The sequence below is a fragment of the Accipiter gentilis genome, chromosome 12, assembly GCF_929443795.1.
Source record: "Accipiter gentilis chromosome 12, bAccGen1.1, whole genome shotgun sequence".
Taxonomy (NCBI): Eukaryota; Metazoa; Chordata; class Aves; order Accipitriformes; family Accipitridae; genus Astur; species Astur gentilis.
Window position 1 is genome coordinate 7,453,941 of NC_064891.1, and position 288,358 is coordinate 7,742,298.

The window sequence follows — 288,358 nt, forward strand, 5'->3', positions numbered from 1 at the left end:
TGAAAAGTTGGGCCGCTTGTCCACTTTGACAGCACACACAAAAAATTAATTAAAGGTGGTTACTTAACCTTGTTCATGAGGCCACACATAAGAATATGAATTTTACTGCAGCTTGAGGAAGGAAGTTTCAAAGCCTAATTCAGTTTATCTGCTGAGTTTCAGAAGGATTTTGAGCACCTAAGTTTTGAAAAATTCAGCTTAAGCTTTCGAGTTGACATTTGTAGCTCCTATCTGCCCCCCCCCCCCAAGTATTACAGTTTTTGAGAAATAAGGCCATTTGTAGTGAAAATATTCCCTGTCAAAACCAGTGTTGCCATACCACAGTAGTAACCAATTTGGGATTAGCTAAATCCATTAAACAATGGATTTAAAGGTGGGAAACCAAGCGAAGTAAATTTGAGTGAAGTTCACAAAGACGTGTGTAAAAGAATAGTCTACATAAGTTAACTTACTGTATATAAAGCATCCAGCACAGCACGCTCCTGATGGCCAGGGAGTTGTGCTGTCCTTATTCAGAATGGCTGAAATGAATTCTCTCTCTGAGACTGATGTGATGAAATTAGAAGACATATTTAAAAGGGCTAGTGTAAGCATCCAAATGGACATAGTGATTAGAAGGAGAGCTTGTTCTTTCTTTGTGTACACAGAGTATGTCAGCCCACACGTACTGGTCTTGTGTTTTGGCAGATCAGGGAAGGAACGTGTACAGAATGGTGTTGATTCTTTAAGTAACCGTGAAACAAGATAAAACAAGAAATGAGACCCAGACTTTTAAGTTCTAGCTCTGTGCATGTAAAATGGCAGTATGGAGCAGTGTACTGAAAGCTTGGAAGCTTTTTGGAAAGTTTTTGTTTGTCAAACACTGCTAAGCAGAATTATTTGGAAAGGCAGCGTAAAGCAGCGTTCTGAAATAATTCCTGTCCTTGCTTAGTACAGCCAGTTGTTGAAGGTGTTGTTGAAGGTAACAGAGAAACAAAGATGACATAGCAGCGTGGCTGTATTGTGAATGGAACGATACAAAGCCTAAAACTTAACTCGGTATCTGAAATAACCTGGGAAGTGGGTAGGAGAGAGAATTCTTCTTTCCACACTGGGGACCTGGCTTGATTGCTGGAGCTGGCTCTCCATGCTCTTGCCAAAGATAGCAGACGATTTTTAATGGCCACACCTATTTAGGATTGTTATTTTATGTCTCATCCAATAAAGGATAGAATAAATGTTGTTCTGTTTCAGAAAAATACAACAGCCATGGTAAATGCTTCCAAAACTAGCAATTCTTTAGAAAAATAACCGTGTTCTGGGGAGTAGCAGAATCAAGCTCTTTATTAGTCTAATGCTTGCATAATATGACCGTTATTAATTTCATTAGTATTTGTTATGCCAACTCTAGTTATGAAACATATGCCGTCTTCTTCTCCTGTTTGTTTCTTTTTAAATGTTTTTTGTATGGCCTTATAGTCAATTAAAAATTCCATAGTTCCGTAAGGTGACTCTCGAGGGTGGTCCTGGTTAGTTGCCGAGATCAACGCACACACCAGAATTAGCTCCCTTCGCACATGCTCCAAGGCAGCGCGGTTACCTCGTCCATAACGTTGGTACGTTACCACGCTCAGCAGTGCCACAGCTGGTTCTTGTCTGTCTGTTCGTAGCTTGCACCTAGTGCTGCCTCTCTGCTGACTTGGCCCACCATTTCACGTTGTGCACTCGGGTCGGCACAGTTTAGGCAAAGGCCATCCCTGTTCCTATCCTAGAAGATGCTATCGGAGGTCGTGACATTCAGGGAGTGTCCGTACTCTTCCAGTATTCTAACAGTAGATCCAGAGCCAGTGGACTTGATCTTACTAGGTATTGTTTTTTGATTCCTTTATTCATTCATGAAGTGTGTGCTGAAATAACAACTTAACAAGTAAATGCAAATAGTAGAATTGAAGTGGCTGTTTTGCTTCCCCCAAATCGGAAAGTTTCGTTTTTGGACTACTGTAATAAAAGCCAAAGAAGCAAAGAACACGAGAACTGAAAAATGGTGGTGCATGTGCTACTTCCCCTTTACATCCGAGTAGATAATAGCTAGGCCATTGTATAGGAACTCTTCTCTAGTTCTTATACTTGCTGGCCTTTTCTGTGTTTTATAAACTGCAGAAGTAGCAAATAGACTGTCTGAAGTGCAAGTGTATTTTTAAAAAACCCAAGGCAGTTCAAAAAGCATTTGCTTGCTTAGGGACTTAGGTGATTTTGCCTGAAGAACTGCTGTTAATAAATGTAATTATCGTGTGTAAACAGCAAGTTTTATGCAGTGTTTCTGCAGTTTGTATTATTGCATAATTAAAAGTTTGGGTTTAGCTTTGTTGAATTTACAGAATTACTGTATTAACTTGCAACGGGGAGGTTTCTGGAGTGGTTTCCAGCATTTGCTACAGAACTGCACAAGCATTCGTAATCCTGGAGAGAGCCTGAATTCAAACTGGCGCATACGGCGTTAACGAAAGCATTCTTGATTTTCGACATTTTGGTTTTTTTAAAAGTTTCTGCTTTGCAATAGTCGGCTTTATTTGCAAGGCGTGCATGGTTAGAGGCTTCTCGCTGTCCTCGCGAGAGCAGCCTCAAAACCAGCCAGCTTGCTGAATTAGACCCTACGGTATTATTACTGTCCCCAAACTCCAGCCAGCGTCATGAAACCACAAGAATCGAACAAACAATAGGATTTGTTTGGTAAAAAGATTTTTCCTAACCCTGAAAGTTCTCATTTGTTGTACTTCAGAGATTAATGGGGAGGGAGGAGAATTCCAGTCCTTTGAGTCCAGTCTCAAGGGAACATGTGAGCATTTGTCTTTTGTCCTGCGAAGCGGGATGGCTAACTGTTTCAGACAAGCCAAACTCAGTTGTTTGGGACAGCTTTACAGACTGGTAAATACAACTCCCAAAAGCAGTTTTCGCAAGTGGCTCAAAGTTGATAGCCAAGACGTTCCTGACTACCTGAGGACTGCTTTGTCCATACAATTCATAAAAGGACCTGTGAGGCTAGTAGGGAGCCCCCATCTTAAAGATGCATGTAGGAACTCGGTGTTTAGCTAAAACCTAGTGGCACTGGTTTGTGCTGATGAAGTTCAGTGCTTGTGGAGTGTGGTGTGACTTCATCTCTTCGTCTTCGGAAATGGATTTCTGCTTGTCCTGTGCACATCTAGCACATTGGTTAGAAGTTAACATGGTGTCTTTCCCAGTACTGTATACATTGCATAGTCTACTGTAGACTGTGTAACCCAGAAGTGTTTGGAGGTTTCCAAAATTACTAGGATATCCTAGTAAAGTTTTGGGTTACATGATGTCATTTGAATATTTCCCAAGCATTTGTCTGAAAACACTTTTTCAAATAAAATAGAAGTAAACAGATATTTATTTTGTGTTAAGTAAAGGAAAAATAGTTTTCCCGGAAGCAAATGTAGTTCGAAAACTCCTGTCTCAGTTTATACAAAATTAAATTTCACAAACATTATTAGGACAAAATCGAACCAGAGTCTTAATAAATTGTAGTTTTACTACAGTTCAAAAAACGTATCATATGTAATTCTCATTGCAACTGAACATCCAGGAAGAATTAAAGCAACTGAAAGCAAACTGAAAGTTTTAGTGTTTGGCTTCAGTTTTGTCATTTTAAAACTTCTAAGTGCTCCTTTCAGTTGTCTAAAATGCGTGGAACGTGAAGGAGATAGCTGACGATTAGCAATAACTTCAGTTGAGATGATGCTTAGAAGAATCAACTTTTACCAGGGCTTTTCCTATCTTAAAAATGTGGAATTGAAATTTTTAAAACATTTATTTTATATGTTAGGAAACAAGGACTGCAGTTGATTTCCTTAGTATCGAGTGCAGATGAGCAATCATGAGACTGTCAGATAGATGTTTTTCATTTCTACCAGGGTGACTTTTTCCTTACAGTCTCTGTGTAGACAGTTAGGCTGTTAACAGTTTCACTGCCGTGTCAGGCGTTTAGTAGAGTCTTGCAACTGTTAAGTCACGCAAAGTCTGAAGTTCTTATGACCTAAAATACTTAAAAATAATGGTAAAACTTGAAAGCTAACCTTTCAGAGTTGTAGAGGAAATGTCATTGGCAAGGCATGCTCTCTGTCTTATAAAAAACTTCAAAATTTAAAGGTACTAAGAAAATCTTTAGAAAATTAAAAAAAAAAAAAGAAAAGATTGGCATAGGAGTCTGGTGCGGAACCAGCATTTCTTGGCTGTGTACAGATTCTTTCAAAGAAACATTTGGAAAAGTTCTTTGCAGCATTTTTATTGTGTTTTTCTTCATCAGTTTCATTGCCAAAATAATTTAATGTGGGCTGAATACTTGCTCTCATTCTCTTTAAGCTCTTCGACATGAGCATCTTGTCTCAAAAAAAGGCAACTTTTTTCTGTTAGACAGTTCAGGCTGTTATTTGGAGCCTAATGGCAGCAACCGAAACGTGCTGTAATCCAGACAGATTTCTGAAGGCTTCGGACCAAGGCTATACATTCTGTGGCTCGGGAATTTTTTTAGCGCTGTGCTGTGGCAAACAGAGATGGCTATTCCCTAGTTAGGCAGTGGTGATTAGTGAGGGTGGCAGAAGAGATCCTGACTTTGAGATCTGCCAGGAGCTACAGAATATAGTAAAACCACTGAAATGTCAGTGGTTAAAGTGGTTAACAATTTGTATGGCACCAGACCCGGTAAGAATTTGGAATTTCTGTTGAGCAATGGTATGTTTTTTAAGAATAGAAGAGTTGCATTAGTAGAACAGATAATTGTCCATCTGGCCTAATATCCCAGTTCTGGTTGCTTTAAAGCAAGGTGTTAATCTTCCTTTCTTCTATATACTGTTAATTATCTAACACTATAGCCATGGTGGGGTTGGAGCAGAGGGGATTTCTTTCTGATCCCAGCTGGTGATCAGCTTATGTCTTGATGATAGGGATTGATAGCCCCAATAATTCTTATATAAGCTAACAGCAGTTGATATGGAAAATATAGAAATTACATAATGGAAATTATATTTTTGTTTTGCAGACATCAAGGAGATGAGGTGGAATCTTACAAATGTTCCAGCAGCTTTTTGAAATTTGCTATCCAGTTTGTCTCAGTAGTCTAATTCACTCTTCTGCAAGTCCTGTAAATTTGCTTAAACCGCAGCTGAACTGATCCTCTCACATAATGCTAAGATCTGAATCTTTTCATCCATAGTGAATAAAGTCCTATTATGTCTAACAAGATTGACCCCAATCCTCCCACACATGACACGCAGTGTTCCATCTGTACAAATTTCAGTAAGTAGTATTCCTCTTCACTCTGAAAAGTCTCTAATATTCTGAGTATGCCCAGCTCTGAAATTTTTGTAGATAATGTGAGCAGTTGCCATGATCATGAGCGCTTCATTTATTTGCTGTCTCAATTCAAGAAAGACACAGAAGAGCTGTGAGATGGCCCTTTGTCCTTCTGCAAAGACTCCAGTTCTCCAGTTTGGGCTTTTTTGATAGGTGCTTTCCATTGGTGTAGAAGAGTCATTGGTAGTTGGGATTAAATATTTTGGATTTCAAGGCTGGGATTTCTTTACAGAAGCAAGCTCTTGATGTCCCCTTCTAATTTACTAATGCTCTCACTTCCTCCTGTTTTTTGGATTCCTTCCAATCTAGTCTTAGCAGCAGCTGTGACCAAATGTGTATCTTCATTAAGCTTATTTTGTAAATCATTTATGCTGTATCCCTTTTTGAATACTGAAATGACACCCTGGTCACAGTTGTATGTTCCAGATTAATAAGCAGTATGTCTGCATAGGGAATTTTCTTGTGCTGGGATGTGAATGAACAAACAGAATTTAGTTCTGGTTTGTGCTTTCTTCCTCACAGTGCCTTTGGCCGAAGCATCTGGGCAGTTCCATCTGTATATTTGGAAAGCCAAAGTCAATGCCTTCCTTATCTCAGAGGGACTGTAAGGTTGGACAAGGCTGCATGTCACTGGAATCTAGCATTGCCTTGACCATGTAAGAGAAACGCAAGATCAAAATGTTGTTTTGTAGCATTGGCAGCACCCACTTCAGTTGTGCCTGAGGCCTTCAAGATCAAAAGAAAGAACCGTCAGTTACAACCGTATCTTAAGTGTCATTACACTTTGCAAGCAGGCTTCCAGCTGTCTAAGGGAGATCAAAGATGCAAGAGAGAAATCGGGCTGTCCGCATCATGGAAACTCAACACAACTGAGATGATGTGGCTGCAAGGTCTGTGAGCCAGCCATGTGGCACCCCTGTGCCTGGCCCTACGAGTAAGTATTCATTTAACGTAGCGATGCTACAAACATGCCTGGAAAGGAACTGCATTGTGCGGCATGTTTTACTGTGACATTTATTTCCAAAGCAAGGTGGCTGACTGCAGGACGCTCATGGGGAATACTCATGTTAAAACAGAGACGGAAGAATTGTTGGGAAGAATAAAATGCCAGAACTGACAGCATGCACCCTTCTAGCTCATGGTAATTGCAAATTAAAATGTATTTGCTTAAACCACACTCGAGATATTGAAGAGACTGAAACTGAGGATGGGTTTTAGTTTACTTTGAGTTGGTTTTTTGTTGGTGGTTTTTTTTGTCGTTTTAAGTTGACATTTGTAATGAAATGAGAATGTTCATACTGACAGTTATCATGTCTCACCTGTGGGCAATAGCTTTTTAGGATGTCCTCATAAAGTTCCTTGTAAATATGCAGTAATCCTTCCAGGCTTGTGTCTGTAAATCTTGCATAGCTGATTCTGAATCAGGTGTTTATTTCTTGCTTGTAAATAGTTGCAAATGGACCTGGTTTTAATTCCTGTGGATGTTGACAAACTCTTCTGACAGGCATTGCTTGGCTTTCTGGTAGGAAAAAAATAAAGTCACCATTTCTCACACCTACTTTTCATTTTCTATCGTTCACTTTCATGTACTGCAAACTCGGTCCCAGGAAGCCTGATCCAAACTGTAGCAGGATTTCCATCAGGGCCCAAGTCCATATCGTCGTCTTTTCTTTCCATGCCTCTGGTGAAACCAATGTTGAAAGAGAACTGTAAAATCCTTTGTGAATTTGTACCATGGCTGTATGGACGTGTCTCGAATACTGCATGCAGACACCCAGATGGGAAGTGATGAGCACTTTTTCCTTGAGTATTTCACCTGCTCCACTATGTGCTGGTAACAAACTGCATGGCTACTTCAATCATTGCCAGTATGATGCCAGTGAAACAACATAAACTTAAGCATCAGGTAACGTAGTTGTATGCTTTTCATCTCTGCGAAGTATTCAGTTTCTGAATCTGAATCCATTAAACTCAAAATGGGGCCCAGTATGGTTTGTACCTAGTTTTTTCAGTCCTTTGCCTTCCCTTCTATCTTTTCAAATTAGAACAACATGAGAGTCCTTTAATTTTCTGCGTCAGAACTGGAGATGGGATAAAATGTAAACTTGTTTGCCTTTTTCCAGCATGTGTTGCATTCACAGACCATGAAGAAGTCTGTGTTCTACCAGAGCCATGGTAACCATTGCCAGATTTTGATTTGATGGACCAATTTTCATTTTCACCGCTATTATTGGACTGAAAAACAATCCTTTTATATGCCAAACCTGGCCCTCACTCCAGTTGCTACTAGGATTGGCAAACATTCCAGGAATCTCATGTTCTGACTTAATTCCAGCATTCCCCAGTGATTCACTTATTTCTTAGAAAAATATGTTCCATTTGAAATTAAACACTGGCCATGGTAGCATGCATTTATGTAGCAACTTTTCACCCTGAAAGATCCCAGCTTATGTTCCTGACTATATATGCTGGACTACATCCTCACTGGCACAGCAGTTACGATGTGACCAGTGGTATTTCCACTTGTGCTGCCCACGCTCAGCAGCCACTTCTTTGGTGCAGTTGACAGGGCTGGAACACAGCAGGGAAGTGGGACTACACAGCATTTTGGGAGAGGAAGTAGAAATCTTCTGAAAATAAAGGCAGGGGAGTCTGGGGATGACCTCTCTGTCCCCTCTCTGTTTGAGAAGTGCAACATGGTCTTCGGCAATTAAATGTAACGAAAACTGCTGTTCTCTCTCGCCCTTGGTCAGCAATCTCTCCCTCTCTTCTAAATAGGATGTATGGCTGGTTTAAGCACTGTTTAAAAGAAAAACCTAAGCTCCTCCAAAAAGGTGAGTCAACTGGAAGCTCAAGGTTTGTTGGGAATGTGACCTCTAGAGAGTAGAGTCAGCTGTAAAGGAATAAGGCGTTCTTCTTTCACAGTGGACGGAGCTGTGCTTTTCAGCGTGCCTTCTTCAAACTTGGGGTGCTTGTTTTCCCACCCGATAAGCTGGAGAGTCTGTGCGTGAATTTAATGTTCAGGGAACGTTTCTCTTGTTTACAAAACCAAGTTATGCTGCCTCTGAATAGCAGTATTTAGCAATACTGGTCACTGTTAAGTGAATATCAGATCAAGTGACTTTGGGGTTGTTATTTTATGTTATTTGTATGATTGGAAGCTTGCCCTCAGGAAAACTTGAGGCAACCTTTTTCGATTATGCAATGCTTTGTGAAACTTCTACAGATACGGCCAGGGTAGGAGATAGGGGAAAGTGTTTGGGTTTTGTTTGTGTTTTTTTTTTTAATAAAAAGATTTAATTCTCATATGTAGGTCTGGTAGGAAACTTTGTTCCCTTTTTTTCTTTGAGGACATTTTTCTGTTCTGTTTTCTGGTATTTCTCAGCATATTCACTTGACTCGTGCATATGGAGTAAGTTCTGAAAGGCAGCTGAAGAGACAAACTGGCAGAAATTATACATACATATCTTATTTTTGGTCTGTGCCCATATAGGATGGGCACCTGTTAGGAGTAGGTACTATAGGGCTGGTCTTTATTTCTTCCTATTGATTTCTCTCAGGTGTACAGGAAAAATGCCCCTTGTCATCTTATAAATAGTAATTTCCTTGTCAGACTTCAGCTATAAAAAAAATACAAGCTTCTTTCATGCAGATTAATTGTATATTTAGGCAGATTGATGCATCTCTCCTGAGACTGACACCAACATGAGATAAAACATTAAAAGGTTTGCAGCAAATTATGCCTTTCTCCTCCTCAGATTTAGATGAATGACTCTCTGTCGCTTAAACACTTATGCTCTCAGTTGTACAATTTGCAAGGACTGGCAGTATACAAAGAAAAAGTACCATTTGTTTTATGTGGAAACTTAGCTACTCTTAGAATCAGCTACAGTAAAGCTGGAAAATATGATAATGATATTTTCATAACACAGTTAAAACTGGGCCAGCCCAGGTGGCACCATGCCTTCATGCACAGTGCCCAGAAGCACATGTTGCCAAATTGTGTGGAGCCTGATCTCGCTGCTGGAAATGGGAGGAAATCAAGGCAGAGCTCATTCCAGCTCTGTTGATATGTCTATAGTCTATTCACACACACACACCAGCACTGGGTCAAAGAGCGTCTTTTATTTGTGGTCAGTGACGAAGCTAGAACAGAGCTGTGAATTGGTGAGGATCTTCAAAATATTTTGAGACCGAAGGGTCACTTTTTAACAGTCATGCTCACATTACATCCTTAAGGGGGTAATGGAATTTATTTACAAGTTAATACAAATATTTTATTTCTCTGCTACTCAGCATGCTTATTCACAAAGTGAATTCATAATTTCCCATAAAGCCTCAGAGTCACATTTGGAGACTTTGCATATTCATGTTCCTTACATGGAACAGAGTCCCAGCAAAGGTGGAGGGAGTTTTGTCGGAGGACTACGGCAGCAAGTCTGTGCACCCAACTCCAGAGCAGCCAACAGACAGATACTGGTGGGCAAGGTTGCACAGCAGTCAGTGTAGCAAACTCTGCACCAGTAGAAAGCTTTGACCCATAATGGTGTTATTACTGTCTTTGCTGGAGTATGAAGCATGTGCTTAGTGTAGTCTCCATCTCCTCTCCCTGTAACCAAGGTCTTTGGGGTTTTTGCTACGCTTGGGAGAGATTTCTACACAGCAGTCTCTATTTGTATTTTATTTGGACTGGGTAACTGGAAGGAGGTTTGCTTCAGAGTATGGAGAACCACGTTAGAGACAGACATGTTAGCTTCCAGCATCTACAAACATGTCGCTTGTCTTTGCTAAAACCACATCCCCAGCTACTCACTAAAAGGCCCTTTTTATCAAAAGTACTGCAAACATGTGAGCTGTCGGCAATCCTGCTTTTCTCTAACATTCTTCCTGTTGGTCTGGGAGAACCAGAAGCTTGAATGGCAGTTCAGATACAGACAAAAGTATTGTCTACCCGCCTCTTGTCTGTGCTGCCACTGTTCTCAGACCCAGTACCTCCTCGTAGCCTTAGAATGTTTTACGAAGGTGCTCTCTGAAACGTAGCCATTGCGTGTTCTGTATGGTGAACTGTATGGTGTTGAATAAACAAAGGCATGGCTGAAAGATCTGCAAAATTCTACAGGGCTGGAGATTTTTATATTCTTTTCTGTTTTGTTGTGATTGCCATCTTGGGTGAGCTATGAAGCAGATAGTAACCATCTTTAAAGCTTTCTTCTATGGAACATTATAATTAGAGCTTTCGATCTTCTTCTGTTTGTCTTTTGTGGGATGTTGAAAAGCATTTTCTGGTGCTTGTAGTAGACTAGATGTCCTTTGAGCTGTGCAACAAGAAGAAACCTTCAAAGGACAAGATCGTCAAATTAGATGTTACTTGTTCGTAGAACAGGATAGTGAAGAAAGAATCCCAGAGAGGAGTTTGAGCCTTTCAGTGTCCTCACGCCAGAGGCCAGGGATAGGTGATACAGTTGTAGATGAGTGTGTGGGGTAGGTAGGCTAGCCTTGTTACTTTTTCATATCTCATTAAAACTGTTGTGTTGAATTTAAATAGGCCACAGCCCTCTGTGAAGAGAGTAGCATTTGAAGCGGAGCAGGGGAAAGAACCTCCTACTAGTGGGATGCTGGCAGTACAGTATCCAAGCAAGATGGAAACTCTAGACCTCTTGCCTCCCGTGCTTTGAAGGCAGCACTTAGTTAAGACCCAGCTGCCGCTGCCTAATGGGCTGTTGAGACTAAGATGAGGGATCTGAAGGGTATGTGACTTGTATCGATAGCTGCTGCAGTGGAGTACAGCATCCCTGCACAGGAGAAAAAGACCTCATTTATCTCACTGAAACCATTGCAGCTTCCACCACCTGTAAGACAGGCTATTGGGAGCGTCTCTCCAAGAGCAGTTACTGAAAGGAAGGTAGTGGTGATGATGGAATAGTGAATAAGCTGCTCAGGGCCACTGCCTCACATATGAAATGGCAACTGTTAGTGGATGCTCTTGCTCCTGTAACTGCCTATAAAGCTACCTTGATAGCCATCTCGTTTTCTTTAGTCCTCAGTAAAGGAGTTTGTAAAGTAAGTTTACAATAATCATCTTCCCTAAAAAATGGCATTACCTCAGTTTATAACATGTTACCTTATGTATTCACATTTGAGAAGGCTTTTTAGCATTCAGAGAAATTGATAACCTTTCCTGCACATGGTCATCGCTGATTAGAACCTTAGGATAAGGTTTTGTAGAATGGTATTCAAACCTGGCACAATTTTACTCATTATTTGATTTGTCAAGGTTTTCTAATTTCTACAGAGCTTTATTAAATTCCATTAACAACATCTTGCTTTCACTTCTCTTAGGCTACGTAGGTCTGTTGAAAAGGTCTCTGGTCCTATTGTGCATTTCTAGGAATGATAAAATGATGATAAAATGAGTCAATCTGTTTGGACTGCTGTACTTAACAGACAATTTACATTCATGTTGGCATTTAAAGGCAACAGAATATGACAAAACCAGAATACGACAAAAATCCTGATATTTCACAGTTTAAGCAACACCTTCTCAGATTTTTAGCCTGATTTTTTTGCATATTTTATTCAGATCATCTACAGTTCACTATTAATAAGAAGCATGTTTCAATAAAAAGTTGTTTAAAAAGAATTGTGAGAAACAGCTGGAGCAACTTTGATAACCAGCTGTAAGCATATTTCTGAAAAGCTGAAAAACGTAAACCCAAGATTCTTCTGTGCGTCCTTACTAGAAAAAGAAAGGCCAATTCTTATGATTCTCTAAGTTATGATGAACTACATGTCAAAAGGGCTATCTTTACTTTATGAGCCTCCTGACTGCAGCCACCTCTGAGATGGATCCCATGGAGCATAGTGATTAAGTTCAGCCAGAATACTGCAACGCATGAGTGAAAAACAGGGGTTTGGGTTGTGGCCTGTGGGCAATGTGCTGCCTGTGAACTTTGTGCTACCACAGAAAATTAAAAAGTCTCAAAGTGAGCCTGGCAGGGCAAGCAACCAAGGAGCAGCTTTAGACTTCTGAAAACAAACATGGCCCCTATAGTAATTTTTTCTGGTAGTCGTTGCATCCTCTGTCAAAAGGTATAGAAGCTTCAGCAGCAGTGTGCACGCTTAGTCATTGATTCAGCTCCGTCTTCGAGGAAGAAGGTACTTCTTCCATTTTTCTGTCCTGTTTGCATGCCTATTTTTTTAGGATTTACTCATCAACTGTACTGGATAGACGAGAAATATCGAATGTCAGACAAGTGAGAGCAGGGTTTCGATGCCATTATGTTTACCTGTTTTGGTGATGCCCAAACTTATAAACATGTGGGTTGAGTCTGGCTTTGGGCTCAGTTCCCTGCAGTTTGGCCGCATGAGCAGCACGGCATGAATTGAAATACCTAAGAATCTGCCTTCAGTGCGATTGTGACAAGTTCCTGGATGCTCTGCTGAGTTGTTTATGCAGTGCTGTGAATCTTAATGTCATGTTCAGGAAGCACTTTTAGCCTGCTATTCTGTGTTGCTGACCAAGGAATGGCTCAGGAAAACAAGAAGCTGAGTTTTTAGCAAGGAGAATTTTAACGAGTTTATGAAGACTCACATTAGTCCATCCAATATTTGGTCTCTTTTGCTGCTGGGGAGATTTTCCTATAAGTAGTTTAGAACAGAACTTTGTTGCCTGGAGATTAAAGCATTAGGTGACTTCATGAAAAACCATACAGAACTAGGTTTTTCGAGTTGTTTTTTAAATGCATTACAGCCATCTGCATCCTCCCCAGCAGTGACAGTGGAACATTCCTTTAGCTATTACATGAAGCAGAATCTCATTTCAAAAGTGTTAGAATGTGCAGTCAGTCCAGACATCTGAAATTCTGGAAAAAAAAAAAGCAGGGGCACTGTGCACTTTTTTTTTTTTTTTTTTTTTTTTAAACAAAATGCTCTGGATTTGTGGGGTCAAAAGCATTTGGACTCCCTGCAATGAGCAGATAATTTGTAATTACTGAAAGATATTAATGCAGATACCAATAGAATGACAACACTGACCCAAATGTTTTGATGTAGATGGCAAGAATACTTTACAGCCCATATAAAACTCTTGTGAAATAGTGCAGTAAAAATCCTTTCCATTGTTCTCTTGGAGGGTGTCAGCAATCAATGGGTTAATACAATATAATATGTTAACACAGTAAAATCCAGTTGTTAAAACAGGATTAAAGATACTCTGGCTTGAAGACTGAAGCATTCGGCTTTGGTTTTTTGATCATCGGACAGTTCCAGGATTTCAGAGTTAATTCTAAATGTCATATTTTGCTACTATTCATTGACGATTGCAAATAGCTATGTTAAAAAAAAAAAAAAAAAAAAAAAAAAAAAAGAACAAAAGAGGTTTCAGATATCACATTCTATTCCAGGAAAGCCTGCCAAGTCTCCAGAAAACTCAACTTAGTAACTGAAACTATTAAAATCATAAAGTTCTATAGAATTTTCATTTTATTATGCTTTCATCCTAAGATATTTAATAGAAGATGTTACACATAGGATGTCATACCCTTTTCAGGCTTTATCTGTGCAAGGTCACTGTATGATTAACAGCAATTCTTACAGCAGATTCCACTACCAAGGTGTATAGTGGTGCACCCCTCTGAAACATTCACTGTGCGACTCGGGAATCTGCGATATGCACCAGGTCTGTGCGACCACGTGTTTTCACCCTCCCTGCATCAGGAAAACACCATGCTCTCACAGTGATGTTCTTTATTGTACAAAAGTTGGGGCAAGGTAACAAATAAATAAAACAGCTTCTTGTGGGACCACAGATGGCGTGTGCCACACATTTTTTTAATAGTAGTCAAACAAAAGGAACAAAATAGTTTTCCAAAACATTCCTTTTGGTCTGACTGCTAGGGCTTCAATTAATGCTTTCCTTTTGCAGAAGAAGAGTGTGGGACAAGAAAGGAAACGGTCTCCTTAGGTAGAGTAAATTTTGCCCGCTAGCAGTTACCTCTGAAAGTTAAGGGTAAAGGAATAGGCATTATAAAAACCCAAAGGAGAGAAACTGGTAGCGGACATCCAGCTCGCTGCAGCACCCTGCTAATAGAGCTATATACCTCCAGAGCCAAAAATGGCATTGGGCTGTTTGTTCTGGGCAAGCCTTGGTACCGCGATGTCCCTGTAACTATTTGGGAGCATTGCTCGTAAGCGGGTGTTGGCGTCGCCGTGTCCGCTTGTTCCCGTCCCTGCAGTGCCCACGCATCTCCTCGCAGAAATTCATGGAAAATGTTTCAGCTGGATCAACTCCTTGATCAGTTCGACTTGTGGTTGCCCAGTTGCTGGATTGATGCTGTGAAGAAGCTGCAAAAAGAGAGGATCTGAGCAATAGTAATGGGGCTTGCTTAATCTGGTGCTTCTGGAAAACCGAAAGCGGGAGCCACGCGTTATGCTGTGCTATGCAATGCTGTATCCAACTTCTGCACAAGCAATTTGAAAGAGATGTTCTTCATTAGCCCTAGGATTGTGGCATGGTGTGATTTTTTTTCCTGTTTCCCAAGTGCCACTGTCTAAACAGTCTGGTAGACTCCGCAGCTGTGGCGCGCTGCAGCTTTTCCTTGCAGTGATGAGTGCCTCGAGCGAGGGGGGACTTGCTTATGACTCTGGGCAATCCTGAAAATGTGGAACTCGTTCCCTCTGGAGTTATGAAATGTGGACGGACTCCTCTTTTTTTACAGTGGAAAAGCATGAAATCATAGCCACATTGGCTAGAGTTATTATTCATTTAACAGTTAAACTTCCATTATGTTTTACTGTTTGCTACATGCCATTTTTATGTGCTTCAGTTTTATGTATTTTGCAGTTAACTGTTTGAAAGGAGAAAGAAGCGATTTACCAGAACTGTGCCTTTCTCCCAGCTAGCTCTGTGCTTTTCTTGTTGCTAGGATGATATTTGTTTCATATTGCATGTGGGCATATTGGAAAATGTCAATGTATAAAGTTTTACTGTCTCATTGTTCGTAAGAGACCCTGAGAAAAAAAATGACTCTACATATGTTGTGATAAATCATCCATATCTGTGGGTATAACCATAGCTATAAGTACCGTTACTTGTTGGTTTGGAAGTCCAACTACTGAGAGTGATGTTGTATCTCGCCGTTACTGTTCAAAAATGCTCAAGGCATTGTGTGTTTGCTTTTTAAATCAGTAACTTTCATATGTTAGTTTGAAAAACTAAAAAAAAAACCACCAAACCAGAAAAACCCAACAAGCTGATACTTGTCATTCTTTGAAATCAATAGCAGCCCTTCTGTTAACTTAATTAATCTTGGCTTATGCCCATTATCTTCTACTTATTAATCGTAAAAAGTTTCCTTAATCATGTTTGCTTTGGCTTAACTGGAAAATTTGTTCTCTTTTTGCAGTAGTACTGTGCTGCGTGAAGCTCTTCTCCGAGAAACCCCTTTTCTGAAAGAAGCTCCGGGAAGGCAGGTGGGTGTGATACCACAGCTTTGAGCTTTAGCTTCAGTCTGCCATTTGGTGCAGTTGAACATAAGCTGGCATTAAAGTAAGTGGATTCTCCCACAGGAACCACTGCCCCATCTGATATGGGACCTCACTGGTAGCAGTAGCTTTGTTAGGTAAATTAAGACTGCCTGAGGGAAAGTGCCAAGTAGGGGAGCAGGGGGAAAGGCATGGGGTACTTCTTCCTTAGCCCATCCAATGCAGGTGGCAAATGCGGCATGGATGCCTTTGTTCCCAGACACCGCCCCCCCCCCCCCCCCCCCCCCCCAAAACCTGGAAGAGGAGACTGGTTTATGCAGCAGCTACTCTGCAAGTAACAGAGGGAAAATGGCTGGGTGGAGTGGTACGTGGCTACGGACTCATTCCCCCCTTCCATTCTCAGGCACAAAAGTGAAGCTGTAATAGGAAAATCTAAGGTGTGGGTGAAAAAACTACTGCAGTATACCTCCACAGGGACTGGATAGGTACTTAAGGATAGTACTTAAGGCAGCTTTCGCTGGAATAACAACTGTAGCAACCCAAATATTGGGACTATATGCACACTACCGTAATACATTCACAACTGATAGAGTCCAGTGTATTAATCTAATTTCTGTACAGTTACAGCACTTTAATAATATGCTTGCAACAGGCACCTGAAGCCACAAGCTACAGGAGTTGCAGTTAATTCCAGAGTACTAGAATTAGAATAATAGAATAATTTGGGTTGGAGGAGAACTTTGAAGGACAGCTAGTCCAAATCCCCTGCAGTGAGCAGGGACATCTTCAACTAGATCAGGTTGTTCAGAGCCCCGTCCAACCTGACCTTGAAAGTTATCAGGGATGGGGCATCTACCACCTTTCTGGGCAACCTGTGCCAGTGTTTCACCACCCTCATTGTTTAAAAAAAATATAAAATCTTACACCTAGTTTAAATCTACCCTCTTTAGTTTAAAACCATTACCCCTTGTCCTATTGCAACAAGCCCTGCTAAAATGTTTGTCCCCATCTTTCTTATGGGCACCTGTTAAGTGTTGAAAGGCTGCAGTAAGGTCTGCCCGGAGCCTTCTCTTCTCTAGAAGCACTTGTGTGGTACTTGTGCAGTTTTTATCTGGTGAAAATATCACCAGATCGACTTATTACTTACTGTATACTCTGTGGTTGTTACTGTATGTATCTAAAATGATTTTGAAAAAGCTGATGGAAACTCTCTTTGACTTGCTGTCTTGCTTCTTCTCTGTGAAGCTTGTTTTGCTCTTGTGACAAGTCTGCCTTCTGGGCTATTCCAACAAAATCATACCGTAATCACAGAGTTTTTTAGGATCAGCAACTTATTTTCACATCTTTGGTTTTGAGATTCTAGTTTGGGAGTTACCCTGAAGGTTTCAGTCTTTTCATAGTGTTTCCCCAGTTGAAATAGGGACATGGTGCCCCTAAAAATTGGACCAGTCCCAATTCATGCTGATAAATTACGTGAGCAAGTAAAAAGAAGGCATTTTATTAGAGCCTGCTTTGTAACTTTCATTGATCTCCATGTTAATTCTCGATATGGGTGTCTTAGAGAGCAGTGAGCTGAATGTGAGCCAGACATGCACGCTCGCAGCAAAGGAGGACCAGCAGTATCCTGGGCTGTCTCAGGAGAAGCATCACCAGTAGGTTGAGGGAGGTGATCCTCCCCATCTACTCAGCCCTGGTGAGTGGGGCCGCGGTATTGTTTCCTGTCCTGGGCTCTCCAGTACGAGAGGGACATGGACATACTGGAAAGAGTCCACCCCCAAAGATGATGGACTGGAGCATCTGTCGTAGGAGGAGAGACTGAGAGAGCTGGGACTATTCAGCCCGGAGAAGAGAAGGCTCGGGGGGATCCTTATCATTGTATATAAATACCTGATGGGGGAAGTAAAGAAGATGGAGCTCTTCTCAGTGCTGACCAGAGACAGGACTAGGGGCAATAGGCACAAACTGAAAAACAAGAAATTATGTTTAAATGTGAGAAAAAAAAAAAATATTGCAAGAGTGGTTTAGCACTCTGACAACAGGTTGCTTAAAGAGGTGGTGGAGTGTTCGTTGTCGGACATAATTCAAAACCTGATTGGACACAGTCCTGAGCAACATGCTCTAGTTGACCCTGCTTTGAGCAGAGGGGTTGGAATGGATCATCTCCACCGGTTCCTTCTAACCCCAGTGATACTGTGATTCTGGTTGTCAGAATTTGGCTTGGGCAGTGCTAAGTTCATCTGATATTAATGAAGATTTTGTGGTTTATATTTTTGGCTGTTCATCGAAGTATTTTGCTTAATGAAAGTTTTGTAAACTACAGTATGCGTTGCAATACCATTCTAGTGGGGTTTGGTATTAATGTATATATTTCCATTTGTGCCTGTGGTTTTTTTGTGTTTGGCTGGTTTTTGGGGTGGTTTGTTTGTTTTTTTATATCAGTGTCCCTAATGTAAGTTAAATTGAGTAGGAACTGGGCTTTCAAAAAATATGTGACACAGCTTGTTTTAATGTCTGTCTTGGAATTAACTGTCTTTTACTAACAAATGTACCTGGTAAATGATTTGGGGTTCCAACTCGGAAGAACAGTGATGGCAGGATGTTTTTGGTGGTTGGGGTTCTTTTTTGCTTTAAATGGCTAGCAGGCTGATCCTGCTTGCCTAGAAGTCAAGAAAGTATTTGGGGTTCCCACAATGCTTACTTGTTAAACACCTGAATGTCTCAATAGCTTTTGAATATATAGTGTATGCAAGATTTGGCTAAAAGGTAAGGAAGAACCCAGACAATAAAACGTGTGTCTGGGCTTAAACTTTCCAAATATGCGAGGGTTCCCGTTACGGCCATCTCTGCTGTGAAGGAGCATTTTAAGAATGTCGGGGTTTACGAGGGTTGGTATCGTTGCTGATGCACGCAGAGCTCAAATTTCAGCTCTGGCTTGGCAAAGCCTCATCCCGAGCCCCATCAGGACTCAGTGCTTCATCTGCTAGCACGACCTCATCACTGCGGTAATGCCGCTGAAACTGAAACGCAAGGTACATTCCTAAAGCTGAGCTTGGGGTGCCCGCTTCCCCAAAAGCAGCACCACGTGGCGTTGGGGCAGCGGCTGCTGCAAGGAGCTTACGCGCTGGTTGGAGATGGAACCTTTTCGTTTCACCAAAACGCTTAGGTGGTGGTGGTGTAAAGCGGTGACTGTAGCTCAGTGCAGACCATCGTTCTTTGCTGACTCGGGACGTGACCCGTGGAGTAGTGGCACAGCGTACCTGTTGTGTAGCAGCTGGCTGGGAATTCTCCAAAGTTGCGGAGGTGGCTCATCGGTGCCCGGCTCTCGGGGCTGGTCACTGGGGTTTAGCTGCCTCAATTTTCCGTAAGCTGTGTGGAAGACCACAGTCTGGGAAGTCTGACTCTGAATTCCCAAATGACAGCGCATACTTTAAAAGCATGCATTATTTTACAATATACCCTGTCAAGAAAAAAGCGTCACCCACCACCTTCCCTACACACTTTTAGACACAGTCAGTGTGTAACTCTAACTCCACGCTGGATGATAGGTCTGCTGTCTGGTTCGGGACAATCCTAAAGCGTGGTGCAAAGGTCCGGAGGAGACTGTGAGTGTCCTGGAGCACCGCTAAGTAGCGTTATTCGAAGGACAACCAGTCAGTCGGTCGTTCATGCACTGGGAATGAAGGGAAGGAGCGGGAAGTTGGGCGGTTTTGATTTAAATGTCAGATTGTTTTGAAACATAGTCTGTGCAGTATGTAGGTCAGTGCTAAAGGGATAGACTGTATCTGCAAAGGTGCTGAGAATGATTAATTTCCCTGGACAGAATTCTAGGTGGGGTTTTTTTTGTTGTTTTTTTTTTTTTTTTTTTTCTTCAATGTGTTCTCAAGTAAAGCTGCACATTCTCATTCATGATGGGCTCAGGTTTCGGACTGTCTGCCCAAAGGGGAAATTTATCCTGGCAACTGCTGAAAGGGGAACTCTTGTGGATTGGCACCAGTTTGCGCATAAAAAAAAATTAATTTTTTTTGCTGCGTTTAGGGTAGCTTTTCAAGGATGGTTTATTTACATTTCCTTCTGTGTTCTCTAACCATTTGCATCAGCAAGAGTTGATATTTGTGTGCTTTCTAGCAGCTGCCAGGCACCATGTAAGATGTGTATTAGCCTCCTTTCACTGCCATGAGCAAGCAGTACCTCTATTCCTGTGGAAAATTGTGCCTACAGTGCTAGCTGAGCACTTGCTTCTGTGTGCAGAGACTGACTAATCGGTTGGTCTAAAGGGCTCTGTTGCTTAATGAAGACATTTTTTTTATTAGTCAGTCACATTTGTGCTGGTGATTTTGTTACTTAAAGCTGTGAAATCATGTGGGAGTGAGTTGAGTTGAGAAGCTTGGGTCAGATCTTGTCTGAAGCACAAGGGGTGGATCACGTAAGACCTCTGTAGCAGTCCTGACCAGAGAAAAGCTGTGTAGCTGTGACAAGCCTTTAAGAGTTTTTTCACTCATTAGCTCTTTATATGATGCCTAGCCTAGCTAAAGTCTGTATTACCGAACCATAGATGCTAATGGTATAGTAGTATTTAAACATAATAAAATCCAGCCTAATGGAATATTTAGGGAAAACTTAATGAAGTCTCATTGACAGTCCTTTACATGAGCGTGAACCTTGTTTCCCTTCTCCCCCTTGAACCCAAGCAGTCTGAACTTTTATCAAGGCCTTGCAGTCTCAAACAGAACGTTTAAAACTTGGCTGATTTGAAGTTTTAAATGACAGTAGAGCAAAGTCTGGAAAAATTATTTGATATTCTAAAACCTTAACTTTAAATAATACTTTATTACTTTTTTTTTTTTTGCTACTTTGGTGCTCGCATATGCAGGAATAGATTTTTAAAACAGATTCTGTAATTGTTATGCGGTCCATCCATCTTCTCACGCTTTACGGATTAATAGTGGTCCTCAGATTGTAACAAAGGAACATGTCTTGAGGGCCTGGGTTTTTACCGTGATTGCCAAGATGCCTGAAGACAAGTCCTGCATTAGCTTCTATTCATTCTTTCCTATATTGTCAAATATGCAGAGTCCCTGACAGATGAGAAGCAGGTGGAGGGATTATGCACAGAGAAGACACTGGATGTATTCTATGCAGTATGCTGCAAAGACTGTTTAAAGATGGCTTTGCTCAGTAATTATGTCAGCCATGTTTTCTACCGCAATTTGGCAAGTTTCTCCAAACGCTTCTCCTGGTACGTGCATGCATAACTTTTATGTGCTACATATCTCCAAAGAGTACAACTTCATAATGTAAAAGAAGGCTTGCAAAAGGTGCTATTTACTGAGTAAAATGTGTTTCCCTGGAATCCTGATGGATTGATATATTGCTTCTGCAGTTTTTTTTGGAAGCTGCCACATTATGGAATTGTGCCTTCTGGGTCAGAGATGAAAGGAGCTGGCCAGTAACTCTGTGGAACTGAAACAATTTTTTCCAAAGGTACAGTAAAATTCCTAGCTCTTGTGTTGAAATGCGCTGTTTTGCCTGGTCAGTAAAGACTACTAATTCGTATTTTTGCAGCAAAGAGAATACTTGGATTCTTTGTTGCAGGACATCTTTGGTTGCTGCTGGATTTTTGAGGAGTCTGAGTCAAAAAATCCTCTGTTTTAATTTTGATCTCTTTTTCATGAATCGTGAAAAAACCCCGTGGTCTGGGATTCTGTCTGTGTATAAGCAAGCACTAAAGAGCTTGGGTGTATATGTCCAAAATTTGTTTGTGGCCTACTCAAAACTGACAAGTTATTCAGCATATGGGACTGGCCATGTGGTTGCTTTTGGATGGCTGGAATTATAAAAGAAAAATAATGCAGATGTCTTAGCATTGTCACCTCTGAAGTTTGTGAACATAATTACAAATCCTTTTGGTAAGCTGAGTATTCCGCAGAAGTGTAAGTGTTACCATATCGAATCAGTGGCTCTCCTACTGCAGTATGACTGTTTCATCACTGTAATGCTCAGGGTTGAAACCATTCCCAAAGCTCACAGTCTCGGATAGGTGAGGGGGGAAAAAACAGGGGAAGGAAGTACACTGAAAGTAATTTCTCTATGGTATCAGTTTAGGAGATGATTTAGTTTCACATTCCTGTGCAGTACAGTGTTACTTCTAATAATTTTTTTATCTTGCCTCAGCAAGTGGCAGGCACTGCTCTAGGGAGGGGGAAATGTTGGAGAAAGCCTCGGGTGAATTTGAATGTAGTCTGCTGGACGTTGCTTAAGGAAAAAGCAGGCATGCTAGTTCTTTTTGGCATGTGCTAGTAAGAGCATAGGCAGAGAAGAAGGCAAATTTGCCAAGTAAGACCATTATGGACCATCACCAAATCAGTAAATGAATGTTCTCTACGCATGAATTTATTGCTGCTTAGAAAGATCTGAGGCTGTTCTGCTCTCGCATTGTAACATCAACCAACATGGAAGTACCAGTGGAAAGCGTGTTCAGAAATGTGCAAGAGTATAAAAATCTCTTCTTTGTGTTTTATACACTGAAATGTATGCATTTCTTGAAATCTCCCATCTTGCCATGGATGTTTCAATGTTTTCAATTCCAGTAAATCAAATATTTTCTTACAGGGGAAGAGTACAAACAAAATTGCTCAGATAGTAACAATGTCTCTTACTGGTACTCATTAGGCATAAAACATGGGCTAAGCGGCCTGTTTGAGTTGTCGGTAGTAAGTCAGTTCTGGTGATAGCAGTGCTCCGTGTATTTGACTATAAAAAAAAAAAAAAAAATAAAAAAATATGTCTGTCGGTTTGTCCACTGAGTTAACTTTGTCATTCTAAAAGCAAGGTTGATTGTTTCTGAGATTCTCTTTTCTTTTTAAGCTTTTTTGTAGACATCTTTTTCACTGACATGGTTTTGCTGAGGCAAAAGCTGTTATTTTTAATAATTATCTTTACCTAATTTTGCATATAGTGAGTGTATAATTAAGAATAATAGACCTTAAACTTGTTTCCTCTAGAGTTCAGCTAGTTAAAAATATTTCTTGGTAAATATTCTAATATTCCTTTGTCCTTGCTGTCTTAAAGTATTACAAAAAAAAAAGGAAATCCAAAATCAAGTTATAGATTAAAAATCCTAGGAGTCTGCCCATGTGATTCATACTACTTAACCAGAGCTTTGTTTTCACAGATTTAGAGCTGTGATACTGAGACAGTGGCCTCTCTTGGAAGCCTGCGCTTTCTGTTTGGGAAATACTAGGTCTTTCTCTGGACGTGCTGTTTTAAATCCCAGCCCTGTTCAAAGCCTCGCAGCCTTCTGGTAGCTCCACAGGGCAGAAGGAGGGAAGGAAGGAGTTAGCAGGGCCAAAGGAGCTACGCATGCACTCCGACGTTGGAAGGCTCCTTATCTTTTGATAAATGTGTCTAAGAGTGATAAAGAAAAAGTGTAAGGACAGATTAGTGTCAGCAAATGTATTGTTCCTTTCTTAGGATTTGCAGCTTTGTACTGTTTTGGTTTATAAACCAAAAAAAAAGAAATTATCAATTACTAGAAAGTGAAGCAATCAAATGTAGTATGTGATCCAAGTCTTAGCTGAGGCTTAGTTGTGAGCAGGAATTTCTTCCTTCCTGAAGAGGTTATTTCTATGTGCACTGAAGCTGAGGTTTTAATGGGGACAACTCCAGAAATGCCACAGTGGACACTGAGAACTTAAAAAACATTGCAGTTCTGACACACAATTGAAATATTACAGATGCTAGTTTTAATAAAATGTAAATAGTCTGGAAATCTTAATAAAATCAAGTTGAGATACTGGTTCCATTGCTTAAATGGCAGCATTTGTAAGACTGAAATGAAAGGAGGAGGAGGAAAAGCACTAATTCTCCTGTCTCCTTTCCCTATACCAGTTCTTGGGCATCTTGGTAGGTGTCATTTGGCCAAGGGGTCAAACTCAGCCCTTCAGGCAATTTGTGAGAGCAAAAAATGGGGTCAATTTCCAGAAGATTTTGGGGTACGTACTACAAGGTCAGTAGTCCTGGGCTACGTCCGTGCCACAAGCAGAAGCACGATGGAAATGCCGGAGATATGGTGGTGAAGTCCATGCTGCCCTGTCTTTATTGATGGGGGTTGTCTGTGCTAGCTACAAATGTCAGAGCAAATGATGGAGTTTGCTCTCCTTTCACCAATCCCATCTTCAGGTGTGCACTTTTAAATTTCTGTAGGACAGCTGAAAAAAAAAAATAAAATTCCATGTTCCAGTGTCCCATGTTTCTTATAAGGCTTGGGGAAAACCTCAATTGAGATAATCTGACTGCAGTTCTGCCAAACCAGCTTTATGGAGCAGCATTTTCAAGAGCTTTAAGCATCCGTAGTAGGTTCCTGGATTTTCAAGTGGACTTATGTAGGACAGCTAACTAAGATTCAGGTTTTAGAAAATGAGTTGTAGCCCTCAGCTTCCAGTGCAGTGCTCACATCAACATCTTGAAACCAAAGCTCTTGAAAACCTTTGCACTTGACGAGGATTCTAAGTAAGGGTCAAGCATTCTGGGGACAGTTGCAGGTACTAAACTCAAAATGTAGGACAGTGTGTCTCAAAAAGAAAGCAACAGCAATGTCTTTGAAGCAGTACATTTCAAATACAGTGGTAACAACAGCCGGTTGTCCCAAATGTGAGTGCTAACAGTTAAGTGTGATCTCCAGGATGGTGCATCACTATTTACTGCCAAGCATGCATTGTTACTAAAGAACTTCTTTGGGCCCAGCCAATTACATTTTTCCAACATATAAATATCTTTACTTTCATAAAAGTGTAGCACCCCTTAAAAAAAATAATCAACTTGAAGTCAAAGCTGTTGGAAAATACAAACTCTTCTTTGAAAGGTCATTAGTTTCTTTAATAATTAGTATTTTAGTCTGGGCAATATATTCAGTGACACAAACAGTCTTTGCCATGAAGATTTTGTAATGTGAGCATGCTGTAATTTTTTTTTTATCATGGTTGCTTTTGAATACTGAAGCCCCCCATGCTGTGTTACTTTGTGCCTCCCTCTTGTGCCTTTCTATACACACTAGACTTCCTCAGGTAGTCTAGGTTATGTCTCAGCTGTTCTTTTTTTTTTTGAAACACAGGTTTACTCACCAATTTCCCCAGACTCTTTAATCCTGCCCTAGATGCCTTTTCCCCTCTTACTCATCTCTGATTAGCAGCAGAAAATCTCCCTTTGTTCTTAATTGTTGTCTACTTAGGTTTCAAAATTAAAAACTATTTAGCAGCCATGTCCTGTACAAGAATGCTTTATTTAAATGGGTCACCATCAAAATCCCCAAACCCTTAATATTATTCCTACAGAAAATGCAAGAAAGCAGCCAAGCCCATTTCACAGGAACTTCACTTCCGTACAGAAAGAGTGAGCCTAATACCGAAAAGAGCTTACAAGATGTATGCAAATAGCTCCCTCAGTTCATCATATTTCTCGCATCAGTTTATATACAGTACTACTTCTGTTGACTACAAATTACTTCACAAGAAACTCTGCATCTAAGCAGAAGGTAAGGAAATGAGGGCTTTTGGTGTGACCAGTCGATAATCTGCAGAAGATGTATAATAAGTATATTATTGGAATGAAATACTTTAATATGATAGCATCTAATTTCCAGATAACTTCTTCTGGCTCAGTAGAATGCTGTGTTATGGAAAAAAAAAAAATATTCACTGTTAAGGATACTTAAAGAGGTTTTATGTTGAGGACTGTCAATTTTCATCAGACCTGCCTTCAAAGGATTGTCATTCTGCTGATCGCTCTTGGGGTCTGATATATCTTCAGCTTGTTGAAAGTATTTATTGTAGAAAATGGCATTACAGCATTAAGATAAAAACTTCAGTCCCGAAGCATAGCTTGGAAGCTAAGTGACAGTGACAGGAAAAAGTACTGGTGAATAGTTGAGTTTTGTATGGATTTTGTCACTGCTCAAATCACCCCCGAATCCAAGTGCTTTATGATTTTAAAGCAGAATTTTTAAAAGTCTGCGTATGCTTTTAAAATTCCTGATTTCAGCTGAAACTCAAACTATTAAAACAGTATAGAAGAATCTGTGCTGGAGAGATTTCCAGCCAGGTTGAAACACAACCAGTACTGGAATTTTCATTTGAAGACTCTGATCTTGCAAAACTGCTTTGTGTATTTCCACGCCATTAAAGTCTGGACAATCTAAGATAAGCAACTAAACTCTGTGTATTTCTTGCAGCTAAATCTAACTTGCAGAGACTCACTCACACCACAGACAAATCTCCCTTGTGAAGAGAAGAGGTGTGTACAGACTTGGAGTTTGCAGTGTTTGACTGTGATTCCTTTGTGTTAGACAATTCACAAAGATGCTCTTCCACAATCTGAAGTGACCCAAAGATGTACTTCAATGATGATTTTCAGTTTGGCGGAGCAGTGCCTGACTCCTGTACGGGATGATGGCTTGAACTACGTGGATTATCTGTACATACAAATTCATAAATATACACACAAATGTTTGGAAGGCTGGAGCCAAAATTATTAAGAGGGTATTTGTATGCTGTATTTTCTACATCTTGATTAAAATGATATTTCTAATATCTAGGACACATGGCTGATTTAGCTTAGACTGGTAGAACTTTAAATCAGGTTACATTGAAAAGGCTGTTATTTATTTGGGGCTTGTTTGTAATATGTATGCATGGATCTCTAACAAAAAAAACCCAACCCACAAAGTTGCTTAAAAGCACTTCAACTGTTTTTAAGTCATTAGGGTTTTTTCAATTAAGAATTTACCTATTTTTTTCTATTGTTTGGATGGAGGAGTTATGTTGTTCTTAACAGTATCCGTACATGAATTTAACAGCAATAAATTAAGAATTTTCTGTAGAAACCACAAAACAAATTCAGCTTTTTTTTAATTTCAGAAATTTCAGAATTTCTGGAACTATATTCAGAAATATAAAACTGGTTAATTTTTCCTGAATTTGAGTATCCTCCTACCAGACTGTAAGGGAAAGAATTCTACCAGAAACTACAGAAGTGTCCATTTCTTGAGGGCAATGGGGAGCTGCAGACCTATAATCATATCAGGGTTTGAGTGTAGGTTATCAGTGAGGAAATTACTTTGTTTTTTTTTTCTCAACAGTGACTGACATTCCCAAGAAGCGTCCAGGGTTTTTTCTATTTTTCCTAAAAGAGGTTGAAAAGCAACATTGTGATAATCTTTTCTGATCTGCTGTTTCATTGCAACGAAAGAGAGAAAAGTGCTCTGCTGCATAGTGGTCATGGATCTTAGAATGTGGGAGATGGAAGCCCTTCAGGAATAGGGTGCGATGCACTGGCTGCTTGCTTATGTGATTGTTGGGAGAAGCAGAAGGTGGACTGTTGTTTTATTGTGTTAGCCTGGATTCAGTAGGCCTAGAAACCCTCAACTCCATACAGATCGGTACAGCAAGAGTTTAATGAGGCAGACGAACATGTGCACGTGCAGTGTTTTTGCCCAGTCTTGCAATGGATCCTTGACCCTGTTCCATGAAAGCATCAGGAGTCAGGATGGTGGTTCTGCATTTGCATAGGTGTGAGCAGACACTGAATTGTCATGGCTGTTCGCGGCAAGTACCAGAATACAGAATCATTTTGTGAGTAAAATGCAGCTAGGTGGGGGTTTTTTTGTTTGTTTGTTTTAAATTCTTCAAAGCTTTTCCTTCATCTCCTTCCATTACAATACGTTGAAGTTCCTTGGAAGGGGTAGCAGTGTGGAGGCATGGCTACCAAACCTGAGCAAAATTTGTTTAATTTGTTAGCTTCCCAATGTCCCTTAGTATCTCAGTACAGACAGTTCAGCATTTACAGTTATGGAATGTATTTGCCCATCTTTTGGGTTTTGAGTGGGAGCATTCAGAATATCTTTTGAATGAACACAGTGACTTGGAAATGTTCCAGTTCTAGGGAGATGAGTGCTTCTGCAGGTATATTAGATTTATTGTCTGCCAGCAGTCATAAGAGCAAATCAAACAGATTTGAACCTGATTCTTGTCTTGCTTTGAAATCAGAAGTCATTCCCCTGAAATACATGAAGAGCTGCATAAATGCAAACCAAGTAGCTTTGGCATGAAGTCTTTGGTTAATGCTGCTGCTGCTTAGAGAATCCCTATGAAACCTCACCTGGCAGGGCAGGGTCCTGTGCTGAGCAACTTTACTTTGTTTGCTTGAATCTTTCTGAAGTTCATAGTCATAGGAACAAGGAAAAATCGCTGCTTCCTTATGCCCATGTAAATTATGGAATGGAGGAATTAATAGGGTCTCTGCTGTATCAGCTGCTTATTTCTTCTGAAATATATCAGAACATTGAGACTTTGATTCCAACTCTAAATTGGATTAAGGTTAGCCAGTGGGTTCAAAAGGAGAGTGGGAGTAGGAGCACAGACAGACCAGGAGCACGATCCACAGTGTCATTTCTTTTGGAAAGACGACTAGAAATAATGAGTGACTGGGAGTCTCCTGTTTGAGGGAAAAAAAATGTACTGGAAGTAAAACATGCATTTGGGCTCTTTTATGAATAGGGAAGAACCGATGCTGGAAGAGCAGAGGGTAAGCACTGCCAATGGATCTGGGACCCTTTGCAGGAATACAGGAGAATTTTGGGTTTCAGTGTTAACAAGAAGTGAGAGACTGGTCCATGGGGATGATTTCTGAGCCCTAAGTGCATCCTGCAGGGATGCCTTTTTCTCACTTCTTGGAACAAAGGCATGTAGAGAATCCTGATTTCATCTTCCCTGGCTTGTTGTAAATTAAATCCTCCTTGTACAGGGAATCCATATTGTAAGTTCACCCTGTGTGAAATAAAGCATGGTAGTTTAATTCTTGCTGCCTTAGTGAGTAATCAGACACTGTCTTCAGGGCTGAAGCGAAGGCATGTGAGCAAACTGGGTTACCTCTTAGCCAGTGCATGGTAATTTTGCAAGGGTTAGCATTAAGTGATAGATGTGGATTAAGAAGCTTGCTGGTGGACATGGGAAATCCTGCAAATAATAAGGTTTAGTCCAACAGAGATTAAGTATTTATTTTGCATGCTTTGCTTTGAAAGAAGAATAATCAGCATGAAAAAATCTCATTTTGAATGATGGATCTCGTAGTCCTCAAAAGAGTAACCACTGAAGTTTAGCCAGAAAAAAATTATTATTTCCTCCTAAGGATTAGATTCTTGAGATACTCATCAATGTGTGCAAGAATACTACATCACTGTCTTCTGGGAATAACCATTTCAATCTTTTTCTGCCCCACTCTGTAAAACACTCTGTTGGAATGAACGAATTCCCTAAATGAAATCTCATTTTCTCTGGCCTTTTCCCAGCTGAAGAACCCTATAAACACAGAAAAAAATTAAACAGAATAGAGGAAAAAAAGTTACACTTTTTTATTAAAAAAAAAAAAAAGAAAAGAAAAAAAATCCGTGACTTGCTGCTTACATGGCACTCAGTCAGAAATCTCAGTTCTTATTATCAGCCAATTTATAATAAGCGAACTGACATTTATGTTTTGCAGTGCAAACAAGGTTAAAAAAAGCCGTCAGGATTTTCCACTGGCACCCATGACATGAACAGTGAGCCTTGCATTGACAAATATAAGTAGTATGCACAGTTGTAAAGCTGGTTTTTAATTGCATCACAACACTGGTCTGTATCAGTTTAAGGCTATCCTCTGCGTGTTGCTTCACTACGTTGGTTTGTGAAGAGACCCCAGTGGGCGTCCTCATTTGTTTGCTTTGCATTTCTCATAGCATCGTCTGAGGCTTCTGCATCTGGGAATGTTTATTACATAGAGTCTGGACAGTGGCGCTCATTTTGAGAGGCACCATACGTCAGGTTTCCATATGCACGGCAGATGGCTCACAGACAGGAGGGAGCTTTATGTTTTTGATACCTTGAAAGAGGCACTTGGCGATAGGCTGCCTGGTAGTTTGGCTGCCGAGTAGTTTGGCAGTTCCACAGCATTAAAAGGAAACAGAAAACCCTGCTGGCACACAGCGCAGGTTACACCCCACTTCTGTTGGGTTTAGGTATGTAATAATGAAATAGTCTATTAGAGAAGGGAGCGGGAGAGTCTTCAGTCCCGCAGCTTCTTTGGCATGGGTGGTTGGTTCACTGTGCTTACTGTTCTGTCTTCATACCTGTTGGAACAGTTTATCAAAAGAGGAGATGGTTTGGGGGTTTTTCCTCAAAGATACGCTACAGTTCGGAGCGGTTTGCTGAGTGGGTTCCTCTCATGTAGGTGATAGGCAACTCTGTTTAATTGTTAAAAATGCATGATCAGGATTTGGCCCTTAATGAAGTAACCGTTGTATACGACACCGAACAGTCATCGTAATTAGCCATAATGGGTCATTTCATGTAGATGTAAATGTTGCGCGTTTACGTGTATGCACCACCTTGGTCTGCATCACAAGAATCATCGCAAGTCTGCAGTCTGCTTTAAATTACCCATAAACTTAAGCCCCTGCAAATATTTTAAATACACTAAGAAAGTTCATGGCCTTCGTGTGGTATCTGAGTCTGTCATTGCTTGAATTAAAGTTGGGAGTCTTATTCAGAGGTCGCTGAAGTCGTTGGAAAGCCCAAGGCCTCGATTGGCAGTAACTACGTTCTTCTACCTGCAATAATAGCTAGTGATAGACATTTGTGGCCTTGTGAAATTTGTTTGAAGCCTCAAACTCTTTTCCTGGTAGTAGAGCGTGCACATCACAGAAATCACTCATCGTGCTTTGCAATTGGAAGAGAAAAACAAAACAAAACAAAACAGAAAAATGGTTTGGCTTGTTATGTTAGTTATCCTCCCTCCGCATATCTTTTGGTGAGTGTAGGATGGGATGTAGCAGCAATGACAAGGGTCAAGTTCACACTGCCACATTGGAAAGTGCCGTGTTTCAGTGGTGTAAATCTGCCAGATTTTTATAAGCATCAGCTTGAATTTTAAAGTGCCTTCAGACATGAGAGACTAATACCACAGTCTTAAAAAATGCAAATAAAGAACTGCACATTCTTTTTGAGTTGGTGAGCATCCCCGGACACAATTTGGCTTGGGATGAACTTACTGAACTAATTCCCCTATTGATTCCAGGGATGTTAGTGATGCCAAGGATGTTGTCTCTAGAGACAACATGTGCATCGAGGCTTTTTGAGTGAATGTAGCCATGATGCTGTGAAGTCTGCATAGAAGTGTCCTACTGTAAGTTGCTTTATTTTAAATGACCTCTTGTTAATGAGTCCTTGTAAATGAACAGGATCTAGCAGATACATAAAAGATGTTGTTTCTTTCCCCATGGTGTCTTTATTATCTCATGCTGTCAATAGATTTACAGTAATACCAGGGGAAAGCTCTCTTGGAAATGAGACTTTTAACTTCTTATCCAGCAGCAGAGCAGAGTTTGATCAACAGTAAGTTCTGGACATCCAAATATGTATTTCATGTGCTGATTATACCTGTTGGTTGGAATCTTCGTTTTAGAAAAAAAAGCTCTCCAAAACCTCTTGAAAGGAAATGTAATGTGGTCTGGAATGGTAGTTCTTCATACACCTATTTATTGGGGGTCACTCTTCCCTCTGATTGATTTATACCTTGTAGAGGACATCATTAGAAAAGCTTTGAGATTTCACCTCGTGTAGCTGGTAAGAAGGAAATGCTGCTGGGTTCTCTTGGGTACGTGCTGTTGAGTAGTGTTCATTAGAGGTACTAGTACTGGCAGTAGTAAAAGAAATGAGAAAGCATAGTGAAAGTAGAAGAAAACATGACCAACTATTGCTTTCTACCCATTGGTCTCATTAACCTTTCCACAGACAGCACCCTCGTGTCAGTTAATGAGTTTTGCATCGGAACTAGACTACAGTACTAGGTGACATGAAGAAGAAGCAGTCATAGCAGTTAGATCTGAAAATTCAGAGAAGAGCTTTCAGTGGCTCACTTAGATTCCCAGAGGATGAAAATACGGATCCTTTAAGGCATACTTCTCGAAGTTGTAGTTCTTTGTTTAAAAGCCAGGCTTCTTGAAGTCAAAAATAAAGGGCTTAAAGCATTGGTTTCATTGGAGAATTTAGGACTTCACAAGGCTCTCCATAATTAACTTAAAACTAGTAGCACTACCATAGCATAGTATTCATTTTCTGCATTGTTGGAACAAAAATATCACTTTATAAAGAGCAGATGCTATTGCTATTAAGGTTTGCATTTTCAAAATGTTTAGCATTCAGTATGTTCCTACAGTTATAGTCAGATAATGTGGGGGTTTTTGGTTGGTTGGGTTTTTTTTAAGTCTGAAAGAACTGGTCTGTAACCAAACCTCACAGCAGGAATGTTTCTGTATGTGATGAAGAGAGGAGTAAGTCAGGCTCTTTGTCTACTCTTATTTGTATGTTTGCAAGTATTATTGTAATATGATAGTAAGTTGCTACTGCTGACACCTGAATGTAGGTAGACTGTGGATGTGGTAGGTCCAATTCTGAGCCGGATCGTGTGGGCACAACAGCTGTGCCAGGACTGTAGAGATAGTCTATGCTTGCTTCTCTTTCACTTTTAAAGCTCCGTGGTAGGCATGAAAAGGTACCTGTTATTTCCATGGTTTTGAATATATTTATTTTACTAAAAGAACGATTGCATGACTTTTTGCTGTATGAAGAAAAAGAGAGAGGTATAAAAATAACAGGTACTAGTCCATGTGCTGTGGCAGTCTTTCTACTCCACTGTTCTGGCAGCCTTGTCTTGCTGTCAAGACACTGATAATGGAAATAGTATTCGAATGTCATTACTAGAGTATATGCTGGGCCTGCACTACAGTCAATATTATTAAAGAAGCTATGCCAAGTTACAGTACTGAAGGATGAGAAAGATAAACTCATGCACATTGTAAGTTCAAATAGAAACTAATAAGGCCCTTCCCAGACCTGTAGGAATGACATAGGTGCTGTCACAGGAGCAGCTGAAGGGAAAGGAGGATGGTTATCCTCATTAGGAAATGATGGCCCAAAAATGTGTGAGAGAAAGAAATTATCTAATCATCGTTTCTTCACCAATATGCCCCAGTGAAGTTGTTCATATGTGTGTCGGTGTGTATGTGTATGCATGTTAAAATAGAAAACTCTCCTGTAGAGTCCTGGTTTTTGGTAATATGACTGTCTTGTTATTCCTGATATTACTACAGAGATTCAGCAAATCATGAAACCTGACTAAAGAATGTGTGGCCAGTTTTAGCTAGTCTTTAATCAAATTTACAGGCACTCCACCAGAAAGTGCATTCACGTTGCCCTGGACATTCAGACTGCTCCATGGAAAATGTCATTCTAAAGCTTATGGCAGATTTTAAGCTGTTTTTATTTTTGTTACAGATATTTTATAAAGCCAAGCCATAAATTGGGAATTGTCTCTGGATTAAATTTATGTGCATCTATTCAGTGAGAAATCATGCTGGAAATTGCTGGTGAACAAGATTTCTAACAACTCCTGGGTTTAACAGGCTTGGAAGCGTAACAAGGGTAGCCGTTCTTGTCTCCTAAGCTCCTTCAGACTTCAAAAGAGCTTTTTGTCATTTTGGTTCGGCTTTTCACGCTAACATGAACTGCTGTTCTTAATTTATTTGAACTTTCTGTACATCCTCAGAGTTGGTTCTGTTGTAGGGAGCTTGGAGGATTTATATTCCAATGAGTCCTCTTTTATCCTTTCAGTTCACATAGGAATAATATTAAATTCAGTGTTTATGTAGCAGCCTCACAAAGGTCCCTTTGAGCTTGGTGGCAGTCTCTACTCATAGGGTAGGTAAGTGAGGTGCACAGATTTAATGACCTGCCCAAGGTCACCCAGCCAGCCATTAGTGCGGACAGCCTTTCCTGACACCCTGCCCCCACTGCAGCAGCCACAAGGGTAAGCACGTTGTTGAGTGGAGTCTTTATATATAAAGATTATCTGGAACTCGCGTTATTTCTAGAGCTATAACATACAAGATATTCTATGAATGAACGAATGCCAGATTATCGTGAGTCAGAGCTCTGTTGTCATTGTAGCAATGCTACTGGAGGAACATGGGGATGAAAAACACCTTTAGAAACGTGTGTCCTGTGTGCGACTTCAGTATTGTGCTGTGGATGCTAATATCAGTTCAGATATACACACTACTTTGCACACACGTGTTGAGAGTGTCTCTGTGTCCATTTCTGAAAGAGCTAAGGAGGGAAGAGCCAGGGAGCTTCCCTGGACAGAGGGGGAAGAGGTTATGGAGAAAGCACGCTGCAGAGGAGGCTGGGGAGCTCCAGGGAAATTCCAGCTGGCCTCCATCCTCCCCTTCCCCGCTTTTCTGTCTCGGTCTTGAAAGTCTTCTTTTCTCTGGCAGCCACGTGAAGTGTGATATTTTCTTCACAGTACACGAGATGGGAGGTCAGGCGAGGCCGGCTGGCACAGAAAGTGGTGTAGGAAGTCTTTTTCTGGTTTCTTTCTTTTCTTGGCAGTGTAAGATACAGTATAAGACGTGTTGGTAACTGACGTTTTAGAGTGTTAGGGCAGGATGTGCATACGTGGGGGTAGGTGTGAGCGGAGGCCAGGGCTCAGTGCTAGTACAAAAAAGAAGGCAGAGTCTACCCTAAAAACATCAGAACAGCTGGTCTATAGAAGCTGTCTGCTCTGGCCCAGGGCAAGTGGATAAGCATGTAAGTCTGAGATAACCAGGTATTGTTTCCTTAGGAAAGTTTGCTTAACTAATATACTTCATTTGCCAATGGTTGTCTTTAAATTAGAGTTACAATCCTTTGCCTGATTGCTTCAAGATGGTGGGGGTTTTTGTTTTGGTTTTTTTCTTTCTTGTAAGGACTCTTAAATGCTAGGAGAATCCCTTTAAACATGTGTTCTAGCTTCACTAGAGACAGCGATGGGTGACTGCTGTGATACTGTAATTAGAGGTGGCTGCTTGGTTAACCATGATTTCCGTGTCCACCTGGTGCCATCTTTTCAGTGTGAGCAGTTAAATGCATCCCATAAGCAAAAGAAATGCATCCGTTCAACATTCTGAAATAGGATTCAGGGCTTGTTTTCCCAGCAAATTTTATAATTCATCAAGGTCTCAATTTGAAAAGCTTAGAATGCACGTGCGAGTATTGAACTTCTCAAAATGGTCCCATTCAGGGTGCAAACGTAACCTTTAAGACAAATCACATTAAATATATACTTTTTATGTTAGGTACCCTCATATGTTAAGAAAGTTAAGATCTAAGCAAAGCACACAGTCCCAGTCTAGCCTAGTTTACAACAGTAAATCCAAAATACTCTTTGAAATTATTATGTGGTTTACATGGTAGGAACTAAGAATGGGAATTTGGTGGACATTTTCACAATTCACCTCTTGGAATTTTCCAGAGAAATATCTAACAGTGAAATACTAACCAGAAGATTTCACAAATTCTGTGCTATTCAGTCTCAGCAGCTAAAAATTGCAAGTAGCATTCTCATCTGTGCGAATGCAGTGGTATGTTGTATTATTGTACTACACTTATGTTCTTTACTACTTCCAGTCAAAGCTTGTTTAGCTTGCAGATCAGCTGTATGTCTAAAAAACTGAAAGAAAAATTAAACAGCCACTCTTACAAATGTGTCTTAGGATGTTTAAGTCAAGACACTTCATTTTTTTTTTTGTCAAATCCATTACTACTAGTAATAAAGGTGCTACAGTTGGAACTTTGTTACCCATTCCATTAATGATCTGTCATGAGCTAGGATAACCCAGCTCATTATTGTGAAGGCTATATTATCTCCGAGTTTTGCTGGCTGAGCTGAAGACATCTTAAAATAACAATATTAAAAACATAGTTCTTTCAGAAAATTTATCTGATTTGTTTCCAAAAAAGATTTTTAAGTTAGAAGCTACCATTAGTCGTACCCTGTGCCACTAAGATTTTTAAAACAAAACAAAACAATTTCAGTCGGAAAGGTGTACATTGTCTTACCCAAAAACTCTGTGGACATATAAATAGATTTCACCTGTGTGTAAATAAGATGACCTTCTATCCAGTGTAATTCAATCCATAGTGTTTCAGGAGAATTAAATTAGCCAAAGGAAATCAGGTCAAGAATGGTGTGCAGCATTCTGCTACTGTCACGGCAATTGGTTCATTTTTGTTAAAGCCACTTTCACCTGTTCAGTCACCGAAGCTACCTTGCTGGAGCACTGCAGAAACAAAAAGATCCATTCACCCCATCTCTGCTTAATCTGTCACAAGGCTGTGGCCGCAATGCTGTTTGGGGGGACAGTGGGGATGTTTGTGTTCTGTGGTAGCTTAAAAAAAAATAAAATCTATCTGCTTAAACCCCTGTCATTTTGGTGCTTAGAACAATTTAGTTTATTTCTGAAAATGTGAAATTCATATTTGTAAGAGCTATTTTGTACTACTTTTAAAGATATGGACTGTTAAGGGTGTACTCTTGCCTTAGTTTATGTTGCAACATCTAACTTCTTTTACACAGAATCTTGGGAAATCGTCACGGATTAAGTTCATGGTTTGGTGCAAGTGCAATGAATTATATGCATCCAGTGAAAGTGATTTTAACTGCCTCATGAAGGATAAAATTCCAAAATAGTACTGATCTAGTACTACTCTCTTAAAATTGCCAGCCTGTTTGGCACGTTTGAGTGACAGTTCTTGTTGTAAAATTGTGTGATTGTGTGTACTACTACTTCCTCACGTCTTTTATAAGAAGGTTCTGACTACTGCATTTTGTTAAGTGCACGATCTTGCTGATGTGTAAAACATCAGTCTGGGATTGTTTAGCAGACTGAGCGCTTCTTGGAATTTAGAGGAAAAATAATTTTCTGAGTCCTGAATAGTTACAGACTGAGAGTTGGATATAGCAGCTCACCTCTGGGCAAGCAGGTTTGGGTCTCAGACCCCTCAGTTCTGCCCAAGTCGTTTGTTTGGACCTAATCGTATGTTTTAGTCTATAGCTTGATCTAAATGTCCATTCTTTTTTACCTACCTGGTTGGTTGGTCTCAGTAGAAAGGAAAAAATGAGCTCTTGTTCCTGCTATTGCATTGGTATTGTTCACAAAGGAGTTGTTAGATTTCCAGCACGTAGGCATTTCAGTGGAGACAGTTGGCTTTCCAGAAACCTTGCTCCATACCTCCCACTGGATGTCATTCCAGTATTTACACGGGACTGAGCACTCCTGAATAGCTGGCGGAGAAGTCTTTTCTGCATGGCTGGCGAGACCAGCACAGAGAAATGTTCTTTCTTCCTTTGCATTTTGGATGCGTTTTGAATACAAGCTTTACCAAAAGCAACGTTTTGAAGCAACTCTTCCTTTCTGCTTTCCAGATGTCCTTTCTCTGCCCTCTCCTCTTTCTCAGGTTATTTTGAATGCTTTTCAAGAATTGGCCAGGATGGGCCTCCAATAATAAAAATGCAGGGAATGGTCAACAGGATCATCTAATTATTTATGTTTCTGTTCCTTTCATTCCTTGCCTGGTGGCAAGAATTAAGTAAGAGAAATAAGTAAGTGTAGATGTTTCTTTTATGAAAACGTGCTGGTGATGGGCTTCTGCCATGGATTTCAGGTCTGGACCTGAATCAAACTGAACTTCTTCAGAGTTTGGGGATCATTAAATTGGACTTGGAATCATGAGAAAATGTGCTGGAAAACTTGGAGCTGTGTCTGAATTCTCCCAAAGAAGAGGTGCGATTCAAGCAATATGTGTAAATAAAGGCTACCATGTATTCACATTTGATAGTTGCATTTTTGCTTTGCTGGAGGAATGGGTGCAGCTCCCCGGCTTGAATAGAATCATAGAATTGTTTAGGTTGGAAAAGACCTTTAAGATCATCAACTCCAACCGTCAACCCAACACCACCATGCCCACTCAACCATGTTCTCAAGTGCCTCATCTATGTGTTTTTTGAACACCTCCAGGGATGGTGAGTCAACCACTTCCCTGGGCAGCCTGCTCCAATGCTTGACCACCCTTTCAGTACAGAAATTTTTTTCTAATATCCAATCTAAACCTCCCCTGGCGCTGTTCATTATCTCTGCTAATGCCAATTTCGAGTATAAAGAAAGAAAAATAACAGTCCAGTGTTACTTCATTATTGCTGCAGGTAGGTATCAGGCAAAGTGGCAAAATGTTTCATTGAGATACCAAGTAAGGGAAATGAGGGATAGCAGATTGCATTGCTGTGCTCTGAGGGGTCCGAAAGACTAACCTGGCTTCTAGTCCAGGCCCAGAATTTCTAAACTGGGGGTGTCAAGGAGCCTGCCTGGTCCCACAGAGCTGAAAGTGAGTCCTCCCTGTGGATTCTGCAGAGCCGCACCGGTGTCCTTGGGAAGCGCGTCGGTGCAGGGATGGTGGTAAAGGAGTTCTACAGTTAGCGACCATCTTTGCTGTTGAAGAGAGTCCACTTAGGAAGGAGTTTGAGCAAAGAGGAAATTCTTAACTACTGGCTGAATCCTTTGCGCAGGAAAGCTAGGTTTGTAGATGAAAGGACTGAGTTTATATTCAGACCCTCTCAATAAGACATTAAATACGCGAGAGGAGCCATGACATATGGGCCATGTTCCACATTTTCAGAGCATATTTCAGAATTAATTGTGCTGACAAAATTTTATAAAGAGCAGCTCCAGACTCTTTTCTTTTTGGCAACTGTCGGTCCTGGCTGCTGTCTAGCAGATGAACGCGTTTTTCTGGTTTTATTATTTTGGGCTTGGCTCACATGCTTACTGTACAGATGATTGGGGGGCAGGGGGGAGAATTACCTACATTCATTAACAAGGCTTAAAATACTTGCAACAGTCAACAGCTTTTTAAAGCATCGCCTCGAGTGCCTGGGGAGTCAGGAGGGGGAATAGCAATAGGACTAGATAAGGAGAGGTGGGAGTGAAGCCTGGAATAGGATCCAGGCTGTGTTGTTGTTTGCAGCCAATGTAGATGGCTGTCCAGGATCCAGAGGGCTGAGGTCTAGTCTGTGGAGAATTCCAGCGTGGTTTAGTCTAGACTAAACATTTTTGGATGCACTGAGTCTATCACTCTTGCTCAGACTTCTCTGCCAGGGACTAATTGGAGCTGATGATCACCTACCCATGAGAATTGTGAATTCCATTTGGAAGGTGCTTTTTTTTCTTTTCCTTTTTCTAAAAACATTTTACAGGTTTTGGCAGGAGGGTATTTTTGGCTCTAAAATTACAAAAATACTTTCAGCATGGATTCAGGTATAAATGTTAGTATTCTCCAGATTCCTTCATTTAAAAATTATGCCAATTACAAACAAACAAAAATCCACCCCTCTTTCCAATTTGGTTAACCAAATTTACTTTCTATTCCTTTCTTTTCAGACTTAAGAAGCTCTTTCCTTCCGGCCTTGTAATATGGAATCCATTCTTTCATTCTTGTTTTGATAGGCGTTTGTTATATGCTTCTCCCACAAAATTTGCATGTCATGGTAGGGCTATATGGGTGGGATTTCCAAAGCACTCGGCCTCGTATTTCTGTCATTTAAGTCGATGGGATCGGTGTTAGGCTGACTCTGGGAGCGTTTGAAATCTTATTGTTGCTCAGACAGTTTGTGTGTGTTCATTCATTTCTTATAATACACTTTACATGGACGGTCATTGAATGCTTTTACTTCATACTGAGTTTTCAGCATATAGTACTTGAAAGTGTGAACAAAAGGAAGGCGATATATAGTGTAATATAATGAACTTTAGGAATTTTTGCAGATTTTCTGTCAAATTTAATGATGGGATTAGAAGCATCATCTTCTCACCCCATCTTCAACCTTCTCTCCTGAGAGGTGTAGGAAGAAACCTTAAGGGCAGATATTTTAATGGTTGCCAATCAAACAAGGGGGTTTTTTTGAGAAGTGATATCAAAAGGCAATCGTTGTTAAAATTCAGGGGTTTTTTTATGAGTTCTTTTGTGTATGTTTACATAATGCTAATTCAGAAACAATGAGATCTTGTAAAGGGCGTGAAGGTTTTAATAGTGCCATTTTAATCAATGTACACTTCCAAATTCTTTTTAAATCAAAACCAGATCCAGAAGTAGCAGTGGGGGAGCTGCAGAACTGGTGAAACGTGAAAAACAGAAGCTTTGCAAAGGAAGACTACTTACCGCATAAAGATCTTCAGGCTGTTGCCTTAAGAGATGGTATTTATAAGCATAAGGTAGCCCTGCTCTGATTGGGGTGAGGTGAAAAGTTGCTGTGTGATCAGATGTTTGTGTAACAATAGTATTAAATGTAACATGAAATCACTTGCTCTTAATAAAAGAACTGGTGGGTAAGTGAGATATGGCATTTGGGAGTTCAGTAGCCCTTGCATCTGATGAAATCCAGCGTTGCTATTTCACGTCTGATTAATTTTCTTTGAGATTACCAATCAGACTTCTCAATATACGGATCGCTCTGGTTGCAAAAACCCACCCGAAGCCGGTAAAAGTTTAAGGGCTTGGAGTTAAGAGATCTAGCGATCACCGTTGCATACATTACCGTAACAATCGGAAAATTATTGTCTTCTCTTTTTGTGGTGAAGTTCATTCCAATACTATTTCCGAAAGTCATAGCTCAACTGTCTGGCTGAATGGGAAGAAATGCAGACTGCAAGGAAAGTTGTCCTCTTACTCATGGTTTCATAATTTTTATGGTAAAGCCTATTTTGTCTTGAGTCAGTTAGTTCTTGCTCCCGTTTTGTTACAGCTGTCACACAGGTTTATGCTTGACTCCTCTGTCCTCCTGACAGGAGTAAAAGCTTTCTGAGGGGCACTGCAGCCAGTCTCCTCCTCGCAGGCACAGGCAGTCTGCCTCAGAGCACTGTCAAGTAGCAAGGAGGACATGATGTAGCACTGGCGAGGATTTTGTTGTCAATCTGATCGGCTTTGCCAGTAAGAACTCTGTTTGTTTGGGTTTTTTTGTTCAGAGTCCTGCTCCTCTGCTATAGGATCTACAGACCACTCCTCTAATGCTGCCAGTCAGTTTCAGAGGAAGACACTCACTGCTTTTGAGGAAATTTTAATATGCTTTGTATTAATTGTGAAGAAGCTTTCAGAAGCAGTTTTAGCAAGACTTAAAATCACAAGGAGATAAAACTCCCAACGTCCTGTATTCCTCTTGTCACAGTAGGAGCCTCTAGAAATCCTGATGTCTTCCAAGCTTATTTCAGATCTCCTGTAGAGATTTCTACAGGAGTCTTTGGAGCAGTCTGGCTCTTGCAAAGAAATCTTCTCCTGGAGGGTAATATTCCTGCTTACTCTTGCCTTGTCTGTGCCCTCTCATTTCTTGGAAAGACTTCTGAGAAAGTGGCAGCTGACCGACTCTAACGGGATCAGCCATCCTCCAGTTTTGTAACCATCAGCTAGTTGGGTTTTTTGGAAGTTATTTGAGGAGAGGTGGATGAGGACTCAGGAGCAGTGTGTTGTTATTTGAGAGAAGTGCTAGATTTTTTGAGTAGCCTTCAGCAACGCTGACTATATGATGCTGTCGATCGAAAAGGCTGTGGGATCTGGCAGGAATCAGAGAATTTTCTTCAAAGAGCTGAGCTAATTGCTTTCAGGGAGTCCCCAGACAGTTGTGATGGTTGGTTGCTCTGTCTCCCATAAGGTCTTTTAAGTGCTGAGTTTCATGAAACTTAAACTTGTCCACCCTATCGGTTCAGTTTCTTTGCTAAGCCGCCAACAGTGAACGTGAAATTGTAATGCTAACTGTATTTACAGTGGTTAACAAGTAGTCTTCTTCCCCATGGGTCTTTTATATAGGAATTTGACTCCTTGATGTTCCTTCTATACATGAGGGAAATTGTGGAATGTAAGTACAAATAAATAAGAAGTGAGATACAATGAGGATTTTTTGAAAACAAATTCTAATTCCAGTTTCTAGACTGTCATCTGTCTATCCAGACAGTAGTTCCTCTTGAGTCAACAATGCCTCAGTCTTGTGGTCTTTAGACTCGCTTTTTGTGGATAGATTTCAAATGCCTGCACTGGACATGAAAGTCCAAGGAAACAGTTGAGATTTGCTTGGAAGACTGTCTCGGTCATTTCGTCTGCCTTTCTCTGCCTCTAGAATTTCCACTGTCCTTTCAGTGTCCGACCAATGTCAACTCCCTAAGTCAGCAGGTCAGTGGAAAAAAGGACGATGTTTAGTGTGTTGTTCAACGGAAGCCTTCAGTGCAGGGCTGTGGAAAGTGCCGTTTTATTGTCAGGCCTTTATTGCTGTCTAGGAAAGAGATTACACGGTGGCTCCACAGATGATTGCAACTCTCTTTCTTTGAAATTAGGGTGACACAAAAGTCTTGCATGGCATAAAATTTGGCCATTTACTTTTGTGAAGGAGAGTGCCTGGCTTTTCATTGAATGCCAGATGAAAGTCAAGGTAAAAGGCTACTGTTGTAATTGAACTTTTTTTTTTTTTTTTTTTTTTTTTTTTTTTTTTTTGTTAAGAGTCCAAGGCTGATCTTTAAATAAAGCATTTGCACTCACTTGTAAGAGCTTATGCCAGTGCCCTCTAATTACATTAGTCCAGGAATTCAGGTGTTAGGAACGGCACCAAATATTACAGGAGCTGCTAAGAGTGATTTCTTCCAAGCATTGATGCATAATCTCAGCCTGTTCTGAAGTCAAGATGTATTTTAGCAGTGATTCTTTCATTCCCTGCTATGGTGTTACTTCATTCGTGTCCTTTTAACAAGCAAAGTGGAAAATGCTGGAGAAAGGCCACATTAAAATACATAATGCCAGGATGAAAAATATTGGGTTCTTACATTATTGTAAAAATGAGGCTATGAAAGATCTAAAACAATAACCTAACAATAATTTCTTCTCAAATAGTAGAAACAGTGACCAAAATAATATATGTTAGCATCACTCCATTAAAGTCAGTTAATTTGTCTTGATTTAGACTAGCTGAGTGTCTTAAGAGATGTACCGATAACTCTTGTATTTACTATTGTATGGTTTTATGGAGAGAGGGCTGTCAAAAATGCAATAGTGTTGAACATTTATTCAACTCATATGCATCACTACAGTTCATCAATTAATCATGGTCATACTATTAATCATAGTTAATCAAATTAAATATAATATTTTAAATATAATAATAAAATAATTCCTAATTTTAAGATGACCTTTTTTGGTGAACTACACTGGTGAAAAAACACATTTCTTATGCTAAGGCAAGCTGTGCTTGAGAGATGTGCAAAGTATTTTTTCTTAAATAAACCTGGGGTAAAAAAAAGAAGCAATAAAATGTAGAAGAGGCCTTTCACATGGTTTGAATTTATCTGGCCCATAGCCAGCGACCATAGATTTGATTTGTATACCAGCAGGTCACTGGAGACCATAGCATTTGTATTAAAATGCACTTAACTTTGTTAAAAGGCAGCATATACAGATAGTGTGTGATCCGTTAGCAGTTTTAATAGAATTACCCTACAGAAATTGGCAAGAAAACTGCTGCATGCACCGATATGTCCTATTTTGCTGTTTCTTCTAACATTTTTGCTTGTTTTTTTACTATACTTAAATGCATTGCCTAATCTTAATTCTTCCAAAATGGAAAAAAGAAGACATTTTACATCATTGTAATAAAACCTGAAATGCATTGCAGCAGAATTAGTCCATTTAATAGAAAAAGGTTTTAAGGAATCAATAAATATAATGATTTTTAACTAATTCCATAAAGGAAAAAGACCAACATGCTGGAGACTATTCATTGGCTCATACTTTTGGCTGACTTCATTACATTTTGCGTTAGAGGAATATACAACTAATTTTAATAGAAGACACACAAATAGATGTTTTTGTTGGAGAAAATTTTGTAATTCGTTGAAACAGACAAAACCAGATTTCCCAAACGAAACATGAAATTCAATACACTTTCCTTGCTTATAACTGACAGATGCTTTAAACTTAAAACAGACAGTTTCTGAGCAGCACTCTTGCTGTGAAGTGGCAGGGCAGGCAGTGGGAGGAGAGAAGGAACGAAGTCAAAGGGAGAAGTGCCAGGTGTAGGAATGAGATGGAGAAACTAGAGGGTCTTTTTTTTTTCTTTTACAAAACAACTGCCAAGTATTTTCTTGCCTGAAATATTCTGAAGGGCCAGAGTGAGACATGTTGGGTATGTCCTCACCTCAGTCCATGGACTAGTATTTAAGTCCAAAGCTTTGCTCAGCAAACGGCAAATACACTACTGTGCCTCTGAGATGCTAATGTTGAAAAATTGTGTGGGTCCTAATAAATGGACCAGGTTTTATTTTTTTGTGGGCAGAAATATAAGGAATCGAACTAGATGGAATCAGAGCGCAAAACCTTCCACTGCGGGATTTCAGGACGTCATTCTCACTGATGGGAAGGGAAGACTCTCCGTAGAGGGAAGGTGACAGTCCTCTGCGGTACGCAGGCTCACAACACCTGTACTAGTAGGTATCTTCAGAAACAGGCAAGAGAGAGCAGTCGTGCCTACAGGGTTTCCACGGTTCTGCCCCTTGCTCCCTGGGTCAAGCAGGGAGCCCTGGTGCTCTTGGGGCTGTGATCAGGTTGGATGCTGCACTTGGCAGTTACTGGTTTGGGTCAGCTCTAGCTTTGTGTTTTCTGTTCTCTGCCTTGGGTTTCCTTTATCTTCTCTGTTGCAGCATTTATGCGCATTGTAATAGCTTTATTTGCACAAGCACTGAATTAATCTTTCGTTTTACTCGGATGATTTCCCCTTTTGCCCATGTTCCCTCCTACCTTGCTGCTATCCCAGGAACTGATTTCTCTCGTTGAAGCAGTGGTGTGAGAATGTCAGCTGTTGTCCCTCTTAAGTCAGAGGCTTTATGTATCCAGAAGCCAACGTTGCCTTCTTTACTTTTCGTAATCTTCTTTAACATATTGCCAACGTGTACATCATCTCCATCTGCTGACACTTCCCTACTGCATGTTTCAATTTAGATAATGTGAAAGAAAACAAAGCAAGCAGACACCGCTGAAAGCATTGCTTTATCTGTGCAAAATGATCACGGTCACTCTGAGCTGTCGAAATAATGCAGGTGTTTCTGCCTGGCTTCAAAGTTATCCAAATACCGAGCATTTGGAAGATTGATTTCCAGTTCAGATAGGGTGTTACGTTTCACTTAACAGGACAGCTAGAGGGACAGAGGTTGGGAGGGGAATAGTCTAATGGGAGAAGGTGGCAAAAGAGGTTAGAAGCAGAGAAGGGAGGAGAACGAGCAAGCCTAGAAAAAAATGGATGGTCTGCAAAGGGAAGAAGAGTGTAGGAGCTGACAGAAGAAGCACAAGGATAATCAGAAGCTGCAAGAAAGGAATGGGAAGGGAGAAGTATGGATGGGGAAACAGTAACTTAACAATAGTAAAAATTCTAGAAACTGTGCTTATGTATGAACTTATGGTATCATATGATATTATAGTACTTCTCTATCTGTTATTATCACAGGCTTCTCCTGAGTTAAATATTCCCCCCCCCCCCCCCTTTTTTTTTTTTTGTTTTTTGGTTTGGTTTGGTTTGGTTTGGGTTTTTTTTGAAAGGCAGTATGCTGAAGAATCTTCTAAACCTAACAAACTTAATCTCTTACCTCAGGATAAGCCAGAGGAATAATCTCTTTTAAAAAAAAAAAAAAGCTTAGCACATTAGTTGTTTATTGGTATTTCTTATTTTGTCAGTGTCTTTAGCATGAGAAATCCTTTAGAGTTTTGCCCTGGCTTTCTGTAGGAGCAGGATTAAATCTGCTAAAGGAAAGCAGTGGTATAAAAAAAGAGTAACAGGCAGGCATTAGCGTCTTGGGAAGAGGAGTTCCAGTAAGGAGCACTAAATTTCAGAATATCATAAAGCCTTCCTTTAGATTGGAAAGTTCTAATTTTAAACTGCTGAAACTGATGAAGATCTTGGCTGTGTCTCAGCTGATCAGGTCCCCAAGGGCTCTTATTCATCCTTCCTGCCTGTCACTTTATTAAATTGTATGATTCTGAAGGAAACCTTAGAAAAACACCTTTTCAGATATATTTATAGCTAGATATATTTATAGCTAGATATATTTATAGTTTTTCCAGAAACCAGTTGATGCTAATTAACAGATAACAGCAGCAGCAGAAAAATTCATTTTTACAGAGCAATAGCTCCTTTCAGGAGCAGGCAAAATTTAAGGCTGACAATAGGACTAGCGTGGCAGAGAAACGGAGGTGTCAGTTCTGTTACGCCTATCAGACTGCGAGTGAAATTCTTTGGTACTGATAGCAATCAGGACAGAGTCATTAATGTATTAATAGAGGAATAATATTTTCCTGTCTCCTCACCCAGCTCTGTCCCCAGCTGTGTTTTGATGCTTAGACTACCCAGGCTCTGAGACGATGACTGCATCTGAAGTCTAAATTCATTTCCAGAGCATGGCCAAGAGGAGTAAGAGTGACAGAGAGAGTTATAAAATCAACAAAAACCAACAAAACCTGAAGAGGCTGCTACTGTTTTGTATTCCTGAGATGCAGCCAGGAGGACAGGATTCCAATATTGAGGAAGAGTGAGTGGAGGAGAGTATAAACCTAGAGTTTACCTGCCGAGTCTGGAAAGGATAAATACTAGATGGGATGCAAATTATTATGTATAAAGTGATCAATGCTTACTTTTTCCTTCTTTCATCCTTTCATAGGTGATGGGAACAAAGACATACCTGATATAGTAGAAGGGCAATGGGCTTTGAACAGATGCTGACTAAACATCTGTGGGATGTTTAGGAGCTGACTTAAGCATCATATAATAAAAGGAAATGCTGAGGTTAGGTTTTCTAATGGGCTACATATTTTGCTGATTACTAACCATGTCTGTAACATTGTGATGTGGAGGACAGTTCAATCTCAGCTTTAGGGAATGCCTAAGTGACTTCTGCAGTGTGTGGGTTGAAGGGTGGCTGCCTTCTTTGTCTGGAGTATATAGTGCTCAATTTTACCAGCAGCCAACATTAGTAGAGGACTAGGAAAACAAGTTATATGATTCAGCTTGGCAAAATCTGAGTTTGTGTTAATCAAGGATACAAATTGTTTCATATATGTGATTTTGTGTTATTAGTGGGATGGGAGTTATGGGTGGGATATGTGATGTTTGCATACAGCTGCTGTAGGAGAGTATGTTACCTTGGGACAGAAAGCCCTTTGCATGTTATCTTGCAGAATATTTATGACATTTATGTCATGTGGGGGACAGTAAAAGCATGTTAATCTTTGTCCATTTTCCGTCCTCAGGCTTCAACCTGTTCTTGCAAAAGGAGACTGCTACTGGCATCATCCTGGGCTCTGTGCAGAAGGAGTCATCTTGCATCCTTCCCCAGCAGAAAACAATCCATTTTCTGGTTTGTGCCTTTCTTTTGGGAAGAACAAATTCTGTGAGACTGACGCTGCTTCCCTTTGTTTTGACTTGGTGGGGGGGTTGGGACTTTTCTTTTAAATGAATAACCTAAGAGAAGAAATCAATGCTGGCCACAGAAACGAGAGAAAATCAATGACTGTGTCCTGTGTAAAGGTAAGAGGCAGGAGCAGCAAAGCTGCCTCAGCAGCTCTACCCCATGTTATTCTATAGTGTAGTACTGTATTGATTATGCTATCTTTGTCCTGTGAGCGGCTGGGGCTGTCTTCCTTTGGTTTATGGTAATATGCATACTGACTTACCAATGCATGTGTAGTAAAATTGACATTACTGGGAGTGGAGGAGGGCAGTCGATTTGAAAAAAATCCAGAACTTATTGAACTTTACTGGATTGAGGCCATCAGATTCAACTGTTAGAGTGTGTCGGAAAACAAGAGTGCCTTGGTGGGGAAAAAGGGGATGGGATGTGCTCAAAGTGTTGTTGTCTTGAATTCTTACATGCACTACCTGATGTAGTTTTGCAGAGCTAATGCAAGGATTTCTGAAGTAATCATCCCAATGAGCGTGAGGGGAACTCCAAAACATAGTGTACAGTAGGAGCGGACTGGAATCCATTCTTGGATGATGTAAAATCAAAACTGACAGAAATGTCTGTCTCTTATCTGAGTCACCTAGTACATTAACATATAGCTCTGAGTGTTTGTATGTGATTGTAGGTGAACTTGTAGAAGAGTCACTTTCAGTTAGTAAGGATAGTGAACCATCAAAAAACATGAACATTGTAATCCTTTAGAGAAATAGCAACACCATTGCCAATCTTCTTTTGCTGCTGTACCAGAGCCTCAAATTGTCTTGTGATTTCACACAATCTTGCATACACAACCATTTTATTCCTAAAAGTTCAGAGCTACTTAATTAGTGGAAATTGTGAAAGTCTTGTGAATTTGAGTGACATCCAATTTGAATGGGATGAATTTTTCATTAAATGTTCCACTCACTCTGGATTAAGTTGCAGCTAAACACAATAAAATATATCCCCAAGAGGAAGCAAGCTTTTTCCAGTTGAATGAGAATGAAGAAAGTCCACCATGGCCATGTATAGTCCAATCTTTCAGTAGTCTAATATTGACATAAGCAGACGCTGAGAAAAGTATCCCGTATTTCAGATACTTCAGCTGTTGTGGTACCGGAGCACCTAAGTTGGTTCTGCCTTCTCTAATTTCTTTTGGTTTGGAGTTGCTGAGACAATGTCTATGTTTTAGTGGAATCTGAATGAAGTCAAATGATGAAGACTTAAGAAAATCCTGCCCAAGAATCATAGATAGTGCTGTAGGGGCTGTTCAGACATATTGAATACACTCACTTTTAATATTTTCAGTAGGTGTACTTTGGGAAATACCAGCTGTCTCTGTCTTAATTTTTATTTTTCTATGGACTTTTTCTTTTCATCTTTGCATTTAGATTCTTACCTTCTAAGTAAGCATATCTGCCTTTTTCATATTTCACTCTCTGTTTTGATATTTCTGTTCCCCTTGCTATTCGCTACTCTTATAGTCCCTTCTTAGGGAAGTACAAAAATTCAGGTGTTAATGCTGGAATGAATTTTAGTGCTATAGTTTCAGCTCTTAAACTTGCAGCTTTCCCTTGCTTTCCTCAAATTGATGAAATCTTCTGTGTGAGAGAGGTTGCATTGATTTTCTGTGTTGATCACAGGGTAAGCAGTTATTTAACATAAGAATGGTGGAATTAGGTCTTAAATTTTTTCATTCATCTAGCCATAACTGAACTGGACAAGGTGCTGAGCAACTGACTTTTGTTGACCCTGCTCTGAGTTGGACTAGAGATCTCCAGAGGTTCCTTCCAGCCTCAGTGATGCTGTGATTTTGTGGTGATCTACTTTTGAACCCAGCAGACGGTCAGAAGGTGGGGTAAGTGAAGCTTTGCAACCTACTTCAGATACTTCCCTCTTCTGAAAACTGATATTAAAAACCAGACTTCTCTGCCATGGATCTCGACAGAAGTCAGTCTCTGATGCAAGCTTTTTCTTCCAAATACATCCCTCCTCAGCCAAGCCTTTCAAGATTTATTGTCAGTCAAACATTCAGTCAAATTCTTCCCTGAATGCTTTTGGTCAACACACATTCTTAATATATCCAGAGTAAAATCCCCAGTTGTATCATTTCAGTACAGCTCCCCATCATTCTAGTAGAAACATCCAGCTGAAACAGATGACAGTTTTTGACATAAAACTAATCTTCATTAGGGCAATACTTCTTCATTTGAAGTTGTTCTCTTTTTTCTATGTATTAGTACAGGTTTTTCAGCTTGTTGTTTTAACAAATGCACATTTTTTTCTGAAGATGAATAAGATTTCTGCACGGCGTGTTTATTTAAAACATTTTAAGATGCAAGACATACAGATCCAACTTGAGCCCCATTAAAAGAACTTAGCCAAAAATGGAAAGCCTTCAGAGGCCTATTATAGTGAATTATAGTAATTAGAAGCATGAATTCTGTCTAACAGCTCAAACTGCTTCAGTTGATCTGGAATTTTTCCCAAAACCTGCAGAAATTTAAGGACCAACGTCAGTCCAGATAAAACACACTGTCTTGGCTAAACAGTCAACATTGTTAATAAGTACTGTGGTTTCAGGTTCTTCACAGTGCACAGCACCTCTGTCAACAGCAGAAGCAGCACTATGAGGTTGGTCCAACACTGCTCAGGCTTCTGTAGGTACATTGATCATAAGCACAGACTTACAGTTGGTCTGAATATGCCAATGTCTTTCGCTTTTGGAACTGCTATTACGGAAGTATCCTACGGAGCCAACAGCTATCGAGACCCTACTGTTGTGGATCCTCTACACGTGCAGGACAAGAATTCCCTGCCTGGCTTCCATGTGCCTTCTATCGAGGACAAAGAGCAGCGAAGGGACTGCTGTCTGTTCAGGATAACATTTAAAGGAAATGCTTAGGTGATAGCAGAAACTGTTTTGGCTTTGCTGAGCATATGTATGATGTTACAGTTATGTGGATCTGAAGCAGTGACTTGAATTCTCGTTATCATTGCTCACAGAAAAGACCTGCTTGGCTTTCCATGGATGAAACAGAGTTCACAGGGTCCCCTCCTATAAAGAAAAATCTTTTGTGATATTTTTTGAGGGTGACTCCTTTTTAAGGACAAATAAGCTGGGGAATTCTCTAGGAGAATGTAACGTTGCTTTTAGAAAAAAGTCAATTAGGTATTCAAAGGAATAAAGAGAAGCTGAATTAAATGCGTTAAATGCTTATCTTGTCATGATTATGTGTTACTCTTCATAGTAATCCCAATCTGTTTTCTACAGGAGAAACGGTTCTGTGAGAGTAAGGCAACAGTTGGTAAACGTACAAACAAATGGCTAGTTACATTAGCAATGTTCAGAAAATGTTTCTGTGGAATCTGGTTCATTCAAGAGGACAGAGTAAAGAGAAGAATTTAATTTTATGCTTGGATGGTAAGAGATGAATTTCATCTTTGTGCATGGATGGAAGCAAACTCAACTTTGTGTTGCTGGCCTAAGAAGTGGCATGTGGTTTTCTGGCACGTTCAGTGAGATTTTCTAAAGAACTTGTGGCTACATTTTCAAGGACTCGGCAACTACTATCGGGGCCGGAGTTTTGAAGGCACTGTGAGCAAAGCAGCTTCCACTGGGACAGTTCAGCTTGGCTTTTCTGACTTCCCCCCGGAGGTATGACTCTCACTGTGTTACTAACTTCCTCCAGCTGTAAGATGCAATTATCAAATATGTGAAACATTTCATATTCCTTCAGTAAATCAGCCTCCACGGACACATACTCCCAGAAGCCTTTGGTCTCGTTACTCCTTCTGAAAAAAACCACTTTTCTTCCTGTAATAATTTCATACAGGTGAGCAGTGGGAATTCCAAATCGTATCTTAGTCTCTGCTGTGAACCATTCAGGATGATGAAAAGCATAGAAATGAAAGTCCAAAGCAATCTGTGTTGTAATTTTGAATGTAGTCTCCCCACTGTTCCTGGCACAAGCTTTTAGGTAAATGTTCCCAAAGAAAATAGTCGCTTTGTGTAAACTATCTATATATTGTCTGCTTTAATTATAAAAGCATCAAGTGGCATTTCCTTCCCCATAAAATTCCCTAGCCTTATGTTGCCAGATGTGGCAATAAGTCATATAGCTGTAAATCAAACCAGTCCCTTTCTTCATAAAACTAAAAGCTGTGATTCTCAAATGCTCTTTGCTATTGCTTCCCCCTCAAAATTAGAAGGTATCGTTACAAGATATGTAAACTCCACCTCCAGTCCTTTCTCAATTTTTCAGACAATGATAAGCAGTTTGAAACGATGATGTATTACTAGTATTGCGCAGCACTCATTTGGAGTTGGAACGGCCTGGAATGGTGCCCTGGAACCAATTTCTGATGTACCGGAACTATGTCCCTGGCGATCTGCATTAGTCTTCTGGCACCTTCTTCCTTGCAAAATTAACTAGGTTTTTCTTCTCTGTTTTACGACATCTTACATACTGCATACGCTGATGACATCCATCTGTTGATTTACTGTGATTCTGAGACCAATAAAGAGCTGAATATAAAAGCTGGAAAGGTAACTAATCCTTTTGAAACCAGGCACCCACTTACAAATTCAAGTGACTCTCCATGTAGGATTGTTGGATAGAGCAGTTTTTCAATTAAGAATTTAACATGGAAGCCACATTTCTTACTTTTTAAATAAGGAAGTTACCTTTTACTTCTTGATAAGTTGGATTAGCTCATTTTGTGCAGAATATCATTGTTTCTTGCTGCTTCTTTGTGTTTTCTCCTGGGTAGCAACTTGCAAAGTACTTTTCTTAAAACTCAATTTAGTTTCATCTCTGAATTGCTGGACTCATCGGGGGGGGACATCTACCTGTCTATAAGGTGTAAGTCAGTGGAGATTTTCTCTTGAATTCCACACATTCACGGCTGTTTATGCCAGCCAAGGATATTTGGATACTTGGTCCTTCCTGAAGAAAACAGGATCTGTAGAGTTGGAAGTATTAAATTCAGACTACCCTCCCAGTTTGTTTGTTATAAAGAGCTGGTGTTGAAATGATCTACAGGAGAGGCTGAAAGATTTAGCTTGCACTCTGTTAGCAGACAAGTACACAAAACCCAAAGGATTCCTCCTATTGATCATGTATGCCAGCCTGAAATGTTGTCTTTTGACCAACTAAACTTTTTTTAAACATGGAGATAATTAGTGGGGAACTGTAGCAAATATTAGGCCCTTATCAGCCAGTCCTCTCTTGTCAAAGCCCCACTGCTCTCTTGTCAAAGCCGATTGCACAATGTGTGCGAAGTGTTTCCCTCTCTGTCTTCAGATCCATTGGTGTCAGCAGGCAAGGGGGGAAAGTAAAAGGGAAAAGTGTTGGTACAGAGGTCAGAGAGAGGTATTTTGAGTATTAGCTCGAAGTCAGCGTGTTTCCTGACTTAGGACAAAGTCTGGGTTTAGTATCAATAGATATTTATATGCACAAAATGAAACAACTGAGTGCTTAAATCCATTGCAAAGTGGACTCAACCAACCTGTCGGGGAGGTTGGAGTACTGAGGGGGGTTTTTTTTGTTTTGGTTTGGTTTTTGGTGGAACTAGAAGAGTTCTTGTTCCAGCATGGTCTGATTAATTCCTTTTACTGTGGAGGGTTTAATCTGTATTATTGCATCCCACTACGGTTTATTTCTTTGTGACATTCTGCATGTTTTATTCTTCTACTCTGCAAATGTTATTGATTTGGGTTTCACTTTGACTTGATGTAGTAATAAAAATGGCAAGTACGTAAAGCTTTTTGTGTGTTAGCCCGACATTATTTTGTCTGAATCTAGGATCAGGTAGAAGACCCTTTTTGAAGGACACGCCATTAGTTATGTTTCTTTCAATATGCATTTTTTACTAATAAACAATATTATTTCTGCACAGTAGCTATGTTATTTTAACTTTTTAGGGGTTTTTTTGCTCTGGGACTACCATTTCAATATAGCATAGTGGCGGACTTGAACTGATTTTTAAATGCTTGGGTGGTATGTGTCTGTAGTGACTGAAAGAGCACATCACGGACTGGTGATACGGCTGTTAGAGCTTATCTGCATGAGCAGACACCTGATTTCAGTGCAGAACTGTGACACTGCAACATCAATAGTAAAGCGGGAAATAGAAGACCGTAAGAGAGGGGAACCACTGCAGATTTTTTGAACTGTCGGTCTCGTACGTGTCAGGAATGGTTCCAGTGTATATCATGCAGGTGGTATGGACACTGCCTTGGGATAAGCTATGGATGATCTCTGTAGCTTTTTCTAACCCTGTCTTCTCTCTGTTCTAGGATAACTGTGTTTTTGCAGACCGAACACCCACCTTTTCCATTGCCTTCTGCTCGTACTGTATTCTGCCTCTCCCCAAGATGACTTGTTTCAAGTAATGAACCAGTCAGAGCCTGGAACTTGAAACTCAAACTGAATAAAAAGGTGGGCACAATCTCTTCATACCAATGGAATAATTGCCCTGAATTTAATGGGGTTAAAGTGATGTGAAATTGTGTTAATGAGATCAGAATGGAGTTTTAAACATTCCAAGTTGCAGGTATTGTAAGTGGCTGTCTTTAAGTCTTTAAGCAAGTGCCTTTTTACTGTGCAATTGCTTGACACAATTTTGGCACATTAAGGCTAGTTAGAAAAACGTGTTTGTTGCATTTTCTGTAAATACTGTTTTATGCAGAACCTATGTATTTGTTAAACTGTAACGAGTTAATGGAGGGATTTCTTCAATTATATTTCGTACTGGAAATGCTGTCCTAAAAAATAGTGTCTCTTGAAGGGACTGAATCAAGTGATGTACAGAAATATGGGAAGGAATAAAGGTGCAGATAAATGTAATAATGTCTTTAGATTACTGTGTTGCAATATAGTGTGCTGCCAAGTCGGTTAAATACCATCATCTTTCAATGAAAAAGCTGCTTGAAGCTGATAATTGTAGTGCCTTTGAGAAACCAAAATCTGTTCATTATAAATACTTTATGAACTATGAATCTCTCTTTATCTCATGCAAAACTATTTTAGATTAAATCTCTTTCCAATTTGTATTGTTCAAATAATTATATTTAGCTGGGGTCAGAGTTTGGATAATGCATTCCCAGCCCTTGGGTTTATTAACTGGCTCCAGGACCAGACCACAATGTCAAACAGCCCAAAGAGGTTTCGTATTTACTCTGTGTTTTGGCTATTTTCAGCTCTGCTGCTCTGGCCTGCTGCAGTCTAATCAATGTAGCCATTTGATAAGTGTTTCTCCATTATGCGCCTTGCCTTATTTGCCGAAGCTTTGCTTTCCTAATAGAAACATCCACTTAAAATGCAGAGTCCTCATTTAAGACTACATTCTTCAGAATGAACCACTTCCCAGTTCCAAGTAGTAAACCACAGTTAAAACAGTAACAGAAAGATGGTGTACACAGCAAGGATCAAATCTGAGAGTAACATCTGGATTTGTTAATATGAGGAGTCAAAGTATGCTGAAGTGTTGCTTTTAGAGCAGAATTTTCTCTGCGTTTAGCATTTTGGTCACCCTGTGTACGTGCTTCATCCCATTAACTGTAATGAGATGTCTAGGCAGAGCTGAGTAGCATGGTAACAGAGCTGAAATCTTTTGAGGGATTAAAAAGGACCTTTGCAAATGCAGTTATCTCCATATCATAACCACCATCCTGAAGAAGCCCTGTGCAGTTGCAGTTGTTAAGTCAGGCGTGCTGCGTGAAATGCCGGATAGTTTCAGTTTTGTCTGTGTGAGTCCATGTTTCATTGGAAGACTGCTTCCTTGAATAAAATATCTTTCTATGTCCTCTGAAATACGTGCAAGTTTTAAAAGAATTTCCTCCAGCCATTTCAGATGGGAAGAGAGGCTGTTTTCTTGTCCAGAGCTTTGCAGTGATGGGCCCCCACATGATTGTTCCTGTTGTCATTGCTGGCAGTTTGGAGCTCTGCTTTCAGAAGAAACAAGAACACATCAGTGGTTCCTTCACTGTGAGTTTCTGTGCGCCTTATATCACTTATGCAATTGGTGCAACCTCTTAAGGGTCACTTTCCTTTAGACGGTGTGATGCTGCATAAATTTGAAATGCCAGCTAGTGCTTCTTTCACTCTCGGTTCTTCCTGGGACCTGCATTGTCAGTAGATGCAGAGAATGAGTTGCTGGCATGTTTCTGGAAACGTTACTTGAACTGGATGTAACTTGCTTTTATTCAGTGGCTTGTGTCCATGAACTTCCAGTGACTGTTCTCTTCAAAAAAAAAAAGGAAATTTAAAAAACCATCAAGTGATCATTTTCCCTACTGATGAGACACCTTTCTGGAGGAACAGGAATCAGAAAAGCAGACAGTTGTGGTGTGAGATTTGGGCTGCTATGCAAGCTACCTGGCACTGGATGACATACTTGAATTCTGTGCACCTCTAATGCCATTTTCTTTCTTTTCGTGTATTTTGCTTGTAAATTTTGTGGGGTTGTCTCTTGTCATGTGTTCACATACAGTACCTTGCACAATGGAGGCATAGTCTTGGCTAGCAGCTCTAGTGCTGATGAGGGTGAATAATGATGCATTACTTTCCTCAGATGTGGTCAAATGTCAGTTCATATATCTTTGAGATGTTAAAGTAGATTTCTGATGAACTTAAGTTAATTTCCTCTCTCGTGCTATGTGTGTTCGAGGTTGTATGTGTTTGGGAGTCACACAGACATTTACCAAAAGATGATAAAAGGTAGGCGTTGTTTGAGAATTTCCGTTTAAGATCTGGTTCATCATAGCATTCCCCCTGCCCCCATGGAGATGCTACCATCAGTTGCAATAGAGTTATGTCAAACTGCAATGTAGTACAGAATACAGCTTTTATGTCTGGAAACATGCGTGTTTCCTCTTCCTAGAAAACAGATTTCACACCCTGCTGAGTGACATGTTTTACAGGTGTTTTTGCTGTTGAACAATTTGTTTCTTTTTTTCTGTAGCTTGAGGAAAGGATGTAAAGTGAGTCAAAAGCGTCACCTAAGTCAAGACACGCGGAAGCGCTGCCCAGCAGTGACTCCCACCGTGACGGGAATGGCTTCTGTTGTGGCGAATTGCAAAGAAATGGCTCTGCCGGTGTAACGCTGGAACGGGCTGCAGCAGGGAAGTTACGCATGGAAAGGAATAAGTCAGCAGGTAAGCATCTCGATGTCTCATTAACCCGTCCAGCTGCTTTGTGGTTTTCCAGTCTGTGGTGCACAGGAGCACTTCAGCAGGTTTTTATTGGAGCACTTTGGCCACTGAACAAAGTGGGGAAGAAGGTGAGAGTGAGGAACAGAGAGAGAGGGAGTTATTGATTTGGGACTGGAGCAGGAAAAAGGGAGCCGGGCATCTGACTTCAAGAGCTTTTTGCCTTGTTCACAGAAATGAGTAACCTGAGGCACGAGATTTTTAATGCATGTGGCAATTTTTTGTGCAGAATTACCATGAGGTATTTCTTTGTCCTCTTTTGGCTTCTTCCAGTTTTAAACAACTGTCCCCATCTCGACCAAATTAATTTCAGCCACCACTGCTGCTGCATTTGGCGCTGCTCGCTCATTACATCCTATGCATGGCTACGTACGCCCTGATAATCGAGTGCCTTTATGGCCACAATTTGCAGAAGCAGCTGCATCACCTCCCCATTTGAAATTAGGTACTTGAAATAATCTTTAGTTTGGTGAGAAGTAAACAATACTTAGTTCCTTTGGATAATAAAGGTAGGCTCTGATTCTTAGATTTATTTTTTTTTAAAGACAGTACTAGCCCAGTGTCTTTCTGGGTTAATTTCAATGGGAAATTGTACGGTATGTAGCACTAGCAAACCAACCTTGTTATTGATGTCTGCTCTGTGCATGGACTTTCGGTTTGCGTAAGTCAACGTGTAAGTCCCCATAAGTTCGTGTGCATCCCTTCATAAGCTTGATTGATGTGAGCCAGAAGACCCTAGCCTTGTGTCAGATCTTGAAGGATGCCTGCCCTGAGTCAGCATAAGGGTCCTGCTGTGACAGCCCTGTAAAGCAGGAACATTAATCTTCAGAAAGAAGGCCCCACTGAGACTCCCTCATTTGACTGCCACAACCATTAGTTACTTTTCAAAAAGCAGTGTTTTCAACTCAGGATTTTCATAAGTCACAGTCTTGGCACCAAATATGTTGTGGTAAATTTAATTTCATAGATTGGACTGCACCCAACATTGTGATTATACCTCGAGTACCTGACACATCCTGTTTTAAAGTGCAGACCATATTGTAGTGCGTGTATGTGAAGAAACAACAAGCCAGCTTTGCTCTTAAGTGATGAAAACTAATTTCCTGGAAAGGTAGCTATGAATTTTCTCAGAACTTTAGGCAGTACAATATTAAAATGTATCACTTCTGGACATGCAGGCTTATATTTGCATTTCTGCTTCAACTCCTTCATGCTAGATTGTAACCCTAAGTTAGGATTTAATTCTAAGAAAGAATTTTAACCAGTATTGAAACTGAGAAAATATACAACTCCTTTTTAAAAGTGATCTGATCAATTCGGAGCCCCAGTTTAATTAGGAAATCCCTAGGACAGGATTTAAAATCAGTATAACTTCATAGGGTATTTTTTCCGTATTTTTGCTCCTAGGTTAATTCCTAGAGAAAAAATGCGGAGTTGTTAATAGTACTCATCTTGCATTCCCTCATCTAGAAAGCTGAAGGAGGAATGCCTTTTTCCTTTCCATGCAGGCAGATCAGTCCCAAAACACCTATACAAGGGCATAGCAAAGCCTTTCAGCGTTTCCCCAGATCCAGTCCCCTCCTGCATTCTTCCTGCTGTGTATTTCCTACATCCACCTCAGGGGAGCACAGGGCAGTTGAAAATTCCGTCTTTTACTCGCCATTCTTGCAGTAATCATAAAACTGGGTCAGGAGCTGAATTTTGTAATGAACAATGAACAGCTTAATGACAGGATATTAAGAAATGGAAGAAGAATATTTAAAAGACTGTGATCTCAGAAGAATTGGGAACCAACAGAGATTTACTAAGTCATGAATGAATGTCAGGTACTTGAAGTTACAGGTAGCTTGCTAGACTTGAAGAAGCAAACTTATTTAACCTGCCATTAGAGGAATGATAGACAGAAAAGCTAGTGCTTTTACACATAGTGATCTTGATCCTGTGCTGAAATTTTGCACTTCCAGTCTAGAACCATCACTCACCCAAATTCTGTATGCAGCCGCGTATGTCTTACAAATTTTATAACCTTGTGGTTTTGGCAGTATTGCTTGCAGGTCTAGCACTGTTCTTCCAGATCTTGCAAGTGTCAGCTGCTAGGCACAAATCTGGAATTCTGTTCATTTTGTTTGATCTCAAAACCAGCATTTTATCTTTAAGGTAGCAACTTTTAAAATGGTTTACAGTGAAATGATTCATTTTTCTCACTTCCTGCTTTTACACAGTGAATTCAAATGATTTTTACACAAACTAGGTTAGGCCTGCCCCCGCAAAACACTCAAGAATCTAAAAAAGTAGAGCACTTATATGGGATTATATGTATTTCAGGTTCTTCATGTGCTTCAAGTTTTTCACTGTAGCACAGGACTTAATATTCCCAAGGAATACTTCTGACAAGTGTTTTAGGGGTAATCTGGTTTACCTATATCACAGTGAGTACTTCTAGCATTTAGTCCAGAATTATTATTCAACACATACCTGTGTAGTCAAAACTGCATATTTGTAGTTTTCGTTTAGGAACTGTTCTTGTGCATGTTGTGACATCGCTTCAGTAAAATACTTAGCTTAAATTGTATCATAGAAGTGTTAAGCATATCTCCCAAGATTATCAAAAGTGACTTCTGGGTTTCAGTGCCTATTTTGAAATAGAGAGTTAAGATGGTTAAGAGCTTGGTTTCAAGCTTGCTTTCTAGTGTCCCAAATGGTAGTTATGAATATTCATTTTACTTTATCACTCCAGAAAGGCCTTCCTTTTGGGCACCTGTACGTATTCCACTAGTGAACTCGTTATCCTGTCGTCATCTGAACCTCAGATGAGGTTCTTCGAGCCAGCGTGAGGAGTGGAGTTAAACTCCTATTAGTGTCAGAGGCTCTGTGCCAGCTCTGTGCCAGCTCTGCACTTCAGTCGTGTAGTTACAGTGTGAATTATGGCAGAGCCCAGAAAAATCTGGTGATCTGTCCTCTGTGGACACTGTATGCTTATGGCTTCACCCTAAAAATCTCAAACTCTCCACCTGTGTAGCCAGCAAGTTTTGAATTGTCCATCAGAAACAATCACTTAAAAAAACCTATTTCTGTTTGGAAAGGCCATTTCCTAACAAGGAGTGGGGTAAAAATGCTGCTGCTTTCTGACTGCCAGCATTTCAAGGTTTTAGCTCAGTCTTTTTTTACAAAGCTAACCTTCACTGCTGTCTAATAAAATGAAATAAGAGTGAAAAGTTCAAATATTAGACTTTCCTGTGGAGCTGGTTTCATGGTAGCCTGACAGCCAACATCAACAGTATGATAGTAAGGAGTTCATGTTTCTGTCTAGTCTGTGGTGGCCTGCTGAGATGGTATATGCCTGGGAGTGAATAAAAACCCTGATGGGAAAACCAAACTTGTACCTCACATAGACCACTAGTTCAATGACTGAAGGGGATTTTTCTTTTCCTCTTCAGTATCTCGAAGTAGGTATCATTTATATGTCTGTATGGGGGAAGAATGGGCAAGCACATCATGGCTCAAAAAAATGGATTTTTATTTCTTTAAATAGCTACAGAAACCTCAGTCTTGGATCCTAAATTTGGTTCTCGGTCAGAGTCAGGCTGTTGCGCTGAAATCCATAGTTGGTTGGGAGAACTGAGAACAGAAGTTCACGCAGGTAGTGCATGCGAGGGAGCATCTTTTGTTGTTGTTAAAGTTATTGATATGTTGTGCATGTGTGTGTTGAGGCAATAAAAAAAATCAAATAATTTTATCTCTTGAAAGGCGTAGATTTCTCCAGTGGAAAAGCAAGCGTATTGGGTACATTGGAGCTGACAAAATTGAATGTGGCTTGGCTTTGCTCTGTGGAGAAGTAACTCAAGTCAAGATTTCAGAATAGAGGGGGAAAACCAGGAAGAAATCTTTGTAGCAGCATTCAATTAGAAAGCTTCCACTGGGCCTTTTTTACCTGTTTGTTGTCGTTGGGGTTTTTTTAAGTGAGATTAACTGAATGTGTGCTAAAGGTAGTATGTATCCTTCCAGGGAAGGAAGTGTCAGGACAAACGCCTTCTGAAGATCAATGAGAAAGTGCAAGTTAACCAACTTCTTTAAGCATTTGACTCCAGTGCTTGAATTGTTTATGGCTATTGTCTTTTTCATAAGCAAGATTTGGCTTCATTGCATGTCCTGTGAGAATGCAAAAAGACCCCAAACCCATGCACAAAGTGCGCGAAAATAATTGTGCCTGTCTTTTAGCAACAGAACCTGATGCACAGGTTTTGTGAAAATGCTAGTCAAGGGGACAGCTTTGTCCTTTCTTTTTGCTAGATGGTAAATACAGAAGAAATGTGAAGGAATGCAAATTCACAGGCATCATTCTGGGGAGTCACTTGTGGAGTATGAGAGGCAGATTTGTAGAGTCGTTCCTATTCATCAGCCTTCTCCCCTAGCAGTGATGAGCTAAATTAAGTGGACACTGATTTCTCTTATCTATTATTCAGCTACATAGATGAAACACAACTGTTCAAGAGAAAAGCAGACAGATGCCTCGCTAGGCTGCAGACTCTTCTCTTTTTGAGCTCATTCCTGAGCTTCTCCCCTAAGCAACTAAAAGCAAAAATCCAAATGTTAAGATTTTTTTAGAGATGATCAGTAATTCAGCTGTTTTCTTGATCATTATGAAGAAAAAGCAGACTGCTGATTCTAATTCTTGCAAGGGAGATAAATCAATCTTATTTAGAAAACGAAGATCATGGTTTTCTAAACTCCCATTATAAACTACACTGTACAGTCAGGGCATACATTGAGGGAGGGATGTAATCAGTAAATACTGAAGTATGTTTAAAATTAGCAGTGTGCTCCTGAACCCATTTAGAGGGTTTCTAAAATCTCCATCTGGATCTACATTAAGCAACCACGCCGTTTTTAGTTCAGCAATTTCCTTTCCTTGAAGGAGGTTGTTCTTTTGCTCACAAGAAGAGGTTATAACTAAATCTGTAAGTAAAAATGAAAAAGGGAGATTTATGTATATGTAAAAAGTAGGGCTGCAGTAAGATTTCAGTGTAGTGTTTACCCTGAAGCATACTCCTTATCAGTGAGATGCAGCCATATGCTGGAAGATAAGCACATGAATCGCAGCCACAGGAAAATCTGGGTCATCACTAGTGCTGTCTGTGAATTTATCATTAAATGCATAGTTCTGTGAGCACCACAAGCCGAGTTTTCTAACTCAAGATTTGTGTCTCGCTGATGACTGATTTTGGAGGCTAAGAAGTTAATGCTTGAACTGAAGCTTTTTCGGTGTATATGGCGTTTTTACGACTTCTTTTCCATGAGTCTGATGTTGCTGCTCTTCTTTTAGGACACTTGGACAGTCTTCTCCTTTACCTTACTGCCTATATTGCAAAATTTGCAGGAGCCTGGTTATCTTGGAGGTCTACACCCATTTGCCAAATTTTGTTAAAATTGAACAGCAAGACCAAAACTTACTAAGGAAGGAGGTATGTATACACAGTGATAAAAGAAATCTTGTTTCTGTAGTAAATTAGCAAAAAAAATTGTTTGCACTTTTCAATCATTTAGCTTCCATTTAATCAATTTTCAAGAGTCTAGTAGCCTATATGTTGATTTCTAATAATAGGTGGCAGTTGTGCAGGTGCAGAACTTCAAAATTTAGCCCATAGTGACAGATCTTCAGGACCTTTATTCTTAGACAAAAATGTATGCTGTCAAATCTGTTACAGCGAGAGAGTAAGACCAAAGATCTTTTTCCACTAACTTCAGACAGAAGGAAACAAATCGCTTTTCTCACTGGTGAGTTCTTACAATGCAGCAATCTTGGATCCACTCTTGTTGAACGCTTTGCTCCCCACCTCAGCCCACTCCCCCAAAAAAGGACAGTCGGGCAGAACAAACCCTCGCTCCTAATCCCTCTTGTAATAAATGCCTCAACTCTATCCCCGCTTTGTCCTTCTCCTTCCCTCCCCGGGCATTCCTCTAGCTTTAAAGCAGCAGGCCTGCCTCTTCCCTTTTGGAATCACCTTCCTTCCGCAGAGTGCAGGCTCTTCTAGTTTTTCACGGAGAACCGAAGCCCCTGCCCACTGCTGTGCTGTATTGGCGCAGGCATTAAGTAGGAGTTTAAGAGGTCTGAGTGACCTCTGCTAGCTAGCTTGAAGCTTCTTCTGCATAAGGTGAGTGTGCCCTAATAACTCCGATTAAAAAGAAGAAAAAAAACCAATCTAGAAAACCATTTTGCGCATCTGTGTTTTGTCCAAGTTTAATGCCCAAGTTTCATGAATGTGAAACACACTGGAAAAGAGGACCGGGAAAAGGACTGAAGAATTAATGTTGGCAATAGTGTATGGAAAGAGATTAACAGGAATGCAATAACAGCCACCCTTAATGTGAGACAGTGACCTCTCCAATTCAAAAGAGTGAGCAGAAGTGAGTTTCCCCCTTAAATTATGTTGAAGTCAAAAATCATTAACTTAGCCCCAGGAGCTCTGGGGCTTCGGTACATATGTTTTGAAGTTTTCCAGTCACTGAGAGATATTGGAAAAATATTTTCCTAGATATTAATATTGTCCTTTTTGTAAAATATATTCCTAGACCAAGTATTCATTTTAGAGGACTCTAGCAAGTCTGTATTTTTATTAAAAAGCCAAACAAACAAAGACCTTTTTTCTATTAATGGCAGATGGTAGGCAAAACGTGAATCTGCGAAAATAGGAGAGGCCCAGGCTCTGCTATAACAGTTTTGGAAAAATATACCTTGGGTTGTATTCTAACTGGCAGGAAAGCTACTTACTTTGAAAAGAGATTCTTTTAAATAAGAAGTGACAGGTTGCTCATCTTATCAGTAAGACCAAGGCGGCCAAGGGTCCTTTAATAAGGAGTTGCACCAATCAGCAGAAGGTTTTCCAGGTGTGTTATCTTGGGCTCTATCTTTTTTAACTGTCCAAGGAGAATTCTTCTTTCCTACCATACTTCTTTTCACTTGGTGCCTCTTTTCCTTTTGTTTCTTCTTGCTGCAACAACATCCTTTATTAGCCTGTCTTCGTGGGTGCTGAAGACCTATTATCCATCCCTTTGATGTGCTGACCCCTTGGTGAGGTCAGATACTCGCCTGGCAGCCGTCCATTGTTTCTAAGGAGCTACGCCAGTTTATACTAACTGAGGGTGTGTCCTTCTCCTCTGTCATTGCCTAAAAAATGCAAATGCTTTGGTATAGGTAGAGTGGAATTAATCTAAATAACTACATTGCTGTTTGGAAAAGTAATCTGAAATAGAGCAGTATGTAGCTGATGAGTTGCTGACTCATGCGGGGTGGGCAGTTACCGTTATCACCAGCCAGCTGGATGCAAACAAAAGTGCAGATGGATAACATCAGCGAAAGCTTAGATGAAAAAAATGCGAGGATTCTGGGCTGGGACAAGAGAAGGACTGTGAATGATATTATAGCACAAATAAAAATGAGAATAAAACATCACTGCGCTGTCAGCACTTAAAAGCAATCAAGAGAGCTAAGTCTAAGTCCAGGGAAGTTAACAGCCTCCTGTTGCCTGCTACAGTCTTTGGACCAGTCCCACCAAGTGGGCTCAATTTTGCTTCCAACAACCAGGTATAAAGGCAGGTCTTATCCTTCAACTTTTTTAGAGGCTCTTTTGGGCAAAAATACAAATATTTTATTGGGCAAATGTGATTGTCAGTCCAGAATATTTCAGGATATTTTCAATGCTGCTTTCTTTTTTTCCCTGTAGCTGGTTGAAAGGATAGTGTTTCTGCACACTGTCACAGGGAGTGGGGGGGAGGTATGTCCACCTCTTATCTGATGCCAAACCATAACTTCATTTCTCTGGGGTTTGGACTGGCAGCCGAGTAATTTACTGCAGCTGAATAGAGTAACTATGTGAAATACAGGTGGAGACTGAACATGTCAAAGCCAGCGGTACAGTCAAATCCTCAGCACAAGGGAAGGAACCACGGGTCTCTGTTCTGAACCGTTCAGACATATTTGCCTGCTGGAAGATTTGAGGAGAGAGGGGAAAATCAGTACTCTTAAGAAGTGGGGTGCTGGTCCAGGAAGATGTAAGGTAGAGTTTAATTTTACATGGAGCCTCCCATAGTTGAGGTCTACCAAAGTGTTTTATACAGCAATGTGTTAAATATAGAAAGGTGACTGGGTAGGCAAAACAGAGCAACCACTAAATCAGTTCACACGTATAACATTGGACAGTAAATGAAGGGCTTCAGTGGTAGCGGTACTGTGATTCCTGACCTCTAGCAGCTCCTGCTGGGGTGATTTTAAGGAGTTACTGTTTATTGCTTTCCACTCTGCCCCTTGTCAGAGGGGGACAGCTCACTTCTGGCGAAGACGACTGAGGAAGGTAACTTTTAAATCATCCCCACGTGCCTTGCCAGAGCTTGTGAGTTAGAGCCAGAGCTTCTGACTGTAGGAGCCGGGTGGTACATAAGAACCGAAACACTGAGAAAAGACATCGGCTCCTTTTGGAGGTAAGCAGCTGCAACGCTGGCCAAGTCAGGTTATTCAAAAGCTGTGGTTTTGTTGTTGCTACGGGGTTGGTTCCAGTCTGTGCCTTGTTAAACAGCTTGCATTGCTGCATCCTGGGTAAAACAGCCAAAATGTGGAGAGGCAGGGCTGGTAACGAAGAGACCGGTTAACCTAAAGAGAAGGCTCGGTGGGATCTTAGCAATGTATATAAATACCTGAAGGGAGGGTGCAAAGAAGATGGAGCCGGGCTCTTTGCGGTGGTGCCCAGCGGCAATAGGCACAAACTGAAACGCAGGAGGTTCCTTCTGAATACCAGGAAACGCTTTTTTCACTGTGAGGGTGACCGAGCCCTGCAACAGGTTGCTCGGAGAGGTTGTGGAGTGTCCCACCTTGGAGATGTTGAAAAGCCATCTGGGCGTGGTCCTGGGCAGCCGGCTGTAGGTGGCCCTGCTTGAGCAGGGGGTTTGGACAAGGTGACTGATCTCCAGAGGTCCCTGCCAACCCCAACGGGTCTGTGATTCTTCCGATGGCCGTGTTTTGTTAACCTTGCGTAAAACTGTTAACAAGGAGGCTGTAACATCTTTCTCGGATTTGGCTGAGATTAGTGTCAGTAAGCAGCAACTGATTCTACTGCTTATTGTTTTTGCAAAACTGTGATGTACTTTCTTTTCTTATCATCTTAAGGATTGGTGCTCTCCCCCAGCCACGGGCAGGTATCGTCCATGTTGTACAAACCCACTGAAACGGATCAGCCACTTAAGAAAGAAGAAACCTCTGCCTTGAGATGCGTGTGAGGATTTCCTTGCCCTCATTTCCTGACCCCTTAAACTACAGGTTTCTGCTTTCTCAGTTGTGCAAAGTGCAAAGCTGCCACTTGTCAGGGTAGTTAATTGCGTAGGAAAAGGAAAGGGAGTTTGGGGAAGGACACTCACTAAATCTATACCCCTCTTTTTTGCTAACCAGGTAAAATTAACAATCCTGTTGAAATTTACCACTAGGATTCAAAAAACGTGAGAGACAATTACTAATTCACAAAGTATGCTCCTCATTATATGCTCTGTTCCTGTAAGAAAACAAAGATAGAGCACGCAGACGAAAATAAGGAAGTGCAATGGGGGAGTGTACTCTGAACTGGGCCAGGAGTGGGCTAATGGCTTCACTTGCCCCGGTTCTTGGTATGATAGTTGAGGACCTTGCTGGTGTGTGGGAGAGGAGAAAGTAGGGGAGGAGGCTACACTTTCCTTCCAGGCTTATGCAAAACCACTTAAAGCTTCAAGCAGGGTCAAAGAAATGGCAGGTTATGATTTAGCCAGCATTGGGTGAGGGATACTGACCTGTGCCTGAGGTCGATCGTAATGGTCATTCTGTGTTCAGGTGAGTAGCTGTGTGCAAATTTGCTTGCTGATTTTGTACTCTTCATATATATATGGAACCCACAATTTCATTTTCTGTTATTCTGCCAGTTCTCAAGACTAGTATTTGGGCAATCTTATCAAGAGCCAGCATCTAAGGTAACTATGGAAATGTTTGCTTCTTGTATTTTCAGTGATCGACTGAGCAAATAGCATCTTTTGCATGGGCATATGCCAAATTTGCATGCACACCTCTTTTTTTTACACTAGCAAAAGTTGTATTTGCATGTCAGATAGGCATTCACAGATTCAGTTTGATACACAGAGATTGGCTGAGGAGTCTGTGTGTGCACTTCCAAGCTTGTCTGCATGTAAGAAGTTTTTTGAACGTTTGTCTCTTCATATCGTTACAGAATCTGGTGTATGTAAAATTAAATGTTACCCAGCACTGCTTCTTGGTAGTAACGAGAACTACACAAAATACTCGCAATTAAACCATAGACCATTTATACTTCATTCAGATGTCATTATGGTCTAAACTTAGGAAAGCTTTTCTATAAACTTGGTCTAATACTTGAAAACCTTTTAAATAACCTGAGCTGATGAGTGGTTTTGCTGTTTAAATTATATGAAATACATAGCTTTATGAAGTTGTAAAGAAAAATAGATAAAATTCTGCACTTTTAATCATATTTGTCTTTAAGGTGTTAGATTCAGTAAAACCCGAGATTCAACTAAAACTTGGAGCATGCCAACCCATGTGGATCACCACCAAAAGTCATTCTTGCATGACTTCTGCACGTTGCAGCAACCTGTAAGACGTGAGGGGCTGGTTTGTAGTCTATGTCCCTGAAACGCTTTAAGAAGAAATTCCTTGTATGTCTATGCCGTGGTCACAGAATTTACTGCAAGGCATGGCAAATATTCCTGAGCTAGTTTTCAGCTGGATAACTATGATGCTGTAAATAGTTTAGGCACCACTGTCTGAACCTCAGCTCAGACTAGTTTATCTAGTCTTGATGTTGCTGAAGCTGAACTTCTGGCTAAAACTGAGTTAACATGAAGCTACCTCAGATGCAGTGCATTCCTTCCCATGCATTGAAAGGAGGAGGCATCTTCCTGGTTGAGGAAGAGTACTTGGGATGCTTAGAAACAGTAATTTACCATTTGCAAAAGACACAGGGTTAATGTACTGCAAAAGATGAAAGAGGAGTTACCAGAACATGCTACTGCTAGCCCAAAGGGTTCGAGAAGCAAGCTAAAAAATACTGAGAATGACCAAAAAGTATTGAGCTTTCCAGTCATATTTTAGTATTCTATGTGTTTGCTTTTTAGGCTTTCCACCTCCAAGGTTTAAATACTCAAGTTGTAATATGTGAGCCTAAAGTTCAGAAAGTCTTTTGATTTTTATTAAGGAAAACTGAAAGTCTATGCCTGTATTTCTTCTAGGGAGATTAGAAACACCGTATCCTATGAGACTTGCCAATACTAAGGATGACTGAAAGGCACTTTATTTACTATTCGGTACACATCAAGGAAGTTTTACAGTAACTGCTCCTGTCGTATTTCCAATTAAGATCTCTGCTCTGACACAGAAAGAAAAGGATGCATCAGGTAGCAGCGCTCTGTCACTCTGAAGTGGTGACTTCTCTTGCTTTTCCTGGCTGAGCAAGAATCTCACCTTGCTTCCCTCCAGATGAAGTGAAACAGTTATCTGTCTTTTGCTTCCTCCTTCGCGTACCTGCCTGTCCGTAACCCCTTATCTCCTTGCTCCTTTCTTCCATTACCTCTTGCAGGTTTTTTGCAAAGCCCCTGCTTGGCTAATCGCGAACCTGCTCCAGCAGCTGGAGCTGGGCAATCTCGCTCAGCAAAGTTTGCTCTGACGCTATTACCCTGGAAGAACAAGACTGAAAGGCTCAGCTATTTGACTGATGTATCTTAAATCAGTGGTTTGTGTAAGTAGTAAGTGAAAGGATCAGCCGATGTCCTAGTGCTGGCAGAATTTAGGAGCATTTTCCACATCTAGCTAAAACAGCTGGGGGAACATGATTTCTAATTTTTGTGCCAGTGACTGTATAGGTCTGTAATTGGTATCCGTTTTGTAAGCCTGCCTGCCCCCTCCTCCCCACCATGTTTACAAGTATTTCTATTTGAATGAATGGAAACAGAGCAAAGATAAAAACTCTTCCCCTAAATGAAGAAAACAGTTGAGAGACCTTAAGTGTTTGTTAGTTCACTGCGACAGCATTCATTCTGTTTTGAGCGTGGAATGGGTGAGCTGTAAGCTGGCACTTCTACGTTGCCCAGTGTATTGAATACCCTCTTTCTCCTGTGCTGAATTCAAAGTTCTAGCTGAGCGTAGAATGAAACCTATGAAAAGACTGTGATATCAAGTGTCTCTTCCAACAAAGCAGCAAGGGAGCAAATAGCAAATTAATAGAGTAGAAAATGGATCATGTTTCATGCTACGCGGCACTCTAGAAGAATCATTAGATGAAAGCTTTCCTAAGGCATTTTATATTGAAGAGTGATTGGCTAAGCCTTTTTCTTCCTTTGAAATATTAAATCTATATTTTTCTTTAAGATGCAGTTCTTTGCTAATAAGAATCCAAGTTTACAATTTTTAATTATTTGGATATTTTAATAAAGGACATTGTACTATTGCTCAGGATCTGACAAGGGAAAGCTAGGTGAACGATGATGGCAGTGAGTGAAACAAATGGGTGGTAGCAGTTACTGATATTTTAAATTTGTTTTGGATTTCCTTAGATGGTGAACTTACCCATCTGTGCCTGTATGCTACACTTGTGTTTTGGACCTCCTGTAACTTCTCTTGAAGTCAAAACCTGCTCCACTGAATGGGAGGCTGAGGGGAAGCCGAAGAAAGACACTGGGAAAGCTAGGATTTCAAGTTAAAGTTGGAAAACGTAAGGTAAGGAACATGTTTCAGTCACGCTAGCTTCATTATTACTTAAAGTCCATTAAAAACAGCAGAATGCTTGGGCCTCCACGAGCTCATGGTTTTTCACGTTCTTCCACAACTTCTGAATTCATTGGCTGAACTCAGCTGAATCTGATAAATCAACACAGGTATCAGAGTTCCTACAGATGACGCAAGTTGTGTGACTTTGCACATTACTGCACACAACTTGAGACTTGAGAAAGAGCCTTTTTACGTTTCCAGTCAAAGGAAAAGCTGCAGTCAGTGCTCACAAGCGAGCATGTGATAGGAACCTGCAGGAAATCAGGCTTGATTAGTTCCAGTGCTTGGGCAATTGCATTTCAGCCCATTCTTCTCTCCTGCTTTTCTCAGGCTCCCTCAGCAGAGTGGAGAAATAAGAACATTAGAAGACAACAAACTTCTGAGGCTAGAGCTACAATTGAAAATGAGGTCTCTTGTTTCTAGTTATTGTAGTAGCTCTCTCAGTTTAAACTGAACTTAAATGAAACTGCTAGGAAGATATGCAGGTAAAGCCTAGTAAGTTATAAGCCTAATGTACAAGCCTTTGGCATCAGGTGAAAGTGGTATACTGTTTACAAATTGCAAAATGTACTGTGATTTCATTTGTGAAATATTTAAGATCTGAATGGGGTTTTGTGGAGAAGAGTTCATGGAGGTAAGGGTCCAGTGAGACTTATGTTCATAACAGGTATCTATTTGCTTTTCGTCACCTGTGTTCCCCTGAAGAGTAAGTATCCCAGCTGTCTGAGTACCGTTTGTGAAATAAAGATGGAAAGCTTTTAAAATTTATTTTAACTATTCCTCCTTGTAATGATGTTGTATGCATATATGCACGTCCATTGCGGTTTATGTCATCAACACCGATGGGCTTGACTAACAGGCAGAAAAGAAACAATAAGCAATGAAGAGTGCCTCTTTTTATACATATTTTCCCATTTCTTTTCTTGAAGCTGAACACGTGCATTCATATTGCAGTCCCATCGGCTAGAGGTCCCTTTTTCTCCCTCCTCTTAGGTGCATGGGGTTGGAAGTTGCTGCTACTTCTACTCTTGTTAAAAGTTGCCGAGAAGCTGAGCAGAAATACTGGCTTCTAAGCTAGGGAGTAGGCTTTGCACGTGAGCTCCTGCCTGCCTCTGCCTGTGCCTGAGCACGCACTCCCACCAGAGAGGGGGTCTTCTTGCGGGTGGGCTTGTGAGTTGCAGTAGCGAAGGGCAAAGGCTGTTGTTCCGAAATCACTACTCTGTTTCCTGCTGTTCAGCCTTTCCTCAGCCTGGCAGCTGGGAAAGCATTCTCAATAGGCACTTGCTCCATTTTTTAAGTTTTCCTTGGCTATTGGCCACTCGCAGAGGCAAGATACTGGCTTGGTGGATGGACCTTTGGTCTGATGTGTTCGGCCGTACTCATGTTGCCATAGTCTTATTTGCCATTTTCTGTGTCTGACCGCATGTTGATTTGTATCACCATCACCTTGTCAGTGAATAGGATTTTGTGTTTCTTTTTTTTGTAACACGTCTCAACAGACATGAGGTTCGGAAAAGTAAAGTTTGCGGGGAGCTCTGCTTTTCCTAGGAACCCAGAGCAGATCTCAGTTCCCTTTGGGCTTGGTATTTGCTCAGAACTCCTGGAGTGAAAAAATATTTGTTGGACAGAGGTCTGAAAGCAGCAGGGCAATGATGAAAGAAGAGGTTTATCTTCTAAAAAGCTGCTTCCCCATCTCACTTGAGTGTTTCCTTGGTTTAAATTCTGGTAAGAACAGTGGAAGTCCTTTGCTTTAAATCTGTTCGGTCCTTGCTTGTGACACACTTTATGGCTGCTTGGTCCTTGTTGGATTTACTCTCTCCTCTACCCCATGTAATTCACCAGAAACAGATTGCTGTGGTAGTTTCCCCTCTTAAACACTATTGTTTCCTTTTGCAAACCCCTTCTTTTCCTTTCCCCAGAAACAGTGAGCAACTATGTTGAATGGATTTCTCTACAAGGTTATTTTACAGGTCAGGAGGTTAGCTTACTTTTGTCTTTTTACTCCAACTGTTTCAGAAGAAATCCTCTGTGTGTGCTCCTGAATTGTAAAGGCTGGTAAGAATGAGAAGCCCAAGTCATCCATTAATCCACAGGCAAAGTACTATTCAAGCAGCTGCAGTGAAAGCTCTCACATGCTGCCCTGGAAATAACCCCAGCCTTGACGTGGTAAGATGACCCTAGGTAAGGTCAGAAGCTCAGTTCTCGTTTTCATTTAAGCTTCTGTTTTTTAAACAGTATTTGGCGTTGTCCCTTGTGGGTCTGTTGATCTGTTAAAGCAGATGGATCCTCAGAGAGAGAGAGAGAGAGAGGGGAAAAGTGGAGTCCAGAGAGGCAGCGGTTTATTTGCTAAACATTGCTGCTCTCACATCTCAACTTATTGTTGTTTTGGCTTAAATATTTAATGACCATGACCCCATGTGAGAGCAGCAAGTGGTATCAGGATTTTAGCTTAAGCCACTTTGCAGAGACAAAGCACCTGTTTTAATTCCTTCTGGAAATGGAAGTGATTTGGAAGTGTCCCAGCAAATTCAAGTCAAAGTGGTGATACTTGCCTGCTTGTATACTTTCCCATGAAGTGTGTGAATTTGAATGGTCTCTGTACACAGCGCAAGAGGTTGAAGCTCATGGCTGGGATTTTCAGGAGGGCATGAGAAAGCTGGGTGTCTCTGTCCTGATGGCCGGAACACTTAACTGAGTATGGCACTTAAAAGAGCCTTAGGTCAAACCTCTTTCAACTCCTTTGAAAATCCTGCCCGTGCTAGCCTTCCATGTGCGCTGGGGTTCAGTGTGCAGTGCAGAATATGTACCCGAGTGAGTTCATTGGTTTTGTGTATAAAACTGTGTGTTTAAATAAAATACAACTGATAGCACTAGAGTTAGACTGTGACTTCACCATCTAGTCCAAATAAGGACCGGTGCAATATGTAAGCTGGCACAAAAGCAGCAACAATGATGCAAAAATCCACAAGCAGTGATTTCATTCCCTATTATAAGCCTATCTATATGGGGGGGGGGGGGGGGGATCCCAAAGCTCAACCAACAGTATAGCCAGTACTTCTGCTACTACTTCTACTACTACAAATAGACCGTTAAGGTTTCTGGAGACGGTAGATATGAACACTCGTTCCATACCTAAATAATGATGATTCCAAAAGAACAAGTTTCAGAAAGAGCTGTCCCCACCCCCAGTTGAAAAGTAAAGCTTTTATGTCTAACTTCTCTGACCTTAAGCAGTCTTATCTAAGTATCTGTAGTAACAACATCTAGGAAGCACCAGCAATGTTATAGCCTGCATCTGAGGCTTTCTAAATAAAAATGATCTCTTTCCAATTTAGTCACATATGTTCCATACTGAAAAGAGAGGTTTAATAATGTCTTCTGTCAACTAAAACAGGTAAGAAGGAAGTGATTACATAGGTGCATCTATGCAATGCATGCATGTCCTGAAATAATGTTAGCATTTCAACTTTCTGGTTGCATCTATCTATAAAGTTAGTGCAGTTTCTCGTATGCCATCAGTATTTTCCTAAGTACTTACTTTTATTTGATGTTTCTAATTTATGCCTAGATGAGTCTTCTAGGAGTGGTCACATGTGCTAGCATCTCTGGAAACTTCCTTCTCATTTTTGTTTGATCCAGGCGTTGTTCTCTTACGTGAAACTTATTGAATGGGTCAGTCTCCATAAGATTTACTGAAGGCACTTTGTACTGTGGTTCTGGTATGTTTATTTGTGACAGATATCTTTCCTGCTTTCATCCAGAATTGGGGTTGTCAGGAAATAACAGTGCACGGCCTGGTCCTGCCATTGCATCTGTAGTGACAGCTCCTTTATGTTGCACGCTCTTCGTCGCAGAATCTCAGTTCAGCTTTTTACTCTTGGTGTTGACTTAAGTTTACATGATGATGTATATAGGTACTTTATCTGTGATACTGAACTGAAGGAAATTTTAATTCCTTATTATCTTAATTATTCCTTCTGGAGAATCCCAGTTCCAATGTATGTAACAGATAAGAATAGTTTGCATCTGACCTTGCTGAGATGGATGGCACATGCGTCTGCAGCAACACGGCTCCCACGTATTGTGCACAAGGAAGAAGTGGGTGGTCCTTTAATGGAGAGTAACCTAAAGCATTTAAAGCACCTGATGAGAAAGCTGAGTTTGTCCTAAGTATAGATTTACAGGTTTTCATGCTCGTCCCGGTGTCAGCTGTGCAACATGGCCACCACGCAGGGAGTGGACCGATGTCGGAGTCGCACAACGCCGTGAACGTGCTAACCCTCCCAGGACTGCACGCAGCTCTGCATTTGCTCTAGGTGAGTCGTTTGTGTGCTGAGTCTGCATGGAGGTCAAGGGTGGGGGTTTTTTAGTTCCTTAAGTTAGAGTTGCCCATCCTAACTCAGGGGGGACTTAAGAGAGTTAAAACTGACTTGGAGCTTAAATTATTCTACTTTTCTTTCAACTTGGGAGACAACAACTGCAATGGCAGTGTGCAGGGGTCGTTGTTAGATGCTCTAAATTCCTAATAAAGCCGTTTTCTCTTGGCTGCTTTTATGCCTTTCAGCTCAAGAATTTCATGGAAATAAGGCTACAAATGCTTGCAGTTGAGCGTCCGCGTAGTACTTTGCTAGGTGTCAACTGTAACGCAAGATGCATTTAATGCAAAGGTAGTGGCATAAACTGTCTGCCTCTTTATAGCCACTGACATAATATCATGCAGAGGTGATGTGTAGGGGGTGGGATATAGCCTGCAACTTCACGGCGTCCTGGTTCACGTGCCCTTTGAGCCACTGGCAGTTTAGAGGAACAGTGGTGTCTCTTGGGTTCCAACTGCGGTCATTATTAAAATGCTTACAAAAAGGCCTACTGGCAACCATCCTCAAGTTGTTGTTTTTATTCTTGTGACATGGAATGACCTTTTATAATAGAATGAAGGAAATGGAAGTAACAAAAAATACTGGCATGATTGGCTTGAAGTATTTTGTGAGGGAATCAGATAACATCATAACCCTTTGGAGTAGGCAGCTTCAAACTGGAGCTGAGTCAGATGTTCTCATTGGCTTGCTTAAGGAACAGTCTTTCAACAGGATATTATTGATTTTTACATTTCATTTTTCATTTCTGTGGTGCAGCTTTCGTCTTTTCTGGTTTTAGAGAGTGAAGCCAGGATAGTTGATTTTCATTATGTTTGAGAGGTAAAGGAATGCTTAAGTCTGCAACCTTCCTCCCTCCTTATGGGAAACTTTTTTTTTTCACGAATCAATGGCAGAAAAGGAATCAGAGTACCGAAAAACTTGCTTCCTCTCTCTGCAGTCATCCCCCTCCCCCCAAATTTCTATAAGAACGTGACTAAAACCAAAGCACTTGTTAACAAGGTACAAAGGAAGAGTGTCAAGCTGGTGAAGCCAACTGGAGGTGTACAGGGCCATAGGGAAAGATGCTGATCTGGTTCATACTATATTCTGTCTAATCTTACAGCTTTATGGGATTACTTATCAGTCAGGCTGCTGTGTGAAGGGCATGGCCTTTATGAGAAGGCTTTGCAGTATCTTTGTTGTCAATCAACAGCTTGTCTGGGCTGCCACAAGGTAAGTGTAGGTAGGATGTTCTTTGGAGTAGGTTGATTCAGGGCAGACGCTACACTGGTGTGCACAAATGATAAAAACCTGCAGAAAATGAGAAGCTGCAGCTGGTCAGCTGGCAGTGTGGGATGTGAATATCCGTCGTCTTCGCTGGGAACAAGCCTTTTGTTGATTGGTAGTGTCTAGAGGAGGGTCAGCCATGCATTCAGCAGGGTTGTTACGGCTGACCACAAACTTCTTCAAAGAAACAGATATTTGAAGGGTTTGTCTGTAAATCTCCTGACCAGAAGGAGGCTTTAAATTATGTGGTGTACCTCTGTCCTGTGACAGGGTGGCCATTACACTAACAACCCAACATTTCCCAGTGTAATTTTCCTCTGGAGTAAGCTAACATGGATGGCACTGCTTTTCATGGAAGAATTCTTATAGGGGACTTCAGGCCTTCTGATATCTTCCTCTTCTCTCTCCCCTCTCTCCTTATCACGAGTTGAACTTTACCTGCTAATATGCTGAGAATTCATTCCCTGTTCTTCCCAGTAATGGTTGTATTTGCTATTTTTGTAAAATGTGACTGATCACCTATGCTGAAGAATTCCAGTGTTCTAGCGTATTCACAGGTGTCTTGTTGGGCAGCACTTGGCTATGGAAGTAATGAATATTTGTGCCCAAACAACAGTTATTGTAGGACATGAGCAGCGCTGCAATATTTGTCATACTTGCATTACTTATGCCCTTCATTGGTTATGAAGTCCTGGGAATTACATGTTACTGAAATCCAGTTTCTCAGGCCTGGCTGGCTGCCCTAACAGAAACATTTACTTTGACAGTTCCAGAAATTCAAACATGCTGTCACACTTTAGCTTACGATAAATGTCACGGAAAGAACAGCCGCTCTGTGGTCATAATAGTTATAGCATCTCTCCCATTTTGCATCACTGGGAGATGTCCATTTCAAAGAGAGCACTGGGTGGCATTTTCTGAAGTCCTCAGATTGAGTGCTTCCCAGTGGAAGGTACTGTTCTGCCCAGTCAATGAAATACAACAGGGGAAATGGAAAGTAAAAAAATCCCTGGCAAATATAATGCCTGTTTAAGACCTCTGAGTGCAGATTCCTAGAGGGCAATAATTGTTCTTCCTCTTATCGGTGGAAGAATTATTGCGAGTGTGCGAGCAGTCATTTCTGTGCATCCAGCAAGTGCTCAGCCTCCCCTGTTATCTGCAGGTGTATATCATCTATCTGTCTGTCTACACAAGGAAATTGTACAGCTCCCCACTGTCCAGAAGGGCATACGTGTAAAAGTGTAAATCAGGAATTTTTACAAGCAGAAAACCACTAGCAAAATAACCATGGATAGCACGCAACAGTTCCCATACCTCCAGCATACAGGTGTAATTCAAGTAAGGCTGTCCCTCGCGTAGAGGCAATTCTCTAGAATTTTAAGGCAGAGCACGTGCACTCCATGCAGTGGCTGTGCAGGGCGAGAAAGATGTTTTCCATCTTTATTTTCTTCTGAGGGCGTAAGGTAAGCGCAAGCATTTAACTGGGGCTTCGATGCTGCCGGAGTCTGTACAGTGCGTTAGGGTTGCTGCCTCAGCAGTTCCAGGAACCTCTTGCAACACAAGAACCGCCGATTTCTGTATCAGTACCACAGGCCATTAAAAGCTTGGTCTTACTGGATCTTATTTTTAGAATGATTTATGACTATTTGTTTATTCAATTCTTTTGAGCATTGGAGGTGGTTTTAATTGCATTTTATTTGGCACACATCGTTTCAAAATGAGTCCCCTTAAAATAGGAAAAATTTTATGGAATGTATCTATTATACAAAATTGTCACAAGCACTGCCTCTTTCCATTACTTTTTATTTTTCATAACGTATTTTACAACTGTAATTTTCATGTCTCACATTTTTCTCTCCAGTTTCCTATGTCCTGTGGTTAAATCTTGACCATAAATCTTACACTGCTTTGTTAAAAATAATAGGTCTACTATGTTTCTTCATTTAACAATCTGCTAGATTAATAGTGTCTTTAAAACAATTAAATATGGTTGTGTGGTTTAATATTCCCAGTTTTAATGCACCATGAAGAAGAAACTATAGTGTTTTTCATTTTATAGAGTGCTTGCGTTTCACATGCTGTCTGGCAATTCTTGTCTGACACCTTGGTACTGAAATCCCTTTCTTATACTGCTGTGGTAAACACACAAGAAGGGTAATATCAGAAAAAAAACCTTCTCGCACAGTTTTGGAAACCAAATGACAGAAGTCACTGGATGGCAAATAAGGCTAAAATTTTAAACGTGGTATCTCAGCAAAAAAGACTTTTGCAGCTTTGGAATGCACGACTCAAGTCGTCATATAGTGGAACTAGAAAGGAGGTAGTCCTTTGGATTGCGCTGGCAATACTGACAGGCCTGTGTGGTGGCGGCGACCGGGTCTGGAGCCGCTTGCAGCACTTTCCTCACGTGTCATCCTGAGAAATTGCCTGGAGAGCAGAAGAGACGCTTCAGCTGCAGCTGAGACTCAGCTGCGTGAGGGTAGCTGCACGACTAACCGCGCAAGCATGCAGGGAGGGACGGGTTTCCATTTCGGAACATAGAATTTGCTTCTTGTGTAGCCAGGTTTTTGGGGTTTGGGTGGTTTGGGGGTTTTGGTGGTTGTTTTGCAGTAGTGTGACTACAGCCCTTGAACTGAAAGGTCTTTGTGCGTGGCCTTTTTATTGTGTGCGCTCACAATGCCCGCTACCGTGGGGCTCCAGTCCATGAATGGGACCTCAGCCATTGCTGAAATGCAAATAGTGACGAATTTTAAAAATGAGGCGCAGGGGTTCTTGTCAGATGTATCCTGTGCTAAGAAACGGATTTATATTGTCTTAGGTTTAACGATCACACTGTAGGCCTCCCACGTCTCTAATTACTTGGAAAAAAATATTCCTACTTTTCATTAAGCCAACGGTTAGCAGGCTGGGAACCTGACCAGGTCATGTACACGTCCTCTGGTTTCACAGGAACAAGATCTGGGTCTCCAGTGTCCCTGCCTCGTGGAGGATCCTGCCCTTTGGTTATATTTAGATCAGGGCATGCTTCATCGAGAAGGAGAACCAGAGGCCCAAGGTATTAATCATTAAAGGAAGTCAGGCTTTGACACCAAAGCCAAATTTCAGCAGAGCTGGTGTCTGGAAGTAAGTAACAAACTGTAGTTTTATTGCTAAAGATCAAAAGATTTAAAAAATAAAGGGAGGGGAGGAAGCCCAAGCATTGTCTAAGGGATGCATTCTTCAGTTTGCCGAGGTGGCAAAGAAAGTAAATTAATCCGTAACTACCTTATCTGGACTGTCCTGTACCTTTTTCTGCACCAGCCTGCATTATCTTTTCTTAAAGAAAGATGTCCTCCATGGTCCACTGCTGCAGCAGTTCCTGAGAAAATAGGCAACCATCTGCACGATGCTTAGAAAATACTTGTAGTTTTCTAAAACAGGCATTCAAAGTGGGTATGTCTGCCATCTTAAACAGGCAGCTTGTTTTACCCTGGCTAGTTTGTAGTGGTAGGTCTGTTTTGGAAAGAACAGAATTAATGCTTTCCAAACTGGCCACTATTAAGAAAGGTCATCAAATGCAGACTGACAAAGAACCTAGTAGATCAGAAGCTCAGTAAATTCTAAGGATTCCTAAATATCAGGAAATGTCACTGCAAAACTGAATATTAAACCATGCATGCGTACACGATCGTTGAAGACTGTGATTTGTCTAGCCTATAGATATAATTCCTAGATGTTATAGTTAAGTTTACTAGGGGCTCATCTCAAAAAAAAGTTAATATTTGAAAGGTTGTATGAAACAGCATTGCAAAAACTCCCGTTCAGTTAATTTCTCTTGGTTCCACAGAGGGAATATTCTTCTTTAAAGTTTCTCAGTTTGAATTCTTGTTCCAGTTAAAACTGGCTTTGAAATTGTTTTGTGTTGCAGGCACTTCTGCTGTGAGAATGTGAGATTTCATGGAGACCATGTTCCAGAGCCTTTATAGTCAGGTAATGCCACATTTTACTCCCAGCATTGAGTGCTTACTCCTGTAAGTGTTATTCTTGCCATGCAAATACTGCTGCAGTCTTCACAGTCCGGAATCTGGCCCTGTGCAAAGCCTTTTAGACTTCAGTGCCTCTTTGCTTCAGGGCCTAACCTCAGGTTCATAAAATATTTGTAGCTGTCAGTCTAGAGCATCAACAGAAACTGCACAGATGCTGAAAGCCTATCTGGTGTAGTGTTAGCAAGAATAATTTTAGAATTGCAAATACTTAACAGATACGTATATATATCTACATGCATATGTAAATACATTTATACGTGTGTGTGTATATCTATATATCAGACTTGAAATACACACGAGAAAATCTACGATTCCTTTGATAATAGTATGTCTGAACTTGGTTGTTAGAAATATGTCTTTAACTGAACTTTCAAATACTGCCCTTGTTTACGCTTGTTACAGATATGGTACTCAGTCTTGTTTCTTCTTAGAAATAGCTGATGAGGCATCTAATTTTAACACCCTGTTTTTGCTCCCTTACAATTCTGTCAAACCTCGGCTCTTTGCTCTCAAAGACTACAAAAGAGAGTACCTGCCCTGGCCTCCAGGTCTGTCTTTTGCGTATCTTTGTTTCTTTGACGTTTAGGAACTTTTTTAGCTAATGTAGAAAAGTTCGACAACATAGGACGTAACACACACAGCTTTATTGAAAGAATGTTTTTAAGATCACAGAAACAGCATTACAAAAAGTTCTGTTCGGCAGTGCTCCGTGCAGCGCCTGGATGACAGGGAGTCATCAGAATGGCTTTTTCTGCAGAGTTCCAGCGAGATGCGGAGCGAATTGCTTAAACCAGCTCCTCCTGTGTATGCCCCATGGCGGGGAGCCTGACCTTGTCTGTCTGTAAAATTGTGGAGTGAAATCAAAAAGAGCATGGCTTGGAACGTAGCTAGGTAAAACGGAAGAAAACGAGATCAAATCATGAATTGCCCCTATATTAGCCTGCAGGAAGCACCAGAGATTGTATCGTGCTGGTCCATCCTTTCACCGCAGAAAATGGATGCTTTGCAAAGCACTCGCGTATGTTGCATTATGGACCAACCCACAAGAAAATCAACATTGTTGTTTTTGGGGTTTGAGAAATGTGCAACAAGCAAGGTCTGAGGTCACATAGTGAACATCAGTGAGGGAAATAAAATGTGGAATAGCTGCACTTGAAGTGAGCGGGTCGCCCTTTTGTGCACTGGATGAGGGAGAAGTCCTGCGGGAGAAGTGGTGTGTTAGGAAGTCATGCCAGTCAGTGTCTTCATTACTGGGCAGACAAAAGCAAGCTTAGGCTGGCATCCTGAGTTTGGCAGTTCTGAATTGACAGTTCTGACTGTGGCTTTCCAAACTTACTGTCCCTAACGTAACTTTTAATGTGTAAATTATGTAGCCAGCAATTTACAGGACCTCAGCCTTTTCTGATTCCGGTCTTTCCAAAAAGTGGCTCTTGTGCAGTGTGCAACTGCCCGCCGTTATGGCGTGCCGAGCGGTAACAGGCTCCTTCATGTAGTTTGTGTACAGAAATGATCTTGGACTTGTATTAACAGATATATATCCAGGCATACCCACTTTCTCAGAAAAATTCCTTCTATTGCTTTGCTTAGTCAGAGAACATAATGCAGGTCAGGACCTGTGTTTTCTGAAATGGCAGCACGGCTCCACAGGCTGGTATGGTTAAAATACTCGAGATACCTCCTGAAAAATCAAGGCTGGAGTTCTCCTCCTCTTAAACGTTGGTATCAGGCAACTCGGGTTTAGTAGAACTAGTGGGGGGGGGGGGGGGAGGAGGGGTTGTGTAGATATGATGGTTTCTGGCAGGCAGTTCAGCTTAAAAGATTATTATAGCTAGGCTTTCACACCTTTTTTTCTGAAAGTCTGTGAGTAGCAACGATCCACTTGTTTGTGCTAGGTGGAGGCCAACAGAAAGTTACTTTGGTTGGTCGTGATGCATCACGAGTGGTAATACAGAAGGCACAGCAGAATGGGGAGATGGTAAATTGGGATCCCAATGTTCCCATATTAACTGTCTCTGGTAACAACACTAGATAATCCTGGCCTTGCCAAAATTCAGCCCTCGCTTTGAATACTGCTTAAGTGCAAGGATGTCGGAGTGTTTTATCTCTGGCTCCTAACAAGCGTTGGCAAAGCTTGTTGTTTCCCCTTGGGGATACCCCCAGTGCTATCCGCTACCAACTTGTCGTGGCACCACCACAACCGCGGAACGTCATCTAGGCAAATAGAAAGAAGGACCAAGAAGTGTGTTCTTGAAGATTTTTGTCGGCGGAAGGCCCTACGCGAGGGGGTTTTGGTCTCTGTCCAGGCTGGGCAACGTCGCCTTTTGCGCAGCGGAGATTCGGTCATGTGCCGAGCTCCCGGCTCGGGGCGGGGGGGGGGAGCGGAGGAAGAGAAGTCGCTTTGCGACCGGACTCCAGTCCGGTGGGAGTCTCGGGAACGCCGAGGCTTTCGCTGCGCTGCCTCGAAATACGGAAAGTTGGGGAGCTCTGCTGTGGGAGTCGAAGCGAGCATCCCGGCGGAGGCACGACGATGGGATGGCTGCCGGGGGGAACGTTCGTCTGTTCGTTCCTTGAGAGGGACGCGAAGACGGGGAGCCGGGGCGAAACGCCTTGTGCGTGCAGCTTCGGCCAAGTCGCCAAGTCTTCCCACGTTTACGCCCCGGCTGCCGGGCCGGGAGCTTGCCTGCTCGCCGGGTCAGGCAGCCTGCGGCCGCGCCGCGCCGCGCCGTGCCGTGGGTGGCGGCGGCGGCGGCCCCGGCCCCTGACGTCGGTGTGTCGGGCCGTACCGAAGGCGGAGCCGCGCCCGGGGGGCCGCGGTGCGGCTTTATTAGCGGCGCAGGTCGCGATGCGCGGCGCAGGCAGGGCGCAGCGAAGCAACAGGAGGCGGCGCGGTCACTCGCCGGCCCCACCGCCGCCCAGCCCGGCCCGGGGCGCCGGTGGTAGCGGGGTGTGCTGCCCGCGCTCCCCGGGGCGGGGAGCCGGAGGAGGAGGAGGAGGAGGAGGAGGAAGAGAGAGGCGGCGGGAGGAGGGCGGCGTGGCCGGGCGGCGGGTCCCCGGCTCGTGATGGTGCTCCTGCCCCTGTGGGTAGTGGCAGCCGCGCTCCTGGGGGTCCGCGCTGCAGCCGGCCGGCAGGTGAGTGGGGCGGCGGGGGGGGGGGGGTCGGACCTGCGCTCCCTTCCCGCCCCCTCCTCGCCCTTCCCGCGGGGAGGCGGCCCCCGCTCCCTCCGCAGCCCTGCCCGCGGGGTCCCTCTGCCAGCGGCCCCGGGAAGCCGCCGGAGCTGCTCCCCGCGTCCCTCGCTCCCTGCCGCCCGCCGTCCCACGGGTTTTCGGGGCCGGGGCCAAGCGACCCCGCTGCGGCTGGGCTCCCGGGGTGCTCCGGCAGCGCTGCCCGGCGCTTGGCTCCCCCCGCTCCGGGCGTTTCGCAGGCTCCCGGAGCGCTGCCCGCCGGCGGCGGCGGCGGCGGCGTCGTCCCTCGGGAGGCGCGGCGGGGCTCGCCCGTCCCCGGGTCGGGGGCGGGGGGGGGGGCGAAGGATACCCGCCGCGACGCTCGGCAGATAGTCGGGGGGGGCTTTCGCGGCCTCTCTTCGGCCGCCCCAGTCGCTTTTTTGGGAGGGCGTCGCGATAGCCAGGATGGGGCGGGCGGAATCGGGGTTTCGTAGCGGCTCTCGTCGCGCCGGGCGTAACGCCGGACTCCGGTAGCGTGTCGGTGGGAACAGCTGTTTATGCAGTTAAGGGAAAAACGCCGTCCCGGGAAACCAAAAGCAGAAACGTAAAAAACCGGTGCGGTACCGACCAAGTGATTTTTCAGCCTTCTAGAAGCGCTCTGCCATCACGCCTTGCACAGTCATTACACTAACAACTTTGTGCTTGTGTTTCTTTTCTCTTCTGCAGGCTGGTAGAGAACAACAGATCCAAATAGGTAAGTCTTCTTAACTATTACTGCTGCTATCGACGCGGGAATCAAAGAAGTAGGCGCAACGCACTAGTTCATTCTCTGGAAGAGCGATATGTATGCAGGCAAGCATTCCCTCGGGTACCCCCACACCATTACCGCCCAGGAGCATTTTTAGTTTCACGGCGATGTGGCATGACTCAAATTTGCATGCCCTCTCGTTACACCTTTTTGTATCTTGATAAAGTCTGTGCTTCCCTTCTTAAATATAAACCAGCAGAAGGTAGAAATTGCAGTGCGCTTAAACCAGCCCTCTGAACATCACAGCAAATCAGGTCTGGGTCAGACGCTTTGTCTTCCTTTCTACATTTCTGAATCAAGGAGGAAACGCCTACTCCATTTGGTTAGGGCAAACCATGTATGTTTTTGTACCATTTTTCTTCTGTATTGGAAGTCTTCAACTTTTTCTCTTAGCCGGAAAAAAAATTGTCTAATGCGGAGGCCTCTTCATATTCTGTTGATGGCACAGTGTGCTTGCTGCATGCCTAACGATAGTTGTTCGCCGTTGCGTTGTAAACAGATACGCTTACATAGGAAAGTGCAGTGCAGCAAGGTTGGCGTCCGTGATGAAGGAGGGTACTGAAGTGAAAGGTGATCGTTTAGCGTCCACGGGGTACTTTGTATTGAACCTCAGTCCTCTCCGAAGCTTCACATAATGAGGAGCACGCGCACAGAGTTTAGTTTCGGAAGATCTGCCTTCGTTTAAACTAACGGATAATTTAGTGCTCGCTGGGATGGAAGAGGTTGTGGAAAGATGCGCAAGCTGGCGTTCTCTCTCCCAGGGTGTTAGCTGCAAGGGTATGTCATCTCACATGCTCCTTAGCTTACCCAGTTGTGAAATGAGCCTTGTAACAGTTTGCCGCTGAGCGCGAGCGCCTGCCCGCCGGAGTGTGTTCTGGAGCTATACAGGGAGGAGTGGTAGCGCTGGGAACGGACCCCAGGCAATTCTCTTTCCAGTTGCCGTTAGACCTCCAGTTCTGAGGTTTTGGTTCAGGTTTTGATCTGAGCTTTTGTTCAGACAAGAATTTCAAGTATTTCTCGAAATTTCGGAGGTCTTGTCTCAATTTCAGCTCTGGCACTGCATTCTTCTGGGCTTAGGTTGATTTCCACTGTGATCAGTGAATAATGGGAGTTGAGACAGTTAGGTACATTTAAACCTAACTGGCAAACAGACTTTTTTTCCAGTGGTATGCCGATCCTGTGTTTTATTTCTAGTCGTTTCCATGAGAAATGGATTGTATTTGAATTTCAGAAACCATAAGCTATACAGGAACGCGTCTTTTCAATTACGCAGGACATCAGACAAAATTCCTCGATCTGGAAAATAACTTTCTGTCCTTTAACTTCTTCCTTTCTTCTACGGTCCCAGCATGGCTGTAGTCGGCAATGTTTGAGGCGCTCAGGAACCGCAGGAGAGAGAGGTGATGCGGCATGGCAGAGGCTGAATCGGGCGCCCCGTGCCAAGCCCCCAGCGCCCGGTCTGCGTGCTCTGTGTGGAACGGGCTCTCCGCCTGGCTCTCGGGGCACCTCGGGAGCTTCTGCAGCTGACGTGATCTCGCCCCCCCACCCCTACTTGGGAAAAGGGCAGGTGGGAGCTGAAGAGGACGTCGGCCAGCGGGTCTGTCCGCTCACGGATCCAGGAGTCCGTGGTCCCAAATGTCCCGTTGTGCGGTTGGGCAGTGCGGGACCCCCTTGGGGTGGGACTCGGTGTTAGCTGGTGCCCAGTGAGAGCGAGCTGCTGGTCCCTCCGTCTCTCCTTAGCACGGCATCTCGGTGGTTCTCGTTCAGGGTAGCAGGACCGAGAGCCTGGTGGCTTACCAAGACCAGGCTGTCTGTGAGTAGCTCTGGCTTTCGGAGATCAGTGGTGTTTCATTGAGGGGAAATCTGTATTTTCAAAGCACAAATAGCTGGTTAACACTTACAGTCGTTGGGATTTGTCCTACGCTTTATGTTGTTAAACTGTTAACACTTGAAGTAGTGTTTGATCCTGTAAATTCTCATTGAAAAAGCATGGCTTACTCAGTTTAGAGTTCTAATGACGACAGTAAAACCTGCATTAGGATTGCTCTAAAGGGGCTGTCCTACTTTTAAGTCCCTATTAAGTGTGTCACTTCACATCGGTGTTGTGTATTTTGATTTGGCCTGGGGCTGGCCGCTGTCTGTAGCTAACCTTTTCTCATAGCCTGGAAAGTCACTTAGAACAAATTAAAACATATAGGATTTTACTTTTTTTTAAATATCAGTACAGAATGTATTCTAGAGATGGGAAGTGACCCAAGCTTAATTAACTGCATTAATGCGTAATGTACTGCGAACGCCTGGAAACTCTCAGGAAGAAATCGTACTGTTGCCACTGGTGAAATAGTAAGCCTGAAGGTGCTGGTGCTCGAGCTGGCACTACATCTTCGCTTCTCCTGCCTCAGCCTCCCACACAGCAGAGCTCCATCGCTGCTCAGTGCTACTTCTGGAAGAAAACACGAATGTCGAACCTGCAAAATGGCTAGTGCCGGGCTGCCCTGAGCCTTGATAGAACACGTTCACCTGCAGCTCAGCAGAGGCTGTGAAAATACCACAAAGAATTGCATGGGCTGTCTGTAACCCTGGGACAAGTCGGCAGCAAAGTCAAGGAATGAGGATGGTAGAGAGGTGTACCACGTGTGAGCTTCTCTTCTTGCCATCCCTCGCTTTTACTCATCCACCTAGCAGTGTGTAGCACTGAAGTATGCTGTGTAGCCTCATCCCTGTTCAGGTGCAAAGTTGTGGGGGAATCCTCAAGAAATCCATCCCCCTTTTCCATCTTATCTTTCTCTCTGGGCATTTCTGCCACCTAAAGGCAGCCAAATACAGAGCGAATGGTAGTTCTGAAGTGATAAAGATAGTTGGAAGAGAGGGACTAAAGCTGCTTCTTCATTTCTGGAAACCACCAGCCAACGAGGAAGGTGGAAAACGGTGGGGACGAAACCCCTGCTAGGGTCGTCTGTCACTGCACCACCCTTTCTTGTTAGTAAGCAGTGCTTCGCTAAGTGACAGGAACAGCTCTGTCTCATCCCATCGTGGTTATCTGTGGGGCGGAAGGGTGATCTCTCGGAACATGGGACAGCCTTTTGGTTGAAATGCTGTCCTCTTAATTCCTGCAGCAGCAGGTAATTTTAATTATTTTTTTCTCCGGTACTTCCACTGCAAAGCTGGATGTCTGCCATCCAGCGATCTGATTGCATCATAGCTTGTGAATTCCATCCAGAAGAAGCAGGCACAGTGATGCTCTGGAGGTGTTAGGTTCGATCCAGTCCTTTTGCCGAGGTAGCTGAGTTTCCTGACCCTACGAGCCACATTCAGATACATCCTCCAAGAGAGGTGAGGGAGCTCTGGAAGCTGACGGTAGCTTGTTGGTCATCCCATCGTGTCAGTATGGGACAGCCTGGGACCCAGCATACGGCCCGATGCTGGGGCAGCGTGGTCGGGATGTTATCAGGGGTTGCCGCGCATTTGTTTCCTTGCACAGTACCCAGCATCGTCTCTGCCAAAACAGTTGTGCTTTTGGTATCATTTTAATAGGTTTCCACGTTGTTATTCCTAATTGAAAAATTTGCTAGCAAAATAAAGAGGCAGGCGTCGTTCCTGCACATAGTAAATCATCTACATCTCATTGCCATGGCTCAGAAAATGTTTGGGGAAAAAAATGGTGCTGCCAAGACTTTCACTCTGTGGGTCATTTCACAGGTCACAGCGATAGGCGAAGGAGCTCCTGGGATCAAAAAATTAATTTGTTCACAGAAGTTGGTCCTCTGGCTGCAACGCAGAAGGCTGGAAAAAGGAGAATTCTCTTATAAAAATTTATTTGCGTGTAGCGTGAGCAAAAGAATAATTAGAATAATGAACACTAAATGAGGTTTAAATACTTTTTAAAAGAAGACGAAAAAGTAATGTCTTCAAACTTGGGTAGCTTGCGTTAGACATTTGTCTGAACTTTGAGAAATTCCTCCTTTTCCACTGATTTCGGTTTAGACTGGGCTTTTGAAATCTTCTTTCTTAAGTGGGTGTTTATGCATTTGGAATTCTACTGTGGACAACTGCATGAACAGTTTTCGATCAATGTATTTCACAAAATCTTATGCCTAAAAAAATAATGCTCTTCCAAATGCAGGTGATTAAAAAAAAGTTTAGGACTTCTGAACTTCCGTTGTCCACAGTTGTTGTACAGTACAAAGACAACTAGTGCGAGACAGTGGTGTTAAGTCTTCATTTTCATGTATATTTGAGGGGGAAAAAGTACAGGCAGTCCTCTTCAGAGGCATTTTCTAGCTAATTATGTTCTGGCACACAATGGAAGAATGGGATGTTCTTTCTTAAGTGCTTCCTTTCAACTTAAACATTGTGCAACTGGAGCAGCAGTTTAAAGCCAGGTAAAAAAATGAAGAAAAATTGAAGTGCTTTTTCTATTGCTCAGTGTTTTCTCTCTGATCATTACTGTAAGCTTTGAATTAGCAGAACAGATCAACTCTGAAATTTTAGCATAGGAAAGGGAACACCTACAGCTGGAATAGCATTTCCTAAGACCATACAGTCTATGGAAAAAAGGTAATATAAGTTAGTGGAGGAGTTTAGATGTCTTGAGTATTCAGTCATGTCACATTTAATTTTAATTGCCTTTGAACAAAAGGCATTTCCTCTTCTAGCTCAGCATTTAGAGACTCTGGAGAAGGCTTTTGCTGACTCAAAAACTTGACAGTTCTTATTTTCCACCCTTTGTTCCTGCCTTCTTGTGGCTAGCTGGCTGTTCTTGTTATTAGCAAAATAACATTTTTTTTTTGTCCCCGCAAGTAGAAATCTGGGAATACTGCTGCAAGATGTGCAAAGCAGTTTCTCAGTTGTGCGGCGAACACAGAATTTGATCACCAGACTGTGGTCTCTGGCATTAAACGTCCCACTTTAAAAAAATAAAAAGCCACAAAGAATCTCGGCGAGGTAAAAGGAGGAATGTCAAGTCTGTGAATGAAATGTCATCGCTGAAGTGTGCGGAGAATGTGAGGATCTAGATTTTTACTTTGACCCAGTTAGGATATACAACCCAGCAGCTCTGTCTCCTGTTCATGGCTTGGTGTCTAATTAATAAAAATGAGTTTAGAGTTTAGAGTTTTAATTTGGTCCCTTCTCTAAAGAGAGAGATTGGCAATCCTGACTCAGAATTCCCACTGTTTTAGATGGGAATTATCCTAAGGATAATGTCCTAATTAGGTTACCAGTTTTAGAACTTGATCTTGCAGATGTATGGCAAAACACATTCAGGTGGCTGCTACTGAAAAACACGCTGTGACTGCTAGCTGTAGGATGTGGGGTATGTTTTAAGAACAATGGACTTGAAAATGATGAGGACCTTTTCACTCGCCTGGTATATACACAGTATTTGTGTGTTATGGCAAAATACTTACAGTGCAAGAATTTAAATGTCCATGTACATCCTAGTAGTACCACACCTTGTTTTTCTGTCAAATCCTTCAGTAACTGGCATAAATGAAAATGGGAGAAAAACCAGTTAAAAGCCATTAGCAACATTTTCCTACTAAAGTTATTTGTTGAGCGCGTGAGTCTCTTAAAATAAGCAGCCACTGCTACCAGGAGAGAAGAACTAGCTACGGAGCTTTTCTCTATTAATTCTCAGTTCAAGTGTGATTCGCTCTGGGAGTGGGTAAATTTAGCTCATTTAATTAAGTATATTTATTTGAGGATTTCTCAGTGGCACTTAGTGGCAGCATCTGAGCTATGCAATCATGGAGTTTTTAAATGAAAAGTGTCAGTAATATCGCTCTAATATTGCTTTAGCCAGTTCTCTCAGGAAGAGAAGAGCTAGGGAATAATTATTTCTGTGCTAAGTGTCTTTTTAATTTTCACATGGCCGAATAAACAGCCAATAAGACTTAGGCTTTGGTCCAGTTCTTGGCAGCAGTTTGGCTCACCGCTTGACCTGGCCTGGGAATGTCTTTCCTTCTCATTTTACAGGATGAAAACTGTACAGCGAATATCCTGATTACTTCCAGGTCACATTAGATAAACTCATTTGATGGACTTGTTTTACAGTGGTGCGAAATTACTTTAAGGCAACAGGAAACAGTGTGTGTCCCCTGATGCAGGGCTACAAATGAGATAGGTGATAATGGGAGAAGTCTGTTCTCTGAGCAGAAGAGAAGATTCTCTTCCTTTTCTCATCAGTGCCGAAGAATAGCGGAGAGGGAAAGAATTATTCTCTTAGGCTAATAATGCTATTTTCAGGATACGGGTAAGGGACTATGCAGAAAGAGGCTTTTCTGGGGGACGGGGGAGTATTACATTCACTTAGGCAAATTCAGAACCCAGTTGGAAGGTTTCCAGTCAGCTAATGTTGCTGCTAATTGGACAGGAATCCCGAGTTGACTGGTGGGAACCACAGAAAAATTATAGGTAAATGGGGCTTTCGTTGCTGTTACCTTTTCTCTACCGTGGCTTTGCTTGCTTGCTTGGCCAATTCTTCTGCTGAAGCAGATTAGCCTTGGGGTAACTTCTGCTAGGAATTGTCTGGCCACGCCGTTCAGGTATCCAGGGATGCTCTGACACCGATTCCAGGTGTTACAGCAGTGACTTCTCCTTGGAAGCACACCTTGGGTTTGGGACACGTTGTCTTCACTGAGGGTCATGCCAGTGAGCTTCTGTAGTATTACCTGAGGATTTCTTCAGTGCTATCAACAGAGTGTGGTTTTGCTGTTGTTACAGCTTCTATGTATTGCAGTAAAGGTAGGAATTTGCAAAGTTCTGTGTTGATTTTTTTTTTTTTTTTTTTTAATAATTAGCTTCTCTTTTGTTTTTGAACTCTGTTACCCAAGTTACGCAGAGGAGGGGCAATAGCAAGTTGTTGGGTAAGCGGATTTGTTAGAGGAGATCTGTAGAGAGAAAAGTTACTGCTTATACCACCCCTGACATTGATTAATTTATCAGCAGTATGTGATATCCTCTGGATTCTTTTCCCTACTTCGCTTTTCTAAGACTGCAGAAATACGTGTGCAAATAGCAGTTATAACCAAGCACGGCACTTCATTCTCAAAGTCTTAATGGAGGTCTTGACACAGGAGCAAGCAGTTCTGTTTAAGGTGTGTGAAGGAGTGGGGTGGCATTTCTTACAAGAGAATTCAAAAGGGTCGCTGCCTCTTCTGTGGCTATTAAGCGAACCTAAACCCCAGGAAACTCCCCAGGTAAATGTAAATGAATATTTCAGGGTTTTCTCTGTAAGTTTTATGATAATAGAGTCATGGAAGGCCTGCTTCTTGAAAACTTCGGCATGTGGAGGGCGTTTTGCATGCGCTTACTGTGTATCCTGGCATCTGTGGTGTGTGTTTACTTGAGGTGCGTAACTGGGCACAGCTTCTTGTGTTTGTCCACCTTGGCGTGACCCCTATCTTTCCCTGAAGTTGACACTACCTTCCTCTCGCGTTATCCCCCGTTTGCCGTACCTTGCCTAACACACCTGATGACGTGTCAGACGCTTTTCTTCTTCTTTCTTGTGTGTCCTCCCAGTGTTTGTGTACAAGTAGAACAAAGCATTTTTATAACAGCAAGTGATCGTGTTAAGAGTATTAAAGGCCTTGCTGTAGGGTAACCAAGTGAAGATTTATAAGCCTGAACATTCAGGCTAAAAGTGAGCAGTGATACGTACCTTACGTTTGCCTACATTAGATTGGCATACTTATCTCCAGACTAGCCATCTAGCAGTTAATTAATGTACACTGGTGTGGTAAGTGGCACCATCCCCTGCCCTTCTAAAAACTATGCAGATTTTCATCATTCTTTAGCCAGACTTGTCGGTGGACTGATTCAAAGCAGCTCTAATGGGAACCCTAAATTGAGAATTTTGGAAGGGGAGATGTGAGGCTGAAGGGTTCCGCAGGCATGGCGTTTGCCATTAGGCCTGACCACGCCTTAGTTTCGGCATGTTGCTACGAAACTGAGCTGCGGCATAGGGCATAACAGTCGGGGCGATGGCCGGTTGCGTCCTTGCATCTAGCATTGGTCCTGCGACGTGCGCTGGCGTAGCTGCGTGTCTGGTCTTCAGTCTGCGGGACCGTTCCATGCTCTTGTTCTAATTTTAGTTTGGTTTTGGGTATTTCTTTTGGCAGAATTACGAAAAAGCAGACCAAGACCGTATGGGTTAGTGATTCCAATTAGTACCAATGCGGATGGAAGCTACATCTCCAATATCCTCTCCGCAAGTCACCAAAGAAGATCTACGCGGGAGGTATCGCAGAGCCCCAAACAGCTGTATTTTAACGTCACCGCGTTTGGAAGGGAATTCCATCTCCGGCTGAAACCCAACACGCGTTTAGTGGCTCCCGAGGCCATAGTGGAGTGGTACGAAGACTCTGTGGAAACTGGAAACGATGCTGGTAACACGAGTGAGACTAGAACTGCTACAGAGAGGTTATGGAAGAGAGAGCCCCTGTGGACCAGCTGCGCCTACGTGGGAGACATAACTGACATCCCCGGAGCTTCTGTTGCCATTAGCAATTGTGATGGTCTGGTAAGGCTTGTTTAATGGCATTCGTGTCTGGTATTTGACCACTTTGTACACAGCTTTTGTTGCTTTTAACTACGCATTGCTAGTGATATCACGTAAAGAACTTAATTTCTTAAACCCTTAAAAATATCTCAGTACGTATTGATTGATGTCTGCAGTCTTACTGCTTTATTCTGGGATAATTTCTCTTGAGTTTGATAAGCAAAGTCCTTAATGTCACTGGTGTGAGAGAGAGAAAGCAAACCTGCATTTTTTTTGTTTTCCTTTTTACTTTCATGAGGTGTTACAAATGGGAAAATTAATAATGAAGTCCTTTTAACTCTTAAAAGATGACCCTTTGGTGAGCGAATGTAGAATTTGGCGTCCAAATCGTCACTGCGTACTTCTTGGGTAGCAAAACTGGGGGCTGCCCTGCAGTCCAAGAACAGCAACAGATTGAAGCTTTAAAGGGTGTATTTATAAAATAAGCACACTTTTTGTTCTCTTACATGCAGCTTTGTTTCATCAGAAGCTATCATATGAGAATTGAGTGGTTCACATCTGTAAACAGTTTGTTCTCAAAACTGCGCTGGCCTAATTGCTGTGTTAGTTGATAACGCGTGGTATTTCATTGTAGCTTTAACAGATGCGCAATGCCTGGTTTGGTACACAAATCCCATATTGAAAGACTGGGCATATATTGAGTACACATACCATTTGTTAATTCAATCATGCGGTAAAGAAAGCTAACAATACTTCCCTTGTACTCTTTAAGTAGCAGGAGCAGTGGTGGAACATGACTGCAGTATCCAGGAAGATTAATGTAGCGGTTACTCTGCTGCTATTCGGGAGGGGAATCGGATGAACAAGTCTCCAGCAAGTATCCCTTCTTGGAAATAGGCTTCCCTGTCACCATCACGTGCCCCATGTTAATGATTTTGATTCCATTTTGCGATAAGTGCTGGCTAGTGAACCTCCCCACCTCTGCAGTGCGTCTCAGTCGCTCTACGGGTAATTTCATGAATGTCTCCAACTCCTGATTCAGAGCTTAGGGCTGTGCACAGCCAAAACAACTTGACTTCCCTTACTTAAAGAAAGGCAATACTGGTGGTGTTTACATCTGAGGCGGTCAACTAATGTCAGTTGGGTGTGTTTGGTTTGGTTTGGGTTTTTCTTTTAGGAGAATCGGTTGGCAGTGTGCTGTGTTTACAAAGCCTGTGCAGATGCCTGCCTGGATACAGATAGCTTCAGGTGTAGTTCTTGCAATGAATGAAAGCCTCAGGTTGAGAGCCGTATTTTAGCAGTAATCCTGAATGAAGTTCTTGTGTTAAGTGAGACAGCACATTAAGACAATAAATTGGATTAAATGGAATTAGATTAAGGAGTACAGCTTCAGCAGAGATCGCCATGTGGCTGACAAGCTGCTCGCGTTGTGTTTTCCGTTAACTGAAATGAAGTAGTTGCTGTCTTTGCAAACCTCCACACATATCAGAAGACAGCGGATGCCAAAGGGGTCCTAAGTAAGGAACAGGAGATTGCTCGGTTGTGTGGCTTGTTGCCACTCTTTTCTCATAGCACCCAGGAGATGCCTTTTGTGTGCTTTCCGTGGTTTTAGGGACTGGACTAGGAGAACGTATGCTTTTGGTTTGAGGAGGGGAGTGGGTAAATGCTCCTGAGTCACTGTTGTCCTTGTTCATCTCAACCCAGGCTGTCTCGTGCGGTCTTTGAGAGGCTTCTTCAAGCCCCTGAACCACCCGTGGCATGGCAGGGTTGGAAACTGGCGTGGGAGCGCAGACATGGTGTGAAGCGGTCACGACTCCGTCCCCTGACGCTTTCATGCCCGTCATTGCCAGGACCCGACCGTAACGCCGCTGTGGCTGCTGCCCACTGCATTTTACGTGGCTGTTGCCTGGGGACACCCGGGCTGGCAGAGAGCCGCTGCCCTGGCTTTGCTGCTCCCCACGTCGGGCAACGAATGCGAGAGTGGCTCGCGTGTTGAAAACCATCCTTCTGAGCACTTTTGCTTGCTTGCTTCACCTGGCTGTTGTGATGGTCTTCTGGAGGTCTGAGCAAGGGAGTGTGAAATAAATAAATAATCCTGAAGATTGATGGGATTTCAGATATTTATTTTTTTTGCCTCCTGCCAGCTCTAAGGTTAGCAGAAGTAACTTGAAGTTAGCATTTCTGGCTTCTCTGTTGCTGTACTATGCGTCTCTCAACCAAGCTAGAATATTTGATCCTCGGTGTATCCTAAAAATGTGAAGAGTGAGATAATATGGCTTAACAGAAACTGGAACAAGAGTGAGAAATTCTACGGCCATGTGTCTGTTGGAAAGATTTATTTTTGACTTCAAAGGAATTTAGATGCTCTCCAGTGTCACCAACTAGGTTCTTACCTTCTGGGAGAAAGTGAAGGGAATCACTGTGGTAGCAATTGACTCAATGTATAGCTTATAAAAAGAGTTTGATACCATAACTAACACAAAAAGAACGCTTGATTCACCACAAGTTAGCAAAAGACCTCACAAATTTATATTTTGTGCATAGGGAGGTTTTTAATCATGACTCATAAGACACCTGCTGATAGCAAGGCAAAATTCTGTGTTGTGCTAATGCATACTTGATAGACATTGCTGAATTACATATTGTTTAGTGTTTGCTCTCAGCACTGGATGTATGGTTATGAGGAACATAAGGGTGCTAAATTTTGATTGCTTGATTGTAATTATGCGGAATAATTGGTATTTGCACTAGTAGACCAAGATTTTGCCTATGGGCTCTGCCTGAATCTAAACTTACATTTAAAAACCAAAATTTTTTTAACACTTTTGTTTTGAAGTAGTTTACGTCTCTACTTTTGCAGTAAAAATCATCTGTGTGCCATCAGTTTTGCAAATTCCTATCTTCACATCTGCTTAATATCCCTTGAAAATAACCCTGTTTATTTAAAAGATCACATGCATGTGCATGCACTTCTCGTAGCAAAGGAACACTTAATTAGTCATGTAGAAGTTGCCTGTTATTTTTATTACTGTGTTGCAGAAAGCTGGTGCTCCCGCAGGTTTCTGTTGTATATTTCTGCTGTTGTTTTGGTCAAAATAGCAGTAGTTATTGTCACAATATTTAGAGAGTTTACCAAATGCTTGCCAGAGTTCCAGCAAAACTTGCAACCAAGTTACAGTCATAAAGCAAAATCATCCTTCTGGAGGTCAGAGAGCATGTGGAGAAGTCCTGCCTCATCTCACTGGAGGAGGATCGCGTGGTTTGTAGCGCTGAGCAGAATTTGGCCTTCTGGTAATTGATCACTGGTACCTCCTCTAGTTACTGCTGCGTTTCTCTACTCCCTGTGTTGGTGTTACTAAAGCTTGCTCTGCAACAGCAGGCTTTTCGAGCTCGGGCCGTGCTGTCATAATGCCGAAATGTTGATCCGGCATTGGGAAGGGAAGAGTGCCAGTGAAAAACCTGATGCTTTTTCTAGGAGTTTATCCTAGCGTCACGCTGACATTCATCAGCTGAAAGTAACAGCATCCCTGGGCTCTGCGGGCTTGAGAAATTGAGCCTACCAGAGGAGGGTAAAAGGAGAAAAACTCTTCATAACTTGGAACTGCAGATGGTAAAAGTGAAGTTTCACGGGCAGCAGCCTAGATTTAAGTCCACCGATTGATCCCTCGCCTTTTTTTTATTTGGCTTTGGTGCAGTAATTGTTCAAGAGGCAGAATATGTTATAACGGTGGGGGGACGTGCAGTCGTGTGGGCACGATGAGGCCAGGCAGCGCTCGTGGGGTACGTGTGCTCCCCTTGCGTGTTCGTAGTGCTTAAATTCTTGTGCCTTGTTCTGCCTCCTTCCTGCTTTTCCTTCCTTTTGGTGCCTGTACAGTAACATCTCACCTTGGTGCTCTTCTGCTGTCCATCTCATTAGGCTCAGACCTAGTCGGGGGAGTAAGTATTATTAAAGGTTATGGCAAGCCTTCCTGCATGAGTTGCCCAACCCCTTCCCTATTTATATCTGAGTAGCGTCTTCCCTTTCATTCTCTGTATAAAGATCACGTCACTCAAAACAGTCATGAGGAACTTAATTTAATATATCTGATTTAGCGTGTCAGATTGTGTTAATGCTGCTCTCTCTTCTGGATAACTGTGGGAATGCGTTTTGTGTGTCTGCACTAAATGATACGTTTAATCGATTGTAGATTAGTAAGCAAGGTAGTTAATCTACTCCCAGGTGAGCGGACAGCGGACAGTATTTTTGTGTCTGGCCCGTGTGGTAGGCTTCCTGTTCTAAGAGCCAAGATGCTACAGGAGGTGTAGCGGCTTAACTATTCAAAAGTTACTGAAGTTTATCTGACCTTGTAATTTGTTGCTCAGAAAGTATTGGTATGCATCTAGAGGAGTACGTAGTTTAGAGAAGTGGGAAAATAACTGCGTTCAAGGAGGCGGAACCAGGTTCAAAGCAGATTTGGCAGGCGGCACTTTTCACAGGTTGCTTTTTGCCTGGTGCAGTGCTGTGTCTGCAGTAGAAGATGCAGAAAATGACCAGCCTCAAAAAACCATTGCAAATGTTTCAGATTGTAAATAAACAGGACACAGCAAACTTAGCATTTAGAAATAGGAAAGCAAAAGTCTTAAATTGGTCTGTACCTTTTGTTATAGAGAAAATTACTTCAGTTCCTCAATTAGCTTTCTCCTTTTGGTAACAAAACCCAAACAGTTGTTGGTGTGCGATGCCTTTAGGTTGTACTTAGACTTTGAACTATGTTTTTGTAGATGTGTGCCTCCTTGTTTGAGTTGTGATCTGGTTTATATTCACGTATGTGCAATGCAAACTCTGAACGTTGTCTTCCATTTCTTCTAGAGCATTAACCTTTCTTGTTTTAAATGAGAGGGCCAGACCCAGTGCGATGAATCTTTAATCTTTGACTTCAGATACCCAGTAAAATGTGACTTGGTTTGTTTATTGGCAAACCGTGGCCTTCAAGGCCAGGGTTGCATACGCTCATTTGGAAGTTCAACTGTTTGCAAATGAAAGATCTTAAGTAGCCTGCCTGCCTTTCAGTGTTCAGCTGTCAAACCAGGGAAATCTTTGAAGACAGACCAACTGTCAAGAATCAAAGAACCCACGCTTGCTCAGATCTATCATTTGTGACAGATTATTCCTCACTTCCTTATTGTCATCCCTTTTTTCTAAGGGTATCAAGACATGAAGAAACCCATGTCTTGTCTTTACGATCAGTACTTCCACACAAGTGTATATGCAGCTGCCGGTATTTTGGAAGTTTTAGCATATCCTTAGAGTTTGGTTTTGATATCTGACATGACAATCCCCTAGCATAGACCTCTTGAAAGTAGGGACTTCTTAAATGTTAGCTTTCAACTTTGTGTCTTCATTTCACCCTTTGTGAAAGGAAGCTGATGAGAGGTTCCTACCTTCGGTGTTTTGGGCATTCTTTTCATTCATAATTGGGGAGTTATTTGAAGTGTCCGAGCAGACTGATGTGCAGAGATGTGCACAGTTACTTCACTTTGGTGAGTACGTTTGAAATACAGACTGGAGTATCTCAGGCTAGAGATACTTGCCCAAAGACCTAAGCCTTGGTTCAGGAAAAGCTGTAAAAGTATGCTTAAGTTCAGGCATGTGGCTAAGTGCATACCAGGACCTAGGCAGTTTCAGGGCATTTTGATCTGTTTCAAATGCTTTTTTATTACCATTGTTTCATCAAGACTGATGTATTAAGGCTTATTTCTTGTTCATGCATTGGTACTAATGTATTGTTTCATCATGATTTCCCCCAAGCTGGCAGGGGGATGTTACTAAATGGAGAAACAGCTTTCTAGGAGCTGGTGATACTTTATCTCGGTGTATTAGAATAGCATTGTGGAGCCAAACACTTGAACTGCTGCTGAGCGTCTGGTTATAGCACATGGGAAACTCTTGATGAGGGTAATTCCAACGTCCTAAAGAAGAATATTATTCGGGACCCACTGTTGAGTGGGGTGGCAGAGGGAAGGCGATGGAGCATTGCGACTTTCTGGTGCGATGGCAGTGAGCGCGTCGCAGAGCGTAGGTGTGGGTGCTCTCCGAGGGGATGGTATGTGCATCGAGGCTCGAAATGGGACCGTCCCCTTGGCGGGGCAGGTATCTCCCAGTGCAGGCTGGGGGTTGTGGGGCCAGTGTGGGAAGCTGTGTGCTTCTGGCAGACATCTGGTAATCCAGTATCTTCTAGGAGCGCGAAACACAGGAAAACAGAATAAACAGCTAGGGAGATAGAACTGCATCCGGACTGCATGCTGCTCTGTGCAGATGGTAGCAGTGTCTTAGACTGATTTAACGTTCTTATATTCCTGTTACCCTGCCCTATTGCGCACTTCCCACAGTAATTACATCCTTGCAGTGAACTCCCTTAACCTACCGTGCCTGTTCTTACCACTTGCATTTTGCTGTACTTGGCAGTCCTGCTGACTTATTAACTGGGCTTGATAGGTTGCAGCTGCCTCTTTGGATAGACAGACCCCATCTGGTAACCTCAGCCCGTCCTTCCCATTTGACCGAGCAGTCTTTGGTCACTGTCAGACTGGGCTTGGACTTCATCCCTGTCACCTCTCCGGTACGAAGCACTTCCTAGAGGCTAAACCAGACTTTTTAGAGGTAGTAATCCATAGTAAAGAGGATTTCTCAAAGTTCAGAAGCTCCAGAAACTTGGAAAAAGGCCAAAAAAAGGGAGAAAGGCAGTGCCATCGTTTTGCTTACTCAGGACTTCTGGCATAAAACACTGAGGAAAGGAGTATTGAGAAGGGAGGTGATGGTGTTTGAAGTAAAATGTCAATACAGTGTAAAATAATGTAACATAGAAATTCTTCGATATGTCTAGTTTGCTTCTCCTTGAAGTTGTCACTCAAAACAAGCAGGTGATTTATCCTTACTTCATGTAGCATAGTCAAAGTTCATGCAGACAGTTGCTCGAGCTCCATTTATTTCTTATTGTTTGTTTTCATAAGTTTTTCTAATGGGACCGGATTTGGGCTAATGATAGACCTGCCTCACTTCTTAGCCCCTGCGTCTCCTTCTGTCCTTCTGCCTTGTATTTCTCCCATTCTCGCTTAGAACAAATTGCCCTTTCCCCCATAAACCCTCCCTTTTCCTCCAAAGCTCTCATCAAAACTCATTTTTGTGAAGCTTTGTCTGTCACGGTACAGTGCCAAAGAATTTGTGTCTGCAAGATAGATACCGTAGGTAGATGCGTGAATCACGTGGAGAGCACTTGCAGAAGATGATGGGAGCAGGGAGAAGATCTGAGGCTTTCCGCGTCCCACCTCGGCTCTTGCCCCTCTCTGCCTCCTGCCCGCTTCCCCAGGGAGCCTCAGCCCATGACCGCAGTTAGGTTAAAGCCAATTGAAAAGAAGGCTTTTAATTAGAGGTACAGAGAGAATCTCTTCGCTTCAGCAGATAGTTTTAGAAACCCCTTGCTCACACCAACTTCTGGCTGCCTGTTCAAGGACGGCAATCGGGGGAAACCTCCGTGCTTTTTACTTCGTGTACAAGGTAGGAAGTAGTAAAAAGGGTTATGCTCAGAGTTTCCACTTGGTTGTATGCTTTACATTTTCAAGGCTGATTGAACTGCTAAGTCCTCCTCTGAAATGATAATTTTCCTATGGGCTGCAGCTCACTCTCCCTTTCTTCCAAGGATTGCGTGGTCATAGGAAAAACTGAATAGATATACAGTAGTACCGCTGTGGACTTAAAGTAGACCAAATTGGGCCAAAATATAAGGAGCCGCAAAAATAGCTTCCATAGCACGGAAATAAGTGATCAGTTTGGGTAATAGGTTTTCCAAACGGGAAAAGATGTCGTGTCTTTTTAAAATGGAGCACAAAAGCAAAACCTCACTGACCTGAAGAAATCCCTCCTGCGAGAGCTGTTCTCCTCCCGCATGGAGAGGGATGGGAGCAGCCCTGTCCCCTGCTGCTTCCCTCTGCAAAGGGTGCTGAGAAGAATACCGGGTAAGGAAAAACTGGGGAGGGTGGCCTGATCCGGTTAAATAAATAAAATAGATGAAGTACATCGCGCATCCCCGCGCCTTGGTCCCTGTCTGTCCGACGGATGATAGGACGAGGAGACCAGCTCCTGCCACGGCAAAGAGTGAGGGGACTTCTGGGGAACATCACCAGAGGGGCTGCAGGTCTCTCGGGCCTCGGGGTATGAGTCAGGACCGAGAAAACCCCTTCTGAGAAAAAGGATCGTGGACAAATTGGAGAAATTGTTTTTCTCCTCCTCTCCAGTAGCCTTCCCCAAGTGTGATTTCTCAGGCGGAGAAGGAAAGGGCAAGAACTGGGAATGTAAGCAGACTTCAGCGAGGTATTTGAAGCCTACCTTTGAAGTAACTCAGTTTTCCCCCTCGTCACTTAGATTACAGTAATTCCGTGCTTAAAACCGGGGCTCGTGATTCCTGACAAAACACTGGCCTGCTGGAGCCTACGTGGTTCCTCCAGGGCCCCAGCCAGGGTTTCTGTGCCGCGCTGCTGTCATACGGATGTTGGAATTAGTTGAGGTGTCTGTACGCGATGCTGCAAACTTTTTGAAGTTTTTTTGTTGTTGTTCAGGGGGCTCGATGGTCTCCTATACAAGCTGTCCAAACATTAGATGCTTTAAGCTCCTCCTTCATTTATGCCATTGTGTGAGTGATGCTTGATAAGAAAAAAAAAAAAAGTGTGTGTGTGTGTGGGGGGGGGGCGCAACCCTTTTCTGCTCGCTTAATAACAGCCAGCTTAGAAGATAACTGTTTTAATAGTGTTTGTAGTTAGTTTTGATTGAGAAATCAGGTTTTTCTTACTTATCAGCACGTCTATTCAAAGATTAATGTATTTATGAATTTTTCCACATTATTAGCCAGGTAAAATACGTCTGAACACATCACTTAATGCCGTGTGCATTTGGCTTCATAGTAGTCCATTTAGCAGCACAAACAAATTCAAGATTAACACAGCTTTAATAAACTGTGTGTAAACCTACTAGATAATAGTTACGTATGTATCTGTCTTAAATCTAGAGGACTGTCCTCACCTGGTTTTATTAACATTGCTGTACCTGTTGGGAAGATCCTGGGGCTGGTTACATTTTGCACATTTTAAGACAAGCGTTACACCCCCACAAATGTGTTTCCTGGACCTCTGTCACAGGAGAGAACTTCACATCCCTCGCTTTATCAGAAAATAAGGTATTTAAAGTCCAAGCCTAGTGAGCAATTTTTTCTGGTACTTTAATTGCCCTTGAATCCCTTCCCCACCCAGTCCTCCCACCCTATTCTAGTAAAACTGTGGTACCTGCTCACTTCCAGGTTCCCCACTCGCGTGTTTGGGGGTGACTGTGTGGGCACACGCGTGTATATGTGCATGTATGAATCTTTTACAGAGAGAGAAACCCTTTGCTCCTCAAGGGTAGTGTAGCAGTTAAACCTGAAAACAGCATTTATTAATTTTTTAGTTTATTTACAAATATTTTCTCATGTGGCATATTTTAAGGAAAGGAAGTCTGTGTAAAGTAGTATATTTTAAGTCCACGCACGCCTGTCTGGAGGTGTTGTGTCTTACAAAGCAGAATGACTGTGTTCTTATCATCTTTCTTTGCTTACTCTTCATTTCACTGGTGGAGTAGCTTACAGGGGCAAGTAAGTGGTTAAGCTATGAAAGGGATGCTTGTTTATGGCTATGAATATGTGAAAATAAACATCTCTCATGCGTGGATTTGGACAGGTTTGAGTTTATATTCCAACAGCATGTCCCTACAGAACAGTTGTGGTTTCACAGCCCTTCTTGAGCTAATCTTAATGGAAAATAAAATTTTGCTAAGCTGCTCCTTTGCCCTTGTATGTAGAACACACCTATACTAGCATTTCTGTGGTATGGGTGCTCTGCAGAGGAAAAGAAAAAAAACCAAAAAACATAAGTTGCCCTATTTCTGTATAATCCAACAAAAACATTATCCCTTCATTTCACCCTCAGAATATCACTGAGTCTGCTCTTGAGTCCAGATTTTTCCAGGCTGTGCAGAGCCCAGAAGGAGCAGGAGCGGGTGCTGAACACTTCACAGTCCCTGTCAGCGGCAGTGGTGGGTGCGATGGAGTTGGCATTACTCGTGCTGGCTTTGGTGTCCCATCAAAAAGTCCCTGATATTGAGTGTCCTCATCCTGGCACTTGCTTTTCTTAAATCACCTGTTTCATGAATAGCAACACAGTGAAATTCAGTACTCATTTCATGAGCATTTATTCTGTTAGTATCACTGTGTAGTAAATAAACTTCTGCTGGCATTCGTGATTAGGTAGCACGTGGCTGAAGAATGATGTTGGTCTGAGATTTGAGCTGCTTCCACTTAACGGAAGAAGTTCCATTTAAGCTTTTGGGGTTTACCAGCGGTTCGCTCTAGCATTCCAAACAGCCTTTGAGCCTCCTCGGGAGTAGTTTGCAGTCACTCCATGGCAAAAGCAAGGATGAACAGTATTGTAGGATGCATCCGTGCATAGTCTTGCCTTGCTGACGCCATACCAACTTCTTTGACGTTCCAAGACAGGGAGCAGGACTTAGAGGGACGCGTTGCCCTCCCGTGGGGAGGCAGCCGGCAAATAGTCCCCCTGCAGCAGGAGGCTTTGGGTGCTGAAGCCTGCTGCTGGCATCTAGGGCACTGCCGTTAGGGTCCGTCCTGCATGTTTTAGCTCTTTTGTGGATCAGAAGCAAGTCAGAGCGTGACTTGGCTTTCCCCACTTCTGCTGCATTTTTTAATGTGGTTGTTCCTGCCTCTCTTCAGCTTAGGGTATCAGAGGAGGCATTTCAGATGAGTGGTGGGACTCATCCATTCCTGTTTATGAGAAGTGTTTTGAGGAGGCCTCGAGTGAAGGTCCCTTAGGCTTCCAGAAAGAAGAAATGCTCTGCCAGAGCAGAAGCAGCCTTGCTAGCCTGCCTCAGGTCCTGCCACGCTCCCCATGAAATCAGCGTTCCAACATGTGGTTGTAGAAACCGTAGGAGACCATAGTCCAAGCTGATGTCCCTCAGTAGGTTCCTCTTCATCACCTGCCCTGCTTTCCTTGTAGGAACGAGGTAGCTGGGAAGCTAAGGTGATCTCTTCATGGCTTTCGTGCAACTCATGGTGGAGCCAAGGCGGGGGATAGGCAAGGGACCTATGCATGCACGCTCGCAGACATGTGCCTTCCAGTGCCTTACTGGAAATAGTCCCATGTCACCCAGTACCCCTGCACGGAGAGGTGACACCGTCCTGATGGCAGCCTTGCGTAGGCTCTGTGTTTTGGGAACAGCTTGCTTGGAACTTACCTGCGACGTACTCATTCCACCGGAGTCAATTAATTCCTTGCCACAACAGGCTGGTTTGGGAGCGGTCATCCTCAAATGACAGAAATGACTGACAAGGCACTTTTTTGGCAGTTTTGATGATAAAGTCTAGTAGATACCTAAAATAGGTCCAAATGGTATTTTGGCCTCTGGGGTTTGTGTCGCTTTGTAATTCTGGTCCCTTGGAGCAGTCGGCCTCTGAATTATTTTCCCTGACCCAGAACTTCATTCGGAGACCTGAGAGCCAAGGTTGCCTGAGGTTTGTCCTGTTCTTCTGATGGTGTTGGGCTGAAGAAGTGAGCTCCTGAAGTAAAATAGCCTTGGAAATACCCTACGTTGTGGGCATGCTGCCTCCAAACTTCTCTGTTTTTTTCTTCCCTTTCTGGAGCTTATTCCTTCAGTCCACGACAAAGCTCAGAACGTAGATGGGACGGAAACTGTGCAGATTTCTCATGGGACATATATAGAAATGGTATATGCAGTCAGCCTGTTGCTTTCCTTTATCTCCAGCTCCCTCTGGAAGAACACCTGGGCAGTGGGGCTCTGGATGGAGCGATTTTAGGGGATGGTGGTGTACAAGGTGCTGGCATTCCTGCCCTTTTTTTCTTGGCAGGCTGAAAGGATATTTCCCTCTTGGGAGTCCCTTCTGCAGATGGATGCTCGCAGAATGAAATAAGGTTGGAATGAATACGGGAATAGTTTCCAGCAGACTGCTCTTAAAGTTACCGACACTGTCAGGTTTTGAGGTGTTGTTGGGCTTCTGCCCAGTCGAACTGTCCCTCCTGTGTCTGTATCTTTTGCAAGAATGTGTTGTTTTATCCCTAAGCAGCTGCATCAAATACAGCTTTTTCTGGGGAAGGATCTTATTATTTGAATACCTTCCCAGAGTGGTACTGAGGGATTCTGTTTCAAGTAGGATTGTTTCCATCCTTGTACTGCGCAAGGAGTTGGGTGGTGCACCGACAGTGCAGTAGATGGACAGTGGCAGTAGGAAAATCAGAGATTCTAAGACTGCTTGTGAAACAGCTGTTGGGATCTGGGGAAAAAAATACGGGAAATGGACAGGAAAAAATTTGGTGAATGCATAAGGCTTCCTTTATCGCATTAAATCGGTTCCCTTGCTTTACATTTACAGCTGCGCTTACTACCTTTCCATTTGTCTTGTAAGATTTTTTAAAAGTCCACATAAATTGTAATAAACGTCTGTTAAAATGTTTTGAGCGAATTGCGGAGCCCCTGCTCCACTGTGGCTAATCTTAATCAGAACTGAAAGCCCTCAGCACCTGCTGGCATCTCAGAGGGGTCAACCTTACTTCGCCAAGCATTACTCTATTGAGCAAATGCTCAGAGCCTAGGAGAGCACATGCCTTTTTGGTGTCTTAGAGGATCGCCCAGTCACAACTGTTAGGCAGGTTTTGGGACCAGCAATCCCTTTATTTGCAGAGATCGAAATGAGATTTTCTTGGTTGATAGCAGAGAGCCCACCTTGTGGGAAAAGGCTTTTTGCAAATCTGCACAAGATCCTCCCCCCCCCGCCCTCCACGTGCCTGGTAAGCTGCGATAGGCTTACTGCTCTCATCAGCAGCTTTCTTCTACGCAAGTGGAGAACTTTTATGGAGAAACACTTCATGCTGCAAACCAGGCTCCTGGCCTTGGGGGGGTCTGGGGCCCCAGCCATGGGGCAGAGGGAAACGCTCCTTCTCTGGTGTCTTTGGAAAGGGTGGGTTTGCCTCCCCGTGTGCAGGGGGAAGGCGCCGCGATTCTAGTGTCTTCTTGGTTCCCTGGTAGGTATTTCTGTAGGTTTTGGAAGGAGTGAGTTTCCAGAGATGCTTTGCGGTCTTTTCTCTTGACCTGTCCCTTCAAAAAAGGTAGAGGTGGTTTAGCTTTTTTTGGAATGGGCTCAGAAGAAGCATTTGTAGACACTTTTGGGTAACCAAAAGTAAAGTTTTGACATTTGTCTTAAAACAAGGTCTCTATTTATTCTCTGTTCAGGGGAGAGTGGCAGTAGGTTATTAAATAATTGAAAGCAAGGATGAAAGTAGAATCAATTCCATGTGTTTTAACAGTCCTACATAATTCCTCATCCTTCACTTAAGGAGAGATAGAATGACTGGCACCAAAGCTGTTCACTGCTGTGTCTTCCAGGCAACACTTCACTAGTATTGATTTTTTCCTAGGCTTTCTGTGTGTCTTTTGCTGTAGCAGTAGCAGCGAACGTGATGTCCTGCCTCTAAGTGCACGTTCGAAGAAAGTAAAAGCGACGCTGGTTTATAGTACAAAAGAAAGCAGGCTGGGAACTAGAAAAACTGCCTTAACTGGACTTCACAGAAAGGCATAATTGTTTAGCTGGCTTTGAATAATATTTCATCTGATTGTAGAAAGCTGACATTCCAGAACAACCATCTGCATACCGACCTGGCCAGCCTCTTTGCCTGAACGAAGAGTCCATCATAAGCCAACAGCCGGACGAGCTCTTGCCTCGGCAACTGGATTTTTGGAAGCATTCACGCTAAACGGATGGGACAAGTGCAGCTCGTGGGCTGGGGAGCCAGGAGGTACGAGGTCAAGGAGGATTCTGCTTGCCTCGAGTGGTGTATTGGGGGACTGGGAGGAGAGGAGGAGATGAAGTCAGTTCAGGCTGGCACCAGTGACCTGAAGCGATGAAATCCAAGTTGCCTGTGAGGTCTTTAGAAGAGGAGGACTTCTTTAGAAGACCTCTTTAGAAGAGGAATAGCCCAAAACGCTTGATTTGGGAACTTAAGAACTACCCCAGGCTTGCCAAAATGTGTATGTGTTATATAGCCACAAGTGGGAAGTATGATGCTAAGGAGTCCAACACGGTTACTAGTCCCTTTTTTTCTGTCTTTCTAGATTGGAGAGAATATTTGAAGGTTAATTAAGACAATTCACAGCATGTTGCGAGTTAGGCCGCGGTGAGAAGAACATGGTTTGAATTTTAAGCTGCACTGGTTATGCTAACGCTGAATATGGAGGTGTTTTAATCAGGTCATCTTCTCTAGAAAGGGATTTAGGAACAAGCATCTGTGGAAAGTCTGCATGAAAAAGCTCCGACTCTCCATAAAACTAAAATGTCTCGGCTTCGATCGCCACAACTTCTAGACTTTTACTTATAGGTTATTTCTGATTTTGAAAAATTATTCTTTACAACAGAGCGTGGGTTTATGTGTAATTCATACTTTATAAGCAGTACATTTAGGGGCTCGCACAGCTATTTACAGGTCAGTATAAGTCTCCCTAGTTAGCACTATCTCATGCGACCTAGGAGTAGAAAGGGTCACTGGTAGGTAGCGCAGCAGCCTGAAGTGCGCTGTGAAGCTGAAAACTGGGGATTTCCATGTTGCCCCTGTTTGCAGCTTCTCTGCTCTAGGTACTGCTGCTTTACTGCTATATTCTATTTAATGTGTGAAGACCTACTCCAGAGTCAAGAAGGAGGCTGTCTAGTCCTGCTTCCCTCTTCGGTGTGTAGAAGATAAGCCCGTGCTTACAGAGGTGGAGAGTGGTCGGTGAGTGCGTGTGAGCTCAGTGAAGTGGTACTGTCCTTAGTGTAGGTGGTTAAAAAATGGTCCGAAACAAATCACTGGTGACTGGGTGCTGCTCCGGCTGTCTGCTTTGTAGCTGTGATGGAATCACACCTTTTAGTCTTGGCTATGCATTTTCACAAAACTGTGCTTTTAAGGCGTTTGACAAATAATTTCCTTTGTGGATTTTTGCTTTTTGTTACCAAATGCTACTTAATTTTTTTTTTATTCCTGGAGGCTCACAGCTAACAGTTTATAAAATAGCCCAAGCTTATTAAAATTACAAAGTACAACCCTTTTTTATAGTTTTAGTAATAAAAACCAGATTGTACAACTTCTGTGGACCCTTGATAACACACAGCGCACATGAATTGGGCTCTCATTCATGTCCTGCCTTCACATATCACATGTGGTAAAGTATGTGTCTCAGTAAAAGAAAGTAAATAGATACTGAAGTAGGCAATGTTCCCAAAACTTAATCCTTGTAACCTCTCTCAAAGTTTTTATTGACGGTGGAGTTTGTACTGAATTTGAAACTGCATTTTGTAGGGTAGAGATACAGAAGCCATATTCAGTAATGCCTTTTTTGATGTTCCTTGTTTATTCAGCACTGTACTTGTATGTGGAATTTGACCTCGGAGCCGCATGGTCTGAGGTTTGCAAAGGGGGCAAGAAACAAGACTGGACAGAAAATACCATGCAGGGTTATAGAGAAAAAAGGGAAAAGCGGAAGGCAGACAGGATAGGTTTATCTGTTGTAGGAGCTCATCATCTGCATACCAGTTCTTACCTTTTTGGGAGGGTCACACTGCAACTCCAGTCATTGCTTTCTGATTTGGGCTCTGAAAGAATTACGGAAATAGAAGTCAGTCAGTTCGACCTCCTGACCTCACGTTTCATCAGGAGTTTCTTGAAATGATGGATAAAGCTGCAGCACTGTTGTTCCTATTAATGGGGTGAAATGGTGCTTTCACTTTGATTTTAAACTGACACTTAGTTTTCATAGACTACTTCTGCGACTTGGCTGATAACTTCAAAAAATTACTTTGGCTTTCTTTTTTAAAAGCAGCAACGATGCAACAGTAAATTAACTTTCTAACCTCATAGAAATCATGGTCATTCGGATTGCTTCTTTTATACCTGACTAAATCACTAATGTGTAAAACTACTTTTCCTTTGAGAGATTTTACCATAGATTTTTTTCCCACAAAAATGTGGAACCAATTTAAAATAATGAGTTTGATGTAAATATTGCTAGCTTTGGCATTTCAGTACTTCGAAATGGTGCTTCCTAGCTTTTGATCAACAGAATATTTCCATTCAAAGTTAAAATGCATCAGTTTTCTATTCTTCTCTTAACTTGTATCTGAGGAGATGACTGTTTTTCACCCTTTGTTTTGACTGAATTTTCTCTAATCTTGGAAGGCCTTTTAAGTTAGGGACATCTTTGTTATCTACATTGGTAGCTTGCCTGAAGCATTAAGCCCTGTGTAGCAAAGGACGGGTGAGTGCAGCCCTTCCAACCCTGCTGAAAGGCCAAGTGCTTTGCAAAGCTGATTTATGTGCCCCTTACAACATAAATTAGCAAACCCTTGACGTTGATACTTGTGGAAATGGACTTTACTGAGGTTGAGCCAACTCTCTGGTGTCTTACTGTTTCTCAGGAGCACGTGAAGGAGTCTAGAGCTGTGTAATTAGTCTTCTCTGCTGTTTGTGGAAGTGACCTGTAGAAGCAGGTCCAACGATGCAAGAAACAATGAATTCCCGCTTTCTAAACACTGCCGAGAAGAGTCAGGAGGAGTCTGGGAGGTCGCCCGAAGCATCCTTCTGCTGGCATTCCCGGTGGGTGCCGAGCGGGAGGTACCCACCTCCCTGGCCGGCACGGTCAGTACGTCAGGACTCGAGGTGCCTGCTGCCCTCTAAAACCGTTGGCATCGGACGTGTGTGCCCCTTACCAGGCACCGGCTTCAGGCTCCTTTCGCAGAAGCGAGTTTTGCCATTGCCGTACCATTTCACCATAAATGAGTTACTAGCGTAGAGCTTCTGTAATTGCTACAAAGGCAAAACTTGTACTCAGTAAATATTTCTACAGAGATGCGCTGGGCTCAGGGAGATACTTGACTGCACCGAGCATGTTCCATGCATACTTTTCAGTTTTTAATAGCTGATATTTTAAAACCACGGTTCCTTTTTTAAGGACAAAGCATTTTACGTGCCAGTTTTGCACGGCAGTTTGCTGTTAAAATGAATCTGTGTAGGTTTTCCAAGAACAAAAAATAGAGACATATTTTTCCACATAAAATCAAAGTTTATTTTTTTCTTTTTGCTTTCATTTAACTCTTAAGGGGTTCCATTGATTTTTCTTAGACTTTCTGAAAAGGGAAGAAAGAAACCCAACATTTGGATTAAAACCAAGCATGAGAAATTTCAGCATAAAGGAATTTTCTTATGTATGTTTATAGAGGAGGCTAAAAAGCTTAGTTTCAGTCCTGCGCAATGACTCAGTAATATGTTGCCATTTTCTTTTCTTCTGTGCAAATTCAAGAGAATATTGGTTAGTTCGGTGACTCTCCCGAATGTCTTTTTCCCCTTAAAGCGGCACATCAGTTAGCGTACTGAGAGGGCTTCGATTCCTTGGAGGAGCAAGCAGAAATCATGGGAAGGGATTCTGCTCTCACATGGGACACAGAAATTAACAAGGAGCAGTTAGAATTTTAAGTACTGTACATTTTAAATGCAGATGCAGATTTCTGCAGGAACATCATTTCATTTTTATTATCCAGCCCGGTATCCTGTTTATTGTGGCCCACGCATTTCACAAAGAGATTCTCGCCGCCAAGCCGAGGAGTCCTTGATTGCACCGGGCTGTAGAGTTTGGAGGGAGGTCTGCCTCGGTTCAAGCCTACTGTTCGTGCTATGTTTTAGGTTCATCATGGCAGATTAAAGACCTAATTTTAGAAAACAGACATGAAAGATACTGCATATTTCCAGTGCCAATTCATGTAGTTTAATTCTCTAGTCTCTCTGTTTATTTCATCTTCTATTTATTTCATGTATTAATGGACCATTTAGAGATCATGATCCCTTCCTTCTATTCTTAGCTCTTACCTTTCCACTACATTGCAGAATGGTCAGTTGCGTGTGGCTTTTGACTAGATTACTTTTCACAGCATAGTGTCAAATTAGATTAGTAATCTCATAGCAATGTTTTTATTATTCAGATTACCCTGAGTGCGCCAGGTGTGTTTAAAATGAAGACCTTGTTTGTATTTAAAATGAGTTTATTAGCGACAGGAAGAACTCTCCTTAGTTAAGGAAATGAGGGTATTGTTTCTGGTCAGCTTGACATTCAGTATTTTGGTATGAGTGTATCTTAGCTTCTTATTCCTAAATCATGTCTGTAGTTTGGAAGAGGATATTAAACATTCCTATGTTTTCATCCTGTTTCTGAATCTTCATCCTGGTATTCAGTTGAAGAAATAATATTTTTCTTTGCAGCTGCAGAAGATACTTTTTTTGTTTTTAAAACCTGGTATTAGATGATCAGCCACAAACTTCTGCTGTGTGAATAATTCAGCTGGCTGTGAAACCTGAGCAATGTGTACTGTTTGAATATTTCATTTGACTCAGAATTGGTTTTAATGTTTTTAAATAAATGCCATCTCACTCTTGGCACTTATTTAATAAGAAAATCTTAACACCGCTCTATGCCGTCTGTGTTTAATAGCCTTCAAGAACTGAGCCTAGAATGATTCCGGAGCTCTTGCTTTAACTCTGGAATGCATTGCCAGGAGTTCTGCAACAGATAAAACATGCGATATAACACGGATTTTATATCACATTGATCTTCCCGAGAGGAAAAAGGAGCTGTTGAATTCCTTCTTGCTATACTAGCAATAACTCAAAGGGTGCCGGTGCTGAAGGAGCTGGCAAGGGCAGATGTTGTGCCTCGAAGCCGCTGTGTCTGCCCGGAGCCCCAGAAGGCTGGGAAGGGGGGGCTGGAGGGCGATCTGTCTGGGAGAAGGAGTTTCATCTGCAAACCTCCTCTCCCTCTGTAGGCACCCAGCAACTGTATCAATAACATCTGTTTCTCAAAAGGCGCAGAGCGCTGCCGTATTACTTTTTTCCAGCATTCTTCTAATGTGTAGTATTTTTTTATACGCTAAGTGTGTCGAGGCCATAAATACTTTAACATGCAGAAGATGTGCCGCGAGAGAAGTATGTCCTTTTTGGACGGCTTTCCCCCTTCCCTGCCAGCCCTGCCAGATGGACCTCGGTGAGGGCCCAGATCCCCTTAGGTGACCGAAAAGCAGGCTCTGCCACAGGTGCGGGCGGCTGTCCCCGAGCCACCCACCTACCACCCACCCCGGGTCCCTGGAGAACAGCCCCTGCCATCGCCGGGAACCCTCTCCGTGCTCCCTGGTGCCATCTCCTGCCTCGGAACATTCCTTCCAAGACGGCTTTGCTAAGTGCGTGCCTTGGTCTGCTCGTCACGTCGCGGGTTGGTGTCGTCAAAATCCCGGGACGTCACGCTTTTGGCTGCGCGAGTGGACACACGAGGGAAGGGCCGGTTTGGTCAGCATCCAAGGGTGAGGCTCTGTATCCGTGCCGCAGGCTTGACCGCTTTCATTTTATTCTGATTAACCGTTATATACATTGACCTATGCGAGTTAGGCAAGCAGTAACTGCGGAAGGTAGGATAAAGGGAAAAAGAAAAAACTTGGTAAGTGTTACAGGTATCTCAGTAGCATTACAAGCAGAAGGGGAGCTCTTCCTCAGTTTGCCAGAAGTGTTTTCTGTGGAAGTAACGGGACTCATCTATACACACAGAGCTGCTTGACTCCATCTGTCCACAGAATTCTCGCTGAATTGAGATTTACGAGGTGTGCTGTGAGGGTACTGTGCGGATGGCTGAGCTAATGGTTCTTGATTGGTAGAGAGCACTAAGACTGTGGATACTGACTACAAAGCGATGCTTTGGGAAGCTAGAAAAGGAGACTTTTCATCTACCAAATCTTTTATCTAGCAGGAAAATGTATCTGTGCTGTCAGAAAGGTATCTATAGGCATTCTGTCGCAGATTGTAACCCCGGTAGATGATGGACGTGCCTTAGTATGACAGCAACATGTGTGTATCTGTGCTAGCTTAATATATGAAGCCACAGGACTATGCAAATGTGCTTCTGTTTGCCCGTTCTGTGTAGTGGTAGACTGTTCTCTGATACTCTTCTTTACGACTGTTTTTATTTTGTTCGTACGATCTATTCTTTGCTGAAATTTGTCTCCTATTTCCTGTGGGTGTCCGGAGTTGGCTGCATAGGTCAGTGATAACACAGCTGTTCCAGCAAGGTGACAGCTTGTCGTCCCCCCCCCCCCAATATTTATTTAACAGGTGTGATGTTTGATGTGCATGATTTACACAGTGTGCGTGCTCAGGCCAGTCACCCCTCTGAGTCGCCTCAGCAAAAAAGGATGTCAGGGATGGGCTGCCGGCACTGCGGCTCCTAATGCAACTTGCTCTTTGTCACCTAATGCAACTTGCTCTTTGTCTCCGCTGCCGTCAGGAGCGGGTTGGTCTTTCCCCCACGTTGAGTGGGGCACGGCTGTGGCGTGATGGGGCAGACAGAAAGGCCCCTTGCCAAAAGGCTGGCCCAGTTCATGCTTTCTTGCAGGAGTTGACAGTCATGCCCAGTAAAAAACCAAAAAAGCCAGGGGAGCAAGTGAATTCACCAACCCCGTGAACTTCCCTGCCAGGTTATGTACATAGCCCTGATGTATGTGAGAAGAACAGCTGTGCCTTTTTTTTGTTCATTTATCTCCTTAAGCCTCTTAAACTTGATGCTCCCTGTCCCACGGAGCAAGGGGAGCACGCAGGGCGCTACCTTGCTCGGGCTCGGCATCAGCTTGCCTGCCTGATCCTTGAGATCAGCAGAGGCTGAAAACAGACACCGTCCACGTACAGCGAGGTAACAGCCTGCACTTGTAACGCTGAGTGAACGTGAGGTAACGCCCTGCGAGGCCTTTTGTTGTGTGCTCGTACCTAAACGGAAAGAAACATGCTTGGCGCATGAAGAAGTTCTGGAGAGTAACACTCCGGTTGATAGTCGTGAACTTGAGAGAGGCATCGTGGGGCAAACTCTACAACTTCAGAAGTTTCTAGGATATTTTCGAAGAAGAAACACGGAGAATCAGTTGATTCTTGTCAAACTAGGGATCCCATGTGGCATGAGAAATAATATCCGCCCGATGAATCGAAGGTATAACCCTGGAGCTACGCATGTAGGAAACTTATAATCGATTTCCACCCACCGTAGCTCTGTCTTGGTGGAGGCAGGCAAAGGGAAATGTGCTGCAGGCAAAGCATCCTTCTTTGCTTTTATTTTTCTTCCAATAAATCAACCAGTGTTCGGTGTGACTCCAAAAAGTTTTTGTCTTTGGATTAAAAAAACGAGCAGCAGGTAGCTGTGACGCAGGTTTTGCACAGTCATTGAACTGAACACACCTTAAACCAACAGAGAGGGTGAAAGGTAGTAGTGTTTTTGCGCTGAATCTGTGTTTTTAGACGAGGCAGCACCTTTTTTATAAAAGCATGTTTATATTGACTCCTTAAGAAGTTTAGACTGGAGGGCTGTCTCCAGAAACTGCCACCCTCCTCTTTTGCCAAGTCCCATATGTTTGTCTTGGCAGGATGCGGTGTCTGCTTGGCTGGTGCTGGGGTATTAAATTGAGGGAACACAGGGCTCTTGATGCTTTTCAATAGGGCTTCTATTTAGTTAGTGGCAGGATAGAGCTGTCAGCCACCTGTGATTGTCCAACAGGGAAAAAGGGAGAAATAAGAGGGGTGGGGGGAGAGCCCTGGAAAACATTTTCCAATTTTGTCGATGGTCAGAAGAAAGCTTTTTCTGGGAGGTAGCAGCTTTGAGTTGGTTTGACTGTTGAGTCCTTTTGCTGCGGTTCTAGCTCGGTCGGCATTGGTGATAGGTGAAATAAATGATGATGCTAGCTGAAACTATGCGGGTCAGTGCGAGCAACTTTCTTATTTTAACTTACCACACATGGAGAATCTTCTAAGAGATTTTGTTACGAGCTGAACGAGCGATGCGTGGCTCGCAGTGAGAATAGATTCAGATACCCCAATTCTGACACTTACGGATGCTGTACATATTTCTGCATTTCATTTTTAAGGCATGTGTGGTAATTGGTTCTTTTAGTTCCTGTGTAGGAAACCAGGGTGCTGGGAGTCCATCTTGGCTACACTTAGAAAACCCTGGTGGAAGGTGAAACCAGGCTTTGCATGTGCAAGTGTCCCTCTTGGTTAAATAGCACCTCACTTGGTCTTCATGAGAGAGAGCGATACGCAGCTTCTCTTGGTCAAATAAAGCACTCTTCTGCCCCCGCCACTTTGAAGAATGGAAGGGTTAAAAAAAAAAAAAGGAAAAAAAAAGATTTGGAGAAATCTCGAGGAGGCGGGGAGTAATTCCTTTGCATTTTTGCAAGCTTGGCTAATATGTCGCTGTTTGTCTTGATTCTTTCTCTGGCTTGTTACTGCCTGTATCCTGCTTCTCTTCCTTTCGTTCAGAAAGACCATGTCCAAGGACTCCATTGCCTGCACTGTTCCACTTGGAGAAACCTCTTGGGCGCGGAGCAGATGGCAGTTGCAGGAGGTGAGGCAGGAGGGCTAATACATAGCGCTGACCGAGATGTCGCCTGAGAGACCCCATCTTCTGTCACATGAAAGAAGAGTTTCCTTCTCTGTTTTTAAGGACAGATGCCCAGATGGTGGAGGAACCTCGTTCTAAGCAGACATGTTTCCTCTGCAATCCCTTGTAGCTGTCATGCACGCTCGTAGAACAGTGAATTGTGTCATTTCATGGACCGAGGTGTATTTGTGCCCTGCTCTCCTGACCTGGGGTAGTTACGGCCCCTTTGCTTGCACTCGGGTGACAACTGATCTGAACAGTTGCGGGCTCTCAAAGTCTGACTGTACGTCTTGCAGACAAAACTTCCACTCTGCCCATGTTGGTTGCAGTCAATGGATTAAGATCCTTTTCTTCTAAGTGAGCAGATTCATCCTCCTGAGCAGAGTCTCTCCCCTAAAACAGGGGTGGATGTCTTGTGCAGGCAGTTTTCCCTTTTCCCACTGAATTCTTAGCTGTCCTTGGACCGGAAAGTAACTGTTTGGCTCTTTCACACGTGCCTGCTTCCACACATGCTCTGGTGAAAGCTGTTACCTTCTTCTCATTTCTGCTTCCCTCCTTGGTAGAGTCTACTACATAGCCCGTTTTTGTTACTCCATATTTGCACCTGTATGCTACCGAAGGGTCCCAAGTTGGAACTTCCTTCCAGAGGGAAGGTGATTTTTGCATCCTCAGATCCTTATGGTTATTGTTGTTTTTTTTCTTTACGTAGCTTGCTTGTTCTTTACCAAAGACTATTACTGCAGCCCGACTGCATATAGACAACCTCCTACTGCTGAGAAAACTCTGGCCTGCTTATTAATCTGCTGCTTATGTTATTGACAACCTCCTCCATTGGGAGATGAATGTAGAGCCCTGAACGTGATGTTAAATTTCAATTTTTTAAGCTTTTAATCTCCCCGATTTCAAATCTTCACAGTAAAGACACAGTACGTGGTATTTCCAAATTACTCTTTGTTACGGAAGTGTGTACGTATCCTAAGCCAGATAAAAGGTGCCTGTAATACAAATGAAGATTCTCATGTCAGGGGATGCAGTGAAGCTCTATTGATCTTGTATCCCTTGCAGTGCAGTGTAATCAATTATGAATTGGATGACTGACTTCTTTTAGATCGTCAAGTTTTGTGTCGCGGGTACAGATAAAGCAGATCTGTCATGTGTATTCAGCCGGAGCAGTACCATTTTGCTAAAAGCCTGTATAATGGTTAGTTGCAAGAAAGCTGGATCAGATAGGTAAACATTTCACTTTAGGATACCGTGAAGGACTTGGACTCCTTGTTCATCGGATTCAGTGTCGCGCAAAGGCTCTGTGTCTTTATAAAAGCAACTGAAAGCAGGAAAATAAGGCATTTATCTGAGAGCGTGAGCTTTTACAGAGGCTTACAAAGCTAGTCAGCGTGACGTGTAACGTATCTGCGTCCTCAGCGCTGTCGGAAGAGAGCGGCGTTGGATGTTCATCCTCCAAAGACCCACGTGAAGCGCCGAGTGTACCGTGGGACAGGGGTTTGCCGTTCTCCAGAGCTGACTCAAACCTACTGCGCCTGCTGTATCTAATTCGGGGCAGTGCTGTTTGTCCTCAGTTTGTAAAAGACATGGATATAAATATGTAATCCCGATTAACTGCCAGAAAAGTACTTACGTACTGCTCCTAGTTTTTAGCTGGGAGGGCAGAAAGGACAAAACACAAAAATAAACAAAAAGGTCAGAGTTTTAAAGTCTGGGACAAGTCTGGTGACAAAGGAGCTGGTTAGAAAAGCTTGAATAGAGCATAGAGAGCAGGTGTGCTGTGAGAACAGTTTATCCTTGCAAGGCACATTCTAGAATGTGATCTCATTTCTTTCTCACCTAAGTAAAAAAAGGAAGATATTAAAAAAAAACCAAAACCAAACCAAAAAACAACAGGAAAAAAAAACACAAAACCCACGAGAGAGAGGGAGAAACCTGATGCGAGCAGCCTACAAAACCAGCTTGGCAACAGACCTGCTCTTAGTCTTTACACTTACTCCCATGCATGCCACATGGGTCTGGGAGCAGCCATGTCACAATTTGCAAATATTTCAATATTTTATTTCTAATTTGCTTAAAGCAGCCTTACATTTTCAGTTCTCTCACTGTTCAAAGCTGGCTTAGGAGAAATAGCTGCTAACTAATGCCTCAGTTCCCCAGAGCATCACGTCAATGTTTTAAAAACTCTCTCTTTGTAGTACAAGGGCACTAAGGACAGTTTAGAACCGTAATTTATATTATTACCTTCTCTGTGGTAGATTCATAATGTCTTAAAAAAATGCAGGGTTTTCAAAATACAGATACTGGCTGAAATAAGTGCATACATGGATTAAAATAATAGATTGTGAAGATAAGTGCATATGTAGATTAAAATAATATCACAGCCACAAAAACATTGGGATGGAAGCATTTTTCACTGAAATAATTATTGTATTGCGCACTCACTGGCTTTAAGTCAATGGGGAGTAGTTGAACCTGTTAGGATTTTGCTGTAATTCAATGCCATTCTACTTAAACACGTACATTTTTAGTGATAGGAAAACAGGCAGCACAGAAGCCCGTAGGGACGGTGGTATGTTGAGCTCACTGTGATCGTGTCGCTGGTGTCATCCTCGCTGGTGGGGCAAAGAGCGATCTCTGCGTGACTGCCCACAGTTTCAACTAGTTGCTCATTTACAAGTGGTGCTGGGGAAATGCATCCTGACGCTTTACAGGCCAACCGGAAAAACGGAGGACTTCTCCCACTGGTATCCTTGAAGGTTCTCTGTGTTTCCCCACCACCGCCAACTTTGCCCCCTTCTGATAGAAACCTAAATCTTGCTGGTTTGCATCCTTGGGGAACTAGCGGTCTCTGAGCATCGCTTGATGGAAAGGTGGGCAACAGCCAGTCCCGGAGCAGCGCTAGCTGGAGATTTGCAGAGAAAAAGGGAGACGTAACTCTATCCCAGGAGGAGTAGTGTGACACTTGTTCACTGAAACCACCGGTACCCCTCTTCTCTTGCTCCCGCTTTCCTGCTGAGAAGGCTCCTAGGCTGGAGCCCAGGAAAGCGCCCAGGGAAAGAGTCACCGCACTGTGTCTTGCTTGCTCTGGTCTTTCCCTTGGAGCCTGCGTTGGCTGCTGCCATACGACAGAAACGTTGGTGCTCGGTTGTCCCGGAGCCCGACTCCTCATACAGACTTTGCCTTATTCACATTCAAAGACCCTTGCATTTCTTTAGGATCAAAACAGTACGCTCCAATGGTGTTAGAGGATCTGATGGCTGCCGGTACTAGAGCACGCAAATTCGGATCTACTCTAAACGTGGGCTCCTTGAATCATTTTGGTGACACCTCTTCCGTTGTTGAGTGTTCTCTTTGAGCGTTGGTATACAGATACAGATGCGCATAATGCCTGGTTTCAGCTGACAACATGCCTGTAGTGTGTTTGGTTTATACCAGTATCTACGGATGGATCAGGCGTCCTACCACGCTAGGTGCTGGGCAGACATGGGTCGTGAAGACTGCTTCTGCTTACGCTTGAGCTTATGGAGTTCAGTGAGAGACAGGAGGGAGCAGGTGCAGACAGGACAGGAGCCGGCAAGGATAAGACGTGACTGATGAGTACAGTAGATAGAGGTCCCGGCACATTAGAAACCTAACTTTCATCAAGCTTTTTTCATAGGCAGTTAAGCAAATGAGTGTTTTGCAGGGGGAGTTGCATGAGAAAAGGAAGCTTTCACGTTTGGGGGTACTACATCCAGTCTATCAGAGGGCAGCAAGAAGGGACAACAACCCAGAACTTGGGACAGAGGTGGGCAGTGGAGACCAACATCAAAAACCGAGAGCGTTTACTGACCTAGTTGCATTGAACATGAGATGGTAGGTAGGATGGGGATATTCTGTCGTAGGTTTATTCTGTAAAATAAATGCACTGTAGATTTTAGCAACCCCAAGCATTTCCTACTCTCCAGTAAGACTCGGTGGCAAGTGTTAGCAGTACTTGATTTGATAATGGCCAGTAGTGTGACCCTGCTGCCGTGCTAAACAAACTCTTTCACTTGCTGACATTCGAGGGTGGGCTTTTCAAAACACACCTGAGAATTAAATGGCTTGCCCTTACTGCAAACCACTAGGAATGGGGCATTTAACTTCCTAAAATACTTTTGAAAATCCCACCCGTAATGTTTACTCTAATACCGAAGTTAAATGTATCCATTCTTAATGGTCACTCCACAGTTCTCTGTTGTGCTCTCTGAATGAATGGTTCTTTCCTCTCTCACAGCTAATACCCCATGCATATTTACATGGAATCATGTTCTCCCTTAAATGCTGTTGATTTTGGCTCAGTAAGTGATCCCTTAGTTTAACCTGCCCTTGTAGGTTATTTTCTCAAGTCTTTATATTGTTTGTAAGTCCCTTATTATTGTCTGCATCTTTTTGCATTGGAAAAAAAATACATACATGCCTTTTTCCAGGTTTTGCTTTATCAGCAGACTGTCCAGTAAAGAGTGCATCGTTTGCTGTCCTCTGGGAAGTCCTCCTAGGTGGGCTGCCTGTGCCAGACTAGATTTGGCCTTGCTCCCAGTTACCTTTTATTATGAGCTCAGGCAGGACTTGCTCCTGCATCGGTTAAATTCAGGGGAAAGGTTTTCCCTCAGTTTGCTATGCACCATTGCTTCTGGGTGGAGGAGGACGAAAAGAGCTGCGGCGATGGAACATGTGAATGATCAGGAATCATTTAAAGACAACTGTAGGTATTAGTGAGGTGGGTGCTCGCAAGGTGCTAAACAGACCTTCGGCAGGTTTCCCCTGTGATACCTCTCAGGGAGGGGAATTTGCTGCCCTTTTCAAAATGGGAGAAAGGAGCCTGCAGGAAAGCCGAGAAGTTAATGCGCTTCCCCTGAGTCTTCGTCAAGGTTGAAATGTTGCTGGGAACAGGCGGGTTTATTTCCAGCCACCGTGCCACAAAGGCTTCTTTTTGCTTTTGGTAGTTTTGTTGTGTTCCCATTTTCATGATTTAAGAATAATTAGGACAGTTCTAGATAAACTTCACAGAAGCACAGATTTCAAACTGCATCCTTCAGTTGATGGAAATTTTGAACATTGTTAATTTATAAGAAAAAGTAGTAAAATTAATAGCATTCCAGGATTTCAGACTATGCTTTCCTGTATTGCTCCATAAATGTGCTTTTGTGGAAAAAAAATTTTCCACTACATACTTCTTTCTTGAAAATCCACCGCAGTCTTTTCTCCAAGTGAGCCTTTAAAAATATGTGCTCTAAACACCTGCTTGCTTTTCTCTCCGGCTGGTGGGGAAGAAAATGCTGTGTTGACAGTAGAGTTTACAGTGAAGATTCACTTGAAAATGCACTACCTGCTTATGCCCCTCTTTCTCCATTAATGTGGAAAATTTCAAGCTCTTTTTATTGATGAAACCTGTGGGGGGGGGGGGGGGGGGGGAGGGAGTTCGAATGGAAAGCAAGCTGGATTCTGTATTCATGCTTGCCTGTAGGCTGTTAAAATGGACCAAAACTGTGCCTGTTAATTCTAAATCTCATTTTCCAATACAAGGGGGAAAAAAAAAATCAATAATTATAAAAAATTTATCTGCTCTCATTTGCAACATGCTTTGTAAGGTAACACCACTGTAGTATTTTAACTCTTACGTATTAAATGCCAGCCATGTTAACATTTGTGCTTTTTACTGTAGTGGTGAAGCAAAGCAAGGGTGGGTGAGTATCCCAAAAGTGTGGGCAAATTAATTATTCAAAAGCATGTGAAACGTATTCAACATCTGCACAAGTAATACAAAATCATACCTTCAAAGGAAGCAAAGAGTAATGCAAGGCTAAAAGATGCGGGAGGGATGAGGAGCAAAGTAGGTGAGGAATGATGCTGAATAAACCCCGAATGTGTTCTGGTTAGTATGACCAATGTGCACTTTTTGTTCTTCTTTTTGTAATCCGTGTTTTCCCTTCATCAGCCCTTCAGGTTTGGCCCTTTGACTACCAAGACACAATGTCCTGGTCTCCACTGTAATTCTTCCTTTCTCTTGGGACTGTGGGGAACGCTGTTCTTCCAAAAAGCACATCGCCACATGTGGTAAATGGTCTGTGCTTGCAGCCTTCAGCTTGTGTGAGCCTCATTTGACAGCGTGTATTTTTAATTAAGTTCTCCGCTGTGCCGGGGGAGGTTGCGAGTCATACTGGAGGTCAGATCACGGCTCTCGTGCTGGATCTGCGGGAGACGTTGCTCTCTAGGAACGTGGTGTCGGTGACAACCAGTTGGAAATCCAGCCCTTTAGCTCTATTTGCAAATTTTGCAGAGACATTGTGTCGCGTTTGTTCACGATTACGGGCGTGAGTCCCCTCAACGCAGTTCAAATCCACTGAAATCAGTGGAGTTAGCTGCTACTGTGAAGATGAACGAAAGGTAGAGATGCGCCTTACAGCTGTATAAATAATCATCCATAAAAGCTATTTTAAAAGAAAAAAAAAAAGAAGAAAAGGTGGGTATGAGATACAGTCTGACTGAAGAGGGATCCAGCTTGAAAAAGGGACGGGACCTGATCTGTGTGTGATTGCAGGTGTGTGCCAAGGCAAAGAGACTGTTCTGCGTCTCCTGACGAAAAACCCGGCGTGTGCTGCAGTAATTGTGCCAGATTGCAGCAGGCTGGGAGCTGTGTAGGTGTAGGTGCCAGTCCCTTCTGCCAGGTGTGTTTGCAGGGAAAGGTCTCCCTGAATCCATGCCTTTTATCTCGATGGTTATACTTTGTGAATTAGCTTTTTTTCCCTCCCCACCTCGTGATTAGTTTTGCATGATTAGGTGAAAAGGGATGTTCGCTTTGGGTACTGTTCCTCCTAATGAGTAATTAGACTTTTAAAATAGCAACTGTTTCTGTCTCATATTAATACGGCCAGGTTATCCGCGTCAGTGAAGTTAGGAAGGAGGCTTTTGAGGAGCAGACAATGAGTTGTGGCTGAAGGGGGTTGGAGTGTGTTAGGTCTGTCAAAGTGTTTTATGGAGAATTGTGAAAATGGAAACTGTACTTGATGCTTGGAGATTATTCTTATATGCCTTTTACAGCAAGGCACACCCATTCTCAAAAATATAATTGTGGCTCGCTCTTTGTAGTTTTAATAGACAAGAAAAAGCATACACGTCGAAGCTGGGAAGTGAAGCCAAGCTTCGCTTTTGCACTGAGCACTGCTTTTGGATAGAACTGCTTTCAGCTCACAGGCAACAGCTTCATAGAAAATGGGTTATTTACAAAAAAATCTTTATGCCCAGATGAGGTCTACACCAGTAACATAGCAGCTGTAGGTATGAAACTTAGTTTTGCTCAGAAAAATGGCAAGCAAGTAAGCCATTCACATGCAGAGGGGACTTGTTAATTCCCAGTGTAATTATGTGTACTAGCCACATGAAAAACTGACTCATGATACTAACCCGAGTTATTCCAACCAAAAATCTCGCCTGTTACTGCTACTCAAGTAATGAAAACAAAGGAAGAATGTAGTATTTAGATTTAGGTAGTTTAGCCAATATTTGAAGAAAATTCATTAACTGAAAATTTGAGTGTAGATGTAAGAAAACATACAGAACGTGGAAAGCTTGTGGTGAAGTACTGTTTGTGACATTTTGAATATTTTTATTAAAATCTTAATTTTTACACTGTCATATCTCTTCACAATACTCTCTACTTGTATTTGACAAATTATCTAAGCTTGGACTATGGGAATCCCCATTTGTTGCAAAAAAAAACCCCAAAACAAACAGAGACAAAACCTGTGTAGCATTGCCATAAATAAGTTTGATGGCATTCAAAGCTGGAGTATAGGATTGCAACTATACCTCCTCCAGCAGAGCTGCGGAGGCCCTGGAGCAGTTTGCAGAGCTGTCAGGATTGTCTGCTTTGGGTTTGGGTTTTTTTTGGTGGTTTTCTTTTGTCGTTCATGCTTTGTATGTGTCTATGGTTGCAGTAAAAGCCATAACTGTAATTTCTACCTTACATGTAGTGAAATCCTCGGTTACAACGTTAGGGTAACTGAGCTCTCTTGTAGGAGTTTCTTTGGTTTATGGGGAAAAACCAATGCATCGCTCAGCTGATAGCAAGCAAGCAGCAGCTGTAACTGAAGGTGTATCCTGCCCGATGATATATACATACATATATATATATATATATGTACAAGACCTCAGCTCACCTGTGCAACCAGTGCGGGTGGGATGAGAACGGGAGGTTTTGCACGCCTTGCTTTCCAGCTGAGCAGAGCTCGCGCCTCAACTCTCGAGCAAGAAGTTGGCAGGAGTCTTACTGCAGGTTGGCCGTGGGGCATTTGCCACGCCATGTCAGGCACGCCGGCTGACATGGTGTTCTTGCATGAACAACATGATTGTTCGGCATGAGTTCTCCTACACGATGGTCTTGCTTTCACTGGCTGTGCTGGAAGTTTAGTCTTGCTGCCTTTAGATAGAAGCAGGGTTTTTTAAGCGACTGTTTCCTTGAGTGTATTGCCAGATTTCCTTCACTGTTATTTACCGTGATTTATATTGGAGTGCCAGCAAAGAGATTTTTCCTCCTGAGCATGCGTCTCTCTTCCCTTAAACTGGACTTTAGCAGGTGTGACTTAGTCCAGTGAGTTTAATTGTGGTAATCGCCGGGATAAATCTGCCTTGTCTGCAAACCTGTCCCGCAGCTTTTACAGGTGGAAGACATAAAGGGAAAGGGGTTTGAAGAATTGTCAATAGCTACATAGTTACAGGATGGAACAGTATGTGTTCATTTAAGCAGGAAACCATATGGCTTCTGCTGGTTTTAATGAAGTACAATGAAGGGCCTGAGCCATAAGGGGTTCAGAATATATATGGGTTAAGGATTAGCAGAACGTTGCAGTATGCGATGCTCAGCGTGCCGTGCTTAGATTACAAAATAGCTGTGCATAACACACAAATGGTCAACTCCTATACGACTTCGGTCTTAGTTGTGTTTTTGAAGGGGTAATGTATCTCATGCATATACAAGATCTTCTCTTAATGCCTTTGAACAGTGTCCTCAGCCAGATGACCATCCCCAGAGTGCAGAGGGATATCACCTCTGGCAAGAATTCCATGCAAAGGAAACCCAGCGGTAATTTGAGTCTTACAGTACAGTGATATGCTGAGTGTTTTATCCTTTGCCCCTCTTGATATTTGTTTTTAAAACATCAGGCCAGCTCTTCAGGCTCTAAAATGACATGTTGGTGTGCTTTCTCTCTTCCTCACCAGGCGGGAATGATAAGAACCGATAAGGATGAATACTTCATTGAGCCTTTGGAAAGAGGAAAGCAAATGGAAGAGGAAAAGGGAAGAATCCACATGGTATACAGGCGATCAGCTGTAGTACAGCATCCCACCGATATGCTCCCTGATGTCCATATGGAAGGTACAGTACCCCTGTGTTGATTGTTTACAAATCTATTCCAGGTAACTTGAGCCTATGGTAGCTTTTGAAAGCAGTAGTTTTGACTGAGCTGTTTGAAAAGAAAACGTTTAAATGTTTTGCTGAAATTTGCTGTCAGAGTCACACACGCAGTTTGTCTGCCAAGAGCAGCGCGCGTGTGCTTCCATCTAGGAGAACAGAACTCGGCCACAAAGTGTTCTTGTTAAGAAATGTTGCAAAACGCTTGGTTTTTCCTTCCTTCAACCAAGGGCAAATTTTGTACTGATTGAAGTGGAAACAAGCCTTGAGCTCTACATAAGTTGGTAAGATATTGTGGGACATAAGATGTCAATAGAAATACTCATGTGATTTTAATGTTCTAAGTTGTTATTAAGGCTCGCCTATCCATACAGCTTCTGTTTAAAGTTTGGGTCCTGTTTCTTTCTGAGTAATAGCTAAATTGTGCCAATGACTGATACTGTTTTCCTCCCACTACTGGTTGCAATTAATGCAGTTTGAAGGCAGTTCTCTTGATCCGATATATTTTGACACAACCAAGGATTCCCCTCCATCTTGAAGATAATGTGGTTGGTCCATCTGAGAATAATTACTGTGTAGTTTAATCCATTTCCTTGTATGTTTTTCCGCCCCTTTTAATATTATACAATCCTTACAAGCCAACACATTGCATAGTGAATGTTGAGGTTTTTGACGCTACGGGCTAAGGATGAAAGAGCAGCTCTATTCCCCTTCAGTGCTCTGCCTTGTTTTTCAGCATCTCTCAGCTTCTCAAATTCCTATTTGTACTTTGTGCTCACGTGTTCTTGGAACTTAAAAGGGTTTGAGAAGAACAACAACAGCTATATACAACACACAGAACTAGACTTGGATACAAATATTAAACAGAGAGAAATCAAGCAGTCCCTCATTGCCAATCCTCACAGACTTAAATTATTTGGTGTGGTTTTGGAGTTCTGCCTCTGAAAAAACAGGTAGGAATTGACAGCCATTTCAAATAAAATCCTGTCAGGCTTTCATTAGTCTTTCAGAAGGTAAGTGCATGCTGGCGACTGCAATATGGCACAGCGGTATCGCGGCAGGCTTGGGAACCAGCAGCAGTCCCAACCATTCAGGCTCTTCGATCTGGCTTTTTTCCGAGACCTGTGCTGCTGAAGGTACTTTGCTTTTGGTACCCCTGCATGGTCTTTCAAATCTAGCTCATGCATTTCTGCTGTGCGATTGACTGAATGGAGCTAAATAAGCCTTTGTGGTAGTGGCAGTGGGCTCAGCGCTATGTTTCTGCATTTAAATCACTTGGTCAGATATGCTGGCGGACTCAAACCATGGTTAGAAACAGCACGTACTTGACGATGAACCTTCTGGGTCCGCTTCGGTGAATTCAGCATCTCTTTCCTCTACAAATTATTCAGGAATTTCTAAATCACAATTCATAATATATGAAGATTAGCGAGACAATAAACATCTAAATGGTGAGTCCTACCTCAGAATCTTTGAATGTTGTCTGGGATTTGGTCAGTTCTTCTTTGAGGATCTTCATGTCTTCAGCGCCTTCCCATCTTTTGTTTGGTCAGAGGGAGCACTAAAGAACAGCAGCTACCTTTTTGTAACTCACAGCAGTGTTTTTAGTTAGTGTCAAAGCCGTGTGTCTGCAGGTGATTTCTTGTTTATCAAGCAGTTCAGACCGAAAAGGCTTGTTTCTTGTAGATTGCTTTATTCCATTCTTTGGGAGAGGGGATCTGTTTCTGTGATGCTATGCATTGTTATTTTAGCATTTGTCTGGAAAAGATCGATGCAGTATGTAATACAGGTCATCTTGGCAAGTGGAACCGAGAACCAGAAAGGTGGATGTGGATACCTTGAGGGCATTCAGCAAGGAAGGAGCATCATGAAAGGAGCCAGAACTTGATCAAACACAGACAGACTAAGGGAACTTGCTGCATCCTGTAGAATTCAGAGAAAGGTACAGCTTTTTATTTTAAATGGAAGCAGAGCGTATGAGGGAAGAGAGGTGCTTGTGTCTGCCGCTTGATTACAAGGCTTGCCAGTCCTGTCCTGGAACAGCGGAATGTGTTGTGATGTTCCTGGGAGCGCTCTGAAACCCGGCTGCTGCTCTAGAGAGCTGGGCTCTGCAGATCCCTGGGTCTCAAACCTGTTCTGCCCCTAGAAAAAATGAACAAACCTTTGGGTATGGTACAGTCCAGCAGTCTGTGTTCATGGTATGCTCTGGTAGGTGTTTTATGCAAAATGTGCTGATTAGGGAACTCAACCCAGGCTCTGTCACTTTATCGTACTTTCTGGGACCAGTATTTTTGCACTTAGTTTCTATCCTTTGCAAGATAGTTGTCCTCCCTCCCCTTTCTTTCATAATTTGACATGCACATTGAAGGAAAACTGTTCACTCACTTTTGTACCACTGTGCTTACAACTAACTTGTTGATACGTTTTTAATTTAAAGTTCCTAGAGTAATAGCCACAGATTTGTGGATCGCTCGTGTGTAACCATACCTAGCTGAGAGTGCCCAGTGATGTCTGGGTATGTGCAGAACATCCAGCTTACCATGGTAGGAAAATGGGGATGTTTTATACTTCCTAGATTGCTGCCATTATTTTAACTGAGCTCTACTCCTGTAAGACCCCCAGACCATTCCATGCCAAAAGTTTATATTCTTGGGTAAAACTTTACCTACCATGAAAGAATTGCCACTACAAAATAGAAAATGTTGCATGGGTATTTTGGCTTCTGTATTTATGTATTCTGGCACTGTCTTGGTTTTGCTGATCAGTTAGGTCGCTTGCTAATCTTTACGGTCATTTACAATATCAGGCAAGTGGTGCTTGCATGTCCGTATCTGCGCCTGTTGAGCTAAACCAAATGTGTGAGTCTTATTAAAGTTTGTCTTTACGGAAGATTTTTAACCTCCTTTCTAATGGACTTTATACACAGAAGAATTCCCCTTGATTATTGCCTTGCCAAACAGTTTAATGTACTAGAAAAACTGCTTTTTTCTATAGCACATTTTGAGTTTAAAAGTGCCCAGAGAACCTCTCAACAGCCTGCGTATAAGAGCATTGGCTGATCCTGGCGCAGATAACAGTATGGCCTGCCTGCGCTTCTGTGAGAATGCCGTACATGTCGCAACTACTGTTGATATCTCGAACTTTCTCCTAAGAGGGTTTCTTAAAATGTGTTAGGTGAGCTTTCTTCTAGAGGTGAGCTTCCATTGGTCTTTAATTTTCAGATGTGTCTAGAGGTCTCCACTTGCCGGTGCGTTGTGGAAGCTGGAAGGCTTTCTGATCTTTTCTGTTTTTCAAAGTAAGTTAGATGGAGGCTGGCTAACTTTCCTTCCTGGTCACTTTTCAGCTGGACTGATTTCTTTGCTTTTAGCCATCTTTCGTTGTCATTGACTAAGCCCTGTTACTGACTACTCCCAATGGGGTAAAGCCTGATCTTTATTGTACTATGATCCTTATTATATAAAGGACTGTAGTCTTGTCTGCACTGTTGTTTGGTAGTTCCACCTTGGCTCAGATTAGGCACAACAAAGGAGTAAGTTATATTGCCTTTGTCTTTATGTCTTCAAGATGTTTTTTAAGATCCAGGCACGATCAAGGTTAAAGCAAGCTGCCGAAGCCCATGGAGCCTGAGGAAATGTTTGGCCCATGTGATGGGTTAACGTTGCGGCTCTTCTAAATAAATCAATGGTGAGTGTTACTCATGTTCACAGGAAATCTCTCCTATTTATTTTTCACATTTTAAAGCTTTTATGCACATTTGAGTTCAGGAAATAGATCTGGCTATTAACGCCACAGTGAAACAGTTTGGAGTGGTTAAGTAGTCTGCTACATATAGGTGCATGAAAATCCTTCTCAATGTTCTCTGTCCCTGCTCCTCACCACACATGCCCAGTGCCCAGACCAGAGGCAGAAAAGCAGAATATGGTCTGCTGGCGGTTTAGAAGTTCAGCTACATATTTAGCTGATGCAGATTAGAATCCAAGGTTTCAGTATTAGGTGACAAGATGACTCAGTGAACTAGATATTAAGATAAAAAAGTACTTAAAATTGTTGTTGTCAGTGAAGTTGTTACAGAAACTGGGAAACACGTAAAAGCCTTCCTCCACAATGAAATAGGACATGCTGCATTGTGTTCTCTCTACAAGAAGTCAGTTTTATAAGCTACTATTGTCATGAAAGCTTCCAACTCCAGCTATATGTAAGAAGCTTTCAGTCTGACAGGACATCTGGTGTTCCTGCAGGATTTCATAAAATTTAAGAATTTGTTGGATATTTTTTCAAACCATCTGACAGAACGAGCGTAGTTCTACATCAAAAAAACTACCACGTGAAGAGCAAGGTTTTAGCAATGATCGCGATGTAGGGGAGCGTTTATTGGTTCATGTACTGCCTTCTCATAGAAATGAGCACACATATATGATCTATCTACGTCTCTTTCCTGGTTTTCTTTATTGTGGTTATTTGTGATGAAGTTTCAGCGAGCTTTCTTAGACAGGTGGGAACCAGGAATCTGCATTTCTGGGGCAGATACTGGGATGCCTCAAGCTCTACTGGATAGCGTGGCTTTAGCCTTTCCACTTTTGCAGCAACATAACCGTACCCCTGAAGCAGCACCCTGTGCTGATTCCTATTTACGGTATCCATGGCTATCCATAGCCTCTTTAGGGAATGACGGCATATGGCGTGCACTGCCCTATTGTTTTCATCATTTGCTTTGTGTAGAGATTGGTTTCCTTAGAAGTGCATCGCATGAAACACTCAAGAAATGAGGTGGGAAATTCTGCCTCGTTCATTTGAGGAATGCTGTAGGATTACAAACCCGTTAACATTTATGGATAGGCTTTGGTATTCCTTCCCTCTGCATGTCTGTGCTAGGAGGAGTGCTGGGGAGCTTCTGCATCTTTGCACACTCAAATGCTTACACAGTCTTTTTTTAAGTACTTTTTTTTTTTTTTTTAACTCTTTTGTTAAGCATAGGGAAGAGCCCCTCAAAACACTTAGCAGAAGATGGGAAGCAATGTGAATATTTCAAAGAGAAAAGTGAAGTGGTAAGATAGCAGATGCTTTTTTTTCTTTAAATTTTTTCTTTTTAATTTCATCATCTCTCAAGTTAAGGAGAATATACCAGAGGCTGAGCCTTTGAAGACATGGTGCAGATATCCTTTCCTTTGAACTGGTGGGCGCCTGTTGTTCTTTGTGTCTGTGCACACCCAATTTAGACTCCTTGAAGGAACCCTTCATTAATGATTGCCTTTTTATACCTCACACTTTTCAGTCATTCTGGTGTGAATATGATTTCTTGCATATAAATGGCCCGGAACATTTGGTGGTGGTTTTATGCTTGTAAAATGTCTATGCTCTCACTCCGTGCTATCAGGGAAATGTGCATCATGTTCTGTATTTTGACAGACTGGTGGCGGGAGTGACTATTTGTATTTCATGGGTAATCTATCTGCTAATTCAAAGGATCTTGTTTTACTGTATTTCTTGGAACCTGATCTTTCTTCTGCTAATACAAGGCAACGCAGGGCCCTGTAAGGGGTAGTAGGTCCTGACCAGTTGATGTTAATATAATTTAAAAAAGCAACAACCTAATGAGTATCTGCAGTCTCCATTGCCCTGGGTAAGCCAGGTCTGAAGTGCTGAGCCTGGGTTAGTTCTTCTGCACAGAGGAAGCTCTTTCTCTTCTGCAGGATGGTAGCCAAGGCCTCCCCCGGGAAGACCCTGCTATTGAAAACCACTTAAACGTAGTAGAATGTGACATAGCATCAACAAACGTCAAGTGGATATCTCCCCTGGGAACAGAAAAGACTCTTGATTGTTCTTCCTTGTGAAGAACTGGGTCAGACAGGAGTCACGCAGAAAACCATGTGAAAACTGGTCAGCTCATAATGTCTAATGTAATCATAACCCATAACAAGAATACCCATACCACATTTTCAGAATACGTGTACTGTCCCGATTTTTGTCTGAATTTGAGAAAAAGATTGAAAATTTGTATCTCTGCTCGGAAGTGAGGCGGAATCGACCATCATGAACCTGGTAGGAGAATATGAATGAACAGGTACCTGCTTACAGCAAGTGACAGCGAGTTTGAGATGGGCTGCTCAGCCTACAGAGGACCTTCTCCCTAGGCTTGGTAGGAATGTAGAGAAATAGGTAGCACTCAGAATTTCATAGAAATTCCCAGCTATTGCAGCATGCTTTCATTTGACTTGTGCTGAAGGAGAAACACAACCCAGAAATGCGTTTATTGATGGGGGGACTTGGCAGCACAGCAATCTTAATGAATCTTTTCAGCTTTGGCAAAGGCAATAGATGCAGCGGGAGGAGGAGGAGGAGGTTTCTTTCCACAGGCAACAGCCTCTGACCATCCATTAATCCAGCAGTATGAAAAGGGGGGAGCTCCTAGTTTGAGCTATGATGGATTGCCATGTTTAACCTACCAAATGGTTATCGTTAGACTGAAATGAGTGAGCTGCTTCAAGAATAACCCTGTTCTGAAGTGTTAGTACTCTAGCATCGTCCATGTCTGGTACTGTATCATGAAGGCAGTTTATGCGAGGCTCTACGCTGTTTCTGAAAATATTTTAAGTAGTTGCTATACCGTAGAAGCCGTATGAAAAGCTCTGTCACTTGGCATCCCCTGCTCATGCGGATGTACCTTGTGGGGCAGCAGTTTGCAGGATGCCACCAAGCAGCTGCTCTGCCGTAACGTTTGCCCGCTCCATAGGGTCACTCATCTGGGGAGCGGAAAATGCTCTGCTTGCTGTGTGAGTGTCGGTGCTTGGTGAGACAGCTGTGCTGGGCCAGGAGAAGGGAGTAGTGTGGCTTCTGAGATTTTTTTATTTTTTTTTTTAAAGACACTGGACATTTGTTTTTAAACATCTGGAATGAGCATCTGGTTAGGTATGGTCTGGGAATCCTGTCATAGGGCAGGATGATCTCTAGAGTTCTTCATGGGTGTAAATATGCACAATTGTCTCCTAGCGGCTTTTCCATATCATATTGCCCTGGGATGACTTTTTGTAAGCTCGACTTCCCCAGTAATTTAAGTCTTGATCCTAAAGACACTGTACATCTCTGCTTCTCATTTTAGTTGAGTACTACAGGTACTCGCGATTGGTGTTCACGTCATGAGTGTTATTCCCAAATAACATTTGTTAAAGAAAAAATACTTACTCTTAAGGGCAAAAAGAAACAAAGATCAAAAGACTCTGTACTGGGGGTGAGGGGTCTGGGGGACACAGAGCGAACGAGCTGTGCATACAAAGCTGAAAAAAATAGAAGAATGTATGAGGCTGTCATGTTAGAATATCATTTAAATAAATGTTCAAGATTTTATCACCAGAATAGCTTTTCACTTAGGAACAGAAAGAAGTGCTCTCCAGACAAGCCTGAGCTTGGAAGGTTTTGAAAGCACGATGATGATATTCTGTCTGGACAGGATGAAAAGAATCTGTTCTCCTTTGTTAATAAGCTGACAAACATCACCAAGCTGTGTGATCATTAACCTTATTCCTTGAAAGCATTCGAGGAACAATAGAAACAGGCAAAGAACTGTAGAGTTTAAAATCAAATTTGCACCCGGGAGGCTGCCTTTGCAAGTTCTGCCGAATCAGGCTCAGTAGTATGGTAAAATAAAATCCAAATTGTATTTCTCAGAAATGTAAAAGCCTGATCCAAGTCCACTGAGGTCGGTGAGAAGACTCAGATTTACATCAGTAGGCTGATAAGGCAGGTTTTGGACCATATTCTGCTTGAGCTGATCACAAAGAATTCAATTTATCTTTCCTCCTGGTCATTGATTTATTATTTTTTTCCATGCACTTTCTTTTCATATAGTTTAATGATGACAACCAACCTTAAGCTTGGAGGTTACACAGCATGTTAATGTTCTCAAAGTTTTCCTATTTTATCTTCCTCTTCACATCATGGTATTATTTTTAAATGACAACCAATTCATCCAGAGAGCACTTCAGATTAAAGTATTTTTGTAATTACTTCCTAACAGTGGGAAACAAGGAATAGGAGCCTTTATCTCCCAGCTTCCTTTCAGAATTTTCATTTTCCCTAAAGAACCAAAGTGCTTGTGTGGCTGATGGGGTTGCCATGGCACTGGGTTCGAGTGTCTTTGTCCCAGGTGGGAAACATGTAGGAGGAAGAAATGATTTGGGAATTGCTCCTGGTTGCCTGGGAATGAAACCCTGGAATAGAAGGTAGAAGAATGGGAAGACTATTGCCTGCTTCAGAGACCTCCCTCAGCACTTCCCCAGGCACATTAGTGTTTCTCAGAGGCGTCGTCGTGCCAGAAGGTGTCTGAACTCTTTCTCAGCAGAATTTCTCATGACCTGTGTTCTGATGGAGGATATTTTAGATACGGCAGAGCGCACCACACAAGTTTGTGCACCAGTAATAGCAGGAAGGATGGAACTGATTTCTGTGGAGACTTAGTACACCACATTTTGTGACATGCTCTGTTGCAATATAAGCATTCACGTATAAGTTGTATTGGTGGCGATAACCTGTGCATGTACTTGTCTAAAGACATCCTGCTTCTTAATCCAAAACTGCTAGAGCTTTTGCTTTTAAATCAGCCACCTTCTATAAAATTGAAACTTAACAGCATTCGTAGAAGTTCTTGATTGAATATTGGTTTGTGGGGTTAGGGGTTTTCTTTCTTTTCAGGTAACAGTTTGCTTAATCAAAGGAAAGGTGGTCAACAAAGTACTTGTCAAACAGGAACAGCACGGCATGGGACAAAGGAAAAAATGAGTATTGGTGAAGGGTGTATTTACAATACATGGGAGAAAAGAGAAGGGATCTGAGGAGGAGGAGAAGTGGGAGGAAAAATAATGAGAAAACCATCAAGCACTTTTAGAAGTGGAAGTAGATGAGTAATATCTTTGAGTGCAGTGGAATTACAGCCCTCTCCAAGGGTTTGAGCATCTGTTTGCACCACAGATGGAAGTGTGCTCTATGCCTGGTTAGGCATAGCCTGAGCTAGATTTAACCTCCCTTGCTTGGACATCAGTATCAGTCAGTACACCTGTGGAATCAACTGATTACCGCAAAATACAACCAAGAAGCTATATGCATTACTGGGCTCTGCAGAGCCGCTGTTCCTTTGGTCTCAACCCAGAGTGTCCCCTGGTGAACATGGCCCGGGGTGCGTGTCCTCCGTCTGCTGTTGTACTGAGGGCTAGCCCACGATTAGGTTTCAGATCTGCTTTTTTGCCCTCAAAGTTCACAGTTGGGTTTGGCCCACTTGTCCTCGGGTGGAGTTTGGGATTCATCTCGTGCTTGCAAAGTGTCTTTGTTTTAGTATTTCCTGTCTCTCCTCTCTTTTTTAATGGTATCTGTCACTGGAGACATACAGTGAGACTGGACAGTTGGGTATGGAGTTGGCATGATGAGGAGTTTTTCCTCCCAGTCCAAGTCAACTCTATGTTGTGTATTTCCACTAACATGCTGGGCGGTGCAATTTAGCAATTAGTTGCCAGAGGTCAGTGATGAATGCCAGTGATGTCCTGTGTGCAGTTATTTACATCCAGCTTCAAAAAATAAAAACAATCTAATTCTTCCCTTAGATGAGCATCCAAAACTTGTGACATGAGTGGAGAAAAATTAAGGTCCTTGTCTGTAGACCGTGAATTACATACTGTCTTCTGGGACATTTCTCAGTTCCCTTTGTGCACCTATCTGTTTGGTCTCTATGGCTCAATGTTTCAGAGAATCAAAGCACGGGAACTCAGCAGTTGTGTTTTCAATATTTCCAAGGATGGAGATCCCACAACCTTTCTGGGCCCCTGTTCCAGTGTTTGATTATCCTCGTTACGATATTTTTTCCCCCCTCCTATCTAATTGGAATTTCCCTTGTTCCAACTGATGTCCATTACCTCTCATCCAGTAGAAACTTTTTGAACAGTAATGATCACTGTGTCCAGAAATTCAGTAGGCAGTGAGGTAGCTGGGTGTTTCCTGGCAGATTCACTATCCAGCCTCGACTTTTCACAATTGATTTAATAATTGCTGTACATTAAAAGTTGAGTTAATATACAAAAAGCATTAGCGTGAATCATAACTGGGCACGTTAGACAACAGGGCTGAAAAGTGTAGGTAGTCAACAAGCGGAGAACGTAATCTGCTGTAATCAAACAGGAGGTCTGTGGCAAAGCTAGGAATAGAAACACGTTTGCTACAAATGCTCATCCCTCATTTTGAAAACAGTTGTAAGAGTTAGTAAGATGTATTGAAATTATATTCAAGGTACATCCAAGAAATTATATTAACGAGATGCACCGCTTTAGACCTGCTGCACTGCTTGTCAGTGAGCCCCCGTGGTAACAAAGCTAAGGTTCAGGGCGATGCAGCGCTTGGGGAGAGTCCCTTCATAGTAGCCAGATAATTATAAAATTAAATGTAAATATAAGATCCATAGTCTCTGCTGTACAGGCTTTAACCTGTTTGCTCTGCAATGTGTATGAGTAAAAGAAAACCCAGACTTCATAGCTGAGGAAAAACTTGTAATATTTTTTTAAGAAAGAAAGAAAGAAACTTGAGCAGGAATGGATCAAAAAGTGCTAGAAAGTGACTTATGCACTCCGTCTATGTCACAGAGGTTGCACTTACCTCCCTGCGATGGCAGTAGGGACATCCATCTGTTTAAGTCGTCTTCAATTCTTGGCAATAACAAAGGAAAATTATTCTTAAATAAAAACAAGGATAGAGGCTTGATTCCAACCGCAGGCACCCAAAGCCAGAGTAGTAAAACACACAGAAATCTGTATGAAGGGAAAACTGAAAAAATGGAGAAATATCAGTACATGCAACTTGCAGCCATTCCAAGGCTTATACAGTTTCCCAATAAAAACTCCTGATGCCCCCAAATTACATAGGGAGAAGAAAGCTTTCAACAAACAGTGGTGATAACAGCAGAAATTTTTATTCTGTAAGCAGCTATTCCCACGCGAAGGGAGCCTGTTTCATTTACAGATTATGTTCTTGAAGTAATCTCCTGAGAGGTCAAGACATGCCAAGGTAAGGATGCCCTTTGTGCCCTGTCAGCATAACGGACAATTCTGCTGTCACGTCAGAGAGGAGCATCCCACAGGACTCACCGTTGCCTCTGATGGATAAGGAGATGTTAAACCCTGCCTGTGGTACTTGGTCTGTGATGGTAAACACCAGCCAGCACTCTGTGTCTTCTCCCCAGCTCAACAGTCACCAGAGCTGGTTTTGTGATACATGTCAGCTCCGACTAGGTAACTAACTGGAGATGATGCTTTTCAGAGCAGCCCGATTCCCAAAATGAGATTCATAGCGTCGGCTAAACATACAGTGAAAGAATAAGCAGCTCTTGCCGAGATTTCCTCTCTGCTGCCAATTGCATTCCCATTGTTTGAGGTGGAAGGCGAGGAGAAGCTCTGAAGGGAAGGATAATGTTATTACAGGTATATGATAACCGTCAGAAGTGCTGGACAGCATCGCAGAACCGAGCTCCCCAGCTCAGATGAGAAATAGCTCGTTTCTGCCACCGAGTTCGATAAGAAAGGTGCACATGAGATGGTTAAAAATGCTTTGAAGCTGGCTGGGTAAGGTCGCAGTGAGAGCAGAGGGACCGGGACCCGGCGGTGGGTCCAGGGGTGATCCCTTCTGCCGGCTCCAGCCGCCCTTCCCCAGCCCCGCTCGCCGCCAGCTGTAGAACAGAGTCCCTCTCTGAGAAAACACGCTAATTGGAAGCAGAAGAGCTGCCTTATCAAGATGAATTTATGCGAATTAGAGGTCAGGAACATGAGGAAATGAATCCTCCCACAGCTTGCGGGGGCTGATGCTTGCTTATGTGTTTTACATGCGCATCGTACAAATTTAGTACTGAAACGCGGTACTAGGAAAGCACCAAGAGACTTTCTTTCGCTGAAAGAAAAGATCCTTTTTTTAATTAGTCTACATTCTACAGTTGACCTTTTTAACCGATGTATTTGATGGGAAAATGAATTAAAATGTAGCAGTTTGCATCATCATATAAAATGGTAATTTTCATACCATATGACTGTTGCTGGATTTTCTTCCCCTGAATTTTAGGCAGTCGTGGCATTTTTCCCCATTGTGAGACACCTGGTTTTAACGGGTTTGTAGCTCAGTGTATTTTTTGAAAGATTATAGAAATGCGGAAATAGGTAAGAATCCAAACCGAGGGGGACATAGGCAACTTAATTCAGTTTTTATCTTTGAAAATGTCTGGATACGGTGTAGTCATCCCTGGTTTGTGATAGCGAAGGAGGAAAATTGATCCTGTGTGCTCTGACTGAGCGATTTGGATGCTTGCACAGCCAGGCTGGCAGGCCGTGCTCCTCTCTTGGTGGTTCGTTCCTGCTGGGAGAGACACGTGGGGTTCCCGCGCAGTAATTCTTGCCGTACTGTGTGTGCTGGACCAAGATGTCCCCTGGGGTTCGCCGCATCCTTCAGTTTGTCCCTCCGAAACGCTGCGCAGATGATAAGTAAGAGTAAACTTATCTTGTTTGTCTTACGTGGGATGACACGGTATTGGGCAAGTGAAGCTGATAGGAATGCCTGTGGAAATGACTAACGTGAGAACATCATCCTTGCAGTTAATTCTGCTCCCAGTGGACCGAGTTTCTTCAGATCCATTTCTGGGTTACAGAAGTACATAAATCTTTCCAAAACGCAATAGTAAAACACCGCAGAGTAACAGCACGACCCAGCTGTTGTTTGCTATGAAAACAGTGGGGGTTTTTGCCAGTATGCCTTGCCTAATAATTCTTTTGAGTGTTCTAATAATGTGGGATAAGATCGTCAAGATAGTTAGGATTCTGGAGGTTATTAAAAGACACACAAGTCTGAGTCTGCAGTTTGAGTTGGAAGAGAGCGAATTGCTATCAAAGGGAAGCTGGCTTCTCCTGCCGTAGTGACAGCGAGAGGCTGACCTGTGCGAAATCTGGGTTAGACTCTGTCAAATACTGTGTGGTTTGGGAAGAAAACCCAGTGAGTGATGAAGAGCTTTGCTGGCTTGTACCTTTAGAAGTAGCCAAGGAAAGCTTCTTGTGTGTGTGCGTCTTCCTTTGCAGTGTGACTGGCAGTGCCTTTTTTTAAGCGTTCCCTGGAAAAGTCTGAGGACGTGTCTGGAGGAGAGTACAAGGAATAGCTCGGTGCTGCTCCGGTGTCTCCTTGGGAGTCTTAGCTCTCCCCCCAGATGACAAGCAGGCTGCTTCATCTGAAAAGCTAAGAGAGTGACATGCACGTCGCAGAGCAGGTTTTTCCCAGCTCAGGATGGAGTAGCTAAATGACTCCTAAGACTAGCGAAGGTAGAGGTGACACGTAGTTTCCTTCCTGTTCTTGCCTTTCTTCTCTGCCTTTCTGTAAGTCAGGGAGAGACGACTGTGTGGGGCTCAGGAAGCGTTGGATTTCAGAAGCCTTTCTCATACTCAAATATTGGCTTATGCTGGGCTCACGGCTTACATCTGTAGGTAAAAGTTCTCTTGTTAATGGCAAGGGACAGTAAGATTTTCCTCCTCCTCTGATTTTTCTGCATGGGCTATCTAACTGTGGACCTAGGCACCTGGAGAAAGTCAGATTTACATGCTCACATCCTCCATGGAGTTCAGGGAGCGATGGGGTGTGAGTACAGAATGGGCTCGGGGGCTTGGGTAGCTGGGCTGGAATGAGGGATGGATCATGTACTGCTGGTCCAGCTTCATATCAGCCCTGGCCTGAGAGCAGGGGGAGGTGTAAGGATGCAGCTCTGCTTCTCTGATGCACTGTTGTCTCAGTCTAGCCTGGGAAAGACACGCTGCTAAAAACATCTTGGTCAGATCTTAAAAATATCTTGATCTAAACCAGACCTTTTGTATACCTTTGTATGCTCTTCACCCCCCACCCCCCTTCTTTTACAAGAAACTCTACAGAAATCTTGCTGCATATTGAAGCCTACTTATCTGAGGGAGAGGTGGTGCACCTGCTCAGGCACTTAAAAGAATTCTGCGGACCCACTGGTGAATTCAGGAGCCCGTGGCTGTTTGCTGTAACGCACAGGCAGCTGCTCTGGTGTCATCATTTCTACTTGGGAACCAGTCAGCTATTGCTAAACATAGGTGGGCTCTGGTCCTTAAAGTAACTTTTTATTTGCTGCAGGAACAGAACAGAATCGGAGATTTTCCCTGAATAAAGCTTTGGGCTTTGCTGCTTTTGTCCTAACCGACAGCAGAAGATACTCTGCTCGTGTCTTTGTAAAGGCTGACAGTAGACTGTGACTCATGGAGCGGCTAAAGTAAGAGGGTTACAACTTGCTGTGGTCCTGTGTTAATGAAATTGCCTTACAGAATTAAATGCGGTGGTCTGAATTCGTGTCACCTGTATATTAAAAAGCGTGTTGGAGACATTGGTACAATCAGATTGCTTGTGGCCTTGATGGTAGGAGAAAACGTTGGAAAGTGCTCTCCTTCCAGGAGCAACTGTAGTTGTGCTTTTCTCTCCTCAAGAATAAATCTGTTGGCGATATTAAGGCAACAGGTAGTAGTAACTCGGTTAATTATTTACGAAAGTTGAAGAGCGGTGTGACAGTCAGTGATGGGTTTGCGGCTGTTTCCTGCCCTGGAGCATCTCGTTAATCTTTTGGGCTTGTTCTCTCCCTTTCCCATGTGAGGCATAACGTTTTAATAGTTTACCAAGTTAGTACATACTCTGTTCCCTTACGTTCAGTCTCTTCTTGAACGTATTTCAAATGCGCTGTGAAGCGGTATGCCCATATTCAAGAACGTCTGCGCAAGTGGATAAGCCTACATTTTTCAGGATGCCGATTTCTGCGGTCCGCCACTTCTGTTTGCGACAGTGAACCAAGTGGGAATGGGCCAATGAATCGGGAAAAGCCTCCAGGGGTCAGCTTGGAGCGGATCTGCAGGAGGCAACCGCTGCCACGACCAGCCGGCTGGATTGCAGCTCGCTGCGTGCCTGCGCTTCTGGCTGCTGGCTTCTCTGGCAGCCCGCTTGAGCAGCGCCAGGAGCGAATCGAAGGATCGTTTGTCCAGCATCGTCACAAGTGACGGCACACCTCTCCCAGCAGCTCTGCCGGGGTAGCAAAGAGGTACCGAAGCACGTAGATTGGGAGGGGGTTTTGGGGGGAGAGAAGCAGCTGCTGAGGATGTTCCTTGGGAGCTCTGAAAGCAGCTCAAGCAGAACCGCTGGGGCTGATCGCAGACTTGTCTGCCAAATGTCGCAGTCCTTGCAGGCCTCTGAAGAAGTTTTATTTTAATTAAAAATATTGCCAAGAATGGCTGGCCCTGAAGAGGCCATGGCTTTGAGGTGGTGTGCCCTGTGAAAGCAGAAAAAACCCACCCAGCAAAGCTTTCTGGCAGCAGGAAAGCCTGCTTTTCTCTCTCTAGTACTCCTTCAGATCGCTGAACAGAGCCTGATTCTTCATTCTTTTTTCCTAGCTGTAACAGATAGGTAGGTTCCTAGGCTCACTCACTTCAGGCGTGGATCTGTTATGTGCCCTGCTGCCCAGAGCTGTTATCTTCTAACTACTGAATACGGCTTAGCGGCAGGGTGCCTGGGACACGTATTGTCGCGTTTTAATGTGAGGGGAGTTACCCTGGAAAGCTCGTCAGGAATCAGGCAAGAAGCGGTCCCAGAGAAGCCAGTTTACAGAGGAAGCGTCAATGAATGACATAGTCGCAACTTTGTTAAAATGTTTTTGAAATTGAAGTTGTTAAGAAATACTTTTGTCCAATAGGGAAAGATTTTTGAATTGTTGAAAAAAATTGTGGCAGTAACAATTTCATTTTGTGGAGAACTCGAGAACCTAGGATTTTCACACTTGAAAGCAGTTGAAAACACGAATACTTCTTTCAAGTCATGTCTGCATTACCTTTCTTATAAGATAGAATGCATTTAGTGCTTGATGCTTTTTGTCTTTATTGATTTCTTTTTTACTTAGGTCTTGGACTTCCTAACTGTGTCCAGCTGGAAATGAGTTTCTCTTGCTTCTTCCATTTTTGGATGTAGATTTTCATTTGGCTTTTTTTGAGTCTCTGTGATTTGATGATAAAGATTCTTGGGGGGGGGGGGGGGGGGGGGGTGGGTGTTCACTTGCTTAGGGCAGAAAAGAAGGCCTTTAGCATTTTTCTTCTGCAAGATCAGTTCTTCGGGAAGCAATCCTGGAGTAAAACTGGAGCTTTTCCTTTCCTCAACTGTGGTATGCGTACCACAGCCTACTTGAAAAGGGTACGCGCCGGCTGGCCAAGCCTGGTCTGCCGTTCCCGAGAGCCGTCCAGGGCAGAGCTGAGTGCGGGGTGCTCTGCCTCTGACAGCAATACCCGAGCCAACGGAGCTGGGCAGCAGCTGCCGAGGAGGATTGGGAAGCTCTGAGAAATCCCCTGGGTCTCAGGCGGAACAGTTTTCAGGTTAAGTGAAACTACGTTCTGGTCTTCCAGGTTTTCTCACAACATAGAGTGGCTATCTCAAGCCTAACTGAAAAATCACGTTGTTGAACATTTCTGGATGCGTTAAGTCCAAGATACTTGGTCCTTTGCACCCATGTACTGTGGGGAGTCAAATGTCATTCACTTGATTTTCTCCAGATTGTAAAAAAAGTCTCTGTTGCTCAATTTACACACATGACCCCTTTCATGTGGAATCAGCGTTGTTGCTCCAAATTCCAAGTGTCAGATGAAGAATGCTTGTTAATTTTCTTAATGCTGTTACATTCTCACGTGCTGCTTTCCTTTTGATAGGTTACCTGTTTTAGGCTTCCTTTACTATTCACCAAAGATCGGTTTGCCCTGTTTCTGGAAAATTCAGCTGGTGCTCCTAGACTGAGAGTAATTTGAAGTATATCTGTTGCTTTAATTTGATCTGTGGCAAAAGCTGTTTTGAAAACCCCTGGAAAAGGTCTTATGATGGAAGGGTAACTCATTATGCTGTGTGGCGTATGAATAAAATATAATTAATATCATCACAGATTATATAACTAATAGCATCATAGATTTTGTTGATTTTCAGCAAAAGCCCGGGATTTCTTTTTTAGATCTATGATAGCAACAGAAATCCAGTTAAAAAAATAATTTATTACCTAACTTTTTGGGTTTTTTAAATGCTCAGTTTTAACCAACACTCAGTGAGTATCCAGGAACCATATAATTCATTTGGTAACTATTGTAAATAGTTTGTCCTTCATAGTCCTTGAAACTGCACTACCATATAACTGGGTTCTGCTCAGGTTCTTCCACAGCCAACTAAATGTTTTGTTTTTATCACTAATCGCAAGTGAATTTGCAAACAGATGCATTTGAGTCTGTGCTTTGGTATTTTAATGGTATTTCTCAATTTGCTTTCACAGGGTTGATTCTTGATTTATTTCAAGTCCTTTTTCTTAATCAGTTTGCAGGGTTTTTCCTGCCGGGAATAAGTAACAATAGATTTTCATTACTTCCAGCACTTCAAAGGTTCCAAGTGTCTGATGCCCGGAACATTTACTACTAGAAGAAAAAAAGAAGTCTTCCTTTAGTTAGCAGTTGCTCTTTAATAGGGAACACAAGGTGAGATAAATCAATTAAGAGAGTCTGGTATTTGAGTGACCGGCAGTTCAGTTCATGTAATGCCATCTGATGTTTTGGTGGCTGGTTATATGTGAACTTAATTGGGCAAAGGCTGACGAAGTTCTGACCTCCGCAGATCTGCTTCGTTTGCTTTTTTGTCAAACATGCTTTTTATTTTTGCTGGCGAGACAGACTCATCATTCATATTTATTTTTTTATATCTGAAGTTTGTCAAGCTGCTTGGAAAAATATGACAATGAAAGACATCTGGGCATCCCATCCACTTTCTATTTGGAAACATCTGCATCATTATTAGGAACTTCTTACTAGCACTGCAGTGAGCAGATGCATTCTCTTTCTGTCTCGAGGCTGATTTACAATTGCTGGTACTGACAGAAATTCGATAAGCACTAAAACCCAAATACCTGTTTCTTGACGGGGCTTTTTAATACCACATATTTAGGATGCCTTAATGTTTGTTCCTGCGCAAAGAATGAACCTGTGGCATTTGTGGGGGGAAGAGATGGAGAAAAGCCAGCAGTGTCTCCTTCAGGTTATTCGTTGTCTGAATCAATAGGATTTTAAAAGCTAAGCGCTTGTTGTCTTGAATCTTTGCCGTGCAGGTTGATTCACAGCTGTTCATCAGATGTAGTGCTCCTTGTAAAACCAGAGTCCTCTGTCGCAAGCTGCCCTTTGGTTGTCTATAAAGCCTAAAGAAATCTGCATTAAAACAAAAAAAAAATCTCTAGTCTTTCTTTCCATGCTTAATATGGGAGAGCCGTTGAATTGTAGCAGCTACAACTAGAAGACATGATTTGTGATGAAGCTTGGCTTTAACTGTGGTACAGGCTGTGTACACTGAATCACGTAGCTACAGGGACAGAAAAACCTGTCCATAATGGGTTCAGGTAACGAGCTGTTCAGTTCACTAACCTGTCTCTGATGCTGGCCCCGAGCTGAGGTGACGATGTACAGGAGCAGCACTGCGATCAAGCCCTCCTGCCTCCCGCGCATCCTCCCAGCCTGCAGCGGTGTTGGGCTTTCCCGGGCACCCTGTTCACCAGCACCCACGGATCTCTCCTACCTTCACTTGGTTAATGCTTTCTGAACTTCTGTAGCAGTAACTTAGGCATTTCGGTTAGGCACTGTGGAGGACTTGTGTTCATTTTAACCCTGTTACCTGGCCATTTTATTTGATCTACCCTATCTCAGGAGAATATCCTTCAGCTTTTCTCTGGTTTTTGGGGGGTTTTATATTGACCTTGCTTATCCCTCCTCATTATCTCTTTTTCCAGTCCAGAGGGAAATACTTTATTCCTCGCTCATGTTGTGTAAGCGGGTCCTTATTTGTGGCCGTCCCTGCCGCTTTCTGCAGAGCCTCCCACCCCTGTGCTGCCATGTGGCTGCGTGCGGGTCTACATACACGTTGCGGGTTTGTGCAGCGCTGTCGTGTTTTGTTTCTGGGCCTTTTGTACCAATTGGTGCCTTTTTGGCTTATCAGTTGAACACAGTTGTTTTTCAAGAACTCCCTGCGTTGAATTTCGTATCCCTTTTCTGAGTGACCATAGGTAATGACGCTGCGTATGTACATGTTTTGCTGTGCTTTCGACTGTGTATTAGTTTCAGCTGCTAGTTATCTCCTAATAACTCCGTATTTTGCAATCCATGTAGAAGTTCTTCATTTACGTTGACGTATCACCACCTTAATGATGAGAAACTTTATTACTTTTGTGTGTATTACCTTTTCCAGAAAACCAGTGAATATCTTGAGTAGCAGAGCTTCCAGCATAGATTTGTGTGGTTCTTTAAGAAGAGCGGCCGTTACACAGAAGGGAGGTTGCGTTACACACCACCTGGCTCGCATTTTATACACCTTACCTTGTGAAGAAAAAGCATAATTCTTCTTAGCCTGCGCACATGGAAAGTGATGTGAATCTAGATAGCTTAGCAGCTGCTAGCAGCATAAGTCCGGCAGGCGCCAGCCCGGGCTCGGGAATCCCACGGAGCGCAGTCCCGTCCGCGGGATCCCGTGCCGTGGATCCGAAGAGCAGCTCTGCCTTTCACGTGGAGCAGGTCCACCGCAGGGTCTGCAGCCAGGTTTGTCGCCTTTATGTTAACATGTGAGCAGCTTTATTAAAATGAGAGAAAGAAGAATTGGGCTTGAAAATACTGACTCAGTTAATTAGCTTTAAAAAATTAGAAGCTTCGATACGGAATGTAGATAGTATGGTTTGTGGACGACATCCCTTTGGCCTAGAACAACCTCACTTTCTTTGTTCTATAATAAGAAGCTAAAGTGGCAATGCACCATTTTTCTGAAATTGGATTGCATTTAAACTGGATAGAGAAGTTGATGTGATGTAACTGATAAGACAACAGAATACATGAATGTGACTTTAAAACGTTTGAAATGCTGGAAGGGGAGTGAAGGTAGCATAATGGTGAAAAGAAATCCTGGTGAAGGTATGTAGCATCAAGAGAGCAGAGTATCTCAAGTCAGTTATGGGCTTAAATATACCACAAGTGGTGAGCTACTAGCTGGGAGAATTAGTTGGTTTGGAGATAAAGTGGGCATAAAAGGAAGTTTATTTGCGTTTTTTTTCCCAAGCAGCTGCTCATCTCCTTTCAGCTATGCCAAAAAAAAGACCATTTATTTCCTTTTCATTTGGTATTTGCCAAATGTATACTACAATAATCTTGACATCACTGACTAGAGGAACAAATGTTCAGTATGGTAAGGTATATTGCACTGATGAGTGTTGCACCGAGCAGAGCGTGTCATACTGACCAGTAAAAGCCACTCTTTCAGACTAGGACACGGGACACCGTCACTGCGAGCACGTATGAAGCCCCACTGCCAATGGCGTTCCTTAGAGGACAGTGTTGTGGTCAACGCTGTTTAACGTGCTCATCAAACAAACCAGACGATGGTAGCAAACGCCGCTTCAGTAAATTCAGAGAGCTCGCCAAACCGGGGGGATCCGTAAGTCGGAGGTCTGCCCTTCAGGGGTCCCTGGGCAGGCTGGAGAATTGGGCTGACCACAACCTCGTGAAAGGCAACGGAGGCAACAGGCAGAGCCTGCCCCTGGGCTGGGACAACCCCTTGCACCAGTAAGGGCTTCACCAGCTGCGTAGGAAGCAGCTTCACAGGAGGAGATGTGGGGGATGCTTACAGCAATCACCAGGCTCAGAATTATAGCAGTAATGAATTGAGGCCTGAGGATAAGTAATAAAAATAAATTTCTGAACTATTACTCCTTACTCTCTGGCGTTAGGAATGTCTGTACCATCTATAGAAGAACGTACTGTATTCTCCTTTGTTCTTGAAAGCTCTTTTGATGTTGCAGTCACAGAGAAACAAAAGTGTTATGTTCCTACGACTGAAGATAGACTGCTGTGGAGAAGGCTCACCCAGACTGTTGTTGGCTGTTTGGATGAAGTTTTCAAATCTCTGCTGCTTGATGTTAGCTTTTGCCTCACTTTACTATTACTTTGGTACTTTATAACTGTGCTAAGAGAAACGACCTATTGATTTGTGGAATTATTTCATTGCTTGAAGGTTAATCCTCAATTTATTGGATGTACTAATAATGTTTGGTTGGGGATTTTCCCCGAAGAGGGAAGATCAATAAGCAATTACATTCGAAATTAAGTCTGTTCTGAAGGCTGATAGATGAGAATTTCAAAATGGAAATCTATTTCCATTTGAACATAGAGTGCTTCTACTTAACTCTGTGTTTACTGTGGTGTCATACTACACCTTTTATGACAGCTGTGTTGTCGGCGATTGGTTCTTTACCAGGAGCCTGCCGCATGGTCCAAGTTCTGCCTCAAAAACACTCGCTGCATATGCTTTTAACTTAAGTAATGGTGAATATGAAGCAAAGCAAAACCATGATGTTTACATCCTGTTTACAAAGCCATGACATTTAAATTCTTGTGTATTTTTTTGTTTCTTGTTCAAGTGCTCTGTCAGGTAGCATGCAATTCTGTTTTTCCTGTTTTGTCCTCTTCTATCCATTCCATCCATATCATGGTCTGAACAGGCTGCGTTCTGACTTTAGAAACAGCATGGAATGACTTTGAAAGCACATTTGTGTGGCACTGACGTCAAATTTTTCCAACTATTTAAACACAAGCATTCCAAATTACTAGATAAAAGCATATCTCTCTCTGACTCACACCATAAGAAATACTAAAAGCTATTCGTATTACAGGCTGGCAAATGTCACCGGTGGAGTTCTTCTAACCCTCTTCATTTATCCCCATACCTTGTGGGCATCCTACAGTTTCTGTGAAGCTCCAGTAGTTGGTAGCATGTCCCAGCAGCTTGCACCTCTCATGCTTTGCTTGCCTCGAGTCCTGAAGGCACAGAATGCCCTGTAGAGAACAAGGGCTTGTCCACACGCGCACAGGTGTTCATTAGTATATTCACACCATAGATCAGAAGACTCTGAGATTTTACTCATTTGGCATAAATAACAGGGACCTTTGGAACCTCAAGGTTCTTGTGTCGGCATTTAGCAAACATACGGTAGCATCCCTCCCAGTGACTATTGATATTGTTATCGACAGTGAGAACGGCAAGGCTGGTACATTGGTGTACTGTGGGACTCGTGTGAGCCCTGGGTGCTTGCTCGCGTCCAGGTGAAATGAGGGAGAGCAGGAGAACTAAGGTATTGCTGAGTGACTTTTATATGAGGAAAAAATACGAACCACCTGCCAGGTGATGGGGAGTTCTGGTCTTCTACAGAAGCAGCACTGACAGTTTTGGCACATTATCCTTGAGCCAAAAGCTTTTGCCTCTTCCTCGGGAGACGGGCATTTGCCTTCCTTTCCTTTTTCTACATAAGGTAAGCAAACACTTTCCTGACCTGTTTTAAACTGCTGCAAAGGTAAAAGACAGGATTCTGGCTGTAATGCCAGGGAAACTGAGGCAGCAGCTGGCTTTCCAAAGCAGGGAAAGCCAGGTTCCAGAAGGAAAGCCGTCTGCTTTGCTGGGCAGGGGGTTCACTCAGGCACTTTTCCTTGGAAGACTAGAGTTGGACAACAAGAGCCTCCATGAAACCTTTTAGTTACTTGGGACATAATAAGCTGTGCTCAGCACCTCCTATGAAGGTTTATTTGGGGTGATTATAATATTCACAGCTTGAGTGGGATTTTTCAAAGACTCTGCAAGTTATTACCCCAACCAGAAGGGGGTAAGCTCATACCCAAGGTTAGGAAGAGTCTAAACTTCCTAAGTCCCAAGCAGATGCTTTGTCTCACTAATGGCTACATTGAATTTCAACTGGCTTAACCAAGAGCTGACTAGGATATTGTTTGTTTTTCATTTCAGAAACAGAACGATCTTTTTGCTCCAGTTGTTTTGTTGAAGCTTTTTGTTGTCGTACTTGTTGAAACCCACGACCTCATTTGTGCAGATCAGCATGTTTTGTTGGTGCACCCCCTTCCCCTTTTTATGTGGTGTTAGAGGAGAATGGCTTCCTACATATATTTGCCATTATCTTGGATGATATCGTGGTACATGTGCTGTTTGGAAATAGCTTGGGTTTGGAGACGTTTGTTGGTCTTGGAATGCTGACTTACAGTGCATTCATGGAAAAAAAGCAGGAACCCGAGTTCAACAGCATTCAGTGATAGTTTATAGTTGGAGCTTTTCCTTTATATCTATGCCAGTGGAATTTTGAAAAATGGCTGAAATTCTGTGTGGCAAGAAAGAGAGGCTTATTATCTGTGACTAACGCTTTGATGCATTTTTTAAAATTGGTATTATTTGCTGTCGTGCCACTTCAGCGCTTCTGCTCTATTGGTTGCTTCTGTTGCCTCATCATTTTAAACAGCTTTTCTTCTAGCTTCGACTGTTAGTGTTACATTACTCATGCTGCCATCCTCCTCTGGGGACCTGACCAGTGCAACCACACTATCAAATTGGAATCCAGAGTTGGGATAAGCTAGCCTTTGTGTTAGTCAGTAATTGAATCCAAGCTGAAGTCTGCATTTTTGGATGACAGTACTGAAATTATATGAAGTCTTTCAAAAAAAAAGAGCAGAAATACCGTATGGACCTGTTCATTTTTTAAGATCACGTACTCCCGCATTTTAAAGTAACTTTTAAGTTAGAAAAGAAAAATCGGTTTCCTGTAAGAATCTCAGTTCACATTTAGATCTAGCAGTACTCCTCTTCCAAATATCAGCCGCCCATATTTCATATGGTTTGAGAGTCCTTCGCTTGTATCTACGTTGATGTGCAGCAGTCTGGAAAGATAGAAGTTTTGCCATTCATCGGTATTATTTAGAATTTAATCGAGGATCAAAATTGGGTTAAACTTCTCAGAAGAACTCCCAGAGGATAACATACCTCTGCTGGAATTAAAACGCTTTTCCTTCTGTGTGTTACTAAGCCCTTCTGAAAAAGTGACTGTCTGACAGCACTGTTACATGGAGAGACAAAACTCTGCTTTTTCTTCCTGTCCTATCTCTACTAGAGATGCCACTAGGCAGTTTAGGCTCCTGTTGATGGAAGTGACAGCGTAGATACTTGTTACGTGGGATGAAGAGCAAGGGTAAGAGTCTCGCTTTTGCAGCGGTCTCTCTGCCTGGTGCAGGCAGGAGGGCAGCTCAGCGCTGGGGGATCCCCAGCCCGCAACTGAGAGAAACTGCACTCAGATACGGTGCGGTGCTGCATACAGTGGTTTGGACACTGGAAGCATTTCAGGAGGAGAAGAAAGATGTCCTCGTTGTTATGGGCATTTGGAGTAGCCCAACTCTTGTAACTGCAGCACCGTCTCTGGGCTGAGTCCCCCTAAGGAGAGAGTGAGGACTGGGAGGTCACCAAGGTGTTTAAAAACACTTTTCGTCCCACTTTCTGAGCTGCTCTGCGAGCCGCCGCGGGGCACCCCACCTCAGAGAGACACTGACGACGCGTTGTGGGTTGTCATCGGCCACACTGCAGCAGCTAAAGGACTGGACCGGGATTTGGGGGTGGAGAGCAGTCCTTGGACTGCAGACGCGGTGGGGACACTGTCCCGGGCTGATCAGGGTATGGAAAGGCAGCATGGCATAGCCCTATTACCGGCTGGAGGGAAGAGGGGAGTCAGCTCTCGGATTTGGATAAATCAGGTCTCCATGTTCACTTACAAGTCAAGCGAGGCTGTCTTTGTAGGGCTGCTGAATGGAGGGCAGTTGCAGACCGAAATGGCTGGTGGTCAGAGTCCCGCGTCTCCAGCTAGAGCGTTGTTGCATGGACCAAATTCCTGATGCTCGGGCTTCTTTTTGCCTCTGTGCCGCTCAGCACCATGCATATCTGTGTGCTTCATTGTGTTTCCCACTGTGAGCTAGTTAGTGCTTACCAGCAGTGAATTTCAGCTGCCACTATCTCCTCATTGATCTATGTGACAAGATCCCTCTACAAGTTCTTCAGCTAGTTTTACACGCTACTGCTTTGCTAATCACAGAATGTATCAGGACTCTATCTACTGCGTTGTTAACCATGGCTAACGACATAACTAGTCACACAAACTATCAAGATACTTGGCTGTGCAAAAATAAATTACCCTCTACACATCTTGTGTTCTCTTCCAACTCCTGCTTCAGCTTTCCATAAACCATACTCTTCATTTCTTTTGGTGCCTTGGACTGTCTTTCTGGCTGCTATTCGTACAGTATTTCTGTGCTCCCGCAACACAACTAATATTATACTAAGCTTTTTTGCTTTGTAATTTTGTTTAAAAGTCATTAAATTTACCAATTACCATCAGCTTAAGAGGTCCTTTTATGTGTCTAAAACTGTGAAAGGGCAGACTAAAAACTCGGCAACAAATTTGACTATAAAATGCTGTCTAATCTGGACGTCTAGTTTTTGAAAGTTAGAGATAATCCTCAGGAGTTTTAACTTAGTATTATTTGACATCTTAACCATCCTCAGTCAGTATAGGATTGTTACCAGGCTGTCCACTGAAATGATACCTGCTGTATACGCAGGTCCAGAGATCACTTCTGTACACTTTAAAACAGTTCTTGTCATATTCTGGCCACCTTTCTTCCCCTTCTTCACCCTCGCCCGCCCCACAACAGCCTGCACCCTAGGGCTGTTTTCCCTCTAGCATTTAATCTGCCTTTTGAGGAGGACTGTCTCTTTTTGTCATATTTATAGCCAGACCCATTGTATAGTCCATGGAAAATTCTTCATAAATCTTCTCCCCTCTCGGGTTATTCTTTTTTTTATTATTATTATTTTTTCGCTGTCTCTGTTAGCTCTCCATCAGACTGGAGGGCTCATTAAAGCATACTGTACAGGAAGTCAAGAGAGGCGCAAGAATGGGATCCTGCTCGCCAAAGAGGGAAAGTTGGCAACTCTCTTCCAACAGGGAAATTCCTTGGCTTCAAGGAGCAGCTTCGTAGAGAGAGTGCGCTCTTGAAGAGGCATACAGGGCACAAAATGCTGCTTGAAATGCCGTTCCACAAATAAACAGCATTTTGGTTATTTACACGTTATGGTGAGGTTCCATCAATAATGTTCAAATACTGTATTCAAGTTAATTTGAATACAAGAGTTGGAGATTTACATTTTTATCTGAGCAGTCTTGAGATCAAACTGCAAGTGTCAGGAGGGAGAAGATCGGTTCTGGGCATAAAGAAGTTAACCGCGTGCCTAGTCATCTGCTACCGAAGGTGTTTCCATCAGACTTCACCTCCCGTGTCAGCACAGGCAGAGCAGAAACGAACCTCTCCAAAAAAACTCTCTCTCCTTAGTTACCGCTTTTTCAAGCAAACGTAAATGGCAGCACCTTTCAGGCCAGAGAGGGATGGAGGTCAGAACGGGAGAATTTATGACTCTCTGCTATTTTGGACGGGATTGGGATGGGGAGAAGGAGAGGGGAATGATCAAAATATCCTGTGTGGAAACACTGTGAGTTATATTCATAACACATCTGTGTGAGGTGCAGTCAAGGTTGGCTCACTAATAGGAATTTGGTGAGATGGAAAGGAAAAAAAAAAAAGTGCTTCTTTGCATAAGAGTCTATATGAAAAAAGGAAAGTATCAAAGGGTAATGAATCTATAATGAAATAAATTCTGTTGCAGTTGCTGAGGGCATGGTGGTTTGAGCCTTGCGGAAGACTTTTTTCCCCCCTCCCTGAAGGGAAACAGGAAAGCTAATGTGGGATTCTCTCCTGTTTGTAAACCAGTTTTGTGGTATGACAGTCAAAATTACAACTCGTAAGCTGCATATTTGCTGTTTTTTTCACTGAAAATACTGTGACATCAGTATGTATGTAATGTCAAACTGTATGGTTTTTCTAAGTATATCACACTTCAGTCATATTCTAAATAATTATAGCCAGAGCTGTGGGTAGGAGAGGTTGTGCTTTGTAAGGAATTGTGAGATTAGAGAACTAGCTTCCAGTTTAGGACTGCTCCCTCCACCTTTTAGCCCTTGCAGTTTTAAATTCTCTCTTACAGAAAATGTATGGCTAGGAGAGGCTTTGACTAACTTGCTGTGATTTCACAAAATCTACACTAGTGTGCGTGTGTGCCGTTGAATATTATTTTGTAATGAAGAATCAGAATTTGTTAACCCAGAATGGCTATCTGGAATATATTTATAATCCCCCACTTCAAGTATTTTCTTCCAAAATCTTCACTGTTCTAGCCAGTCCTTGTGTACAAGTTAGTTAAAAAATGAAGTATTTCAGCTTGAGATAGGGTTGATGGCCAAGTGAAACAGTCCTCAAATCTGCAATTTTATACACCTTAATACCTAAACATTATTAGCTAACATATCTATGTAAACGTAGTGTGTTTATATATGTGTGTGTGTGTGTGTGTACATTAGATGGTGGTCTTTAAGAAGGATAACTTTGTGTATATATATAGTTCCCTTCTTAGAGTGCGGTAACGATGTGCGGTGTTTACTAGAGGATGAGATGTTGATGGTTTGGATGTCGAAATGCATCGCTCCGTATCTTAGATAATCTGTGCATGTTGCCTTGATCCAAACACAGCAAGAGTCTTTGCGTTGCAGTCAGCGGGCTTTAGATCAGATCCCCAGTCTCACGTGTTTGCCCAAATCAGAGTTCCCTGGGGACTTTCAGATCGAAACTGCCACACTCCAGAGTCAACATCCGAGGAACTGTTTTTCAGCTGCTGGGAACAGTTTGCCAAGATCATCCTTGGTTGCCATCTGTTGGGGTAGCGGAGCAGAGCTGACAGTTTTGCGTCCTCCAGCAGCGTGTCACGCACACAGAGTCTTCTCCAAACGCCGTCTCCCGATGCTGCCTGGCAGTCGGTTGGTGGCGGTGGAGGAACCCTGCCTCCGACTTGGGTCGGTGTCACTGCAGGTGCGCAGGCTCATTGAAAGGCCGGTCTCCAAAAAACAGCTGTTGGGCTTTGTCATGTCAGAAGGTTGGAATCCACTTAGTGACAACTGAACAATTAAGGACAATTATGCTTTCAGCTACATTAACGAGTAACTCGTAGGAAGATATTGGAAGGAAATGACCCGTTGTCGAACACCCACGTAATTTGTGACTCACGGCATCGTTGGAAGGGCGTTTGAAGTTCTCTTTGTTTTGGTAATATGGACTGCATAAATATTTTCCCACATTTTTTTCCAGTTTTACACACTCAGTTATTCCTTTTATGTGACTGAATACTGTGAATTCCTTTCTTCTGTCTCCTTTAAATGTTTATCTCTGCATAAGCCATCCAACAGCTGAGTCTGCCCATTATGTTCGCCGCCTTGGCTTTAGTCTGCACTGGTGGCCGCGCGAGGAGAGCATGCTTGGAGTCATGAAGCGAGTGCTGTTCCCTGAAACCTCCTCTGGAAAAATACTCTCTGGGGTGGGGTTGCGATGGGTAACGCAGCAGCACGTCGAGCTTCGGGAGACAAAGTTCACTCACGAGGCAGGAAGGGCTCATCTGTGGCCTGGAGTTGCCCAGCAAAGTTACTGTACACCAAACACTGTCTCAAAATTATTTATAGAATTAATTGAAAAGCATGGAAGCAGTGACAAAGATTGAACAAGACAGGTGTTTAATGGAACCCTTCAATGCGCTTTCCATGTCATCTTTTATAGCTTCTCTCAAGTGGATGTTGCATCTTTCTCTTGTCTTTCCTGTCTGTTTAATGAATTAATGACTTAGTATAATTAGCAGTTTTTATCTGTAGCAGTAAAGCTCCAACACTTTAACTTTGTCAGAGAGGAGAGCTCCTCAGTCAAGTACTTCACTCGCATGTATTGCTCTTAAAATGACTTTTTCTCATTTGCGATGGCTTAAGTGAAGCACCTGAAAACATGGTTTGAAATATTTACCTGTGTACACTAAGGTAATGCTGATCCATGGTCAGGTGCTGTTTTAAAATTTGAACTGGAGATGGTATTAGCCAAGCCATGGTGCTTACTTATGCTACTCTTGTCCGTATTAGCATACTTTACAAGAACATCTTTTTCAGTGTTTAGGTTAACTGTTTTCTCCTTTCAGCTTCTACCAGCTTGGCAGAATGATTTTTTCTTCCTAATTTTCCCTTAGAAATGAGGCTGCATTCTTTTCATTAAATTCACTAACACAAAAAATAAGTCTAAATCTCAAGTGTGATGGAAGTAAAAAATTATTGGTTAAATGCAGTATTTTTTCCTGATCAAAATTGGGATATGATTGCTCCTGCAGCTGCTGGATAGCCATTGCAGGCTGTCCTTATGGATATCACATAGTTTACCTCATTCACTTCTGTAAGTAGTGTTTTGTTAAAATGCCGCCATTGAATATCTCTTCTGAAACAAAATCTGGTGTTTAATAATACACAGAGATGCTCATGTATTGTGACCAATGCCTTACCTATAGGACCTAATCTACCAAAGCTATTCCTTTACAGACACATCAGCCTTCCTGGACAACAGAAAGACAAGTGTCACGTCTGTGCAACCAGGTCAGTAACGGCTGTTACCTGGAAGTATTAAAAAAACCCAACAAACCCAGCCCTGTGTCCGTTGTAACCACATCAGAAGAGAGACTGAAGATGTTGAAGAATAATTTTGCATTTTATACCTGTAAGGAGGTTCATTCAGGTTAGAAGGGAAAAGGTCCTGACTACTCCTATTCTATACATAGACATGAACATATGAGAGCTAGAAAGAAATTGTTGCAGTCCTGGTAAATTCAGAAATCTTCTTTCATTTCTTTATGTGCAAAGCTTCTAGCTTTGGCATTTTGACAGAGCTTCATCTCTTCCCTCCTCCACTTCTCATTTGTCCTTCTAGACTGCAGATGTTTTATTGTATCGGGCTGACTGTCCACTCTGGCCAGTGTTCTCCAGCCTTATCGTCTGGATTTCAGAGCTCCACCTCCACGGTTAGCCACACGTCAGGGGAAGGCTGCAAAGGCAGTGGAGAGTGCCGAGCTCCTGGCGTTAACTGCTCGTTATCGCTGTTTTGTGGAGTTCGTGGTCCTCTCAGGCTCTTGGAGGTTCGAGAGAACTCGGAGCACTGCAAGACAGCGAGAAGTGTGTTCGTGTTTGTTTCCTTCTACAGAAAAAAAAAAATCAGGGGACCTTTTTGGGTTTTCCAGTGTGTTGCTATCAAAATGTTGTCGTACTTCAGCATTTTTGAAGTAGCAGGTTACCGTGCCCCACCTCTTCACAACTGACATTTTTTCCTTGGATTTTTACGATGTGTTTTCACCGTTGGTAATTACATTAATGGAAAAGCTTAGCTGCATCAGCTTCAGCTTTTCGCAGCTCTCCTCTCCAGCTGGATAGCAGTTTTGGCTCAGCCCATGTTAGTAATGCATAGCCCTTCGGCTCTTAGGTGAGGGAGCCATTCTTTCTGCTTCTCCGTCGGCAAGAGAGTACAAACTCTGTCCTGGAAAAGGGCAAAGACTTTTTCCTGAGCTGACGAGAGAGCCTTCCCCTCACATGGATCAGCCCAGGAGGCCTCCACTGCAGGGATTTTGTGTCGGCTGTGGAGCTGGTCCGCAGCACAGATTTTAAGATACTTATTTTTAGGTGAACCATTAAATTGCATGTTGGTGGCATATAGAAATCCTTCCTCAGTAGTTACTGAGCTCCACACCTTTCATCAACAAGAGCTAGGGAGTCATTTGTCTATTTACTTCTGTTCTGCTTTTAGCAAGGCATGCCTCCCTGCTCCAAATAATCCCATATCAAATGGAGCGGGGTTCTGTCTTGATGTCTTGCCATTCTGTCTGGACAGTGTAGTAGGCTTTGCAGGCTTTCAGGGGCTTAAGGCAGATAAAGCAATGGTTAGAGTGTAATTGTTGTTGACAGTAGACAGTGAGCTGCTCAGTAAAGATAATGTCTGTGGCTGGGGGTATGGATGAGCAGAGGCCATGCCATGCTCCTGTTACACGTTTTCTGTGGCAATAACAGGTTCCACATGCTTCGAAAGAAATTCCTTTCTGAGCAACTGTATATAAACACGCCTCTCCCTTCACCTAAGCGAAATGAACAACCAATGTAGTAGGTAGGTGTCCAACAAAACAGAAGGTGAGAGAGCCACTTTGATGAGAGAAAATGATACGTAAGGAGAAATGGTGAAGAAGGTCTGTTCCAGGAAGACTTTTGTTAAGCTTTTATGATTAAGAAACTGTTCTTTTGCCAATTTTTGCTTTTCCTCTTTCCCATGACACCTGCAGTTTTACTACTTATAAATAGATTTTCCTGGTTTTATTACCTGGTAGGAAAATTTTCCCTTGCTGCTGGCTTCTGTCACAGCAGAGGTTTAGAGCTTCCACTGCCAGTATATACTCTGAGAGCAGCGGTGGTAGTCAGTCCTGACACGGCTAAACCCGGGCTTTTCACGGCTCTGCACTCAAGGGCAGCTTGGAAAGTTGACAACAAAGTTTGACATTTCAGAGTTGAAATAAAACAGAGCAAATGGCATTTTGACACAACACAGGTAGCATCGAACAGTCAGTGGGCAGCTGTCACTGCTTCGAGAAGATCGCCATCCACCCCGGAAGGTATTTTGTGTCCCCTGATCTGTCCAGACTGTGGAAAGAAATTGTAAGCCACCTTTATAGGCGGTAACTGTAAACATCCTTGACAACAGCAATTCCTGACCACAAATTAACTAAGAGAGCGAAACACTGCGCAGTACTCATCAGAATGGATCTGAGGAACTCTTTTCCTCTGTTAGGGAGATGGGAGCTAAAAACCTGGATGCAAAGATGTCTACTAAGGATGACCGGAAAGGAAGATACTAGCTAGTCGCTGACAGGGTTGAATGCCGGACCTTAGAAACTATTTCAGCTTTTCTGTTACAGAATAGCAGGTGGTGAACTAGAGGTTAGCAGAACCTTTCTTCTCTAATGAGAAATGTTTGTTTTAAGAGTGTCATTTGTGGCACACTTCTGTCCAAGAACGGGAAAGCAGATGATGTGGTCAATTTTAAATATCAAATGATCCTAGAGATATTTCTGGAGCTAAAAATTACAAGCTTTTGATATAAGTTCTGTGGTGTGAAATGTGTTCACATAGGCAGGGACTCGTAAAGTGTGAGTAGAGTTCTCTTTCTTTGAGCTATAATTTTTGCCGCACTTATTCCTGGTTTTACCGATAGTTTGTGGGGACTCTCCTCTACTGTCCACCTCCCCCAGCCCCGTGCTTTGACATGAGTGATTTATTTTTTCTTTAACTATACTTTAAAGGTCAGCCATGGCCCGAAGCCAGCTGTGTGGTGGGTGTGTTTCTGTTTCTAGTGACATGTAAATTCCTAGGCCGGCTTATGGATGCGTCCTGCTAACATATCTGGTATCAAGGTGTGAGATGAGGGAATAATCCCCCTCTAAGGCACGTGACAGTTACGACTTTTAGTCTGATGTGAAGCTTGCTGGGAAGAGCTCTCTCTTCCCTGGTGCCCAAGGGTGTACACATGATGTTTCCTGGGACTATTCCGAGTTAGGTGCCTATCTCGGGATCGCTGGAGGCTGTGGAGAACTGACCGTAGTGGTCCTGCCAGTCCCCTCCAGCCCTCTTTTCCCAAATAGGATGCTTCGTGCTTTCAAACAGCTGACACAAGCTGGCTCAGGTGCCTAGGCGTAAGGAATCCAAACCAGGACTGAAATAATTTTGAGACCTTGTTATAGCAGCTTAGTTAATGAGTGCTGGGGGGCTATATCTCCATTGAAGCAACTTCTTTGGGCATTGAAAATCGGTAATAGTGGTCTGCTACTGAAAATACCTCTTTAAAGAGTTTAGGCTCTGGAACTCTTTTGAAGTTCATAGGGAGCTCAGGGAAGCTGCCCAAAAATGCAGACAGCTCAAGTCATCCAGCATTTCTTCTTGCAGCAAGTTCTGAATTAGCGAATAATTTATGAATGCAACCTGCGTTTTCAAGCTGTGGTGGACTTTAAAGGTACCCCCCTTTTCTGAATTACCCTGGCCTTTTATAATGACTTATTCAAATGATGAATCCAAGGACTCGTTTAAGCATGCTCCTTCCTGAAGTAAAAATTATTTTCACATTGATTTAATGATATGTGAAGGCATGAGTAGTTTCAGAGTTGTTAATGCAGAGCTCTTCGACATTCCTGGGAGAGTGTCTGACTTTGAAAGCCATGCGCTCTGCGCTCTTACTAGCTGGAAACTTTAGAAGTAAAGGGCTGGCTACTCTGAGCTGTAAAAACTAAGAAGAAAGTCCTCACGTACCCAAACACGTGTGTAGTTCCAGCAGACCAGGTATCCAGGTACGCATTTCGGCAGTGGACCAGTCTGGAAATTGTTGCTGACTTACTTTTTCTCATCTGCAAGCTGAATACCAGGGCCTCTAAAGATGCATTTCCCATACTTTTAGACATTGATACATCTGATGATTTTGCAAAATGTGACTTTTTCCTTTGTTGTTTTTCATCTTTTATTACAGCTGTGTTTAAAGGGCTCACTTCATGACTGATTTTAGTGTTATGTATAAATGCACAGTTCTGGTCTTGGACTTGCTTGAACTGTATGGGTAGTGAAGCCATGTTGTTTATCTGCAATTATGACATGAGCTGTCATGCTAATACACTTGATATTTAATTGAAGAACTTAGTTTTGTGTAAAGTAAAAGACGAATGGGTTTGCTTGCTTTATGTGTATCTGATATGTGACCCGCAAACTTCTGCTGTCTGTCCTGTATTTGTATGTAACCACCAGCATAAGATACCAGGCTTGTCGTCACTTAAAGAGCCAGCCCCAAACGCTCAAGTCTTCTTCATGTATACAAATTAATTGCGGCCCTCACCTGATTGGACGCTCTGGTGATTAATTAACGTGCAAAAACTTGGATTTATTACTGACGAGGGGCATAGATGCAACTGACTCTACTGATCCAGAGAAAAAAAAGAAGATGTATTTATCAATTGTCAGTTTATTAGCAGCATCCCAATTGGTGGTGAAAAACCTCAGACAGTGCAAAGCTCGTTTCCCTCTGCAGCCCCCTCTTGTCCACCTCCGCGGTCAGCTCTCATTCCCGAGACCAAGCTAAAAACGCCGGCTCCCAGCTCTGCCGGGTCATACCAGCAGCCTGCCTGCCCTGGTCCAGTATGCGCTGGGTGGCTAGCCAAGGCCGTACTTCAGCAGCAAAGCAGACAAGCCAGGCGGTAGTCACCTCTCTGTGGGCAATGCCTCGTTACAGCTAAAACCAAGCTACAAATGAGGTCAAGAGCAGATGAGCCAGGGCAAGGCCGGACGAGTCCTGAGGCCCGTGTTAAGCTAATGCAGAGCTGTGATCTGGTATTAGTGGCGGCGAGGCAAGGTGTTAATGTGTTCCTTAGGCCACGGGGCTATGCAGAAAGCCAGCTGCCAATTGTTACCCTCTATTACTTCTCTTTGCTGCTGTAGTGGATGTCGAGAGCGTCCTTCCCGTGCTCTTAAGCTTCTGATCGTCAAAGTCAAAGCCAGCAGTCCTTGAGCAGAAAGTGGCAGCGTGCTCAAAAGGAGCTCGCTTTGATCCTGAGACTTACCCGTCATCTCTTTGACAGTCATCCGCTACACCTGGGGTGTCTGAGACGACTTGGGTTTTAAATCTCACTGCACCGGTAGCACTTCCCGCGAGTCCATCTGAGAACCTGACAAGTGCCTAATACCGCCTTTGCACTATTTCTTATGGCAGAGTGGTGACAGCTGGTTTTACTTAAAGCTATAAAACGTATTGAAGGAGTTTCCAGCATGCGTAAATACCAAACCAGTTTATATCATGTCAGGTCTGTGGAAGCAAGCTCTTTAGAAAAATGATCTCATAGGCGTTCTTTGGTGTAGATCTGGCGCGTTGCCGTGGGCTTCATTCTTTTCTAAAAACAACTCCTGCCTTTTCAGGTTGGCACGCCTCAGACGTATGCCTCCTGCTTGCTTTACATTAACCAGACTCACTCTGGCTCTCAGTAACTTTGATACCCAGTTATTTACATTAGCACTGTGTCTGCTGACACCCCTCACCCAAGTATGTTTTCTAGCTGCTTTTTATCTTAGTGTGATTGTATGATTGTACGTGTTAGAACCTCAGAGTGACATTCTCATGTGCTTTCTAAGACCTAGAGCATGGCAAGTCCATAGGCAAATCTAAAAGTGCTTTCACCGTGAATCAGCCAAGTGCAGAGGGAACCAACGACCCTCTTAGTGTGTCAAGCGTAAGCTTGTGCCAGCAAGCTTGTGTTCTCCAGTAGTGAGAACTCTGGACCTGGCTGAAGTTCCTCTTTTGCTTTTTGTATTACCAGTTTCTGGTCATGGGATGGAAAAAGAATGGTTAATAGTTGGCCCAATTTCAGACATATTTAATTATAGTTTCCTTAATCGCCTTTAAGTTCTGGCTTTGTTTTGTGTATATTTGCTGCCAGGTAAGGGTAACCTACAGTTTTAGAAAACCCTCATGCCAGGTAAGGAAGCGATGACAAGAAAATTATTGGGTAAAATTCTAGCCATTTCCATTGGAAAAGTTTATCCTGAGTTGGCTCTGGACATATTCAAGTATATACAGAATTATGCCTTTGGTGGTTCTACGTGGCTTCCTAAGTGTGCTGCTGGCATCGGTCCGTCATGTAAATGAGTGCTAAGAACTGTTTTTGCCGATGATGCGTGGAAGGGAAGAGTCCTTCCCTTTATGTCAGAGCAAAGCTGTCTCCTCAGAGCCAACAAGGTATATAGTGCAGGAAATCTTCCATCCTTCCCAGAATTATTCTGCAGCTGGAATTGCTAAGGTACCAGAGAAGTAATTTTTTTATGGAAGCAGTATTTCATTTTCTCTTTTAAGTCTACCAGCAAAGTAAGATGATGTTTGTGTTTGTGGCCCATTGAGTTCATGCATTTAATGAGCAGCCCTGCAACCCAGAGATTCAGACCTTCCTTTAATCCCTGTTTTGTAATTCTACCAGTCCCTGTCACTCTAAGGGTCCCACGGAAGAGAATATAAACAGAGCTAATGCTCTAAGCTGTAATTCGCTTAATCATCTCAGGAGGGTGAAAGATAGCCAGATTGCATATGAAGTCACAAGAATGTTTTTCTCCCTCTTTTCTTAATTCCTCAGTGTGGTTAAGCTACTGAGAAAGTGAAGTTGGGTCTGAACCTAATCGGTACTATTTTTATTTCACAGAATATTTCGTCAGACCAGAGTCAGCATTACCTTGCAAATGCAGGCAGTCCTGCTGTAGGCTGGGAGGTCCTTCTTCCATTTTGGTGGTGTTTGTTCCTCTCAGGCTTCCCCTACGCTCTCTTTGCTGCGTTACCCCAGCTCTCACAGCCAGTCACTCATCAGATGACCGTCTTCGGTCACATTTGCTGCTTCCTCCTTAGCCCATCTCTTGCACCAGTCAAGCAACCTCTAAATAATCCGTAACCAACTTGGAAGGAATCTCACAGACGACTGATGAAGAACAGAAACACTGAGGGGGAGGTGGGAGGGTATTTCTCCAAAAATCTTAATTCCACTTCTTATGTCATTTCCCTGATCCTCAAGGGAGACCTTCAAAAAAAGATGAGCCTGGAAAATAAAAGTTCATAATTTTACTAGGTAAAAAACTTCAGGCACTCAATGGGATACTGGTTCAGTGGCACATTTTAACCCCTTGCCCCCAATCCTCAGTGTCCTAAAGATCTAAAATTGCCTATCACACCATTTTCATTAGGGAAAGCTCTAGCATCTTTGTCCTCTGCTAATGCTTCCTCTGATCCACAGATACCAGTTCCATTTCATGTCACACGACCAAAATGATAAATATCTAATCAAACTCAGAACAGATGTTTCCAGCTTGTATTTCCCTTGAAGGTTGTTGCTTCAGTTTCAAAAGGGCAGCTTGCATGCTTGCAAGGGTGACGGTATTTTACAGTTCTGCTAGTTGGCTTTGCAAGATGTCACGTCTACCGACAAGCCTTGCCTTGCCGCGTCCTTAGGTTCTCACAGGCACAGCAGCGCTTCCATCCGCACGTGGAGTACAACATACTGAGGGATGTTCACGTCTTTAATTTTGCCTTCCCATGCCTTCATTTCTTGGCATCTCCTGGGCAACTTTATTCGTGTCGAGTTTTTCTTCTTAATGCTTTAACTCCTAAGTATCTTCAATTAATATTTTAAACACTGCATTATTTAGTCTGTAACATGATGCCTGTGTTTGTTTAGGGTATTTTTGGACTATTTCTGTGTTTGTGCTGCGTGACAAGCTTCTTTTTTGGCCTTTCCACAGCCCCTTTGGCTACCCTCAGGTGAAGATTACTTCTTTTACACTACCCCTTGGCTCATTTAGGTTTTGGCATGCAAATAAGGTCATACTCTTTTTAAGATGTGTTTTTTAAAGCTCAAGATTAATTACATTCTCTATTTAACCTAAAACTGTTCACAGACTACAATGCACGTTCAAGTGATGGAAGCACTTTCTTGTCTTAAAAAATCTGTAAGTTTGTTACTGTTACAGCATAGGTTTGGGTAGGTGAGGATTTGACCCGTCTCCTCCTCTCTGGGATAGATAGCAGCCACGTAACTGCTTTCAGAAGCAGCCCTGGGAAGGAGGAGAGTGTTCTGATGGCTCCGGGTCTGGGCTGCATGGCCAGCTGGGTCTGCAGCACTGAGGAACATTACCCCTACCACTTCATTTAGAGGAGAACCCAAGGGAAAAAAAATAGGAACAAATTGCTTGCTTAAACAATATTCCCAGTGTCATTTGCTTCAGCGAGAGCTGTACGGTTTTGCCCAGGTTTTCATTTCACTTTTGAATTTAATGTGAGTTCAGTCAAAAAGTAGTCACAAGGCCTGGAGGAATTATACATGTAAAGATCCAGGACTGTATTTACCATGGGGCTGCAGTTCTCACGTGGGAGGCATGGCTTCTAAATGTTTTTGTCTGCCTGGTTCTGCCAGTGAAAGAAATTGGCATTGGGATCTTAGGTGTCTTGTTTTTGTGTGAAATCTGCTAATTTTTGTGTGCAGATCTTCACGTTTATCACAATGCAAACAGCATCCCTGTGGAAAGTTGCACGTAGAGCATTTCAAACCATTTATTTTTTTAATAGGAAAGTTTTGCATTTGGTGGCCCCAGTTTTCTTCGCTCTCTGCTCACTGCTGTACATCCCGGTGCCTCTGACATTCATGCTTGTGAAAGCAAAAGCCCGGTGCTTTTCTAAGACTTTTCAGCACCTGTCCCTTTTCCACCCACGTTTGACATGGAGCAGCTCCGTAAAGTTGGAAACCCTGAAATCTCACCTGTGTTCCTTCTCAGCCACGGGGATCCTAGCAATCGCTGACAGTTCATAATCATTTCAGCAGGACTTCCAAAAGCAAACTAAATACCCAGCTCCCACTGCAAGTCGTTTCAGATGCTTTTGAAACCAAGCCTGAATGGTAGGGGTCAGAGCTGGCTGGCTGTGATACCAGTTTCCCACTGGTTTTGTTGGGAAGCAGACAGAGCAGCGCGACTGGCAGCCAGACCCAGGTCATTTTCTGATAGCTTGGTTTTCTGCTACACCTTTAAGTCTTTTGCTGACAAATTTATGGTGGTCTTCAGTGAAGAGGAGGAATGACTTGTGGTTTGTTCTGGGTTTTTTGGTTTGGTTTTTATTAATGCTCAAGTGATTGTTCTGTCTGCCTTGAGGGAAATGTTATGTGCGATTCTGTCTTCTGTGTCACTGCGCTCTGTTTCTGCAGAATAACTGGCTTGCTTTTTGTTATCATAATTTCATAGATAATATTTCTTTATTGTGAAATATCTCAGAGAGACCTGGGACCTGTAGGGTGCCCACTGGCTTCTGGAAGCACTTCAGAGGTAGAGCCCTTAACATACAGTGAAACATAGAGTGAAACCACGTATTTTTATGGCCAACTTGCTTGCTTAGGGTTGCTTCAGATACAAACCCTTCCTTTCACTCAGCCCCCAAAAAACAAACAAGCAGAAGTTTTGGCAACAGTTAAGCAAAGAGTAACAACAAGCTCGCATACACATTCCATCAAAGACAATAACAACATTAAGGAACGGAACCTCAGAGTCAAGATTGCAAATCCCAGTGCAGGTGTTTTGCGTGGGAAGGGGAGATTTGGGGCAGTGACGCTTCAGTAAAGGACAGATTCTTCTCATGTCGCAAAGACTGTTGTGGTACTGTTAGAAAGTCATTCTGTTGCTTCTGGAATAAAAGTCAATTTCTTGCAATTCTTCAAGAAAAGATAAGGGAGAATGCTTAACTTCATTGGGGGTTTTTTTGTTTGTTTTTTGTGTTTTTTTTTTTTAAGGACCTAATAAAGCACACAAGTTTCTTCAGCACATCCCAGAACCTAATGAGAACATCCTGTCATAATATTTTCCACTTGACGACCTGGGTGGTTTCTTTTGCAAGCACTGATGCCTCATAATTACGCAGTACCAGCAATGCCACAAAAATTTTGCATGTACACAATTCCTGGGGAAATAAGTTAGAAGTCTGTTGGAACTGTTTGGAATCAGCACTTGACCTACATGATTCTTCTTTTCTTCACTGGCTTTTTAAAAGGTACACTTCAAAATAAGCCTTATTAGGCAAAAATTCGGTGGCTTTCACAGGTTCATTGAAGCGCGTATATTGACCTTTGTTATAATTAAGCAACCTGTGATGTTTCTCATACTAATTTTTTGGCAAAAGCTCCACAGAAGCCAACAGGTGTTCTTGTGTTCTGCTGAAGTGTGTGGGAGCCAGCTGCCAAAACATCTGGCCATACGCTCTTGGTAGCTTCTTGTTCCACATCTAAAGGGCCAGATCTTTAGAAGGCATTGACATCTTAAATTGTTCTTTAAAGGTAGTTAGTAAAGAGCAAATGGAACGGTCACAAAATGTGTTGTGGAACTGTTAAAAATCCACTGTCATACTTGAAACTCTTCTAAACCTGAGTTCTACGGGTGCATCCAAATGGTAGATGAGCTTTTGTAAAGCTGGTTGCTGAGGACCTTTGACAATCTGATCTGCATTGAACATAGATAAAATCTGGATAAAATCTCAGTCTTTGAGCAGCTGGGACGAGTCTCTGGGCAGCATGCCGTAACTTTGAGTTTGGCCCTGCTGTGGTTGGCCGTACCTTTGGAGGCCAACCAAAGCAGGGCCAAATGCAGAGCACCCTTCTGACGTGGGTGTTTCTGTCAGTGAATCTCATTCCAAGAGAAAGGTGAGGAAAGGTCATTTTCAGCTGGCTGCTTCAATTAGCAAGCCCTGTTTCTACCCTTATTTAGTCTTTTTGACCTGTTGGTCAAAGATGCTGACGGACTTCCCTCAGAGTCAGTTGAAAGCTATAAGTGGCTGAGTTCTCTGGAAAGGGTGTGAGATGTCCTCACCTCGGCTGGCCCCTAACAGTCAAGAATCACAGGGCCTGGCCAGACAACCTGCTAAATACCGAAATCATCCTGAGGCACCAGTTATCTCTGTGCGGTTTATTCCAGATGTGTTTTCTGTGGAGAACTGTGTATTGCAAAGAAAAATATTCTCAAAAGCAGAATTCCTTGGGGTACCTTCACTGTTTACTTCACAAAGTTGCTTCACTTCTTACATCTCGTGCATTGCAAAGTGAGCAAGGCTGCCTTCAAGGGTTTTAAACATTACCTTCAGGCTGTAAGAGAGCCACTGGTATCCTCAGCTGCCTTTCCAACGCAAGCCATCCTTTTTGCACATCTTTCTTGCGTTTGATTGCAAGAGGAGCTTACAGCTCATTTTTTTGTCTCCAGTAATTTCTCTTGTTGCTGTCCTGGATGCAGATGTACAGCAGTTCAATAAAATAAATTAAGCAGACTAAGTCCTATAGCAGCCTGAAAGATATGAGCATTAAGACTGGGAAAAAGGGCAGAGAAAACCTTAGTGAGAATGCCGGTCTCCACCCTGGCAACACAGATTTTGAGAACCGAAGAAAATACAGAGCTTCAAGAAACTATAACTAGGAGAGAAAGCAGTCATGGAAACTCATATTCATCCAGTGGTTAACAAGTAGAAAAATGTGCAATGGCTACTTAGTGCAACTTTAGAAGTGACATTATGAATTGGCCTTGTTTCCTTTCTTTGAAAACAGCTTAATGGAATTTTTTAGTTGCTACAGAATACAGCTGTCCTTGGGGACATTTTATACGTTAATACGCTCGTTAAGAAGGGATACAGATTGATCTCACTTTGTTCCAAACTGGCTTTTTCATCATTTTCAGTCTGAATTAGCGACGTTGTGGAGCCTCCCCAGGCACCGTTGCCAGCTGTATTTTCAGGAAAAGGCTAAATCAGCCAACCGAATGCTCGCTTCTCCCGAATTTGTCCGTGGGTCGTAATCTTTTGCCAAAAAGAAACTCTAGCTCACGGCTGCCCAGCTGACGTCGTCCTGCTCCCGGAGAGCCGGAACGCGTGGCCAGCATCCCGGTTGCGCGGCGGCGGATCGGCGCAGAGCCACAACCATCGCTCTCCCGGCCGACGACCGGGCATCGCCATGAAGACAAGGCGCTCAACTTATTCCTCAATGACGTAGCGAGCCACATCTCACTCTGCCGCTGTTTCGATACTTTTTCCTCTTTTTTGCACGCTGACGGATTCAAACGGCTTGCCTGCTTGCTCAGACGTCTGCCGAGAGGAGAGAAGTGCCTCCAGGAGAGACAGAGGAAAAGGCATAAATCCGAAGGCCTCGAGCGCGGCAGCAGCCGTGGTATCAATTCAGCAGGATTAGCTGAAGGCAGATCCCTCATCTCTGGGCCCAGCGTCGCGGGGAGCCATCGCCTTGCTCCTCGGTGCGCAGCGTGACTTTGAGTAAACCTCGAGTACCTTGACAAGGGGCAGGTTTATAGTTGTGCCGATCTCCACCTCGTGCTTACAGGCGTAAATCTCAGAGCCCGGGTTATTTTCTTACTTGCTGATCTTTCTTCAACACGAGGGGAGCAGTCAGGGACTGAGCAAGGCGCTGGGCTGTAGCCGTCTGATTCTGAAGATAAGCCCCTGCCTGCCAGTGCAGAGCAATTCCTGCCTTCCATGGCTTGCTGCAGCTAGCCGAGGTCTCCGAGGGTCTCTGGTGCCAGCTCAAAACGAGCAAAGTGTCACGTCGTCACGCTCAGCTCAGTTACGCCGGTCTGAAGAAAGGATGCGATACCCAGACATAGCCTGTTATTCCTTAAGCAAGTGAACACATGAGGAACGTGTGTACCCAGAGATAGATACATATATATATATATGTATAAGGAATGCTGCTGCTATCAGTGGTTTGTATCACAAAATTCAGCCCACGTATTTTACAGTGTAAAATAAGATGGTAAGAATCTTCCGTGTGAGAAATGCTTAGGGCTCTCTTTAGGTATACAGAGGTTTGATGGATGACAGCGTTGGTGAAATTCGACTTGGGCAGGTCACAGCTTTATTTAATAGTAGGGAAAGAACTGTAGTTTAATTCTTTTAAAGTTAACTCTAGAAAAGATACATGCTTTAACACAGAATATCTTTTTTTAAAAAAATACTGGAAAGCATTTAGGAGGGGTACAGTTATGCCCAATTTTTGACATAGGTGTTTATGTTAAAAGTTCAGCGTTTCTGAAAAAGGATTTAGAAGGGAGGCAGACTTTATTGGTCTGCAAAGGGGTTATGGCTTTTAGAATACGCATGTCTGGGTTCACAGAGAGGCTCTGTAGATATATTTGTGCCTGACAGAAACTTGCCGTCTAATTCCAGCAGCATGGTTCCAAGTCTCTAGAGGTGGCACAAGGCGAGGTTAGCAGCCGTGGTTTTCAACAAAATACAATGACAAAGCATGTGGGGGAGATTTCCTTCTGGTGTGTCTCTTTTCCATTTCCACTACTTCATTTGCTACATGGACAAAACTCCTCCTGCCTTTTCTTGGCAGAGGAACCCCAGCTGGACTGGGGGAAGACCTCGTTCTTTGCTCTCCTCATTTTTGCTAGATGATGCACAGTAGACAGGCTCTGATGTGTGCTGTTAAAAAAAGAAAAAAAATACACACCTGCACGTGTGCATACAGCGCTGTATGTTTTGGTTTCCCACCCAGATGTTTGCATTACCATTTCACTTGGTGAAAGAGGATGGACTGATCTTTTTCTGACAGGTAAGATCACGATGTAAAAGATGCAGGTGACTAGCAAAATAAAAAAGGAAGAGATAATGAACCAGCTAATTCCAGAATGAGATTAGGAAGGATTAGTCTGTCTAGCACAAATCCGCAAACAAACACTAGTTTCCTCTGTGTGCAACAGAGAACATTGCCATTCAGCAACAGCCGTGTCTTTTTACTGCGTTAGTGTGTTCAACACTGCCGGGTAGGCTTTGTAGATTAACTTGCAAAGAACCTTTGTCCTCAAATGATTAATTTAAATTATTTGCGTCAGTAAGCCTTGCTGTGATCTCTTCCCACTCATAAGAAGGGGGTCATTTCTCCAACTTCTGCTTGTGTCTGAATTACTTGCTCTGTGCTCTAGAGAAGAATTTGATAAGGAAAGATTGATTTCTCCATGACCTGGTGGCAGCAGCTCCAACATGCGGGTAAGAGGGTGTCCAAAGGCACTCCTGTGGCATTCAGCTAGCAAATCTGCAGGACTGCCAACATGAAAACTGGTCATCTCCATGCTGAAACCACCCCTGGATTTAAATATTTGCAGATGATGTGCTCCCTGCAGTGCTGATGCTCAGTAGAGTTCCACCAGCTTCAAGCACCTCAGGTTTTCCTAAGGCCTGGATTAACATGCAAAGATTATGATGCATTTTTCTTTGAAGGACAGTTTTCTTTATAGTCCATTACATGCAAAGCCTGTAGTCATACACAGGAGAGGTCACAGCATGTCTGTTTCTTAACCGTTGCCTAATGACCTCTAGAGACCTAGCTGTGTTTTGCGTCCTGAGTTCCAGTAGTGGGTGCACTACCAATAGGTTACTACGCACATTTACCAGCACTGCAGATGTCTATCTGTCCCTGAGAGTCAGCAGGCATGTGCAGATGTATAGGAGTGCACAATTTGGACTGAAAAAAACAATTAACATATCTTTTGGTTTTGGTGAGAGGGAGGGCCAAAAGGAAAAGGATGGTTGCGTTTGTTATTTTCCGCAACACAGAAAGTCTGTGAAAGTCTTGCGGAGCACAGCCCACAGTCTTACTTGTGCATTAACAAAGATTTTGTGCAAGAAGCGTTCAGACTGAACTCTGCCCTTCTATTACGAGTACTTGTAAGTACCTACTGAATGAAATGAATGGAGAACGCTGATGTCTTCACTGGTTGTAGCAATCGTACTGCAGTAAATGGTTCTCCACCAAGATTTTTCTATAATGTCTCCTCCTGCTGTGGCGTCCATACATTTTTGAAAGAACTCTGAATTGTAGGGGTTGTGGTGTTCTGAAAAGCTCACCTTTCCAAAGCCGGGAAGCTCTCAGCACAGAAAGGAGATAGAAGACAGTTTGCACTGCAGCTTCACAGTAAACATAGGGGTTGGCTTTGTAATTAGTCTCATTTGGAGCAATGGGATGCATAGACCAGAGGCAACCTGGGACAGACTTCTGTAGAGCGGATTAGATAAAATATCTAATGCGTTTGTCTCTGCGTCTGCCTGCCTGGGAGGTTCTGAATTACGCACGTGTATTTTGTATTTATAAGAATAATAATGCCATCTCCTGAACAGAACACATCTGGGGACGCTTTCTGTGCTGTTCAGAAAGGGTATCTGCTGATCCCCCTTTCCTATGCCTTGGCCGAAGCCACAGAACAAACTTTTTAGAACTAGCCAAAATTAATGGTGATCAATTATGGTAAATAGCTTCAGGCTGATTGAGGTATTTGGAACAGACTTTCATGCTATGAAAAGGCTCATTGACTCTGTGACCTCCTCTGAAATTTCCACTAGTGCCCTAGTACTCAGCTGAATCATGAGCAACAGCACAAAGAAAGAGATTTAATGACTGGGCTATAGGAATGTAGGCATCTCCTCACTTGGCGCTGCTGCTCTTATGTGTCACGCCGTCATCCCTTTGCCCTTACTTTAAGTGCTCGGAATGGATGCAGATAGCTGCATTTGCAAACAGAGCTATCGTTAGTACGTATAACCTGGGTTTGATTCTGATTGTTTGACTTTAAAGACACTTAAGTGCTGGATTATGGAAGACAGGCAAAGGAGAGAATAGATAAACCACTCATATTACCCTGTGGTTTTTGGACAGGGCATAGCAATTTACCGTTCATGCTTTTGGGGAGAGGACCCCACAGCTTCCCTTCCCAGCAAGGTGTGGGGAAAGGCAGCACAGAATGAGGCTGGCTAAGTAATTACTAGCTGATAAGTAGCTCAAATCGGCCTTACAGTCGACAGTTGTCTTCCGACATTAACATTTCTGTTAAGGAGTAATGTACTTAAGTAGTGCCAAGAACAGCAGACAAAAAATTAAAAACCAGTCAGCACCAGGAAAACTGTAGCTCGAGCGGGTACTGCTTAATATCCTCAGAAGTCCCAGTACATTTCATGGAATACGCTGCATGCCAGGCTGAGCAAAACGGTTGGGTTTTTACCACTGAGCCCAGTCAGGGGGAAGTTTGGGGTTTCTGTGGAAAGAAGTATGCAAGTTGCATTTCAGGAGGTGGGAGGTTCAGTGCTTGAAAATGTTTCCAGTACTACTTCTGCTTTTTTTTCAAATCTTGGCCAAAAATGGTCATTCCATTTCTTCCTAGAGTGAGGTTATTTTTTCTTGCTTTCTTGGGATTGCACGCTTGAAAACTATTCTGTGGGTGCATGCATGGAAACTGCTGGCATATTGAGAATACCCTCTGTGTGCAGAAAGTGGCTACATACTAGAGAGGGATGAAAAAAAAGGAATCCTTTCTGAGTCGCTCTGTCTGCTCACATGCACACAAAAAAGAGATTCTCCTCTTCATTGGAACCGCAAAACCACCTAGTTAAGAAGGGAAGTGATGGCCAAACCAAAGGTGCTGCACAGCGCAGATAGTGGGTTCTTTCTGAAGGGACCTCAAGGTATTCCATTCATGCCGCGGGCGTAGCGATATGATGACATTACTGGTATATTTCCGTTGGACACTGCGCTCAGCAGCTTTGCCAGCTGCAGCAATTTTTAGAATTGGAGCTTGTCTATGAATTTCCCACTTGTGTGCTATCACAGGGTTCGCATTCTTGAGAGCAAGAGGACTTGCGGTTGAATTGTGAAGCTGTTTGCAGACCTGGTCTCTCACCCACAGTGGTGGCTAAGCTTCTGAAAACAATGGGGGACAACCTTGCCATTTGATGTGGGGTTTGGGAGAGTTATTTATGTGTTGCTGTGAACCGCTGCAATACTGAGGAGGGACAGGCTTCCCAGCTAACTCAGCCAGTAGTTGAATCTGCTCAAGATGAATTACAGCGTGGCCATCCAGTGCTTTTTGCAACATTGGTCCTGGTCCCGCTGTCCTGCCACAAGCAAAACTTATATCCAGTTCACTGGAAGTCCTGCCTGAAAACGTGTGCAGGGCCAGCTTGTGTACTTGCAACCTTGGCTTTCATCAACTCCAGCGTAGAGAAAAAAGGCTTGAAAGCTGTGCTGTCATTTGGGGAAATGCTCCGCTACAATACGAGTCAACGCGAGTGGAAGGCAGGACCGTTCTCTCCTTTCTGTCCTTTGGACGCTGGTTGGTTTTGCTGCGTTTGTAGAGCAGGAAGATCCCTGTGTATTTAAGGGCTGTGTCGCATCTTTCTCCTAAATGGAAGAGTGGGGCAATGGGGATGCTCCCTGACTGTCACAGAGCCAGAGACTCAAGAAAAGCCTGGTTCCTAGTGAGGACTGCAATACGTAGCTCGTGGTTTACACTGTAAGATGTTCCAAACGGGCCTCTTCACTGTTGTTTATTGCTTAGAGCCTGTTGGTGTGCTGGCTTAGATTTAGGAAGAACTAAGTAGCCTACAGCTGTGACTTTTTTCCTGTCAAAAATCCATGGTGATATGTTTCTTCACTGTCCTAAGTGGAAGAAAGGGCTTTTGAGTCATTGCAGATACAGCCTATTGAATGCATCCCCTTAAAAGCCAATTCAGAACGGTTCATCTGAACTCTGCCCCTTGACCTGTGTCTTCGAGGGGCCCTTCTAGTAATTACTCTGTCATATTCACAGGGGAGGATAGTCCAACACCTACTTTTTAAACAAAGAGTTACAAAAATAGTAGGTCAGTCAGAAATTCTAGCTTAGCTGTTCCAGTGATGGGGTAAGAGGGGCAAACACACAACACTGCAATTTGAGATCTTTTCAATGTGAATTGGGGCTGACCATGTTACTTTTGAGCACTAAAGCCACAAGTTAAGCATTGTACAGCATCCCCAGTGAATGCTGAGGCATCCCATGTCTGTGGCACTCTATAACATGCGCCTGATGTCATGCAAAAATAAGGAGGGGTAAAGTTCTGTCCTAGGAAGTGAAGTATTTGGCCTAAATCTCCTTAGGGATTAATTTTATGCTTGAAATAAGAACCATGTGATAAATTATAGAACTGTATGGTTGAAAAAATTTTTTCACTGGGTACCTGGCGATTTCCCCCACCCCTCCGCCGCTAGAATAATCTCTTCAGAGTTCCTGATTTATTTTACCCAAAGAAGTGGTGACTCTACAGGTGAGGCTGTTGTGCGGGAGGATGTTTCTGAAGTGGAATTGGAGTAGATGTTGATGTCATCCTATTTTTTGTAGAGTCTCTTCTTGGCGGCCTCGGAGAGCTGAGTTCCCTGTACAGCAGCGCAGAGCAGCAACTGAACGAAACCCTGAGGCGACGCAGGCACGCAGGAGACGACGACTACAACATTGAGGTGCTGCTAGGTGTGGACGACTCTGTCGTCCGATTCCATGGCAAAGAACACGTTCAAAACTACCTCCTCACCCTCATGAACATAGTGAGTATCTCCCATAGTGCTGCGCTTGTTTTGGAAGGCGAAAGGCTTTTGTAAACTCTTGCAGGGGTATCTAGGAGACCGTGCTTGATACAAATATGATCATTTTGTCTGCTCTTGGATGTGGTTCTCTCTTTTCAAGATGTTCCTTTAATTGACCTTTTTCGCAGTAGTGTTCTAGGGCATGCTCTAGCGTAATTCCAAGAATTTGGAAATAGTTGAAAAATGGTGGGGAAAAAAAATGTAAACTTGATACATTTCTAATAATTTCTACCTTCTCCCACAACACAGTTCTAAAGGAAACATGGTTAAAGAATAAACATGCAGAGTGAAAAAGTGTTCTGAACCCCTAATGGCTCTTTGAAAGAAAGCAAACCTTCTAGTAAAGTCTGTTCCTTAACTCATGTGGCAATATCCCTATTTATATAGAAACTGCAAAGGAACAGACTTACAGAATTGCTTTATCATGGTGCATCTTACGGGGTTAGCAAGTATTTTTTGTCTACGTATACATTTCTGGCTGTAAAATCAATGGCAAGTTACTATATTTAAAGATACAGTCTTGAACTACCCTATCAGATTCTACGGAAATGCACATTACAGAAGAGCACAGTTCACACTGTGCATTAAAAGTCATGTACTATAGTAGCACTGGATGCCAGAATTGCTCAAGCTTAAATGTTTTCTGTTTTTTCTATCTTAGAAGAAATCTAAAAAAAAATACATGAAAGGAATGTAAAGGAGATGTATAATCTCTTGCAATATGTCGCCTTTTCTTAATGGATCTAAGTGTCAGTCTCATATGCATACATCTTAGAAGCTGTAGGGATCATAAGGTTTTCCAGGAAAGAAAAACAATGTCTTAAGGACAGATTAGAAGAGAATAGGCTTACAATTCATAATGATTTGATGAATGTAGAAATTATTCTTGTCTCTTTTACACTCACCTATTTATTCTTGGAATAATTCAAAAAAGATTCCTTAGGCTTACAAATCACCTTTGTAATGTTTCCTTATTCTGCGTCACATCAGCTGCCATCGTTCCTGACTGAGAGAATTCAGTCCTTTCACTATGGCAAAGTAGCACAAACACATTCTCCCCCTCCTCCCCAAAACTCCGTTTTAGCTCCCCTTAATACACAGCGTTTCACTTCAGGAGGGACAGCCAACGTGAGTAACGCGTGTGGTGAATTTGGCCTTCAGTCCTTCTTTTACGGTTAGTTTGTATGCTTGTGCTGATAGTTTTTTCTTATGCGTTTCTTGCTCTTAATGCCGCCTTCCCTTGGTCCAAACTCCATGCCATCTTGAGTGCAGTGGCGGGCAGTGAGGCTGCCTGTGGCACTATAGCACATAAGAAGGGTCATTGAGGCTCGCTCAGTTCATTTAAGCCTGAATTACATGAGGGGTGACCGGTGATTGCTGGGGTGGCAGGAGCAACCCCCTTGCACCTAATCCAGCCAGTGGAAAGTCTGCTCCCAGGGTGTGAATGGAAGAGGTGAGATCAGTGATGAGCAAGACTCAGTGTTTTATATATATATATATGTATATATATACACATAAGACTTGTCAGGACAGTGTCTTTGCGTTAGACCTCGTGTGTAACACTGGTAACACCGAAATGCTGCGTTCAGAACGATTGAGGTGTTACTTCTCTCCCATGCCCTCTGCCTTTGGTCCCAGCTTTGGCCCATGTGGCATGTTGGAACGTGCCCCGCATCGAAGGCTTTTATGCCGCTCCTGTTCAGCGCGCGCTGTGCAGCGATGGCATCACGCACCTGGAGACCCGAGGCTGAAAGCGTTACTGCTTGTGTTTCAGACTAAAAATGAGTTGCCGTATCCAGAGAAGGTCTCTTTGCTCCCTTTTCACACTCCTCAGTCAGATAAATAAGCTATTCCTGTGCAGCCAACAACACAAGTCCTACACGTGTGAAAGACTATACTGCTTAGGTACAGAGGACACCCCTCAAATATTGAGGGGGAAGCACAGGGCCAGGACCAAAGTGTACCACAAGTATGATCTCATTGTCCTAAGACCTTGGTTACCCTTTAGATGTTTAAAGCCAGGTCCTTTTAGAAAAAAAAACCTCAGCACCACACAGCTTTTGCCTGTCACAATCCCATTGTAGCTTTCCAAGTGCACAAACATGCTGAGCATCCTTGAAAATCTGCCCCATCTGTTCCAGCTCCCAAAATAAGGACCAGCAGTTTAAAAATCTAATCCATAGAATTTGAGAGGAAAAATAATATCTCTGTATGAATTTAAACCAACTGATATCTTTTCCAGCATAACTCTGTGTAGAATTACAATAACTCTGAATAGAATTATACTGTGCTATAAATCTAGAATAAGAAACTCCAGACATACACACACATTGTAACTGAAAAACAGAATTTAGTCTGCTAGGTTTACAACCTGGAGCTTTGTTCAGTCTTATGCCTTCCCTACTGTTTCTGTAATTGTGAGCTTACATGTTTTAGGTCACTGTGGTATTTCAGCACGTCCGGGGAGTTGCTCCCTAACAATAAGCGAATGGATGCTGTAGAATCTTGGTTTGATGAAAAGGAGCTGTTAAGTTGAGTAATGTCTGTGCATTTGGTTTTGGAGCCCAAGGCATTTAATCATAACTTCCTCCCCTCCTCTGACACGCACACAGAAAGCCTTTGACTGCGGTGTGTTAGGAAGCTGGGTGTGAAGATCTTTGAGGAGAAACAAGGCACTGAGCCTGGACTGCTCTGCGGATCACCTCTGAGACATGAGTGAAATGACAGTGAGACTTTTCACGGCCGCAAATGTGCGTGCATCTAGGAACTGTGTGTCTTTGTTGTTATTAGAAGCTTCTTTTTTAGGCTCTAGGGAATCAGAAAGCACAAGAGCGAGTCTTCGCTTGTTCCTAGAAGAGCATCAGCCACTGGGACTGCGGCTGTTGTGGTCCAGTCCACTCCTGACACCAGCAGGCATGGTTCTGCACAGCCTGACAGACGTGAGCCTGACTTCTGGTTCAGGTTTAGGCTTGGATCTAGTGGTATGAAAGTCCAAGAAGTGAACCTTGCATATCTGAACTTGTATCCTTCGCTCTTCCTAAAAACAGCGGGTCTCTAGACCAGAAGGAATTTGTGACGGTTGTTATGAGCATTCGTGGTGATTTTTGCAAGGCTGATGGTAACTTGCCAAGACTTTACGTCCCAAACAGGGAAATTAAGGGCAGTTTTGCCACATGTAACGCAGCATACACAAGATAGCTCCAGAGTAGCTTCAAAAGAACAATACATACGGGCATTGTAAGCAACGCTGTTTTGTGCAAGTGCAAAAAAAGCAGTATTAAATCACACTCCTTCAACCCTGTGCCAAGGCTGGTTATCCTGGGTACAGTGCCATGCTGACACAACTATACGGTGCCAGAGCTGGCTCGCTGGGAACCAAGCACTGCATGGCCTTGCCATGCTGTTGGGAGCTCCAGGCCTGGAGGTTCAGTTTCAGCTAAAGAAATGCCTGAGATGTTTGCCCATACTTAACGTTGGTACTCCTGGTTTAAGAAACAGGCTGGAAAACCCAGCATCAGCGATGCATCTAAAACAGGTGTTAAAGGTCAGCGCTGGAAGTCAGAACCCCAGATGGGCTCATCTAGTCCAAAGCAATAAAATCTCATGTGGTCCCTAGGTTTTAGGTGAAGCTTTACCATTATCTGACAGCATGAACTGCCAAAGTCACCGAGAGCCTGCCTTCCAGAAGGGTGGAGGGCTGAAATCACCCACTGGAGAGAATGTCATTCCTCTGGAGTTGTTCCAGGTAGCTCGCTGGCCTGTCCATTACTGGGCAGTTTCAGCTGAATTCCTTGAGGTGACAGAATCACCGTTTTCCTGATCTTACCTTTACCAGGAGCACAAGGAATTGTAGCCTCCATCTCCCGAACCCTGCCACAGGGTTCCATCCATCATTCCTTCTCAAACTGCAGGTTACTTGTGACAGAGTTCCTCTTTTGGTGATCACTATCCACTCAGCCTTGCAGTTTTGCAGATATCGCCTTCTTTCTAAATAACAATTTTAGTTTATCGTCCACATGCTGAAGTCAATGACACCTTTACAATTAGCTTTAGCGAGAACAGAGGATGCCAGATATGTCTTAAGAGTTCGGCCACAGGTCTCCATGCACACACATGCTATCTGCAGTTCTTTATCTCCCCATCACTTGCTCTCATTTTTCCATTCACTCTGCCTCTGTGTAGAAGTGCATAGCAGGGCCTAAACACGTTACTGAATTGAGAGGTCTCTTGACTTTCTCTAGTCTCTAACCCCATCACTTGCCTGGTAGTTATTAATTCAGATAAAGGAGAAAAGTCAGATCAGCACTCACTCTGTGCAGTTCCACATGGAAATCAGAGCTACTGCTGGTGCCCGACTACAGCATGCATGAGGCAGACAGTTAATCTGCAACATTTTTCCGTGCAGATCTGCTGCACTGTTCTTGCTAGCAGCGCTTCAGAAATGCCCGCGTCCCCTGAGCAGTCACCTGTGGCTGAGCTAAACTGCACAGGTAATTTGTATTGCTGAAGGAAGTGAAATAGGAGTTAACATAGTTCTGGCAACCGTGGAAGCAAGTTAACTTTTGAATTCCGAAAGTTTGGGATGAAAAGTTACTATTCTTGTGAGTAACAAAATATACTTGGCACAGTACTTGCAGGGAATCATTTTCTTTTTACCACGCACCTCACGAACCACCAACAGTACGAACCGTCAACAGTAAGTCCTCATTAAAGATGGTTTCAGAATATTGTCCTTTTAGTTTTAAAAACATTTAACTTTGTAAACAGCAGAGCTGATGCACCGTCCCAAAACTCTGCCATCTTTTTTTAAACGTCTTCGGCTCCATCTGCTGGGAGTGGATGTCAGCCCAGAGCCTGTGCCAGCTGGAACACCCACCACTTCCCTGAGGAGCTGTTGGTCCACCACGGTAAAGGTGGTTACCACTTTTAGAAGGAATGCTTTTGTAAGAATCTAGTCATTCCGGTCAAGATTTTTACAATGGTAGTCTTTTTTAGATGACGTTCCTAAACAAGGTGCAGGTAAAACAGGAAATGAGAAGCAAACATGATGCAAAATAAATGCAGGGAGAGATGACAGACACAGAAGAGTATTGAGCTTTTAAAAATTCTCGTAATAAAAAGGTAGCCAGAGAAGCCCAAGTTCAGCACTGTTCCTGCCAATTCTTTTGTCTCTGCTCGGTGGCTTTCCAGGAGTCTTGCCTGCATTGCAGAGCCTGGACACCTCCAGAAGACCTCGCAGCAGGCAGCGGGCATTTCGGTCTTGCTGCCGGCTTGACTGGGCTGCGGGTTAGGTGTTGAGCTGGAGGAGGAGAGGGGAAGGAGGCAGCTTGTGTTCTCTCACTTGAAACTTTTGAGTTGTCATCTCCCAGCCCAGCTTTCTGTGGCAAGCAGGCGTGCTTGAGTGGCACGGTTCAGAAGAAAATCTCTGCTTTGTTTCCTCGCGTTCCAACATCACGGTGAGCACTGGGGGATGTTCTTTACAGGCAAATAGCCTGTCCTGTACGTGGTGACTTTTTCTTACAAGTTCGGGAGTCGTCGTTCTCACCCCTCAACCAGCTGGTGGGTTCTACTGTGGAGCTGAATTGCGGGGCTTCGAGAATGGCCCAGACCCCCTCTCTTCATCACAAGAGTGAAGAGGCTATGGCAGCTGCTTCTCCTTCAAAGCCACCCTTCTTCACAACCCTGAGTTTTGATTTTGTCAGGCTTGTACTTTACCCTATTGTCTGTCAAGATGACTTGTTAGGGAGTTGTTTCTATAGCATATAGTCATCACGCACTCGCTTCTCCCGTGTATCAGTTTACGTTGTTTTTAATCTAATACTGCCCTCAGCCTGTGGTAAAGACTGATGGCACGCGAAGGTGTCACCAAAAGAGCACGACTCGCTCCTTGCCATTTAATCTAGTGATTTATACCCTGGATAGTCAGTTAGACCCGTAGTCGACTATTTTTTCCAAAGCTGTTTCATTTCCAGTGATGTGAATAGTAGAGCAGCTGATGGCATTAATCATCAAATTCTGAATTACTCAACATTCCTTCACTGTAGAACACTATTTAAGAAACTGCACGTCCCCCCGTGCAAGTCAGTGACAGAAATGTAAGTAGTTTCATCAAGGCAGAAACAGAAGGTCATTGAGGCTGTATGGTCCCCAAAACCCAAGGAGAGTCCAATGAAGCATTTGGTGCAAGCAGAGAGGAACTTGCTGTGAGTGAGCAGGGGCAGGGAAATGTCAGCAAAGAAGCTTCTGTAACCTTCTTCAGTCAGTTCAGTTACTCTTAAATTATTTCTGTTGAAATACCTTAGTAATTTACAAAAGTGATCAAAGTCGCCATAGGTTCTCAGAGAAGGAAATGAAGAGCTGAAAATCAAGGTAATACTGTTCTCATATAGAGCTTTTCATCAAAAAATATCAAAGGAGGTCATTACAGGCAGGACCTGAAAAACAGAACAGGAAAGCAGACTCAGTCTGGGTCAGCAAGTAATAAAACAAGGAAGTAAGTAAAGCGAGTAAAAAAACGAGGAACAAGGGGTCCAGGTTTCCCATGGCTCTTGGTGCTTCGACCCAGCAGCAGCCATCCCACCTAGTCCTCCTCCGGCCAAAAGCCAGAAGGGACCGCTTATGTTGGCAGACCTGGGAGGTGGTCTGGGGAGACCGCGACGATGGGTGAGGCTTTGCTAGGCAAATGGTTTACCCCCTGCCAAGTCGTTTGGCACCTCAGCCCTTGGGAGGGCTGCAGATTGCCTTGGACTAGCCTGCAAGCCCTGCCTCGGCACCGTGGAGGTAGGGTCGGCAGGCACTGGTGGGCAACCCTGACGGGGAACCGCGCGGTACCCGTGCAAAACCAGCCGTGCATCTGCAGCTTGCCGTCTGTCCCGAATTTGAAGGGCCGGCTACCGAGAGCTCGTGCTGCAAAAGGTGCTCAGAGGAGCCGTCCAACATAACTTGGGGATGTGTGGTTGACTGCGGGGTCAGGAGGCAGCAATTTCTGCAACGGGTGAGAATCCAGCCAGTTCTCCTGTGGGGAGGAGGTCTGGCTGGAGGGTGCCTTCGATTTCACCATTGTTGTCTTAGGAGTACATGGAAGGTGGGTTCACCCATGACGTTCATACTGCGTCAACACGGCTGAGTTTCTACCGAAGCACTGAAGTCCCTTGGTTAGCAGTTATTTCCCCTTTCCAGTGCTCCTTATTGCAGCCCTGCAGTTCATTTGCCAGGTGCATTTATTTTGTCTGTTTGAACAATTTTTTTATCCATTCGGTAAACAGACACTTCCCAGCTTTGTGGAGTCTCTCAGTTGTCATCACTGTCGCAGTGAGAGTGCCGACTGACGACTTCTTGTGCAAATTGCTATTGAATTCAGTCCAACCCCTTTCTGCTTTTCAGTACTCCAACAGAGGCTATATGGCCAGTTGGCCATCTGTGGTACGTTTCACAAGTTCAGATCAGACAAATCAAGCTTCCTGGGGTGTGATTTATATGTGCATTTTGTACCAGTTTCTTGGAATGTAATTTCTTTTGCCATTGTAACCGCAGCGTAGATGCAGTTCCAGCAGTCTGAAAGTGCTGCAGCCTACACTGACGTTTTCCTGCCCTTTTTTAGAGTTGTGTCCTTCCAGCAAGGTTACAGGTTTCCAAAATTTCCTGGGTTTTGGTCACAAGAGTATATACGAACTTAGCCCCTGTAGGAATCCTGTAGTGGAGCCCTCCACAGCAATCCACAGAGAACGGGGTAAAAAATGGTGTTGCGGAGAAATCTTGAAGAAGACGTGAATCTTCAGGTGAGGTCCAGGATCCTTTTTGCCTCTAGGAAAGTCACTCGTGGGAAGCTTGTAGTTTCTTGGCACAAGGGAAATGTGAATGTTTTTGTGACACAAGCCCTTGTGGGAGCAATGCTATGGCATTAATAGGGAGAAAATATGAGTTGAATAATTGAACTTTGGAATAATTGCTTCACAAGACGGGCAGTCTGAGTTATGTGCTCATTCCTTGTAAAACTGTCCTGCTGACAGTCTGTCCTCAGCTGGTCCTAAAAGGGATTGCATTTTTAAAAACCATGGGCTAAAATCATTGTGCCAGGTCCCACAGTCTGGACAACTTGGAATGACCTTTTTCCCTGAGGGGAAGGGGGAAGTTCTGTTTAGCCTGACTAAAAAAAAAACAAACCTCTAAATCCTGCTCAAATATACCAGCTTCTGAACAGTGGTATTTATTTTTCACCAATTACCCATAATATTTATTTTGGTTTTAGGGGGATGAGTAGATTCATTGATGATCTGCAGATGTTTTGGCCCCCTAATTTACACTCTGGGGACAGGACATTTCTCACCTTCCCAGACACAGGGAAGGTCCTCAAGAAGAACGATTTTTGACCCATCAGCATAATTCTGGGGGTTTTTAACTTCACTTCCACAAATAGTCTTTTTAGTACAAAAGCGACCACATAATTCTAATTTATCTCTAAAAAGTAGGGCAGCAGTATTAACTGCTTCTAAAAAAATTTTTTCAAAACAAAAACCACCATGAAATATTTCAGTTGTTCAATGAGCAGTGGAACTGCAGTGTTACCTCCGGATTTCTGTCCTGTGGCTGGGCTCTCTCATGGGACATGAGCTTCTCTTGTGCTGGGAGTGTTCTCCAAGCTCCCGTCTGTCTGTGTGACAAAGGATATGCAGTCTTTCTTTCCTTGTGAGCAGTAATAAGACTGTTATTTCTAATCACCAGCTTATTTTCACAAAACTTCTGGATACTTAAATTCTTGGAGGCCTTTATTGTTTGCAAGTGTTGCTGGAAGTGGTAAACGGGGCCAAAATTTATTGAGGCATTAGAACTACCAGAGGGAGTGACTGTCTATTCTTTATTTCCTTTGGAAATGGGGCTAAAAACACGTGAATCAAAATTCTACTTTTAAATGATGTGTAGAGATCTCACTGGGGACCTCTGCAGACCTAATGTGGTGCAAAGCCATGGACTGTTGTATGAGGACTCCCTGTGGGCTTTGAACTTTGCTCTTTCCTGTATGTTTTCTGCCGTCCTGAAGGACTAGAGTTTGGAGGTCTCATGGGGTTCTCTTACGGATGGGTGTTTTCTCAGGCCAGCAGTTGTTTTTAAGGTAGTAAGTCTTTCCAGATCGCATAAACGTTACATGCTTTCATGCAGCTGGTGAATTTTTCTAACGGAACGTGTTAACTTGCAGAAATCAAGTATATTTGGAGATATCATTACCCTGTAAGGTATACTACAGTATTTATGTCTCTGGCAACGCTGTTGACTTTAAAACTTTGAGATTAAAATTTCCAAAGCATTTCTGGGATTTGGAAACACTTTGCCCATTAATTTTAAGACTGATTTAGAATCAAGAGTACTATTCACATCTTTAAAGCTAAACACATGCCTACATGTGTGCAGAAATGGAGCCTTGTTGTTCGTGTCATTGTCTAAATATTCTGCCTTCCCAGCCTAGAGCTTCAGAATGCAGAAATGGTTTTAAGCCAAATCCTTGAGTGTTTTCTGAGGACAAACCTATGCTGAAGTTAACGACACATTTCCTTGAGTGAGAGCTACTGGCAGCAGAATCTTTTACAAAATGAACAATAACATGCTCGCTCGCTCTCCTCGCTAAAATACTCATCCCATGTGTTTAAACTGATTGAAGTGAGACGAATGGTTGATGAAACAAATAGGAACGGAATCTGGAATTCGTCCACAGTTAGAGTGGCCAGATGACATAGCAGAGGTGGCCACATGGGACGGATGGTGATGGGTTTATCTGTTCTTAAAGCAAACTCTGTCTGCTTTTAAATCCCTCAGTGAACTTGAACACACTGCTATAACCTTGCTTTCAGGAATAACCTCATTTCCCTCATTATGTTTATCAAATGAGTGAAATCAAGCATTCAGATAAATATTTGCAAGGGTGGAACTTGAAATCTTTTTATTTCCCAATCACCTTTTCTGTTGGCCCTGGTCCAAAGGCCAGTATGCTTGAGAGGAGTCTTGACATGCGCTTCAGAAAGTTCTGGGTGAGGGGGTGTGTGATGACAGGAAGTGTAGTCTGCATTTCTCACTGCGTGGAAATGACTCGAGACTCGAATCCTCTTCTGAGAAGACTGTAGCAGTGCAAGCACTTGAAATAACATTCACGTGGCCTTGGAAGTTGCCTTGCTATCATCAGTGGTGTATTCTTTTTAATTTTTCCCTTCTTTTCTCAGGTGAATGAAATTTACCACGATGAATCCCTGGGTGTTCACATAAATGTCGTGCTGGTCCGAATGATCATGTTGGGGTACGCGAAGGTAAGCAAGCCTCTGGACCAATTCTCCGCCTTCATCTTCTTTGTAATTATAGTCCACGTGAATCGCATGAAGGGCTGCGGAAACGGAAGGCTACTGACCAGCTGGTTCCAGAGAACTGCTTTCCCTGCTTGGTGTGTGCTAAATGTGCTTGTGCCCTCCTTCCTGAGGCTGACCACAAGTGTCCCTGCTGTGACACAGGTGCAGGACTGGCTCAGGCTTGCAGCCTGAATTCTTGCCCTTTTGAGTTCTCCAGGAATTAAATAGGTTTAGTAGAAGCAATCGCCTTGGTTGACCAACACAGCTTGCTGGTGCATCCCCTCCAAGCAGTCTCCTAGTGTTAACTATCTCCTTTTCTCATTTTGTGTAGACCCCTGTTAACGGGTCACAGCACACTCCTCTACTTTGTACCCTTGACAGTACTTGTAACAGTACATTGATTTTGCTGGTAAAATACACTCGGAGAGTTTTGAAACAAATGCTTGTTAAATTGTTCAGGACGAGAGGAAAGCAGTAATGGTGTTTAGGGTTTGATAAAGATTGTTACCTGTTCCATTTGACTCAGACATTGAAGTTGGGCAAGTCAGAAGACCAGTTTGGTGTTTGTCTTGTAATTAAATTTACTGAGCTTGTAGGTGCACACTGTAGCACAAGTCTCACAGAACCAGATGTTTAATCTGTGTTCATCACTACACATTAACTGGCACTGCAGTGCTTTGCACCAGCTGAGGCACTGTCCGACGTGTTTATGTTACTTGCTTCCTCCACACAGGCTGTGTGTGTCACTACGTGCTCATTCATCTGAACTGAGTCACGTTGTCACCTTGCAGTCAAGACTGTGAGCAATTCCAACAAAAGAAAGAAAAATGTCTTTGTCCAGTCCTAACATCAAGTTGTGTGTTCCTCCTGCACGTTGCAGGCTATACACAGAAAGGCAGTTATTTTCATAGATGATGTCAACGCTCATTAAACTGTTTTCAAAATAAACCCCGAAATACATACTATTACATGCGCATGGTCGCTGTTAACGTACACGTTTTCTTTTCTCACAGGAAGGAAGGCTGTCATGGCTTAGAGTGATAGGGTATTAGGAAGAGAGAAACTTGTCTGAATTTCCTACCTGTAGGAGCTCCTGGGTCTAATGTGTTGCTCTTTCAGTCCATTAGCTTGATTGAAAGGGGGAATCCCTCAAGAAGCTTGGAAAACGTTTGCCGCTGGGCATATCAGCAGCAGAAGTCGGACCCCAATCACTCTGAGCACCATGACCATGCCATCTTCTTAACCAGGCAAGATTTTGGGCCTGCTGGTATGCAAGGTAATGCAGCTGACCTGGAGCAAAACTATCCGGACTTGGTGTTTCTGGGCTAGTGCCTGCCAGAAAAGAGGAAAATTTGAAAATTGCATTGTTATGCGATCCTGAGACAATAAGTAACGTAGGCCTTTATTCAGCAAGTATTTAAAGAAGTGTTCAATTTTAAAGATGTATGGAAACCTGGTCCCTGTTGGGGAAAGCACATACACTTGTCATAACTTTCAGTTCCTTCTTCTGGCTTTAGAAAAGTGCCGCATGGACAGCCTGGGCATGTACTCACTACCCTGTTGTGGAGAGAAAGTACCTCCTCCCGTTCATTTTACATCCTTTTTAAAAAGCAAGTAGACCTTGCCATGGTAGTCCTTGCCATTTCTATCTAACTGTAGCAGATTAAGTTTCTTACTGGAGAGATGTAAGTAAATAGCAATTTACTTTCTTCAAACACCAGGTGTTTGGGGGGGGGGGGGGGGGGGGGGGAGGGAATCACTAGGAATGTTCAATGCACTTGGCATTCAACGTCACTTTTATTTTATTGTGTCCTTCACTGTAGATTTCTTTTTATAGAAAGCATACCAGCTACTTTGATACCTGCGTTAATCTTCATGACTCAAGGAACTAAAGATAATGGGAAGTAAATTCACAATATGTGATTTTTGTCAGTGCAGATAAATAGGAGTCTGGGTGAGCCCGTGTTTTGGCTGTCCAGCTGGAGATGTCTTAGATATTTGTGTTCTCTACCTCCATGCTTCCCTGACCTTTCAGGGGGAGATAAGGGTCTGAGTTCTCCTTCAGGTGTGGGCTGGCATGCCTGCTGTGAAGCTGGTTAGGTTGAGATGTTAGGCAGAATTCCCTGTTGTCAGAAAGATTTTGGCTTTTATGGAGGAAAAAACATGCACTATGCTGCACCAGGCAGCAGGTAGATGAAGGTACTGATACAAACACATGCAAAACATCCCAGCCTATAGCTCTACCTTTAAATTGAACAGGAATCTTGTGCATTTTTGGTGGTAAAAGTGTAAGTGCCCGAAGTAACACAGTTGTCTGTGGAATCAATCTCAGTATGTCAGCACCATTTACTCTGTTTGACAGCAATTGCAAAGGCAGAGGAAAAATTAACAATCAAAAGAAAATAATCCTGGGTTCTTCTCAGGTTGTAACTTTATTTGGGAGTCTCATTTAAAATAGCTGTAATGGGCAAAAGAATCAGACATGATTTCTTTCAATAGGATATGCTCCTGTTACTGGCATGTGTCACCCAGTCCGAAGCTGTACTCTCAACCACGAGGATGGGTTTTCATCAGCTTTTGTTGTTGCTCATGAAACCGGTCACGTGTAAGTCTAACTTTTACAATTAGATTGCCGACAAACTATGGTACTGCATCTCCTGCTTGCTTCAAGTGGTTTAATTTTAATGCCTATATGAAAGCTATCCTATTTTTATCTCCATTCCCTTGGAATGCATCAGTGGTTTAAGCAATGAAGAGATAAGTGGGGGAAGAAAGCAAGGGGAATAGAGAGGTGGAACTTGTTTTCTCTGGGGTGAGGAAGAGGTCAGTAAGAAACCTGGAAAGCCCAAGCAGTGGAGACAGTAGCTTGTCAAGCATCCTTAACTTCTTTCTTCTCATTGACTGAAAGTGCTGATTTGTTAGATTTGGCACCTCTTCAAGAACAATAAAATTTTAGGTTGGGATCAACTGATTAAGCAAAGATCTTTGTGAGCTGTCTGGATGAGTTAATGTCAAGCACTGAGGATCTGATTTTTGTCTTCCTTAAGTAGTGTGGGCTACTTTTTCAGCTCACTGGGAGGAATTTAGCGCAACTGGAGACAACCAGATCACTCACATATTAAGCTGTATCAGGTGCATGCTTGGAGAGGTAACGTGCTAACCACGTTAGCTCTTTGGAGATGCAGCATGATAACTGTGTTAGCTCTGTGTTTAAATAGGTGCTTTTGATAAATGAGTATACAAACATGAACAATTCAGTGTCTGCATGAACTGCTCCCCAGTGAGTGGAAGTCATCATCATCTAGTTAGTTCATTCCTGGTGTTAACAAATAAAGTATAAATGAAAGAGTATTCAGAGAGTCCTTATGTTTTGGCATCAGAGAAGATCAGTTTGAAATGCAGGTCATATCTGTGGAACTCCAAGACCGATTTCATTTTGCGTGATTACATGTGCATGAGAAACTGGTTTCTTTACAGTCGTTTTTCCCGTTGAAGAGCGGGAACTGCCTGGGCTCTGATGCCGATTCTTTTGTTTCAGGCTGGGAATGGAGCACGATGGGCAAGGGAACAGGTGTGGGGATGAGACGGCCATGGGGAGCGTTATGGCTCCCTTGGTGCAGGCTGCCTTCCATCGCTACCACTGGTCCAGATGCAGCGGCCAAGAGCTCAAGAGATACATACAGTAAGGACCCATCAGCGCTGGGGGGTAGTTGTTTTACTAAAGGAAACAGAAGTCTTTGCAGGTCCTGGGACGTGGGGCCGGTGTGCTGCCCTCTGCTAGGCAGCGAAGAGGAGACGAGAGGCAATCCCGGCGTAAAGGAGCAGGCACAAGGGTCATAAACGGGACTCTTGAGTGTGGAAGCCCTTTTTGTAAACACAGCGGTGCTGGAGCCTTGGAGGTACTGAGGAATGGGATCCTCCGGGCCGGCCTGCCCTCTGCTTCCAAACAGGGATTCAGCCTTCGGAGGGGTTCCAGGAGGCTGCGCTCTGCTTCAGTGCAACAGTGGCGAGACGCCGCTGTCTCCACATCTGGCCTCTTCCAGTGGGGCGTTATCCCATCACCTTTTTGCCATACTCTTTTTCCCTTGAAATCTGTATTACAAGAGCTATAAACCAGGGACGATGCTGCCTCACTTCGGGCTGTGCTCAAAAGCCCATCGCATCCTCTGAGGGATGGTAGCAGGAGTCTTCCCGACAGACTTTGTGTCAGGTAGCTGGTGTTTTCCCTAGGTTTTTGATTTCTATAGGAGTTATGCTGTGAAACTGGCAGGATGAAGCCCTAAACTCAGAAAAGGAACTAGCAAAAGTTGTGGAAGAGAGAAGGCGGCATGCATGCGCGTGTCTGAATTAGGGAGAAAAGGAGAACAGATCTCTACACTGCTGGCTCTGGTCTCCCTCCATGTATGTCCCTCTTCATCTGATTCATACTCAGGCTTCCTTCTCCATTGCAAATAGCTGGTTTTTCCAGTCAAAATTGAGTGAAAACGAGTTGACCCACATCTCCTACAGAAGAAGCCCTATTTGCAACATAAAGCATAAAATAGTAATTGATTGAGACCTTAGAGCTTCAAGTGAAATATTGCGGTGCAGGAGGAGCAGCCCACCAGTATTGCTATTTTAAGACATCGGAGTTAAACAGGAATGAGAAAAAAGCGAGCCTTAGTCTTGCTCTTTGGATAGGCAGGGCTTCATCCCTGTGAATACAGTAGGTGTCAGGTAAGAAGGCCTGTTCTCAGACTACTGTCCTGTTTCAGAGTGCCATGAAGCCAGTGGAAGGACTCCCTCTGACTGCAGTGGGCTTTGTGTTAGGCCTTGGAGTAGGAATCATAATACAATGAAGCACGTTGAGATGTTTCCCTTTGGCACTGGGAGTGGAGGGATTTTGCTGTAGGATCTTCCATCCAATGCTCAGTCACATTGCACTAGGCAGTATTCCTACGGAAGGGACTGTCTGTGCTTTGGGGAGCAATAAATATGTAAACAGGACAGAAATCAGGTTGGAGAAATGGAGTATTACCTTACTAAGAATAAGTGCTTTGATCTTGTTGATCAAAAAAAAACCAACAAAAAAACTCCACTACATCTTCTCATGGTTTTTTTTCTGTGTATCTTTCCACAGCTCTTATGACTGTCTTCTTGACGACCCTTTCGAACACGATTGGCCCAAGCTTCCTGAGCTGCCAGGCATCAATTATTCCATGGACGAACAGTGCCGCTTTGATTTTGGCGTTGGCTATAAAATGTGCACAGCGGTATGTCCAAGGCAGTCATTGCAACGACAAACGTTCATTCAACCAGTTGGTGTCTGGCCTTACTAAAGAGTTGCAATATACTCATTTTCTCATAATTGAAGAGCAGTTAAACAGATCTATAAAGAGGAGAGAGGTATTTGTGGGTGAAACCCAGTCATCTGGGTCATTTGGTTTAATGGTCAAGCGGATGGCAGCATGGTCCACATGACACAGACTTGTGGTAGTGATCCCAAGGAGGAAGGGAAAAAACCCTTATTTTCCTCCCACTTCTGGGTGTCTCCTCCTTTTCTCTTCCCACCAGCTCAGGGCAGGTGGGAATAAGCAGGGAATAAGCACTGCCCTTTTCTTTCTGAAGATACTTTTGCCCTTGCCTTTCTGAAGATATTGTGCTTACAGGTAGCCATGCGTGTGGAATGAATTGACCGGGTGGGTTGAATCCTTATCTGAAAAGTATTAATAATCTAGCATTAAGTTTCATCTCATAAATGTTCTGCATTTCAGTTCCGAACCTTTGACCCGTGCAAGCAGTTGTGGTGTAGCCATCCAGATAACCCCTATTTCTGTAAGACTAAGAAAGGACCTCCGCTCGATGGGACAGAATGTGCCCCTGGAAAAGTAAGTACTGTGTTTTCAAATGAAAAAAAAAAAACCCCAATGGTTGCATTCATTTGGGTTGAAAGGCACAGGGGGAAACAGGGGATTGCCCAGCATCTCCTGGGTGGAGCCAGAGGAAGGGAAACGAGGGAGCTGTGCTTTCCCAGTCTGATATTCTGTGAACCGTACAAGGTTTGCCATAGTACGAAGTAAATTTTGGACATAGAAATATCCCAGGTGAGATGTAACCCATTCTCAGCCTCTTCTGTGGCCTTTTCATTATGTTCTTTGGATTCTTGTCTCATCTGCAAAGTGTCCCTAAAGTGTCTTTAGGAATCCACAGTAGCAGATAATGCCGTTACTGTAGGATTGCTTCTTAGTGCTTGTGGTCCAGACATCCTGTGGCGAAATGTTTGTGTAGGCTTAGGATTAGCTCTTTATTTTTCCCTTTTAATATCCCCATTAGTGGGTGTCCTGCTGCTAATTCATTTTTAATTATAAAATTATGCTCAAATAAATGTTTGTTTAGCAAATTCCATGTATTTTGAGATACAGAAGAGCCACTTGTACCATCTGAGTATGCCTAGCCAGCAGCAAAACAACACCCTGCCCAGTGACTAGCCCTCTGTTCCAGCCTATTTGCCTAAGCGTGATATTTGGCCAGCACAGGGGAAAAAAAGGAAAAAAACAAACCAAGTAATCCTTAGCAAAAACTTTATCCTGCTAATATTCAGAACATGAAAATTCCTTCAAAAAGGTGGTAGTGACTAAGACTCAAATGAAACAAAGACCTAGATGAGGTGAAGAGGAGGGTGGAACGCGTTGAGCTCCACGTGTCTGCCCGTGGCAGGGTTGAGGCTCGGGTTCGACGGCGCTGCCTGCTCATTCATGGCGCAGACTGCCTTCGGGGGGGGGATAAGGTCCTCTGGGGCCCACAGTACAGAGACCCTCACCCCCGTTGTCCCCAGGGAAGTCTCTGCTTCCAGTCTGTTCTCCGAGATGTCCCTCCTCAGCTTGTGAGCTCACCTGTGTATGCTTTCAATTTTACTGCCGTTATACATTTGGCTTGTTTTTGTTTCTGTTCTCACCCGTTCTCCTTGCCTGGTTTGTCTCAGTGGTGCTATAAAGGTCACTGCATGTGGAAGAACGCTAACCAGCTGAAGCAGGATGGCAACTGGGGACCCTGGACAAAGTTCGGCTCCTGCTCACGGACCTGTGGAACTGGAGTTCGCTTTCGAACACGCCAGTGCAACAATCCAATGTAAGTCTTCTGGCTAGGTGGTAGTTCCAGTCAACTGGGAATCAGTATAGGTGTCAATTTAAATGGCATTTACGTTTTGGATGGAGTCTGCCAAAATCCACATTCTGTTCAAGCCCCTTGAAATACGGCGCTTTGTAGGGAGGCAGGACCATTTTTGGAGAGTCCAAGAATTTCCAGAGGAAAACCTGTGGAAAACCCTCCCAAGGATTTAGCTCATGTGTAAGAGAGTGAAGAGCACATGAGCTCAGCAAGCTGTAGGATAAACTCAGATAATCTCTAATTGTAAATCAACTATTGGCAGCGTATAGCTGCACTTGTATTACTTCTGCATTTCAGCCTGTGCCTTAGGGATGCGTAGGCAAGCTTGGAGGTTATACTGCAAGTGTGTATCTGCACAGTGTAACTGCTCTGTTTCCATTTGTCACTTCACACGTCTTTTTTGCAAAATTGTCTCTTAAAATAGAGTGTGAAATTTCACCTGAGACAGAAGAATCCCCAGAGCTAACGTCCAGAGGGTTTTAGAATCTCTTGAATGTTTTCTCTTCACAGGCCCATTAATGGAGGTGAAGATTGTGCTGGTGTCAATTTTGAGTTTCAACTTTGCAATACAGAGGAGTGTCCGAAGCACTTTGAGGACTTCAGAGCGCAGCAGTGTCAGCAACGCAACTCTCACTTCGAGTATCAGAACAGCAAGCACCACTGGCTGCCCTATGAACACCCTGACTGTAAGTTCTGTTATTTGCCTTTGTTACAAGTCAATCCTGGAATCTCCCGGAGCCTGGGGGGGGTCTTGTTCATCAGCCACGCAGAGACCAGAAATAACCGGTGTGTGAGCGAGTGTAGGTGAGACTAAAAAGCAGGAAAAAAAGGATTGCCCCAGAAGGAAAGAACAGTGCCGTGTGAGACAGCGGTCATTTTCCCAAGCCTAGGCCAGCTAGCTTCCCCTGACTTTCATCCTCCTCGTAGTGAGAAGATGGTGTAGCAAGAGGCTCTCAGCTTCCGCTGGAATAGTTGGTGGGTGCTCTTAGCATTTAATGCACTGCACTGGCGAGCTCTGGCTCTCTGCCATTGGGGCAAAGTGTGGAAGGCTGCCGGTTGGGTCGTGAAGAACGATTCCTGCCCTCTCTCCCCTACAGCTCCGCGTCTACCTGAGTGCCAAGGGTCAATGCTTGATCGTGGCTGCTGAAAGTATTAACAGTGTTTTACTAATGGCCCTACTTGAGAAGTCCTTCTTGGTATTTTCCCACTCTTTTATAGATCCATCTGCCTCAGCCTGATTCTGTCAGTCTTCGGTACTAATGTTAATACCCCAGTAATTACCTTGAGCGACAAGGAGAGCTTCAAGCACAAAGGCAGATTCCTAGTTCACTGAAAGGGGTTGCGGAGTTGCTGGCATTTCTTCCTCGGGTATCTCTGGATGGCTAAGGAGTTAGATTCAGACATTAACCAGGAAATATGTGTTCAGCTGGTATTTTCAAAAAAGGATAAAGTTAGAGATCCAAATCCTCTGTGCTTTTCACCTGGCTTTAGCACTGTCTTCTCGCAGACTCATTTTTCTGCTGTCGTTTTTCTGCATCCCTGTGATTTTGTAAACTCAGCCCTGTTCCCAACAGGATAGGAGTGAAAGCCGCTTTAGGAATAGTCCAGAACCCAGTCCTAGGAGCCGCTTGAGAAAGGAACGGATTTCTCTGAGAACATTTCAAAATGATAGGCCCATATTTCACAGAAAAGCAAATTAGTTGCTTTTTTCCCCACAGCTGTCTGTTAAAGGTCCTTTCTATCTCTGTCGTATTCTCTTCACTCCTTTAGCGGGATATTTTTCTGAAGCACATCTGGATTGCTGTCAATTTATGCAGTTACTTCTCTTTCCTTGCTACACAGCTAATAAGAGATGTCACCTGTACTGCCAGTCCAAAGAAACCGGAGATGTTGCTTATATGAAACAGCTGGCACACGATGGGACTCGCTGTTCCTATAAAGATCCCTACAGCATTTGTGTTCGTGGAGAATGCGTGGTGAGTGACAGCGTCCCAAGGTCGTCATTGAGTTCGAGCTGTGCTGTGTTACAGAGCAACTCTGGTTAGAATCAAGCAGAAAAACTCACTCAACAGTGCAGAGAGAGACTTTGCACATGGTTCTAAATTAAATATTTGCAGCATCATATTCCTCATAATTCCTTGAGATTTACATTAAATTAGAGCAATGGCACAGACCTGTTCCCTGGAAATACTCCAACTCTCTTCAACTGATCGTTTCATTTGCCTTTTTTGCACTTAGTTTCATGTCTGAAAAGAATTGTGTCTGTTTTTCTGTCTTTCCCATCTTTCTTAGTCTTGAAGTACAGTGAACATAAAGCAAGAATCACTTCCTATTTTTCACATGAAAACCATCATCCAGCACCTGATCTGCAAGTAATTTGTGTTTAAATAAAATAGATCAGTGTTGAGTGCTAATTTCTTCTATGCATTAATTTTGCAGTGGCTTCCCACTGTAACTAAAACCGACGACCAATGACAAAGCCTTCTCTTTTTTTTCTTTGCTCTTCCTTCTGCAGAAAGTGGGTTGTGACAAGGAAATTGGCTCCAACAAGCTTGAAGATAAGTGTGGCGTCTGTGGCGGGGATAACTCTCATTGCCGAACTGTGAAGGGAACCTTTACCCGCACTCCCAAAAAGCTTGGTAGGAATCGCATTGTCATGCATCTGGATATAGTTTCTGTCGTCTCTGGTGTTTCTGTCGTGCTTCCTGCTCTTGCAGACCGGTCAGAAGTGCAACCTACTTTAAGGTGGCAAAACACAAGTTGTAAGCTGATAAGCAAAAATAGTTTAGTCCCTGATAAAGGAATGACATCTTTACAACAGTGTACTATTTCCAGCCTTTGAAGGACGTGTTAGAAACAAGCTCTATCAGTCAAGTGTATTGAGAAATACTCCCCATGCAGAGCATGTTTAGTTCTTCTTTGTAAACGTTGAAGCCCAGCCAGACAATGTTTGTGATAAGTGGGGATACACCGAGTTTTGCTAAACAAAACCGAACTGTTCTTCTCACAGTGAAATGCAGAAGAAATCGAGGTAGTTTTCTGACTCTAAGCGTAGCATGCCTCTGTCTGTAGGAGGACTGAAGGAAACATCTTTTTCTCACGTTAAAGATTAAGCCTTTCACAAGTTTTTCCTCTCAAACTTAAACCCAAGAGTTTTAAATGGAAGCCTGAATTTCTGTGCATGTGAAATGAGCATATGGATCCTCGTGTCAGATTGTTTTTTTATGATGCTTTCTCAAAAATTACAGCCCTTTAGTCGAATAAACAAATTAAAAATAAATTCAGCTGAATTCTGAACCAAATATGAAAATGCTTTGGCAGGAATCCTTATTTCTCCTACCTTTTAAGTTGTGTGACTGAGATCCAGTGGAACATATGATAGCATTCTGCTAGCTCAGAACTGAGAATGACCTGGTTACAATTTTCAGACTGCACTCTGGGGTATTTTGCAATACATTTCATATCAATAATACTTCAAGATCTTCTTGGACTTCTTCAGACGTTTCTATTTCGTCAGTTACTTGTTAAGCCAGGGCAGTATTATCTGGTACATTTTGCTGTGACTATTTTGTATTTTAAGGCTTTTCTGTATTGCTTTTTTTGTTCTTTCTGTCTGGGGAACCTCCTCAGGGAGGTGTATCTCCTCTATGACTGGGAGCAGTTATTTCAGGAATATCTATCTGATAGAACTAGGTGTTTTGAGACAGAGCACAGAAAGGCTAAGGGACAGATAATGTGAATACTGCATTAACAGTTTAGAGGCTGGTAATTGCTGCCATGAAGCAAGCTTTAATGCAACATTAAATTTGGACAGTGAGCAGACAGATAAACTTAGACAAAGATAAGTTAATGGGCAACTGGAAATAAAATACATAAAATATTCTGCTGAAAATACTTATTAATTATTACAAACCAGTTGGAAAAGTTTACTGATTGTAATTATCAAATTACAGTAGAGAGCCTTTCTGAAAGGCATGGTTCCCTGGAGGCTGATGGATTGGACATGGAATAACGCAAGAATCATTCCAGCTTTGGGAGTGATGGACTCAAGACTCTAACTTGAGCCTTATATATAAGCCTGTGCATTTCTGGAGCTGGCAGCTACTGTGCTTTTCTTAAAAAAAAAAAAAAAAGTAATCAGCAGAAATAAGTGCTCAGCCTTCTAAGAGCATTTCAGATTTTTTCTCTAAGAAAATGATTGGAATTTTGGGGGCAGAGAGGATATTCACATCACAACTTTGGATCCAGTCCAATAAGAGCTTTCTCTAATGAGTCTGGTTTCTGTTGTCTATACCAATGGTTTGCAGCTCCTAGCTCGCAGTCCGTGGACTGCCTAAGCCTGTGGTTTGGCTTATTCCTCAGGAGATGAACAGGGCAAACGAGAGGCCAGCAGAGGCCAAAATATGCCCCTGACCCCGCCACATTCTGGCTCAGCATTTCTGCCCGCGGGCCACCGAGGACAGCTGCATTGTCAGACAGGCTGACAGCACACGATTGAATGTTTGCACAGTATTTTCGGTGTCTGGAAACAACGACAATGCAAAGTGACAGGCAGTGCTAGGAGATAGTTCAGGGAAGACTGATGTTAATCAGCCACTTACTTGCAAATGTTTATGAAAGTGATAAAGTGTTTACAAAATGTTCCTTGTTTTACCCTAACTTTGGCAATCCAGTCATTAAAAAGACTAATTGACCTCTTCCAACAGGAAAACATTTAAGCAAGAGGTGCCAAAAAGAATTCAAGTTTCTGGAAAATGAAATCTGCAAGTATCCAACTTAAATCACCTACCTGAATTTTCACTGGTTTGACTTTCATTGACTATTAACATTTGCTAGATGTGTCTAATTCTGCTTGAAATGCATTTGAAAGCTTAACGTAATTTTACACTTGTAAAGACCATCTGGCCGACAAATGTAGTCAATGAAAGAACAAGATGTGGCTCCCATAGCACTAATTACAGGCGTTCTATTTAAGGGAAGACAAGAGGAGTGTTTACACTGCCCAAAGGAGCTCGCAATATTTCCCTTTCTGAAACAAAGGAGTCTAAAAATACGCTGGGTAAGTTTCAGGTGCTTGTAGAAAGAGAGGCATCCATGGCAACTCAAGAGTACTTGCTGCAGTTCTCATCTCCATTCAGACAGTGATAGATAACGCCAAATCAGGCAAAAGCTTTCCGTTTCCTATGCTCAGAAGACGATCAATGAAAAGATTGGCAAATGCTGTTTGCGCAGTCGCTCGTCAGCCGAGACCGTGATGCTACATATTCCTAGCTCTTCTCTTTCTTCGCTTAGATTTTCCGAGGAGCTGTAGTATGTCAGGTGCATGACAAACTACCGATGCATTTGTTAGTCCCAGAATCCCCAGGGTGAAACAGGATTACTTAAATGCTATGTCTTGTGTTTGCAATGCACAAATAATAAAACTCTTGTCACATCTACACCGCTTCTATAGCAGGGCTAGATTACTCAGGAGGATTGCATAGCAGAGTACAAAACAGAAAGAAACTTACTCAGCTCTTACAAAATGGATCTACAGAGTTTTATTGTAATTAAATCTGCAGTTGTTAAAGAGAAAATAATAGAAATATGAAAATACCATGCACTCAGAGTGCTTGTGATGCTCTTGATTAAAACTTGATATAGAAGCATCTGTTGACAGGTCCCTAGGAGGGATGTTAGCCTTCCTAATGACAACACTTACTTAATGTTACAGTAATTACCTGTGGTTTGGACTGATAAATAATTGAAATTTAAAATAAGAATTGCTTTCTTTGGGAACAGCTTTTTACTTTTAGCTGTAGAGAGCTGAATTCAGCCCCGTCACTTCAGCAGCAGCAATTTAATTGATGCGTTTTACATTCCCAGTTGTAAATAGTTTGGGTTAACTTCCATACAGACAAGCCTTTTCCAACATGTAGCGACAACACACTGTACTACGCCCACCTTTCTCCAGTCTTTGATGTCTCAGAAGTAAGCAGACACACTTAAGACATTAACATCTAACATGGCAGTAAGTAAACTCAAATCTAACGGCCGGGCTGATGAGCAATTTGGAAAAAATAATCGGGAACACTTGTGGTTTTCCCCTTCGTACGCTTAACATAGGAAACATATTGTTGCCTGAAGTGTTGATTGATAGCAGTGTAGCTAGTCAAGTGACAAATAGATTTGTAACTGGTTTCTCTTCTCTCCCTGACAGAGAAGAAACACAAGGAGGTCTTGTCAAATACGTTACAAAACTATTTGCTCAGTTTCTTTCTGACACTGCTTCTCAGTTGACGACGGATGCCCTCTTCTGCAAGTAGAAGCTGGGTCATGTAGTGCGCTCCTAACCATGGCTATTACTTTTTCTTTCCCTTTCCATCTCTGCTTTCTCCATTGACTACTACACATGCCAAAGGGTACCTTAAGATGTTTGATATCCCTCCTGGTGCTCGACATGTGTTTATCCAAGAAGACGAGGCTTCTCCTCACTTTCTTGGTAAGTGTTTCTCCTCAGGTTTGGCTTTGAGGCATGATGCAAAGCATGGGGCAGTCATGCAGAAGAACCTGAGAAATGAGATAACCAAATTAAAGCATTTGGGGTAAATATATGCCTTCAAAATTGCACATTAAGGAGTGACTCTTACAGCATAAACTCAGCAAACAGACATTTACTTCTCATTTGAATTCTGCAAAATATTAAACTGATCCCAATTTGCATGTTTACTAACAAAAGATTGTCATCACTCATATTTAAATGGGCACTGCCAGGGTAAAAACAATGTATTCTATTATGTAAATCGAATTCAGTATCTTTAATTATTCTTATTTGCTGCAGATTGTAAGCAACAACTATTTTAATGGAAAGAAGATTGGGGAACTTGTGATATATTTGTAGTCCATTTCATTTCTGGTTTTTCTCACATAGGACAGTTCATACTGTTATCAATCAATTTGTATCTTACTGTTTACCATTTTCTAACACTTAAGGGATTTTTAGCTCACAGGAGAGGGGTGAGATCTTCCATGGATTTTAACAGTCTTTTAATCGTTTCCTCATGTGCTAGGGTAGTGTCTGAGTTGTAAACCCTTCAGGCAGAGTTGGATTAGTTACTAAGAAGAAGTAGGAATAGAAAAGAAAAAAAAAGAAGAAATTGTTTCAACTGTGATAATGTCAAAGGGGAAAACTTAGCTTTTGAGGTCCAAAAGCTTCATTTTGGACCAAGCATAGCCTGATAGTAACTTTCAGAGAAGCATAGCCTCGCTTTGGTGGCAAGTGGCTCTGTGAAGCTACCCACTAGGTACTGCAGAGCTCCTGCATATGGATTACTGTAATCATAGGAACCTGTAAGATTTCTGCATAGGTTTGGGGGGTTTTTTATCATGTTTTATGCTGCATTGGAAAAAGTTGTACAAAAGTAAAAGTGAGAGTCCATCTTTCAGATTTCTAACATATTGGCTTCTAATTGGAGCATAGTAATAATAATCCCCGCACTACGTGAATTCTAAGGTGGGGTGCAGGAAGCCCAAACCAAGTAGTTTCCCAGGGGTTCAAATGCCTCAGCTCTTTGCTTACTGGTATTAGCATCTGGTACATATGTATGTTTGCAAAAGAAACTGAAATGTGATGAAAAAGTTGTCATTTGCAGAATCTGAGGAAAATAAGAAATGCACTTCAAGTCTGCTACACTGATAGGCATTCCCAGTAATACTGATTTTGGTCTTGCGCAAATAAGGAAGACGGGCAGTTCTGAAGATTTGACTTGAGTTCCTTGCTACTACCCGTGCTTCTTGGGAACTAGGGCTAGTGTGGAAAATGTGTGCATTACGTAGGAAAAAGTGTTTCTCTCTAGTTCTCTATTTAATTCACGTGGATGAGGAGGTACAAAATTGAAGCAAATGCGTGAATGCATCTATCATGAAACTGGAGTTCGGAGGCTGCGTGAGATGGCCTTGGGGGGCCTTTCTCTCGGTGTGTTGGGTTTTTTTTGCAAAAGGCCTGCCTTCTGTAGTATCTCCCGTGAAGTTCCCCATAAGCTACTATGGTTGCCAATGATATGACAGGAGGCACGACTGGCACTGTTTTCACTCCTTTCAGCAATTAAGAACCAGGCTACAGGACACTATATTCTGAACGGGAAAGGGGAGGAGGCCAGATCCCGATCTTTCATCGACCTGGGCGTGGAGTGGGAATACAACATAGAAGACGACATAGAAATGCTCCACACTGACGGGCCCTTGCACGATGCAGTGGTTGTGCTGGTAGGTTACGTGCCGAGCAGCAGGAATATGGTGGGTTGGTCTTTTATAAAAAGCGCGTGGCCAGCCTGGAGCTTGCGCCGAGATAAAACAGGGCTGTGTAAGGGCTCCCTGAAAGACACATGCTGATGAGGCGGCTGATAGCCCGAAGCCCTTTTCTCATTAAGCTGTCACCCTCTCTTGTGAACTGCTGCCTGGTCACGCAACGGTAATATGTCAGTCAGAAGCCAAATATCGCATTGTCGGACATCAGTGGGACGCTTCCAGTGTGCCAGAAAGGGGCATGGCATGTCAAACCATGTCTGAGACCAGCCCTACTCTTTAGCCAAGTCAATGATGTGGCCACACCTTCCTTTCATCCAAGATGATGGTGTCCTACTTGGCCAGCTAGAGCCTGGAAACATACCTCATTTTAAATGGCTTTCTGTTGATCGTACTATTGTTAGTTCTAACTGTAAAGACAAAAACCAATTTATTTTTTTTCCCCAATGAGTTAACTAGCAGTTTCCATGTCTCCCCTAAAAGCCAGGCTTTGGTTTCTTTACTTTGCAAAGTAACGAATAATAGTTCTGGTTTTGTACCACTGTTTACATTTGATTATTAATAGATCATTCCTCGGGAGAATGACACAAGATCTAGCCTGACTTACAAATACATCATTCATGAGGATTCAGTACCGACTATCAACAGCAACAATGTCCTACAGGAAGAAATAGATACTTTTGAGTGGGCGTTAAAGAGTTGGTCGCAGTGCTCCAAACCCTGTGGTGGAGGTAAACAGATGCTGTAGCACTTTCTAGTAATGAATGACACATTACTGAAAGTGGAAAAGTAAAAAGTGGGGGACGTGAAGGCTTTAGAAATCTTGGCCTTCCTTTTTTTAAAAGCAGTTTGTTATTTTGGGTACCCAAGCCTAAAATATCTTAAGTGTCTGATTATTCAAAAGTGTCACACTGGCAGCCTAGAAAGAAAAAGTTCTTTTTAGGTGTTTAAATTTACTACCCAGAGCCACTTTGGAAGTACACACTCGGACTTTTATGCTACTGAGTGTTCACTGTACTTGTGGTACTTACATTACTCTTATGCAAAGATTGGGGAATGCAAATGTCAAAATAACTTCAACTCTTACATATAGCAGTCGAGCAGGTAATGTGTTCTGGTAGCAAAAACACTAAAATAAGACTTGGGTTCATTCCCAGGTTAGCCGGTGACCTGCTGCTTGATGTTAAGGAGGTGATTTCTCCCCTCTCTATGCTGTGATTTGTCTGTAATGCAGAGGTTAGACTAAGGGGTCGTAACTGTCCCTTCTGGCCTGAAAAACCTATCAAAGTGTCATCTTATAAATAGCATCCACGGAGCACAGTGCAGCAGTCTTGTGCCTGACAACTGAACAAATTGGGAGCATGTTTAAATACTTCATAAATATCTGTCATGTAAACCCACTTAATAGGCCATAAAACTTAGGTTTAAACCAAAAAGTCTAACAAGGGCCTGTTTTGCCTGATTTTTCTGAAATATTTTCCAGGGTTCCAGTACACCAAATATGGGTGCCGCAGGAAAAGTGATAACAAAATGGTTCATCGCAGCTTCTGTGAAGCCAGCAAAAAGCCAAAGCCCATTCGTAGAATGTGCAATCTTCAAGAATGTACACAGCCTCTGTAAGTATGTCTCGCATAAAGATGTAAATGATTGCTCCTTGTGGTAGGTGTGGAAGTTGACCCAAGCCAAATTTGCTAGGATGCTGACAGCTTTCTAGACTGGAGTTCTCTGTTACGGATGGGTTTTTTCCACCTCTATAAGAATGCTTACTTATCTTGCTGAGTGGTTTCATCACAAAAATACTGTATACTAAGGGCTGCCTGACCTGGCAGTAGTTTGGATAAGAGGTAAAAGTTGTGATGGTATCTTACGCCTTTTTACTTCCCAGCTGGGCAGCAGATGAGTGGGAATACTGCACAAAAACCTGTGGGAATTCAGGCTACCAGATCCGTACTGTGCGTTGCATTCAACCCCTTCACGACGGCGCAAACCGCTCCATCCATTTCAAGTACTGTAGCGGAGATCGCCCTGAGAGCCGCCGGCCGTGCAACCGAGTCCTGTGCCCCGCGCAGTGGAAAGCTGGACCCTGGTCTGAGGTAGGCAAGCAGCAGTCCTGAGTCAGTAACGTGCCTTCGCTAACTTCTCCCAAGTGCCTCCGAAATCGGAGCTGTGCCTGGGCTCAAAGCTCTGGACTGCACCGGACAGTTTTCCAAAACCTGAAAGTCTGCAGCAGGTAATGCCTTCCAGCTTCACGGGCTTCTATAGCTCTGGAGACTTCTCCAGAAACCGGCAAGGAAAATATTCACGATATCACATACGCTATCCTGCAAAACAAATGTTGACATTTTGCTTGGTTTTCTCCAAGTTTCCAACTTCTCACTTCCCTGCTTCTGAGGATAGCGTAACATTTTTTACCAGCTCGGACTGTTTTGGAATCACAGAGTTTCTGCAAGTGTTGATATTGTTATAATGACTTGGGAACAGACAGCTGAACCCTACAGCTAACTCGGTGAACACTTGAGTTTTCTCTGCCCTTTGTATTCTCTTTATGTTACACTGCCAAGATTAGGTATCGGGCTACAGGAAGAATAAGTAGCAAAATTCATAATACGCACTAATAATAAATTTGACGTTACAAAAAGCAAGAACCAAGGAAAAAAACCCATCATCCTCCTCTGCATATTTCTCTATAACGTCAGCCGTCACTACAGTCTACTTTCAAAACAAATTGCTGGAATGTATAGCTTGACCTGAAAGCCAACCTTGGGCTATTTTAGACAACTTAATTTTTGCACATTGCTGTGAAGGCTGAATGTCCTGAATCGTCTTGCGTCTGTTTCGTAGTGTTCTGTGACCTGCGGGGAGGGAACCGAGACCCGGCAGATCCTGTGCCGTGCTGGTGACCAGTGCGATGGAGAAAAGCCAGAATCAGTGAGGGTTTGTAAACTCGCCCCCTGCAATGGTAAGAGAACGTCGTAAAATGACTGCAGTAGGTGAGGGTAACAACTCCTGTCTCGGTGCAGCCTGTCTCGATAGCACAGTGCTGGGTAGAGGTGTTAGACATGGATTTCATCCTTGAGTGAACTCCAGTGAAAAATTAAGAGACCTATAGTTGGTCGAAATAAAAGCTAAGCTTTCTGTGAACTTTCTGTGTTAAAGTGTACAGGTTTCTAAGACGAGGCAGAGCCTACACTTAAGAACAGGCAGTGTGCACACCAAACTTGTACTGTACGGTATTTTAAAGATATTACACTGTCAGGTGACAACCACACAGCACCGTTCATCTCTCGCATGCTAGAAAATGTACCCGTTCCTTGGAGATTCTCCTGATTTTTTCCAGCTAAAAGCACCCTGTTGTTTAGTCCAGCACATTACTGATATCGTAGCTCCAGGTAATCGGTGCTTCTCGCACGCCAGGGTCTCTCTTGTCACCATGCTGAAATAGGGGGTTTAAACATGTTAGCCTGAGTTGCATTTGCAAAAATTTGTGCTAGAGGTGAAGGTCACTCTAAAGTAAACCCTGTTCAGCCTCTAAATCCCAGGATAGGTTTTGCAAGCCTGCCAATTGAGGAAATGAAAAAAAAAAAATACATAAAAATGGAACCACATTGCATTAATAAGGTTCCTAGGAACCTCGTTACATTATTCTCATAGGATTTTTTGAAGAGATTTTTAAGCATTTTATGACAAAAAAGCCTTTCTTCCTCTGGGTCCATGACCATCTAAGATTTGGGGGTTATTTGTTTTTTAAATCCCTCATGGTAGTCCTAACACTCTGATCACTAGCTGGTAGAAACAATAAAGTAAGAGTTCTTAGAAGGCACAGTGTGTTTTCGCACAGAGTGAAGCTAACAGCTTCCCACAAGTCTGGTAAAGGTGTCTGCTTTTGGTCTTCTGGCAGAGAAAGAACTCGGAACAGAAAACAATTGTGGGAGCAGTGGAGAGTTATAAAACGTTGTATCCACTAGGTGGGAGCAAATCACAATCTGTGAGACTGTAAACAAGTACAAGGTTTAAAATCCTGTTTTTCACTGGTGATAAAAATATTTCTGAAACTGAAAGAAATCAGGGCTACATCATTGCAAAACTATACACATAGTTTTGATCTTGCACTTTAAGCACCCCCACAAAGAAGCTGTACTTTAAGCATCAGGTGGGATTTTCTCAAATAGCCAGTGTTAAATTCCTACCTTTCCAAAGTAAGCAGCACACTGTCTTTTTTTCTCTGTGTGAGAGTACTACGTCTCTCTCACCATAAGTAATGCTCAGAGCCAAGTGCCACTGACCCCTAAGACCTAGGATCCACTTACGTGGCATAGAAGCAATAGGTGGCCTCGTACGGGCCCTTTACAAATGGCGGTTGAATCGCATGGGTTAACACTCACTGTATTTTTAGGGGTTTGGGTGCTTAATATGCGACCCATCTCACCTGCCCCAGCGAAGGAAGGATTCTATGCTCACGTGTAGGGGCTTGCCTCACAGCGTTCTGAAACACTAGGTTCACTGCAAAAAAATGTGAACTAATGGCCGCTGATACCCCTGGCCTTGATGCTGCAAACTCGATGCAGCAAACTCAGCAAAGATCTGAGCTTTATGAAACCGCTGTGAGCTACGAGCGATGGACAGCTACATCCAGCCGAGTCCCCTCCTGCCTGTGCCAAAACCGCAGGGTCCCCATGGGTCGTCAACAATCCGACTCCTCTATTTGAGCTCAAACCTCTCTGCTCTGCTCAGGGGTTTGGGCCATAACTTTTACTGAGCAGTAAGTAGCTGGCCGTATTCTTTCAGGCCAAATAGTCTCTCTTTTTCGCCACACTTTTCTGATGCAGTTTCTACCACATTCTATCTTTTGGGAGATTACAGCTAAAATATCAACAGTGTTCTGTAATATTTATGTAGATAAACTCTTTATGCATGGTCACGCATGACATTCTTTTAAATCTGCATAGCCTTGATTACTATCTTGATTTTCAGGGCTTTAGACTTAGCAAAACATTGGTCTATATTAGGTGGTTTTGACAAACCTGCCTACCTGCAAGATTGCTGAGAGTTTAATTTTAATGGAGTTGCCATGAACGTTTGCCACAGATGGTGCGATTTCTTTTGTGCTATGTGGCATATTAGCATTTCTCTTCTATTTCATGAAAAACCATGTGTCTGCATACGGGAGAAGAACTACCAGCTCTTTCACCGTATGCCTTGGTGGAGCTGAGTCTCATAGTGTGGAAAAATGAGGACGCCTCCCATAGATATTTCACTTAAACTTTGTAGGCTTCTGTGATTAGAAGGAAACAGGAGGTAGGATTTTATCCTGCAGGTCCATAGCAATAATCTGAGCAGCAGTCATGGTTCTGTGGCTGTGCCAGATTAGAAGAATGGATTTTGTGGTGCTCAGACAAATAGATGAGCCACGTAAGAACCTGTATAGAACAGACCCTCAAAAAGTCTTTATACGAGCTGTCCCTGCTTTGCAACACAAGATACAGAATGAAGAAGAAAGCCCCTGTTGTTTTAAATTTTAGTCCCTAAATACCCACTTTCAGCGAGATTTCTCAATGGGATGCTGTCTGCAAGCAGTGTACTTAGAGTTACAGTGATGCCTTCTGTAAGAGCTGTTTCAATTCTAAAATCTAATGTGAAAATTTTTTAGTTGATTTAAATTATATTCTAGTAGCTTCATCTTCTAAAGATTCCCTAGGGAGCCGATACACTTTCTTGTGTCTTCTGCTCTTAGTTACCGTGAAGCAAGTAACAAATTGTGAGAAGGAGAACTTTTACCATGAACATCAGCGGAAGGATACAAGCACTTACATACTGAATAGGAAATGGTTGACTAGGTTGTGCAGAATTAACCTAAAAAATAAAAAAAAAGGATTATGTGAGTATACAGCTCCAAGATTGTACTTGTGGAACCTACTTAAAGTAGATAAGTACAAAACCAAATCTTTGCACTATCGCATGAGTCATGAAATCTAAACCATCACAAACTGGTATCACAAAAATTAACCATGGGCGAAAAGGACCAAATAAGATGCATTGTCACTATGGAAAGGCAAAAATAATTGTTTGGTGCTTTCTGTTTTGGTTCGTTACTTTAGGTGATACTATTTGCTTTGACTTACATACTGACGTAAATCACAGTACGTTAACAAGATGACTGCCATAATTTTCCAGATCGGGTGCTTTTGTTTACACAGAAGCATAAAGATTGTTCTATATATGATGCAAAGATTTGTGTTTCAATATTAGCTTTTCTAGTTTAGATGAATTATAAATATAGCCCTTGAATTTCCCATGCTAATTTCCTGCTGAAAATAGTTTTATAGTGCCTTCATGGAGTACATATATTTCCATGCAAAACTGCAGGGTTAATGCTAGGTTTGTCAAGAACCCACAAACATCTATGCAAGGCAAAACGTTGGGATGAGGAGCAAAGAAAATTTTTGTGTTACGTGCCGCAGTCATATAATTTGCTATTTATAAAAAAGGTCCCACAACCCCACTGGTTTACTGAGTTCAGTGGAATTAAGCTGATTTACACTGATGGAGAGGTTGGGCTGCAGTTAATATTTTATAATAAGAAAATTGGTTGCCTAACATACTGTTGACGTGTGGCGCAGCAGCATCTGTACACAGGCGAAAAAAACACCGCTGTACAGAAAGCTAATTTAATTGCAGAGCTTAATAAGTGGTGTTACATACCATCTGTTGCTCATGAAAATGTTGACTACGGAATTGCTAACTATGAATGGAGGACTAGGCATGGAACAGATCTTCTCAATAGCTGGGGTTAACTTTTGGCTTTTCACATGATAATTTTGCATACCTCTATCTTAAGTAAAACCCATCAATACCATTTCAACCAGCTGCAATATCTTAGGAAAATTCTGCTAATGGAAACTTTTTGCTGGTCTCTCCCTGAAGTGTTTGAATCGTTACAGGATGCACCCAGCTACTCATTTGTCCCCATCACTGGTTTTATGTCCTGTGAAGTGTTAACGTGTTTGTAGGGTCCTGGTCTGATTCTGGAGCCCTGCCAGAGCCTTAGCACCCGATTTAGGAGGCTGAGGGGAGACACAGACGCCCCGCGTTTCGCAAGAGTCCCAGTCGCTGGGCTGAGTCCTCCGTGGGAGAGCAACAGGTTCGGCTGGAACACAGCACTGAAAGGCACGGTCTGTCCTGAGGGTCCCTGTAGGTGTCTGTGGGAAGGCGGTTGCCCCTCTCTGCCTACAGGTCCATTGATTTTAAAATAGCAAGATGCTTTTCGGAATAGTGTTGACCCTGCTGCAAGGCTGGACGAGGTGACCTTCCGAGGTGCCTTCCTGCGTTCCTCTCTTGGGTGTTCATACTGCCACGGCACGTGATACTCCAAACTACACAGATAATTAACATTATAAATGAGTGGTAGGATGAGTTAGACACAGGGAGGAGAATAAAAAGCGAGCATTAAATCTCCTCATTTTAAAATCTGCAAATAGGGCAGCTCATTTCAAATGCCCGGAGCCAACATCCCATCTTCTTCTGTGCCTTGACACAGCTCTGCTCAGATACTAATGGAGAATTTGACTTTTCCTGTGAAACGAGAGTGAGGTTTTAATTTAAACTTGCATTCCCATACAGAATACCAGACTACGCAGGGAGCTTGTACCTTGATGTAGTCAGTACAACAGACTGCAAGACTAAGAACAGAAATTCTTGACACAGCCACCTACTCATGAGAGTTACAAACTCTCAGTGTTTGTCCCAGTCCTGGTAACAGTAAAACTTAGGACTTCACCTTTGAGCTCATGTGACAGTCTGAAGGAGCCTGGCCAAGTACCGATGTGCTCTTAGCTCAATATCTAACCCTTATTTTTCTTCTGACTTCTTGTGTTACTGCTTTCCTCTCTACCAGTTTTGTCCAAGATGACCACTGCATCTCTGTTTGTGGAACAGGCATCCAGCAAATGCTCAAGAAACAGTGACATTTGGGGGATCTCTAATACATCCTTGACCTCTTTTAAGATCTTTTTGCTGACTGGGAAGGGAATGCCACAAACTTAACTTCAAGGCATGTTATGTCTGAGCTATCTGTTAAAATTTTTCCATCAGTTCTCCAGTTACGGTTAGGTCACTGAAAAACTCCGACTATTCAAACAAAACTTTACCCAACTATAACATTTTATTTTAAGACATCATGTAAAAGGCTTCTTTGAGAGGTATTGCTTGGGATTTAATTTATTTAAGGGAAGATTTCATTGTTTTTAATGCTGTTGGTAGGTAGCATCCTCAGGCTACAAGTGAAGGTGATTTGGGGTGGGTAGAACCACATCTGGCCCGGTACATGGGAGGTCTAGTAGGTTAGCACTGGAAATTGTTGCCTGTGACCCTCCGCAAATATAACATGTCTTCCCACGGCTCTTCATTTCCGGTGTGCGTAGAATATTTTTTAGGGTGGTCCTGGGTTCTGTCAGGGAATGAAGCATCTCAGGTTGCCTATTTAGAGTAGCCCATCATTTATGAAACGTAGGCAAAGCTTTTATCAGTGCCCATCTAAATGCTGTCCTCCAGGCGTTTTGGTGCTCTTCACTAGGTTTTACAACCAACATTACATCTGTTTTGCAGATGAGCCCTGCATGGGAGACAAATCTATCTTCTGTCAGATGGAAGTGCTTGCACGTTACTGTTCCATCCCTGGCTACAACAAGCTGTGCTGCGAGTCCTGCAGCAAGCACAGCAGCACCCTCCCACCGCCGTTCCTCACGGAGGCTGCTGAAACCGAAGAGCTAGCGATGTTCGATCGGAGCGATCTGCCGAGGGCTTTGATGATGCCGACCCCAGTGGTGCCCCACTACTCACAGTTCCCACCTGGGAGAAGTCCTCTGGGCGGGCTTCCCTTCGCAGGAGAGAACGCAGATGCACGCGACTCCCTGTCCAGCACCAAGCCCAAAGGTGCTGAATTTCCCCAATGGAGAGCTCCTCAGGCGAGGAAGACCTCAAGGCCGTTCGCTTTGCTACACCGGTCACCTGCCAACAGCAGCAGCAGTCTCCGTCCTCGTAATGGCCTCACGTTGGCCACAGCCGTTCCTGTGGTGCCAGCCCGTAACACCACCGCAGGTGCTCCTTATCCATCGAGAACCTCACGGAAGGGCGAGAAGCACGCTGAGAAGAGATGGCCTTCGAGGTCCTCCACTGTGGAAAGATGAACGTGAACGCCTTGTGGAGGATGGCTGTCAAAAGAGGCTTTGTTTGGCGCTTTGGGTTTAATTTCCTTACTTCTGGACACTATGGTGCACGCCACTTTCCACAAGCGGGACGCTGCAGGTCATCAACTCATCTTCCTTGTAAATACAAAGAACAAGAAGTGCTGGTTCACTTTCTAGTTGCTCCCGTCCTCCTCCCATGCTGAGTTATCTGGCTACCTTGAACACACCGGAGGAAAGCACCAAAGAATATTCCTAACGGTGAGCAGAAGTTGCTGAGGGCGTCAGTCGAGCTCTAGTACAGAAAAGTGGCCCCGACCTCAGCACTCACCTCATTATTGTTGGTTTTAAAAGCTCGCATGTAGAAAATGCCCCATTACAAGAGGTACCAAACGTTTACAACTATACAAAATACTTTTGCAGTGGAACAACTGAATCCGTAAGACTTGTTTTGCTAATTTATCTATATAAACAGATATTGTACGAGCAAATTTGCAGCTGTTGTGTAAATACTGTATATTGCAGAAAGTCAGTATTATTTTTAATAGTTTTGTGCTGTCAGACAACTGTTTACCTATGTTGCATTCTGGACAATTGCTAGGTGCCTGCCATTGAGTACTGCCTTATTTACATTCCAAGAGTTGATTTTTAAAGCAGCATTATCATAAAAGGAGGAGTGCCCTTTTCATATGAATGACATCTGCTGACACTAGGAAAGGGCTTTTTTGGAGGATCAACAATGTGATGCTTTCTTTCGAAACAGGGCGGGAAAAAGCGTAACCCTCAAGGTGTGAGTCTACTTAGAGCCACCCGCCCATTAGAAGTCGGTTTAGAAACTTTAGTGTAATTCCAGTCACAGGTTGGAGAAATGATTTTACATGCCTGTGAACACCGACACCCACGCCCTACGCTGAGCAGGTGTTGCATCAGCTCAGGAGTAGCAGTGCCGTCCCTTAAGTCTCCTTTTGCCGAAGAGGTCAGACCAGTGTAGGAAACCATGTATATACTGTAAGTACTGTAATGTTCACGAGTCAAAAATGAGTTCTGTTTTCCAGATGATCTGTTTGTTGTTTCTGAAGCTGAAAAAGCATCACAGAGGTAGAATAAGCGCTAACAAGAAGTAGCTGTGGCAAGACTTAAAATAGAATTTTTTTTTTTTTTGTTCCTACTGGAAGCATTGATTTAAAGGTGAGAGATATATTTATTTTTCAGCATGGTTCACCTCAAAATCTCCACAACCACAATGCATCTGACTGCAATAATGTACTAGTAATTTATGTCAATAACCATCTTGTTCACAGTCCACCCAATCGCACTCTCTCCTGTGTGTTGCTGTAAAGTACTTGTATATAGGATTGAAAACTAAAGATATTTATTAAAAGTTGATTTCTTGATAGTATTTTATGTACTAAATATTTACACTAAGGGCAGTTGACTATTCTTTTTGCCAAGATAAAATAGAGAGATGTAATTAGATACCTGTACATGCTATGTCATATGGATAGAACAGAAATTTAAGCTAACTAAACTACTGTAGAGAAATCGTTGATCTTATTCTTTTAAAAAAAAAAAAAAGTCTTATGACAGTTTTTTTATTACAGGCATCTTTAATTTCTAAATAGGTTACTAAAGTTTCACGTGCAATTTTTGCTTCCCTGTAAAAAGTCCTCGTGATCGACCCATTTAAAAGAACAGTGAATATGTACCTCTGAAATGCTATAAAGTAGGTTAGGACCCTGGAGATTAAATTCTAGAAATATGTGTAGTGATTATGCAGAATCACTAGGAAGAAATAAGGATGAAAATTGTTGTCAGAAGGCTTTTAAAGTAAATGAGAATGGGGGTAGGTTAATCCTGTTAGGGGAAGTGTAGGGTCACACTACGCAAGACGCATCTTACATCGTGATGCGTGTAATCTAACCCGCTGAAGTATTGACTCGACACCTCTAAAGAATTGCTGCTACCTTTCTGCAAGGCTTTTGAAGGTCCAAGAAACTAGTATTAAACAGATTGTACAGACAATCCCTGAGCCTCAAACAGACAAATAGGGTGTGTTTGTTCCTCTAAAATTCCCCAGAAGTCAAATTCTCTTCTCTGTCTTTATCTTTTACATGTATACAATGTGGGTGTAGATAATCCTTGTACCTTTTTGACTTCTTTTCTACCAAGCTAATTTCTCTTTCTATAAAGTGTACACTACTGATACTGTTTGTTGTATTGGGGAGCACGTAACAATAAAATCTTTAACATAACAAGTCTTTCTCTGATTTGATTCACGTGGGAGGGTCTGGTTTTTTTCATTTTTAAGTTTTGTCTTTTGCAAAATGGCAGGCCATGTGCTTTAGGCATGACCTTTACCGTCTTGAAAAAAGTGCATTTGAATTAAATATTTAATTTGATTTTTAAAAACAGGCGTCCTGCTCTTACCATTGAAGAGTGCAGGTTGCAGAGAAATTGGGGGAGAGGAAGGAGCACGTTTCCAGCGATCCAAAGAGTTCCTGGTACACGCGTGGGCGTCCAGATAGCAGCTCCAACTGTTTTGACAAGAACGCATAACTTTGGGGGCTTTGCTTTTTGAGGAGGGGTATCTGAGGCATTCTGTGCCAGTCAAACAGGAGGCAGCTGCTCTCCTCTCCTCTATCAAAAAACGTTTTCTGAGCTGATGAGAGGATTTCAGGTCACTGCCAGAGGTGGGTCATTCTGGTACTGCTCCAAAACGGCGACAACAGGTTTTTTTCTGCAGTTCAGGTTGCCCGTTTTCAAGCAGAGTGGACCCAGACTGAAACTTCTGAAGAAAAGCTCATCTGGTAAGAAAACAGGGAGGTCTTCATCTCAGAGGTGGAGTCTAGAGAGACTTTGGGTTTCTAGCTGAGTCTGGAGAAACTTTGGGTTTTTAAACCCAGCAGAGAAGAGGGTGAGAGGGAGCTCTAACTGCTGCGTGTATGCACGTAGCAAATATGAACAAGGCAGGAAAACAGATACCAATGTTTATGATCCAGCAAGTATATACGCAGCACGGAGCGACCCATGTTGTGCGTGTACCTCCAGTAAGGCTCTGGCAGCACGAAGCACGGCAGTCTGAGTGAGGAGAGGAGATTTCCACGCAGCTCCGCTGAAGCCGAGAGGTAAGCCCACGGAGTGGTAAGCCCACCTGGAGCTGCAGACCTACAGGGCATTCACATACCTGCAAAAGGAGCCCGGCTTTCCTATGGGAACAGCTTTTGCCTCTGCTACAAATACGTACAGTGGGACGTTAACTTCGGGTGTCGTGGTTTGCACCAGTATTTGCCAGGAGTATTTTGGTATTTGGTCTGTAATTATTGATTTTAATTGTAAAAGGTGCAATGAAAAACCTTAAATGATGTTTAAAAAAAAAAAAGGCAAAACAGAAAATTAATACTAAGAGGCCAAATTTCCAACCCACTGCATTGACGAGACATTTGTATCGCTCCCTTGGGCTTCAGGTCTCAGCTAAACCTCTGGTTTACTACATTCTGCCAAAAATTACACTCTCTGAGTACGTTCTTGACAGTTTTAAGCTGGGCAAGTAAATCTGACGTAAGTGTCTAGTTGAACTCAAATTCTTGTAGAGAAGACCAATACTAACATTTCATAAGCAAGAGTCTTAAAAAAATTCTAAGATCCATCTCAGTGCCACTTGAGAGTGCTAAAAAGCTCTATTAATCAAAGTTCAGTGTGCAAGCTGTTAGGGTAAATGGCTCGCAATTGGCAATAACAGCGGTTGTAAACTGCACTCACTGGTTTACCGCTTCTGGAATGGCTCACAGAACGGCAGGATCTGAGAGGGACTGATTTTAATGGGAAACTGCAACTTCAACTGTTCTTGCAACTTCAACATGTTGCCAGATGACAGCTTGTTAAAATACCGCTTAAAAAATTCTACAAGACCAGCGGGTAGTTTTTCATGTGACAAAATTCAGGTATTAGCTCTTTAAAAGTACTGGGGAGAGGTATCTTTGAAGAGACAATTTGAGCCTGTCCTCATTTGAATTGTAATTAAGGCAGAGATTCTAGCAGCTTTAAACCAGTATCTTAGGAAGATGCCAACCATCTGTATTCCACATAGAAGTAGTGCTTTTCAAGTTTCTAAAGTGCACAAAGGAAGGTCAAGCTTAGGTAAATCGATATTAACACAGTGCAAAACGGATCTGGTTTCTTCCAGGGGCTTCACACATTCCTGAATTATTCGCATGGGGTTTTTTCCTAATTCTCTGAAAGTAAGATGGTGCCCATGGCAAGATCTCTTACATGGCATGTGTAGTATGAACTGGCCCTTATTAATTGCAGTGAAAAGGGGAAAAAAGTCTCTGTTTTAAACTTCATATTAAGGTAAGGGAGTGCTAATGGCAGAGTTGGGACCGGCATACCCTTCTGGGTTATTCAGCGAGAGCTGAATGTGAGGTGTCACCTTCTGGGCTGGCAGAGCGTGGACAGAGAGCTGCTGCTGCGACAGCAGCGAGGAGGCGGACGGGAGAGCAGTCTCAGGTTTATAAACTGGGAAATGGGAGGTACGGGCAAGACCCTGTGCAGGAAGACAATGCTTTAGAAGGATCGGTCCGCAAAATCATGTTATTATTCAGACATATAAATCGCCTTTTGCCGACCCACAGAAATACCTGTTCTTGCTTATTTCATGTGTTCAGGATCTGAGCATTAGGTCTTTGTTGGAATGATTGAGTTTTAGGACCAGGTGTCTGTGCTGATATGGAGGAGAAATCCCCATCCCTGTTGCTGGAGGATATTTTCTTTTTGTAGATGAAGATGATTTCCAGGCTGCTCTGAGAGAGATTTCTTTCGGTTTAGTTACAGGAATTTGTCACACTAGGTAACATTTTCTAAAAAAAAAAAAAAAAAAAAGGCTGGGGGGGGAATTTACATTTTCTTTTTTGCCCCACTTTGTTTTCAGCCCACACCGATACTGTGCATTTCATTGAGAGACCCATGGATTACTTAGTCTCTGGGGGCTGCTTCTCAGGATCTTGCAAGGACTGTTTGCTTTGGAGTCAAGCCAAAAAAAAAACACCAGGGATGCTTACAGCACTTGGAGTTGACCACAGTTTCAAAAGAATCTGGCTGGCTTCACACTGAGCAAACTCTAAACTGGGCGGAATGGGTGACTGGAGGGGTGACTGGGTCCTACAAACCAGAACAGCTGGGACAGAAGCAGAGACGTGATGCCTGTGGTGCTGCTGAAGGAGGCACGGTAGTTCAGGACGAACAAGAGCCTTTTGTTTGTTACTTGGTATTAATTTACAGGGGTTTATGCCGTTCCTTTTGGATACGATGCACAATATTTTAGCCTGTTATTATACTCTTGTTCCACGTTGTGAGGGAAGCGCAAAACCCCTTTGAAATTTGATGGCTGATCAATCCAGAGGTACACATGTGTACCAGAACAGTGATTTACTCTGCAGGGAAGAGTCACAGCTACTCCTTTCCTTCCTTTTAGGATGACTGGTTTGCATTGAACATTAAGATTGCATGGTTGTTCATGAAATCAAAGTTATAATAATACATTTAAATAAATTTAATTTCATGTGTTTCATGGTATGCAGGTCCTGGACCCAAATACTAAGACTTCTACGCTACAGTCACCCTCAAAAGGGTGCAAGAGGATCTCTTAGATTCTAGTACCAATCCCAAATTACTTAACCGCCTCTACAGAACCTAAGGCAAGTAATACACAGACCTTCCTATGCTCAACTTGTCCCAAACCATTGCTACTCTGCTTTAAGAGACTAGAGAGCACACCACTTTCCACACAAGAGCTGCTCTATGAGACAGGACCCTTTGCATAGAAACTCAAACACATTCTAATAACAGCATTAAAGAAAAAAATTAAAAGCCGAAAGTAGCAACTCAAAGTTGTCCTCCTTTTATTTCCTAGGAAACCTAGCGCATGGGGAGAGGCACGCTGGAACAGATTGACCATGTAGCCCAGGATCTACTTTCTGGCTGTAGTCATTAATGGACACTTAAAGAAAGAACGTATGAGCAAGGGACACCATAGGATGGCCGTCTATTCCCTGGCAGCCTTCGCCCTCCCTGTGTGCTGTATTCACAACCTGTTGCAAAATTCTGGTTAGTTCGAGTTAACGAATTTGAAAGTGTGGGACCAAATTCTTTTTCCCCAGTGGTTTTACATCAGGTACACCTCAGATCTGACAGCGCAGGCGGCTCAAGTTATTTCAGTGCCAGCTGAGGAGGTTTATGCTTCTGAGGAAAAGCAATTGCTTTCAACATGTCTTTCTCTGGCAACCGGTTATGTTTAACACGCTTCCAGGTTCCCGTGACTTGAGAAAGAGGTACTACTATAAATTGCTGACAACAGTATAAGAAATCTGTTTAAATCTGAAGAGTACTTTCTGAGCCTAAGTAAATGCATTTTGAAAGTCCTAAGTGGCTTTCTTAATATCCCATGCCATTTGCAGTGGATGAGAATCACTCAGAGTTTTCCAGTGTCCCGATGGACTCAACACAGGAATGAGGCATTAGTGAAGAGGGGCTAAAAGCAAAGTTATCAGAAGTAAACTGCCTTGTGAGAAACACATAGGCATCTCGCCCAGACCTCTGCAGTCAAATGCAGATGCAAAGCTTTCTCTCACCTGAAATAAGAAGTATGCATGAAAGGCCAAAAGCATCTTTACAGGAGCCTCAGCTTTTACCTTTTGGGTGCGGCACCAAAAACGTGTACAGCTCCATACATCTCTTGATCTCTTCTTGTGACCTTCCTCCGACTCTGAGCCCTTGGAATTTTCCTCCTGAAAGTGAGTCTGACATCACTGCGATGGCTGGTTTTCATTTGGGGAGACCTGGAAGGATACAAAGGTGTGAAAACTGCTCCTTTTGGGATCCTGAATACAGAAGGAGGAGGAATTGAGGGCAAAGACTGGTTTTCCTGCCGCCTCGCTCCCTCTCTGCACTTCAGTACTTCCTTCTGATTTGAGACTAGATCCTAGCTGTGTGTTTGCTAGGAGGAAAAAAAAATAATCCTAGTTGTCCAGGAGGCAATGGACAGTGGTGGCAGGGGTTAGAGCCAGGCTCGTGCCCCAGGGGGGACAGCTCTGCCACCAGACTAGCAGGACTCGCGGCCTTGTCCTCTACGCCTTAGGCTTCCACCGTGCTCTGAAGAGCATCTACACTCACCCCCTCGTACTGCCCCACGCAGCAGCGGGGAGTTGGATCCAGAAGATCCTGCACAGTAAGCGCCTTGGAATATAACAGATATTAGTTCCTTTTTGTGACATTCACAAAGCAAGCCAGCCCATCACTGCCACCCCTCCGAATCCCTATTCAGATTCAAGCTCTTCCTATAGCATGACCTTTACCGTCTTGAAAAAAGTGCATTTGAATTAAATATTTAATTTGATTTTTAAAAACTGGCGTCCTGCTCTTACCATTGAAGAGTGCAGGGTGCACCCTTGCCAAAATCCACAGGAATTCCTCCAGTCCCACAGAGCACACGGGGGCCGTCCAGGACACAAGGGCTTTTTGGGTACTGGCTGGCTGAGGCAGGACTTTGGGGCTATTCTCCCCATGGAGATGGGCTTGGGGGGGGGGCGAGGAGCCCCCCGGGCCTCCGGCGCAGCCCCGTGACCCATAGCCCGTGGCTGCCAGCCAGGAGGATGCTGGCAGAGTAATTATGGTGCCATCATCTTCCTCCTCCTCCTCCTCTGCGTTGGAGATTGGCGACCTGGGGGTTAATGCAGCTGCCCATGAGTCTCCTACCCCGCTCCCTCCTGGGCTGGCTGCTGTTCAGCATTTTAACAGCTCCAGTCATTTATTTCCTAATGGCAACAACCTACAAAAGGGAGACGGCAACGTCATGCAACACAGCAACAGAGCCGTGGGCGCCCGGGTGCCCCCGGACCCGTCCCGGCAGCGGCGGGGCTTGGGGCTCCGCCGGGCGCTCTGGGGAACTGGGGAGCCGCGGGGTCCCGGCCCGAGCCGGGCGTTTCCCCGGGCGGAGAAGGGAGCCCCGGGGCTGCGGTTGTGGGGCCGGGCCGGGGGCTGGAGCAGAGCCCGAGTCCCGCCGGTTTGGGATCAGAAACGGAGCCTCGGGGGGCTGCTGCTGGGGCCGGAGCCTCAGGGGTGTTGGTGGGAGTTGGGGGATGTTAGGGAACTGCGTTGGGTGTTGGGGCACTGGGTGGTGGGGGCCTGGGTTGGGTGTTGGGGGGAGTATTGGGTGGTGGGTGGGAGGTGGGGGATGGGGGGTGGGAAGGGTGCATGGACCCCCACTGGAGGTGGGGGTCTGGTCGCATTGTTCCCCGAAGCTTGGGAGGCTGGCAAGCACCAGGCCGAATTAAACATCTGAGATGGGCGAAAAGGTGCTTTTCGCTTTGGGTTTCCAACTCTTTATTCAAGGGGTGTCCCAGACCAGTGATTGAACAATAAACATGAGTCACTGCCTGTACAGTTTATGACATTTAATATTCACATTCAAGTCATGACAGTGATTGATTTACAACCTTGCCAAAAGCCAAGATTGTTTTAACAAGCATGAGCTGAAGCTGAAACCAACTGGAGCCTACAACATGCTGGAGCCACAGATGAACTGGAGCTGGAACAAGGCAGAGCCATCCATGAGCTGGGGCAGAAACCAGCCTGAAGGTGGAGCTGGGCCAAATCAGGGTACCCCAAACGTGGGTTGACCTGGAGCGCTCGCACCCTTCAAACGTTCCGCTCGTCACTGGCACCCACACTAATGATTCCCGATCACAGAAAAACTCGGCACAGGAACTTGATTTCTGCAGCGTTCTTGCTACTTGTCTGTGGTTCCTGACGACTCCCATGTCTGTCTTGCCAGAGTCACTTCTCCGTGCCACCAGCCGATGCTGGGAGGGTTTCAAAGCTGCGTCAGAGGGGCTGGGATGCCGGCGTTACCTCGGATGTCCCGGGGTGTCCTTTATCCTTCAGGGACAGCTCTCAGCTTCCACAAAACGAAGTCCTCGAGTCCGGGGCCAGGCCGTCCTTCAGTTTGTTCTACTTCAGCCTGAGCACTACCCACCCACGTCTCCAGTAAAACCCCATGGCCTCATCACTCTGTGGTGTAGAATAGGAACCAGTACAGATCAGCAAAGTTAATACACTCATACGATAAAGACCACCCAATATCATCGTTAAGGAAGGGCATTTTCTTAATGCACCCCGGGCAGGGGACATGCGCAGCACACACGGCAGCTCCCCCTGAGGCCTCTCGGAGCGAGCCCTGCAGGGAGGCGTCAGCCCCTGGGACTTCGGCCGAGGGAACTGCGGTAGCCCCAGACCCCCAGCAGCTCCACTCCTCCCCCTCCCCGAGCAAAGTCACCGCAGCCGCCACCAAAGTCCCCACTCACCAGTGCCGGGAGCAGCCACAGCGTCAGCTGGTTCCCCTGAGCTGTGGCTGCCCCGACGCCGGCGGCCCCGTGAGCAAGCAGCCCTCATGCCCGGCACGCAGCAGAGCTCTGTGGAGCTGCCAGAGCGCAGGCAGCATGGCGACGGCAGCTCCTGCAGCCGGGAAACATCTCGGCCAACAGGCAGCGCTGTGTCTGCCTGCAGTCACTTGTGGGCTCCCGGCAAAAACCCAGCGGCTGAGAGGCTGTCGGGTCAGGCACATGGACAGAGAGGGCTCGGAGAGGGACGCGGCACAATAAAACACTCTGTTTGGGGCTGTGAGGGAGAGAGAAAAGCATGGTAAAAATTAATGCACAAAAGCAACAACTGCTGTGCAAGATCAAGACTTTAACCTTTAATCTTAAGTTTCACCTTTACATCTCAGCCATAACCTGTGGCTAGCAAGCACACACAGGGGACTGGTAAACAGCTGCTTAACACATCAGCTAATGAACGGTGTCAAGCAAAAGGAAACAGAAACACATTTAATTATACCCTTGATCTCACCAGAACACCTACAGGAAGGCTGTTCTTGTTTGGGTGACCTGAAGAACGGCTGCACCAGTTCTGGTCCCAGCCCTGCTTGCCCTCAGCAGCACAAGGGACGCGATCCCCCCCAGCTCCGGCCCCGCTGGGAACCAGCTGCAGCTCTTGGGTTTTTGAAGGAAGCAGCAGAAAGCATTCTTCAGAGTAACTGCCGATACCTGAAGCTGGGAACCAGAAAAAACCCTGGAGAAAGCCAGGCAAGGGAAGACAGGTGGAGCCGCACGAGGCGTCTCTGGCTCCTTTTGGCTCTCGTCGTGCCTCCTGATACTCACCAAGATTAGGGCAGTAACCAGCCTCTCTTCCCTGCACCCCCTCTTTGGAGAGCCCCAGGAACGGCTGACAGTCTGTCGGTCACCCATCCAGTCTGTGGGTTTGGGTGCCAAGACCGTGTCCCGGTGTCCAGGGAACGCCCCGCCTGTGCAGCCCAAACCGTCCTGGCCTGTCCGGGGCTGGAAACGGGGGTAGCCCGGAGCAGTCTTGCAGTCTGTGGCCTCTGCAAATCCAGCAGCACTCGCGTTACACGGGGACCACACAAAGCGCACCAAAACGGCGTCAGCTCCACCGAAGGGGACCTCAGACACGGCTCCCAGCCCCCGAGAGACCTCCGGGCACGGCAGCACCCGCCGTGGTGGCCCCTGCCCCGAAGCCCCCCCGTCCCGAGCCCGCGCGGGGGGACGGACGCCCGTGCCCGGGGCCGCTTCGGCCCCCGGCGGCGGCTTTGGGAAGAGGAAAAGCGGCGGCGGCGCCGACGGCAGCCGGGCACGACGGGGAAGCGGCAGCCGCCCGGCCCGGCGTGAGCGGTGCCCGAAACGCTGCCCCGAGAGCCGGGTGCGCGGGTGCCGGTGCTCTAACGGACTCGGGACGCCGGCTGAGGAGCAGCGGTGCAGCCGCTTCCAGTCATGGACACCCCCTTCGGTTGGGAACCCCCCCCCTTCCAGCCAGGGGACCCCCCTTTCCAGTCAGGGGAGCCCTTCCTTCCAGTCGGGGCCCCCCGCCCCGCCCGTACCCGCTCCCGCCGCGGCGTTCCGCTCCGCCGAGTCCCCTCACGACGGCGCCCCCTGTCGGCGGCGCCCGGTACTGCAACCCCGGGGGCTTGTTAAAGCCTCGGCGGAGGGGGGCGGATCGGCACACCCATGCCGAGCGGGGGCGGCCGCGACCCGCGCCGACCAATCAGCGGTGCCGGCGCCTGCGGCGACCAGCCAATAGCGAGGAAGGGCGGGAAGACACCCCCTTCCCGCTGATGCCGCCTAGCGTCCGCCCCGCCGCGGCGGCGATGGCTGCAGCCCGGCCGGTGTCCCCGGCTGGCTTGGCTCCGTCAGCCGTTCTTTGATAATTCCCTGTCCTCAACGGGAGGAGTGGGCGCCTCTGCTTGCCCCTATGTACCATGTACCCTCTCAAAAGCCCTCGGCTGAGTGAGGGAGGGGGGCAGGTGCTGCGCCGTCCCCTGGGAGATCCGTTCCTCCCTGCCCATGGCCTACACGCACGAAGCGGCCACGGTTCCCGAATTCCGCCCCCTTCGCCGTAGGAAGGCAGGTGGGAACTCAGAGGAAGACCTCGCCGTGTTACCGAAATCTGGAATAAAACTCCTTCACAGCAATGAGAAGTTAAGGAGCGGGCACTCTTTTATTGCAGCGCTGGGGACCGCTCCACCTGTCGTGTGCACCTGGCTAGTCTAGCTGTGCAGGTTAAATACACACCTGTTATACATATTCACTAAATTTCTGGAAAATGTTATACATAATCATTAACTTTCCAATAAATCATTAGCATATGTAAATGTCTTTTCACGCAGGCACAGTGAAGGTCTCTGGTGGTCTTCCATAGTCTTCCTCACTTGTCCGCTTCTTGATCTCTCTTAGGTGATTCTGCGCAGTACGATTCTCACCATCATCTACATTAGTTTTCACAAAAATGCATACTATGTCTATTCCTAAATATAACCTTCCTAATAATTGGTCCTTCAGGCACACCATCTTATTAATATTCTTATGTTAAAACAATCGTTGGTTAATCTCACTTAACTCTACTGATTAGAATCCTCGATAATTAGATCGAGGTGGGAAGGGTAAGGGGTTTCCAAGCAGCAAACACATAACAGTTTCCTTAGTTTCCTAAAACAAAACACTACAAATCAACAAATCTTTGTCAGAGTTAGTGTGGTTAACTGATTTTAGACAATACTTGAATTCTTATGGTTACACATACTACATTTTCTAAAGTTCCTAAGTTTCTATGACTACATTTCAAACTTAACACTCCCATACCTATGCTTCACAATTTTCTACTTCTTAATTGAACCAAACTCTTTTATGTGATTAAATTTTTATTTCTTTACCAGAATATTTGCAACAGCCGGACCACCATCCAGCCCTGGAACCCCCAAATCTTTTTTGCAACAGAGCCCAATTTCTCATTAAGGAACACAAAAGCAGGGTGCGGGTGGGTGTTCTGAAGCTGACGGCCTTTGGTTAAGCAGTACCTGCTGGAGGGGCCCTCCGAGGCTGTTGCAAAGAGACCCAACAGGTAGATTGCTTCTGGGTACCCGTTTTCAACACACATTACTCGCAGAAGGAGTGACACCCAGCAGCAAGCTGGAGGGAGACGACAAAACGTGATGCTTGGAAACACTCGTGAGCAGAGAGCAGAAGAGACCCGAGCTTCCACTTCTCTCCAAAGAGAGGAAGATGTCAGGACAAAGCAGACTTTACCAGGTAGCAGGACTGAGGACGCACGAGTCCAACCCCACACACCGTTAATAACTTCCCAGGGCAGTTGGCTATTATTATTGCATGTGTCTATTACAGGGGCAGTGGGGGAGCCAGCAAGAACCTGCGGAGAAAACAAGTGCTCTACCAGGAGTGAGGTACTGTGAGAAAATCATTTCAGGACTGCCTGGAGGATCTGGAAGCCCAATTGCTGTTAGTTTTGATGAAAACTGAGTAACCCTCACCCTCAAGCAACGGCGTAGCAGCAGAAAGAAGTACAGAGAAGTCAGTTTTGTACTGAGTAAGGGAGAACAAGATATGTATTTCTTGGAAGTGGATGCGTCCATCCTGCAAATGAGAGAAAGCCGATAAAAGAAACAATCTATAGATTGGTGTCAGTCTGCCACAAGTGAGGTTAAGCATAGAAATGAACCCAAAAGACAGGTTTGCAATTGCAGCAAGCTTCAGCTTTGTATGTGGTCATTCCCTCCTAAGCCACAGTAAAACATCTTTCATAGTGAGAAATTAAGGCAGGAATCAATGCATGCCTAAAACCCATTCCAGCCAGATTTCCAGCAACAGCAGTCCTCCCTTGTCTGTTCAGACAGCTGAAGCCCAGCTGTTTTTTTAAGATGCTACGTTTAGTAATGTGCTTGGAAGCATCCAGGGCTTACCTGCACCTCTGATGTAGTCTCCCTGTAGCTGAAATGCAAGTTTCAAGGCTGTCACATTTCAGTAATGTCACGTTTCAGTAATGAAGTCAAATGCTGAAGGTCTCAAGTGTCTCAGATCAAACTCCTCTGCTGTCCAGCAGTTGCACTATGTCTTACATCCTAAATGCACGCATATCTGCTTCTGAACTCAGTTTCTAGAAGTAATGCTTCCGTCATTTCTTCCCCCCCCAAAAAAAAGTCCGTACTCCCCAGACACCAACAAAATCAGCCCAGGCCCGTTTTTCTCCCAGCTCTGAGCAACCTGTCTGACTTGAAATACATCTCCAGTTACAGCTGTTGTCACTGGCTATAGAAAATTACTGTAGCCAAAACCAGTTTCCTTTTAAATTCTCATCTAATAAAAGATGGAGAAAAAGGGCAGTTATGCCATACTAGGAGGAAAGAAAGCATGTAGTGTAAAAGCTGGCTGTTTTAGTTTTTGAAAATGCCCTTCAGGAAACCTTTTCCAGTGTTCACTCTTATCTTGCCTGCACAGGTCAGAGCATATTTGCTCACACACAGCGAATACCACCATGTCAGGATGGCTACCCATGACTCTCACCGGCTTTACTGAGAGTTGAGAATTCTCAAGGGAGCATTTCTTTCAGGCTGAAAAATATCCCATATTAAAAATATTTGGGGGTACTGTTTGGTTATGTTTTTCCTAAGAAAAAGCTTTCTAATTTCCTACCTAAATTTGCTCATTGCCAGCTTATACCCAATAGGTACCCTTTCAAGACTTTCCTGTAGCTAAACATGTTGTTTTTGTTTCCTGGTAGTTACTTCTGAGATTCAAGAACAACAAAAAATGAGATCCTACCTCATCATGTGCTATACGGGCTACACAATGGGGAGCTCTTGGCAGTTTCTCTCCTACAAAGGGCATCCTCTTCAGTCCTTCAGCAGCATCTCCGTGAATTTGTTTTAAATTAACCTTTCCTGAATGTGGAGGTGTCCTGGTTTCAGCTGGGATAGAGTTAACTGTCTTCCTAGTAGCTGGTACAGTGCTATGTTTTGAGTTCAGTATGCGAAGAATGTTGATAACACACTGATGTCTTCGGTTGTTGCTCAGTAGTGTTTAGTCTAAAGTCAAGGATTTTTCAGCTTCTCATGCCCAGCCAGCGAGAAAGCTGGAAGGGCACAAGATGTTGGGACAGGACACAACCAGGGCACCTGACCCAAACTGGCCAACGGTGTATTCCATACCATGGGACGTCCCATCTAGTATAGGAACTGGGAAGTGGGGGTGGGGAATCGCCGCTCGTGGACTGGCTGGGTGTCAATCAGCGGGTGGTGAGCAATTACCCTGTGCATCATTTGTACATTCCAATCCTTTTATTACTACTGTTGTCATTTTATTAGTGTTATCATTATCATTATTAGTTTCTTCTTTTCTGTTCTATTAAACCGTTCTTTTCTCAACCCAGGAGTTTTACTTTTTTTTCCCCCCGATTTTCTCCCTCATCCCACTGGATGGGGGGGAGTGAGTGAGCGGCTGCGTGGTGCTTAGTTGCTGGCAGGGGTTAAACCATGACATGACAGGGGGCTTTGACTAATGCAGACAATTCCAGGCGAAGGCTTTCTAATACTCCGGGGAACTTTCAAAACCACCGCCTCCGTCAGAAACACTTCATGTCATGTTGTCCTAATATCCCACTGAGTTACTAACTCGCTCTTGCTTTCCTTGAGTTAATAAAACCAGAGCTTCCTTCTTCCCTGGTATTTCTTACTGATTAGCTCCCAGACTTAACAGACAGAAGTCATTGCTGCGACATAAATCGTGGCTTTACACTCAGTATGAAGGTTGATACCATTTTTATTATTTTACCTGCCAAGGCCACCCTACCCTCTCAGCCAGTCCTCACGCAGTACGTAACAGTGTCACGCACGCCTGTGACACTGTGCTTGAGAGAACAGGTAACCCCCCTCTAACAGGCGCGGTGGCAGACAGAAAGCAGGCAAGCTGCAACTTACACATACACACACACACTATTTGAAGGTAAAACCAAAAGCACTCACCCTGAGCTGGATATATTTCAGGAACGATTGCTCCGGTATACTGAAGAGAGGGGATCATTATCCTCTGAGCTATCATAAGCGTCTACAGTGGCATCTCACTCAACAGCAATGTCACAGTCTGTTTCAGGCCCTACAAGAGCAAAACCCAGTCTATAACCTCAAGTGCAAGCATAGTTCATCTCCTGCACAGCAACTTCCCCTTTAACAGTGGACTTTCAAATTAGAAGAAATTAGACCACAAGATAGTCCCACGATGCATCGACACTTTGTGAGCCATTCTGAGGCAAAGAAAGCAAACATTCACACCACCACATCCGTGAGTAGCTCACCTGGGACACAAATCCAAATCCTGCTCTGCTGGTTGCAGATTCCCATACCCGAGGCAGCAGCACATCTTAGTGTCCACAGACACACAAAAACAGCACTTCCAGATGAAGAGGGACATTTCAGGTTTTTCCTGGCAGAGAAGGTTTCTTTTGAATGAGGTGTTTCCAATTTCAGATTATTTTTTTTCTTCGTCAGGCCAGATGGGACTGTTATAAACCTCATGATGTATTCTCGGGCGTATAACAAAATACACATACCTAATCCAAGTGTGAGATTGATGCTCTCATCCCTGTACAGAATCCACAGAGACCTCCTTGCTTCTGCTACAGCCATCCGTGCTGCTGGCTGCAAATTGTGACAGCCTGCTACTTGCACTTAATGTGCTTGGGATGGGTCTGGGATCTGGAAAAGCTGAAAGCATTTCTCCCTTGCCTGTCTCTCCCCACGTTTATTATTTTAAATGGGTCTTTCTAATTTCAACTGTTGTTGATTGAAGGACAGTCGACAAATCAAGTAGTAAATACTCAGTTCATAGTCTGTGCCCATCAATTGTTTTCCTGTCAGCCTGGGAATTACCATGAGAAAAACAAGGACTGAACTCACCACATAGTCAGATCTAATGACATGGATCACAGAGGGTAACTCTGTTAACAGCACATATACCGCACACACGCTTCTCACTGCTCGCCCTCACTGTGCCTTGCTGCAGAGAAGACACTCGGACACATCCTAAATTAGAGATGATGTTTCTGCCTCACCCTTCACTCCACAGGATGCTGTCAGCTTTGCTGGGAAGCCAACACCAGAGATGTCAGTGGAGAAGTCAGAGCTGCTTGGTTTCAGCTGCTGGTAGAGGCATTCGGGGTGCCTCACCAGGTCCCCATCACCTTGACAGCCTCACCTGGAGCCTCTACCACCCACACACCCTTCCCCATTGGACCCAGATCTGCATTTAAGCTCAGGTTGGAGGGTTCATTATTCACTTTAGTGATAGCTATGTTGTAAATTCTCACTTTTTGTTGGTTGGTTTGTTTGTTTTGTTGGTTTTGCTATTTTATTGCTCTCTTTATTTTCTGCTTTTATTTGGATAGTGTTATTGGACCGCCTTTGATGCCTGCTTAAGTACTGTGGGGCTGTGCATGTGGAGGGGAGGCTTCTGTTTTCTGCTGTCATTAGGTTTAAGTTTTTTTTGTCTTCCGGTTTTATTGTAATATGTCTGCATTACCAGAATTAGTGGCAGTATGTGATTTAATGAATGTTTCTTTTATTTCTACTGGCTGATATAATAAGGTAGTAGCATGTTCTTTTTAAAGCATGCCTGTTAACTTTTGTCTTACTGCTTACGTTTAGAAATACCCGGTCTGATTATAGCATTGTGGAAGAACATCTTGTTCTTCTGATCATTAGCAAGGTTTCTATTACCTGTTTAAGCCTAGGTCAGATCAAGGGGCTGTTTTGGTAATGTATACCCATGGAGTGGTACTGTGGGGAACCCCTTAAGAGCAGATGTGCTTTTTCCTGTCTAAGTCAAAGCCCAGGAGCTTCTTTTCTTGCTCTGGATGTGGAGATGTAAATTAGGCCTAGGGCAGTCATTGGCCTTCCTGAGATTCCCTTCTTCCAGCTTTTAGCTGTATGAGGAGGGAGAAAGCTCCTAGTTATCACAGTGGGATGACTATTACCAACTTTGGCTGTGGGATCTGGGTGGGACTTGGATTTTGGGGAGGCAGAAGGAGATAAGGCAAAACCTGTCATCTCAGATACAAGGGCCAAATAGTTTAACCTGGGCCATATAGACTGTTCTTTTTTCCCTGGTTCCTGCTGCGGACTTAAAAGCTACCCTTGCCCTCTCTTAGAGAGGCTTGATCTAAATGCTGTAGCTCAGCATGCAGAATGAGCCTGTGAGAGCTGCATGCTGTGCTGGGAAGCACTGGGTGCATTGGGGATGGCCCTGGACCGCTGTTCCCCACCACCACTATAATGGCTGGGGGTAAGCGACAGAGGGCTGGCATCCACAGAGGTTACCGTTAGTCCCTGGCCCAGATAACAAGCTTCCAAAAGCAAAGACATGCCTCAAAAAGAGCAGAAGGGGGAGGCTCTACAATGAAACACATGCAAGAAACCCAGCCCTGATGAGCAAACCTGGCATCCCCCTCCACCCCAGGGCAGCGGTGGCTGCCGGTGACAACCCTCTAGCCCCAGGGCTTGGCAGCTTGGCTTTGGACTGTCCTCTCCAGTCCCTCCTTCCTCTTCCTCCTCCTCCTCTCCCTCCTCCCTGCATCAGGCAGGAGCCGCAGGGTCTCTTCCCTCTCTGCTGCGCCTAGGGCTGCAGCCTTCTTCCTCAGCACACTGAACCGGCGGCTGCTGCGGAGCTCTGGCGCCTGTAAGTGGGGGTATCCTGTGTGAATGGGGTGGGGGGCTACTTTGAACTGGGGTTGGGCTGTTCCTCCCTCTTGGCCGTAGCTGGGAGCCAAGGTAGAACTGCAGGTGCTTTGTTAGCAACAGGTTTTTGTGTCTGCGAGGTGGAATGCTGACCCTGCTGCTCTGAGGTGTGTGTGTGGGGGGGTGCCCCAATTTATTTGGGGAGGTAACAGTGCCTCCATGGGGCTCCTGGTGATGCCAGGCATCTGCCTTCTGGTAAGCAAGCCCCCCCCCCCCCCGCCCTCCCTTGGCAAGCTGCTTAAGTTGGTCCCAGGGAGTACAAGGCTGCAGTACTCACCAGTTCATGTCCTTGGGGGGGGGGGGGGATAGGGGTGTAGATGCCTGTGGCCCAAATGGCTTTGGGGTTCTAAACCTGGGATACACCCACGGGGAGACTTCCCCCCGCTCCCAGCAAGGACAAGGCAGCTGTGTGGCCAGCAAGAAACACTGTGTGCGATGGGGGAAAGCATCTGTGTTGCCGCTGCTGCAACCGCCAATCTAAATGGGCTGGCTGCTTAATGCCTGCGCAGAGCTTCAGGTTTTTATAAAGATAAGCCTCTTGCCACTACGAGCACTGCTCTGGAAGAGGGGTGACTAAAGCCATTTGGATGACTTGCTTTGCTTTTTCCTGATTGACTCTACAAATGGCTGTCAATTTAAAAGGGCTGAAACCATGTTGTAAGGGTTAGTTGTCAAATGCTGCTAGTTAACACAGTTGCCCTGCTGAGTCTGGGAAACTTATATGCCAGGAATCAGCATTATTTTAATTTTGCTGTGAATGCAGGTATTTTAGAGCAAGTTTTGTGTTGGCTCTACCTCTAATAGTCCACATTGTATTTGTTACTGCTAGCAGTGTAACTGTGTTCGGATCAAACACCAAATGTGCACAGATGTACAGTGGAGAACTCGACCTGAATTTAAATGTTATTTTGAAGGGAATCAACGTGAAAACTCTAAAGTTACATTTGGGATGTTTTAGGCCAAGGACAACCCCTTTTAGTCCAGTGAACTACTCATTTCAATTAGAATAGCTCACCAAGGACTGACTTTGTCATTTTTTCCTCAGTGACTAAGTTTTACAGACTCTTTTTTTTTTTTTTTTATATATATCAATAGCAGACTACCTCCACTATGAGAAAAGTGTCTAGAGCTCGAGGTACTTTTTGTTATGTAACTCTATCTACAGAAGACTAGTGCCTTGTTCCTGAAATCTGAACCATACTCAGGGGCTGCTGAGTATGATGTGCCATGGGATCAATTTTGAATATTTTGCTGTAGAGAGGCTAACTAATTGGAGGCAACTCCCTGCAAGGGAGAACCAGTTCTTGAGGCTTGCAATTAGGTACCTGTAAGATGGCATCTCAAACCAAAGGAACAGACCTGTGCTGCTGCTTTTCTCAAAAGGATAATCTTAGCCAGGTAAACCTACTTGCAGTCCTTGCTGCTTGAGGCAGAGCAGCAATCTGATTCTTTTTGCTTATGGCTATGACACCTCCCAAATCTTGGCTTAGTTTACCTTATGCCTATTGCACATCCTAAATTCTGTAGTCTGTTGATTTTTATGTCTTTTTTTTTTTAAGGAACACCTCAGTAAAACTTATTTGCTTCCACAGAAATCCAAGACTCCTGAAGGTTAAAAGTTGAATTTATGTACCATGTAACTTGGTAAGCAACCTAACTATGTAGACCTCAGACTGAATTGTACATCCTGCAGATCCTCATGTGATGGGCTTCTGTCACCCTCATTCGTGATGTTTGCATCTGGACTTACACTTTTGCTGAATGCACTGAGGCTGATGATATAGTGACATACAGCAGTGCTAAAAGTGAAGGTACTCACAGGCTTTTTAAGAGGGCTGTGGAGAGAAGTGGGTAGCAAACTGCCTGGGGTGGTGTGGCTGTTGCTGCTGTATGAGCTTGCAGAGTTCCATAAAGGAGGAACGAGAAGATGGGGAGAAGACTGGTACAAAGCTCTAAGTTAATTGACCTGGGTCAACTGCTTCTGTGGTGTTGCTGTGCTGATCTTGTGATCTGACCTCATCAAGCTATATCGATGGGTAGTTTTTATGTGAATCACAGTGCATGTGAAAACTGACCCTGAACTTTCAGTTCTTCATTAGATGAGGATGTCTGTATGGTACAGCCATTGCCACTGAAGAAATAGAATGGGATTGTCTACACCGGCTGTCGCTGCTGATGGGACTGAGGTACCTCAAGGGTAAACTGGATGTAGGCTGAGTCTAACCAGGTCATGGCCAACAGGACATCTGTGCCTTGACCCACTGACCTGCTGAACACCCTGAACTCCTGCAAACTGAAGGCAGGACTTCATGTGTACTGGGTGAGAATTCCATTGTTTATATGGAAATATAACAGTTGGTAGTCTGGTAGTAGCTGATGCCAGTATTTGATGCATTAATGCCCTTAAACCAGGAGAGGTGGTTATTTAATTGTATAATGACAGGTGACTTTATAGGCTAAAATAATTTCCCACATGGCCTTAAAATTTAAGGATAAGGTGTCTGAAAATTTTGGCTTGACCTCTCCTTGTGGCAGGGTTACCTATCTTGAACCTGTTGACTATTTCCAGCTTTCTGGCATGGTAAATAAAATGATTCAAGAGTCCTGCATTGACAGAGAAGAAATTGTCTCTCTTGAAGGAAATCATTAACTCTCTCTTTACAAGGAAAGAGTCACTGTCCTGTTTGTCTTCAACTGCCCCTAGAATTGAAGCCTACAATCCTGAGACTGTTTCATTAAAATGCTACTAGTCATCAGGGGACCCTAGTCAATATGGTTAGAGGGTGCTTGTTTTGCTGCTGCTGCCTTCCAGTGGATAAACCTAGGTTGTTCTAGCAAGTTGCTGGTAGCAGTGTTATGATATGGCTGGTACAGGTTATGTTATTTAAGGTACATAATCAAACTCAGAGGTGAAAACAGTTTAATGGCCCATCAAATAAACTACACTTAAGAATAAGCTGCTTTGAATACTGAAGCAAATGTTATTGGGAACAATCATGACACACTTGAGTTTCAGCTATCACTTGTTGAACAGAATTGGCTTTAGGGGAGTAGAGAGAGCTTGGTTCAAGATGTGAACTTGGGTTTGTTGTGATGGAGACCTTAGAGTGCAGGAGCAAAACAGAACAAACCCTTTTTAGAGCTGAAATACATATGCATGGTTAACTTCAAATAGGTGCATGCAATGGTAGTTTCCAGTAGCTGTTTTCATTGAGGTCTTAGGGTGGTGGTAACCTGGTGCAATAATATTAATGCTAATAGTGATAAAATGGATCCTCAGAGAAGAGGAGATGTCAAAGCAGGACAGCTTACCATGTCACTAGTGGTGCATATCGCACTCCCCTTGATCCCTGACAGGATGCCATGTACCTGGAAAAACACAGAAAAAGGGGACATGGATGACTCTGTGGGGAATAGCCTATATTTGGACAGAGAACCACCTCAAACTCGACAGCTTGAACCCCACAGGTTACTAATAGGTAACCTCTTGGCATGACAGGAGTATGTAAAATTTCTGACCTCTGTTAGAGGTATTTATCAATGTTGTACAGTTGAAGCTTAAAATTTTAGTGTTGTTAATTGCTCAGCATAATGAAGTTAAGTCACTGAGGCAGTAAGTGGGAATTCAAGATTACTAAATGGATTCAGATGAATAGAGCAACTCACAGAAAGAATCAGTGGATTAATCTGTAAGTGAGTATTTAAAGTAATTGTGTAGATGTAGATGCTGGTGTGACAAGTCCATAAAAGTGAACAGTTGGAAGGTATAGGAAGAGTTCAGTCCACTTCTTTGATCTACTGTCCTTCTACAGACTATTAGCTCTTTATAGAGAGATGCTACTATGCAGGTTAAACCCTTGCTATAAGCTGATAGAGAGGGTTTTTTTCTGTTTAGTTTATACAGTTATTTAAGATTAAAGGTGGTGCCTCTGGACAAATCTGACCTTTGGTTGCAGCTAAGCGTTAAGGATTTGGCACTGACTTGCTGCATAGGTAGTCCACCTATTCTGCCCTTTGTCAAGGCAGACTGTTCTGTTTAATTTTTAGTGAAGCCTAATCAGGTATTCCGCTACCTGGGAACTTTGAGGAGGTAAAATGCTATTTAATTGTAATAAGCTCTTGGTGATCCCTGATACAAAATGCAAACTATGTAAACTCTACAATTAGTTTCATGTTAAGTGTGCAGCTGGCTGGGTTTGAACTAGTATATACCAAGCAGTAGGGGGCTGGGGAGTTAAAGGATGTATTTTTGAGCTACGGTCTCCAAAATAATGTCAGTATTATGAGACTTCAGGTATTAATTGCATGTGACAAAGTCACCCCAAAAGCAGCATTAGCTCAAGCCCTGGCTGAGAACAAGCAGGGCTTGTAGCAGTTATTCCAAGACTTAGTTCTACCTGGAGTAAGCTGAGTTTTTCTTATGTAGGGGGAACAGCTTATTCTTTTTTTAATGGTATTTCACACACACCTTGACTTGTGTGTCATCACAGCAAATATCTGGAAGGAGGGTGTTGGTCTCATAATTCTGGACCTGTTACTATCACTTTTGTCAAAAATGGATGCTTATTGGGTAGCTTCACCTGGTTTTTCATATATACTCCCCTTCCCTCTTGATTTGTAAATTAAATACTTGCTTTCTTTTGTATGTAGACCAAACAGAGATTCTCAGCATGACTATTGTATTGAGGTGGCTCTTCCAGCTAAGGAGAAGAAACAAATATACTCCAGATCATGGGCTCTGTTTGCTTTCATGCTTATTTCATATTGGGCAATAACACTTCCATGCTAAAATAGATATAAATCAAACAATTATATGGCTCTTGCTCATTTTTCACAATAAGCATAGGTATAATCTAGTGCAAAGAACCTTTGTGATGTGCTATTTGCATTGGTATTGTTTTGGTTCCGGCTGTTGGCAGCTCACATGTTCTGAGGTAGAAGAAAGGAGGCTGGGAAGGGCAAGAAAAATTCTTCACTTCAATACCTCCAGATAGAAACCAATTTTCTGGGTAAAATAAAACAATAAATAAAAAATCCATTTATCTTTCCAGTTCTGTTTTTATAAAGTTTAAAAAGCCATGCAGGAGGTTGTCATAAACACTGCCAAAATCTATTGTCCCAGCCCTTGGTTTCATGAAAAAAATGCTGTCCTGTTAGGATTGAAACATAAGTGTTCTGATGTCTAGGCTGAGGGTAGCACTTCAGGAAGCTGTCACAAGCACACTGATTCTTTAATTCTCTTAATTTATGCTTGTATAGAGGTGTTTGGGTTTTGTTTGGGTTTTTTTTTCTTTTAATACTGTTTTTTTACTGAGTTTCTCTTGGTGAGAGTAACTATTTGATGGCCAATCAGATCAGAATTTTTAATGCTGGACTCCACCTGGAGGCTTGGCTGCAGTAATCTCTACCTGCATTTGCATTTTCACTTCCTATTCTGCTGGCATGAATTTTGCCATCCTTTGTTGCCTACACAGCAGTACCTGTCTCCCGGTAGGCTTCTGTAGTTACCATAAAATACAATTTTAACTTGGATACAAAACAACATGAATTAAGGCTTATAAATGGACAGAATTTTTTAAGTGTTATTGTCAAAATAGAAGTAATTTTTCAGCTGTGTCTGTGTTTGATCCAAGAAGCACTCTGACAGTCTGAGCAAACTGTTCTGTTTTGGGAGCTGAACCACTCGCACTGTTCCCAGTTCTGTCTGGGGTGTGCTTGTGAGGCACTGCTGGCTCTTCAGCTGCCTGGAGCAGTCAAGAGTGGGGAAAGGCGGGGTGGGAAATTGGGCTAACCTGCTTAATTATTTACTTGGGACCCTGCCTTCCCAACAGCATCATTCCATGTCACAGAATGGAACTTTTATAGGGACAAGTACATGGTGTGTGTGGAAGCACTTAACTGCTTCCTCAGAGGCTCACTGCAGAGGACACAATACCGAGCAGATCGGTTTGTCATATGTCTTGGCAGCCTGTGGCTCTGCAGTGGACTAAAATGGAACACGTCCATGCCATGTTTCTGTATGGACTAATAACTCTGTCAGTGAACCTTTGGCTGACTTCTGGTCATTCATTCTGCAGTGATTACAGCATCCTCTGTGGCGTGTGTCCGTGTCCCCCCAATTTGTAGGAGAGGTATAAACTATACCATGACAGTTCCTGCTTCTCTCCACCTAGTGAATTAGCTTGCAACCTGACCAATGGGCTCCTAAATTGCTTATTTTGTTTGCCAATTTTATTCTCCACTGGGACTATCTCATGGCTGTCCCACCTCTCAGCTTATACCTAAACTATGATTATTCTTGCTTCCTCCTTCTACTTACTTCCCCGATAACTCTGCTTACTTTCAATACTCCAAATGACATGGCTGTCATCTCTACCTGAGTGCTCTGACAAGGAGTGACTCATGTGCAGAGCCTTAACTTGCACATAAGATCAGATGATTCAGCTTTCTGCCTACCATCCAGCCAATATTAAAGGACTAGTGATGGTAAAAATCAGCTGCTGTGCTGGAAGGTGGCAATTTAGGAGGCTGGTCTCCCATTAGTGGGGAATTTAGTGCTGAAAAAAGCCCGGCACTGACCATTTAACTGTTCTTATAGCTTAATCCACAACACTTACTGCTAAGTGCTCACTGGAGTATCTCTCCAGTGAAAAAAGCTCAGACCAGTTCACATGATTTTTAGTGGGGTCCCTGGCCACTTACCCGTGACAGATGGGAAGCTGCTACTTACAGATTGGATCCCAGGAGAACTTAATTGAAATAGTTTAACTACTGAAATCTTCTCAAGTAGGGACTTATTTTCCCTTCTGAATTCAAGTAATACATTAAAATGGACTAATACAAGCAAGGTCTGAGGAGGTAGCAGAGGGTGTCAAGCATGTCATGTTCAGTGTCTGGCTCACAGGACTAGTGGACATGTTTGATCAGCCAGCATTACGGAAGGAGAAGAGAGATCTGACAGGTTTGCTAGCCTATTTTCAAAGCACTGGTAATGCTTGCTGCACTCGGTAGCTATGCGTGTACTGGTGAACAGGGAGAATGCTGCTCTTGCTGTATCAGCTTTCTTCTACAGTGCTTTCTTTGAAGGTTTAGTGCTCCACCACAAAGACCCACTTAATTTAATGAGAAACTCATCATCTCTCTGCTCAATGCATGTCTGAATAGCAAAGGTGAGGTGGAATGAGTGCGCCTGGCTTTCTGCACGGTTCTGGCTTGTCCTGGCGTAGCAAGCCAGGTACGCTTCTGGATAGTCCTAGATTATGCAGTGAGGTGGGGATGAATACTCTAAAGGGAAGGTACCCTAAGTATTGATATCTTTGAATGTGTCCTAAGCAGCAGGTAAATTGCACTAACTTACAAAAGGAGATTTCTCGGAGTCCTCGTGTTTTCAGTATACTACTACATCAAGAGAACAAGAGCAGTATCAGGGGGCATAACAGAAACACAGGAAGCATGTTCTAATACCTTCACTTAGCCTCAGTAAGAATTGCAATTGCTCTTAATTAGGTTCTGTACAATTTCTAAACAGATGTTCTCTTTCATACGTGCTAGGCTTCTGACTCGGCAGCTATTAAGTTAAGGCTTGGGTGTAAGTCTCTGTTATCATGACCAGGCCAAGCCCTCTGCTGAATGCATTTGTGTAATTTCCTTGCACTCTACTCAACTGAGAGCCTTATGATTATTTTTCCCCTGTGCTGCTGGCATTAGGGTTAGTGCCATCCTTTTTCTCAGACTGCTGCTGGCCAAGAGAACTAAGGCTAAAAAGACTCCTTAGATTCCAGTTGCAAAAAGGCCACTAATAGATGCGAAACTTTAAGACTTGGGCTGTGAGTGGTCTTGGGGGAATTCTTCTGAAGATGACAAAAAGCTATTTCCAAGTATAAGGGAGCTAAAATCTTATGACTTGCTAGGCGGCTTAATAAAATGGCTGGATAAGTGTGCCTGTGTGTGGAAATCTTACTTTAATCTCATTTCAGGGAACAGGTGGCTGAGATTCTAGTTAAAATTTAAAACAGCCTGTGACACATAGAATAGAAAAACTTTAAATTCGGAAGCTTAAAGCTTGACTAAACATTAAGCAAAAACATAGGGGTAAAATGACAAGCAATAGGTAAGCAGCCTAACCTCTAATTCTCCAAGAATTCATGTATGTTATGTTACAGCTATCATAATGTAACATGCATGCAGAAAACATTTTCTCTATGTTGCTTTGCTACCAAAGTGTTAGGTAACTTTCATTTTACTGTATAATCAAGTACTCACTCAGCTTATGTTAAAAACACTGTCACTGTATCTGTTTACACTATCAATCCCTGTTCTCCTTGTGTAGTATGTCATACAGCTTCATAATGGATAAAAAGGCAAAACAAGTAACTGACAAACTTCCACACCATATTCAGCTATTAGCCACAAGAGATACTTCAGATTTTGAATGTTTCTGGGCAAACTGGTAGAAGTCATTTATGTGCTTGAAAGGATAAAATGCATACGTTACCATCTCAAGGTCAGCTAATAGCAAATGGCAGAAAATGCTTAGCTCTAGCAAGGTTTTGCTGTGGTAAATTTTCTGCTTTACTCTTCCTCATTTAGTGTGGTTAATAAATCCCATGTTTGACAGGAAAACTGTGTCATATTATGTGAATGTCAGAATAATGAAGGCAAGGTGGGAAAAATTATATATTCCAGAGAAATGTAACAGACTTGCTGTGAATGCCTCACCTTCCATTAGCATCTTCTGATTTACATTTGAGATTTGGCTTTTTGGTGAAAGGTTTTATATTCCCACCTCAAGTGGATGAATAATCTGCAACTAGTCTTGTTTTGTTTATTATAGCAATCCTACTGCTAGCATTGCTCTTCATAATTAGGCAGGATAGGAAAAGTTTAAGATCTTTTAAAAAAACCAAAAACCTTTGACAAAATATTTTCCTTGGTCCCAGCTCAGACTACCCAGATAAATGACAGTTAGGGGAGGATAAACAGTTTCAGTCCATTCATAAGAGCTAAGCGTGCAACTTTAAGATTGGTATGTGTCCTTGGGATTGCTCATTTAAAAATGAGAGATTTGCTTCTCATTGTATACTTGTTTTTATTCATGGAAGTAAACGTCAATAAGAAAAAAAAATTATGTTGCAACTTGCTATTTTTAGTGTAGCTTTTCTTTCACAGCTCCTTTTTCCTAGCTGAAAGCCTACAGCTTCCATTGGATATTCAGGGCTTATTTTTAAATAAGACACTCTGAGGTATTTCATATCAAATATCATTAAAATGCTGATGCATGAAAAAGTAAATAAAAGACTTCAAGTTCTGCTACCTTAATTCATAAATATCCTCAGAGTTTGTACTTTAAAGTTCAAGTCTTGTACTACACAGACTGAACACTTCTGCTTATATGGGAAGCTGACATGAAGTGCAAAATGAAGTTAAAACGTACCTTAAAACAATTTCCATGAAGTTAATGATACTCTGATGGAATCTTGACTTAGGAAAAAGGCTGTCTTGCCTGTGGCATTTATCTTGGCAAACCCAGGTGCTCCAGTTTGTTAGCGACAGCTTCTGCACTTCTGCCTGTCACATACTTGAGCTTCAATCTGGAACTTGGTGTTTGGCTGTTGCTGAAGCCTTGCTTTTTCTCTGGAAGAGAAAGCAAAGATAAGCCTTGCAACTGCAGACGTACATCCTTCATGTCTAACCTACTGACATGTATGATGCTATGCTAAATTATTTCTGAAATTTACAGCAAAATGGGAGAATATATTGCCACATTTTACCTTTTTAGATTAAATGACCCCTTATCTTACTATATTTCCCTGAAGGTCATACTTTGGAGCCCTCTGGTCTTTCCTGTGACCTCTTATAGACTTACAGAATCGTTTAGGTTGGATAAGACCTTTAAGGTCATCAACTCCAACTGTCAACCCAACACCACCCTGCCCACTCAACCATGTCCTCAAGTGCCTTGTCTATGTGTTTTTTGAACACCTCCAGGGATGATGAGTCAACCACTTCCCTGGGCAGCCTGTTCCAATGCCTGACAACCCTTTCAATACAGAATTTTTTTCTAATATCCAATCTAAACCTCCCCTGGTGCAACTCGAGGCCATTCCCTCTTGTCCTATCACTAGTTACTTGATAGAAGAGACCAGTACCCACCTTGCTACAGCCCCCTTCAGGTAGTTGTAGAGAGCAATAAGGTCTCCCCTCAGCCTCCTTTTCTCCAGGCTGAACAACCCCAGTTCCCTCAGCCGCTCCTCATAAAACTTGTGCTCCAGACCCTTCACCAGCTTCGTTGCCCTTCTTCCTGCACTTGATCCAAATCTGTGTTGAATTAAATTGACCAGAACTAAATATAACAAACGAAATGAGCCCTGAGTACTGAACAGTGCAGAAGTATTTCATGTATTCTGCAAGCTGCTGTCCTGCTTACGTGCTGTTAGGGTGCCTGCCACTTTTGTACGTCATGTTGCTGTTGCCTCCTGTCGAGCTGATAGCTTGGTACAAACCCCAGATCCTTGTCTGTAGTACTACCACACAGTCAGTGGTTCCCCTGTTTTTTTCCTGCCTCGCTGCATACTGCTGTGCAGTGTGTCCCTGTCGAATAGCGTTTTGGTTTTAATCTGGTTTCCATAGGAAATGGTCTTTTGCAACCAAAAAGCCTGGCTGGCAATCGGACCGCTTTCCCTGCTATTGCTTCCTCCAAAACCATCGCTTTTCATTAAGGCAGAGGTCACCTGTGACCACTTCCCATTCTCCTACTACTTTACATGCCCCTCTTAATTCTTAAAAATAGCTGCTAATAGCACTTCACTGAGTTGGGAATGTTCACAGTTAATCTTTTTACATTTTTTTTAGGCAAGAACAATTTGTTTGTCTTAGTCAATAGCTTTTTCTGAGCCACAGGATAATCCATGCATTTGTCTCTTCCTTATTTCTCAGACACTTACAGAATGAGGTACTGCTATTTTTGCCATACCTCAGTGGCTGCATTTTGCAAGCAGGATTTTCTAACTTTCCAGCAGACCAGAGATGCTATCATTTTCCAAGGTCTCCAGGAAATTCCTGTAGTTGACCCATTACTGAGTATAAAGCTCAGGACAAGGGAAGAACAATTTTTTTAGCACTTACCACATTAAATTTTCTTTTTCCATGACAACAAGCTTCTGTTCTTCATGTCTCTGAAGGGTCCTTATCTTTGTTTCAGCTTCTAAAGCCTCAGAGGATTCTGTGATGAGATTTCGCACACACAAAAATCAAGACAACAAACCCAGATGGCTGTGTGCAAAGGTGAAGCAGTGTTGGCTGGCTCCAGTGGTTACTAGACTTCCTCCATGTGGCCAACAAAAATAACTGCATTCACTTCATAATTACCTTAAACTGTTACTGCAAAAACAGAAAATAGATTTTCCATATCCAGTGGCATGAGATTGTCCTGGTTACGCTGTAAGACTTTATACTGCATATTTGTATATGGGTGTTGTTAACTGGGATTTCAACAGTATATGAGCCTTGTGTTTAAAAACCCAGTGTGTGGGACTGGGCGGTTTTTCACTAGTGGAGACTCTTGCTTTACTTCTTTGCAGATTTTCCTCTGATACATTAAATAAAATAGGGAGGCCATGCCCTTATCAGATTAGCATGTGGAAGCAAATTACTTTTATTTATCATTTTGTAATGTTTACGCATTGCACTATTTTTCCCTTTTCTTAGATGACTTATGTTTGTCTTCTGTGCCTCTCTTGATTATTTATCACTGTCTGTTTTAGCTGGCAAGTACCTTGTGAAAAACAAGGCACTGCCTTCATTTCTCCTTCCAGCCAATCCTTTTCCACCTCAGCTTCAATGTGATAAAAATCTGTGTACCTTTTCCATTTCCTGTAAGCTACAGTATTTGTATGGCAAATTCACTGTGTTTGCCACAGCCACAATGCTACAAAATTTCATTAGTGCAACTGTGATCAAACTACATAAGACAAACAGTTTTGCCTTGAGGCTGTTTGCAACCTCTTTTTCATCAGTTATGAACAAAAACTATTCCAGAGTGCATTACTGAAGAGATTGAAAGCTGTTGCTTTAGAACACATTGTCAGAAAAAGAGAGAAAATCCAAGATATGTGTCCAAAGAAAAATTATAAGTTATTCCTCCTGCTTTTAGTGTGATAAGGTACCATTTCAGTTGTCTTAATGGACAGAATTATAAGTAATTTATTCACTAGAATACTGCCATTGCACAGGAATGACCCACAAGGGTTTGTGCTCCTGGGTCCAAAGCCTCATATTAGTACTACCCACGTAACAATGTGTACTCGTAAAAGCCTCGCAGAAGTCTATGTAGCATGAACGGTTGTGTATATATGGTGCAAAGCATCAATAAAACCTGAACCACAGATATTCCTTCTCTGTTCTTGCACAGAGGAACAGGGCATGGAATGACAAAGAACTCCCTCATACCATCAGAGACCCCTCAACCTCTCAAAAAGCCAAACGACAGAAGGCAGGCAAGGAAAGTCACCTCTCTCTCATCTGCAGGGCTGCTTTCATGACAGCACAGGTCCTCTTGGTCATGGGGACTGCGAACAAACACAGCGTGAGGCAAAGGCTATCTTCCCCAAGCTGGAGTGTCTTTTCTGCAACACGACCTCTGGGAAGCAAAGGATTACAGAAGAAAATTAGCATTGATTTACAATAATAGTAGTAAAAAAGAATACATTTGTGGCCATCATATTTGCAGAGAAATGCTGGAGAACAAGAACTTAGGTGGAACCTCAGAGAAGCTAAAACAGAGGAGCCAAATACATGTTTATTTCTATTAGAGGATGAGAAGGGGCAGATGGCTTGACTTTTTCCAAACTCTTGGGATTGGGTGTATTGCTACTCTTTGCCAAAATTTTCAAAACTGGACGGGAGACCTACCAAGAGCACAAGTCTTGTGCTTACTCTGCACAGAGCGGAACTCCCATTTTCTCGCAGAGCAGCATTTACTCTCTGAAATCCAGCAATTAGCCGCAGAGCAGCATTTACTCTCTGAAATTCAGCAATTAGCCTAGCGTAGCTCCATCCCTTGCTTCGTTCGCTCCAAACGTCTAACAAGCGTCAGATTACTGGCACCATCTGCTCTGTTTCTTGCTATTTCACTTCCCCTGTGTTAAACCAAGCTTCTTGCTTACTCTCATCACTAGCCTTCAGGAAAAGAAGGCTTGACCGCAAGAGCCCTCGCATTTCTAACTTGGTTAATACCATTGGTTGGCAGCTTCAGAAGTGACTTAATGCTACAGAGCAAACACTGGCATGTCAGATTCCTCGTTACAGATTTGGACCTCATCCCGCAGAGCATGCCAAGCCCTTCCCAGTGAAGGATGCTCCCGTGGTAAGCTCTGCTTATCATCTAGATGGCCATCTCCCTGGGCAGGGAGAGCTCGGGCTCCTGCTCCTTACTCCCTGGAGAAACTGGCTGGGGGAAGACGAGGAAAGCAAGCCACAAAAAGTCTATTTCTTCTCACGAGCCAAGAGGGAGCGCAAGAGATGCTGAGCTTTAAATGAGGTTTTAGTGACGCAGCATGTCCTGGGATTTAGAAAGCAAAGCTCCATATCTGTGATTAAAGGAACAGTGTAAACTCCTATTGTCAAATACCTATGTTTGAATTCTGCCAACGCTCTTCATCTTGGGGATGTTTGTATACAAATGCATCAGTGCCTGCTATCTTGTAAAACTGGCATTAAAACACTTTCCACAGCAGTTGACTCTGATCTCCGGCTAGTTAAAACATTTGGCATGTAATACCTCTGAATAAAAACATTTTCAATCGTTTTGAAAATATGTTGGATAAAAGCAGGAAAGGTAAATAAACAGTCTTTCTCCATAAGAACAGCCAAAGAGAATATACAATTATTACAGCTAGCTTGTATATACTGCTTTCTTAAAAGACACAGCAGCCATTTTTTTCCGAGAGATTTCAGATTCTTGTTCACCTACCTTAATGTGCAGACATTTTAATGAATATGTAAAAATACAGACCCGTTACAAACATCGTACTGCTGTTGACTTCTAAAAAGGCAGAAGACACCAGAACACGATGTTTTTTTCACTACTTCACTTGTTTCAAACCTGAGGCATATCAGAATAAATATTTTTTTTACTGTGCTTGCTACCTGGAAGTAAAACACTTGCAGAGGCTTTCGTGTTGTTGAATTTCATCGACAAGCAGAATATAGAAAAGCTGCAATGCTTTCCTGAGAATTAGGTGTGATTATATCAGGGAACAACAGGTGGAGACAGAAGGTAAATTAGAAACCCTATTAAGTAAAACCCAGCCAGAAGAAAGAAGGAACACCACCTGCCCTTTTAGCGTTGGTACCTAACACTTCTTTTCCTGGGGAGAGGCCTGCCTTACGTGGAGTGACAACAGAACATCACCTTTCATCGTTACTCCACAGACGCAGGGAAAACCATCACACGCCTCATCATCAGGTATCTGGGGAGGCAGCTGAAACCTTAGCTGCACAAAAAAGGGCCCGCTCCACATTTCCTTTCGTAAGGAAAGAGGTGTAGCCAGCACTTTCCTTCCTTCACATACAAGCTCACCAGGATTTGGATACTTGTGCCTTAATTTAGATTTCATTTATACTAAGGAATTTGTAAGGGTCCTAAAGGCACCTACACCCATACATTAATTTTATGCCTTCTGCCACCAATTAATTTTGCTGTTCTTTTAAGTTAGGAACACCTCATCCCCCTGCCTCTTCAGGCATGTCCATCTGGTAGATAAAAATAAATGTGGAAAAAAAATTTGAATGCTGCTTCCAAGTTAAGTTATCTGGTGTCAGCTGTAAATGTCAAGATGTCAGTGTTGGCCTGTTATGTAGACCGATACCATTTCTGTGTGAGTTGTATAATATACATGTTAGAAGTTTGTCATGGTTAAGATTTGATTTAGAATTTCAGCACAGTGTCTCGTATAACTATAGGTTCTACAAGGCAAGAAAACAGACTGTGGCCTACAAAGTTCATCTTAATCACTTAAATTTGGAATTAAGTATGTTTGGGGCATACAAATTCTGTACCTGCTTTAAATTGGTTCTTTCAGCTTCATCAAGCAGTCGAATAAAGTCTTGCGTCCCATATGTTCAAGCCATTGCACCAGCAAAAGTATTGCTATTACAACACAGCAGGCGTAGATACTTGTAGTTTGAAACTGAGATGACACAGTATCAAGAATGTTTAGACTTTAAAAAAGTCTCTTTTAGAAAAATCTTGTAGTTTTTGCCAACTGTAATCTAATAAAATATAAAATGGGAGAATTTACTTTACAGTGTGAATAAACCATGTGGGAAAAGTATTACTCACGTTTTATTGCAGGAAAACCGCAACATGGAGAGATTACAAATACCCCAAGATCACACGGGAATTCAGACGCAGAGCTAGGAAATGAATCCAACTGTCCTGTACTTCAGCGTGTTTTAAACACAGCATAGTCCTTCGTGTTTGCAGACTTATCTCCTGATCTATGTAGCTTGTAAGCAGGGAAGTAAAATCAACTGTGGTTTAATACCAGCTGTACATGAAAATATTTAATTTTCAATGAAATGGGATTGCATTTGGATACATTCAGGCAAAAGGTTTGTGCCGCTTCAGAAAGCTTTAATTTAATCACTGTTTTTCATGGCTCAGCAATCTTACTGTTGCCTAAGTGCCAGATTACTCAAGCTGTTCAGTAAAGGGATTTCTCAAGATTTCTGATTTTTTTTTCTCCTCAAAATAAACTGTTCAGGTTGTTGGTTTGTTTACTTGACACGACAAGGTTGGCAAGTTTACATCCTGTTCTGGCTTTCTTCTCCTTTGGGAGAAGGAGGACTTAATTTATAGAGCCTGCAGAAGGAAGAAAACCTTCAGCATTCTTACTGGTCACTTTTGTACGCCTGTGTTGTAAAATCAAACTAATAGTATTTGTTGCTTTTCCTTTCTGGGGAGGCTCAGGATGTGGACTGTTAAAATAAGCCATGGAGGGATGAGTATACATAAGCTTTGCATGTATTTCAGCACACAGTATGCCCAAACTAGTCACATTTCTTCAGGTCAATTTCAAGCATAGTAAAATGACCATTGTAAAAATATCTTTTAAGGCACCTTGCAACACAAGTAAGAAAATGGACTCAAACTCTTCATTCGATTGGCCTCACGCGCTGAATTACAATGGGACATATAAGTACCTCTACTTAGAAGGCAACATCTCCTATGTGGACTTCTACCTTCACCAGCCTTCAGTGGCAGCCGTCTTCATCGTCTCTTACCTCCTGATCTTCCTGCTCTGTATGGTTGGCAACGGAGTGGTCTGCTTTATCGTCCTGAGGAGCAAACACATGCGTACAGTCACAAACCTTTTCATCTTAAACCTGGCTGTCAGCGATTTACTGGTGGGAATCTTCTGTATGCCCACCACCCTCCTGGACAACATCATTGCAGGTAGGCTGGTTCCACCACGTGGCAGAAAGGGCTCGAGGGGGACTCGCCTGCATTTCTGAGCGCTGGTCTCCCTAGGGGCCCCGAGAGCCAGGAACGTATTTCGGAGTGGGCTCTGTAGGCATTTCGAGTCACTGGAAGTCAGAGGTGAGGAAGACAAGCCTCTAATCCACCTTCTGACTGGGGCTGTACCTGCTGACTTCTGCCTCCCTCGCCTTTAGGAAGGGATTCTCCCACTACCAGGTTGTACGTTTAGGAAGACTAGGCAGATGCTACAAGCCAGACGCAAAGAACAATCAACTGTAGCGGTCGGTTCCCTTTCTCGTCTTGAGGTCTCATTTTAAAGGGATGTTAAACCATAAACATTTGCTTTGCTGTTTTTTGGAACATCAGAAACTTGCCCAAGGCGTTTGGCAAAGCATTTGTTCACATAACCTCTGTCTCCCCAACCCCTGCTATGGCCTGATAGAGCAAAAGAAATGTATTAGTTCTGGGGTTGAAATTTCCCCTTATGCATATAAGCGTAGCGCTGCAATGGGATGGTGGCAATTTCAATTCTCTGTGTCCTTCCAGGATGGCCGTTTGGGAGCCTGGTTTGCAAGATGAGCGGGATGGTCCAAGGAATCTCTGTTTCTGCCTCTGTCTTCACTCTAGTTGCTATTGCCGTAGACAGGTAAGATGATGCAGAGACTGTAAACTGTCGTTTTCATCTCCTTCTGGCCACCTGACCATGCTGAGGCCGATTCATTAATCCGTACAACACTGCAATACATGAGATGTATTTTGCTCCTAAGGCTATTGAGCAAAACAAAATGTGGCCAGGTCTAAAGAGCAGCCATAGCAATTTGCTCCTCCACAGGTATCTCTTAAAGATGATACAGCTGCGCTACACCTGGCTGCCTAGAATTGGTTTGTTCCTTAGCTATTAAGGTAGACACCAGAGGCACTAGTACCAGCTTTGGTTAAATGAAGTAGTGGAAGCAGCAGGCTGATACGGAGGCAGATCAAAATGAGGAAATTTTAACAGCAAATATGACTTTTTAAGATTTTTTTTTTACCAACACAGCTCTTAAATGGAGCAGCTAAATGCAACTCCACAGGTTTATGCAGGATAAGGAGATGATTCCATCTATACTTTCTAAAAACCATACCATTTAAAATGTGTGTGTGTGTGCTCACCTCTTTGTTTAAGCTTTCCTTAAATGGCTTCTCCACATATGTCCCTGGGTGTCTTGGCCACAGGTTTCGATGCATTGTTTATCCGTTTAAGCAGAAGCTGACCATTTCAACTGCAGTCGCCATTATAGCGGTCATCTGGATTCTGGCCATCGCAATCATGTGTCCTTCTGCAGTCATGCTGCAGGTACAAGAAGAGAAGCATTTCAGGGTCATCCTTGGCAATGGCAATGGAACCCGCCCTGTATACTGGTGCCGGGAGGACTGGCCTGACCCAGGAATGCGAAAGATCTATACAACGGTTCTGTTTGCCAACATCTATCTGGCTCCCCTGTCGCTCATTATTATCATGTATGCTAGGATAAGCATTGCTCTCTTCAACACAGCAATGCCCGTGGTGGGAAAACACAGCCAGAGGCAGCGGCTCAGCGTGTCTAAGAAGAAACAAAAAGTCATCAAAATGCTCATTATAGTGGCTTTGCTTTTCACCCTGTCCTGGCTTCCCTTGTGGACTCTGATGATGCTCTCAGACTACGCCAACCTTTCAGATATCCAGTTGCAGATCATCAACATTTATATCTATCCCTTTGCTCACTGGCTGGCCTTTTTCAACAGCAGCATCAACCCCATCATCTATGGTTTCTTTAATGAAAACTTTCGCCAAGGATTTCAGGCAGCCTTCAAACTTCAGCTCTGCTCCGGGGAGATCGTTCACAGGGAGGTCTATTCTCAGCGAGGCCAAAGCAATGCCATTTTGCCAGCTGCCAACTGCCAGGCACCCCAGGATCAAGCTTGTCAAAATGCTAAGGAGGAGGGGAAGACAGTTAAGAAAGGAAATTGGGTGAATAACCAGCAGGATTTGATAATGAAGGATCTAGAAGAGCCCTGCAACGATGAAATTAAGTGAAACATGCTATGAACCTCCTAAACAGTTTATGCCTAGTAGAGTTTATTTATTGTGTTGTGAAACTCATGCTCTGTAAGCCCTTTCTGACAAAAAAGTCAATATGTTTTTGTTTGGAAGGAGATAAGTAACTTGCATAATATCTGAATGTTTGATGTAAGCAGGAAAGCAAATTCAGCCCTTTGCGTTACCAGCTTAAACCAGCAGCACCTCCCCTGCAGTCCGTGATGACTCATTGTTCTTGAACTGGGCTGGAGCAGAGACGTGATTAAAATGGGATTACCTTCCATTTATCGTGACATAAGAGAAAAGGAGAACTATAGTTATTGACTCAGATACAATTACTCCGGATAATCGCTGATGAAGAGGACAACATTCATTCATTTTCTTCTGTGAATCTCTCAGAGCAGCCAAAACAGGGTTGCTTGAACAATATTTACGGTAATGTTTCAGCATGTAAGGCTAGTTGTTGTTAATACCTACAATTTTCTTCTGATATCAGAGGGTGGAAACAACCCTGCTGTTTGTAGCATCCAGCTAGACTGTGGAGCTGGAAAAAGGAGGATATCACAAGACTGGCCAGGGCCCTGAGCGTATGGCCCCTGCAGGGGGGTCGACTTTTGGGGCTCAGGGCAGCTCCGAGCCAGTGCATCTGAGGGTGTCCCTCTTGTTGCATTAAGAAATAATTTTATCTGTAGACCAAAATACCTGCTAATGAGATTTATAAAAAAAGACCTCCACCAAAAGCAAGACTAATCCAATAAACCCACTTCTTGATTTAACATGAATTTCCCTTTGTTTGGCAATGGATCCTTGGTACCACTCTTTTAGCTTCCTCCGTGAAGCGTAAGCCTGTTCCTCAAACTTGTCAATCCGTTATTCTGTAACTCTCACTAACTGAAATATTGGTGATACAGTCTGAATATTTGAACTGAACTCACTGGTTCCTGGGTCTTCTTGTGGTTGATACTCATGTTGCTTCTGCCTGGACATTTTGAACACCAGCTGGTTCCTATCCAAATGACAAGAAGTCACCACTGACGTCTTCAGTCCCATTCCATTTATTCCCCTTTCTGGTTGCCCCTCCTGTTAATTCTGTGACAGTAATTATTGTTGCAGCTAGAGAAGTAAATAGGAGTGAAAACTTGAGAAATAAAGGATAAAAAATGGCTTTTGCGGTACATTTGGGGGGGGAACTCAATTCTATTTGGGGGGGATAGAAGTCACCTAAAAAGACTGCAATTTCAGTACTAGCAGGAGATAAAACACCTTAAGGGCCCAATCAATCTGACAGAATTCAGCAGGTACGGGGAGCAACCTTGGAAGCATCTCACCAAGGCTCCTGGAATCAGTGAGGAATGGGGGCCAGCGCAAGGACGAGCCTACACAGATCTGCTACTGGATTAGAGCCTCACCATGCCTTATCCTGGGAGGGTTTATAGAGGCCAAATACCAGGTAAAGTCATTCCCCCATGCAGTCCTTCTTCAGGTAAATTGGAGTACCTTTCAGATCGTGACAAATTTGCACAATTAAGGAAAACTAACAACTTTTCAAGCCCCCAGCTATGTTCCCTACCAGAAAATAAGGAAAACATTTCGGGAGTAATGGGAAGAAAAGTTGCTGCAACAGTTCTGATTTCGCAGATGGTTTTTATAATGCATTTTATCTAAGGCTGGGATTTTCAAAGGATCTAATCAAATATGCATGCCTGATCCTGTTGTGCTGTGTTGAAAACCCTACCACAAAGGTTTTCGGAGCTCCAGGTGTTCCACACTTCCTGCACCCCTTTCCATCCAGTCCTTTGTCCTTCACTTGTTGTTTCAGAAAATGAGACGTTTTGCCTGTCAAACTTTGCCTTGCCTGGATTCCCAAAGCTTATTGCTATGTCCATACTGGGACCGATACTATCTAATATCTTCATCAGCGACACAGGCAGCGGGATTGAGTGCATCCTCAGCAAGTTTGCCAACGACACCAAGATGTACGATGCGGTTGACGTGCCGGAGAGAAGGGCTGCCATCCAGAGGGACCTTGACAGGCTTGAGAGGTTCGCCTGAGCAAACCTCATGAAGTTCAACAAAGCCAAGTGCGAGGTCCTGCATGTGGGTCGGGACAATCCCAAGCACAAATACAGGCTGGGCGATGGGTGGATGGAGAGCAGCCCTGAGGAGAAGGACTTGGGGTTGTTGGTGGATGTTAAATTGGACCTGAGCTGGCAATGTGTGCTTGCAGCCCAAAAAGCCAAGCATATCTTGGGCTGCATAAAGAGAAAGTGTGGCTGCTATACCTTTTGCAGGGCATGCCGTGTATTGATTTTAGAGTAATATTTAATATGCTTATACCTGAGGCAGCGTTCTTGTTGTAGTAGGTGGGTTTTTTTCCTTAAAAAGCTTTTGCCAAAGACATGTTTTCCTGATTAAAACTAAGGACCAGATGAGCTCCAGAGATCCTGTCCAACCTGTATCATTTTGTGCTTCTGAATGATTCAGCGATGTTTCGAGAATATTTTTAAGTGTAAGTATATGCTCATGTTCATCCCTGTTCAGTAAAACACTCAGAAAAAAATGTACTCAAAATGAGTGCAAGGAAGACATAACAATGCCCCGAAGCATTTGGCTCAAGCTGGTGATTCTCAAGACAGCCTTAACATTTCACTGCAGAAAAAGGATGCTGAAGTAAAAGGCATCAAATGGTTTGCCTTCACTAGATGCTAGCCTGTGCTAAACGCAGAAGTTACGCTTGTAAGACAATTTCAAAATTTAAAACTTCTGCTTTTTAAAAATTGAAGTTCAGAACATTCTCTGAATGCCACCCTGAAACAACAAACCCCAGTGACAGATCTGTAACTACCTATAACAAAAAACGTAAAAAAAAGTTTTAAAAAAATTAGTTTAAAAAAGCAACGTTTCATCCTGGAAACACTGTCTGATGAAGTAATTAGCCTTTGCGGAAGGAACTGGAGGGACACTGACAAAAGGAAAAGAAATTTCTATAGGCTGACAGGATGTCATGAAGTATTGCAATTTTTTTAGGAGTACAGTACACTTTCTAGTTGGACGCAGAGTTATCAACATTTTCCCATTTGCCCTACATAAAAGGCACATTTGTAAGATAACATCAGTGAGCACAGCTTGTCCTCTGGATTCCTGACAATCCTTGCCACAATTAGATAATTATTTCATGTACTGCTTTTTCTTCTATTGTGATTCCAGTAGCACTAATGAAAAGTCAGCATGTTTGGTTATGGGCTTCACAACCACACAGCCGTTTAGACGTCACTGCACTTTCAATAGGTAGCTGAGAGTTTAATCATAAAACCCCAAGGTTTACCAAACTGAGCTGTTTTCAAGAGATACCCGTATTTCCTCTCATTTCATGAGCACAGAACAATTCCCACTAGCAGCAATTCCAGATTATTCTAACACCTGACCTGCCTTAACCCTCTCCAAGTGTCTGCTTTGCATCTACTCAAGTCACAAGCTTCTCCAACAACTGCTTTGTTTCACAAAAGCAGGAGGAGGCGTAGATCTCTACTTAGGTTTCTACTGTTCATGCCCAGGATGCTCACAAGCAGGCTTTTAAGACATACCTAAATGACTTTTTCAGCAGGACTGACTGATTAAAAAAACAGATTATCTGGTGGTTACTTCATTAGACACTTGTTTTTCATATAGTATCTGTACAGGGAACTTAACGCCACTTGCTTGTCCTCGGGACCAGTAGCATTCATGAGTTACAACCCACAGCTCAGAGGACCACAGACCTCAAAGCACACAGATACAGCTATCATTTATCAACAAAAACCCAAATAATAAACATATGCCTTCCACTCTCAAACTCAAATAGAATCAAACGTCCTTTGTTTGCCACAGGCAAGGTACTAATTTTCCAGAGTCTCATGTTTTATAACCTGCCTGGTCACATTACTCCTAAATGCTTATAATTCCCACACATTAAGCATCCTCATTAGCCTAAATGCCATTGATTCATCTTCTTGTACCGCTCTGCTTTTAGACAAAGATTTTAAATTACTGTTAAATAACTTGGAAATCCAAGTCAACAAATCCCTAACTGAAACTTGTAAGCATATTTCTTTATCTACATTTGGGCCTGATAGCATTTTTAAAATAGGCTCTGAATGCAAATACACTGCGTTGTTCAAACGAATAGCAGTTTTAAATTATTATAAATACATTTGTATTTTTTGTGGTTTACTGGACATTCCTATGCTGCCTATGGATGTAATACAGCAGAGCAAGCCAGCTATAAAACACCGTTGTCGCCAAATTTGATACTGCCATACAGGCTCTAGAAGTTGTTGTTAAGTTTCTTTCCACTCCTCCCTCCCTCTGCAGGCATCCCCATTTAGGTAGAATAATAAATTGCTGGTAAGTCTGCTCTAACTCCCTATAGTGGCAGTGCTCCCACAGAACAGCCATTTGGACTGTATTCAGGGTCAAGAAAACTTCAACAAACGTGTGGAACGGGATGAACATCTCTCTGGAAAAATACAAGAACAAAGAAGTGTAGGGGAGTTGGTAGTTAATGGATGAGACAATAGCCTCAAAAGAAAACTTTCCCTATGATGAAGAATAATATGAAACCAATACTGGTTGTGTCAAGAGCTCTTTACTGACGTGGAAAGGAAATTGCCTGGAACAGGAAAAAGATCATGTTACAATAGAGATTGGTTTGGAAGCTGAGGCACATTACTAAATAGGGAGGTAAACTATGTAGATGACAGGGATATGGTTAAAATCCTCAATATGTCGTGTTGCCTCAGTTTCTCTTTTAAAGAAAAAGTTTAAGCGCGTCCTCAGGCAGGACACAGGGGACATGAAGAGATAAAGATCATTACGCAGCCATTACAACCTGCAACTGAAATACTTGGGTATTGATTGTCTGGCAGCCTCTTCAGAATTTACTAACTTATGGATATTGTAAAGACCAAACTCCCAAACGGAGAGGTATAAATACATCGGCTTATCCAAAAGGTTTCTGAATCGGGTCCAACAGCAGCCGAACTGCTAAGGCCTTCACGCTTCCCCTTGCAATACAGGGAACGCCGTCAGCGAGAGTACAGTGAGACTGCCTCCATCATTCTTCTTCCTCTGTGGATTGAGTGACTCATGTACTTTTAAAAATCAGTGTCTAAAGTAGGATTTTTTTATCACGCACTGATTATTAAGAATTTGACCGGATCCGCAGAGGGTCCAGGTGACTGAAAAGTCTAGGTAAATGAAATTTTATGTAATAGGAAAGCTATACTGCTTGAAATGCTGTGTAATGAAAAACTACACTGCTTGCTAAAGTCTTTATATAATGATAAAATTCTAATTATAACTACAGTCCTGCAGTCAGTTGTCCTCATTCTACCAGGCATCCTCAAAAGAACCTGTGGGTCCCCATAGCATCAGGTGACAAAACCCCAGAAAACCACCCTCCCAAAAAGCTAGTGGGGATTTGCGAGGTACGAATCACCTCAAACTCATCGTGCCGCAATCACATTTAAACACAGGACCAGGCCCTCGCTGTGTGGGTGTGCTATGTCATACCCAGCTTTACTGACCTTGCTTGACGTCAGACCTTCCTCATTGCTCCCGGCTGCTCTGGCAATTCCCGGGCTTGCCTGGCCCTGCTCCTCCCTGCATCATAAAAGAAAACGGTCACATATAAACTGTATCAAGAAAAGTACACGTTTTACAGTGCTTTGTGTTTACTTGAGTGACCTATGGAAGGGTGCTATGAAGGAAATCACTTTAAGTCGGTGACACTGGACACTGACTCAAAAAACTGTGTTCAAAACTTACCACTTTTTCATTCTCAGTGGAAGATGCTTCAATTTGTGATCACACCAAGGTCTGTCCAAGGTCAAATAGACTAAAATATTTTTACCAATTACATCAATCATGCAAAATATCCTCTTCACTACAAAAGTGATTTAGTCCTGAAAACATTTAACAGCTTATAAGAGCAAGTAAAGAAACTTATTTTACACAATGCCAGCTATAGGAGAGGGTACAACATCCATGCTCAAAGACACAAATTGTCCAAAATCAGCGAGGATTAAGTGTGGCATGGAAGACGGCCAAGCAAAATATAAAAATACAACATGGGATTACTTTAGATAACAATATTGCAAAATAGATCTGGGGGTTTTGGAGACCAGTGAAAATGTAGTAACAGCAATGGTGCTGCAAAAAGAAAGGCTAATATTAACTGCTGGGAATATTGTCAGGACTGTCATACTACTCCTTTCAGCACTAGTATGATTTGTGTTGGGCACTGCAATTTCAGAAAGCTGAGAACAGACTCAAAAGAAGTCTAAAAAACAGCAAGAGGGAGTAGAAGAAGCTTAGAGAGTATCACTGCAAAAGAAGTCCTTAATCATGGAAAATCTTTGACTTCATCAAAGACTTGTGCTTTCTAAGAAAGAGAAGATGGGAGAGCAGTGAAGGACAAAATACAGTATTCTCCCAATATTTAAGGATTCTTGTAGAGGAAATAGCAAACAATTACCTTTTCTTTGCATGGAGGGTACACAGAGATGGAAGATACTTAAATATGGAACAGTTTAAACTTTAAACATGGTTCAGATCTGGACCTGATTGGTTAGAAAAAAAATAATAAACTATAAATCCCTTATTGAATCTCGCTCCCCCCCTCCCCCTCCCGAAAAAAACCAACCCAAATCCAACCCCCCCAAAACAGTTTAAAAGTTACATCTATTTCATGGAGGGGCAATAGTTCAAGCCAAAATGACAGTATTAGCTTTCAAGGTCAGCGTATACTCTGTTGGATTTTTTTGTTGTTTTTTTTTTTTTAAGAAAAGAGGGTGTAGAAAGGGAGCGGCTGAGCTAACCCTAAATTTCTGTCTGAGTGCACAGAGATATAGCGCAAGAGGCAGAAAGCTGAGATCAGTCTAAAGGAACGTATACACACTCTTAAGGGTCTAGTGTTTGAGCCAGGTGGGTGACGGGAGGTACGGTGTGCCGAACCTGCCTTTGCTCAAGTGGGAGAAGCTGGTGGTTTTGGAACCGACGGATTTTAGCTCTCTTGTTCATAGCAACTCACCTCTGTTGGGACTTAAACTGCAAAAGGAAGGCAGAATGAAGAATAAAGAGCAGGAAACAATGCAGACGATAACACAGGTAACTGAGCACAAAGAGACTGACATTAAGGATATAGAAGGGAAATAGTTTCCGAGGGAGGTTTTTGTGGAGGGAAGGCATTTGGCAGCTGTTCGTGTTTACAAAAAGCAAAGTAAAGAGCTTAGCAATACGAGAGGGGTGCAAGAGATGGGGCTGGAAGCATTGAGGTAACTGGAGTAATGACACAGACCTGTGATGAGGGAGGCTGCAGTTAGTTAGAGGTCCTGGAACTGCAAATAAAAACTCTATTTGATTATGGAAAAAGTAAAAAAGGACTTTGAAGAGAAGGAGAGATAGGTGAACTGGGAGGCAAAATCAGCTAGACAGCAAGTGGATTTTTCAATAGTCCAAGCAAGTAAAAATGTTTTTAAAGGTCATAAAAAGATCTTGCCAAAACCTCTTTCCATTCCCTTCCAAAAAAAAAATTATAGGCAATCTCCATGAACCTCAGGAACTCAAGATGCAGAAGCAGTCCATGTGTAATACATCTTTTTCGCTTTTATGACAGCTCAGCATTCAAATGAAGAACGAGTATCGGTAGATTTACTACTACTTTTTATCCCACATAAGAGAAAACTAAACAGGACTGAACTGTACTTACTGCATCAAACCTAACTGATTCTTCATAGTCCACTAGCTCATGGAAAATAAAGTTACTTTCTGCCTAAAGCTTTGATTCTGCAGATCAGATGACACCACATATTACTGTAGAATACTGAAGTCCTAAATTCCATCAAAAATGTGAAGGATTTCCTGCCACAGAGCAGACTTGACCTAGAAAACTGCCCAAGTCAAACAAAATGGAGAAGTCTCTTTGCAGCTACTAAAGACACCGCTCTGGAACTGCCAAGTTCTGTGTCCTGCAAACGTGAATTCTTCGTAACCTCACTGATGCGAATCATGCCGGAGAAGTCCATGTCCATGACTGCACCCACTTTTCAGGTGATAAAAATGGTTAGGTGCTTTGTTCCTTGGGCATTGCTTTGAGACTCTCAGCAGGCTCCAAAAGCGCGGAGGCAGCTTAGCCACAAGTCGGTTTTGAAAATCTTGTCACGAATTGCTCTTCAGTGAGAGTAAACTGATTCTGTGTCATTGTAGTTTTCACCTGCTTGTGGTGATGAGAGAGACAGCATGGGAACTTTTATCAAAATCCCAGGCAGACACATCTTCAGAAGGCTCCTCTGATGCAGAGAATTTCTTTATTTCAGCATTCCTTTAGCAGACAACTCATTTAACGAGTTCCCTGTTTATCAGTGCCCCACACCACAGTACGGTAATAAGCGATTGACTGCAAGGCTGTGGCAGAATCCTCCTGGCCCATCTTTCGGTTCAGAACTTTTCTTTTTACTGCAGCTCTGCTGCTGTCCTGTCTCCAGAGGAAGAAAAAAAATCCTAAATGACTGGGAAAAGATACACACCTGTCAACACATAAGTTCTCCGAAGAACAGGGCATGGAAGTAACAGCTGTATTTGCATTTCTCTAACCTCCTGCTTTCTCACCACAGTATATTTTAGAGTTGGCATCAGGCAAGCTTCAGTTTCCAGGGATTAATTTCTTCTATCAGCTTGGGTTAAACAGAACTGAACACTATATACATTCTGGCATTATACAGTGCATAGCACTCTGGTCTGAATTTGCAGCAGCAGCTGACAACCAGGAAGAACTGCCTGAAAACTATAAAGACTATTTGCCCCACCATGGGCAAGAAGCTTTCTTAGAGTCTTCAGTCTCAAAGATGACCATAGACATGTTTCCTGTGAAAGGAGAGAATTAAAAAAGCAAGAAAGAGGAAGAAAAATTTCCTCCAGCTATACTATACCTTCACAATTTTAATAAAGAAATTTTTGAAAACCAGGGAGTGTACGTGGTTTACCCACTTTGTAAAGCTGCCTGTGCTGTGGTTTGACAAATGCTCTCAGTTTGCAAATACTGAACTTTCCAACAGCTGTCAGGATACAAAGATAGAATCATCAGTTGTTCTGGGGACTGTAGTGACAGCAACCACCTCCCAAAAAGATGAATTAATTTGGGTGTCACCAAACATCTGGTGGCATGATTACACATCCCTCTCTTACTCAGTACTGCCTTGAAATAACTGACATGGCTAACAGTTCCCCTGAGCTTTGAATTAACCACCGGGTCCCACACAACCCCAGTTCCCCCCTCCTCACCATATACACACACAAACACGCTCCTCCTGCCCTCCGGGTAGGTTGTAGCTGTGGCCGGCGAAGGTGGAGCAAGGAGTTCAGCAGAGGAGCAGCACCTTGTGTTTCCTTACCGTGTCCCACTCCCAAAGTGTTGCTTTACTACAGGGGTCTTCCAGACATTTGGACAGGGACCATCATGGTCAAGACAGACCTTTAGAAGAGCTGGAAGACTCTTGCCCTTGCTGAAGACAGAGAAAAAGCCTCCAGATAAGTATTTGTGCTCTAATCTGGTAGACAATGCTTACAGCTTTTAAAAACCTCGTAACTGATAGCAATCATTCCTGCCTATTCGATTAACAAGAAATCAAGTTTTCAGCCACATGTGCCAGACCTAGCAGATGCCACACAGAAATAACTCTCTAATCTCCCCTTCGCAGTGCTCAGCAGCATGCCTTTTTTCACCAAGGCAATAATGACTGTTTCATCTCCCTGGACACGGGCCTCCAAAGCTGTCAGCACCCTGGCTCCATAAATGGAAGGAAAACATCTGTTTCCACAGCTCGGCCAAGGGCTCAGACTGCATTTCTGGCCCTTGACTTCAATCCTCATCTCTAACAAACTGTTTCGTGCAGTAATAGAAATATTCTTCTACCCCACGCTCTGGACCTTCCACAAACAGTCAAGACGGGCAGTAATGGACAAAGATCCCACGAAGACTGCTTTCTTTAGTTTACGGGGTATAGCGGTAAGCAGGCTGATGGCAGAGTCCTGCTGGTAGAATGGCTTTTGTTTAATTTGCCCAAGGGACTGCAGGAGCACCAGACATCAGGGGACACCACGGGTAGTAAATCATAGCCTTTGCCACTTGTTTGGCGTGTGCCTGCACACGTTTGTTCTGTGGTGCTGTCACTGCTCTACCCTAACAGCCAAGTTACCTGGAGAGATGTGAGAGGAAGGCTTAAGGAACAAACACGGCATTTGCAGAAGAGAAATTCTTTCCAGTCCGTTGTAAGGCTCGCTCTCTTGAAGTGGTGGAAAACACTACTCCCTATGTCCAGTCACTGCACCACAACTTTCTGTGCTGGGCTAGACCTCCAGGCTCAGGACACCTGCTTAGAAACAGATTCCTGCACAAATTGGAGGAAACACAAAGCTGGTGACAAAGCTAAAATTTCTCTACAAAGGGACAACAAAGCAAAACTATGCTGACAAAGGCCCTGCACCTTGCTGCGGCGTTTCAACACTGTCAGAAAACCCTTCCCCCTCTCTTTTTTCTGTTGCTTATTAGCAAAAATCTCTCCTGCACCATGCCTGAGGCTAGAATTTTATAGTTGGACACCCTGTTCCTGATACCTCACTCAGGACCCTGGGAACACTGCTATCAGTAGTGATTTCCAGGACTCTCTCCCTCCAGCTGCCATCTGTGACTTAGCCTGCTGTCGCACCACCGCAGACCTCTGGGACCGAGCTGTCTCTCTTTACTACAAAAATGAGCTGCCTGGAATTCTCCTTCCTATGGTTTCCTTCTTCTCAGTCTCACAAGCAGCTCTCTTCTGGGGACTTGCACTCACTTGGCATCATTTTCTGTCTAAACCCATGTCATAAAAATAACACTCCAGCACTCGCATGTACTCTAAACAAGATTCCATCCTGCCTTTTCAAGTTTATCACAACCTCTGCAGCCTTCATCTCGCTGTCACTGTTCAGGAATATCTTCATGACTTGAGGCTAAACAGGATTAGGTAATTCCTTTTCACCGTGCTCTTTAATTGCTGATAAAAGGTAATCTCTCCAGGAAACGTTTTTCCTCACAGGGTTTTTAAAACTGCCAATCAGGGCTGTTAGAGCCAATGGTTTCTTTTATAGTTATCCTAGAAGGCATCTCTGAATTCTGCCTCCCTAAAGAAGATAATTGCTCCGCTTGGGTCAAGAGACCGGACCTGGTGGCATCCAGCCAAGAACTGTATACCTTCAGGCCAGGCACTCCAGATTTAGGCTCCAGCTGCCTGTTTTCTGGCAGAAAAGTGGATCAGTCTGGAGAGAGTCTCATACCATTCACAGGTGTTTTAAGGACAGTACATGGTCAGCAAGCTCTAGAACCCACACTGTGCCTTACTACTGCTGGGTGGAGGGAGACAACATTTAAACCTGCGATAATAAAGATGAAAACCATCCTCTTTCAGTGAAAAATCATATCAGGACTCTGGCCTTCGATTCTCCTTACCAAAGCTCTTGAAGCACAGAAAGGGCTTCCCAGTGCAAACACAGTGTCTCCGAGGTTTCTGTTCTGTAGCACTGAAACTGAATGTGAAGTTGGAGCAGCTCCAATGGGGCAGGTGCTCTTCTTCTTCTGACCTGATCAGGACCTGGAACAAGAGCAGCAGTGGTTACCACAGCACCGTATGGATGGGTGCAGCCACATTACGACACCGCGGACCCTTGCTCCACCAAGTAGGGACATTGCGGGGCATTCAGACTAAAAGATGTATGTGGACAAAGCTGTGACTGAAGGGGTTAATAGGATCAGCGCACGCTTGCTGACCACCAAAAATTACTCGAGTCCACATATGGTATCACCTCTGAGTTCCTCAATATGTCACATCTCCGGGACTCCCATTAAAGTGTCCTGCTTTACACTTGTCCCCCTGCTAGAAGTAGGTCCAAAGCAAGTGTACTGTTAAGAGCTCAGAATCCAAAAGACAAATAAAAAGAACCCAATGCTGCTTTGTTTTTTAGAGAGAAACAAACTGAGGATTTCCGAACATTTCTCCTTCCCTCTGCACACTCTGAACCAATGCTGACGTGCTCTTCTGGGCTTGGTCTCTCCGGCACTCTCGTCGTTAATTTACCTGCGGCCTCTCCATTGCAAGATTTTGGGTGCAAGGGCTCTTTCTCATCAGGTGTCTGTATGTTGCCTAGTGAAAGAGGTCCTCTTTCACACATGACATTTGTAGGCGTACTGTTAATACTAACAACTGACTCATCGCCATACTGCTAAGTATTAAGGGACAATTTTGCCATCTCCCAAAAACTGAATATTTCATTGCCTGTCTCATTTGAAAAAATAAACAGAACCTGTCATAGGCATTGATACTAAAATGATTCAAAAACCACTTAGCACACATCCTCCATTTAGACACTTATTGCTCTCCCATTCTGCCGAGAATAAGAAGCAAAGATCTAAAATTTCTGCCATAAGGTAAAGACGATGTTATAAAAGATTAAGCCGACATAAGTAAAAAAAAAAAAAAAAAAAGGACGCTAATTGGCAGAATTACACTGACAAGGAAAGTAAACATTGTTGCTGGATATTGAAAAAACAGGTCATTAAAATGAAATGATCCAAAGCCAGCAGAATATGAAGGGAGTAAAGCGAATTATGCAGTAATAAATATGTCAAAATCCTTAACAATGATGCCGCTGTGTTCTGTTTGTTTTTCCATTGCTTGTTTTTGTTTACTAAATGAAAATAAAATAGTTTTCCTCTAAATTACTATTAGACAACATCAATTTCTTTACAAGCTCTTAACTTCAAAAGAAAAACATTCCACTGAAGCCTGGCTTTGTAAGCTGCTCTTATTGATTTTTAAACTCCTTTCTAAATTAAAAAAAAAAAAAAAGTGTTAAAAAGTCTTCAAAACCAACCATGTATGCAATTGTCAAGCAGTTCCTGCAGAGAAGATGAAGAGAAATATCAGATACAAGCCATGCCACTTAAGGTACCCAGTTAATACTTAAGTGAGAGCAGCAATGAGAAAATTGTAAACAGGAGATAATGGAACTGCTAATTGCAGTACAGACTGTTTGAATTTACACTACTGTAATGGAAATCCTGTGCTTTAAGAGAAATTTAAGTTTCTCCCTTACAATCAACACATGTTATCTATAAATTTTAGAAACCTAATGCAGTCTCTTTTTTTTTTTGGGGGGGGGGGGGGTATAGTTGGACGAACAATGCAATTTTCATGGGAAAAAAATGACTTTTAGGAAGATTTAGCCTCTTTTGTCAGATGAGATTTACTGTTATGATAGCTCTCCTAACACCTCTATCAAGATTCAGCTCTATGCTGTGCCAACATCTTCTCCGAAGGACAGATTACAATCTACCATCCTACCTCCAGAAACATTCGGGAGAGAGGACTTCTGTGTATTTATGCAGTTCTTTAATGCTGGAGGAATCTGTAACAGTTAAGTTTACACACTGACCATTGCATCTGGGGAGAGAAGAAGGAAAAATAATTTCTTAGAAACTAAACACCAAGCACTTACTCATTATAGTCAGTTACCAACATAATAACATGCATGCACAACCATGTCCAAAAGTCCTGCTAGAAAAAGTTCTCATGTGTGTGCGTGTGGATGCAAAAACACTGCATGGATGTGAAATGAATCCTCCTAGCTGCAAATAAAGCTCATTAACTGACACTAGTCATCTCTGCAGACATTGCATTTCAGGGCCCAGAGAGACCTCAGCAAAGTCTCAAGTAAGGAGGGAAAAAAGGGTTGTCAGCTTTCAGCTCACCCTGGTAGAGGCTCACAGGATCGGTGCTAGCTGGGAATGCCAACAACATCAGGAGAGAGTAGACTGAAAGTACTCATCAAGGTTAATTTTCATAGCAAAGGAGATTTTTGGTAAATAAAATATTTGCTTTGTGAAAGTTAACCTCATTTTGCAGTACTGCTAACTACACCCCATCTGTAGTCACAAGCCATCATTCCTGTGGATTCAACGAGGGCAGAGACAACTTCTGCACTGTGGGAGATGCACTCGCGCAGGAACCTGGCCTCAAGAAGAAACCGAGGGCGACGAGAGTCCTGCGTTGCAGTTCTCATGGCATGCCGCGGGGACGTTTCCCAACAGAAAATTTCCATCTTAGAAGTTTTCCGCAAAGAATTTGAAACCCTTTGAATTTTGCTCAGCTGCTTGCTGCTCCAAACACACAGAAAACCATTTGCTACCCTGACTACCCCACACCGGTCCTGGGCGTGAGAGTGAGCTTTACCTGTTTGTGAATCTCTGCTCTTTCACAGCTAAACAGGCTGGAAATTTGTGTATCAACAACATGACATGGTAAGTGCCAGACGGGGGCACTAACTGATATCTGATACAGACTGATACACTGCACTGAGGAGCAGAATTACAGCCTCCGTAAACTTCTCTCTATAACATCTGGGAGGAAAAAAACCCCAGTACTTATAGAGAGAAATGTTTCACAGCCTGGATGACCCTCATGCAGATGACAAAACATTCATGAGCTTCATGTACTGAAATCCAGACACATAATGGAGATGTTACTGGTTTTATTATACCTGTTTCATAAAGGAAACAGGAAAGAAATAGATAATTGAGACTCACTCACAAACACTGGACTAGATATCCAACAGCACGAGTCCATTTTCAGGAAAGAATGTCAGACTGGCTTAAAATAACTGGCTTGCTATAATGTACATTAAACAAACAGAAGAAGAGGAAAGTCCATCTTAATACCAAGCATAAGCTAGGAGCTGTAAGGAATTCATGCAGCAGGTGAAATGACATAAGGGAATACCCATAAATTCAAAAACAGAAACAGAAGATCTATCAGCAGAAAGGCAGGAAAAGGGAAAGTTCTCAAGAAACATTTCTGCAATCTAATTATTTCCAATCATCCAAGCAAGAAGAGTACTAACTGGTAACTATTAAGGCTTTACGTTTTTAAATCCAAATAATTTATACTAATGAGTTTTAGGAGAGATGAAGCACACTCTGAATTGCAAAGAGTGCTGCTCAGCTACATATTAGAAAGGTAGAGCAGGAGCCGAGCACCAGCCTGAGAAGGAAAGCATACGCGAGAAGGCTCTTTGAAGGAGGAGTGATGTTGTGGACTGCTGGACTTGGGAAGGCACCAGCTACAAAAGGACGGGGAAAGCGTCAGGTTCCGGCACAGACTCTGACCTTATTACAGGAGATTATCCCCCGATTTAGCACAACCGTCGCTATGGCCACACTCACCCAGCAGCTCCCCTTTTTTGTGAAGTGTACTCCTGTCAGCTGTATTCAGGTCTTAGCCTAGACCCGAATCTAGTCTAAATGTCTTTTATTTTCTCTTGTTTTTCTGGTCACCTTTACTTAATACTTTATGGCTTTGGTGCTTCTTGGAAATCTGAGAACAATTTGCACTGGCAAGGAAAGAAAACAGCTTTCCTCACAGAAGCGACACAGAAGGAGCTGGTGGTCTGTGCAACAACAGGCATCTCTGCACACCTTTAGCTAGCAGTACCCAGAAATTTAAGGCACCTAGGTGGGCTAGAGGACAAAAACAGTAACAGAATTGTGTCTTTGAGGTTCTTTATGCCTTTTTCAGCAGCGAGAAGGTGGTTGAGCTGGCTCTGCACCCAAAACCAGCCAGCTCAGTTTCTGTGTCACCTGCCCATTGCACCTCTCTCTGTCACAAAGCAAGGAGAAATAACTGTATGTGCAAGGAAGATGCTGGAACTATCAGCCCCAAATCACAGTAGCCCTCTAAGTGCTAGTTAAAATAGTTTTACACCTGGGGGTTAAACTGCCACACTCATCGACGATCACAGATACTTGTGCTGAAAGGATAAACACGTACATCTGGCTGCATACGGATACCTTCACTTGAAAATGTGATCTAGTACTAACTATCAGAGCAAGCAGAAAGAATTCCTTGCCTAGGACTCCCTGGCCTGCCTTCTACTGCCTAATAGCTGTCAGACGGAAAGAAACCATCAGAAATAGGAAAAGTCCAGTCATTATACTCTGCCATGGCTTAATTTTTTTAACTGCAACCCATCTGAGACCCAACATGACTCTTACCATCCTATGACAGTTTTAAGAACTGCAGTTGAGCAGATTGACAGTCCATTGCAGTAAGAACGCAGCACGCTTCCAGAGAAACAATTTCATTATCTAAAAAAAAAAAAGAAAAAGAAAAACTGAAGAGAAGTGTGATTTTTAAAATTTATTTGGAATTTATTTCAAGTTGTTCAATCCAAAACAATATTTGTTTTTGATTTTTATTATAGGGATAATGAGTGGTGAGCACAGGTCACATCATATTTTGGTTGCCAAATTTAGTGCTGATAAACAAGTATGTCCAGCCAGAGTGGTGGGTAAAATCCTTATGTTTACAGGCAATTCAGAAAAGACCCATCTGCCCAGCTAACGCCTCAAACTGGGAGCCGAGTCATGGGAGGATTTTACCCAGTGCCTGATTGCCTCCAGCTCCCCAGCATCACACGCTATCTTACGTGTTTGTCCTTCTTGATTTCAGCCTCCCCAGAGAGGCAGCTCCCCCACAGCTCATCAGGCCACGCTCCAGTCTAGCTCAGTCAGACAGCATTAGGGTGGCTAAATGAATGATTAAGTTATGCAGGCCATGTAATTCCACAGAAAAACAGACTGGATGGTCAAAAGGGTTTCTCCGGCTGTGAAAATTTATTCTAGTCTTTGCAATGACTGCCTAGAATAGGAACTAAAGGGCAGGAAGTTTCGACAAATTTGTTTTTCTGTGACCTAAATCATGATTTTAACATGCTCGTCATGTGTAAGTAGAAAGTTAATGCACTAGCTTCGCTTATAGTAGTTGATTTTGCGACTCAGTATGAAAAGGAAATGTCTCAGGTTAAAAAGTGTAGCCGTACTTGGAAAAGACTTTCCTTCTGCACAGCAAAATATTGCCAGAATAACGGGGACAAATGAACAAGACTATCTGCTTGTGCTGAGATGAATTCACTAAATAAACTTAGAAATTCTACAGCTTTATTCTTTGATAGACTCTCCTCCTAGAGCTAGGCAGTGGTTTTGCCTACATTCACTGTACGTGTTCTGTTAAGGTTGAGGTACTTCATTAAAATATGCTGATTTGAATGATGCTTTCTAGGGGAAGACTAGCTGATTTTCTAAGTGGTCTGCCTGGCCAACTTCTGAAAGGTAAACATTTTGACATTTTTTCATTTCATTAAGTATTGAAGATAACATTTTCATTCTGATACAATTCAAAAGCAGATTACAAAAATTGAGAAGTTGTTACCAAGTGGAAAATACAGCCTCGAACTGGCCTGGTCAATGGGTATGTTACTGATCTGCTGATCTTAAAAGTATTTGCAAATAACAATCATGGGGGGTGGGGGGTGGGGGTGTTCCCATTTTCCCACTTGTCACTCTATAAAAATTTAAAACACCAGTTAGAAAAAACCAGCTATTTACACTTCCAAAATAATCCAAACAATCTTCAGGAAACTGTGAAAAGATTTGAAGCAAAACTCTGATATTTGGTGACTGATTTGCAAATCAGAAAACCTCTTCAGTGAATTAATTTCATTTCATCTAATAATGTCTGACTAGTCTTCTCACAGGCTATGCAGATATTGCAATACTTAGGTTGCACAGGCAGACTGATCTGTCAGCACTATCTTTTCAAAACAGAATTATGGTCTTCTTTTCAAACTGCCCGTGTAATTTGGTTTTCTCAAAGAGAAATTAAGAAATTGGTCATGGCAGTTTGGAGATTGAGCTATCACAAAGGAAAATAAAGAATAAATATTCATGTAATAGTCTTTGTGATCTGCTAGGCTGAATTTAGAAGGTTAAATTATCTGCACTGCAAACAGATGAGAACCACAAATAGAAAACAGAGACTGCCAAGTGGCGTATGAAAGTGTGACAAACTAATTTTTTTTTTTTGTGTGTGTGTGTGTGACTTTTCAAATCAAACTTTTAAGCTGACAAGCCTGAACTTTCAACAAGGCTCCATCCTGCCAGTGTGGAACAACAAGAATATTCACACATATGATGCGTTTAAAGCACATTCCCAGAAAACACTCAGAGACAGTATAGAAGGCTTGTGTTTCAGGCTGTAAATAGCTGCAACAAGTACACAACTCCCCAGGTGAGGTGGCATTTGCAGTGACAGCAGCTCAGCTTGTGTCCAAGCAAGGAAGCGTTAAGCAGCATGAGCAGAGCACACAGAGCATTTAACTTTTCTGTGGCCCTAAATGTCACGCTAACAAGGAAAGAATTCCAGACCAGAAGGACAATATGGGGATGGTTTTGCTGCTCTTCAAAATAACCACTGATGCCTCGTGAACAGAAAATCACACCTCTTCAGCTAAATGGGTACCGGATGCAACTAATCAAATTAGACCGATGCGCTTACCTTCCTTGGGAAATAAAAGGTTATATTAGTCTAAAAAAGCTTTGCCAGGAGAATACTAGACAACACCGTAATAATAAGCGAGAGTGTGGTTTAAAACTGCAGCATGATCAGCTTCATTTTAGTATGGGCAATGAGAAAGGCTTTAATCTAGGATAATACACAGTACGGCCTTCCCTTTTTAAATCTCTGTGTGAGCAATGAGCTAAGTGACTGTGTGCACAGCACACTCAGCTAATCCGTGAGAATTGAGTCTGATGATTAACTCATCAACTTCTTGAATTGCAACTCTGGGAGAGGGAAAAGGGAATATTTATACCATGTTGATGCAGCTCATCTGAAGGTGCAGAGCAGCTCTGGAAATAGCCTGTCCGTTCTAGATTCACAAGGCAGTGAAAAAAACAAGCAGGAGAAAAAGCTCTATGTGTTAAGATAATGTTTCAGGGACTAAATAGAAAACAAGAAACGGCCAATTCCACGCCACTGGTGTGTGTGCGGGAGAGCATCCCTCACCCGGTCCCCGAGTCAGCCCCCACCTGCACACACAGGGTGGGCACCCCCTCCCTCCCTTCTGCTCCCCTATTCGACCTACTTCAACTCTGCCACTTGATTTTTCCAAAACGCCAGGCGCAGACCCAAGGTGGACCAGGCTAGTCAGGCTTCATGGTGTCAGGAAGGGTCACAGGCAAGGCATGCTAAGTGCTCAAAGACACCTAGGGCATAGCGGGGTCCTCTTTCCTGCAATTACAAAAAATTGTACTGGGAGTAAGTATTTTCTGCTGGTTCAAGAGCCAGGAGGGAATGCAGGATGCTGGACTCGTGCAGTTATATATATATACCAAGTTCTTCCACGGAAATCACATGCATAGGATCTTTCTGCCTAAATTGCATGGCACTGTTCACATCCACGGAAACAATGAACCCATGAAATAAAGTGGCATAGATGGAAATGTGTTTCAGGGAAGAAAACCAAAGGCACTGGAACTGTGTATATATTTTAATGTGCTTTACCATATAATCCAATTTATCTTTGGACTGCTGACCTCCTAACCTGGTTTAAAACACTGGGAGGCCAACTAACTCCTGCTTTAAATCTACAGCAATCAGTGAAGTCCTGCCAGAGATGAACATTTTTCCACATGGGCTTCTGAAGAGCAGAATACCTTGTTGCTAAGTTTATCCCGAAGCCTAAAATTGAGTCGGTCTCACTTCTGACAGAGCCACAATTTCTCTGGAAAAAGACAATAATTGCACAGCAGGACAATTCTCTTTTGGGTGCAGTAAGCTTATTAATTGTATACGCTTAAACTGTTTAGGAACGCACAGTTAAAAACAATCACATATTTGATTGTATCTATAGTCATGAAGTAGATGAATAGCAATATGGCGCATTCTATTTTACCTTTTATTGCACAAGGACAAAAATAGAGATGGCAAAAGGAGCTTTGCCTTGTAGGACGCTTTTGGAAGTCTCATGTGATTTGTGAAGGCTGGTTTAAAAAAAAAAAAAAAAAAGTATGTGGTTGTGAGCTTTTGCATCCAAAGGCTTAACTGTTCCTTCTCAACTGAAAAACCTTGCTAATTTTGGAGGGGTAAGAAGTACTTCATAACATTCCTACCAGGCCAGATCTTGAAGTGGTACGGGCTCTCTCTCCAATGCCTTGAGTCAGAGCAGAGAGAGAAGGTTCTGCTCCAGAAAAATCCCAACACGGGCTGGAAAAGCAGCTGCTGCCCAAATGCCCTCCAAACGGAGAAAATGGCTCTTGCCTACCAATACCCTAACGCACATAGTAAGAGCAGTACTTCACCTAAGGTCACAAGTAGCCTACCCACTGAAGAAAGAACAAGTACATTTACCGTTTCCCACAACTGATCGTACAGTACCACGAGGACTACAACAAAAATTACATTTATTATGACAGTGTTTATATTTCTCGTGTTTATTGCACATTCACCCAAACAATACAGCTATTTCACAGGAGGGAGGTGAATTGCTTTCCCTGATTTTTTTTTTTATATATATATATACACTTCAGCAGCTGCAACAGAATTTGGCAACAGAAATCTGCCCCAGCATCTCCAGCCTTATTTTGCAGGGAGTTGTTAGCCCTCCATAAACTCAATGAAGCAAAGATTTAAGCAACTCTTGGACCTGAGCTGGTCACGTGCTATAGAACAGCCAGGGTATTTTTGGCACTTTGCAAATATACAGATAACCATGTATTCAAGTCAAGGTGTCTTGTTACAGTAATTACAAATAAACCACAAAATGCAATACATTTCCCTGCTCTGCAGGCTTAGCAGCAGATGCTAAGCCTCTAACAAAGAGTTGTGCCTTCCCACTGCCTCGCTTGGGGCTTTGGAACAGGTCTTTTATTTATCTGCCTCGTAGATACCTTGTATTCCTTGTATTATTTAACAAATCCAGAGAGGTTTCTCTGATAAAAGCTGCAGCACTCATTTCCTCTGCATTTAGAGTTGCTACTGTTACAAGGCAAAGTTAGGCAGGTAGGGTTATATGACACAGCACACATTTTTTTCAGTGAAGAGCACAGAAAAAAAAAGATACTACCCTTTCAGGCTTAAGACATGGAGAAAATCATGCTTCTTCCCTTTTCCCTGCTCTCACACACCAGTATATTGGATAAACTGCATATTGTTTCCAATGGCAGCTCATGCGTCATCCTGCGTTGCCAGCCAAACAATCTGGAAAAAAGGAGAAAGATAGACAGAGCACAAGATTCTTCTTCTCACATGAGAGAAGATGCCATCAAGCTCTCAAACTAGCTCTCAACTCAGCTTTCACCAGTGCATTCTTCAACCTGACCGTCGGGAAATGAGCTGCACAGGCAGGAATCAGTGCTGTATCCATGGGAGTGCTGGGAAGCAGCACAGAACTAGCAACATGCTGCCCGGACAGCAGAGAGCGGGAATGATGTAATTTCTGGAGGTGCTGCTACAGCCCGATGTGGCAGGCAAACACCTGGGTACCACGACACACCAGGAGCGCAGAGGGACTGCGAGAAAATGATGCAAGGCACCTTGCCCCTGGCCAAGTGAAAGGAAGCGTGCCTCCATGCTTCGTTACACCACACAAACTCCTGCTAGGGATGAGGCCGGTGTTGTCTTGGATGCAAGAAGTCTTTTGCCACTGCCAGAGCTGCTTCACTGATGCCCACAGGAACATGGCCCTGAGGCTCACCCATCCCGCCCTGCCATTGCTGGAGCTACGCAACATCATGGGATGTTCAACCCTCCTCTCCACTCTGCCCTCAATTTTTTCTCTGTGCTTTTTTCCCCACTGTTCAGTATGCCCTGCAGCAGTCTACAGATCCATGGCATATCTTCCTCTTTACACTAATTTCATCAGCTGACACTGCAAATGGCAAAAGGTGCCAATGACCATTTCCTCGCAAAGAGAAAAACTCAACCTAACAAGCCCCACAAGCCCACAGAGCCCTGTCAAGAAACACTAATAAAGGAGCCAATTCCTATCACCACCCTGTGGGTGGTTAACAAACTCATCATGCATATGGTGGACAAATAAGAACGTAAATACAGCTAGAAAAAAAAAATCCATTAGTGAGAAACATGCTGAGGACGTTAACAGCGCAAAGTAGAAAACCAAGCAGATACCGTTATTCAGAACTGCACACTACAATACCAGTGTGAATTTAACACCTCCTGAAAAGTTAATGCTCCTTCTAAAACATTGAATAAATGGTATATCATTTTTCACAAAGATTTTTTTGCAGCTAAGGATCATATTCCTCACCTCAAGAGCTATGCTCAGTTCTTAATGGGACTCAACGAGAATTGATCCTGAACATTGAAATTGTGAGCCAAGCCAGGGGCATAACTAACGCATGAGAGCAAGTCTCCTACCCACCTAACAGCTCACGCACTAATTCTCTTCTGGACTCTTAATTTCTAAAAAGACATACAGAAAACATTATCAAACTCTGCACTGCTTTTTACTCACTGCTTATGGTCAGCAATCCAGCACCACTGGAACAGCTGGTACTTGATATTCAAACTATAGAAATACTGATGGCAATCATACTGAGCAATACCGTTGCACAGGCACCATTCATAAATGAGCAGTCTAAACAACAGCATCAGCGAGGAGCAGAGCCAGCTAAGCATTTCATCGCACAAGTCACCGACTTTGCAGGTTTGACCTTCCCTGAGTTCTGTGGAGAAAGATCATGCTGTTGGGGCAAGGTTGCCTGTGGCGTACTGCAGCAAGGTTTAGAGCTTCTTCTCTCCAGCAAGTAGAATTAGCTGCTGCCAGACGTAGAGTATGGGGCTGAAAGGGTCATTGTGTGCTCAGGTATGGGACTTGGCTGTAGACAGCTCCTTTGTTGTCTTCCCAAAGGCAAACAGACTCATACACTTTACGAAGCACTTTGGCCTATGCAATGAAAGGGGAGCCCAAACACCCTGTTCCACGTGCACCAACCTTGGGGGTTCGGAACCCATCTGACTCCATCTGTTCCTGGCTTTGTGCAGAGTTCCCATCCTCCCAGATTCATCTTCTGTTCTTTCTTTGTCTGTAAGATGCTGTGCTTCTCATTGCCCAAAATTTCCACTATAACCTGTAAGCAATCGCCAAAACCTTATTAATAGAACAATTATTCTGCAGCAGACATTACTGAAGACAGAACTATGAGAGTAATCCTCACACATACAAATGCACGAGACACATAATGATCAAATTCAAAGATGGTGCATCCACAAGTAAGTCCGGACACTTTAAAATTTCTTGGTTTGCGGATCCTACAGTGGAGGTGCCTCTCTCCTAGTGTCAGACTAAACCTACTGACAAGGCACTGCCTTTCCTTGGTTACCTTTCATGAAGCACACACAAGGATCTCGCAAACCTCCACCTATTCAGAGACCACAGGCTCTAAGTCAATGCAGTGTGCTTTACGTACTTATATTTACTGCGAGGTGCATTTGAAATCTCAAAAGCTGTTTAGAATTGCGTTGTGAAAAGGCAGAAATAATCACCGTCTCGGTTTTACTGACAGAGAACTCAAAGTGCTGAATACTAACATTGAGACTCCGACATCCACGCCAGGACAAGGACAAAAGCCACGCAACACCTGACTTCCATGACAAGTCTTTCTCAAAGGACAGGAAAAAGGAGAAGCAACAGGAGAGGAGAAAGACTCTTTCAGGGAAAAAGGTTCAAACTAGTATTAATCACCTCTGCAGTCCTTGCCAAACTCTATGGGTGCTCATTTAAAAATGTTTTTGCCCGCTCCAGGCCGTTGAGTTGTAGCCCAGCAGTATCACAGAGGAGCCTTGTACCACACAGGCACGCAGAACGTGAGACAGGACTGAGCGTATGGCATTTCTGTGCACAAAGTCAGCTCAGCCTGGCTCTAACACCGCCAGCTTCACACACAAAACCCAGGACCTTCTCCCGGTGCGTGAGAGAGATTTAGCCAGAGCCAATGTGCCTTGACACCAGCAATGTGATTTTGAGCTTAGGACCTTTCTCATCTAGGCAACAGGTTTCAAGCCCGTGTGGTCTGGAGGAAGCTGAACATTTCTCTGACAGCTGTGAAAAGCTCGACTTCTCTCAGTCCTTTTTCCACTGCAATTCATAGCAGATGAGACACACTCGCAGGTGACAATCCCCTGATCATTGCAAGGTGGACAATGATGGACAGGCAAGAACTCCCAGCCTTCCAGGCTTGCCTGTGCCAGCTGGAGACAGCGATTCGCACGCTTGTCCCGTTTTGTTTCTTTGAACTGCAGAATCCTCGGAACAGGGGCTGTTTTCAAGTCGACGAACATGCGGTGCCTACGCAATGTCTCTCAAATGTGAGAATATGCAGAGACCACTGATCTCGGCTGGAGTTTTTGCCTCGGCTGGAAATATAATTACCCTCCCACAGCCTGGGAAGTGGTTTCTGCAACTCAGCGAGGGCATTGCAGAGTAGCTGAGCTGCAGGTGTTCCTGTAATGATGGCCAGGGCTGAGCAGCAAGACTAATCACTTTGGTAGCGTCTTCCCAAACATTGCAAACAAATTCATTTGCAAAGAATAAGCAAGCACATAAATCAGCCCCGGTTTAATATGCCTACTTCTTTAGTCTGCAAATCAAATATATATTCTGAACGCTTTTTTCCTACTTCCCTTACAAATGATGTAAATATTTATCCCCTCAGTAAGAGGCCCTAAAGAAAGCCTATACTTTGAATAACGAAATTCTCATTGGCTTCAAACACTAATGCTTTTGTGCTCCTTTGTGCTCAATAGCCCAAAGGTTGAAGTGTCTGCGAGATGCCAATTATTTTCCATTTTGACATCAAGCTTTTAAAAGAAAGGCGATCTGCATGCGATGTATTTTTCAAACTGACTGATATGATACTGTATTCTCTTAATGACATTGTACATTAGACCTTAAGGTAACAGCTTAAATGTTTTTTTTACACATTAGTGGGCATGAATTTCAGACAACTTAATGAGAGCTAGCTTTATTCAAAAGAATCGTGATGACACTCTGCTTCCAACAGCAGATTACTGAGGCCATAAATCTCCCTCTGGGCAGTAGTGGAAGGGAGGCAGCAGAAGGAAGAACACTAAGAAGGGAGGCAGCAGAAGGAATTTTCCCAGAGTTTCACAGCAGCAATGACCTCCAGAACTAGAGTTACCACAGCATCTGTTCAACTTCAACAAAGTTTCTAGGAAGAGTTCACTTCGAACTCATCTAAAGACCGCCTTCAAGATTTCAACGCTTAAGTCATCAATTTTCCTTCAAAAGAAAAGGGAAACTTTCTACCACCCTCCCAACAGACCACGGGTTGCAGGGTGTGGCGTGCGGTATCACAGTGCTTTGAAGAGTGCTGACCTACACTCAGGCCTGCTGTTCCACCCCATTTGAGGTTACAGAAGCCGGGCTCCCCTCTGCTCCAGAATAATGGTGGTAAGGGTGGTAAATAAGCCTCAGGCTTATTTAGATATCAGAGATGGGCTTCGGCTTATTCTGTCAATGAACAGAGGGACCCGTTCCCGTAGAGTGATTCTCTCACAGCGAAAGGAATTCTTCCTGGATGTATTCAGAAAGAAGGAAGAAAAAAATAGGCCCACACACCTGGCTGTGGCAAAGCCTTCTCCCTCCTGACACATGGACTCATGCACACAAAGTCTCTGCAGCTCACTGGCCAAAAACAGGTGGAAGGGCAAAAGGAAAGGAAATAACACCTAGAATTTATGAGCGGGTCTGGGAGTAAAAAGAAGAGGCATCACAATTTGTGGCGAAGACTGTTATAGGGTGCACCTAACCACATTTATTATCCTGCACTTCAGACAAAAGCTTTCATTTGCTCCTACCTAAGTGGCACACACCGCACAAACTGCTCTTCCCCTTTTTGTTGGAAGCGTGCAAAGTCAGAAAAAATCAGAGGAGCTGACAAAGGCACGGTGATAACTCCATGTGTTCTCCTGTTAGCTATATGTGCCGTAACTCTGCCTACTGACACAAATCAAGCTTATTTTCTCTATCACTTTTGGTGCACTGAATAATTCCCCGTTAATACCTAATTATTCTTTTTTTTTTTCCGATTGCCCTTTTTGCAGTGCATGCAGTCAGATCAACTTTTCTGCCCACCATTAAAATCCTGCTTTGAATATGGAAGTGTCCATTTTTCTGCCAGCTTTCTGATAGTGCAAGCACCGCACCATCCAACCGCTCAATAAGCATTAATCGTTTCATGCTCACAAAATCATGCTGTAGCTTAGGAGCCAAAGCACAGCGGTAGCAGTATTACATGTGCACACTAGTCGAAGCATCCACAGAGAAGCGCCTGTGGTCTTTTTCTTTAGAGGACTCTTTATTATTCTTTTAGCAGCTTGGAGTGTATCCACTGACTTTTAGCTGTGACTGCTCTTCGCTGCTGTCACTCAGACCATGGAATATTTGCTCAGACACCTAGCAAATGACAAGCGTGTTGCCACCGAATATCTTCAAAATTAGCAAGACTTGCCCAACATCAGATAAAGGCCACAGGAAGAACAGGTCTATTTTTTCATCCTGATCAGCTTCTGCTTCCCATAAGAACAAGGCACACTGTACACATCCATTGCTGTTTTGGGGACAGCTTCAGAACACCCTTTTACCCAAAGGCAGCAAAAGTCAAGTTTTGCATGGCTGCCTTCATATCGTTTGGGCTTTTTCTCTGCATAGCTTGCTTTCTCACTCAGATTTATAGCATCTTTTTTCTGTTAAGAAATTCTCTGCTGGCACTGAGCTTTAACATAGGCAGCATTAGCTTCTTGTGCTTACAGGCATCCACACGCACATTAAGAAACTTATAAATGGTTTGATGAAAGTAATTGCACTAAGTCTTCCGAGTGATATCTTGAAAGATGCCCTGAGAAAAAGTGTTAGTTCTCAAAAAGCAGATCATCAGCTGTTTTTTGGTAACCTCAGCTGACACGGTAATTGCCACACAATCTACTGCACCCATTCCCATAGAGCAGAAATTTGACTTCCAACATGATAGCCAAAAGAAACCCAGCAGCTTTCAGACTACAACTATTTTCCTCTTTTCTACTTGCCAATTATGGTTGAAAAGTCTTAAAGGAAAAATATAGTGATTCAAAGCATCTTCACTTATCAACACTAGCACCATCAACTGCAAAACAGTGTTTTCCTTGTGAGACAAAACCACACATTGCTGCCTAGCACTGATCAAACCTATCGGATACGTGCATGTCTTTATCGCAGTTACCAATACCAGCTTGCACCTTTTGCCCTGCTATGGCAGTAGCTACCTCTCAGCATTCACGACCTCCTTACTAGTCTCATCTGCCGCCGTTTCTCTCATGGAACAAGCACCAAAGTCAGTGTCTGGATTTCCCAGTGTGTTTCAGTTAATTTTACCGTGTCAGCCAATGCACTGAAGAGCCTCCCTTAAGTCTGTGCCTAAGATACCTGGACCTTCAGACGCAGAGAGGGATGCCACAGCTGTGTCACTGCTCACCCCAGGGCTGGCTCGGTGGCAGAGGTACAGTACATCAGATAGCTCTGCTCTGACCCCTTCATCCTGGTCAAAGCTCTCCATTTCTGAAACTGCAAGCATAAAGGGCAAGCCTAGGATTACATATTTCAACAGGAGAGAGCTCGTTTGTCAGTCTGAACTGGGAATGAGAAGCACACACCTACGGCAGGGCTGGATCGCGTCTTGCCACGCTACCCAGGTTAAATCCCAGACTGCCCGGATGCCTGATGTAACCTGTAACTGGGAAAGTAAAGGGCTGGTTGCAGGCCAGTGCAGTTAATGACTGACCCAGTTAAATCACACTAAAGCCTCAAACGGTGTCTCTTCTGGGACAGTGAAAAAGTACATTCTAAGTATGAGACCACATATATTTCCCTTTCCCAGTTTATCAAGCATAAGGCAACTGGGATTTGCTGTCTTCACGTGCGTAACTGGACCTAACAAGATTTCCTCTGCCATCTTTAGAATCAGAGAACGGTTTGGGTTGGAAAGGACCTCAAAGATCATCGAGTTCCAAGTCCCAAATCTAGCTCCTTCCCCCATATTTTTTAAACCCCATTAAACTGGTGAGAGTTAAAAGCAAATCTCACAATACTCAGGGAATATGCTAACGTCCACTTTTCTTTTTCATAATAAAGCACTGCTATTTCCACACCTTTTTTAGAGTTTCAAAAGCTTTTTTAAAGCAAACTACCTCACATGGATGCTAAGCGTGCTAGGAAGATTTAAAGAAGAGATTTGTTTTCTTTATCCCCTGTAGAATTTTACTAGGAGCTTTTCCTATGGAGGAATTACAGATAGGAAAAGATACAGGCTCTCTCTAGGGCATTTTGTTCTGCTTGGGAGCCCATCTGCGACCCAGCTCATAATTAAGAAGCACAACTTGCCTGCTAAGCTGTTCTTTGGTAGAAGCTAAAGTTTGATTGCATTGCCAGACTCTTGCATCTTCCATAAAGCCCCAAAGAACTTGTGAGTTTGGGTGCTGGGGCTGGAAACTGCAATTTGGAGCTGCATTTGGAAGAGGATTTGAATACTGAGAAAGTTGCCCAAATCCCTTGTTCTGTAGCAGAGATATTTTTACCTGGCAGCTGACGCTTCTTTCCAATCCTCTTCAACACAGACCGACCTGAAATTGGCCTCTCATGTAGATGCATCATGTTAAAGATTTCCATACAGGGGAAAAAATTTACTTAGTTTCAGACGGGTTTGGTTTCTTTAAAAAAATAGCATTATTTCTTCTGATAGCTGTTTTTAACTTTATTTTTCAGCAGTGCTTTTTGCAATTTTTTCCTAAGCAAATTGTTCACAGATGGCAAAACAAGAGAGAAAAACATCAGCAATGCCCAGGTCTACATTCTGTTCACTTAGAGGCAAACATCATCCTCCACAACAGCTATATACTAGGAGGAAATCTCAAGGCGAGATATAAAATCTCAGGATGCAACAAAATGCAGCCATCTGTCTTTGACTCAGCTTCTCCATTAAAAAGCAACCCCCAAACTCATCCAGCAGATGAAATAAATTCCCATTCTTAGCTTCAACAGTGTAAAGGGGGCGGGGGGGGGGGGGCAGGGAGAGGGGAGAGGAAACATATCTTTATGAAACCTACCCTTTGGAAAGAGTGTAAACAGCAGTCTGACTGCTAAGGCATACCACACAGCGCCCTTGTACCACTCCAATCCAAACCAAGGAAACCTTGCTGATAGTTTGCAGTGAAAGGAGCTGACCCCTCTGTGTCAATGCGCGAACACACATTAGTTGGAGTCTTGTCTATGAACTATGCATTTATTATGTGCTAAGTCAAATGAGAAGCAGTGTCTGCCCTTGGCTCCAGATGTTGAAAACCTTTGTTATTTCCTGATTTTGTTGTTCGTGATTTTCTAATTTACAAAGCAATTATTCAGTTAATACTGCTTATGCTAATACTGTTTCAAATCAGTCCGTGGACCCAAACCTTAAACTTGAAGTTAAACACTGACCCTCACCTGAATAAATCTTAAATACAGCACAGTCACTTCTATCAACACGAACCTTTACTCATATATAAGCATAAAACCCCCAAGAGCCACATATTTCTTCTAGTACCAGCATTAGGAAGTCCTCATGTGCCTAAACACGGTACTTCAGTTCCTGCTTGAGTAAAACCTAAGCCTATCCCTTAAACTAATCCTGGGCTTAAAACCTGGACAGTCTGCACACAGCCCACCAGAAACCACTCGGTTTCATCGCAATACAGAGAGAGGAAAAACCCAACCCACCAATCCCTCACCATAACTGCAGCCCTAATTCTGATCTTGAAGATGGTCCAAGGGGGTTACACCAAATTAATTAGAAGGCAGTAAAGGCCACTTTGATAAGTGCTATCCCTTTCTCTGTAGGCTTTACGAACTGCAGCAGCCAAGGCGCTTCAGCACGTTTAGCGTGAAACCAGAACAAATCTCTAAAGTGAAACCCTGGATTAGCAATATGCTGGTTGTAACTGGAAAAAAAAATTATCAGAAACCATCAGCCTCTGTGGCTACTACTTCATTTTAATCACATAGATCATGCAAAATTTAGGAATGCAGCTTCTCAGTCCCTCTTACCGTGAAATCTAGTTCTGACCCCAAGTGTGATCCTAGAATTTAATCCAAGTGAGAACAGTGCTGAAATACTCAGAGCAAAACTAGAAAAAAGGGAGCCCTTAGCTTGGAAAGCTCTATTACTGCAGAACAAATGTTCTCCTTTAGGAACAGCAGACCCCACCAACAGCCTTGCTGCACATCCATTATGATGACTAAAACATACTCAACAAAAACCACAAGAATAATAACTTTGTGTTATCTTTACAAGCCTTCATGTCAGCTTTACAAAAAGTTGTAACTGCACAGTCCCCACTTCCCAGAACACCAGCCATTAGTTACCTCCAGTTTCCTGGAAAACCTACTCCAGCCACAATATGTGACAGTTAGAGTCACAGCTAGGCTGACCAGAAGGTGTTAGGCTTTACTAGTAAGAACCCTCACCTGATTGCTGCAATTTGAGTGAGATCCAGCAACAAATGGAGCTCTTGAAATATCCTCAATTTTTTTCTATAATCATACCTTTAAAATAACAAGATGGCTCGAAATTGCAACAACTTCCATTAAAGCTCAGTAATAGCAAGAGTCCTTGTCCCAGTCGTGCAAGACTTACATACACACTCATAAATAAATAAATGGTCATACAGTCCTTCCTTTCAGAATTCCTAACCCAAAGCCTTGCCTTTCCTGCCCACGGCTGCAGGAAAATCTGACATAATATTAACAAATAACCTTTGCTGAAAGCAGTAATCACTTCAGTCCTTTAGGCTTTGCAAGGTGTTGTAGCGAACAGCCCCAAATTTCCAAGCCCCAAATTCTAATCCTAAATTTAAATTTCTACCAAGGTTAGCAATATACATGTACCTCATAATTTGTCATGAATTACACGACACCACAAAAATAGGCACTGATTTTAGTGACGCAGACTTTGCAAGAGGTACCAGAAGAGAGGGCTCCCAAGTTCTGGGACTCACAGCCACTTGCTCCAATTCTAAAACAAATCCAATGATACTAGAGCAGATGGGAATTTGGCATGGCACAGGGTCCCTCCTAGCACTACAGGCATTACAAGAGGCACCGGTAAATAGAGATCTTCACTTGTTGGTTTTACAAAAACTACTACTAGGTCAAGGTTTCTGTAGAGTCTGGAGATACAGGGAGAGGTCAAATTTTGCTTTGAACAAGAGATCTTTGCAGCGACCGGCCTTTACTGAAAAGTTACAGGCCTTGCAAACAAACCTCACAATCCCACTTTCCCTTGGCCTTCTCAGCAGTCTAGGTGCACACAAATACACCAAACCCCAATAGGAGTATTTTTTTTCCATCATTAATGAGTGTCATTGCTGAGAACAAATTCTCCATCAGAGTCCTGAAGCTTCCCAAGATGTAGCGAAGAAGAGAGACTGTCGTTCCCAAACCCTTATCCACAGCAATAATCATTCACTCATTCTAATACTTACTCCATCAGCATCTATCAGCTCTTTAAAATGCTGTGTAGTTAGAGCTCATCTGTTCTTTCCTTACCATATTCTAACTCTAATCCTTGCCTTCTGCAAAGCTTGCAGTACATCTAGCATCACCAGAGGTGCCTCTTCCTTTTGCTGCCGTAATTGATATATTAAGATATAACTGCGCTCTTTAGCCCTCCTTATCTGTCCTGTGGCCATATCCATTAGCTGTGCCCAGCACCAGATCTCATCCTACCCACCCAAGGCATGGTATTTTCAGTGATAAGCAATAATCACCCAATGCCCCACAAACCAACTCTGAACTCTAGTTTTTAGCTTGCCACAGAGCCTCTCATTTACAATTCTACAATATGTTAGCAGCTAATGCAAAATTAGTCCTTCCTCTAGATCTCTATGCCTGCAGCAGCTCTAGTTCACTTTTTCTCAACCTCTGAGTCTAGCTTTAACAGGGACCACAAAGCAGTGATGAATCAATACCCCAGAACATGTCAGTCACCTGCATCACAGCATGCCCTCATCTTGGTCCTGTGAGTCTTACATCCTTGCAAGAAACACTGCTCCCTTTCTAGTCCTAAAACTTTTGAATGTTGGTGGGTATTTTTTGTATGGTTAAACAAAGCATGTTTACAATCGTGTTTCAACTGTTCTCTTGTAAGACTTCAAAGTAAGTTGAAAGAGTTAATAGAGAGAAAGGGTTTCACCTCAACATTCAGGTCAATTTAATTTTTTCCCCCCATTATTTTAATGCCACTTCAACCAATTAAGTGCAACAAACGAGGAAGCAGCAGCTATTGTGAGAGTTTTTGGCCAGAAACAGACTTCTTCCCATGCCACCGGAGAGATATGCCAAAGGCGGCTTGAAAAGAAAACAAGGACATATTAACAAGAGAATCTTGACAGTAAATCATACAACATAATTAAAAGACTGCACAATGAATAACAGCAGTCCTTCCATGGCAATTAGTTGGCTTACCTGAAAACAGAAAAGATACAAATTTTGAATACGAGAATAAGAGCAGTTCTCTAGTAGGTGGTGATACCATGTTGCATATAAGAGAGCCAGGACAGTTGGAGAAATGAGGATTTTCTTCTTGCCCCAGAAAATATACAGATTTAACTCATTAAATTTTTTACAATAAATTCCTAAATTTTACAGCCCTCCGAGCTTTGGAATTGTTATTGTGTTTGTGAACGCATCAGTGAAAGGCACTAAAGGAGCTATCTTTCCCACACAGTCAGTGTCCTGTTGCTATTTTTCTAAGTGCAAGGGGAGCAGAAATTGCACTGGGGCTTGTGAGCAAATACTCATCTCAGGCTCAAGTGGGAGAAAAAGAAGAAAGAAGCTTTGTTCAAGTAATCCACAAGACATTTCACCACATTTCTGCTTCAGACTTAAAAATTTCAGAAGAATTAACAAACCCTCAGGTGCTCCAGAGCACTACTGACTATATTGAATTAACAGGACTACTGAACTACTGCTGTGAAACTAGAGATGGCTAAAGCTCTCCGAGTCATTTGCAAATGTTTTGCTGTGGGAGCTGTAATGAACGAGTTAACTTTGTTCATGAAATCGGGAAGGGAGAAGAGACATATTGAGAGTTAGCAGATGCCTTGTGTAAATAACAAAACTTGCTTAATTGGTGCATAAATGTCACGGGAAGAGGGCAACGGCTATAACTTACTAACTAAGGAGGGAAAAGAACAACAGCTATAATCTACCAGATAAGGGGATGGACTCTGCCAAAACTGTACTTTTTCACATCAAAAGACATTCTACATCAAAAGACACTCGTCCTTGAGAAGATAGACCGAATCTGCTTAGTGACAGACCTGCATGAATGAAGAAAGAAGAAACAGGACAAGACGGAGACTTGCAAGAAAGAGGTGCATGAACTGTATATAAGGAATGTTAACTATAACATAAAGTCGCGAGCTTATGGCGGAGCACTGCCTCCCTGGCCGCCCAGCGCTGTTTTGCTCTCTTATCGCTTGCTAATAAATTCGACTTTTTTTATTCACTACAAATTGGCTCCTCCAATTTGTCTTGAGCGTCTATAACAGGAGCGAGGGTCACAAAATCAGGGAAAGCGGAGAACTGGCCAACTAGTGAAAAATCCTTCCTTCCTTTCACAGCTTCCAAAAGACACAAAAGTGACAACTGTTTTTCCTGCTGAAAGGAAGCAGGTGTCAAAATTACAAACAGAACAGCAGTTCGAAGAGACTGGTGGGAGGTAATTAATGATATTAATGAGATGGCTAGATTTGCTATTTTGTGCCTTATTAGAGCCCTAACCTCCTCTCGCAATTTCAGTTCATTCATTTTCTTTCTTCCTCAGTCAGCTTCTGTTCCTTTCTTTCCTCCTAAGTCTCAAACTGTAGGACCGAATCTCTGCAATCAAGTGACAACAGAGTTATTATTAATGCTGAAGTCTCTCAAACTTTATTATGATTCGGAGAACTCTGCTAGCACTGAGCTACTCACATATGCCTTGCGTGATTATCAGGGGAGCGAGACAACAGCCCGCTTCTGTTTGGAAAAATTCAAGGTAATAGAAAGTAATTTCACTTATCTCTACCTGACCCATAATCAAAGCAGTCATGTAGAACAACACAGACTATTCATGGAAGGCCATATTAAGGGTGGCTGGTGATATTTAGAAAGCAAAGGGCAGAATATCAATCTGGGTAAACCAGCATAAACCCTCTGAACACAACACAACTAAATTACCTTTTCAGAGTGAGGGCTAATATGAAAATCTGGAAAATGTTATCACTTGCCATTTAGAAGAAAAGAGAAATGACACGAAAGCGCACACAGAAGCCACTGATCCAAGCTGATATTCCAGCTGCCAAGCTCAGTTCAAGCTAGTCTGACAGACAGGAAGCAATCACCTGGCAGGAGCTGACAATGCTAATCAAATGCTAATGAACCAGGTGCAAAGTCTGCTACCTATAGGACTACCCGATGCCTCACTGTCCTCGCTGTCACCTGCAGCGGAGTGGCTGAAACTTCCCACGTGCAGGACACTGAACCTTCTCGTAAAAAATCATGTTCAACAGGGTATCTTGAATGACAAATCCAGACATTCATAAAAATAGGGGATTTTTGACCACATATAAATACCTCAGACTTCCACAACCCCCAAAGTCCTGATTCAGTTGGGAACACCTCCCCCCCAGTTTACACTAAAAATATGCTTCTTACTTAACATCAGCATACAAAACTAATGTAAGCTAGAGAGGAAATTACAAACCAGAACAAAAGCAAAAAGAAATGGGAGGGGAAAAGAGTTAAAAGAACACCCCAAGAAAACAACAGACCTGAGTTATTTTGCCACAGACTCTTTTCTTAACAGCTCCTTTTATAAGCAGACTCAAATGCTCTGTATTGAAACACTTCCCTGTTGATAATTACAAAGGAAATTAACCATGTATCATAAGCAACTTCTAATAATTTCCTTTTTTAAAAAAAAATAATTACTTGGTTTTCTGTTAAAGTGTTTGACCCATCCATTTAGGTTTGGGGGGCTTGGGGGGGGGGGCTTTTTTGGCTAATACTGACAGGCCTAGACCAAACCTGACCGCCAACATCACTTCGGGCAAAATATTTATCTAGTTTTATAAATACTCCCCTTTCATGCTACAAACTCCATATTGCACAACTTCAGTTTCTCTTCTCCTCTTGTTTTGTTGGGGTTTTTTTTAATGTTAACTTTACTTTCAGACTTTTACAAGCTTTATTTTTGGCTTTTGCAGCCTGTAAAGGCTGTGTTAAAACAAGCACAAGCCAATCACTTCATCCAGCACCATTACTCATTTTCCTCCAATAAGTCTTGAGTGGTCTAACAAATAATGGTGTTCTTCTGTCCTGCTTCTTTCCAGTGGCTAAGCCCAAATCCTCACCAAACCTTAACTGTATCTGTTTTCCCATGACTGGTGCTTGCATCAAGCCCTTTATAGAGGCCGTCAACCATTCCTGCATTAGCTGTCATCCTTTTAAGGTCTGAAAATAAACGGAGAACTTGGGTTCCTGCTGTCCTAAAACCTCAAACCAATTCTCAGACTCTTTCACAACAATTAGCAACCTATACCTCTTAGCACAGCAAATGAGAAGAGAGTTATCCCTGTCTGACCAGGCCTACAGTCTACTCCTGGAGGCTTTGCAAGACTCATCTCCATCTGACCATAACCCTGATCTCAGCCCTCACCCTTCCTTGCTGTTCAGTGTTTGGCACTTGCTTCAAAATCAATGCCCCCCTGTCGTGGTTTCAGCCCAGCCGGTAACAAAGGACCAGGCAGCCGCTCGCTCACTCCTCCGCCACCCTCCGGTGGGATGGGGAGGAGACGGAGGAGAGAAAAGGAAAAGAAACTGGAACCTCGAGGGTTGAGATAAAGGCGGTTTACTGGGACAAACACAAAGAGATTACAACAACAACAACGGTACTAATGAAAAAAAAGTATACAAAAAAGAGTGATGCACAGTGCAACTGCTCACCACCCGGGACGCGACGCTCCGCCACTTCCCCCACCAAAAACAGAGACCACCCCCCGGCCCGCTCCCCATTTATATACTGAGCATGATGGCACATGGTATGGAATAGCTCCTTGGCTAGTCCAGGTCAGCTGCCCCGGCTATGCCCCCACCTCCCAGGTTCCTGTAAAAACTAACTCTATCCCAGCTGAACCCAGGACACCCCCCTTGCCAGCAGCCGGGGACACCTGAGGGTGCAGCCAGCAAGACCCGTCCCGCAGAAAAGTGGGGCTGGAGGACAGACAGGATAGGTTCAAGTGAGCGACCTGGGGGTATACCTGTCAGCGATGGACACGTCAGGGACATGCTGGAAGTCCCGAGTCTAACAAAGCAGGAGAAGAGAAGATCTTCTGAGCCAACAAGGCTGTACACAAGCTGTAGGCTCTTGTCCTGATTCAAGAAAGTGTCACAGAACATAATTATCACCACTGGGGAAAGAAGTAGTGTGATGCTACCACTAATTTCAGTAAGACCCTTTATCATCTCATGACTAATGACCCGTGTTGCTGAATTTGGCCTAAACGCCTGCCAAGAAACCAAAAAGAATGAATCGCCCTGTGTGACTGGTGCAAAGCAGACTGCACCTCAGGCCAAAAGGGGTCTGCAGAACTGAAGAGGCGGAAAAGCAATTAGCTAAAATTCCTACATGGCCCCAGTAGGTAAAGCTCCATGATAGATAGGTACAGATATATGGAACGCTGTTAAAGTAGACACATGCTGAGCGTACACAAAGAGGAAGCGTATGCCTGCTGTTAGGCAAACAAGAACTATTGATGAAAGTAAGTGAGAACAATGTAAGAACAAAGTAAGAACAATGACTGCTTCTTAATGTGGTGGACAGAGAAATAGCGTAACGTTACTTAAATTTAATTCCTGAAGTTTCATCTCATGTAAAATACACACAGAAGTTCGAAAGTAATTTTGCTCTTGAAAGCTTTCCACCCAGAGGCATCCTCTGCACTGATGCGATACAGTCAAGCAAGCTGTAATGCAAATTCTGTTGTACTGAATCCTTCATGACAAATAAGCAGCCCCTATTAACCCAAAATTAACTTTGTCATATGCCTCTTAATTTCTACCATTTTTCAGAAGACACCTGTAGGACCAAATTGGAGTTTTAAAAATGTCATCTTCATATTGAGTTAATCCCAAGCAGAAAGGAAAATAGTATGCAGTAAAAGCTTCCCTCTAAGTTAACCCATACCATCGTTTGAACTAGATGCCATTTCAGCACAGATGGTTGGGGCAGGGAGGGCGTTGGGTTTTGCTGATCAAGCACCAAAGTATTTAGCATAGCTGTGCTGACTTAAGTGATTTTTCCTGTCCTGAAAGGGAGGCGAAAAAGAAAAATAAAATTAAGTATACTGTGGAAGTCAAAGGATCCTGGTTTTCACGCTTTCTGATTTGTCACCATAGGGTTTTTTCCATAAAAAATGAGAGATGACTGCCAAATAAAACATAAAAGTGCCCTATTTCAACATTTTTAATCCTACCATTTTCAGACATAAAAAGTATGCTAATTTTTTTTAATTGTATTTTTAGCCTAATTTTAACAGAACTATTTTCATTATATACCCCACCTTGTTCATTATTCAGTTCTTTGCTGTTTTACTTTGGCAAAAGTAACAGATACCTAGTACGCCGGACGACAAGAAATGCTTAATGAGAACTGAACCCGAAGCAAACAGGAACAAGAGCATCCGCCAGGTGCAGGGCTCGGGCGTCATGCTGCAACAATCTAAGGTGTCAGAAACATGGGAAGACAAAATCAGCGAGCAAAACGTGAACCAAAAATTATCCCTCTGATAAGAGACAACAAAAACTGTCTTCAAATGCTTTCAAGTCCTTTAAAACACCCATCTTTGAATTCTGTCTGGTTGGTCACAGAGCTGTGCTATGAGAATCACAGCTGAACTATTTTCTCTTCCTTCTACAGCGGTTGTTCAGTCGGGGAGTTTTCAAATTGTATGGCAGTAAGGGAACAAAAGCCCTTTCTCAGTGAAACTGATGATGATGCATCTCCTCACAACCAACTCAATTTAATAAACATCCCAGACTTCTGTGTTTGAACTTTTTCTGTCCGAAGTATTCAAGACCACAAGGCTGAGAAAAAAAGTACCAAAAAACCCCTGTAAGAGAATCCACCAACATAGATTGTAGGGAAAACTCATGAAAAGAAATACCTCAAGAACATGACAAAAAAAAGTTTCAAGACATTTCAGAAAACAGAAATATATTCGTACCTTGCCAGCCGACACCCATTCTGTTACGTCAAATACATTTGACCTGCGCAGATAAGGCAAATGCTCAACTTCCTCTAGTGTGAATACTGTATAACCACATGGATGCTTTTAAAATGCGCTAAAACATTTTTAAAATGCAAAAATAAAATGACCTTTCATGTTAGAAAATGAGTGTTTATGATTAGCCTTTCAGAAATTTTGCACAAATATAACAACATCCCTTCCATATGACAGCCAGAGGCTATACCTGTCTTTCCAGCCCCAGTGATGACAGGAAAGATAACTAAAGGAAATGCCTGTAAACATGGTCAGTTAATTGCACTTATTTCCTAAAGACTTCTCTTCAGCTTGATGCTCTTTGCACTTTTTCCCTCTTTGAATTGATTCATCACCGGATTGTGATGAAATTTGCTATTATACTGAGGCAGTTCTTTGATTCTGTCATAAGAGAGTGGTACTAAGGCCGATGAACAAAGGAAAAAATGATTAATCAAAACACAGACAGCGATCATGCCCCAGATATATTTAGCAATGCATGTTTTCAAAGTTCACATAACTAATGAAACTGGACAAGTAGTACATTCTTGCTTTCTTCTTATACCAACACAGAGCAACCTGGGAAAAAGCAATACCTATTCATTAACATTCTCCAACTTTTCCCTCATACCTCACCTGTTATGCACAATGCACTAAGGCACTGTATCTACCTCGCTGTCAATTTTTGGCTCACCCTCTGTTTCCCGTCTTGTGCTGGTTGCAGCTAATAAAACACAGGCCTGAGATTTTTAGTGGGGACCCTGGGCAGCTACCACACCCTTCTTTTAAAAAGAGAAAAGAAGAAGAAAACCCCAGACCCCCATCTCCAGCATCAGTTAAAGAACACAGAAAAGATGGAAGCTGTGAACACACTGGCTTATGGACACCTTGAATTCTGTGAATGGTTACAGAGTTCAGCTAGGACCTGAACCAGAAGAGGATTATTTATGTGCCTTGCTAGTTCAGAATTAAGCCTTAAACGTAATACCAATTAAAAAAACAGCAGCAAAAGGAACAACTGTGGGAAGAGGCAGCAGCTGGCAAGCAGAACATTCCCATCCTTACATGCTCCTCCTCAGTCCTTAAGGAATGGTCTGAGTTCTAGGCTTCATAAGGTGCTACGGAGAGAGGCAAGTCCTTAGCTAACCCTTCTGACGACAACTGGTGCTTTTGTTCAGTACTGAAAGCTGCTGCAGCACAGTCTCTCTCCACATTCCCATACTACTACACAGCAAAACATTGTTTAGTCACCCTTTAATTTCCATTTATTTATAAAACGATAATAATTTCTTTCAATCTCTTGCTAAGTATTTCAATTACAGACTCATTTGTCAAGCTGCTGGCTATTAAAATGAAACAGCCCTCCTTTCTATTTTGTCTATCACTGTGGGCCTTCATCTGGTATATAACCCGTTACTTAAAAATACCTGATCATGCACCTAAATGCCTTCCCCCTTTTGACAAACTAGATGAAGACTAGCTTCTACCCATCTTACGAAATGGGATTAAGGTTATAGTAAAGAACCTGTCATGTAATGGAAATCTTATGCAGATGCCCTGTGCAAAAACACTTGTTCTCGAGCAAGTAGGAAGGGTTGTGTTTTAATTACATTGTGTCACCAAAAAAACCTGAACCAAAAAAACACATGGATGCAGGGGAATAGTTGAGAGTAATTGAAATAGTAGGGAAGTAAATAGTTTTATTACATACAAAAAACACACACAATGAACATAGCCATTAACTTTATTGAGCAGCAATGCAAAGATGTTCACAGTAGGCAGTTGCAAGAGTTGAACACAGGACTATACAACTAGCATCTGGGGCTTGGAAGAGTAAAATTGTACCAGGTTACAGCAGCAGGGACAAGGTTTGGGAACAAGGCCTTGCTGACTGGAAAGGATTCACGGATCACAGCTAACAAAGTGTTCAACAAGAACTCTGCTCAGCCAGCATGTGATTTCAGACAAGTTATCCACACTAGGAATGGGATTTTCCACCTCTTCATCAAATACGATTGAGGTCTGAAGCTTAAGTTAACCACCAAGGTTCTGTATCACCACAACCCCCTGCCCCAGTCCATCAGTGAAGACTGTCTACTCAACCTTTAACCAAATCTAACCAACACAAGCCCATCTGGCTGGCAGCCAGGCTGAACCCTGAAGGACAAGCCATCAGCAGCAACAAGCAGACAGTTCTGGACCAGACCTCTGGAGAACAAACACCAAAAAGCAACCACTCTGCTTGGCATAAGCATACTTACACCCTAGTCATGGCTATTCTCTTCATTTTCCTTCTTTCACCACAAATGTTCTGGAAAGGGAACTTTTAAACAAGTCTATACAACGGGAAAATATTTCCTGGAACAGATCTTCCAATTAGATTTGAACTACAGAAAGTATTTTAAAAACCTTAAGCAAGGACCTAGAAAACACAAGCCTGATGTATGATTATTTGGAGTCACAAGCAACTGAGGTTAAGACTGTAAACAACAGGGCAGTAAGCAGCTGAAGCTGCTTATCATTCTGGCCACTACAGCAAGTGGAGCTTTCCTGAAATTTCACATCTAGCCTGTCTCTTTCAAGCTAAACAACAGGTTTGTTTGTTCACAGGTAGTCCAAGATGAGTTTTCTTTGTACTTCAAGTAGCACAGACCCACCAGGAGGAATTGGAATCAAAGGGTAGATGTAAACAACTGTCTTCCTGCCTGCTGCTCTCTCCACATTTTCTTCTTGGGGTAGTACATATGTGCCATTCACCAGAGGCAGGAAAAAAGCCTTTCAATTCATCACAAAAATGTATCTTAGAAGACAAGGATGCCAGGGTCCAGCAGCACTTGTTCTTTGTGTTTCTGCTTACATGCATTCTACTTCTGCTTTATTTCACAGGTTCTTTTCTGCCAAGCTCATTGCTATATTTTTTTATCTCGAAAAAATTAATAGCAAAGTTGAGTTTGTGTTAACTGTAACCACCATCTAGAGAAACAGAAATGATCCTAAACCATTAAATGTTTAACACAAATTATGCCTGACCTGTGGAAAGAATACCTACAGCATAAATAGGGGTTACTTCCATGAGACTTGCAATTTGCAATAGGACATCCATGTTTGACATACTAAAAACTACATCTGCTAACATTTTAAACATAACTCATGTAAGCAAAGTTGATTCTCTTATGTTTAGGGGAGAGACATTAGCTCCTTGACAATTCATTCAGAAAGAGCAGAATGACCCCATTGCACAGCTAAGTTGACTGTTCATCCACACAGGTTCTGGAGAAGAATATGAAGGGCAAGTGCTTCAGCCATTATAGCAACACAGCAGTCCCATCACCCCTGAGGAGCAGACTGGAAGAACAAAGACATGATCTGTAAAACCACCCTGCACCAGGCTGTGCAACTTATCAAGTTGTTAACTAGATGTGGTCACTACTGTAAACTTGAAATGCAGGCTTACATTAGAGGATGGACTCTGATTCAGGATATAAGTACTATGACTAAAGCAAAATAGAATAATTTTTAACTAGATACAAGTAGAGAAAAAAGTCAATATTCAGTCCCATATATTCTGGTAGGGATGCCTACATTTTGGCACGACAATTGTTTAAAAGATCAAGAACTCATGGTTTCCTAGTATATTTGAAGTCATTGGTTAATACCAAATTACTCCTCTGAGGACAAAGCCTATTTACTTTGCTCAGAAAGTCACATTCAGATTCAGTTATTAAACTATACAAGTGCATAAGCAAAGCCTTCTGAGTACAGTTCATGAACACAGGTCACAACCTCACATTTATACCATGTGGCTAAATCAAGTGTTAAAACATACAATCATGCAGGATTTCTTGGTAGCTGTTAAAAACATTGATATTCTGCACATAAAGTCTCAGATCCATCATTACTTTATAAATGTGGAAGACAGGAGACATGCTTAGTTATATGCATGCACTGGATGCAATACTTACTTGAAATTTAACAAGGAGAGAGGAAAGGAAGCCTTTTCAGCACCAGTTAGTAATGGCAATATTTTAGTAGATCAAAAAACAGGCAGAGTCAGAGGATACACTGAAAGCATACTTAAGCTAGCAACTGTGCTCCCTCAAAACCACACAGAACTACATACCCACCCATTTCACTGGTCTCTACAGGGGCTGAAGGAGGACCAAGCATGTGAACAACCCAAAGCTTAAACTCCCTATGGAAGTTTCCTCCCTGTACCCCATTTCTGAACCTATCCCTTCCTCCTCCAAACACCCAGTACAAACACATAGGAACTGGCACTGCCTCTGTCATGAGCTGACCCAGTCCAGGAGTCATAGTCATTTGGTGCCAAGAGGAAGAGTTGAAATAGCAGGCATAGCATCACAGCAGAAAGTTTGTGTAGCTCCAAGCCTTCAGCCAGCTTGACTCAGCCAGTAAGCACAGGCAGTAAGACTGAGTTAGCCTACACCTGTTTGCATAGCTGTAGAACTCTTGCTAGGCCTTCTGCTACAGGAGTGACTGTACCTCCTGGGTTGGCCAACAAGTTCACCAGTTACCTCAGCAAATTGTTTCTACTATTGTCCTTGTCCTATTATCTTGGCTTCTTCCGATGGCTCTCAGTGTCAGGAAAAAAGCTTCATTCTTCACATTAATGCCCGCAACATTTAATCTCAGCCCAACATAACTGTAGTTGCCTCCGTTGTGTTGCTGTGCATCAGACAGTGTCATTCAGCAAGTACTAATGCTGAAGACTTCACTGCACTAGTGCCTCAGAAAGGATGAATTAAAGCATCTAGGACAGCTGTGGCAACAACTGCCCACCCCAAGAGCCTTTGCTCCACTGAACTAAGTTAGCTTTTTCATGAGAACTGTTTCAACTTTTTTCTCCTTATACTTATCTTGGAGTTTTCCAGTGCAACAATTGCCATGCTCCTTTTGCCAAGTAGAACCTTACAAACTGCCCCAAGCCTTTGCATCCATTTTTTTCTTTTCTATGCAAGTTGGACAAATTTCCTATCCTTTCAGGAAGAGTAATATTTTAACTTGAACACTACAGCCTGTTGTGCAAGCTCGACATACGATATAATGTAAAGAATTACTAAATTGTCTTTCTGAAGCCATAACATCTCTGCCCTTGCTTTTCCATCAAATAGTAGTCTATGCAACTAAGGCCCTTGCACTGCCTTACAAGTGTCAGCCAGGAAGCAAAAAAAATCGTCCCGTCAGAGGGCTGTCTGTGCAATATGAAAGAGATACCAAACCTGTCACTGTAAACTCTTTGCTTCTGAACACAGGTCAAACAGCATGAGACTCACTGCTCAAGATGACAATGTCAGGCAGAGCAGCAACATCACATAAGCACAGCCATGGACAACTCATTTGAAGACTCTGCCTTGTGGAGGTTACAGAGCTAAAAATTGCATGTCACAGAAGACAAATGCTGCATCCACCAGTAAGCTGTCATTGCAGGAAGAAATGCTAGTTTTAAGAACACCACAAGTCATCTGTAAGGAATCACTGGAATTGCATCTACAGTACAAGTTGTGAGAAGCAGTTAAAACTATGACCTTGTAGGTAAACTAAAGGTGCCTATTAATCCAACAGCAGCTCAAATCAGGGTACTGAGTAAACACATTCCCAAAACTACATTAGAAGAAAAGCCAACACATTTAACAGAAATTCATTTTTTAATTTCTTTTTTTTAAAAAAAAAAAAAAAAACAAAACAAAAAACCCTTTTCAAATACATTGGAAAAGTTCATCCCATTTTATTTTAACAGATTTCTGGGACTTGTTTCCAGCCTCCTGATGTACATTTCTCTTTTGAACTTGCACATCGTTGCTAGCATTAAAGCTAGTTCTGCAAAGAAGTAGAAGTAGGTTGCCTGCAACTTCATTTCAGCAGTTCTTGTGAAAATTAATATGGCACACAACTCAATGTATGCATTTTTAAGTTCAAGTTCCATGCCTGTAGATGAACAACTATATACAGTAATACCAAAAGCTAAACTCCAAGAGGGAACAAAGCCAATACACTGCTTGACACTATATGCCAAATACCTAATGGATAACGAACAAGCTCTTATGCTTATCTAAACAGAAGATGAAATAATGCTATAAATACTAAGCCCCCCCCCAGTGTAAATATTAACCTTTGAGGGAACAGCCTTGTACCAGCAACTGACACAGCATGGCTGTGACCACAAAGATATCACACAGCCATTAGCTTCTTCAGGGCTGTGTTTGTGGCAGTCACCAGGATTACCCAGCAACATCAGTGAGCCTGGGAAGGCCAGGGAACCCACACAAGCTACCTGCAGTGCAGGGTACCATCTTACCCTCTAATCAAGACAAATCCTGGGGGCACTAACTACATAGCTATACAGAAGTTAAATTCCACCCCTTCCTCTGCTGTTAAGCTTACCCTGCAACCACTCCTGGATTGTGATGTCATTGACTTAAATTGGTAAACAGGTTATCCCAAGCTATCACTCTTCAATCCTTTGCCAGAAAAATATGAAGTAGCCAGCATCTTTTCTCTGTGCACTTTGGGCTATCTGCAAACATTCAACTCGGTGCCTTGCTCCTCAGTTATCTTCCAGCCCACAACATGCAAAAAACCATAGTAAAATGGGATACATTAAGTTTTTCCCTGGTTTTCTTTGAAACTCCTAAAGTTGATTTGCCCAACTCCCAAATATTCATTTCCTTGACTATTTTGAGTTGTTCATAGCCCAAGGGTTTCCAGTGTTACCTTGTGCCCCTGCCTTATCAGCCCCCCACTCCACACCACTTGACCTATCTTGTCTTTCAAGGACCCTGCTATCACATCAGACTTGTACACTACAGCGTTGACAAGTCCCCAGAACATCTCCCTCTACACAGTAGCAACACACTTGACTGCAACCTAGATAAAAGTTTGTTACACTTAGGCTATAGAATGGTAAAACCAAAGTACATCAGCTTAGGAAATAGCACCCGGTTATTAGAAAATGCTACAGTTTGTTTTGCTTGTTACAGTTGAACCAAAACCAGCTCCACAGACCAAGACAAATTAGAAAGAAGATGCAATACATGTCCTGAAGCCTTGCAAAGTCTGTGCTGGGTCAGTGGCCTCTTACTAGCCATGCCACCGGGCTATCTTTC

General features: G+C 43.0%; 3 protein-coding genes across 9 annotated transcripts; 2 read left to right on the forward strand and 1 right to left on the reverse strand.

Annotated features, from left to right (window-relative positions):
- The first annotated feature begins 81,779 nt into the window (after window positions 1–81,779).
- ADAMTS3 (ADAM metallopeptidase with thrombospondin type 1 motif 3) lies at window positions 81,780–213,594 on the forward strand. 7 transcript variants are annotated; one of them, XM_049814933.1, is made up of 27 exons: window positions 81,784–82,063; window positions 82,823–82,850; window positions 91,025–91,425; window positions 123,218–123,374; window positions 171,067–171,266; window positions 181,514–181,597; window positions 182,753–182,909; window positions 184,133–184,238; window positions 185,172–185,315; window positions 186,753–186,885; window positions 187,387–187,500; window positions 188,595–188,740; window positions 189,290–189,465; window positions 190,622–190,755; window positions 191,295–191,418; window positions 193,486–193,542; window positions 193,755–193,838; window positions 195,180–195,260; window positions 196,860–197,023; window positions 197,628–197,793; window positions 198,546–198,678; window positions 198,948–199,155; window positions 199,904–200,021; window positions 202,794–202,937; window positions 205,664–206,680; window positions 207,297–209,366; window positions 211,818–213,594. In XM_049814933.1, the coding sequence occupies exons 1-25, from the start codon at window positions 81,995–81,997 to the stop codon at window positions 206,242–206,244; spliced, it is 3,909 nt and encodes a 1,302-aa protein (XP_049670890.1). In that variant the 5' UTR covers window positions 81,784–81,994; the 3' UTR covers window positions 206,245–206,680; window positions 207,297–209,366; window positions 211,818–213,594. The 7 variants fall into 7 exon arrangements, with proteins under 7 accessions (XP_049670894.1, XP_049670890.1, XP_049670889.1 ...); XM_049814932.1 differs by having other exon boundaries at window positions 205,664–209,048; window positions 209,241–209,366; window positions 211,818–213,592; XM_049814937.1 differs by lacking the exons at window positions 207,297–209,366; window positions 211,818–213,594 and adding an exon at window positions 204,954–205,109 and having other exon boundaries at window positions 81,780–82,063; window positions 205,664–205,746.
- Window positions 213,595–215,376: 1,782 nt separating this feature from the next.
- LOC126045023 (uncharacterized) lies at window positions 215,377–217,651 on the reverse strand. Its single transcript, XM_049815564.1, has 5 exons — window positions 217,564–217,651; window positions 217,187–217,257; window positions 216,453–217,070; window positions 216,154–216,344; window positions 215,377–215,910 (listed from the first exon to the last, which is right to left on the reverse strand). Exons 1-5 carry the CDS (start codon window positions 217,649–217,651, stop codon window positions 215,682–215,684), a joined length of 1,197 nt encoding a protein of 398 aa, XP_049671521.1. The 3' UTR covers window positions 215,377–215,681.
- A 22,821-nt stretch (window positions 217,652–240,472) lies between these two features.
- On the forward strand, window positions 240,473–242,919 carry NPFFR2 (neuropeptide FF receptor 2). The gene is made up of 3 exons (XM_049815082.1): window positions 240,473–240,839; window positions 241,410–241,509; window positions 242,079–242,919. The coding sequence occupies exons 1-3, from the start codon at window positions 240,473–240,475 to the stop codon at window positions 242,917–242,919; spliced, it is 1,308 nt and encodes a 435-aa protein (XP_049671039.1).
- The last annotated feature ends 45,439 nt before the right edge of the window (window positions 242,920–288,358 follow it).

What these genes read in the sequence shown, in the direction of transcription:
- LOC126045023 (XM_049815564.1), bottom strand. Translation starts at nt 217,651, where the DNA reads ATGGGCAGGGAGGAACGGATCTCCCAGGGGACGGCGCAGCACCTGCCC. An exon ending in GAACGCCGCGGCGGGAGCGG is followed by an intron (nt 217,071 to 217,186) that starts GTACGGGCGGGG and finishes CATGACTGGAAG; the next exon opens with CGGCTGCACCGCTGCTCCTC. An exon ending in CAAACAAGAACAGCCTTCCT is followed by an intron (nt 215,911 to 216,153) that starts GTAGGTGTTCTG and finishes TCTCCCTCACAG; the next exon opens with CCCCAAACAGAGTGTTTTAT.
- NPFFR2 (XM_049815082.1), top strand. Translation starts at nt 240,473, where the DNA reads ATGACCATTGTAAAAATATCTTTTAAGGCACCTTGCAACACAAGTAAG. An exon ending in CCTGGACAACATCATTGCAG is followed by an intron (nt 240,840 to 241,409) that starts GTAGGCTGGTTC and finishes GTGTCCTTCCAG; the next exon opens with GATGGCCGTTTGGGAGCCTG. An exon ending in GTTGCTATTGCCGTAGACAG is followed by an intron (nt 241,510 to 242,078) that starts GTAAGATGATGC and finishes TCTTGGCCACAG; the next exon opens with GTTTCGATGCATTGTTTATC.
- ADAMTS3 (XM_049814933.1), top strand. Translation starts at nt 81,995, where the DNA reads ATGGTGCTCCTGCCCCTGTGGGTAGTGGCAGCCGCGCTCCTGGGGGTC. An exon ending in CGCCAGTGCAACAATCCAAT is followed by an intron (nt 188,741 to 189,289) that starts GTAAGTCTTCTG and finishes TTCTCTTCACAG; the next exon opens with GCCCATTAATGGAGGTGAAG. An exon ending in GGAGTCTAAAAATACGCTGG is followed by an intron (nt 193,839 to 195,179) that starts GTAAGTTTCAGG and finishes CACATGCCAAAG; the next exon opens with GGTACCTTAAGATGTTTGAT.